The 256,516-nt window shown below is 37.2% G+C and overlaps 2 protein-coding genes across 3 annotated transcripts; one reads left to right on the plus strand and one right to left on the minus strand.

The window, feature by feature from the left end:
- Nucleotides 1–18,970: 18,970 nt before the first annotated feature.
- Nucleotides 18,971–229,822, minus strand: Afg1l (AFG1 like ATPase). 2 transcript variants are annotated; one of them, XM_046430410.2, is made up of 14 exons: nucleotides 229,487–229,822; nucleotides 193,278–193,504; nucleotides 149,337–149,388; nucleotides 139,830–139,931; nucleotides 137,857–137,987; nucleotides 129,087–129,186; nucleotides 109,572–109,630; nucleotides 81,256–81,338; nucleotides 56,448–56,518; nucleotides 56,091–56,191; nucleotides 39,285–39,329; nucleotides 25,717–25,857; nucleotides 22,560–22,673; nucleotides 18,971–20,042 (listed from the first exon to the last, which is right to left on the minus strand). In XM_046430410.2, exons 1-14 carry the CDS (start codon nucleotides 229,623–229,625, stop codon nucleotides 19,917–19,919), a joined length of 1,491 nt encoding a protein of 496 aa, XP_046286366.1. In that variant the 5' UTR covers nucleotides 229,626–229,822; the 3' UTR covers nucleotides 18,971–19,916. The 2 variants fall into 2 exon arrangements, with proteins under 2 accessions (XP_046286366.1, XP_046286370.1); XM_046430414.2 differs by lacking the exon at nucleotides 39,285–39,329 and having other exon boundaries at nucleotides 229,487–229,821.
- LOC124083660 (glyceraldehyde-3-phosphate dehydrogenase-like) lies at nucleotides 57,992–59,226 on the plus strand. The gene has a single exon (XM_046430420.2). The coding sequence runs from the start codon at nucleotides 58,063–58,065 to the stop codon at nucleotides 59,062–59,064; it is 1,002 nt and encodes a 333-aa protein (XP_046286376.1). The 5' UTR covers nucleotides 57,992–58,062; the 3' UTR covers nucleotides 59,065–59,226.
- Nucleotides 229,823–256,516: the final 26,694 nt, after the last annotated feature.

Consider the following 256,516-nt stretch of genomic DNA (forward strand, 5'->3'; position numbering starts at 1 on the left):
CCCGTACTGAGCTGGGAAGGGCAGGTCTTTGCCAGAATTTGCTGGTCCCCTCCTGCCATCTTGTGGCTGAGAGCTGCCATACATGCAAATTCCAATCTGTATTTGGGAGAGGGGGAGAAGAAAGGAAGTGGGAAGGATGAGAGGCAAGAAAAAAAGGAGAAGGAAAGAAAATGTCAAACATCTGTTCCTGTAGCTTCAGGACATGTTCTTCCTTAGGCACCTGTACACTCAGTTCAACTGCAGATAATGGTAGACAGGAGTCCAAGACAGCAGTTCTACCAACATTTTGTGGGGCACCAGTTGGATGGATGTTGGACATTGCACTAAGGGTTGGACTGCAAAATGTGTGCTCAAAAGATCTGCTGCCCAATGCTCCAAAGAAATTTATCAATAGTCACTTTAGAGTATACTTTTTATTATCCTAAAAAAACAAGCTACTGTTTTTCACACTCAAACTTGCCCTTCTCTAGGTAGCAGTGGCTCCAATGATTTGCCCACCATTTTTTAATGCACACCATGAAGTGAAGGCAGGTTCTTGAACCAAATGTCATTTTGGTTACAAATACAGTATTTAAAGATCAACTTTTTAAGTGCATATTCACATACAGTTGTAAGAAATACTACAGAGATCTCATGGAAGCTTTACTCAGTTTCCTCCAAAAGCAACATCTTACAAAACTATAGTCATAATTGCAGTATCAATACGGGTACAGTCAAGATTCAAAGCAAGTCCATCACAAAGACCCCATCCCTCTTGTTCTTTTATAACTGCACCTATTTCCCTCCTACCCACCCACCCCTCACGTCCCTAACCCCTGGCATCCACTGAGCTATTCTCCATTTCTCTAATTTATCATTTCAAGAATGTTACATAAATGGAATTTTATAGTATGTCACTTGAGAAGTGGTTTTTTCTTTTTTTCTTTTTTTTTTTTTTTTTGATTGTAGTTGGACACAATATCTTTACTTTATTTATTTATTTTTATGTGGTGCTGAGGATCGAACCCAGGGCCTCTCACATGCTAGGCCAGCGCTCTACCTCTGAGCCACAACCCCAGCCCCCCCAGAAGTGGCTTTTTCTACTAATTCTCTGGAGACACAGCCAAGTTGTGTGAATCAATAGTTTGGTCCCTTTTGTTGCTGTGTATATTCCACAGTGTGGATGTATCACCCTTTGTTTAACCATTTGCCCACTGAAGGATGCTTAGCTTGATTGTAGATTTTGATCGTTACCTGTGAAGCTTCTATGAACATTGATGTACAGGCTTTTTTTATGAAAACAAGTTATTTCTGTGGCATAAGCACATGGAAGTACAATTCTGAGTCATATGCTAGCTGTGTGTGTAGTTTTTTTTTTTTGGGGGGGGGGTACTAGAAATTGAACTCAGGGGCACTCGATCACTGAGCCACATCCCCAGCCCTATTTTGCATTTTATTTAGAGACAGGGTCTCATTGAGTTGCTTAGCACCTCACTTTTGCTGAGGCTAACTTTGAACTCTCAATCCTCCTGCGGCCCAGCCCTTTTTTAAAGATTATTTTGCATTTTGAAACCGTCTCGCTCATATCTCATGGGCCAAGGAAAGGGCTCCTCTCCAGAGGGTTGGCTGGCTAAGAAATATAAGCTAAGAAAAGTAGTACTACTAAATAACCACAGGACACAGAAATATAGTTTCAGAGTGGGGTCAGCGATGGGCCAAGCTGACCAGATGGGTATAGCTTCTGACAAAAAACAGAACCCGTGCCCAGTTTATTAATATGGGAACAGATCAAAGAGGTTCAATAGAAAGTTCTTCACCAAAACAGAATAGAGGTGGGGGCAGGTAGGCTGCTCAGTTCCTAACAGGTCACGCCCATCTCCGGTGCTGCATGGGACCTCTTGACAGAACTGAGGGGGAGTTCACATGTAATGGGTGATCTTAATAGTGGGAGTGCCACTATAAGTTCCCAAATACCAGATCTGCCCCCTCATTGGCTTCAATGCTGAAAAGGTCCTCACACGTTTCACGAGTGGCTTCCTGCAAGGTAGGGCCTTGCTAAACTGCTGAGGCTGGCCTTGAACTTGTGATCCTGCTGCCTCAGCCTCCAGAGTCTCTGGGATTACAGGCGTGTACCAGCATGCCCAGGTCCAGGATTGGTCTTGAGTTGAAGTTTGTATGGGTGTGAGGTAGAGGTTCACCTGAAGTCCATTTGCTCCAGCACCACTTCTTGAAAGGCCTGTCCTTCCCCACAACATTGCTTATACCTTTCTCAGAAATTAGTGGGGCATTACTGTGTGGGCCTCTTTCTCATTTCTCTTCCATTAATCTCCGTGACTGTGCTTCCACCAAACCGCACAGTCTTGATTATTATGGTCCTAAGTCTTAAAATTGAGAAGAATGATTCCTCCCCCTTTATTCTTATTTTTCAAAATCCCTTCAGTTTATCTCACTTTTCATTTGCTTTTCCACATAAAATTTAGAATAATCTTATCTAGATTTATAAAAGATCTTGCTGGCTTTTAATAAAAACTGCATTAACCCATTATATCCTATGGTCATATACATACATAACACCTATAAAAAGCAAATTGAGCAACAAATATATAGTCACTTTGAAATATATGGTATGTTTTTAGAGTACTATTCTTCTGAGAGAAGTTCTAGATGAATTATTAGACTTAAAAAATACACACACATACCATGCACACCTCTATAGTATATAAACTCTAGATTATGATTTGTAACGTATCTTAACGCACCTGTGTCAATTTTGTGGAAAATTTCAAAGAATTGAAAACTTGGGATTTAGTGGGTTAAACTAGCATATCAATTTGGGGAGAATTATCACCCATGAATGTGATAAGTCCATTTACTTAGCTCTCTGATCATCACATTTTTTGTAGTTTTCAGCATACAATTCCTGTGCATGTTGTTGGATTTGGACAAAAGTATTTTTTTGTTAGCATTTATAAAGTGTTTTGTACTCTTAATTTTAGTGCTCATGTGTTCATTGCTAATGTGTGAAGATATAATTGACTTTTGCATGTTTATTTTGTATCTTTTGACCTTGCTGAACTTTATTAGTTTACCAACTTTTTCTTTGGAATTTGCAAGTACGAATAGTTTTATTTGTCTACTTCTTCCTTCCTAATCTATTTGCCTTTTATTTCCTTTCCTTGCTTTATTTCACCAGCTAGAACTTCCAGTACTATGTTGAATTAAAGTCATGAAAATGGACATCCTTGCTTTCTTCTGAAGTTTAAAGTAAAACTTTTAGTGTTTCCCTATTAAACATAGTGCTAACTCTACTTTTGTTTCCTTCACACGACTGGAGTGACTCTGCACCATGTACAGCCAGAGGAATGAGAAGTTGTGCTCCGTTTGTATACAATGTGTCAAAATGCATTCTACTGTGAAATTAATTAATTAATTTTTAAAAAATTATTAGGTACCAATACAAGGTACAACACAGATGAACTTTGAAAACATAATGCTTTGTGATAAAAGCCAGATACAAGAAGCTTAATTGTATGATGCTATGTACTGTATATGAAATGCTCAGAATAAACAAATCTATACAGAAAAAGAAAAAAGTTTGTTTCCCTCTAGTTCTAGTCTCTAGTTATCTTGAGAAATTTTAAAGCCTTTCCTCTTTATTTATCTTTTATAAAAAATATACTCTCCTGAGAAGTGTTTAAAATCATAAATGTATATTGAATTTTATCAAATACTGTTATGCATCAGTTGACATGATTATATAATTTTTCTTATTCAATCTATAATATTATGGATTAACTGGCTTTCAAATGTTGAATCAGTTTTGCATTCTGAAATATTCTTTTTTTGGTTATGATATATAATACATTTTAAATGTTGCTGAATTATATTTACTAATATTTTGTTAAGAACTTTTGTGCCTGTGTTCATGAATGGTTTTGATTATTTCATACTATCTCTGTCTGTTTTTAGTATCAGAATAATTCTAGCTTCATAAAATGAATTGGGAAGTGTTCTTCCATTTCTATTTCTGGAAGAGATTAGTTAGAACTGGTGTGAATTCTTTTTAAATGTTTGGTAGGATTCTCCAGGGAAATCACCTAGGCCTGGAGACTTCATTTTTTGGAAGTTTTAATTACTAATTGAAATTCCCTAATAGTTCTAGGGCTATACAAATTATCTAGTTTATATTGAATGAGTTCTAGTTTCACTTTTCAAGGAATTAGCCCGATTCATCAAAGTTGGCTCACTGACCTGTATAAAGCTGTTGGTCATACTTCCTTATTATTTTCTGTGCACAAATGTGGGAGTTTTTACAAATGACACTTAACATCATTTTTGACCACAAATCAAATCATGATGCAACTTTTCCAGATTTATTCAAAATGTTCTCTTACAGCAGAAGTTACAGTGGTTTCAAGGCTTCTTCTTTTCACATTCATTAAAAAATATCACCCATCTATTCAAGGTACCGATTTTACAAAACTCCTTAGTAACATAATAATGAACCACTTATTACAGGAAGGCTCCACAAATTTAGAACAAATAAGCCTTCTTTTTATTGGTTTTTTTTTCAAAGAAAAGTATAAAACTCATTTTTAAGATCAATAATTATTGTAGGCACTTTGCTATGAGCAATCCAAAATCTACATGTAGCATGAGTCGTGTGGCAACCTCATCCCCCACAATTTCATTTGCAAAATACTGTAAAAATTATATGATTTAAGGGTGTTATCTTTATATGAAAATTAACCATGTTGATGACATCTTATAGCACAAACTATCGTATGCAGTGATTCCTTGCTGGTGAGGAGACGAGTGAAGACACCACTGTCAGGCCTCAGCATAGTGGATGCCCCCTTTCCCTGGGGATAAAAGATGTCAGACTATGGCTGTCTGGCAATAAACAGAGAGGTGATAATGATCATCCAGATGGCGAAAACATGTAAGACAATTTTTATTTCTAATTTTTAAAATATGCAATGAAGCAAAATAGAATTACCAAATTTCTTGTGTTTTCTTCTTGCATCCCAGTGACCATCAAGTGTTGTGTTCCCTACCCCGTCAGTTTGGCAGCCACTGCCCTACATGAGTACTTTGAGTGGATTAGTCTCGTTCCCTACCACCACCACCACCATGGAATTTTAAACTTTTTCTCCCCAGTACTGGGGATTGAACCCAGCAATTCTTTACCACTGAACCATACCTAGCCCTTTTTATTTTGAGACTGAATTTCACTAAATTGCTTAGGTCCTCACTAAGTTGCTGAAGCTGGCCTCAAACTTGCAATACTCGGGCCTCAGCCTCCTGACTCACTGGGATTACAGGCATGTGCCACCAGATTTCTAAGCTTCCTGAGGGCAAAAGCTGTGCCTCGTTCTCATCACTCCCAAACAGCACAGGGGTGCAAAGGTCAGTTGCATCAGGACATTGGATTCAACCCTGTGATTGCAGGTGCCCATGCAGACCTGACTGGGGCAGGACTCAGACATGGATAAAGCCCACACCCCACTCTTGCAGCTTCCTGACACACTGGGGTGAAGGATGTGTGGATAAGAGACGATGCACAATTCAGGAGGAATGAAGAAAGAGCTGCTAGACACCATCAAAGGGCTCTGGGAGAGTGGAGCAGAGGGTCATTCTGACTAGGATTGAGAATGGCGTCCTGGAGGAGTGGTATTCTCTTTGGTGGTATAGGTCTTTGTACCATTGCAGCCAGGGGTAAAGGATCAAGAGAGGATGAGGAGGTGAACTTTTGGAGATGTCATCAAGAAAAGGGGCTCATCAGGGGAAGTATAGATAGAGGAGGAAATGCCATCAGGTCCCTCTCAAAGACAAACTAAAATAATCCGCAGGTAATCGGCTGAGATCTTACAATAACCCCACCTGCATGTTTTTTTTATTTATTTGTTTTGTTTTCTTTGTCTGTTTCTGGTGCTGGGTATTGAACCCAGGGCTTTGTGCTGATAGGTCAGTGCCCTGCTGCTGAGCTCCATCCTCTGCATCGGGTGTTTAATTCAAATGTTTACTGCAGGGGGAGCAAGTGACTAGATGCTAGCTCACAGACGCTCTTCCTATTCCTCCTGCTCTTCTAACACCATCTTGACTTTAGTCCATGTGCTTCCATGTGCCACAGGGTAGGGCTGATGTCATTCAGGGGCTGGTGAAGATGCCATCTCCTTGGAGGCCTTCCCTGACCTTCTAATCAAGGGGGGCCCAGGCCGCGTCCATCATAGCACCTTACATTTCCGTCTCAGCACTGAATTCAGCCTGTGTTTCTGTGTCTATTTCATGGTGAGCTATTAGCCATCCGCTCCCCACCCTCGCCCCTCATATGCACAAAAGGTAAGGGTCAGGGTGCTGTGATCACTGACCATAAAGACCAGGTAGTGACTTACCTGGTCCTCTTAAAATACTGTGTTAAAAGGATGGCTTGTTGAAATGGCCTCATTTTAAATGACCCCATCCACTTACAGAAAATTAGAGAGAAATTTTGAAAGTGAGAATTGCTCAGTGAAATGTGATGTATGAGGTTACCAAGCCATTTTAGTTTAATTCCTGTTTGAGTCTAATTTGCCTCATTTCTCTTATTCCAGTTTAAAAAAAAAAAAAAACTTACTGTGTTTTATGTACTTCTCAAAGCTGCCTTAAATGTGAAACAATTTTAATGTGAAAAAATGTCCACATGAAGTCCTTGTTTCCCAATCTTGGTTGGTCATCAGGTTCACTGAAGGCACCATTTGAAATACAGATTTCTAGGCCTGTCCACAGACCTCCAGTTCAGTCTGTTTAGAGACTACTAGGTTTAGAGAACAATATAATTAATTATCCTTTTTTTTTTTTTTGGAGAGGGGGTAATGGAGATTAAACCAAGGGACGCTTAACCACTGAGCTATATCCCCAATCCTTTCTTTTTGTTTTTGATTTTGAGACAGGATCTCTCTAAATTGCTTAAGGGCTTGCTAAATTGCTGAAGTTAGCTTTGAACTTGCAGTCCTCCTGCCTCAGCCTCCTGAGCCACTGGGATTACAGGCATGGGCCACCATACCTGCCCAGCCATAAACTATCCTTAACTAGTCATCCAGCAAATAATATCCACATCTACTGCTTGAAAACACATTGTTGTGAGAGAAGCTGTTAAAGAAGTAAAAGATTCTGCTTTTGATTTGTTGATTATAATGTTGACATACTTGGTCTGACCACTCATCTCAGTGGCTTGGTGGAGCCCAGAGTGGTAAGAGGTTCAGCCCTCAGCATGGAGGAGTGTTTCTGCACATCATTACAGTTGCCAATTGGCTTCACCTTTGCAGGTCCCTCTCACAGGTGAAGATCCATGCTGGTAGGAGGACTCAACTGCAAACCAAAAGGGCAGGGAGCCCTGCCAGGTGTAACCTGGAGGTGAAAGCCCAGTGACCCCAGACCAAGATCTGGGGACAGGAGTGGAGGGAGTCTCCACCACCACCATCTGCACCTCTGAGCTCATGACAGGATCCTCAGAGTGGCCTCTGCTCATCCATCCGGTGGAACCAAGCTGCCAGCCCACAGAACTGGCAGAAATGGGCTTCCCTGTGACCCAGCAGCTCTCCCAGAGCTGAGAGGGAACTTGAGATAATTGTAGTTAACAATGATGCTAATGAACACCTTCTCTGTGCCAAGTGCTGCGTGTTATGATCTCAAATCCGACAATACCCTGAAAAGTATTCCCATATTGTAGTAATAAAACAGAGATGGAGGAAGTTTAGGTCACACACCTGGACCACACAGGTAGCCATCAAGAGGCCCTCACTGCAAGAATGGTCAAACCAAGTCCCTAGGAAATGGGCTGTGCCCCATCAAAGGGGACAGACCCTGGCCTCTCTGGCCCCACTGCTGACCTTTTCTGCCCCTCATAGTGCTTGAAGATAGGAGGAATGAAGGCAGAAAACAGAAGCTCTCTAAAGGAACAAGTACAGGCTGTGAGGTTGAGGACGTGTTTGAGGGCACCCCCCTACTCCATGAGCCTGGCCCATAATGTCTAACCTGAGGCAGAGTTAATGGGGACTCAGTGGCACAAACTGGGACAAAGAGGAGCCTTGGAGGAGAAAGCTCTTCTGAAGCCAAGTGTCCAGGCAGGTCTAGAGACCACACCCAGGCTGCAGAGCCTGTTCAGCCCTGAACCAGGAGCCACATAGCCTGGGCTGGTCATGCTGGTTCCAACAGGCAGAAGGAACTGTCCGTGGCTGGCCTCAGGTTGCACTGTGGCCCTCTACCTTAGCTACCACAATGGCTCTGGGCATCAATGTCCTCTTGCCTCTCTCCTTCCCATTCCACTCCCCCAAGTAGTTCCCTCTCAGCCAGGTCATTCTTCTTTTCCTTCTCCTTAAAACATGACTAAGGATCTGGGCTTTATGGCACACACCTATAATCCTAAAGGCTTGGGAGGCTGAGGTGGGAAGATTGCAAGTTCAAGGCCAGCCTAAGCAACTCAGTGAGACTCTGCCTCTAATAATTGTAGTTAACAATAATGTTAATGAACACCTTCTCTGTGTCAAGTGCTGCATGTTATGATCTGGGGCTGGGGATGTGGCTCAGTGGTTAAGTGCCCCTGGGTTCAATCTCTGGGACCAAAAAAAAAAGAAAAAAATGAAAAGAGACTAAAAGCTACAAAGTGAGGGGTCTTGAGGTGGTTGTTTAGCTTGGCTATACATTGGGTGTCAATTTTGCCTCAAGCTTAATGTTGCTTTATCATGGTGTGAGGATTATTTTATGTTGTTAAATCTGATTATGTTAGTACCACAAAAGTATAAGCAATTATTTTTAATTCTACAGACTATGTTGCTCTAATCAACAGAAATCAACTGATACTTCTTTAGCAATTGAATTTAATATTCTGCGTGTTCCAGAATTTGGTTAAAAATATTATGTTATTAGCACAAAATGAGGAGCACATTTTGATGACAGCAGCAGTTTTTACACTATGCACCCTGAATTTGGTGTCTAAAGAGGACGTGTTAAGTCTGGGAGAACCAAATTATAACCTAATTCTCTCTGAACATTCAGAAGTATAACACTCAAGTCCTTGTACCTCTCTTTTCTGAATTTTCAGAGCATTTAGTAATTTCTCATGGTATTTCTCATACACTGCCCTGTATTTGCACTCTCTCTCTATATGCTCATTTAAACTTCTGGAGACTGGGAATGGGGCTTGCCATTCTGCATCCCCACCCCCAACACACACATGCATATACAGTGTCCCCTCCATCCTTTCTCTGCCTCTAACTTCCCTTTCTGACTGACTTGAGTGCCCTCCCTGTTCCTAGGACACCACTGGCACAAGCATCCTGCTTGGCACTTAGCACAATATAATCAGGTGTTGTCCCTAAAAGACTGTGAGTCCATCATGGCCAGGGAGTGTGTCTCATTTGCATTGATGTGCCTGGCTCTTGGCACAGAGTAGATCAGAAGTAAATGATGCATGAATGAATGGTAGTGAGATCTGTTTTTATCAAGATGTTTGCACATATTATAAAATCCAGCTACTCAGAGCACACAGTTCAGTGGTTTTTAGTATCTTCACAGAGTGATGCAGTCATCACCACAATCTAATCCCTGATTTTTTTCATTATTCTCAAAGAAACCCTGTGTGGATTAGCAATCATTTCTCGTTCCTGTTTCTACCCAGGCCCTCTTTCTTTCACCATGCATTTGACTATTCCAAATATATCATATACATGGAATCAAATAGCATGTGCCCTTTGGAGCTGGCTCTTTTCACTTAGCATAATGTTTTCAAGGTTCTCCCAGGTTGAAGCATATATCATTACTTCCACATTTAATTGTTGAATAATATTCCATTGTGTAGATACACCAAATCCGGTTCATCTACTCATCAGCTGGCAGACATTTGGTTTGTTTCTGCTTTGGGGCCAATATGAATAATGCTGCCTGTGAATCATACATATATTCATGTACATGTTTTGGGAGGCATGTATTTTTGTCTCTCTTCGGTATCTAGGAGAGGGACTGCAAGATTATATAGTAACTTCATGTTTAATATTTTGAGGAACTACCAAACCATTTTCCAGAGTGACACCATTTTACATTTTCACCAGCAAGGTATAAAGGTTCCAATTTGTCCACATCCTCATCAGCATTGCTATCTGCCTCTTGGAGTCACCGGTCCTAATAGTATAAAGTGGGATCTCATTGTGGGTTCTTTTTTAAAATATTTATTTTTTAATTGTAGTTGGACACATACCTTTATTTTATTTATTTTTATATGGTGCTGAGGATGGAACCCAGGGCCTTGCACAAGCTAGGGGAGCACTCTACTGCTGAGCCACAATCCCAGCCCCTCCTTGTGGTTTTGATTTGCATCTCCCCAAAGTGTGATATTGAGCATCTTTGTGCGTGTGTGTATTTGCCATTTGAGGGCACCCCATACTCCATGAGCCTGGCCCATAATGTCTAACCTGAGGCAGAGTTAATGGGGGCTCAGTGGCACAAACTGGGACAAAGAGGAGCATTGGAGGAGAAAGCTCTTCAGGAGCCAAGTGTCCAGGCAGGTCTAGAGACCTCACCCAGGCTGCAGATCCTGTTCAGCCCTGAACCAGGGCTGTGATCAAATTATATGTCAGAGTCTCACAGAACAAAGGTCACAGACAAGGCCAAAACAGTGCTGTTAACTGACTTACCCAAGTTTATGTGCGTAAGTCTGGATTAGCGCTGCTTGATTTTCTGCCTTACCTCTTCTTCTTTGTTGGGTGGATTTCTTCTCTGAAAAGGGCTTTCTCTGGGTGCAGACTTTATAGTTGAGCCAGTGGTCTTTATAACTTGCATCTGTTTAAAGTTTTAAACAACTGAGGGCTGAATCTCAGGCACATCATAATTTGAAGCAGCTGTCTTAGCCACCTGAGTGCCAGTAAGGAAGGGTTTAAAGTCACAGGAAGAATTTAAACTGACCCACCCACCTCATATTTTCACTGGGACCCAGAACATAGAAACAATGTGAGGAGATATTAAAGTCGCCAGGTGCAGTGGGGGCTGTTGGGGGCAGTCACGGCATATGTGGGTTGTGGTTTAGGGGATATGGGATGTACTGATGTTGCTAAGCCCTCCCAGGGACAATCATAGTGTCTGGAGATAAAGCTGAAGATAGAACCATTCTTAGGGAAGAGTCATATTCTGGAAAAAGACTCAGAAATGGAAAGGGGCAGCCTGAGGGTTGGCTGGCTTATCATCAAGATAGCTCGATGATGCTTCAATAACAAACAACACTGAAAACCTCCGGGGAATACCAGAATGTAATTTCATCTCTTGCGCCTCATTTTCATGTGGTGGCTCAGCATTCCAGGCTATTTTATCTTGGGTGTCTCTGCCTCAACCTATTTCCAGATTTTCCATGCAAAAAAGATCTAGATTATGCTCTCAAACCAGCTTCACCTTGGAAGTGACACACGTCACACCATCTGCTCACAACCAGTTGATTAGAACTGGTCTAATGGCCTTTCCAGAAGTGCAGTGCTTCTGGGTCCTGGAGGACTGGAGAATTGGGTATTGGCAAGTTCTAGCCATGTCTGGCACAGCTAGAAAAGAGGCTTCTTTTGGGACCTTGTCCTTCCCATGGAAGTACCTGGAGGTATCTTTGTGTCTCTCAGAGTATGTCCTTATGGCATGGGACACAGGAGGTTTCTGGAATATGGAGGTGGAGATGTATGTTGAATATGATAAAATTTAAATTGTATTAGCTAGGTCCTCTAGAGGCCAAGTATTTTCTGAGTTTATTATCATTAGTAAACATTAATGAAGTCTCTGTCTTAGATGAGATTTGACATAGCTCAACAAGTATGGCTCATTCTTGCCCAACATAGACTATAGAGAAGGTGATATTAGGGTCAGAGGAGGGCCACATGCTCCAGATAAGGTTGGCCAATCTTAAGAGATTCTAGTTTTAATTTTGATTCAGATTGGTGGCCTTTTCTTACAATGTCACCAACGTGTACATTCTCCTGTTACAATAACCACTTTTAAAAAGCTTCAACATCATTGTATCTTGTAGAGTGTATGGCAGGGTGCCTCACTATATGCAGCACTTAACAATGTTTATTCAATGAAGAATGAACCAAAGGAATGAGAACTGTCATTTTCTGCTGCATTCCAAAGGCCATCTTGTCTTAGGAGAGTCTCAGGATTCTTATCCTCAGCCCGGGGAGGGTAAGGAGGACTGGGAGACTCTGGGGCTGATCCAATTACTGTGGAAACACTTCAGACAGGCCTGGAGCGCTGGGATCATGTTTGCTTCAGATTTTGTTCAGATTGTCAGATTTGCTGCTCATTCCAACAACTAACCATCTACCATGTCCTGCCCTGCACTGATCCTTCCCTTGAACCATTTCTCAATCATGCAGCAACATGATTGTAATGCCTATCCCTCTTTTCCCATCATGGAGCCTTATTAACCCACAGAGTACTGCAGTCACATGAGTTCCTGGGAGAGTGTCATTACAAGAAGAGATTGTGGGCACAGAGGACTGGGTTGAGATCAGTACCATTTCAGACATTCGGAGTTTAAGAAACAAGCCAGGTGACAGGGAGTGCAGAACTGGAGTCTGGGGGAGTGAGGGATGGGAATGCACATTTGGGAATAACTGGCATCGGGTAGCACTTATAGTTATGGAAATCAAGAAAAAGATGTGAAAAAGATGCTGTGTGTGAGAGTACTTTGTCTAATATAGGGTGTAGTCTTTATAATTGCCATTCTTAAATGGGTCCAAGAAAGAATTTTGGGGGTGAGGAAAGCAAAAGAGGCCAGAGGCATTCAGAGAAGGGGGAGGCAATATGCAGGAAGAGAACCTAGACAAGAGTCACAAGGGTGGGGGACAAAGTGCCACATGCCCAGAGCTGGGGACTACATGGAGGCCTCCACAGTCAGCCTGGCTACCTTCTTCTATATTCAAACATTCCCCTGGCTTAGCCCCACCCTTCCTGCTTAGCATTCTCTCCCCATCTCAGTTGCTTCTACCAGTGCTTCCCACTGGGCTCCCGTGTGCTGGACAGCCAGGACCGCCACTGGCTCCTTCAGCACTCATGCTGTCCCCTCAGCTGGGGCTCCACCGTCTCTAGCAGGACCCACATGTCCTCTCATCATTTTGCTTCAAATGCTTGTTCCAAGTATTTTTCTCTCATTTGTCTTTTTAGCAACCTCTGGTGCACCAAACCGTGTTGATGGCACTCTCAGTTTGTGACATATTTGTTCCCTGCAACAGCTCTCTGTTGTTTCTTTCTTCTGTCATCTACCATGTCCCATCTCATTCCTTTTCTGCTGTCAGCTTTGGCTCTAGTGTATTTATGTTGCTTCCCTCTGATCTAGCTCCCATAAATATATGTAGATTTTTGTGTACCCAAGAAAAACACTTAGTTTTAAGCGCGGGTTTCTCAATTTATATTAAGTGGGATTGGCTCATTCTCCCCCAACAGGGTTTTGAGCTTTGTCCATGCTGCCATATGAGATCCAGCTGACCACTCAGACTTCTGCAGGCCAAGTCTACCTCCCTAGCCAGTACCCTAGGGAAGGACTCAGGTGAGCTCAGGTTCATGCACTTCTCTAAGCTTGGTTTTTTCATCAAACAAAAGACTGGTAGTAATATACCTCCTTTTCCAGAATTATTATGAAGAGTAAGTACTTCAAAATTTTGCCAATCACTTGGCCAGCAAGAATAGTGTCCTGAAGGGCTCTTGTGCATGCCTCTCCACACCCATCTTTCCTCTCCCAGCCTTCAAGGACCACAGTGACTCCATAAACCAGGGCTGTTATTACTGCTACTGCAGGATAAGGAATGGAGCATGGGTTGTGGGTCTAGAAGATGCTGGTTTCCCAGCTGTGCTACCCTGGGCAACCACTTACCTGAAGCCACACTTCTTCACAGGCAGTAGGGATGAGCACGCTTCCCTCCCTCAGAGAATTGCTGAATGAGTGACAGGGAAGGAGCAAGTGCTCTGTAACCTAAGAGGTGTCACTGAGTTTACTACTCTGTTGATGAGGGTGGAAAGAAAAGTAGAGATTCTAAGCCGCTAAGGAGAGGAATGGGCACTGGGAGGTACCCAGGAGGGCCTTGAAATGGTCTACGTGCCCATGACCTGGGTGCCAGTGTTGTAGGGACACACGAGGCAAGGCACCGAAGATAGCAGGAAACAGTTTTATTTGGCTGCAGCCAGGTCAAAGGGCACAGCTTTTGCTGTAATCAATCAATCTGCTGACTGATTCTGTATTAAGCAATCCTGAAAGTGAAATTGAATTTTATGACTTTTCCCAAGGTAGTTTCAGAATTTTATACCCAGCATATAAGGGGAGGGGCTCAGAAATTCACAATCTGTAGAAGTTCACATAAAAGCAGTTTTTTTCTTTCCCTTTTCTGGGCATGTTAACCCTTCAAGGACAACACCTGAGGAGGGGAGAGCTTCTTCTCCCCTTTCTTTCCTCCCCCTGCCAGCTGTTACCATGGAGCCCAATTGGTAATTTCTCTTATCTCAGAAATGTAGACATCTCTGTGAAGCCCCAGCTCAAGGCCAGAGACCTTGCTTACACATTTCTACAAACTAATATACTGGATACATGTTTGTGAAAAACTAGTAAAGGGGTGTCCAGCACCTGGAGTGCTGGTGGTATCTTCCCGGCCAGTGGCCAAGTAAACAGGGCAACTCGAAAATAGGAAGTTTATCTACACTGAACTCCTTTGAAGAGACTCTTGCTGATAGTCCTAAAATCAGCCAGGGGATGATTTCTGGAGAAGCCCAGTTCAGAACTTTTCTGTGGAGAAAGGGGGTGCCACTACACCAGGACCCCTAAGCCTCACAGCAACAGCCTGTGCTACCTTGAAAATGCTCCAGTCCATGAGTGAGTGGCCCCAAGCCTGGAGGCCCAGCAGTGGGCCTTGACCTCTGCACTTGCTGGCTATGCAGTCACAGGCAAAGCTCCTCTGTAAAAAACTGCTGTACATTAAAATCCCATGGGAGCCTTAAAGAGTACAGATCTGGGCCCCACCTCTGTCCAAGGGTACTGACCCTGGAGGTGGGACCTCAGTCGCAGATGTGCAGCATTGCTATGCAACCCTCTGCGATTCTGGCTTTTTCCTACCAGTTCATTCCACTGCCCACAAGATGGTGCCCTCTTTCTGAGAAATCTTCCATATTCACCAACAGAGCAACAATCCATTTTCTGTATAAAGCAATCCTGAAAAAATGAAATTGAATTTTATGACTTTTCCCAACATCTCATTAAGCCAGAATCCTGTGCCCTCAGCAGTTGCTATTTACTGAGTCTCTTTTCCCTTCTGCTACAAACCACGGGGTTGGGATGTGTCTTCAAAGGGTGATAATGCAAAGGAGAGGGTAGGCATTGAGTGGTGACTTACAATCACAATCACTAGTATCAATAACACCTAATATTCATTTAATCCTTTGTCATCTGCAAAATGCTTCTCACCAACTATCCTCAGAATGATCCTATAAAATGGTCATTATTATACACATTTATGAGATGAGAAAACTGAAGCTCTGAGCTCTCTGGTTCAAGGTCCAGGTAATAATTGGCAGAACTAAATGTTACCATCCCAGACCTCGAGCTCTTTCCACTGCATCACAGAGGCGATAGCAACTGCTGGGGACTCAGAAAGTACAGCCCTGAGAGAAAACTTCTCAGGACATCCTCTGGAAGCAAGTCAGACAGATGTCATTCTGGAGCTTCAAGCCATCAGACCAAAGATGAGTAGTCAGAAGTATTTGACTGGACCACGTGGCCAACTGAGGTAACAGCTGTGAGGTTTCTAGGGAGATGCTGGACAAGTCAGCAGACACTCAACAGGAGGACAGATTTTATTATTTTTTATTTTGGGTTCCAGGAAAAATGAACTGCTATATTCCAATGAGAACAACTAATCTTAATTCTGTCTTAATAAAAAGTTATAAATTTGTTTCCAAAGAAAATTCTTTCTTTACCAGCAAGTGATGTCTTATATCAATGGATCTAACAAAGATAATTTACAAGATCACTTACAGACTTGCTGCCAGACTGATTTCCCTAATTGATCAGAAACTCAAGTGTCAGAGATGCCAGAGCCATCCCTCAGGGCATTTTATCTCAGATGAAGGGGCTGCATCAGTAGGTTCAAGCTGCGTGGACAAAGAAAGCTGCTTTCAGGACAGAAGCAATGAGATGGAAAATTTAATAAATTAGCATTTTGATAATTTTACTGATTTCTAATGTGTATCTTAGCAATTCAGTTTTCTGTGCATTAGCTTCCTGATTTATAAAATGATGACAATGATACCTATTTTTTTAGGGATCAAAAGAGTCTCCTTATTAAGTATTTAGAACTATGCCTAAGACACAGTAAGCATGATGTGTTTCTTAAGTAATGGATATGAGCACATCCACTTTTTTACAAGTGCAATTTTAATATTTTCGAAATTCCAACTAATTTTGAACTTCTGTTATTTGCATACTTGTACGTAAAGAAAATATACTTCAAGAACATTAAAGTATTGCCTCAGGATTAAAATTTGAAATCCCACTGAAGATGCACATTTGATTAAAACAGTCTTTTTGGCTTCAGAAATCAGTTAACAATTCTTTAAGTCCACCATGTTATTTGTCTTGTGATTACTGTTAACAAATAAACCCATGCACTGCCTAAAGAAAAACAAGAGTAATATGCTAGGCAAGCACGCTACCGCTGAGCCACAACCCCAGCCCTCCTTTATTCCTTCTTGACCCCCTGTTAAGTCTGGAAACTAGGGATCATTTTGGACGGCCCCCACAGCACTTTCCCCTGACTCTGGTGACTTCCTCAGCCTGGGTTTCTAGGTGAGTTGGGAGCCTTCTTTCACAGCAGTCTCAACTGAAGCTCCCTCTTTGAAAATACTTGCAAAACAATCCAAATAAGAGCGTGTGCTCTGAGGGGATATATGCAAACCCAGGGACAAAGACTGGACTGCTGAGGACAGCGAAGGGGCAGGACTCAGAAGAAAGGCACATGAATTGAAATGGAGTTTTCCAATCAAGTGGCTGTTTTTCATTTTTCATTTTGGTCTTACAGTTTAAGCATTTCTACTTAGAAAATCCAAAATCTGAAACGCTCCAAAACCTAACACCTTTTGAGTGTCAGGACACAAGGAATATTCCATCCCCAACATATGATGGGTCACATAGGCACACTAGAAATATTGTATAAAATTGCATTCAGTCTATGTATATGAGATTTATATGAAACATAAGTGGATTTTGTGTTTATATTAGTATCCAATCTTTCTTTTTTTTTTGGTGGGGGGTATTGGGAATTGAACTCAGGGGTATTCTACCACTGAGCCACATCCCAGCCCTTTTGTATATTTTATTGAGAGACAGGACCTTGCTAAATTGCTGAAGCTGGCTTTGAACTTTTGATCCTCCTGCCTCAGCTTCCTGAGCTTCTGGGATTATAGGCATGCACCACCATGCCCAGTTAGACTTTTATTTTTCTTTCTTGCATGCTGTTTTATGAAATAGACTTTGTGGACAGGAGATGAGAATGAAGATGTACCATTTCCAGCCACCGAATCCCTTCTTATTCCCTCTTGATACCTAGTTCAAACCCAGTCAAATCCTTCCCAGGCCCTATCCCCACGCCACATATGCCCTACTTCTAGCTCAGAAAGATTCTGACAGGCCCAGGCTGGGGGAGGGAGAAAGAGGACGACAGAAGTGGGTACAGGCTCCATTTGTGGTGGTAGAACGTGCACTAAAATTTTACCCTGTGGAAATGCTATTTTAAAAGATGTTTAAAGTTTTTTAGTACCAGAACTACAAGGTAGCTACACTGGGAATTATAGAGGCTTCTGTGCATCAAACCAGGTCCTAACTAATATTCATCATTGTTTCTATGAAAAATGAAATTTTATTCCAGATGCCTGACCTTTGATGAATGAACTTTTCTGACAGTATGGGAGTGGGACACTGGTCTACATGTACCCACACATTCAAGTACCGTTTCTTTTTCTGTTAATCACATTGTACATTTCTCTGTCTCTCCATAAATACCATTTTTTTTATTAAGGAACAGAATAGTATCAAAAGAAAATGTGAAAAGCAAAAAGTTAAGATTTAGGGCTGGGATGTGGTTCAGTGGTAAGCACTTGCTTACCAGACTCAAGGCCCTGGATTTAGTCCCCAGTACTACAGAAAACAGAAACCAAAAGAAACTAAGATTTAAAGAATAAAGTTAAACATTTCATATTTATTGAGTTCAAAGCAATGGTTCTGATATAAATGCATCTTCACTGAGTTACAAAAATGAGTCAATACTAAACATGATCTCTTTTTCATAGCGAGAGTAGGAGGCAGTGTGAGATAAACACAGCACAAGTTTTGTAACTGTCAACTGTGACTCTCAAAAGACAAGCAACTTCACTTTTCTAAGCCTTAGTTTCTTGATCTGTAATCAGAGATGGTTATATTCACTTCCTAGGACCACTTCTTTAATTGACAAAATATAAATATCTTGCATTAAATCTAGCACATAGTGGTTATTTCTCATCCTCTCTCCTTGTATCTAATCTCTTTGGAATTCCCTGTTTTACTTCAATAAAAGTATTTTTAACCCTCATTTAGCTTTCAGAAGCCCTTATTTAAACTTTTCCCTAGGACTGGGTATCCATCCATCTATCTGCTTGATTTACATTATCAGTTAATGTCCAAAACAGACTAATGTGGATGAATTCTTAAATACTAGGTAGGTTCAAACAGCCTACTTATTTTGATAATTGTAATCATTGTTTGAACTGATTCACCTAAACATAGCCCCCCCCCCCCCCAAACAATCCTTGGTTTTCACAAGACTGTGGATTTTATTTTCTCCAATCCCCCCACCCCCACCCCCTGGCTCTGGATTTAAGATTCTTTGAAGAGTCTCAACCAGGATCACTTTTCTGAAAATAGTTAGCAAAGTCAGGTTTACTTAAATGAATTAAGAAATGAGCTCAATGAAGGAAAAATCCGATTTTATTTAAAAGAGAACTGTCGGGTGTTCTTTCCTATTTACTATTAGGTCCAACTCTGCAGAATCAGCAGCAAGCGTGGGGAGTGGCATTCTGCAAAGAAAGCCGGTGTGGATGGACAGTGGAAGAAGGCATTGTTGACAATGATGAGCATTGTTGGGATGTCTGTGACTCTGTCTCCTTCCAACACTCTCGCTGATACTTTCTTGGTACCTGCCCTCCCACTGCCTGCAGAGGGTGAGGGCAGGGATCTGACTTGCTCCTGACTTGATGCTGTCATACTCCCCTTTGTACAGGCAACTCTGTGTCACCATGAGACAAGGCCCTGCCTGCCAACCTTAACCCCAGGTTAAAGTCACACTTGTTCTGACATTAAGGAAACCTGAAGGCCTAGAGGGTTGATAATAATTCAAAGACAAAAACCTATGAAGAATCACACACATAGCCTATATTCTAAAACGTTATTCCCTTCAGTTTATAATAAGATCAGAAGGATTTGTTTTGAATTGAAATGGTTTATTTTTTGCTTTACCCTCTTATAAAAGATGTTTTCATAAGGTGAGATCACCATGCCACAAAAGCTTGGTGCTATCCAGACAATTTGTATTTACTGTATATTTATGCATTCAAGGTTCATTCAAGTAGTTCAATGTGAAGCTAAAATGTCTACTTTTACAGTAATCTTCAGGAGTGATGATTTTAATTTTGTGGTGCAGAAATAAGGCCACATAAATAGGCAAAAAGTACATCTATGAAAATGGTAAGTCTTTAACTTACTAATCCACTAAATCTTTGACAGTAATTTTAGATTAAAATGGTCCAGAGGACAAAGTGCATAATTAATGATGAGAAAATGATTCCTTCAAGTCTCACAATACAGAGTTCTCTCTGCATTAACCATTTGTCTCGTTTTATTCATGTGAAAGTGACAGTTACTTCTTGCTTCTGTCCCCTTCATTCCAGTACTGTTCAGTCTGCATTTCTGTGAGTCGGGAAATTGTGCGCTGAAATGCAAAGATTTCCTCTTCTCCAGTAAACATAGAGAGTCCTGCCGAGTCCTGGTCATAAAAAAAAACACACACACACACAAAGAAAATCCCAGCACTAATTAAAATCACCCCAAGTGAAATTTATAGGACTAAGTACAGGTTTTAAAAAACTTTAGGTAAACCTATTTAGATTAAAAATTTTTAATATATTTTTTTCATATATGATCTTTCAAATTAGACTAGAGAGTCAACTATAGTCAAACCTATAAGCAATAAACAGAACAAATTACCAGGGAAAAAACTTAAAACAAAAAACATTACAAGAATAATTAAAGCTTAAATAATACTAGAAAATCCAAATATGAAAGATTTTGTTTAGAATGAGAGTTCTCTGCAAACCTCTAGGGACATTCCAGATAGAAAAGGAATTCTTTTTCCAAAAGTGCACATCAGAAATAAGTAATGGCATGAATAGTATTCTGCTAAGTTAGGAACAGGCTGAGATGTGCTTCTGAAGCTTCACAGGCAGGGCCTACTGCCTAAGGGGGCTCCTTGAGGACAAACCACAAATAGCTTTTTCCAAACAGGGTGAGCAGATATCCACTCTGCTGCTGGCATGTCTATGACTCTGCCTCCTCTGGACACTTTTGTTGGGTTCTGGGTCCTGGAGAATGTGCCTGGGATCTGACTTTGCAAAAACCAGAGCTGCTTCTGGTCCTCAGCTGCTGCGATACGTGGTCCCCTCATTGAGGGTTAAGTTGGGAACACTGTCTCTGTGAGGCCCTTTAATAGCCTGGAACCAGTGATACCAATGTGGGCTCATGGCCATTAAGTGGCTTTGAATTTTCCTTTCTTTCATTAGGGTTTGCTATTATGCTCTTTCAGAGAAAAATTCTGGACCATCTTCTCTCTGATCCACTGTGAACCTTCGTGACCCAGAGGTCACATTTCCCTAATTTCTTCATATATTATTGGCCCCAAGCACTGAGCTTACTTTGGTGTGTCCTGATCCCAGGAGGTAAAATTTGAAGGCCTATGATTAAATGACTTCAGAAATGATTTGATGTAATTCCTCAAGTATATTCTTTAAAAGACAATATTTGGATGTAAGTATTGTTCTTGGTTCTCCAAGAACCATTTCAAATGGTCCCAGCATAGGGGGTTTTAAGTAGCTAATTATTTCTACACTACTGTGATCTAAATATTTGTGTCCCTCTAAAATTCATATGTTGAAACCCTACCCCTTCCCCCACCCCAAGGTAATGGTATTAGTGGGTAGAGCCTTTAGAAGTTGATTAGGTCTTAAAGACAGAACCTTTAGGAATGGGATTAGTGACCTTAAAAAGAGGGTCCAGAGAGATCTCTCACTGCTTCCACCATGGAGGTTCTTAAAAAAAGATGGTGATCTGTGAACCAGGAAGTGGGTCTTCACTAAAAACCAAATCTGGTACCTTGAATTTGAACTTCCCAGACTCCAGAAATAAATTTCTGTGAGAAATAAATTTCTGTGTATATAAACCACTTACTTCATGGTATTTTGTTATAGCAGCTTGAACAGACTAAGAAATACACATTTTTTAAAGCACTTTTTAAAGAATTACAAGCTTTTTTGTCCCAAACTCCTGAGAATACATAATTTCTATTCAGGTCAATATGGAATGGGCCTACTCACTCCAAATGGGCTTTTACTTCTGGGGCTGGAAGAACAGGATCCTTAGCTTTGGAAGGAGTGTTAATAGCTTTAAATTTTGATTAATATTTCAGTTGTCTATAATTGGGAAATATACCCTGCAATGTTTTCACAGAGGAAAAAGTCACTTGTGTTTAGCCTGGGGTGAATCTAGACTCCAAGTTCCAGAAGAACTGGGCCAGAACCAATCTGTCCCCTACAGAGTGTCCCCAGAGCCTGGCACCCACAGGTGCTTCATAAATGTTTGTTGCATAAAGGCTAGAGATAATCATAGATTTCTTTTTTTTAATATTTATTTTTTAGTTGTAGTTAGACACAATACCTTTATTTTATTTATTTTTATGTGGTGCTGAAGATCGAACCCAGGGCCTCGCACATGCTACAGGAGTGCTCTACCGCTGAGCCACAACCCCAGACCCAATCATAGATTTCTTTTAAAGCTGGAGCCTTCCTGAGCACTCCACCATCCTGGTCAAGCCAGCCCACGCTCTTGGTGTGATACTCTATGAATCCAGCGATCACAAAGAAGGATATCCAGAAAAGGCATCATGGTGTAGCAGAATGAGCCTGGAACCAGACACCATTTCCTGGGGTTCACGTCTGGCCTGCCATTATCCAGCAGAGTGGCTGCGGGCCCATTAGTCTATCTCTCTAGACTTCATTTTTGCCAAATGCAAAACGAAGCATTGATCTGCACAATCACTAAGGTTTCTTATACTTTAAGATTGTAAATTAGTGATATTGAGAATGATAATAAGTCTGCTACACTGGCTTTAGAAGAAAGCAGCAAATCAATAGTTAACTATATATTGCATTCTTCAAAATGTAGCCAGGTATCAAACCAAAAACAATTAAGCTGTTTTATAATAAAAAGAGATTATGTTAATATTGCCTACCTGGCTCAGTCCCAAATCATCCATCAGTATTCTGCTTTGCTCCAACTCACTGTCATGATGTTGATGCAAAAATAAGCTTGATATAGGAGTCGTTGCGGAGCAAATTATGCGCACCTGAAATAGAGGAAAATGAGTAAATGGTGTTACTCTTTATATTTTACAAGTTGAAAGTAAGAAAAATCTCTCACAAAATAAAGATCTGTTTGTCACATCAGGAAGCTTGGATCTTTGCTTTGAAAATGTCCATAATTTTTCTAGTGCTTTGTAGTTAAATTATATTTTAAAAGTGCATAATACTTTTCAAAATATTTCCAAATAGCTTATACCATGCTGTGAACTAAGGAGCAAACATTTCAGTGAGAAACTTGAGAACTGCTGAGGTCTCAGCTCATGACATCAGCCCAGATCTTCTGGGTCTAATCTGATGTTTTTTCCATTTCTGCCATGGTTGGAATGTTTGTGTTCCCTCCAATTCATGTTGAAACTTAGTCCCAATGCCACACAGTATTAAGAGTTGGGGCCTACAGGAGAGAGTCACAAGAGGAACACAGGATCTGTCCAAGCCTTGATCTTGGACCCCCAACCTCCAGAACTGTGAGATATAAATTTCTATTATTTGTGAATTACCCAATCTATGGTATTCTGTCACAGCAGTGCAAATGGACCAAGACCATCACACTCTGCTGCTGATCACATCTGCGCCAGGACACACTGTAAAGTAGCTACCACTTTGCTGCACAGCTGACAAGTTAAGTTCAGCATGTTAGTCCTCAACCCCGAGCTTCCAAAATGTACATTTATATCAACATCCTGCCAGAACATTCTTCAAAAAAGACTTAGATTTACATTAACGTTGCTTTATTACATAAGTATTTGAGTGAGCAGATATGTGTATGTGATCAGATACCAGAAACAGCTGTACATCTTTTGTGCATTTTTTGGGCTGATGTCTGTCTACTAGTTTAAATATAAAACATACTCCTCTTGATGTTTAAAGAATTCTAGGTTTGTTTTCAGCTATCCCTTTAAAATCATTATTTAAATAAACACATCAATATTTTAAAAGAACATGTTGACATTTGAGACTAGCTTTCCCATATCCGAACAGCCTCCTACCCCTTCTTATAAATTCTTTTCATTACAAATGACACTTTTTTTCATTATTTAGATGGCAATATCCTTATTTCACAAATTTCTATGAATACACTCTAGAATAAAATCTGTTTAATGCTCTCAAATTCTGAAATAAGATAACCTGGCCTATATTTTATAAAGATTATAATGTCTAAATGTGTGATTTAGTTATAACAAATGTTAAGAGAGTGGTCCATTACACTGCTAGAAAAATCCTTGTATCTTTAAATAAAGAAATGAAAAGTGGGAGTGAGGTGGGACTAGCGGGTGGGACTGAGGGATGGGATCACAGGCTTTCTTTAAAGTATTTCCAGGTGAAATACAAAAATAATAAAATTCTTGATCCTCCAATCTAAGACCGACCTACTAATGCCTCTCCACCATTTCCTTCTTGAAGCCTTTGCCTGTAAGATCAGTGCCACCTCCAGGCTCATATTCTTTACTCTGGACCCCCTGTGATTAGTGGGGAGCAGTCTCTGCAGAAGGCAGACATTCATAGTCAATGGGCCTTGATCCCAGCTCCAGGACCTTGCCTCTGCTTCTCCTAACTTCCTGACCACAAGCGTGTCCATGAGCAGCAGTTGCTGTCCTTTGTGCTCAGCCCATCCATCCTGGGGCCCTGGCTGCAAACTCCCTGCCCTAGTTACCCTCTTTCATCCTGTGCATGGAGTTCAGCCCTCACTCCTTTTAGCATTTATATAAAACCCCTGTTCCAGGACCCATGCTGGGTCCTCATTTGATGGAGTGAGCTCTAGAATCTGGATTTTAAGTAGCCTGGACGATTCTAATGAAGATGGTCCTTAGAAGATTTCCCTGTGCCACCCTCACCTACCCCTTTCAGATCCCTGTGCTTTCCCCAGACTCTCAGTACCATAATGTCCAAAAAGTCACCCTGCAGTGGTGACTGAACATGGACTTCTGGGGCCATGTGAGTCACAGGTCTCTGACACAACTAAAAGCTCCAAGAAGGCAGGTGCTGTGATGGCTAATGTCACTTACTCCCAAATTTCTAGCACTGAGCACTGTGTCTGGCATGATAAAGATTATTGAATGAATGAGAAAATAAAATATTGAAACCTCACCTCACCCTTGCAAAATATTCTGTTTTTTGTCTTCCCCCAAGTCCCCTTGATCTTATAATTACTGCTCTATTTAATTCTGTACAAGAAATAGGGAGTAAAACCATGTTTAAATTAACTCTAATTTAACATCATACACATATCTTTACCGACAATATATATTTACAGCTGTATACTATTAATTGTGGCTCACCTTTACTAAGAGTTTGCTATATGCCAGACAATGTTCTTACTACCTTACATACTCATTTCACCCTCACAAAATTCTTTTGAGTATCCTGTTCTTTTAGAGAAGGCAACTGAAGCTCAGAGAGGCTAACCCAGTCTTCAGGACAGACAGCCTGGCTCCAGCATGCATTCTTTTACCACTAAGCTACAACGCCTTTCATGAATGAGCAGTGGTTCTGCAATCCAGGTGGAAACACACGGGTCCCAACAAACAAACAACAAGATAGTATAATGCTAGTTTCTGGGTTTCTGGGTCATAGGGCAAGAGAATTCTAATATTGTTCATTCATTTTTCTACCAGCCAACCATTTATTCAGGCCACACATATTTATTAAGCACTTGGTCTGGGCCAAGCATTGTGTTGATGATCATAGATGGTGCATGTGATCCTTCTGGTAGAAGGATGGAATCATTAACGCAGCAGAGTAATTGTGATGGGAGTCTGACTGTAAAACTGCTACTGCTACTAATGGTACTTGTACACCACTCAGCCTTGGCCAAGTGTTGTTTCAAACACCTTAAATGGATTAGCCTTTTCAGTGCTCATGACAACACTCTGAAATAAATCCTATTACAAGTCTGATTTGTAGACGAGGAAGCTGTGGCAGAGAGAGGAGAAGTAAGTGGTAGAGCCAGGATTCCAGGCCAGGAATCCTGGGTCACCTGGTTTTGCAATCCAAAATGTGTAGTTTTGAGAAAACGTATTACAGCCTTACCTTGAAATCATAAAAGTTATCGATGAGAGTTATGAATCTTCGAGCTTGAGTCCTCTTTGCCAGCGTAAATTGTGGAATGTTTCGTAAAAATACTGTGTCAAAATTCCTAGATAGTTCCAAATAGTCACTGGCTCCAAGTGGCTATCATTAAAACAAAATAAAGAAAAGAAAGAGATTAATACTGGTTGCCTTTGGGTTGGTTTAATTTGAAAACTCCTATCACTCTGATGTAGACAGTGGCTTTGGGGGTAATGACCAAAAGGGGCAGTGTTTTCAGACTAGGTTAAGGACACAGACAGTGGACCCTGTATTGCCTTAACAATGGTGTAAAATGTTGGCAAGAAAGAAGAGTGTGGTGGAAGTGAAAGAGTATTTCTGGCATAGTCTTAGCTGGTACCTTTTAGGAATCTGTCCTAAATCTAGTCTTTTCTATTTTTATTTAGGACATAATTTTTTAATACTTATTTTTTAGTTGAACACAATACCTTTATTTATTTACTTTTTCTGTAGTGCTGAGGATGAAACCCAGGGCCTTGAATGTGCTAGGCAAGCACTCTACCACTGAGCCACAACCCCAGCCCTTTATGACATCATTTTAAGTAGGCCTGCTACGGTTTGAATGTGAGGTGTCCCCCAAAGCTCATGTGTGAGACAATGCAAAAAAGTTTAGAGATAAAATATTGGGTCATCAGAATCTTACCCCAATCAGTACAAAGGGATTAACTGGGGTAATGCAGGTAGGGTGTGGCTAGAGAAGATGGGTTCCTGGGGGCATGCCTTTGGGGTATATATTTTGTCCTTGTTGAGCAGAGCTCTCTCTCTCTCTCTCTCTCTCTCTCTCTCTCTCTCTCTGCTTCCTGGTGCCATGTTCCAGTTGCTTTCCTCTGACACACCCTTGTACCATAATATTCTGCCTTCCCTCCAGCCCAGAGCAATGGAGTTGGCCATCTATGGACTGAGACCTCCGAAACTATGAGCCCCCAAATAAACTTTTCCTCCTTAAAATTATTCTCGTCAGGTCTTTTGGTCACAGCAGTGAAAAAGCTAAGGAAATGTCACCTCTGCTCACTTTAAGTTGTGTGTGATTGTACTCCATGAGTAACAAATCATGAGCAAGAGCATTTCTGGCCCTCTAGAATGTGAAAGATCAGAGACTGGGTGGCTCAGGTCCCTCTGAAAGCTCCTGGGTCACCAAGAGCAATCCCTAGGATGCAGGAGGCTGAGCTGCCTCAGTTTCAGGCCCATCCATCAATACTCCTTTCTGTCCAGAAATGCCTCACTTAGGGCTCCTTTGTCTGAAAACTTCATTCAGAAAGAATGTTATGGCCGAATTCCTGGGAGAATTAGGGAGTACAAGGGGGAGGAGTCATTCTTTCCTTAGCATCCATTTGTTTAAGCCTACCTTTCCTGATAGGACATTTCCTGATGTTCCTAGCCCCAAAGAATGTGTGTGCAGGTAGTTTTCATAATGTTCATGGGTTAAACAGATGTTCTAGGAACAAGAACTTTCAACCTGCAGGTAGAAATATTTTTGAGGATCTTAAGTCTTCACAATCCACGAAAGTCTGTTATACTCAGTACAGAGGTACAAGTCCTCAAGAAGACTAGAAAGGTGTAAGTAATTCAGACAGTTAAGTTCTGGAGAAGGAGTTCCCTCAAGAGAGAAAGCATTTAAAAGAGAGAGAGAGAGAGAGAGAGAGAGAGAGAGAGAGAGAGAGAGAGAGAGAGAGAGAGAGAAAGAAAGAGAGCAGTTCTAAGACAGGGACAGCAAGTATGAGACCAGGGCAAAGGGGCACAAAACCAGAAAGAACAGCACAAAGAATAACCAGACTCCTCTGGGAAGGTACATATGGTGCCCACATCCGCCCCCCCATCTCCTCTCACCAACCAGATACAAATGCAGTCTGAAGATCTTTGTCTTTCTGTTCTCCTTCCCTCACTGCAAAGATTCTACCTCCAGACCTTATGCCTGGTTCTGAGTCAAGACACTCACCTCAGCCAGGGAGGGGCTTGAGGGTGCTGTGGGTTTGAGAGCTAGTTTTTGATTTAACCCTGGCACTCTTGCCAGGGTATGTTGCTGTCAAGCCTGACAGAGTAGGAGCATGTGTTAATGGAGAAGCTAGGAGCAAGGGCTCTAGACTGCCTGGATTTGAATCCTCGGTCTGTTACTTGTTAACTGGGCATTTTTGGTAAATTACATAAATTTTCTGTTCCTTGGTTTTCCCATCTATAAAAATGGAAATCTGGTTCTAATCTCACAGAATTAAGGATTAGATAATACATGTAAAGCATTTAGCACAAGTGGCTGGGGCATTGGATACCTCAGCATCCAAACCATTTTGGTTACTTTTATTATTATTATTTTGAACTCAAGTGATTGGGCTCAGTACAAATAATTTGAGAATGTGAAGAAATTTCATTCTCAGTGAGAATGTTAATTTTCCTCTACCACCAACTTCACCCAAAACTCTAAATCAGCTTTTGTGCATTTGCCTGACCTTGGAGTCACAGCAGTGACCACAGGAGATTGTGGAATCACCATGTAATGAAAACAATTCCCAGAAGAGAGAAGGGAAGGCAAAATAGTGTCTTTTTGTAAAAAAAGGATAATAATAAGACTTTCACACTCAGAAGCTGCTTTCTTGAGATCAGTTAGAATTGAGTATCTCATCTTTTGTAAATCAGAAGGTATATTTTAAAAATTGTAAAACCTCATATTAGGTATGTAGTTATGTATAATTAAGCTCACTCTTTATGCATGGATGTGATTTCTATCAGTATAACTACATGCCCAAGGAAAATCATTATCAGAAGTGCACTGAAGTGCCTAGGGCAACTGAAAATCAGAATTTTGCCCACTCAGCTATTTTACAAATTATACACCTTTGTCAGTAGGTGCTGCATTTGCCATCATATTAACAAATAGCCCTCTCCTGCAGATCACTAAAACAATTATGTGCTCATTCACATAAAGAAAAATAAAGCTTAACATAATTACCTATCTCCTTTAAAAACAATAGTGGTTGGGGGAATATAGAGTTATTGTTTATTGCATACAGTTTGGGATGATGAAAAAGTTTGCAGATGGATGGTGACGATGGTGGCACAATGGGAACATATTTAATGCTACTGAACTGTTAAAATGGAAATTTTATGTTATATATTATTTTACCACCTTAAACACTCATATAATAAGAAGAGATTATTGGTTGCCAAAGAAATGAAGGAAGTCTCTTCCCCCCCCAAAAAAAAATCAACTCCAAAAAATCTCTGCCCCCCAAAATATCTTAATCTTTTATTAAGATTAATTTAAAATATTAAAAAATGTAAATATTTTCTTGCACTGGCTTTGATGTAGAAGTGTCCAAGAAGTAACACTCAAAATTTCAGAATTGAATTTGGTGAGATATGGGGATTCAGATCATGGGTGAAAACATAAGTAAAGGCTTTGGAATCACTGGCTCTGTCACTTGAACAAATCTCTCTGAACTTAGTTTCCTCATCAATAAAGGGGATTATAAGAGAACTTATCTCAGGTTTGTCCTCAGGAGTCAATTCTTTATTTTATTTACTTTTTTTTCTGCAGTACTGGGGACTGAACCCAGGAGAACTTTACCACTGAACTACATACATCCCCAGCCATTTTATTTTTACTTCTTTTGAGACAGGGTCTCATTAACACTGGTCTCAAAATTGTGTTCCCCTTGTCTCAGTCTTCTGAGTTTCTAGGATTACAGGCATGTTTCACTGCACCCGGCTGCTAAGGATTCAATTCTTGACTGCATATAAAATTTTTTTTAACAGTGCCTGACACATAATAAGTGTTCAGAAAGTGCTGGTTATTAATTTACAGAATTTATGTGAGAGTTCAATGAAATGACTTATGCATAGAGTACACTATTTGGAATATAATACTCAATAAATAGCTAGCTATTATTTTATTAACCATTAATCTTTTCCTCAGATTGTGAGGCCAGGGAGCCTACGAGTGAATAGGTAAACTGACTCTAGTTTACTTCTACTCTTCCATCCAGTAGGTAGAAGCTGCTCCCTCTAGCTAGTCCACTGAGACCCTACACACCTTGGTTCTCCATAAGGTCATATGTAGGTAACAAAAATTGCTCCTGCCTCAGGCCCTGTCTTTCTGTCTTTAGCAACATCAGCAGCACCACATGGGGGTGGAGAGGAATCCTCATGCCTACATAATGACAGTCCCCAATGCAGGACATGGCACAAAGGAAGTGCTTAATATTATTGAATGAATTAGGGAGTAAATGTATGAATAGAACATAAAATAACATGGGCAGCAGGCCTACCCCTTCTTTTATCATTAGTCTCCAAAATAATGAAACACATACCCAAAACACCATAGGAAAAACTATAGAAAGATACAGACCAAAATATTAGTAGTAGTTACCATTAGGTAGAAGAAGAGAAGATGAATTTTGTCTCTTTGTTATATTTAAAAAAAATTTTCCCAGTGAATTTATATGTTATTTAAAAAGCAAAAGCAATAATGCTTTTTAAAAATAAAAGAGGAGGTTATTTTTATAATGGGCATTCATGTCTCATCTATGTGAGATTACAATAACCAATTTTGGCGTGGGCATTTCTTTATTTCTTTTTCCTGATAAGTTTTATTAATCCATAGGCATTCAGTTTTTTTCAAGGACATTTTAAAAGAAAATGTAAGCTTCACATAACTTTCCGTTACAGTTTGACAGAGGAAGTCAAATTTGATATTTGGATGATATCTGACTTTAGTTACACAGGCACATTCAACTAATGATTTCTCACACTAAAGCAGTAAAAGAGAGAATAAGGCAGAATGGCAGGATTCCCAAATAGTTCACAGTCAAGCACCAAGCCCTCAATGTCAAAATCCATATCCCAGTCCAGGTTGATTTCCTTCCATTTGTAAATCATGTCTTAATTTTGCAGTCTTTTCCAGGCAAGCTTGATGAGTAGTATTAGGCCAGTGTTTCTTGTCTCCATGATGTCAGATGACATCCAGCCCATCTGCACATGGACACGTGCTCCCCACTTGAGTACCTAGGTACTCTAAAATGAATCTAGGTTAGACTTCCTGTATGTTCTATATGTACTCTCCTTTATTTACTTATATTTTATTTCTCCACAACTCAGTTTTCTCTGATAATTTTCTCCAACCTATAGTCTGCTCTACATTGTTTCTCCTTAGTTATATTTTATTTGCTCTGAACCTCATTTGTTGGGTTCTAATTTTGGTTATTGCATTTTATAATTCTAGAATTTCCACTGTTTCTTTTTTCAAAATATTATCTTTTTTTATAGTTGCTAGATCCCTATCTAAAATTTCCAAACCTATTCTTTTTTAAAAAAAAATCTCTTTGAATATGTAAACTTAGTGGTTTCACTATGGACTCATAATTTCAATATCCACAGTTCATAATTTTATTGCCTGTTATTTTTGCTTCTCTTCATTCAGTGTCTTATCTCCTTATATGTTTGGTTAATTTTTGTACTGGCTGAGTTTTTCTTTTCTTTTATCAGTTATTAAAACTGAAGTTTATTGTCTCACAGTCCAGAGTCTGGAAGTATGAAATCAAGTGGTAAAGGGGCCATGTTTCCTCTGAGATCTAGCGGCAGCTGGAAATCCATGGCCTTCCTTGGCTTGTAGTCTCCAGTCTCTACCTCTTTTGTCATGAAAAAATTCTTCTCTTTGTGTGTCTACATATGTTTCAGACATGGTCTTGTTATGTTGCCCAGACTGGTTTTGAACTACTCTATTCAAGTGATCCTCTTGCCTCAACCTCCCAAGAATTGAGTCTATAGATGTATACCACCATGCCCAGCTTCTGCTGGATTTTATCTTTGAAAAAAATAATACTTGTAGGAAAAAAAATCCAAATCCAAGGTTTCAAGGACCTGAAGTTTTCTGAGTACTTAGCCCCACATGAAAGGACAGGATTACTTATGTTCACGTTTATTACTAGATATAGTTCTTCAGAGCCCCTCACTTCATCTGCTGGCTGAATAGAGAGAACTCTGAGGATTTGAAGGAAGGTAGAGAATTTAAAGGAAGAAAAAAGCCTGAGTTCATGAAGGACCACATGGGACAGAGTCTCAATGCCATCCTGCATTGGATGGTGATATGAGTATGAAATATATGTTTATTTGTTTATCTTCTGAGACTTAGGGGCTATTTGTTTCAGCAGTTAGCCTATACTAATATTTATTTCATCCTACTTCCTTCATTGTCCTAAAAAGGAGAGTGATACAAACTACAGAGAAAGAATCCAGCTTACAGGAAATAAAAGACTTCCTAAATAAATGTTTCTTGTATAAGAATACTCATTCTCACTATCTAACTATCAAAATGTTCTCTCAAAATTTCTTCAGTTTATCATTTTTAAAGTCTTAATCAGGAACTATATTTAGCCATTTCAAGCATTAAACCTAAATCTTAAAACGTTATGTTTGTGGAGGAAAGTTTCTTACTACAAAATTTGAAAAGATTTTATTTGAAAGTTTTATTCAAATACAATATTTGATACATTTTTATGTGTGTTTTTTTTTTTAGTTGTTGGTGAACACTATACCTTTATTTTATTTTTATGTGGTGCTGAGGATCGAACCCAGTGCCTCATGCATGCCAGGCGAGCTCTATACCACTGAGCCCTAGCTCCAGCCCAATATTTGATACATTTTTAAATAGCTTTGCAAAATTATTTTTCTCATTATATAATATAAAAATAATGTATTCCTGGGCTGCGGATATAGCTTAGTTGCATGCACAAGGCCCTGGGTTCAATCCCCAGAACCACACACACACAAAAATGTATTCCAAACTACATATTGATGCCATTTATACAGCCCTATATGCCACAAAAATGGTATGATTTTTGAAGTGTGACATGCTATCAATGAAACTGGGAAGTTAATGCTAATGTTGCCACTTACCCTCTCTTTTTCTTAGCATTCAGTATTTAAAGTTTTGGGGAGGCATTCAGATATATTAGCTAAAATTCTCTAGAAAATTATGGTAATTTAAAAATATTTGAAGCATTTCTGGAGATGTAAAGAATGCCTAGGTGGGGCAGTCTGATTATAGTAATGGCTGATTGTTCCTGCTTACTTGCCCACACTCTTTGGGTTCTGACTGTTTCACTCTTTTATTAAGATGTGGAGTCTATCTGCCTACTCCTCAATCTGGGCTGATCTTATAATTTGCCACAGCCAACAGAATAAGGCACCAGTGACAGTTTCCAGTTGTGAACCAAGGTTTCAAGAGGCTTTGCATGCTTCTTTCTGATCACTTTTTTTTGTAATACCGAGCTAGCCTGTAGGAAGAGGAAAGAACACAAGAAGAACTAATCGTCTCACGTGAACATCCTAGGCCCACAAACAACAGGCTGGCCCCCACACAGATAAGAATCCAGGCCTGATCAGCAAAGCTGACTCAGATACCCAAGTGAGCCCAACAGAGAACAAAAGAACTTCCTAGCCGACCTATAGACTAGACAGCAATAGTAAATGCTTATTGTTTCAAGTCACTGAATTTTAGGTGATTTTATAATACAGCAATAGCTAACTTATTCACTATAATTGTTACAGAGATTTATTAGGGAAAGCCCATATGTTTTCAAAGTCATTAAAAAGCTCAATCCTTGTAGAAAAATAAGATATAGCATTCATAGAAATAGTTTTACATACGTGTTATGTACAACATATATATTATGATTTATTGTTTGTTTACTTTTTATAACCAATTTTGAAATTTTTATGGTATAGTATAAAATTTACTACCAGAGATAAAATTTATGATTTACTGTATATAAGAACTAAAAGGAAAAAACTTAGAAAATAATGTGGCATCCTTATAAAATGCTGGAAGGCATGTCCCAATTTAATAAAATCAGAGAGTAGGCAAGAAAGAACAAGGTGCCATGAAAAGATATTGAGCAAGACAAGGAATTGCTGCAATCAAAAATTGTAAGAGTATTCCAACAATCACAGGTCATCAGCAACTTGGGAGGCTGAGGCAGAAGGATTGCAAGTTCAAGATCAGCCTGAGCAATTTAGCAAGACTCTGTCTCAAAATAAAATATAAACAGGAACTGGGATATATCTCAGTGGCAGAACACCTCTGGGTTTAATCCCCAGTACAAAAAGAAAAGAAAAAAAAAGAGTATTCCAATAGAAAAATGGATATAAATTTGAATGAACTCACAAAAAATATAAAAAGCTGGGTGCAGTGGCACACGCCTGTAATCCCAGTAGTTCGGGGGGCTGAGGCAGGAGGATTGCGAGTTCAAAGCCAGCCTTAGCAACAGCGAGGTGCTAAGCAACTCAGTGAGACCCTGTCTCTAAATAAAATATAAAATGGGGCTGGGATGTGGCCCAGTTGTTGAATGTCCCTGAGGTTCAATCGCCAGTAACCCCCTCAAAATATAGATATGTAAAAAGTATAAGGGGCTAATAAATAAAATGAAAATACAGCAAAGCTTAGTAAACCAAAGAAAGACAAAAGAAGAATAATATATCTTTTTTTGTGTAGCAATTCTACAAAGAAAAATAAGTTATGCTTTTCAATGCCAGGAAGCATATAACGAGGCATCCATTTCTCCTGGAAGAGTGAATGTGTTCACTTGTTCCAGAAAACAATTTATTGGACTGTATTAAGAGCCTAAAAAATGTTGTAAGCTTAACTGTAATGCACCAATAAAAAAAAAAAAAATCAGGATGTAAAAAAAAAAAAATGTTGTAAACTTAACCCAGAATTCCACTTCTAGAAATCAATCAGGAATAAGTGATCAGAAATTTTATCAAAGGCTATAATGTATATAGGATATTTATGACTATGTCACCTAAAAGGAAGCTTAATACCTAACAACAGATAAATGAGTCAGTAAGTTAGGCATATTGACATAATAGAATAATATGTTGCCAACAAATAATGGTATTCATGAAAAATATTTTATGATCTGAAAGCAGGCTTGTGATATAAAGCTAAACAAAAAACCATAATGTGAAGTTATAATTGTATTAAGACATATGTTTTGCTCAATGTTTTTATGTAAAAAAAAAGGCATAAGAAAATATATAAAAATACTAATTGTTCTAATTTGACTGAGTGATAGATGTACAGGTGTGTTTGATGATCTTTATTTTTGAGATTTGTCAAAGGAGAAACAAAATATACTATGACAAAAAAGAGTAAAAACAGAATGATATAGAGAAACAATGTTAAATATCTTTACTAATTCCAAATAAAGTATATTCATTATGTATTTTTATTTTTCAGATATTTAGTCTCTTTATCTTCCCTAATAAGAGTGAATGTGTAAAATACTCAACATAAATGTATAAACAGTCATGCCTCACATAGTAATATTTTGGTCAACAATGGAATACATATACAACAGTGGACCTATAAAATTACAATGGAACTGTAAAAATTCCTATTCCTTAGTATTTTGACTGTACCTTTCCTATATTAGACACATGAATACTTACTATTGTGTCACAACTGTCTATAGCATTCAGTGTGGTAACATGCTAAACAGGTTTGTAGCTTAGAACAACAGGTTGTACCATATAGATTAGGCATGGTATGAGGTACATCCTCTAGGTTTGTGTAAGTCCACCCTGTGCATGACTAAACTGCCTAAACAGGCAGTTCCCAGAAACTATCCCAATGTAAAGCAGCATGTAACTGTACTAAAGAACATGAGGGGCTACAAATCTATTTAAATCTGCCACTAGTACCCTCATTTACTTCACCATACAAGACTAGAAGTGCCAGAAGGGTCAGTACTAGCTCATTCACTTCAGTGTCCCTAGCACCCAGCCAAAAGCAGGGAATAGAGTCTTACATTATACATAATTAGTAAATGAATATACTATCATCAAGACTTCTTCTAAATCAATGAAAACTACCAAGTACTTAATAAATCCTGAAAGAAGTCTGACCACACAAACAACTACATCCCATGCATATGATATCTATGGCAGCTGCAAATATTTATACTTTTATTTTGCATCATTTGATACTCCTATATAAGTAAACCATAGCATAAGACACTTTTTGAAACCATAATTAGTATTGTGAATTCATGCATTGTGCCCTATGAATAACTAAAGCATATGATTACTTTTGAGTACTAAATGGCACTTCAGTTAGTAGCATCCTTGAGTATGTTATTCTAGCTCAAAATTCAAGTAGCATTATCTAATGCAGATTCTTCTTATGATAGATAATGATGACATTCTCCATCTTTCTACCTGAGTAATTAAAAAGTTTAATAGTCTTTGATGTAGCTGGTTACCTGAATAATTTTTCTAGATAGGAACAATTAAAATCTACTTATTTGATGGTTTGTGCATTCTCGACTATTGTCTCAAACTCTTTGTTTCTGTGGAAACCTGATGAAACTTAAAGAACTTTAAATCTATAATGAGTTTGCAAAGAGCATTTGTTTTCCTTAATTACCGAGAATATACAGCTGGATTATACGTAGCACAGTTTCTCTAACAAACTTTTATGAATAAAGAGTTTGCTTACGTCTTTTTTTCTCCTGTATGAGAAATGGCACAGCTGTCTAATTTGGTTCTGACCCTGGTACCAGGAGTGGGGATTTTCTCAAGGCCACAGCAATGTGAAATGAACAAATGTTACCACCATTCTGCCTTCTGTCCTGCAAGGAGAACGTCAACATCCATGAATGCACTGTCTGCTTCGGTTTCTTTTGCCTCTGCCTCAGTAAAGCTTGTTCTGCCATTATTATTTCAGCTCAAGTAGTAGGATCATTATTTCAAGCTTTGTCTAGATTAAACTGTCCTATGGGGTTACCCATCATCTATATAGACTCTACTTTATAAATCCCTATAGTAATACCCTGAGAACTCCTCATTAAACAAGTATTGTGGCATCTTGCTTGTTTACACAGAAAGAATAATCTTTCATATCTTAAAGAGAAGTACCTTAGGAAAAAAAAAAATGCTTGGCTGGAATTAGAATGAATGTGTCCTTCTGAAAACAAACTGAAAATATCATATAAGTTGATGTCAGAACAACATATATGTGTCAAATTCCAAATTAATAAATGGAATAATTAGAATCAGAGTCCTGAAATGTGTTATTTGCAGAGTGAGTAATTGCCCAAGAGTTAGATGACACCTTAATATAGGAAATCTCATTAATACGAAGTCTGCAACACCTAGTTTGGCAATAGCTCACCCTTCTAGGAAACATTGCCAACTCCTATGAATGTTCCTTCAAGTGTTCTTCAGAATGCTGAGGAAATGTTGTATTGCTTGACTTATGTAGTCTCAATAGCAGGAGGCTAGTTCTACCCAAATCTGCCAGATTTTTAACAAACTACTGTCAATGGTTAGTATGGCAGTCTATGGGGGAATAATATTTTAACAGAGCACTTATAGAAACAATGACTTAACAAAAAAATCAAGATGACAAAATATAGAAAGATGCACTGTCCACATGCATGACTAACTTTGCATATACAATAAAGAGATCTCCAAATTCTGGAGATGTCTAATTCTGGAGATTGTGGACTGATGACTCCTCAAGACACAAGTGTACAGCAAATCACTGTGCTGGGAATACTTCCAATTTGTTTAAAGGGAGAGAGAGTGGGAAATTCTAATTGGCATAGAAATGTTTGACTTACATAGCCTGCAGCACAGAAAACCAAAATGAAAAAAAAAATGTGGAGCTAAGTTAAAAACACAATGCTAGAAGAATATGAAGAAGTAGAAAATCATTAGTATTAACATCATTATTATTAATAAGCATCACTGAATGTAAGCATTAATACAGCTCCAAGGCAATGCATAAAAACTGCAAAAGCAGCCATGTGCAATGGTACACACCTATATAACTCAGGAGGCTGAGGCTGGAGGTCTTCAAGTTTGAGGTCAGCTTGGGCAACTTAACAAGAGCATATCTCAAAACTTTAAAAATTAAAAAATAATGAGGGTTAGAGAGGGTGGCTACAATGTAGAGGACTTCTGGGTTCAATCTTCAGTACAATAAAAAAAACTGCAAAAGTATCTTACAAGATGGTCAAAAATTAGTGGGGTTTTATTAACCACTTGGGATTGAGTAAACCAGACTAAAATTTGTTAAACAATTAGCTGGCATCTGATTAGAATGGGTGTCCAATAGTTTCATAGATATCTAATATTTAGAGGGAATTGAGAGTTGCTCCTGTAGGAAATGGGATAAGCTGGATTCAACTCCACCAAAAGAATGAAAACAGTGAATGAGTAAGTGAAGCTCAGAACCCAACACAAAGACTTCCAAGCACTTCTAGAATTAGAAAGTCCTTATCCAGGTGCTTTATGCAGACTAAATTTTCAGTACTATAGTGTGAGAAATAGTCAGAGGCAGCCTAGAATCTAAAAGAAACAGGGTTGTTTCCTCAGTTTGTAAGTCTGGGGGAAATAGGCCTTTGCAGATGCTGGTGAACCATGTACTAGAATCTAGCTTGCCTAGACTCTCCTGCTAGTTCTTGCAGTAAGTACTGAAAGTTTCTGAATTAAGATAAAGAAAGGTTTAGACTTCAGATTTTATTAGAAGCCATGGGACCATTTAGAATTACAAGGTTTTGTCTTCCACAGCTCTTGCTATATTACATGACATTTTTTAAAGCATGCTATATATACATGAGTGCATATATGTAATTATTTCATTGGATAGTGGTGTTTTGTTGTTGTTTTGCAGCACTGGAGGTTGAACCCAGGGCAGGATATGTGCTAGGCAAGTGCTCTGCCACTGAGCCATATTCCTAGCCCTCATTGGTTAGTTGAATATTTCTTTAAGGAGTTTTTGTATGAAAGATATTTGGCTAAACAAGATCCACCACTGTTAAACATGTATAATTAACCCTTTAAAATCATAGAGAAATTATTAGAGCTTTAAAAACAGCCAGGTTTTTTTTTAAATTGTGAATTTGGATATTAGCAATCTAGCAAATGCTGCAAAAAAAATAATGGCAAAGGGAAGAAAAACAGCCCAACTGGTGCTAGAATTATTTCACAAACTTGTTTATTAAAATAATGCTATGAGAACTCTTTCTTTTTCCCCCACTGGGCAAGGTATTTTCTTAGTTCAAAACATTGGAAATCTAAACAGTTCTATTAATGCTTTAGACACAGCACTATGATATTTGATTATGCAGACTTCAGAGGATAATAAATGTATGTGGCCAAGGCTGAAATGTTTCCATCTTTTTCTGTGTTCTATTTTTTAATAAGAATGTATACGATAATGATGAAGTAATTAGCAACAGCATTGTTCTACCAAAATGATTGAAATCAGCACCTGAATACTGTCACTTGATCATTAACATAACTGAGTCAAACGAAGCATCCCCACAGTAGAGGGCAGTATTTGCTACATCTCTTTGGAACGAAGGACAGTACTGTAGATTTGCCTGGTTTTGATATCTTTCCAGAAGAAATGTGAAAAATTATCCACATGGTGCAAGATCAGGTTCTAGGCCCTCTGGTATGGGTCTTGTACGTGCATGTGAAATGTAAGGTGAGTCAATTCTAATTGTTACCTTGAAAATCAGGGCTAAGCAGCATGAAAGGTGACATTTAGGATACTGAAAAAGAGAGAAAAATGGCTTTAGAATAGCTAGAAACTTTAAACTGGAAAATTATAACTTCTGAACATGTTAAGGTCTGGTAAATGCAGAGGTTTTGTTACTTGTGTTTTATATTTTGCTGATGTTGTTTCTGTTTTCCTATCCTTTTGGGAGACCTTTGGAGAGAAAATGAATGCTTAGATATTTGAATAGCCCAGAGTTGGAAAAGAAGTGGACAGCAAAGAGTTATTATTTTTCCTCCCATTCTTCTGTTTTCCAAATCATGGAAATACTCATTTAAAAATGCTAATTCATAATCTAAGGATATTAAAAAGTGAATCAGAGCAAGGTTGAATACTTCTTTGTGCTGGATACACAAAGGGCCAAACCCTTCAAACTATGAACAAGACTGATAGAATTATTCACTCCATCTTCTTGCCTAAAAGACAACCTTGAATTATGTACTGCCCAAATTTTATTAAACAATAAACATTAATGAAAGGCCTGAACAACACAAGTCTATCCAAGCTCTAACATTTAAAACCTTTTCTGGATCAAGTTGGATATTTCAGAGAAATATCTATTATTGTAAAGCACCTTTTTGACGAAACAGCATGAGTTTAACTGAACTTCACTTGGTTATTATCCCCCAAGCTTGAAATAAGAATCTGTACAATACAAACTTACATTGACAGCAGGAATGTTGCTGAGGAAATTATCCACTGGTATCTTTCAGAAGTCCTTATAAAGATCCAAGTACCAGGAAAATCTTTACTTCCTCTGCTTTGCTTCTATCTTCTAACTTACTAAATATCTTTTCCCCTATTTGGCTGACAGGAGGCTGGCAGTTGATGTAATTGTTCAATTTTAGGAGCCATGTAGTTAATAACAGGAATTTGTGTATACTAACTTTTTCTGTCTTTCAACTTAATTATTCTCTATTTCCTCTTTGCCCTAATTTTTACAAAATCTATTTGTTAAATTCTATTTGTGTGTATATTATATATCTATATATACATATGTGCATATGCACATTAAAATACTTTTTGGAATCAGATAAAGTATATAAACATGCTAAGATTATTCCTTTTCTATTTGTTTTTAAACGTTAGTAATTTATTTGCTTTTAGTTAAACAGGAAGCAAAAGAGAATCAGGATTCCACAAAAACTATGACCAAAGAGCCATAAATACTGCATTAGAAAAAATTATATGGGGTTTATTGATATAATTGTCAAAATTTGCATATGGAAATTTTTATTGTTTCTATCAATAAATGATCTTATTTTAACAATAAAAAAAGAAAAGAAAAGAGAGAATCAGGAAAACAAGTGTCAGTAAGAACTTGAGATAATAACTAGCAGTACTTCTTTTAATATCAGTTAAAAAGTATGTTGTGAGCATCCCTCAGTTGCAGTGGACTAAACATAGAGGTGGTATTCCTAGAGAAGGTGGGTTTTCAAGACAGGGAAATAGTTAAGTATAAGGGAAGGAGAAATATATTTCATAAACATGGAATTGAAAGGTATTTGGTATGAAGGAAAAAGTAGCCTGAGAAAAACAAAGCATCACTGGTATTAGTAAAGCAGTGAAGGAGATTAAAAAATGTATTGTGCCAGGGTGGTGGTGCACACAGCTGTCTCAGCTTTCAAGGCTAAGGCAGGAGGACAGGTTGGGCCCAGGAGTTTGAGATCAGATAGGCAACAAAGAGAGATCCTGTCTTAAAAATAAATAAATAAAAGTATTGCAAAAGCTACAATAGCCCAGAAAGATGTGAACGTTTAACAATTTGAATTTACACTAGGACGTGATAGGAAGATGATGCAGAAAGTTCAGAGGGGAAAATGATGATACAAAAGGTATGTAAAGTGATTTTCATATCTCTGTGTAACTGTGTATGACAATTGACAATGTACAGAGTTTTTCACATTGTTATGGTTGAAAAGCAGTAAAATAGGTTGTCAAAAACCTTAAGATCAGTGGATTGTTTTATTAAGACCTCCTACAAAGTAACATTTGAATCCCAAGATATTACCAATCTAGTAAATTGCTTCTATTTTTGAAACGCTTCAATAAAACAGTGAGAAACTTTTATTGTTTCTATCATGACTTTAACTCAACCATACAGTACCTTGTCCCTGATTCCTTCCTTGACTCTTGGGATGACTCATTTTTCAACCCTACCTGTACCCTCATCTCTTCCTTTTTTCGGTGACCTCATTAACTCATAACTTACATTAAGTTCAGATGACTTCATTAGCTCCTTTAGGCTCCAAACTAACATCTCTCTATAAATGATTTCCAGATCTTTATTTTTGGTCCTAGTTTTTAAGCCCCATTCTCTTGTCTCTGGTATTTCTGGTAGGCGTCCTGCCACTACTCTGGTCATTGAAATTCAGAGTCACAGGTGGTTTTTCCTCACCCTGAACCCATTCTTCATCCAGTCCTAAATATTTCTCTCATATTCACCCCATTCTGTCAAATCTAGCATTATATGCCTGGGCAAGGGAAAATTAGGGGATTAAATTCAGTCCATTCTGTTTGCGAATATATATATATATCTCCTGATGAAGTGGGTAGAATTCACTTAGAGGAATAGCACTTTGTTTTCCATTCACACAGACAGACACGATTTGTTCCTTTTAGCTTTATGTTCATCTGAAGGGACAGTTTTATCTAACAGCACACAAAAGCTCCATATATAGTAGCAGCAGTACTAATCTTGTACATCTTTGCCAGATTATTCAATGCAGATTTGTTTAAAAATGACTAGCTCATTTTATTTATTATTTTTAGCTAAGGGAGGGTCTAATCCCATCTCTGCCACCTCATCTGCAAGCCTTTTCACACTTACTTAACCCATAATCCTGCTTGAGCATGTACTACTCTTACACAAGATCTACATCCCAGCCATAACTCTTATATTCTCTGAGAGTCCTTGATCGTCAGAGTTTGGTTCTTTTAGCACTTTCAAGTTGCCATTCCACTGTTTTCTAGCCTCCATTGCTTCTGAAGAGAAGTTAATCCCAAATTACATCTTTGTTCTCCAGATTGCTTTGATATTTTCTTTATCTTTGATTTTTAGCAGTTCGACTGATTTGACCAAGAGTCATTTTCTTTGTCTCTGTTAGGGGTTTGCTGAGGTTCTAGAATCTGTTAATTTATATCTTTCATCCATTTAGAAAATTGTTCAGCCATGATTTCTCCTAAAACATTTTCCTGCCCTATTCTTTTCTTCTGGCAGATCTTTTCCTTCTAGGCTTCACTGATATGTGTTAAACCTTTGGATATAGTTTCTTATATCATAAAGTTATGTTCATATTTTTTCAACCTTTTTCTCTAAGTGTTTCAGACTATATAATTTCTGTTGATCTGTTCTTAAATTCATTAAGTCTCCTATCACCTACAATCTGTAAGCAAAAACAGTCAATTTTGAAATTTTTAGGTCTAGAATTTATAATTTTTAGTTTTAGAATTTCCATTTGGTTATTTATATCTTCAAATTTTCTGCTAAATGTCTTATTTGTTTATTCATTACAAATATGAATTCCTTTACATATCTGAGCATAGATATAAAATCTACTTTTAAATCTTTGTATTTAATTCCAACATTTTTGTCATCTCAGGTGCAGTCTCTGTTATCTTTTCTCTTGAAAATGGGCCCTATATTACTATGCCTGTGTAAACTTAATTGTTAATTTTTTTTGTGGTTGTAGATGGACAGTATACTTTTATTTGTTTATTTTTATGTAGTGCTAAGAATCGAACCCAGTGCCTCACATATGCTCGGGAAGTGCTCTGCCACTGAGCCACGACTCCAGCCCCAAGACCTGAGATTCTTAGCATAGTGATTTTGTTGTTGTCATTGATATTTTAGCAGTTAATTACTTGGTTAGTCTCAAACTCCAAACTCTGTCTCCTCTATGAGGGACAGCACTGAAGTCTCTTTTCAGTTTTTATTGGTATTGTTTGCTTTTACCCCAGCTGTGCATGTATATTTCACAGGATAGGGTATTCCTTTGTGTGTGTGTGTGTGTGTGTGTGTGTGTGTGTGTGTGGTGCTGGGGATTGAACCCAGGGCATTGTGTATGCAAGGCAATCACTCTCCCAATGGAGCTATATCCCCAGCCTCTCAGGGTATTCCTTTGTAATTGTTTTCCTCTCCTAGATTTTCTTGGTTCCTCACTGGCTCCCCTTCTGGTTCCTCAAGCCAGACACTGCTGATTTCTACAGAATTTTAGATGTCCATTTGAGGCCAAATGTGATGTGCCCTCAACCTTGTCCTGCCCCCCCACCCCCAGAAAAAAAATGAGAAATTGACTAGTATGATCCCTTCTTCCTAATGTTGACTGTACTTTCTCTATGTCTTTGTTCAGCAGTGCCTTTTGAATAATTATTTTGGATAATTAATAGATTTTGTCTGAAGTTAGCAAATGTGATCGCTAAGTGTGCTGGTCCAAAAGAAGCTATTCTGTCCCTAAAGGAAGTATAACTGTCCCTAGACTACATTTCTCCAAATATACTCTGTGATTTCTGAAAGTCTCAGAGAAAGAAATCATACCAGCTACCCTCGTGATCCCTTTTGCACCCAAAGAACTGATCAGCTACCCCCTCATATACTCCTTCCACACATTCCTGCACCAACAGAATCTCCAACGTTCTGGCCTTCAAGGCCCAAGTCCTCTTTGATCATCCACAGCATCCTGGCTGTACTTACCCTGTAGTATTAATTATAATCTGCCTCATATTCTAGTGATTTATGTGTACTGACCACAGTTTCTTTTCTAAATTAAGACTGTGTAAGAGTAGAGGAGACTGCCTCTTGCTCATCTTGGTACCCTCTACAGCACCTATGGAACTATGCCAGCTTTTATTACATTCTTGGTACATATTTATTGAGTGATCATGGAGAAGTGCCCTATGATATAAAAGGGCAGGATTCTGTTACCTTGCATGAGGCAACAAACAAATATCTAGGATGCTGGTTTATTTTTCTAAGTTTCCTTCTTGAAAGAAGAACCTTCCCAAGGGGACATGCTGTTTGACGACTCACCAAAACCTGCTGGTGAAAGCTGCAGCCCTTCCTGGAATGTGCAGCGCTGTGTCTTCCTAAAACATTACTTTAGGTTCCATGTTCCTGCTCAAAACTAAAAATGACTCTGGTGGGTCATAGTAAGAATTCTATATTTCTCTGCCTGGTTTTTATGGTGAATCTGTCTGAGATTCTCTTTTTTCTTGTATTTTTTTTTTGAGGTTTTCATTTTTATTTCCTTTTTCTCTTTAATATGCACTCTGTTCTCATTAGGCAAATACTTTCTGTCCTCCAACCCCTTGGAAACATGTGATGCTTGGCTTCAGACCATGGTTGAAATACCTTCACTCTGCTTATCCATCTACATTCTACTCATCTTTTAAGGTCAATATTAATTTCCTACTTTAATCTCACATATCCTGGGAGCCTTCCCAACCCTTAGCATCCTGACTTTTAATTCCTGATGCCTTCATAGTATGTATTTAACTAGTGAGCACTGCTCATTAGAGAAGACAGTTACTGCTGAAAGGAATGACAGAAATTAACTGAACACATGATACATTTTACAGGTAAGGAACTTGGACCCCACAGAGTAATTAAGTAATCTGTCTAAACAGTATCTGAGTCAGAATTAGAACTGATATTTCCTGAGTCATTTGGGCCTCTTTCCACTCTCCTATATTTGTTATTTAATTCATGGTATTTCCTTTACTAAATTGTTAACTCCTTGAAAGAAACCTTCTAATACTTCTTAATATTCCTTATAACATAGAAATCTAGGTATGAACACACTTGAGAAATAGTTTCTGACCACTGAATCAATGTAATAATCTTGAGGGGAGAAATCATAGATATATGTATCTTGATTATATAAAAGATAAAAAATAAGTAATATTTGATATTAAAATGTGTGGCTTTATAGTTCCTATGACATTTATAACTCATTTCCAGTTTTTTTCTCAAAATATTTTGTCCAACTCAATAATACCTTCACCCAGCTATTTAGAAAACAAAAATAGCACATTCTAACAATTTCCATATTTTTCCCTAAAATATATCTCAAAGTAATAAAACATCTAATGAGAAATACCTTATTGAATATTTCAACTAGAAATTAACTATGTAATAACTAATTTTGAGTCAACTATCTAATCTAGGGAGAAGGTACTACAAATGACTATTTTAAAGTCAAAATCAAAGAATTACTTGATTAAAAAAACCTTTTTTTTTGGTTCAAGAAAAATCAAGGCATTTGGTTGGAAAGCAATTTTTTAAAAAAATCAAACAAGTACTTTTAAAGTGTTTTATAGTCATGTTAATTGATTTACCTAATTTTTTTCCCTCTCAGCACTTTATCAATTTCAAGATAAAGGTCTTCTGTTCAGAAGACTGCTGTTCAGAAGACTGAGAGCTCTGATACATTTTTTATTAAAAGCAAAATGAGTTGGGATGAACCCAACCATTGTTCATAATTAAAAAGCTCTAATTTAAAAAAAGGAATGAGATAATATTAAATTAAAAATGAATTATTTAGTTTTATTTTTACTTATTATACTTATTTATTTCTGCAAAGCTAGGGATCAAATACAGGGCCTTGTGCATGCTAGGTCAACACTACCACTGAGACACAACCCCAGCCCAAATTCTATTGTTGATGATTACTTGGGCACACACCTATAATCCCAACTACTCATGAGGCTGAGGCAGGGGGATCACAAGTTGGAAACCAGCCTAACAAAAAAAATTAAAAAGGGCTGAGGTAATATCTCAGTGGTAAAGTGCCAGCCTGACTGTTCAAGGCCCTGGGTTCAATAGTCAGTACTGAAAAAAAACAATTTTTAAAAAATTATGTCAGCAAGTAGATGACATACTCCCTAAAGACTTAAACATATATTAAATGTTATTTTTCTCTCTTTTTCCTTAGTAGAAATATGAGGACTTTTATCTACAGCTATCTCTGATCAACAAATTAATTTTATCCCTGAGACAGAGAACATATTGAAAACAGACACTTCTTGGCACACTTACTTTTCTCTTGACACCCTCTTGGAATTCCTGGGCACCCTCTCCCCATTATAGGGACTGGACATGTTTCCAAACCATTTCAGTTAACAGCGATGACATAAATATACTGACAGAAAATAAGTGTTCTCTCTTAGAGAAGCTCTAGGCAGGGTCTGAGAAGCCGGTGGCTTGAAAAGTTTGAAACCCACAGCCATAAGCAGCAGCAGCAGCAGCAGCAGCAGCAGCAGCAGCAAAGAAGCTGTTTCTGCCCTAGTTTGGGTACAGAAGCTGGATAACGCTATCGAAACTATTTGTCCTATAATAGAGAAATTGCCATGTGCAGGAAGCAGGGAGGTGTCCTCTTGACCCAGTTTTTCTTTATTCCTTCTGATTATTCCTTATAGCATCATGGAAATGACCACAAATTTCAAATTTTTAATCCAGCCCTTCTTTTATGGAGAATTCTGTAACAGTACTTTTTTCCTTTTCCTTTAAAACAGTAAAACACACCAAAAAAGTTGTCAGACAACAACTTTCAACCCAATATATAGTGATGTCCTTTGAAGACACAAAGCAATCAACAATTAGAAAAAAACAACCTTAAAGAGAGTTTCCTTTTTCTTTTCTTTTTTTTAAAAATATATCTTTGTTTTATTTATTTATTTTTGTACGTGGGGCTGAGGATCAAACCAGTGTCTCATGCATGTGAGGCTAGCGCTCAGCCACTGAGCTGCAGCCCCAGCCCCAACAGAGTTTACTTTTTTTTTTTTTCTTTTTCCCCCAGAGAGGGTCTCACTAAGTTGCTTAAGTTGGCTTTGAACATGTAATCCTCCTGCCTCAGCCTTCTGAGCCACTGGGATTACAGGCATGGGCCACGGCACCCAGATTCCTTTTTTCTTTTATGTCCAAATTTTTGGAATAATGAAATAAACTCAGGTAAGAAGTTACTTGTAAACATTTTACTTTTTTTTTTTTAGCTGTAGTTGGACACAATTTTACTTTATTTACTTTTATATGGTGCTAAAGATCAAACCCAGGGCCTCGCACGTGCTAGGCAAGCACTCTATCACTGAGCCACAACCCAGCCCCTACATTTTACCTTTTTAAATCAAATTATGTTTTGGGTCAATTATGAGGTTTTATTCCAAAAATCTTTATTATTCTGAGAATCAATACGAAATAGGCTAAGTCCAGGTATGTATGGTAAAATTTTAATCTGAATATGTCCTACTTTCCTTCTCACATATTAACTGCATCCCCCAAATTGGCATTGCAAGACAAAATCAGACACAAATCAGAAGCAGGACAAATGGAGGACCAGGGCTAGTAGGGAGGATTCAGTATTGGTAGAAAGGTTACATAAATGACCAGCATCATAAAAAGGTGTCTTTTAACACCAAGACTGTGACTCTTAATTTTAAATATTGACTGGGAATGTGGGCACAAAAGAACAAGGAACAAAAGACTTAGGGCTTGTTTGTGACACTGGATTCATATTCCTCCCTACAAGAAACTATATTTACTTCTAAGCTTTCTTCTGCCCTACCTGAGCGCTCACTTCTGCCCTACCTATCACCTCTGCATTAGCCAGCCTGGCTGTCTACCTTATTTGGACATGGCTCTGCCAGAGGTCAGCATCTGTGGATGATAAGCACACACAGATCAGCAATGCTACAGATCAGTTTTGCTGCTGGGAAGGTAAAGGGCTAGGGAGACTCCTGGGCTGCCTAGGCTCTGGTGATTAATGCCCTTATTCCCTAATGCTAATCACCACTGTTAGCATCCAAACACCATCAAGCCTTTCAGCCTTGAGTCTGGGCCAAATAATATAGATAAAAGCTATTCATCCTTTAGTATTTTCTGACAGTGAACCAAGCACAGGACACAAACCAGAAGTAGTTCCCAATCAGTGGTTTCATTTGGAGTAAGAGCAAATAAAGCATTAAAAAAGGAATGAGAAGGTAAATACCACTCCAAAGCTCCCAAAAGATACTATTTGGGAAAAAAAAAAAAAAGATACTATTTGGTATGACTATAAGTCTAATAATACATAAATTGATTATATATGTATATATATGTGTGTGTGGAGATATATATATATATACATATATAATCAATTTATGTATTATTAGACTTTATATATATATATATATTTCATTTATTTTTGGTACCAGGGATTAAGCTCAGGGGCACTCAACCACTGAGCCACATCCCCAGCCCTATTTTGTATTTTATTTAGAGACAGGGTCTCATAGAGCCTGTTGCTGAGGTTGGTTTTGAATTCACGATCCTCCTGCCTCAGCCTCCCAAACTGCTGGGATTATAGGTGTGTGCCACTGCACCCAGCAACTGATGCAATATAACTAAGATTAATAGATAGATGATGGCCAATACATATATGTAATGGACTTTCTTTCTTGAGGACTAAGAACAAAAGAAGAAAGCTAGCAAACAAGAAGTTGACAGTGATCAATGTATATACCATGCATATGCATCAACTGATATATTTTCTGCCCAGACTTTTTGCAAACACACCTGGCTACCTGTCATTATTTTTAAGACACAAAAAACAAACTGCTCTTGCAAATAGTTACTCATGAGCACTGTTATTGGTTGAGGAAACAATTTCCTGCAGGTGTAAAAATTATATTTCTCAATAAGGAAAATTCAGGTACAGCCAGTTTACTCATTAAGTCTTTAGAATTCAGCATTGGCTTGCTTTCTTTGAAAACGATTCTTTCATTTTTGGTTCACAAAATTTTAACCCTAAAGCAAATGGTTTTCAAACATTTTGGTCTTAAGACCCCTTTATACTCTTAAAAGTTATTGAAGAATCCAAAGAGCCTTTATTTATGTGGCTTTCTTTCCTGATGTTTATTGTATTAGAAATTAAAACTGAGAAAAATTTAAAATCTTTATCCATTCACTTAAAGTAACAATGGTAAAACCATTATATTAAATCCATCATAACATAAATTTTTTATAAAAATAATAATATTTTCCAAAATGAAAGTAATAACTGTTTCACATTTTAAAAGTCACTTTAAGGGCTGGGGATAAAGCTTGGTTGGTAGAGCACTTGCCTTGCATGCACAAGGCCCCAGTACAACACATACACACACACACACACACACACAAAATCGTTTTAATGTGTAGCATAATAGAAAACAGCTGGATTTTCATATCTGTTCCTACATTCAATTTATTGCAATTAAGTTGCTTTAGTTGAGGTAAATAAGAAAATCTGACCTTAGATATGCAGTTGGAAAATAAAAAAGTATTATATTAGCCCCACCAAATTAATTGCAGATATTCTTCTTTGATGTTTCATGAAAACTCAACAAGAAGTTTTTTTCCAAAGAGAACCCTAAGAAGAGGGAGGAAGATAGTAACCTTAGGATGGAAAAACCTAACAAATGATATCTCAGACAAGTCTGATGAAGGTTAACATCAGTGGTGATAAATTAACCGTGTGATTCCTTGATGAAAATAGCACCTGAGCCTGGAATAGTGGCGCATGCCTATAATCCCAATGACACAGGAGGCTAAGGCAGGAAGATCTAAAGTTCAAGGTCAGCCTCAGCAATATATCCAGACACTAAGCAATTTAGTGAGACCCTGTCTCAAAATAAAAATTTAAAAATGGGCTGGGAATACAGCTCAGTGGTAGAGTGCCTCTGGGTTCAAACCCCAGCATCAAACCCAGCATCAAAAGAAAGAAAATAGCATTTGACAACTGTGGTCTAATCCCAAAGACCCATGATTCTAGACTAATCACAAGAAAAATGTCAGACAAATTCCAAGTGAATCAACAAAATACCTGACTAGTACCCGTCAAAACTGCTAAGGTCACTAAAAATCAGAAAAATCTAAGAAACTTTCACACTCAAGAGAAGCTGAAAAAACATGATAAAGTAATATGAAGTCCTAGATGGGCCCCTGGGATAGAAAAAAGGATACAGGGCCAAACTTAATAATGTCTGAAAAGTATAGACTTTATATTAATAACCATGTATCAATATTGTTTCCTTAATTGTAACAAATGTACCATGCTGATATAAGGTGTTAATAAGAAGGGAAATTAGATTTGGAAGCAGATAAAAACTCTTCACAATTTCTCAATAACTCCAAAACTGTTCTAAAAAAATAAAGTCTACTTAAAAATTTATAAAAACTTGACAAGAGGTAGTTTTGTGGAGTTTTCTGGTTTTTGTTTTGTTTTGTTTTTGATGTACTAGGGAATCAAACCTAGGGCCATGTTCATGCGAGGGAATTGCTCTACCACTGAGCTACATCTGCAGCCCAAGAGGTAGTTTTAAAATGTTAGTTGCAAAATAGAATCCAAAACAGTAACAGTATACTTCTTTTTTAAAATATATTTTTAGTTGTTGATAAACCTTTATTTTTTTTTATTTATTCATATGTGTTGCTGAGAATCGAACCCAGTGCCTCACACATGCCAAGCAAGTGCGCTACCGCTAAGCCACAGCCCCAACCCAACAGAACACTTCTTTTTTTTTTTTAATATTTATTTTTCAGTTTTCGGCGGACATAACATCTTTGCTTGTATGTGGTCCTGAGGATCGAACCCAGGCCGCACGCATGCCAGGCAAGCGCGCTACCGCTTGAGCCACATCCCCAGCCCCCAGTATACTTCTTGAGTTGTTATATTCCACTAGTCTTTCTCACATTTCAAATGGTTCTTTTGTCCTGAGTGATTTTAAAGAGTATGAACTGGTTATTGGAAAACATTAATTTAATAAGTTAGACCTTTCAAATGTTAACACATTTAGTTATCTTATTATAAAAACACTGCATTTGTTAATATCACCATTAATGTCATCAGAAAAAAATATTTAAGAATTGGAAAGCTGCCAAGTTTATGATGGAAGCAACAAGTTATCCAAAATTTTAGTTTTCATTTGTTTGCTCAAATTTTATCACTGGTAATAAATATTGTCAGTTGTTTTACTTGAAATGACAATCTTACTTCATTCATTTTTCAAGAAAATGTCTATCAAACATTGTAAGAAAATGTCTGCCAAAAACCAGTTTGTCTATCACTAAGTCTTTTAAGCAAAATGGTATCTTATGGGGTGGGCATGGGGGTAAGTGGCTAGTTCAGCTTGCAACTCAAAAGATTACAGACCTGAGTGCTTTTGCCCAAGACCTTCATTGTATTTGGCATAAGTGTTTCATTATAGGAATTTCCCATTTGTCACAAAGAATACTGAAAAAGGAATGTCACGTTGAGATTTAACAAAATTAATAGTTTTTTCTGCTTTTTCAAGGATATACTTAAATGGAACTGGGTTTTTTGTTGTTGTTTTGTTGCTGTTGGTTTTTACTGTGAGTACATGGGCAATGAAGAATGCAATATGGTTTGCTGCCACAGTTTTGGTTCACACTTGATTCAGCAGTGTCACCTAATGTTCCTTTAGCACCATTACTATAAATGTCACCACAGTGAAAAAGAAAAAGGCAAGAAGTGTCCTAGGATTCACATAGAGTTTGGACTTCAGAGACATCTGAAGTCAGGATCTCAGGAACCCCTCAAGGTCTATGAGCCACATTTTGAGAACCGCTGGCTTAAGTAACTATAATTCTGACTTCTCCACTACCCTCTGATGAAGCCACATAATAAGGCCAAGGTAAGGAAGAAAGCCTGAAAGCTCACAGCATGTCCAGAGAGATGAATCAGCTTCATTTTTCTTTACTACAGCTCTCATACAGAGGGAATGGCAGGGAACAAAAACCACTCAAACATGCTTTCCTTTACCCACCCACACTTCTCTAATGCAGCACTTCACAATCTTTTTCATATCATGGCAGGGACAGAAAATAGTAACATTTTTATTAAAGAGTAAAAAGGATGAAAGCTGCCAAATGCTTACAGCCCCCATCCTGGAGGTACAGGTCAGACACAGCCTTCAGGAGGATGCAGGGGTCAATAGCTGTATTGATTCACAGTGGATAAGCAAAGGCATGTGGTTTGGACAGCTCTGTGCTCTGTGCTAACATTCTCAGCATAGAGGTGGGCTCTCAGGATTGGAGGGTGTCTGTTCCCCAGCCAGCTTCATGCTCCACAAAAGTCTCAAAGCTTAGCTTAGATGTAGAAATTCACAAAGTATCTGACTGGACTTCACAGCAGAATTTGAATTATTTTAATGATTTGAAGCAGAACTTGTCCAGAACATTTTCAGATATCATGTAGTGATTTAAAAAGAAAAACAACAACAACAACAACAACAAAAAAAAAACTGACCAGAATCTGGCTCCCAAATTACCAAGGAGTTCAAGCCTGGGCTTTGCCACTTACCAGCTGTGTAACCCTAGGAAAATAACATCTTGGCTCCTCAACGATACCTATTTTAAGTATTAAATAAATTAATACATAACAGTGCTTAGAATGCACTTGATGCATAGCTCTGTTAGCTATTATTATTATGAAGGTGCTATAGGGTTTCCTCATTGGAACTGCTTCTCTGAGCATGACAGCGATGAATTATAGACTTGTAAAAAAAAAAAAGAATCCCAGAGATACCAAGAAGCTAGATGGTAATCTAAAAGATTACAGACCCTAGAGACTGCATTTGGAACAGGGAAGAAAGAGACACATAAAAAGCAGAATGCCTAAGGTCTTTTGCCTTTGACTCACAGCAGGAACTTCTAGTTAAAATCTTCTTTTACCTTATTATGAAACTAATAGGTAAGTTTCTACCTAGTATATTTAAAAGTCTAAGAACATATTAGTTTCTTCCTTGGAAAGAGCCATGGCTTAAAAATAATAATTACAAACTGTCTGCTCATTCATTCCTTGTCAAGGTCTTTTTCACCATGACATCAGTAGTGGACACTGAATGGATTTTGGGCTTCAAAAGCCTTCCAAAAGACCAACTTATGCAATCTAAAGCTGGGACCATCCCAGTCACACCACATGCCTATTTCTTTATCTTGGTATGAATGCAATATTTTCTTTACAGAATTTTTTTGGGCAAGTATTTACCCTGGCTCATAAGATCATTATAATTAATTAACAGTTTTAGGCCACATCTGAAGTTGAATGATTTCAAGGGTCCTCTTCACATAAGTTTTCAATATCTGGATTGTCAGAATTATAAGGCTGCAAAGAAATGCAAAATCACTGTAACAAGAAGACAGTCCCAAATGAACTGACCACTTAAAAATTTAGCCTTTCCTCAAACACCGCTCATAGCTTAATACTGGGAACTAACCCTAACGCTCATGTGAGTGTCTTTTGTTGATTATTCAGAGGTGGTTGATATAGTAAACATCTGATAATTATAATGTAGATAAAGGGCAAATCTATGGATGCAAAAGTCACTGATTAGGATCTGTCTAACCTGAAGAAGAAAAAAATCAACAGAGATAATGACACCATGAAAACTTCAAAAGAAAAACACAATGAGGCGGGTGGCTAGGGGAAGAATAGAGTTACTTTAGATTAGGTAGAGGGGAATGAAGGGAGGGGAGGGGGCATGGGGGTAGGAAAGATAGTAGAATGAATCAGACATTATTACCCTATGTACATATGTAACTATAGGACTGGTGTGATTCTACATAATGTACAACCAGAAGAATGAAAAATTATACTCCATTATATATGATGTATAACTAATTAAAACAAAACATTTTTTTAAAAGAAAACAATTAATTCAAATAGTCATAAAGTTAAAGGATTTCAAGAAAATGGATGAAATCCTTAAATGTCTTTATAAAAATGATTTTCTGTGTGACTGAACAACCAAACCATGAAGAGTTTATCACCCTAGAATTTGTCAAGAAAGTTATGCCAAAAATAAACACAAATTCGTTCACTGTTTATTCTAAGAGTTTAATTCATAGCTATTAAAAATCCACATTTTGTCAAATAAAATAAAAGCGACTTATTTTTACAAGTCTTATTTTCATTTTTCAAGATGAAATCCCAATTAACCTTCTTCCCATCACCATCATACAGTAAACAGACAATGAAGATTTTGGTTCTAGGTAGCCTTTTTTTGGACGGTAAGTTTCCTGAAAGAATATAACAGTCTCCTGAGCATATAAAAAACAATACAGAGAAATGCTCAGTATTTGCTCCAAGAGAGCACCCTTGCACCCTCCTGTCCTTTCCTTTTTTAGGGGGGGGGGGGTGGTGTGGAGGTAAACCAGGGATTGAAACCAGGGTACTGTACCACTGAGCCACATCCCCAGCCCTTTTTATTTTTTATTTTGAGACAGAATCTCACTAAGTCGCTTAGGACCTAAGTTGCTGAGGCTGGCTTTGAACTTGCAATCCTCTTGCCTCAGCTTCCTGAGTCATCTGCACCACTGGCCTGGCCCCTCTTGTCCTTTCCTTCTCCTCAGTGGGGTGCCTTTCTGCAGTAGGAAAGTATCTTTTGAATGCACAAGATTCCGCTCAAGTGCATTTCTCACTGGTAAAGTGAGTAAAACCTGAACGAAGACTTTGAAAGAATTTTGTCTGAAGTTACTAGGTTATTAGGACCTTAATGAGACAAGTCCAGTAGAAGTCTGAAGAGTCTACATCAGCCAGAATGGGATTGCTAACAGAGTCTAGTGTTACCACTCTGTCAAAGGATCCTAATTGATCACAAACTTCATTGGTTCTGAAGTGCTAAATGACTGTAGATTGGATTCATCTCTCTGGTTTAAATATTACTTTTGGTTAGAAGTAATTAAGTCATTAATTTTCAAGAAGAGTACTCATAAAATGGCTGGTAGGTATAAATAAGTACTTTCTATTTCCTCTTACTGGCAAACTCTTCTTTAGTTACTTAAAAGTCTAAATAAATCAGAGGCCAACTGGAGTGATAATTTCTAAATGTCAGTTAAGGAGTTAAAGTTGTATCTAATTTGGATTTGTTTCTCTCAAGATTTTCATGAGTAAACACACTAAATATCCACTGAATACTGAGAATTCCAGAATTTTGAAAAGCCAGAATTCATATCATATCTAAAATGAATCTGCAAAATCTTCCTTTTTTTTTTCTTTGCAGTACTGACTCAAGGGCACTCTATCACTGAACTACATCCCTAGCCCATTTTATTTTTTATTTTGAGACAAGGACTCAGTAAATTGCTGAGGCTGGCCTTGAACTTGTGACCCTCCTGCCTCAGTCTCCCAAGTTGCTGGGATTAAAGTGAGTACCACCAGGACCGGTGAAGTCTTTCTTACCTGAATGTATGTATATGCATGTATTTTATTTGTGGAATGTGTTATTTCTGACATAGTAGAGATATCACAGTTTTAGAAATTCACTTTCTTTGACCCTGGCCTAAAAAAAAGGTCAGATATGATGGTATAGCAAATGAGCAATGGGTAAAAGAATGAGAATTCTTTATGTCACGTTTTGTAGAACAAGGTGATATTACTCCATCTTTCTTTTTCCCACATATTAACTTCACTTTGAATTTTTAAAAAATCCCTCATGTGCGACTTTTACAAAATAGTTCTAAACTGATTTTATTTTTGCTCTCAGCAACAGTTGACAGTTCTCTCTGCATTTCTAATTTTGCTTTAGAGCCCCTCTAAGAGCAAATTTCATGCCAACATCTATAAAAAGCACATGGAAAATATAGATGAGTATTTCCCTTAATGAGACTTTAAAAACAGTTCTGACTCTGTGAATAGTATTTTAAAATCTGAAAGAGGCAGAGGAAAACATGAAGTATTTTAACATGTGAAAAGGCCAATGAGTCTGGACGTGCCTGAATACTTACTCTCTCACACAGCTCTTCAAATGTGCAGTCGGCAACGGTTCCACAGGCTTTATTCAGCCGCAGCTCTCTGCCTTGCACTTTTAGAATCCTTGGTCTAGTTACTATGGGAACATGAACAAAGACTCAATCTTGTCTGGATAATTACTATAAAATTCATCTCTTACAGATAGGAAATGCATAGCTTGATGAATAATAGCACATGATTCAACACATAAATTAGACAAAATGCTGATACAATGACTGCCACTTGAGCGTGGCATCAACCCATATACAGCAATGGAACTTATTAATTGGTCAGTGGAGATTGGGCATTGTGTTCTAAATGTATTCTCTTTCAAGAGAAATTAACTTACGTACAATCATTTTGTTTCTGAGCCAGCTCATCAAACAACTTATCCATGACAGCCTCCACATCAGCTTCACTTGTGCTACAGTGAAAAGAATAATAGAATATGAAATTAATAACACTTGAAGCCAACATCAAACAGCTGCCTGAGCCTGCTTAGCTTTTTGCCCATAAAAAAAGAGAACAGGATGTTATGCTCTAAATACAAACATTAGATTTAGAATACACTTAAAAGCAGAGAATATTAACTCTCAGGTAGATGATTCTGCCTTATTTGCATACACTGAAAGACTTCTGTGCTTCTAGCTGTTTCCAGTAATGAGACGATACAGGCAGAGTAAATCCATTAATACTATGTGTACACAATGAGAAGAAAGCTTCTGGCTCTCTCTTGCATGCAAAACAAGAGCAAATAGACAAGGCAGTCAAGCATCTAGCAAAGTCTCTAGTGAGAGGGTACATGTGAAATTAAATATTGAAGCTGCTTTAAAAAAAAAAAAAGAAAAATCAAGTCAAGCTACTGACTGTGAGGATCAAGCATCCAGAGTTAAATTACTAGCTTCGAAATACCAACTTGATCTACACATCAATAACTTTATCAGACTTCTAGTATAAGGACAATTACAGACCACAGTTTCTCTCAAAAGTGTCCTTTTTGGAAATTCCAGGAAAAAACTCTCTCTGTGATGCCCACCATCACAGCTACTTATGAAGTTAGTCTCATCACACAATCTTTTGTATTCTAATTAGAAATCACCATATGGTTTAGGGAACACATATATAGAAATGTGATAATGCTGTGGCCTTTTTTTCCTCTCACATTTTTTTAAATGAGTTGATAAATTAACAGTCAATAAAATAATATAACTGCTAGAAGAAAGAAACTGTTCAAAAAAACACTTCAAGTGAAAATGTAAGTTTTACTCCAATTCTACATACAAATATAGACAGGATGACCTGCCAATATGTTTAATTTTGACAGGCAAATCACTCTTAACTAGTTCTAAAAGCAACTGAACTAGATTCTGGATATGTACTTTAATAAAGTCTTACTGAAAATTAATACAAGAGGTTATCTTTTCTTTAGACTAAGTTTAAATTAGAGAAAATCATTCTCCCTGGGGATACTTACCAGGTGGCTGGCATTTTACACATAAACAACTGATTCTTCAACTGTTCTAGAGCAAATTTCTTTAAAATGCAGCAAGCACGTTATCATTATGAAGGGTTTGGAATTACTATATTCCAAGTAGTAACTACTTCACCACAAAAGATCTTAAAAATATTTGCAATGGTTAACTTTGTAATACTATTTGAATTTCATGAAGTTTTGTATTAACAATTGAATAAGCTACATTAAAATAATAAAATGACACTTCAGAAAAAGTGACTATAGACAAAAATTAATTTAAATGTATCAAGAAATTTTATAAGCTAAGGGCAACATCAATGCCCATGAAATCTCATGTATGTTTTTAGATATCACTTGTAATCATTCCACCTTGCAATGAGAATGTTCACAAACACAACTATTTAAAAAGTGATCTAGGCTCTCTGCTCCTCCCCGTTCGACAGGCAGCCACTTCTTCCCGTCTCGTGCAGTGCCAGTCGCATCTCTGAGACACGATGGTGAAGGTCGGAGTGAACGGATTTGGCCGTATTGGGCGCCTGGTCACCAGGGCTGCTTTCAACTCTGGCAAAGTGGATATTGTCGCTATCAATGACCCCTTCATTGACCTCAACTACATGGTCTACATGTTCCAGTACGATTCTACCCATGGTAAATTCCATGGCACAGTCAAGGCTGAGAACGGGAAGCTTGTTATCAATGGAAAGTCCATCTCCATCTTCCAGGAGCGAGATCCCGCCAACATCAAATGGGGTGAGGCTGGTGCTGAATATGTTGTGGAGTCCACTGGTGTCTTCACTACCATGGAGAAAGCCGGGGCTCATTTGAAGGGTGGTGCCAAAAGGGTCATCATTTCTGCACCTTCTGCTGATGCCCCCATGTTTGTGATGGGCGTGAACCATGAGAAGTATGACAACTCCCTCAAGATTGTCAGCAATGCCTCCTGTACCACCAACTGCTTAGCCCCCCTGGCCAAGGTCATCCATGACAACTTTGGCATTGTGGAAGGACTCATGACCACAGTCCATGCCATCACTGCTACTCAGAAGACTGTGGATGGCCCCTCTGGGAAACTGTGGCGTGATGGCCGTGGGGCTGCCCAGAATATCATCCCTGCATCCACTGGTGCTGCCAAGGCTGTGTGCAAGGTCATCCCTGAACTGAATGGGAAGCTCACTGGCATGGCTTTCCGTGTGCCCACTCCCAATGTGTCAGTTGTGGATCTGACCTGCCGCCTGGAGAAAGCTGCCAAATACGATGACATCAAGAAGGTGGTGAAGCAGGCATCAGAGGGCCCCCTCAAGGGCATCTTGGGCTACACGGAGGACCAGGTTGTCTCCTGCGACTTTAATAGTGATACCCACTCTTCCACTTTTGATGCTGGGGCCGGCATTGCCCTCAACGACCACTTTGTTAAGCTCATTTCCTGGTATGATAATGAATTTGGCTACAGCAACAGGGTGGTGGACCTTATGGTCCACATGGCCTCCAAGGAGTAAGAGCCCCTGGACCACCTGCCCCAGCAAGAACACAGGAAGAGAGAGGCCCTCAGCTGCTGGGGAGTCCCTGCCCCTAACTCAGTCCCTCAACTCACTGAGAATCTCCCCCCTTCCCAATTTCCATCCTAGATCCCCTGAAGAAGGGGAGGGGCTTAGGGAGCCTTATTGTCACATACCATCAATAAAGTTCACTGCACCCAAAAAATAAAAATAAAAAATAAAAAAATAAATAAATAAAAAGTGATCTACTTTTTAAGGATTATGGATAGGAGAGAGTTATGTCAGTCACCCAGAATGTTTGCTGGTTTTAGAAGTTAACCTCTCCTTGGGTTGGGCATAGTGGTGTGTGCATATAATCCCAGCAATATGGGAAGCTGAGGAAGGAGGATCCCAAGTTTGAGATCAGTCTCAGTAACTTGGTGAGAATCTGTCTCAAAATAAAATAAAAATGACTGAGGATATAGCTCAGTTGTAGAATGCCAGTATCACACATACAAAAAGTTAACCTTTCCTTAGGATAGCCATGAATTCTGAAAAATAACTAAGACAGATGACGGGTTTCCAAATACCTATTTGGTGAATAAACAACAATAGCTTACAAACTTCCTCAATGGTGATCTCTTACCCTTTGTTCTAATATAATAAAATATTAAAATGTGGCTCAATAGAATATCTTCAGACCATATCCTCTAAGTCTGTGAATTTACTAAAATAAAATCTGTGAATTTACTATGTGATTTCACAAACTGTGAAATTTTATATAAAATAACAAAATTATTTTATTGTAACAGTGTCTTATAAAAATTCTATAATACTACCAAAAGTCACTTAGAATTTACAAAATGCAAACTAAAAAAATATTGGTGTTGGGGCTATGGCTGTGGCTCAGTGGTAGAGCACTTGCCTTGCACACATGAGACAATGGGTTCCATCCTCAGCACCACATAAAATAAATTAAATTAAAAAAAATAAAGATATTGTGTCTATCTACAACAAAAAATTTAAATATTGGTGTTAAGTAGCCTAAAAAACAGTTTATAGAAGCAGTTTATGTCATTTATGACTGTTAACAATTTATGCCAACTTGTACTTGGCCTCAAGGGAGTAAGTAAGCAACTGAACTAAAGTTCTACTGCTCTGGAGGATGGGACCCCATCTTCATATAGTCTGAAAAGCAGAAAGGGCTAATGTATGCTTTGGACTTTTGTAGATGTGTCTAGATTGATATAAAATAAAAAAGGATACCATGAAAGAAATCCTTGTGAGAAATAAGTATTCAAAATTCCTTAACAAATAACTTGTAAGAAAATACTATTCTGGCTGGGCACAGTGGTGCATGCCTGCAATCCCAGGGGCTCGGGATGCTGAGGCCAGAGGATTGCAGGTTCAAAGCCAGCCTCAGCAACTTTGCAAGGTCCTAAGAAACTTAGTGAATCCCTGTCTTTAAATAAAAATATAAAGAAGGGCTGGGGATGTGGTTCAGTGGCACCAAAAAAAAAAAGAAGAAGACACTGTTTTTCTCACCCTCCCCTTTCTCCACTCAGACTTCAGGTTTTTCTACTTAAGGAGATATAGCAATTGGAGTTCATTAAATTTATTTTAAGGATAAGAATTAGAAAAGTAAAGAAGAAAAAATTCAATTTCCTGTCTATACAGTATAAAGGATTTGGAGTTTCCCTTCTTATACATTTCATATCCAGTTTAAACATCTTTGGGTATGTTTTGTACTTCTAGTAAAAATTTTAGGTGATTCTGGTCTATTTCAGTGTATCAAAAGAGAATGGCAAAAGCTATCATTTGTTGAACAAAAATCCCATAGCAGTTAATTTATGTACACTATCCCAACCTTACAGAAGAGAATACTGAGACTCAGATAATTCATTTATCTAATCTGAATACAAAAGAATATAAATTTTCTGTAAAACAGAAAGAATTATAAATAAAATAAACCAGGCAGTACCAAATTGGGAACAGTAGCAATATTTAAGGCAAATGATTAATACTATCAATGTATTTAAAAATTCCTGCAGATTAAAAAAAAATGTTGAATACACCATCAGAAAAACTGTTAAAGGACTTGAACAGGCAAACTGCATAAAAAGATTGCTCAATGGTCAAGAAACAGATGTAAAATCATTTATTCTTACTAGTAATAATGAATGCAAAGAAAAATCATGAGCTGCCACTCTTCTACCAAAACTGGCAGAGATACGGAAAAAGATAAAATACCCTGTAGCAAACATAGGTTGGCGGAGGGAGAGGGGACAACGACTCTTATGTTGCAAGGAATGTAAAACTGGTACAGGATTTCAGGGTAACCAGATAAACTGTAATAAAAGCACTAAACACACGCATATCGTTAACACCTGGCTATTCCAACATAGGGATTTCACCTACGGAATAATAATAGTTAACTACTTGAAGAAGGTTCACTGTAACATTGCTTCTAACATCACAAAAGTGGAAAAGAACCTAAATATCCAGTGAATGGGATTTTTGGTTAAGTGCATTTGAATACACCCATACAATGGAATATTATGCAGTTTTTGAGCAACTTTTGCCTCTTGTCCTAGCATTGCAATTAAGACACAAAGTTAATAGCTAAAAGTGCTTCCTAGAGAGAACTGCCAATGAGCCATCAATAACTGGGTCTACACTCATGCCCTCATCGTTATACTGGCAGCCCTACTTCAATCATCACCCATCCTCCGCCACCTTCTCTCCTTCCCCACACCACAAGGGTCTTTATAAGGGGGCCACTGGCCTTTGTGTTCAGCTTTTGTGATGTCTTTTCCCTTCCTTCCCCTTGAGAAAGAAGATGATTTGCCTTCCCCAAAGACAAGTTATAGAGGAAAGGGTATCTGAGATAATCACTTGGAAAAATCAGGAGAGCCCAGAAGAAGCAGACTGGCATTGATTCCAGGTTAAAAAGTCAGAAATCTAGGCTGGGGTTGTGGCTCAGTGGTAGGGTGTTTGCCTCACATGTGTGAGGCACTGGGTTCTATTCTCAGCACCACATAAAAATAAATGAATAACATAAAGGTCCATCAACAATTTAAAAATGTTTGTTTTTTTTTAATTGTAAGGTGAGTCAGGGTGCTGGGCCCAAATGAAGCAAGCCAGTTCGCAACAAAGACCTCTTCAAAGGTTTGGTGCTACCAGACACATCTGAAAGTCAGGCTGGAAAGGGAGGCATTGTTTGAAAATAAGGCAATAGCGGTTCCTTTGATTCCTTTCCTCTACTGGTACAACAAGATTCCTAATCCAATTCTAGTCGAGCAGAAACTGGTAAGTTTACCAGCTGGGTAAATTTTAACAATTAAGAAAGGGGGTAAGGGGCTAAGGTTGTGGCTCAGCGGTTAAGCGCTCAACTGGCACGTTCGAGGACCTGGGTTCGGTCCTCAACATCACATAAAAATACAAATAAAATAAAGGCATTGTGTCCAACTGCAACTAAAAAATAAATATTAAAAAAAAAGAAAGGGGGTGAGGACTTGGCTTGTAGCTCAATGGTAGAGTACTTGCCTAGCACATGTGAGGCACTGGGTTCAATCCTCAGTACTGCATATAAATAAAGGTATTGTGTCCATCTATAACTAAAAATATTTTTTTAAAGAAAATAAAAGGGGCAAGGGCAGGTATGGTGGTGCACACCTATAATCCCAGCTACTTGGGAGGCTGAGGCAGGAGGATTGCAAGTAGGAGGCCAACTTCAGCAACTAAATGAGACCCTGTCTCAAAATTAAAAATTTAAGGCTCAGGTTGTAGCTCACTGGTAGAGTGCCTCTGGATTCAGTCCATAGTACTGCAAAATAAATAAAAAACAAAGCAGGGGAGATAGCATACAGAAATCCTACATCTTTTACAATGAAACCAACTGCCCTTACCTCTTCAGTATCTAGGACACTACTAGTGAAGTGTCTATCCCAGGAAAGAGAAAGAAAGATTTACCTCTGGAGGAAACTGAATAGCCAAAAGACTTGGCAGGTATTGCTAGTGGGGTTCTCTAATGGAAAAATCTGATTAGCCACCTTAGCACCTTGCAGTGAAGCCTAACCAATCATTAAAACCCTGCTTATACACACACAACTTCTAATCAGTTTTTTAATACCTAATTTATAAGTATGAATGGATGGCTAAGTTTTTTCCCCAGGGGTTTAAGGAAAATTTTTAGGAAAAAAGACAAAGATACAGAAAAAAAAAAAAGGTCTTTGGAAAGAAGCAAAGAAAAAGACCACAGAAAGCAAAAGGAAAACATATACTCTCAAAAATGCCTAGAAAGAAGAAGAAATTGTATCCATAAAACAAACAAGGATACTGCAGTCAAGTGAATAACTAGGACATAAGAAAAAGCCCTGACTAGAGCTCTCAGTCAAAAATTCAGGAAAAGAACTAGAAGAGAATGTTGAAATTTTTGTAAAATAGAGCAAAAAAGATGGAAAATAGAAGAGAAAATAAAATTAGAGGATCAACATCTAACTACAAGGAGTTCCAAAGAATATGGGGAAAGAAAAGTAGGAAAGAATAAAAAAATCAAATGTCCTAGAATTGAAAGCTATTACTTTCTAAGTTGGCAGGATCCAATGAATGACCTAGCACAAAGAATGGAAAAGAAAAATAAATTTTAAAAAACATTAAAAAGCTCCATTCCAAGATATTTTATATACATATGTGTGTGTGTGTGTGTGTGTGTGTGTGTGTGTGTATATATATATATATATATATATATATATATATATATAATAATCATGCAATATCAGGAAAACTAAAAATTTCAAGAGGAAAAAACAAGTCAAACATTAAGCGTCAAGAAACAAATTCACATCAAACTTTCCAAAAGCCATAATAGAAACTTGAAATAATAGTGTCTAGGGCTGGGGTTGTGGCTCAGCGACAGAACGATCGCCTTGCACGTGTGAGACCCTGGGTTCGATCTTCAGCACCACATAAAAAATAAATAAGTGAAATAAAGGTATTGTGTCCAACTACAACTAAAAGATAAATATTTAAAAAAATAGTGTCTAAAACATTTTAAGGGAACTTTATTATTAAATTACACATTCTGAGTCAAATGATTAATCAAATAAAACAAATATATTTTCAAAATTATAAAAAAAGATATTTTCAGACACGTGAGAACTCAAAAAATATATTCCCTTTGTTCGTTTTCCAGGATATACTTGAGGGCTTGCTTTCAGAGTGAGGAATGACAGTGTGGGCAGTACTGCTTAGGGTGGCTAAAACTCCAATAAAAACCTGCAGTCCTCTGGCATGAAGAACTAGAGAAGAGTTAGGGGCAACCACTCAGCTGGAAAGTTGGGGAATCCTAGAAAATGTGTTTCCAAATTCCCAGTAGATATTACTATAGGAAAATGCCTTTCATTTTGAACTGACTGGTGGAGTTATTAAGTGTGAATCCTAAAACATTTTCACTTTGAATGTAAAGTACATATTGCTTCATATAAGCTTATTTTCCTTATTAACATGTGCCTGGCTTCTCCTTTTTAAAAACTGAATGACTGATTTGCAGTCGTGGAGATTGAGCTCAAGACCTTGAGTGGCTTGGCAAGTGCTATACCTCTGAGCTATAACCCAGCCCTGCCTGACTTATTTTATTCAATATTTATGCTTCTGAGTTTCATCTATATTGATGTGTGTAAAAGTAGTTTGTTTATTGTTGATGTACTGTATTCTATTGTATGAAAATATCACAATTTGTTATCATTTTCCTGTTGATGAGCACATTCATCTGCAAGAGCTGCCACCACAATATACCACATACTGAATGGCTTAAACAACAGAACTTGATTTTCACACAGTTCCAGAGGCTAGAAGTCCAAGCTCAAGGTACAGCAGAAGTGGTTGCTCCTAAGGCCTCTCTCCTTTGCTTGCAGATGGCCATCATCTTGCTGTGTCCTCATATGGCCTTTCTACCATGTATGCATGTATTTGCTCAAATTTCCTCTTCTTATAAGGACACAAGTTATATTAGGTTAGGGCCCATCCTAAAGACCTCATTTAGCCTTAATTAACTCTTTAAAAGATCAAATACAAGCACATTAGGATTAGGGCTTAAACTTGGGAATTTTGGGGGGATACAACACAATTCAATCCATAACAATGAGTATTTGCATAATAAACACTTTGGTGCTCCTGTGAATATTCTAGTACATCCCGTGTGGCAAACTTATGCATACACGTCTGTAGGGTATAAAGCAAGAAACAGAATTGCTGCTCATAGGATTCACCTATGTTCAGCTCAGTAGATACTGCCAAACAGTTTTCCAGAGTGGTTTCAGCAATTTATACTCTGACTGGCAGTGTACAATAAGTTCCACTTGTTCTATATCCTTGCCAACATCTAACATTTTCCATCTCTTTCCATTTTAGGATTTTGGTGGGTGTATTATAAATAACTTCAACATAAGTTGCCTCAAATTATTTTGAACATAGATGGGGCATAAAATACAAATATAATTTAATTGATAAAATGTTAATCCAGAAACATTTTCTTAACAAAATGTCTTTATACATAAAATTTGAAAATCCATTTTTCAAAACATCTAAGATCTCTTGACATTTTTTAGGTAGGAAGTTTAAAGAATACAACTTTATGGTAAACATTTCAGCCAGAGAAAATGCCTTTAACTCAAAACAGGAAAAGAAAATATAGTACACCATTTATAATGAAGAAAAGCTGGAGTAACAGCAGTGAACCTGTATTCTAGGACCCTCTTGTAAGTCCGGTAGTGAAATCATTTTAAAAGATAACATTATCTCCCATTAAAAAATCTACACTCATATATAATCATGACTGTCAAGCTCTAAAAAGGGACTAGGATCAGCTGGTTTAAACAAACAAACAAAAAAAAAAATCAAGCATTGGGACATAAGACTTGAGGTTGGCAATAGGCCCATTCAGAAAACAAATGTGCAACAACAACAACAAAAAAAAAAAAAAAAAAAAAAAAAAAAAAAAAAAACCACAGGGATATAAATCATACAAAAATACAAATTGTGGTTAAAATTAAACTCAGATTAAACACAACTGAAAAATATCCCAGGCTAACCAGCAAAACTGAGGAATTAGAGCTATCTTGTAATTAACAATGGATGTATGAAAAAGTCAGAGCATAAAGGTCACAATAACAGAGTTTTTGTTTTTGTTTTTTCAGTTTAAAACAAAAAGGAACTAAATTCAGAGTTTTATTTTGGGGCTATAAGAATATAAATGTCACATTGAGTGGAAGCAAATATCCAGTTCAGCTTTGTATACTTCCATTTTAACCAAAAAGATGTTTATCTTGAGAAAAAATGATCAGGGTAGCATCATAATGATCAGGAGAAAACAAAAGAAACTCAGATGCTATGAGTAGTACTCCCTTGTCTCTCTCGGAAGGGGAGGCAGAAAATGAGTAGGGATAAAGATTTAAGTGACTTCCTTTAATTCCCAGGAACCAGCTCAACTCTGGCTAATTACTCTTTAGTAGGACACTATGGTACAGTAGGCCTTTGTGCAGATAACATGCAAAAAGAGACTCTGTCCACAGGTAATCAGAAGTTGACCACATTAAGAAAATCAACATCATTTTTGAGGAGGAAGCAATGCCACTCTTTTAAAATGCTTCTTTATTTTTGTTCTTCATTTATTTTATTTTATTTATTTTTTGAGGAATAAGAAATAGCCAGAACAGAGTGCAGACTTCTTTTGTTGTATAATGCACCCACCCATTTCACTGCTTCTCTCTCCTTTTGTTAAGCTCAGAAACTGGTGGAAAAGCAGGTTTCTATTTTCTGGTGAGCAGTACCACTGTGTTTTTAAGTCAGAAAAGCCCTGGAATCAACCACTGTTTAGTTGCCAAGAAATTTGGCATCAACTCCTACAGGAATCCTATGAGTACAGTACCCTAGATTAAAAAACTGATTGCTTTTGAGAGTATGAGAATCATGGTTTATTTTTCCATATTAAATCAATAAACAGAGAAGAAATCAGTCATTCTGATTTTGAGAAAAAAATTCTACAGCTGAAGTCAGGCATTCAACATAAAACTTAGACTCAAAGAAACAGAACATGTCAAAAAAGACCTTATTATTGCTGGATCATTTGAAATTCTCAACAAAAATTCCAAAACACTTGGAGGTTTCTCGAAGAGGGTCACGCATGAATTTAAATGGAAATTAATTTCTTCAAGAACCTCCCACTTCATTAGGATTGACTCAAGGGAACAGAATGCTACCCACACTTTGCTCCTTTATCCCTTTCAAAAATCACAGCTTGTTAAGGTATCAACAAGTAGAATAGGGTTGGCTTTCCTTAGTCCCTCTCTCTCCATGTTCTCTATTCTAGAGAGCCAAAGTTGATTCGACAGAGAAATTTCCCCTTCCTCTTAGAGTTCTTTGCCAAACTTCCCTGGCAGAGAGCCTTCTCACTCTACTGACGCCTTGTGCATTCATGCTGTATGGCTCTTTGTCCTCATACCAAACATAATCTGGGGCTGGAGGCAGGTCTAAAATTAAGTTGGTTTCTTAATATAAGACAGACTTGGTTGTATTTCAAATCCTGTAGGTTTGTTTTACGTAACGAAATCAGTTGGTAGAATGAATTCTGTCCTAGTATTTATCTTCTCAATCACTGAAAGGCTTAATTGACTGACTGTTCAAAGATCCATTTCAGTCTCTAAATTTCCCACCCTTCTCAATCACCTGGAGAATAATTTGCCTGGTTCCATTAATCTTGACCTGTATATAATGCAAAAGGTGGGATCTAGCACATTTAGCTCTCAAATTCCAGGCCTTCACCCCCCTTCTAAGCCACAAACTCCATATAAAATGTCTGTCAACTCTGTGTATTGTATTTTCGCCAAAATAAAATAGTGACATAACATGTAGAAAAGCAACTTGACAGATTTTTAAAAAAATCTTTTTCACAAAATTTTGAAAAGGCTAGTTTAATAAAAAAGATTGTTTTAAAGCAATAAAGATAAAAGGTGTGGGGCCGGGGTTGTGGGTCAGTGGTAGATTGCTTGCCTACCATATATGAGGCACTGGGTTCAATCCTCAGCACCAATTAAAAAAATAAATTAATTAAAATAAAGGTATAAGGGCTGAGGTTGGGGCTCAGCAGTAGCACACTTGCCTGGCATGTGTGAGGCACCAGGTTCGATTCTTAGCACCATGTATAATAAATAAAGGTCTATCGACAACTTAAAAAAAATTAAATAAAAAATAAAGGTATAAAAAAAGAAAATGTGTAGGAGTGGAAAAGAAAGGGAAGGAAGTTTTGATAACTCAAAAAGGTAGTTACAGGTGTGTACCACCATGCCTGGCTTTTGAACCTTTATAAAGTATACACATATTATCTACTCACAGGCATATTGTATATATACACAGTACTATTTATGCTTTACTAGATGAGGGAAGTCGGACAGTCGTGCAATTGGATACTTCTGTCAATGTGTTTAGCTAGAAATTATAGACCAGGTCTATTCTGAGGCAGCAGGACTATGTCACTTGCTGGAAAGCAAATACTGTGAATGGTATTATCAGTAAAGAAACAGAATATTAAAAATATGTTAAAGAGACTGATGAAACCTGATACTGAAGTCTATACAAGATGAACTTCTTTTGCTGTTGTACCACTTTTTTTTTACAAGATCGACTTTTATTTAATATCAAATTCTGTGTTGTTCTTTTTATATATATTTATTTGTTCTAATCAGTTATTCATGACAGCAGAAAGTTCTTTGATTCATTGTACACAAATGGAGCACAATTTTTCACTTCTCTATACACAAAGTAGAGTTACACCATTTGTGCAATCATACCTGTTCCTAGGGTAATGATGTCCATTTCATTCCACTATCTTTCCTGCCCCCACGCCCTACTGTTGTACCACTTTCTAAGTGGTGTTCCAAATAGTTTCAAACACTTCAAGTTAGTTTTTAATTCAGTAGTCAATATGTTAATTAACAAATATTTTCAGTGTGCATCCAAATAATGTCAAATAGCACAATCTTATAGTTTTAACACCTCTAAAATGCTTTAAAAACCAGCTACCTGATTATGTCCTACAGGGTATAAAGCAAAAAGTTGTTGCTGATTATAATATACAGCTACAAATTTGTAACACTGGCTCACTCATTTATAGTATCCCTCATTCAAAATATCAAACTCATTTATGAAGTATCAATAGATCAGGGATGAAAGAGGGGACATTACTACCAACCTTATAGATATAAAAAGGATTATAAGGGAATACAAATTGAATATCTCTAATTGGATTATGATGTTCAACTGGTAAAGCTGAACAAATATTCCAAACTTCAAAAATCTCCAAAACCTGAAATACTTCTGGTCCCAAGCATTTTGAGTAAGAGATATATAAAACTGTACTATGAACAGATGTATACCAACAAATTAGATAATCTAGATTAAATAGACTAATTTATTAATTAAATAGACTAAACTAATTCCTAGAAAGACACAAACTACTAAAGCTGACTAAATAAAAATAAAAATTCTATATAGAAGAGGAAGGAACACTTCCAAACACATTCCGTGAGGCCAGATTAATCCTGATGCCCAAACCAGACAAAGATATCACTAGAAAACTACTGACCAATATCACTTATAAACAGAAACAAAATCCTCAAAAAATACTAGTAAAATAAATATAGCCATGTATGAAAAAAGATTATATGCCATGACCAAGTGGTATTTATCCCAGAAATGAAAGGTTGATTTAAATTCTGAAATCAATACATGAAATACACTGTATCAACAGAATAATTCTCAAAAATCAAGTGAATTCACAAAATCCAACACCCTTTCATGATAAAAGCAGTCAACAAATTAGGAGTAGGAATGTCCTTAGCCTGACAAAGAACATATGTGAAAAAACCAAGACAACATAATAATGGTGAAAAAAACTGAAATCTTTCCCCCTAAGATCAGAAACAAGATAAGGATGTCTACTGTCCTCATTTCTTTTCAACATTGTACTGAAAATTAATTCTAGGCAGAAAAATTAGGCAATAAAAATAAATAAAAGATATCCAGCTTCAAAAGGAAGAAGTTAACTATATTGGCAGATGACATTATCTTATATTTAGAAAATCCTAAGAAATCTACTAAGAATCTAATAAATGAGCTCAACAAGATTAATTTGCAAAAATAAATTGTATTTCTATATAGTAGCAATGAATAAAAGTGAAATTAATAAAATAATTCCATTTATGTTCACATAAAAAAGAATAAAACACTAGTGAATTCAACAAATGAATGGCAAAAGTTATACACTGAAGACTATAAAATATTGTTGAAAGAAGTCCAAATAAACAGAAATACATTTGTTATAGATTGAGTATATTGAATATCCCAGGTGCCTGAGAATACGACCTTATTTTGAAATAGGGCTTTTGTAAATAATGAAGATAAAATGAGATCATATTGAATTAGAACGGCTTCTGATCCAATGATTGGTGTCCTTATATAAAGAGGAAAATCTGGATATAGAGACAGATAGGGCACCACATGAAGACAGAATTAAACAAACAAACAAAAAAAACCTGAGGACTATTGAAAACTACCAGAACCTAAGAGAAAAGCACAAAACAGGTGCAACTTGCCAACACTCAGATTTTGATTGAAAGCCTTGGAAACAATGAGATAATAAATTTCTGTTATGTTAAGAAACTGGTTTGTGGTACCTTGTTATAACATCTAAAGTGCATGGTTTGGCAGGCTTAATATGGTCATAATGGCAATATTCTCCAAAGGATTTACAGATTCAACACAATTCCTACCAAAATTCCAGCTGACTTCTTAGTAGAGATTAATAAGATGATCCTAAAATGCATATGGAACTTAAAAGCACTCAGAATGGCCAAAACAATCTAGAGAGGAAAAATAACAAAGTTAAAGGGCTTATAACTTTCTGATATCAAAACTTACTACAAAGCTATAATAATTAAGAAAGTGTGGTGTTGGCAGAAAGATTGATAAATTCTTCAGTGGAAAATAATTGAAAGTATAGAAAAAATCCTCACATTCATAATTGACTAATTTTCAACATAAGTATCAACAAGATTCAATATGGAAAGGTAGTCTTTTCAACTAATGATGCTGGGACACTAGACGTCTGTATGTACAAGAATGAAGTTAAGGGCTGGGGTTGTGGCTCAGTGGTTGAGAGCTTGCCTCTCATTCATGAGGCACTGGGTTTGATCCACAGCACCACATAAAATAAGTAAATAAGTAAAATAAAGATATTGTGTCCATATACAACTAAAAAATAATAATAATAATAATAAAAGAGCAGTGAAAGAGCGTTTGCTAGTGTATACAAGGCCCTGGGTTGCATCCCCAGAACTACAAATCAATCAACCAATCAATAAAATAAAAGTTCCAGAGAGCACTTGAGACCTGCCAACATTTAAAATTCTATTGTTTTAAGCTTCCTACTTTGTGGCAATTGTTATTGAAGTCCTAGAGAACTTAACAAATGTTTACAAAAACAAAAACAGATAATAATAAGCATTGCAACAGATATGGAGAAGCTGGAATTCCCATGCAGTACTAGTGGGAATATAAAATGGTAGAGCTCCTTTAGAAAACAATCTGGCAGTTTCTCAAAGGACTAAGCATAAAATTACCATACAACCTAGCAATTCTACCTCTGGGTATGTTTGAGAAATTAAAATGAGTCCATGCAAAAACTTGCACATGAATGCTTACCACAGCATTATTCGCAGTAGCCAAAAAGCAGAAACAAACCACATGTCCATCAACTAATGAACAGCTAAATAGAAGGTGTATATATCTATACAATGGGGTATTATTCAGCAAATAAAAGGAATAATGTGCTGATACATAGTACAACATGGAAGAACCCTGAAAACATTAAGTGAAAGAAGGCAATCACAAAAGGCCACATCTTGTATGATTCCATTTATCTTAAATATCATTATAGGAAAGTCTAGAGTCTGAAAGTAGATTAGTGCTTACTTAGATTGGTGGCAGGAGGGGGTTGATTTGGATGAGAAAGAGGGATGATACAATGTTTCTTTTTGGTGGTGAGAAAAATGTTCTAAATTGATTGTGGTGATGGTTATACAATTCTGAGAGTACACTAAAAATCATTTTAAATGGATGAATTATTTGGCATGTGAATTACATCTTGGTAAAGCTATAAACATATATTTTAAAAATAAGTAGAATATCTTGTCAAAGTTAACAATAATTCCTCAATGTCATAAAATAGGTTTGATTGTTCTATAATTTTTTGTTTGGTTTGATTTGGTTTTTGTTTTATAGTTGTTTGACTCAGGATCCCCATAAGTCCACACCCTGCAATTAGTTAATATGTTCCTTAAGTCTCTTTTAAACTATAGATTCACTATCTCTTTTTTTGGTCTTAATTATTAAGAAATAATTTATGTCATTAAAAAATCTACAGTCTATATTTTGATGAATATACTCACATGGTGTTATTTAATATATTCCATTGCCTCTACATTTCCTGTAAACTGACAAAATTCAGCTTCCAGTTATGTAGCAGTCATGTAGAATTTATAATCATTAAGTAGATCTATTAAATTATGAGAGTTTTACCAAATGGTTATATTCCTAATTCTACTGTAATTCTCTCATCCTTTCTTGTTTGTTACCTAGTATTTTAGTTAGCTTTTTCTCTGCAGTGATCAAAAGACCCAACAAGAACAATTTTAGGAGGAAAAGTTTACTTGGGGCTCACAGTTTCAGAGGTTTCAGTCCATAAATAGCCAGTTCCATTCCTCAGGGCTCAAAGTGAGGCTGAGCATCATGGCAGGAGAGTTTGATGGAAGAAAGAAGCTGGGAACATGGTTCCAGAAAGCACAGTGAGAATGCCTAAGCTCAGTTCACCCTGAAGGCATGCCCCCAAAGACATACATACCTCCTCCAGCCACACCATATCAGCCTATAGTTACCACTCAGTTAATCCCTATCAGGGGATTAATTCATTGATTGGGTTAAGGCTCTCACAACCCAATCATTTTACCTCTAAACCTTCTTGCATTGTCTCACACATGAGCTTTTAGGAGACACCTAATATCTAAACCATAACACCTAGAAAATGTCTATAAAGAAAAGTTTCCTTTCATCAACTGTTTTCTTATACAAAGAATTAAAAAAAAAAAACAGATGAGAAATACGTGAGTATTTCCTTTTGTTTATCAGTTCTCAGAATAATAGGTTAGAGACTTCCATTTATGGTCATGATGGATTAATAAGAGTTCAGATTTACCTTCCTGCCTTAAACAACGAGAAACAGTTAGTATAGATAATGATAGCATGCACACTCCCTGCTACAGGGCTCTGGATAGTCTAGCAAAGGTACTGAAACAAATACAGTCTAAAAGCAAGAGGGTAGATTGAACGATATTCAAGTTCCTTTTACTGGAAGATGTTTCAAAGGTTCTTCCGTGAGAACTAAAAGGGGAAATGACTGAGCAAACTTGGTAAAGAAAAAGCAAGAGTAAAACTGCAGATTCTAATGTCTAAGACAGAAAAACCTGGAATGATAATTGTGAGGCTTGGGGATACATGATGTAACATGATGTCCTAGACTCACTGCAGAACCAGGAGGTGACACCTGCTTTTTGGGGCTCTGAAAAAGTTTTAATTAATCAAGCAAAGACATGTTGTTGTTGTTTTTAATATTTTTCAGTTGTAGATAGACATAATAACTTTTTTTAAAAAAATTTTTTTATATGGTCCTAAGGATCGAACCCAGTGCCTCACACATGCTAGGCAAGCGCTCACCACTGAGCCCCAACCCCAGCCCCAAGACATGTTTTTAATTTTCATTGATCTGGTTCTTAGTTGCAAGTAGAGAAGTGTTTTTAAGGAATGTCACAGGTAAGAAACATGATAGTTTTAATTGTGGAGAGTATGTTTTAGCATGTATGAGCTTCAGTCCTGGTTTTCACAGACTTTTCTTATTATGCTTCCTTTTAAAAATATTATTATTATTATTATTTTTTATAATCCATAATGGGGGGCCATGGGAAAAATGGAGAAACTTTGGGCAAAGTGTGGGGAGGGGAGGGGAGGAGGTATGGGAGCAGGAAGGATGGTGGAATGATATGGACATTATTACCCTAGGTACATGTATGACTGCACATATGATGTGACGCTACATCACATACAACCAGAAAAATGAAAAGTTGTACTGCAATTGTGTACAATGAATCAAAATGCATTCTATTATATATACCTAATTTAAATAAATAAAAAATTTTTTTAAAATTATTATTATTTTCTTTGGTGGTACTGGAGATTGAACCCAGGGGTAATTTACCACTGAGCTATATCCCCAGGCCTTTTTATTTTTGTCCTTTAGATAAACTTTTTTTGAGGTGGAGGATGACTTCAGTGAATAAGAGCCAACAGAAATAAAGAAAGCAAGCCTGATCCTTTAAGGTCAAAAGTCTAGAGATACAGCCCTTTATGAGTCTTTCCCCCCTATTTCTTCCAGATATGCCAAGAATGCAAGACCCTGACCCACTGGCCAAGGTTGTGTTGGTAGTAAGTAACCTTGAGAGATGAGACAATGTCATCTGTAAGACAGACAGCGGACTTATATACTTCTGGCTATAAAATGGTAGGTTCCAAAAACTCAAGAGCAACTCTTCTTTAGCACAATTCAGTGTCTGCTCAGGACTCATTTGGGCCTTCCCTTTGACCCTAGAGACTAAGCCACAGGGAAGGAAATGATATAACATGTTAATGCTCATGCTCCTATTTATACCTAGATTAACAAAATCCATTGTCTCTGACCCAGGTCTCTTGTGGCTTCTGCCAGCGTTGTGTAATAGTAAGAAGCAAACCTATTAGCTGGCATGTAGGGTAAAACAATCTTAGGCCCGACGCCTGCCCACTCCTTTTCAGTTTAGTTTCAAACATTTCCACGAGGCTATGGCTATTGTGCTGAGGATGAGATGTTCTTTATGAGAGTCTGGTGGAGATACACTGTTTGAACAGAAAACATCCCCATCCCAGATCCTCCCACAGACTTGAGAGAAAAAAGAACCTATGATGAATGCAAAGAAGGAAAAGGAACAAGGATGAGTCCAAGATGACTTCAACTCTTCTTCCCAGGAGACTAGTAGCCCTTCATGAAAGTGACAGCAAAATGGCCAGGGACAGCATCCCATGAACCCTTAGTAGTGGTATTTCCTATTTGAAAAGATGCTCATTCATATTCCTTTTATAAAGGATATCCTCACCAGCCCCCAAGCAGAGAATTAATTTGAAGCAGTTAATTCTCTGGAAGATATGACATGGGGCCATTCTTTTGAACACAGGTTGCTTAAAATAAATTACTAATCCAAACGCTGGGCTGGGGCTCAGTGGTAGAGTGCTTGACTGGCACGCATGAGCTACTGGGTTCAATCCTCAGCACTACATAAAAAATAAAATAAAGGTACTGTGTCCACCTACAACTAAAAAAAAAAAAAAAAAAAAAATTAAAAAATTACTAGTCCAAGCCCCTGCCCCAAAGCAAATGGAAAGCCCAATGATTGGTTGATCTGTATGTTAGTCAGCTTTTTATCATGTGACCAAAACACCTGACAAGAACAACCTAAAGAAGGAAAAGTTTAATTGGACTCATGGTTTCAAAGGTTCAGTCCATGAATGGCCAACTCCACCTCTCTGGGCCTGAGGTGAGGCAGAACATCACAGAAGAAAGGCACTGCAGAGGAAAGTTACTCATCTCCTGGTGGCCAGAAAACAAAGAGAGAGAGGGGAGCCAGGGACAAAGTAAAACCCCCAAATATGCACCCAGTAACCTATTTCCTCCAGCCACACCGAACCTGCCTACAGATACCACCTAGTTAGGCCACTGAAATTACTAATCCATCAAATTAGGTATGACTCTCATAATCTAATCATTTCACCTTCTGCATTAATACAGGAGTTTTTTGGGGGGACATCTCATCTCCAAATCAAAACAGACCTGATTCTATTTTGGCAAACTATAGTCCATGAAGATCACATTGAGTCCTAATTCACCAATCGACCAGGGAGAAATTGACTATGCTTGTCTGGGGAATAATCATGCAGTTGCCACAGAATAAAAAACTGGACAATCACGTGGTGTTTTAATCTATGCAAAAGTCTGAGTATTTGTACTCATCAAGCCCTCTCTGGCTTGTAACTTGCTAAATTTGAGTTCTCAGAGTTTATATATGAGATTAAAAACTTCTTAGGATGGGCCCAAAACATTTGGAACTTACTTACAAAGGTACTCTAAGGTTTCTAATTTTAATGGGATATAAACTACAACTGAAATATATTAAAAATGAACATGTAATATTTTATGTGAACTATTTCTTATGGGACCCAGACAATATTATGAACAGAAATAATTTGTTTCATGTCAACTTTAAGGTAACTTTTAAAATCTCTAGTAATTCTTGATAATATTTAGATTCTACTTTTAGATATTTTTAATTGGCTTTTAAAAAGTGAGTATAGTAAAATACTAAGATAATAAATATTTCTGTTTATTTAAAAAATCCCATAATAATATATGGTAATTAGGGGCTGGGTTGTGGCTCAGTGGTAGAGAGCTTGCCTAGCATGTGTGAGGTACTGGGTTCGATTCTCAGCACCACATTAAAAAATAAAATAAAGTTCCCAAAATGTAGGCTCTCTGTTCACCTCATTGATTGTTTCTTTTGCTGAGAAGAAGCTTTTTAGTTTGAGTCCATCTCATTTATTAATTCTTGATTTTATTTCTTGCGCTTTAGGAGTCTTGTTAAGGAAGTCGGGGCCTAATCCAATATGATGAAGATTTGGGCCTACTTTTTCTTCCATAAGGTACAGGGTCTCTGGAATAATTCCTAGGTACTTGATCTACTTTAAGTTGAGTTTTGTGCATGATGAGAGATAGGGGTTTATTTTCATTTTGCTGCATATGGATTTCCAGTTCTCCCAGCACCAATTGTTGAAGAGGCTATCTTTTCTCCGTTGTATGTTTTTGACACCTTTGTCTGGTATGAGGTAACTGTATTTATGTGTTTGTCTCTGTGTCTTCTATTCTGTACCACTGGTCTACATGTCACACACACATCAGAACATTAATCTCCAGGATATATAAAGAACTCAAAAACCTTAACAAAAACAAAACAAAACAAAACAAAAAAAACAATTCAATCAATAAATGGGCTAAGGAGCTGAATAGACACTTCTCAGAAAATATACTAGATCTACAAATATATGAAAAAATGTTCAACATCTCAAGTAATTAGAGAAATGCAAATCAAAACTCTCTAAGATATCATCTCATGCCAGTCAGAATGACAGTTATCAAGAATACAGACAATAATAAATGTTGGCAAGGATGTGGGGGAAAAGGAACACATACTGCACGTTGAGTGCAACCAATCTGGAAAGCAGTATGGAGATTTCTTAGAAAACATGGAATGGAATCATCATTTGACCCAGCTATCCTACTCCTCAGTCTATACCCCAAAGGACTTAAAAATCAGCATACTATAGTAATGCAGTCACATCAATGTTCATAGCAGCTTAATTTACAATAGTTAAACTGTGGAAGCAAACTACATGCCCTTCACTAGATGAATGGATAAAGAAACTGTGGTATATATACATAATGAAATATTACTCAGCATTAAAAGAGAATAAAATCATGGCATTTTCAGGTAAATGGATGGAGATGGAGAATATCATGCTAAGTGAAGTAAACTAATCCCCAAAAAACAAAGGCCGAATGTTCTCTTTGATAAGTGGATGCTGATCCATAAGGGGGAGGGAGGAGGCATGTGAAAAAACTGAGGAACATTGATTAGGCAAAGGGAAGGGATGGTAGAGAGGGTGCATGGGGGCAGGAAAGATGGTGGAATAAGATGGACATCATTGCCCTAGGTATGTGTGTGACTGCACATATGGTGTGATGCTACATCGTGTACAACCAGAGATATGACAAGTTGTGCTGCAATTATGTACAATGAATCAAAATGCATTCTGCTGTCATATATACCTAATGAATAATTTAATTAAATAAATTAATAAAATAAAGATATTGTGTCCACCTATAATTAAAAAAAGAACATATAGGAATCATATATTAATAAGTATTTCTATATACTTAAAAATCATTATATATGAAAGTCTGAGATGGTGCTTGGTTTTTCCTTGGAACGAAGCTAGAATTTTGTTTTTCTTTTCAGGCATTTGGGTTCCAGTGAAATTGACTTGAAAGTAATGGGGACTCACATATTCAGGAACCAATCCCAGATGTTTGGCCAGAGGGTAATAAAGAGAAACACGTGTTTTAACAGGGCAATATATAGCATAGAACATTAAAGTCCATTACAGGGAGAAAATAAAAAGGAAAGAATTGAATCAGAAATATTAGTATGACCTAGGGAAATTTTCTTTTACTCTGTCATGAAAGATAGTTCTACTCAAATGCTTATGTGAAATAATAAAATGTACATCCCTAGCATCCTAGCTTGGTATATAATATTATTTTTCCACTTCTGAAATGATTTTAATTCCTAAATCCCTCAGGGATGCATATCTACTTTATCCTCTGACTGGGATGTGCCCACAGGCTCTTTCATTTTAGTTATGACTATGGTCAAGCCCTTTTGATGTTAAATTTATGAACAAATCTGTTTTCCTTGAGGATTAAATGGGATACATACACACACAAACACACACACACATGTACATATATACAGTATATAAAAATCAAAATATATATAAAATATATATTTTATACACAAATACATATACATATGGATATATTTTTTAAAGAAAGGTATTCCAGAGTATCAGTGTATCCTTTGTAGATTCTAGTTTCTTGGATTCTCAGATATTGTTAGAATCTGTTTTCCTTAGTGAATGTTTTAAAAATGAAACCAAATTTCATCGCATTAGAATCATCTTACATTTTTCAGGAAGAACAAGGGACAAAATTGGGTAAGTCAGAGAGAGAAAATGGCTATGCTTCAAGCAAAAGCAGCTTTTTCACCTCCAGTAAATCCCACTGAGACCTCTTTGGCACGATGAAACAGATTTCATGATTTAGACCCAACTGTATTCTTTATTTAAAGATATATCCATTAGGAAAATATTTTAATTCTTCCACATGAGGATATATTTTTTGTGGGGGGGGGCGGCAAATGAGTTACCTATTTTGAAAAAAGAATAAAAGGAATAACAATAAACTAATTTGTAAGTACCAGAAATTTGAAATAGCAAGAAATATGTAATGAAGAATCAGAAAAAGATTGTGAATATCAGAAAAATAAAACAACAGGAAACACCAAGAATAAAAGAAATGGGGGAAAGAAAAGGGGCAGGATGATGAACTGAAATTGAATTTAATGCATGTATGAATTTATCAGGATGAATCCAACTATTATGTATAACTAATAAAATAAAATACTTTTAAAATTTTAAAAAATGGGAATGGGTTGAATCTAATGCGGGCTTTAGAAATATAACTAAACTAAAGTCATTTTCAGTTCTTTTTCAATTAGTGCTATCAAGGAGTTCTTTTCAAAGAGTTCTACCAAGTGTCAAATGGCCTTCAGAGGAAGGCAAGGAGAAGACAGGCTCAGAGCCTCCCGTCCCCTACATCAGAGGGCGCTCCTTTTAACCATTTGATTTACAGAGTTTGATTTCAGATTCACATGAGAATCAGGTTAATTTTAAAAGCTTTGGCTTCATTTTTTCTTAAGATTGAAAATGACTATTATAGAGAATAAACTCATTATCTTATTATATGACACTCCTCCCAAAGTTTACCTTTATCTTGAATTCTAAAATTACAGATTATTTTTTACTTTTCTTCCACTTATATAACTGAAATAACACTGTGAACTATACCCTGTTTGGCTTCTTTCTCTCAATCTGATTTATAAGATTTAACCATTCTATTGTGCTCATTAATCATTAGTTCATTTTTATGATTGAATATAATATATTATATGCATATACCACAATTTATCCTTTCTACATTGACAGATATTTGGACTTCCTCCATTTTGATCATTATAAATAAAGCTTCTATGAATGTAAAAAAAAAAAGAATAAAAGACACTATGAAGAAAAAGTCAGAGTTAAAGCAGAAAAATAATGCTATAAGAATTTTTTAAAATTATAAAGTACTTTAAAGACAAAGTCCTTAAGGGTGGATGAAGAACTTCCCAGAATAATCATCAGGATCTGAATAATAAACTAAAATAGTCCTTTTGATACATTGTAAAGTATGCAATTTTAATTATGTGATTTTTCTAGCTAATTTCTGCTTCAAAAACAGAAAGTACTTCTGCTTACAAGGTGGCAGAGACAAGAACTTTTCTAAACCTCTCATATGCACGTTGTCATCAAAATTTAAATTACCAGAAACATGCCTTTTAGTTAAATTACAATTAGCCCTCAGACAGATCTATTTACTGAGAACCCACTATGTGCCAAACTCTGTTGGCATATACTAAACAACAGTTTGCGTTTGTAAAGCACTTTTTCCTTTTCAGGTTTTCACAAATAACATTTTAAAACAAACTGTATTTGTTTTTCTGCATTAACTGCACATGCTGAATACATCTATTATTATTAATTGTTCTTACTCAGGAGAATCTTATTTTTAAAATCTGCAAAATATATCCAATTGTATTTGCATATAACATATATTTTTCATCAGTTATGTATGGAAGTCAATCAACCACTATAAATACAAACAGATTGTCTAACAAAATAAAACAACAGTTTTGGGGGAATGGAAATGGCACACTTGTCAGAAGATGTCCACAAATAATTAATTACTTTAGCACATTAAAGATATTCTCTTAGTATCAGAGCCTCTTCTAAGAGGGTACTCATTACTTCCTAACCATCTGTCATCACTCCTCCCCAAAAAACTAATTAGGCTTTCATCCAATCACACAATATAAATGATGCAAATATGAATGGTCAAAGCACAGTTTAAAGAAGTTAATAAAACATTTTGTTTAAAAATCATGGACTGCAGAACTAGTCTTCATAATAATTAAAATGCTTATTTTTCCCATTTTTAAATTATTAGATATTGAACTTGGAAAATTAAAATATAATTTAAAAACCAAAACCACACATACACACACACACACACACACACACACAAATACTTACAGGTAGTAGAGTTTTCCTGCAGCTGGGAGTTCCCTTTTCCGGTAATCTATCCCAGAATCTAGCTGAACTGTATTACAGTATTCCTGCAACCCAAAAACAGAAAAAAATTTTTTAAATAAGTAGTGGCTCAGAATTATAAGCTTTCTGCTAAACTATATATATTCTTAATTTTTGAAATGTTTCAATGAAATAATGAGCTTAGGACAAAACAATAAAATTCATGTAAAATTCACAAAATTAAAGTTGCAATATTAAACATATATAAAGCCAGTAAAATAATAGTTAAAAAAAAATCAAGATTTGCACTATGTTTTACTGAAACTTTGCCAAAAATAGCACTGTCAGCAAATTTCCCAAATAACTACATTAAGGTGAAAGGAAATATACCCTAATATCCATTAATCTGAAACGAAAAGCTGGAGAAAGTATAACTTGTGACTCTTAAGCACAACAAATTTGAAAAATGCAGTTTTTCATTAATAATAGCGGTGAAGTTGTTAAAACATAATTTTTCCTCATAAATTTTCATAAAGCAATTTTCATTTTTAATCCAAACTAAAAAATCAGCCTATAAATTTTTTCTTGATTTGTCCAAAAAACCTTGGGTCACCACTCTTCTGGAATAAATGTGTGTGTGTGTGTGTATCTACACAGCCCCCAAATCCAACTGATCAAGGTATGACAGCAAAAGTTCGTTGGTTGTTATGAGTTTTGGTGTATGTGTGTGTGTATTTTTGTGCACTTATGCACCTTGGAAGATGGAAAACAAAGGATTAATAAAGAAAGGACATTAGTTACACAGGATGACTCAGGCTGAAAGGAAGCATCTGCAGTAGGAAAGGACACTGAAAACTTTGATGGAGCAAAGAAAACTAAAGGACAAGGGCGGCAGCAGCTGTTTAGGAGTGTAATTTTGGGGTCCAAGATAATTGTGTCAAATAGTAGTTTCCAAAGACAGATGGAGATAGCAACCCTCCACCCTAGCCTATTCTTCTTACAATGGGATATTGATATTCCAATCAAAATGAAGTGGGCTCCATGCTCTGCCCTTGAATCTTACGGCTAAAGATTGGTGTAAATGATGCTATGCAACAATAACTGATGTGACATTTGAAGCAGCTTTTTACTTGTTGGCTGGAATACTTCTGGACTCCTGAAGTGCCAGCATCTAACTCCCTAGAGGCCCCTAAACCATGAGAAGCTTAAGTTTCCATACAGAGAAAGGTCGTGGAGAGGGCCTGAGATTACATAAAGACAAAGGTGTCGATCAGTCAGTCCCCAGCTATTTAGGCTACAGTGACTATTGTACTGAGAGAACTGCCAGCTGAGCCCTCCCCAATTCCCTGACCTATAGAAACCAAGATAGACAATAAGTAATACTGTTTTAAGCCTCTAAATGTTGCAGGAATTTATTTATTTATTTTATTTGTTTGTTTTGAGTGCCAGGGATTCAACTCAGGGGTAGTCAACCACTGAACCACATCCGTAGCCCTATTTTGTATTTTATTTAGAGACAGGGTCTCACTGAGTTGCTTAGTGCCTCGCCATTGCTGAGGCTGGATTTGAACTCATAATCCTCCTGCCTCAGCCTCCCAAGCTGCTAGTAATACAGGCATGCACCACCACACCCTGTACAGGTATTTATTATGCAACAATAGATTATCAGACTAGTAACGTGGGGGCACACTTGAGAAGTAGCAACATTCTTCCTCCCTGAAATTCTCTCCTGGGTTGCACTGCTATGTCAGGCCTCTTTATCACCAGCACTCCAGAGAGAAGACTGCACAGAGTGACAATGAAAAAGTATTTCCTCTCCTCTCATGCTACAGCTGCTGAGGGACTCTGGGAACTGAAAGAAGGAGACCAACCATCCCCTTTGGACTGAGGAGTTTCCCCAAGATGGAGGATGTTTCAGGACTCAGAACTTACAGTACTAACATTAGGAAGTCCTGGGCAATCTGGGCCAGTTGGTCACCATAAGAATGAAGACCCAGGAAACTGGGCTGGAAGGCATAAAGTATATATTGCATTTTGATATATCCATTTGAATTTCCTTATTATAAAAAATTCCCCCAAGAAGCCAGTCCTCTAAGGAAGCCTACAAAGTTAAGCTTTTCTACCATACATTTGAAGAACAACCCCTAAACTTACCAAATGCAAGGCTCCTTATACTGCTTGGCCTGAGCAGCCAGACACCCCTGATTCATTGTTCCAAGTTGTTCAACCCTCCCTCCCCACTGGCCTTACTTTAAGTACCTATAGAGGTCGGTTGAGCTCTATAACCCATCCCACCAGAAAGGAATACAGCATTCCAAATACATGCGTTCCACCCTCCTCTTACTTCATATGACCTGTGTTAAAAGAAGTTATTGTCAGATCTCCTTTTCAACTTTGATCAACCTGAGGAAAGATATGCCTTCCCTCTCCTATGATGGTGGGGGCTCAATGAGCCAGCCCCCCCAAAAGAAGAAGAAGAAGAAGAAGTAGTAGTAGTAGTAGTAGTAGTACTTGTTTAGGAAGTAAGTCATACTCTTAGGGAAATCTGCCCCATGTGGTAGGTAAGGGCCAGTTATTCACATGCTACCCTATATTATAGACAAAACAGTTCAAAGAACATCAATGTAGTCATACAAATGTATTTGCCCAAGTTCTCTATTTCTTTTAAACCAAAATTTATCTTAGATGACTCCACATTCCTAATTTAGTAAAAAAGAAATTTCCTATTTTAAAAAAAGGCTAATGGAAGTTATACAAGCTTCAATTTCTTTTTCTGCGTAACTAACTTCTGGGACATGAGTGATTAAGCCCTAACAAATGATTGCATTTGTACATTCACTAATCACCACTGAGGAATACCTAATCAGCAGCAAAAGAACTATAACCAAAGCCCTTAGATGTTAGCTCTTAATTGTCTGAAAAATACTAACACCCAGTTTATCTTTTTAAAGAAAAATAAATCTCAGATATTCAGAGTTTATTCACAGCCTAGATGCATCAATACATTTGCAGAAGGGTAGAAGAGGGTGAAAGCTAGCCTATTTCCAAGTAGAGAATAAATCTAATGGGTCTGATCTCTAAGTAATTTCCTAGTATATTTACAAAACCTGTGACCCTCCATACCACTATCCAATTCTAATGTGTGACACCATAACACTAATCAGCCATGAAATGAATTTATTTTAAAATAGTTTGTACATGCATACAAAGGACAAATACAAATACATATTCTGGATATGCAATTAGGAAATTTGGGGAATACAAGGAAAGAAGTTGACCCACCCTTGTGAGCCTTTGACTTTGGAAAGAAAATGTATGACTAAAAGAAATGCATTACAGCAACTTATACTATCCTCAAATCTACTGTATGTGTTGTTAGCAATCCTGAATAATATTCTAAGAAAAACAAAAGCCACCTCACACAATAACTTTATATAGTTTCTAATCCATTTCCAGTTTGAAGAATAATAAACATTGTGAAGAAAATCCTTTAAAGTCACAACATATTAACCTCTTAAGCACAGACTGTAAAGAGCTCTATTTCTCATGTAGGTATTAGTGGTTCATTCATGTCCACCTTGCTGCACTCAGTTTAAGCAAGAATATCCCCCATCCTCATCTAATCAAGTACTTCATTCCTCACCTCTGCTCTCTCAGTCCTTGGTCTATCTTTAGCAAGAATCCTGTCCAACTGATTTAGCAAGAATCTTTATAGCCTTGTTGTCTCATCTTAAGAATTTTCCATTCACTGACACCCATACTCTGCTAATGGCTATAAAATAACCTATATATTGTTAAATGTGAAATTGAGCTCATTTTTCTAGCCTACTTCAAAAACCATGATTCTTATTGTAGTAATCTTCAATAAAGGCTTCCCTAGTTCTTAAATAAGCATTAAAATAATTTTTCTTAAATAATTCCTGAAGCACTGATTCAGTGGGTCCTTACCTCATAGACCTGTTATCTATCAACTCCGTTGGCATAGCCTGAGTTTGCCCCTATGACAATTCCATCTCTCTGTTAACTCTGGGTACTCAGACTTTTGAATACTTTCAAAATTAAGCTTGTCATTCACTTTTTTTTTACATGTCCTATTCAAAGCTTGATCATTCACTTTTATTCCTTCATCTAGTTTAAAACAAAAACCATTTAATAATTGTTGTTGATGGGGTTTTTTGATTGTTTGTTTTTCAAGGGCCAAGGACTAAACTCAGGGCCTTGCTCATACTAGGCAAGCGCTTTGTCACTGAGCTAAATCCCCAAGCCCCCATTTAATAATATTTCCTAAACTCCCTTGTGGATCTCTACAATTCCCTTTTTCAAACCTATACCTTCCTCTTACTAGCATCTTCAACTAGTACTTGCCCAGAGCAAAAGGCCCATCAAGTTATTAGTGTCCTCTCTGCCCACTCCAGAAAAGATCTCCCTTTCTGATGGTTTCCCTCTCTGGGCAACTGTTTTCTCCTATTCATGTTCAGCATATAGAACAGTTTAGTTTTAGCTTGAGAAGAGTACACCTCATCATTTCATCATGACTTGTGAAAAAGAAAGTTTTAGATCACAACCAAAGCAAAAGAATAACATCAGTATTTTGAAGATAGACAAGTGAGCAGTCACTATTTGTTAAGATGTTTCCTCTAATGTATGCTATAGTTAGAAAATATGGGCTGATAGATCCAAGCCCTGGCATCTAAGGGTAAGATCACAAATATCCTCATTTCTGAATGAAGCAGGGGAAAAAAAAAGTATCCAAATGAGATAAAAGTTTAGAAATATATAGAGAAAACTGAGTTCCTAAAGGAGAAAATGTCCCTTTTGGAATGTAGGTCCCATGGCTTGTGAACAACTTGTGAGCTGGACAAAGGAGCCTAAGAGATGGAAAGAGACAAAAAAGGTAAGAACATATGAAGAGCCAATAAATTACTCTGGAACTTTCCAGTTCCCTATAAATTTTCTGGAATGTAGCAAAGCAGGAACAAGACCTCAATAGAAATAGACCATCAACTGCATGAAGCTAGAGGCCAACATCTGACTGGACCATGACCCTCTGGCCTGACCATCTGATCAACCACCAGACTTACTATACAACTGCAAGAGAGTAGATGTAATCTGAAACCTACATGCCAGATCAGACCCCCAAGAAGGAAACACAGCCTTCCTCAGTATTTCCCAATCCTGAAAAAAGTCCAGCCCCTACGGATCAAACATATTCCAACTAATTTTACTCTGATAAAAACCCAAACTTAAGCCCTGGGGGTAGAACTGGCTCTGGAGATAGCGAACACCTGCCCTAAAGGTGTAGACTTTCACCTTTTACTTTCGAATAAAGTTCTTCCTCCCTTGGCTAAAACCTGACACCTCCTTAAGTTCTTTTCTGCAACATGATCAAGAGCCTGTAAAGTTCAAGTAGAGGTCTCTGCCTCTGGAGAGACTTCCCTGGAACCTCTTACAGTGACAATAATTGGTGCTGAATAAAATCTCTTGGAGTGAGGTTGGGGGATTTAGCTCAGTGACAGAGCACTTGCCTAGCATACACAAGGCCCTAAGTTCAGTCCTCAGCACTGAAAAAAAAAAAAAAAAAAAGCCAAAATCTCTTTTAAAAAAAGAATGTATGGGCTGGGGTTGTGGCTCAGTGGTATAGCACTTGCCTAGCATGTGTGAAGGACTGGGTTCAATTCTCAGCACCACATATAAACAAATAAATTAATAAAGGTCCATCGATAACTAATAAAAATATTTTTAAAAAAATTTTTAAAAAAGAATGTATGAGATCAACAGCCCAGAGGAAGTAAGCCCACATTAAAGTATAACTAATAAGACTATGAAGCTTCATCTAACAACAGATTTCTGTAATAATGTAATTTGCCCAAATCATCTGTTAGCTTACAAATATTGTAGCACACAATAGAATTGTTAAAATGAAGATGGGAAATGTAAAGGATGATTGGATCAACATGGAATCTAGAAAAATGAAAGAAAAAAATTAAGAATTTTCCTCATGTACTCCTCAAGGAGCCATTTCCCAGCTATAGACAGAGTATTCTACTCACCAAGCAAATTAGCCCACCAACAAAGAAAGATCAGGTTGGGTTATATCACAGTGCAATAGACAGTCCCTTAAAAAATCTATCTTTTTTTATCCATTCATCTATTGAAAATAGATGAATGGATAAAAAAAATGTGGCATTTATACACCATGGAGTATTACGCAGCACTAAAAAATGACAAAATCATGGAATTTGCAGGGAAATGGATGGCACTAGAGCAGATTATGCTTAGTGAAGCTAGCCAATCCCTAAAAACCAAATACCAAATGTCTTCTTTGATATAATGAGAGCAACTAAGAACAGAGCAGGGAGGAAGAGCAGGAAGAAAAGATTAACATTAAACAGATACATGAGGTGGGAGGGAAAGGGAGAGAAAAGGGAAATTGCATGGAAATGGAGGGAGACCCTCATTGTTATACAAAATTACATATAAGAGGTTGTGAGGGGAATGGGAAAATAAACAAGGAGAGAAATGAATTACAGTAGATGGGGTAGAGAGAGAAGATGGGAGGGGAGGGGAGGGGGGATAGTAGAGGATAGGAAAGGTAGCAGAATACAACAGTTACTAATAGGGCATTATGTAAAAATGTGGATGTGTAACCGATGTGATTCTGCAATCTGTATTTGGGGTAAAATTGGGAGTTCATAACCAACTTGAATCTAATGTATGAAATATGATATGTCAAGAGCTTTGTAATGTTTTGAACAACCAATTAAAAAAATCTATCTTTGCTCTAAAATTGAAAGGTCATTGAACAAATTTTACAAACTAAGTTGTGTATGGTGTCCTCTTCCCCCAGGCTGCAAATACTTGTGACTACTAAGCTACTGCCAATATCATCTGTCCAGTGTCAGTGTCTTGGGCTTGGCCATCTCATACTATTTAGAGTGAGGGATACACCTCCTTTACCAACAGGGCACATAGCAGGAAAATAAAAAGACAAGCCACAAACTGGGAGAAAATATTTGCAAAACACATATCTGATAATGCCTTCATTCTAGAGTAAAGATCTCCTATAACTGAATAATAAAAAGGCAGATAATGAAATTAAAAGATGGGCAAAAGGCCTGAATAGACATTCACCAAATAAGCATATGAAAAGGCACACAACATCATGAATACACAGGGAAATGTAAATTCAATCCAAATGTGATACCATTACACATCTATTACAATGGCTAAAAAGAAAACAAAACAGAAGCAAACTTGACAATATCACATGCTGAAGAGAATATACAAGTACTAGAACTCTCGGACATTACTGTAGGAATGTAAAATGGTATAGCTAATATAAAAATTGGTCCGTGTTTTATTAACTCAATTATACACTTATCACATAGCCTAATAATCTCTTGCTTAGTTATTTATTCAGCAGAAACAAAGACATGAAAGCCTATGTTTCACATGAAAACCTGGAAGTAGATATTTACAGTAGTTTCATCTTAGTTGCTAAAAATGGGAAACATCTCAATTGTTATTCAACTGGAAAATTAGAAAACAAACTATAGTACATCCATACAATGGAATAATGATCAACAATAAAAGGAATGAACTACTGACTCTCCAAACATGGAAAATCCCACGAACACTTTATGCCAAGTGAAAGAAATCAGTCTCAATGGGTACACTTGCATGATTCATTTACACAGCATTCTGGAAAAGTGAAACTATAGCGGGAGACCAGTTTGTCAAAATTAAATAACTTATATTAAAACAGGGAGAAATTTACTGTATTACATCTCAATAAACTTCACTTAACAACAACAACAAAAAAAATCAGAACAGGGTACTATGGAAAACAAAACTAATCTGAGGAAAATGGCAATTAAGCAAAGTTAGCCAGGTGAGGAAGAGAAAATAGGGAAGCATGTTTCAAACTCAGGAAATGAGACCTATGACACCTAGATGCAAGAGAAAGATTGGTTCATTTGGGATCTAAAATTAGTTCAATATAGCAAAACTGTTGAGTACAAGATTTAGGATGCTTTCAGTTGCACATATTCCAAGAGTGGCCCATAATGGGGCCATGGAAGCTGGCAAGAGCTCATATCCTGCAGGCTTTGTAAACTACTTTAAAGAGTAAAGATCATATGGAAGTAATTTAAATTTTAAGCATAGATAAGCTCATATTTAAATTTAAAAAATCATTGTTTCATTTTGGGGAAGAGGCTAGAAGAAAAAAAAACTGAATAAATGTTGATCAGTAAGCAGGTATGGGGAAAATCCAGGAAAAAGTGAAAGGGGCCTTGGATCTGGGGCTGTAGATCACTGGTACAGAGCCTGCCTTGCACATACATGTGAGGCATTGGGTTCTATCCTCAGCACCATATGAAAATAAATGAATAAAGATATTGTGTCCATCTACAACAATAACAAAAAAATTAAAGAAAAAAAGTGAAAGGGGCCTTAAAAACAATATAAAAACAGAAAAGTGAGTGTATCAGAGATAGGAGTCAACAGACTTTGACTACTTTCAGGATAAAGGACACAGGGAAGGAGAAGAGGGATCCTGGGGTTCTGACTTAGGCAACCACACAGTTACACCATCCATAAAGAACCGAGGAAGAGTTTGGTGGTATGCTGGATTTGAGCATTTTTAGACTTCTCCAAGTACAGATATCCATAATAGATATCAGGCTTAGAGCTACAGGACATGGAATCAAGGCAAAGATTCTGAGTTAGGAGCAATTATCCAAGAGTATATTAGTGCTTTTAGTCAACATCTATGAGAAGACCAATTCAACAGGGCATAACAATGAAGGGATTTACTGACTCACATAACTGAAAAGGCCCTGGCTCTTTTCAAATCTATCAGTTCTGCCCTCCTTTGAGTAAGAGTTTCATCACAAGGCAGGGTTTACTCATGACAAAGAAGAGAGACAAGAACATTTCCACATTGATGAAACGAAAGTCCTGAACTGCTCTGAATATGATGATTATAGCCACCACCACCAATTCCTATAGCCTGGGAAATAGCACACACTAACTAGTTTAGGTATGAGTTTCCTGATCCAATGCAAGTGGGAGGGAAGATGGCAACCAGTGGTTCTCCACACTGGGTGCACATTAGCTTCACCCAGGAAGTACGTAGAAAGCATATTTGGGGAAGGAAGTTTTGTTAACTTATTTTGTTTTAAGCTCCTTAGTAATTCTAATGGGCCAGGGTTGAGGACCTCGGGCTTAGCTTAATCAAGCCCCACCTCTGATCATTCAATCTAAATTACATGGGTATTCCACAATAGCAGAGATGTGGAGCAGAACGCAAGGAAACAATCACAATGTCCAAGCAATAAAATCCATGAGACCTCTCAAGGTTAGTTTATGACCCAAGAATCCCAGAAATAGAGATTGGTGGCACTGACTTTCTTCTAGCTTATTTTTGGATGAATAAAATGAAAAAAAAAAAAAAACTACCATCCTTCACATGGCAGTAAAAGACATAAGATCTATGGGTTGTCAACTATTTGAAGTACAAAGGAGAAAAGTAGAATTTTAAGGAGACAAAGGACTCATAAAGCTGGAATAGTCTGATTGCATTAAGAGTTTTCATAGTGTGTTGGTATTTGTCATCTTTAAAATGTCGACAAGAAACTATAGAGAACAAGAATCTTTATCAACTTTGTCAACTAGGATGACATTAACATATCATTTTTCTGATAAGCATTAATAAATTTGGATGACCTAAAATACTAATTCACAAGTATTGACAAATCCACAATGAAAAATGTACAGAAGGGGTGGAAAAATGACCTTTATGATGAGCTACTACAGACTTGAGTCAGTGAAGGACTTTAACATCTCAAACTACATGAGCCTAGGTTTTTGTTTTTGTTTTTGGTGGTGCTGAGGATTGAATCCAGGGTGGTGTGCACTGCAAGGAAAGCACTTTACCAACTGAGTTATATCCCCAGCCCAGCCTAGGTTTTTAGAGTTGGGTTTCTGATCATATTTTATGCCATAAATTAAGTTTCATTCTGAGCACCATGAGGATGCCCAAACATCCTGATCTGGATGTGGAACATCTTAATCTTCCTCTGAAACAATGAGTTTCTGGATATGTCATTAAAAATATTTTCAAAGTAACTGGATGCCCATCTCCCCTAAATGGGCAAAGCACCAGCATCTGGAGGAATACCTTTTTAAAGCAGGATTATTGGCCCCAATTTGCCAATGCAATATCTGAGGTTAAAAAAGATATTTATTTATTTTTTTTTTAATTTTTTGGTACTGGGGATTGAATCCAAGGGTGCTTAACCACTGAGCCACATCCTCAGCCCTTTTTTGTATTTTATTTAGAGACAGAATCTCACTGAGTTGCTAAGGGCCTTGCTGAGTTGCTGAGGCTGGCTTTGAATTTGCGATCCACCTGTCTTAGCCTCCCTCCTTCCTCCTGGAATTACGGCATGTGCCACTATGCCCAGCTCAAAAAAAAATTTTTATGTCTAGAGTTATTCAGCCTACTCACAGTTGAAGGAAGCAGCAGCTGAACTCAGGCGAGTAGATTCTACACTTTTTTTTTTTTGGTGGGGGCAGTTTACTGGGGATTGAACCCAGCATCTTGCACTTTCTAGCAAGTGCTCTACCACTGAGCTACATCATCACACTCAGCCCCCTTTTTTAGCATTTTATTTTGAGACAGGGTCTCACTAAGATGCCTAGACTGACCTTGAACTTGGTGATTCTCCTGCCTCAGTCTCCTAAAGAGCTGGGATTACAGATGTGTGCCACCATGCCTGGCAGGCTGTGTATTTAACCACTATACAACTTCTATGTTCAGAATAAGGCATGGAATAAAAGTTCAAAAATTCTACCACTCTTTAATATTTTGCTAATTATAATTTTGTAATAGCCAATTGCTGATTTAATTACGTACAAGCAATATCCAATAAAACTCCGAAACTATCATACCTCAATTCCATGTGATTTTTTTGTCATTTATTTATATATCTTACTGTGTTCAACAAGGATTAATAGGGATTCTCTAAAAATAATATTTGAGGTAATCCCAGTGGCTCAGGAGGCTGAGACAGGAGGATCATGAGTTCAAAGTCAGGTACAGCAACAGCCAGGTGCTAAGCACCTCAGTGAGACCCTATCTCTAAATAAAATACAAAATAGGTCTGGGGATGTGGCTCAGTGGTAAAGTGCCCCTGAGTTCAATCCCTGGTGCCAATAATAATATATCTGAAGTAGCTACAAATTTAATTTTTAATGTTAGTCAATACACAGGTAAAGTAAAATTTGACAAAAATAAAATAAATCTTTAATTGTAAAGATTCTTTGACCTAGAAATTACATTTCTAGGAATCTAACCTACAGAAATATCAACTCATATACAACACAAATACATTAGCAAACATGTTTTTAAAGTATTACTTGAAAAGTAAAAATATAGAATAAAGCTAAGGATATAAAAATAGCAGATTAATTTTAAAATAATAGTGCAGCTATACTGTAAAATCTAAGATAGCCATCTAAAAGAATGAGATTGAGTAATATTTGGTATCAAAAGATCTCCATGATATTTACCTACAAGGGATAAAAGCACAACCCAGTTTAGGGTGTATCTACTATAGCATTAATTTACAACAAAAGAAACCTATGTGTTTGGGCATATATAAAGACATATGTATATAATTGTATAGGAAATGACTGAAAAGATACTAAATTTTGTGGAGGTGGGTAATGGGCATTTAAGCCAGGGCACTTAATCACTGTAGCACATCCCAGCCCCCCCTTTTTAAATGATTTTATTTATTTATTTATTTTGCATTATAATTCTTAATACACCATTATACAATAATTTATCATATCTCTGATTATATATAAGGTATGCTGACACCAAATTCACATCTTCATACGTGTATTTTGTATAATGATGAGAGTCTCTTTTCACCATCCATGCTATTCCCCTTCTTAACCACTGTAGCACATCCCAGCCCCCCTTTTTAAAAAAAATATTTTTTTAGTTGTCAATGGACCTTAATCATGTATTTATATGTGGTGCTGAGAATTGAACTCAGTGCCTCACACATGCTAGGCAAGTACTCTCCTCTGAGCCACAACCCCAGCACCACCAGCCCTTTTTTCTATTTTATTTAGAGACAAGGTCTCACTGAGTTGCTTAGGGCCTGCTAAATTGCTGAGGCTGTCTTTGAATTTGTGATCCTCCTGCCTCAGCCTCCCAAGCCCCTGGGATTGCAGGTATGCACCTGCAATCCCTGGCAGGTGCCTGGCAAAAAAAAAAAAGATACTAATTTTTTAATTGTGGCTTTTTCTGGGAGAAAGTAGGAATGAATTGGACTAGAGGGTGAGGAAAAATGGAGAGAGGAAAGAATGGTGAAGGGGAGCTTTCAATATTATGCAATGTTTGGATTTCTTAGCCTGGAATGCGTTCATTTTCTCTCATGAAATTTTACAAAAGATCTTAGAGAACTCCATGTATTGTCCCCAAATAGTGACACTCAGAAAAAGTTGGTAGTTGTCTTATTGAAATCACAACCATCAAACATTATACTTTTCCAGCTCTGTCATAACAAACAGAACTTTAATTTATACTCCATTCTTCTACCACTGTTTACTTTATCTAAGAAAACCAAAGTTCTCATGCCTGAGAGAAAAAGGAAAAATATAATAGTGACACATGACAGTCTGGAAAGAAGTTGGTGCATGTACCTTCTGAGAATCTTTTTTTATAACCATTCTACCAAAACCACAACTGCAATTTTGATAAGCTTTCATTTTTTTTCCCACAAAAAGGAACTGTACAATATATCACCAGGCTAATAGGAACTACCCACTATATATGCAGCTTTGCAAAATCTAATTTTTCATACCCAGAAATTTACCTATAAGATTTTTCCTTCTTATGTATAAATATCTATACCTAAGCAATAACTTTTCTACCTGAGAAAATATATATTTAATTATATATACATGTATATATAAAACTGTACTATAAATACTCAAAGCCCATATGCATAAGATTCATTTGCACTATAATCATACTCTAAAACAATAAGGAAAAACTAAATTTCAATAAAAAGTTTAAAAATGACCTTTGTCCACTGTCAGAGACTTCATTACTTAGAGTTTTATGGTGTCCAGTATAGCATTTATAAGTATTATTCTAAACTTTGGTTCTGCTCTTTCTTCATTGTATTTGCTCAACTTTTGGTCATTTCACTGTTCTTTAGCACTTTTATCTGAAAATGAAGAGATAACTTCAGTCAATTTTATACTTTATTCTTAACTCTGATAAAAGCCTTGAAGAGTAAACTTATAGCTATTAGCTAAAAACAAGTTCTAGATATATTTAATTTATTGTGTATAACTGCTAAATTGCAGTCAGAATCAGATCAATTACACTTTTGTAAAAGAAACATAAATAGATTCTTATTGATAAAAGCAATTGAGAGGGCCGGGATCATAGCTTAGTGGTAAAGCCTACCATGTGTGAGGCAGTGGGTTAGATCCCCAGCACCACATAAAAAAATAAACAAATAAAATAAAGGTATTGTGTCCATCTACAACTTAAAAAATATTTAAAAAGCAATTGAGAATATTTGACTAATTCTATATATAACAATAACATGTGCCACATGTAAATATAATGAATATGTGTACACACACACACACACACACACACACACACACACTGGACTTCATAGTTTAGTGGAAAGAACTCTCAATAAAAAGCAGAAATTTTGGATTTTAGACCTGACTCTGCCACTTGCTAGGAAATCTGAGGTAAGATGATTCCAGGTACATGCTTCAGTTTACCTTTGGTGGATAATAAGGTGGTGGGATATGTATTCCTAAGGTCCCTTCAGACTTTCAAACCCTGTGAGCATAAATACCTAAACACTTTTATTTATAGGTAAGGCTGGTCCTCACTAATATACACCAGTATGGGATGACTGATCACAGCCCAACGTCTGTTCTGATTGGTCTGTCAATATGGCAGCAGTTGTTTAAAAGTTTGAATGATTGTTCTTATTTACAAGCACTATTCAAGTTATGAAATGTTTAACATACATAACCTTCTGTTTGCATTCTGCCTTCTAAATGAGGACATTCCAGAAGTAAATGGGCCCTCTTACTTAACTTTTGGTTACAACCTAGAGTAACATATCTTTCCTATTGCCATCCCCAGCAAAAAAAGAGACTCCTAGCATACAGTTACTCACTCCTACTCACTTTTCACTATACTATAATATTTTCTTACATTATAGTTATTTGTTGGTATGTCTATTTTCTATACCAGAACATCCTAATTTCCTTGATAGTAAGATTTATCTCAGTAACATTCATCATTGCATCCCCAGTGACTATACAACTAATAAATGCATGTTGAAATTGAAATATTACTTTCTTATACTTTATTCTATAAGGGTAAAACATTTGAGCTCTGTAAGATAATTAGACTTCTGTAGGCTAGGTAGCCTAGAAATTGAATACCATATTTAGAATGCTGTTAAGGGGAGAAATCTATCATGGTCCAAAATAAATAATTTACAAGGAAACTTCTGAAACTTAATATTCTTGCAAACTCTTAGCATCATAAGGGTCCTAGCAATCTTGTAGTCTAATACCATCATTTACAGATGAAAAAATATGTAAGTTCTGGCAGACTTAAGAGGCTTGTCCGAAGTCAATGACAGAGCCAGGCTCACAAAGATGGCCTTCTTAACACATTAGTTTTTCTGCCACATCATGGAAATCGCATAAACATCTGTGATGTGATTGTGTGGTTTGTATGTACATGCATATATATACACATATATATGTATGTGTGTTATTCTACTCTCAATTAAGAATTGTAATGATTAAGTTATTTTAGATATTGTGTAAGTTTACTCAGTTAATTAATTGTATTTTAATAATAAATGTATCCTAGCAATCATTATTGGCTAAGGAAAAAAACACTATAAGGATTTCCACATGTCTTTTGAAGCAAGTTATAAAGACCACTTCTTTTAATATACTTTATTTTTATTTTTTCCATATATTTATTTATTTATTATGTGGTGCTGAGGATCGAACTCAGTGCCTCAACGTGCGAGGCAAGCACACTATCACTGAGCTATAGCCCCAGCCCCACAAAGATCACTTTTAATAAAAATAAAAACAAGTTGAATACTAACTACTGAAAGTAAGAGTAAATTTTGATTAATTTCAAAAGAGTAAAATTTGATTAATTTTCACATTAAGAAGTTCTTTCTGTGGATTCTAACTTTAGGACCAATACACATTTTTATTCTTATTAATATATATTAATATGTATATTCTTATTAATATATATGCCTGTGTATATATTCAGAGATAACATTGTCTCAATAACCTACATGGAAAGTGTAGATACAGTCAACAATAAATGAACATAGAAAGTATTTTGCAACAAGTACCCCCTATATACTATAATTTTGATGGAGAAAAGCTAAATTCACTTAACAGAAAAATATTTCTTGGATATCTTGAAGCCTTAAAAACTTGGCCAAACTATTGTTCGATGTGCACACAGTTTGTGTCTTCATACTCAGATGTTGTTGAAACAGCAGACTTAAAAGAAATAATGTCAATGAATCCTACCAAGCACTATACATGACCTCTGGGGTAATTAGCAATCATTCAAAAGCAACAAGACTAAAATGTTCTATTCTTTATTACTGTCAGCTCTTATCTTGATCAGCATTTTAATAAAGATGGTTCGTTTCTAAGACAGTTTCATGAATCAGTCATAATTACATTCTGACATGCAGTGAATAGTAAAGCAAAACTAAATATCACTTCATCAACCTTTCTAACCTTTATGCAAGTATTAACTGTAAATAATTTTTACACAATCCTACAACAGAAAATCTGCATATTTCTTAGCTTTGTACATACTTTACCCCAAATGAATTTCCCGTGACCTATACCTGAAAAACACAATCAGCCATAATTATCCAGTTTTGTGAGATGTTCAGGTGTTGCCTTTCAGAGTTCAAATCAACTTCAAGTATAAAAGGCTACTTTATTCCACAAATGGCACAATATGCAAAATGGGTTAAGTAGCCAAAAGCATCTCAGAGCATTGTGGATTGAAACATGTCTATCTACAATCAAAACGTCATAACAAAACTACACTAAAGCAAAGCTACACTATAAAAATAGATTTGTAGATTACACATTAAGGAATGGATCCCTGATGACTGCTACAGAAAGTCTTATAATTAAAATATGTTAAAAGAAGAATATTAATTAGAGGAAATCTGAAAGCTTAAGTATCTGAAGGGTAGATTCTTTTTTCATGTAATTCCAAAATAGCTGATGGAAATAGTTAAAAATGTATCAGAAATAAAAAATTTACTCAGAGATACTATTCTGACATTAAGGACAACACATAAACTATTTCAACTCTTCCCCTACCCATGTAATATGTCTAATTTAGTTTAAAGTTTTTAAATAGCTAATTTCTTTTTTGCTGATGAATAATTTTTAAAATATTTTAGATCATCAAAATGAACATAATTCAGCTACCAGAATAGACAGATACTAAATTTTAGGGGACTTATTTGCTTTAGCTCCCTCAGAATTTTCAAAGTTAATGCAATGCTTCCCCAAGAATAACTTCCTGTCTTTCCAGTAGTGGATATAGAATAAATGAACTATTTAGACACAGAAATAGGTTCTCAATCCTGTATGTCAACCAAGATTTCCCCCAAAACAGGTTATAGTAAATATACTGAGTAATAATTTTAACTAAACTAATTTCCATTTAAAAACTTTACTACTATGGAATAATAACCCACTTCCCATTTACTGTGTAATTTTAATTTGAAAATAAGTTCCCAATCTAAAATTATCCCCTGCGTGTTTTCCTACACATATATTTTATTAAGAAACGACCTTACTAGAATGTTACTGACTTGAAGGCAAAGAGGAACAAAGTGAGGATCTTTTTCATATGGGATTAAAAAACACAGAAATGTGTAAAGTCTTTTATGTGATAATTTTTGTTTAACTTTTCTATTTAGCTTTCTTGTGCATTATTCCTTTCTCTTATTGGAGGTGCAAGCAAAGAAGCAAAAAGAAGTGTTGATTTAAGAAAACAGATTTCCCAGAAAGAAAAAAACTGTGATTAAGATTTAAACAAAAGCTAAAAATGGCTTCCTCTGAGCCCTGGGAGGTTCGCTACCTCATTACGAACAACTGAAAACTTCTGATGCATTTTGTTTCAAGAGAATCCAAAAGTCCTCGGTATAAAGCAGACAGAGGGGTGCAGGGTCCATTCACTCTTTCTGTATCACCACCATTATGTAAAAAGTATAAAACACTGCCTTTATGCTGCCAAGCCACAATGACTCTTCCTACATCAAAGGATTTGCACCACTAGGGTTTTTTCTTCAAAATTTATTCAAGCTAAGGGCAGAGAGACAACGATTCATACACGCTAATTACGCCTAATTATCTATTCCCTTTTCTGACCAGCTTCGGCCAGTGTTATTTGCTATCTGGATTTCTCACAACCTCCCTTTGCCCTGTCCATCCAACCCAACAGTGAAGGCTTTGAAGAAAACAGTTGTGGCTTTTTAGAGTTTCCTCAAAATAGAGTTCAAGCAAATTAAATAATGATTCTGTTAGTTTTGACACATTTATGCATTAAATATGAGGACCTCTTGGTTAATTTGGCAAACGCCTCACATCTCTTCATGGGTGGGATCATAGTAACACCCTCTCTTACAGGAGCGTCTCCTCATGCTTTCTTTTCATGATCTAAATGAAATGTTTATTGGATTAAAGTTCTTCTCTGCGGACCTCCATGGTGGCCCGTGACAAAGAGCTTAAAAGTTCTATTAATTGGCTTGAGTTTTCAGGAAGGGGAAAGGGAGAATTCTATTTCACATTACATCACTAGCCAAGAAAGTTGCCACATGTAATTAAACTAATTTCTCTCATGATTCAAAGAAGCAACTAATTCATATTTAAGACACACTTCCTTTAAGTAATTTTTGTCACCAAAGAATTGATTTCTTGTAATCTAACCAATATTAACTATTTATTCCAAGAAAAGAATTCAATTTCTAAGTAGTATATATTTTATATGTAAACCATAGCTTGCTATATTTCAGTTGAATCCAAATATATATAATTTATATATTTCATGGAAAATGTCTATTTCTATTTTCCATAAGGGACTTAAAGGAAATATTTTAAAAAGCATTCACCACAAATTACTTTCCATAGGTAGGTCCTGACTAATACAAGATCTACATTCTAGTGTGAAGTTGGACAAGAATTACATTTTAAATATACATCACAACAACTTTTGCACTAGACATTAATTTCAAGCACACAAAAGAAAGCGCAATTACACAGAAGTTTAATGCCTGTTACTATAGATACTTTTTTGACTTTCTTTTCACCACATTTTTAAATGGTGCATTATATTTGTACATAATCTTGGGATTTATTGTTACATAATCTTACATGCCATTTTGGATTTTTTTAAAAAAAACAAGTAGATCACACTAACCCTCTATTCTTCTTCAACTTGCATTCTATGAATCTCCAGTAATCATGGGTACCCTTCCCTAGTATCAATTTTTGAACATAGATTTTTTTCAAGTATATATGAAATAAGCTCATTCATAAAAATATCTTGGGTAGATTTCCTTAATTTAATTAGCCAAAAACTCGTTAACTACAGAAGTATTTTCCAAGTCCAATGGTCATTTTTGTATTATAAAATGTTAAATACTAGGATACAAATTAATACTTTAATGGTTTGTGGGGGAAAGCCACAATTCTTTTCAATTCAGGAGTTCAGTCTGCTACTTTTGTTCTTTTTTGTTTCTTTCAGTCTTAAGTATTAAAAAGGCAACTCATAAATAAGGACATTATCACACTAACAAAGGGTTAATCCCTCCAAGGCTGACTCAGGTGACAACTCAGGGAGGTCAGTGAAGCACACTGACCTCCAAGTCTCATTCAGACAGTTTTGCACTCTGAAAGCTCTAGTACTAAAAGTTATAATGAACAAACTGACAAATCAATCTCACTAAGTATGAAAGTTATAGCAGGAGAAAACAGCAAATATCCATTTAGCAGACTAGTCTATCAATCCTAACACAGGTGGCTGGGCAAAGGCTGAACATTGCCATATTTTATCTCAAGGTTATAAACAATTTTTTTCTAAAGTTTGTAAGTGGAGACCACACCATGAGAATATTCTACAATTGTTCACTATCAGGGTAAGTATTCCTTCTGGGAAAATATTTCTTTAAAAAAACATAAAAGAGGCTAACACACAGTTTTGTTTTGTTTTTTTTTTTACATTTTCAATAAAGGATACACAACAGTTGAGAAACTTAACAACCAAGTAGAAGAAATGGAGTCATTATCTGAACTTTAATTATATAACATTAGAATCTATCAATATGTTGCAAAAAAACAACATACAGTATTGTACAGAACATTTCTCATGGGAGGATTATTTTAGATTTGTTCATAATTATTCAAAATATCAGTTCGTCTATTAAACTAATTGAAAACCTCATAAAATAAGTTAATGAAATTCACATTGAGAATTTTTCAACTTTAAAATTTATGAATTGCATGTATCTTTTAAGAATCATTATGGAATGAACCAAACAAAATGGTTTCTAAAAGTGTAAGTGATGGAATGAACAGTTTTTTTACCCAATATAAAACAGTAGTCTGGAACCTAATCAGATAAGAATAGCAAAGGTTGCCAGACAATTTAATCTTCAATAAAACCAAAAATGGTAGTCCACTTGAATTTAACCTAAAAAACTATTCTTCTGATCAAAAAATCAGTTGGTCTTCTTTTGCCTTTAACCATAATAATTTTAATAATGTATAGAATGCAAGGGATTGTATTGAATGAATATTAGTCAATGAATGTACAGTTAAGACAGGTTATTCTTTTAAAGTGTATGAAATTGAAGATATTTCTAAGATAGTTGATCCTAACAAAACTGACATTCTGAAGAGTTATTTGAGGGTGGGGATTGTGGCTCAGTGGTAGAGCACTTGCCTGGCATTTGTGAGGCACTGGGTTTGATTCTTAGCACCACATATAAATAAATGAATACAATACAATTCCATCAACAACTAAAATATATAATACTTAAAAAAGAGTTATTTGGTGGGGCTGTGGTTGTGGCTCAGTGATAGAGTACTTGCCTAGCATGTGTGAGGCACTGGGTTCAATTCTCAGCACCACATATAAACAAATAAATAAATAAAGGTCATTGGATAACTAATAAAAATTTTTAAAGAAAGAGTTATTTGAAATCTGGACCACCTTCTTAGCTTTCCTTCACCAAGCTGCCTCCCTTCCACCAACCATTTATCCAAAAGGCTCTTGAAATGATACTTTCTTTGAGACCTACTTATGAATCTGTGCTGACACAAGGGTTTCATCTCATAAAACAGGCACATTGTTTTAAATAGCTGTTTGTCCAAAATATGTTATACAGATTGGAGGTCAGCAAACTTTCTGTAAAAGGTCAGATAGTAAATAGTTAATATTTTAGGCTTTCAAGGTCACTGATCTCTGATACAGCTACTCAACTCTGCTACTACAGTGTGAAAAGAACCAGGAAATACATAAACGAATGAACACAAAGTTTTTCAATAAAATTTTATTTATAAAAAAATAGGCAGCAGGCTAGATTTGGCCACTGGCTATATTTTCTGACCCTGATAATTATTATCACAGACTACTTTAAAATACTCCAGAAATTTAGGAAAAGTTTAAAAGAGAAAATTTAAAATCACCTACAATCATATAATTCAGAAAAAGGTTCATTTTAAGATATTTATTTCCAGTATTTTCCCATGTAGGTACATTATTTCTATAGTTAATAAGATAATTAGTATGCTATTACATCTTTCACTCATATTATCTTTGATTATTATTCTGTATTATCAAAACTTTTAGCCAGATGTGGTGGTGCATGCCTGTAATCCCAGCAGCTTGGGAGGCTGAGGCAGGAGGATCATGGGTTCAAAGCCAGCCTCAGTAACAGCAAGGTGTTAAGCAATTCAGTGAGACCCTGTTTCTAAATAAAAATCAAAATAGGGCTGGGGATATGGCTCAGTAGCTGAGTACCCCTGAGTTCAATCCCTGGTACCCCTCCCCCCCAAAAAAATAAAACTTTGGGAACGTTCTAAATAATTATGCTATATCCCCTCATATGAGTGTTATATCATCATTTAATCAACTGTTCCTCTAAACACATGTGAGAAAGATGTAACAAAATTTCTGTGCTTATCATTGCTTTTTATAGTTATATTTATATCTTTTGTATCTGTGGTGAAACATAGCTGTGAGTTCCAAAAGAAAAGAAAGATAGGTAGATAGATAGATGGCTATCCTCTTTCTTTCTTTCATTCTTTCTTTTTTTTTGAGGGGGGTATAGACATGTGAGAGAGAGAGAGAGAGAGAATGTGTGTGTGTGTGTGTGTGTGTGTGTGTACTGGGAATTGAATCCAGGCCTCAAGTGTGCCAGGCAAGCACTCTACCACTAAGCTACATTCCCAGTTCCTTCTAAAATTTTATTTTGAGATGGGGTTCCCATAAGTTGCCCAGGCTAGCTTTAAACTTGTACTATTTCTGCCTCAGCCTCCTGAGCAGTGGAAATTATGGATGGGTGGGTACCATCATACCAGGCTTCTTTCTTTCTTCTCTTTATAATTGAAAACAAAGAGATGGTTGGGGTGTAGCTCAGTGATAGTGCATGTGCTTTGCATGAAAAAGGCCTGGATCCAATACTGAGTACACGTGTACACACATACACACACAAACACACACACACAGAAAATCTAAAAAAGAGACTTATGTTTGTGGCCAAGGCAGAGAGATTGGAACAAAAGGATTCTGCCCTCTTGTCATAAATCACTAAGACACCAGACAAAACAGATGAGACAATTAATAGCAGACATTACACAATAACTAGCAAAAGAAAGCAATCCCTGAGGTATGAAAAATAAATCAGGCAAACACTACATTTTCTGTAGCTTTGTATCAATATGCAATTTCTAGCCTGCAGCACAATAACCTAAATGAGTTAAGGAGACAGTAATCAGAGTTTGGGGAACATGAAAAAGTTGAAATTTGCACAGTAAAGCTCAGATCAAGAGGAAGCTATGCAAGAATGATATCTGCATAGGGAATGTTTGTAATCTTTGAATATTAAGTTATACATGTACAAGCTGAAACTCCACAAGACTGGGCAAAGAACAACTTAAACAAAACCGGGAAATATAAGCATTCTGAACAACCAGATCGGAAAAACTTCTCTGAATACCAAGGAATTCAGTAGAAAGCTTAAAAGGGTCACACCTGGAAGAAGGGCTAAAACAGGCCTAGAGTTAAGGCTGATCTAGCTAGACCCTAACAAAACTTAAAAACAAGCCTTAAAAGGAACAAACTGATCTGTAAGAAACTTAATCACTTACCACAATAAAATTTAACACCTTAAAAGGAAAAAACAGAGATCTGATGTACTAATCATTATGTCCAGCATCCAATCATAAATTATTAGACTTGCAAAAGCAACAGGAAAATAGGAGTCATAACTTGGTTGGAGGATTAGACAGACCATAGAAATAAAACCAGAAATGTCAGAGATAGGGCTGGGATTGTAGCTTAGTGGTAGAGCGCTTGCCTAGCACATGTGAGGCACTGGGCTTGATCCTCAGCACCACATGAAAATAAATAAATAAAATAAATGTATTGTGTCCATCTACAATACAAATAAGAAAAAAAAAGAAATGACAGAGATGACGGAATTAGCAGAAAAGGACTTTTAATTAGCTGACTTATGCTTCCGGGAAGACAGAAATAACACTTTTCCCTATCCTTCCTGCTATGGGTGGGGAGTATGGTACAGTGGTACATGGGCGTGGTAGGAGGGGGCAGAAAAATAAAAGACCCAGAATAGCAAAAACAATGCTAAGCAAGAAGTGTGAATCAGGCGGTATAGCGATACCAGACTTCAAACTATACTACAGAGCAATAGTAACAAAAACAGCATGGTACTGGTACCAAAACAGGCGAGTGGACCAATGGTACAGAATAGAGGACACAGAAACCAATCCACAAAACTACAACTATCTTATATTAGATAAAGGGGCTAAAAGCATGCAATGGAGGAAGGATAGCATCTTCAACAAATGGTGCTGGGAAAACTGGAAATCCATATGCAACAAAATGAAACTGAATCCCTTTCTCTCGCCATGCATAAAAGTTAACTCAAAATGGATCAAGGAGCTTGATATCAAATCAGAGACACGCCGTCTGATAGAAGAAAAAGTTGGCTACGATCTACATACTGTGGGGTCAGGCTCCAAATTCCTCAATAGGACACCCATAGCACAAGAGTTAATAACTAGAATCAACAAATGAGACTTACTCAAACTAAAAAGTTTTTTCTCAGCAAAAGAAACAATAAGAGAGGTAAATAGGGAGCCTACATCCTGGGAACAAATCTTTACTCCTCACACTTCAGATAGAGCCCTAATATCCAGAGTATACAAAGAACTCAAAAAATTAGACAATAAGATAACAAACAACCCAATCAACAAATGGGCCAAGGACCTGAACAGACACTTCTCAGAGGAGGACATACAGTCAATCAACAAGTACATGAAAAAATGCTCACCATCTCTAGCTGTCAGAGAAATGCAAATCAAAACCACCCTAAGATACCATCTCACTCCAGTAAGATTGGCAGCCATTAGGAAGTCAAACAACAACAAGTGCTGGCGAGGATATGGGGAAAAGGGTACACTTGTACATTGCTGGTGGGACTGCAGATTGGTGCAGCCAATTTGGAAAGCAGTATGGAGATTTCTTGGAAAGCTGGGAATGGAGCCACCATTTGACCCAGCTATTCCCCTTCTCGGTCTATTCTCTAAAGACCTAAAAAGAGCATGCTACAGGGACACTGCTACATCGATGTTCACAGCAGCACAATTCACAATAGCAAGACTGTGGAACCAACCTAGATGCCCTTCAATAGACGAATGGATTAAAAAAATGTGGCATTTATACACAATGGAGTATTACTCTGCATTAAAAAATGACAAAATCATAGAATTTACAGGGAAATGGATGGCATTAGAGCAGATTATGCTAAGTGAAGCTAGCCAATCCCTAAAAAACAAATGCCAAATGTCTTCTTTGATATAAGGAGAGTAACTAAGATCAGAGTAGGGACGAAGAGCAGGAGAAGAAGATTAACATTTAACAGGGATGAGAGGTGGGAGGGAAAGGGAGAGAGAAGGGAAATTGCATGGAAATAGAAGGAGACCCTCAGGGTTATACAGTGGAGGGGGTAGAGAGAAAGGAGGGGAGGGGAGGGGAGAGGTGGGGAGGGGGGAGGGTGGAGGATGGGAAAGGCAGCGGAGCACAACAGACACTAGTATGGCAATATGTAAATCAATGGATGTGTAACTGATGTGATTCTGCAATCTGTGTATGGGGTGAAGGTGGGAGTTCATAACCCACTTGAATCAAAGTGTGGAATATGATATGTCAAGAAATTTGTAATGTTTTGAACAACCCACAATAAAAAATTTAAAAAAAATAAATAAATAAAAGACATGACATATGAATAAATAAATAAAAAAATTTAAAAAAATTAAAAAAAAGAAATTTGTAATGTTTTGAACAACCAACAATAAAAAATTTAAAAAAAAGACATTTCATTAAATAATGAAAACCTAAAAAAAAAAAAAAAGAATGGAATTCTAACACATGCTACAACATAAAAAAAACCTTGAAGACAGTATTTTCTAATTTCCTTTGTGATTTCTTTAGCTGATAAACTATGTAAAAATATATATTTCTAAACACAACAAGAATTTTCTACTTATCCTTTTATTATTACATTCTTAATAAATGCTTGATTGCACAATGTCCAAGGAATATGCTCTATGTGAATTCAGTCTTTCAATTTGTTGAAACTTGCTTTATGGCCCAACATGTGGACAATTTTGTAAACATTCTCTGTATTCTTCAAAATAGTATTCTCCAGTTGTTGTGTATCATAATGGATCTGTCTATCCATCTCTCTCTATCAGGTTAGATTTGTTAATTATGCCGTTCAAGTATTTATTGTCACATATTGTTCACCACTAATCACTGAGAGACTTGTGGAAAGCATTTTTCAATATAAGTGTAAATTTTTTTCTCTTATAATTTTGTCATTTGCCTTACATATTTGAAGGCTATATTATAAGTTCCCTGCAGCATTGAAATGAAAAATATCGCTTGTGAATGGAATTTTTTAAAATCATTAAGGAGTAATATTTCTTTCTTTCAGGTGTATTCATAACTGCCTGTTCAGGCATTTTTATCATGACTGCTTTAAAATCTTTATTAGATAATGCTAACATCTTTGTCATCATTGATTGATGTTGTCATAAATTGTCTTTTTTACATTCAGTTTGAGATCCTCCAAGTTTTTAGTATGAGTGATTCTCAATGGAAACTTGGGGATATTTTCTTAATTTGTCATAAAATTGTAAAACTTATTTTTTCAATGAAACCTATTATTTGAGAAAATATTCATAATATAAAATTTATCATCTAAACTATCTTATGTTCAATCCATTGACATTAAGTACATCCATGGTGTTGTATAATCTGCACCACTATTCTAGAACTTTCTCACCATCCTGATCAGAATCTCCATTAAACAGTAACTACCCAGTCCTTATTTCTCCCAACCTGTGGTTACCACTATTCTACTTTCTGTCTTTTATAAGTCTATCTTTTCTATGGCCTTATATAAATGGATCACATATTTGTCCTTTTGTGTCTGACTTATTTTTCTTAATTCTTTCAAAGTTCATTCACATAGCAAGTATCATTTTTATGGCAGATAGATACATCACATTTTATTTATTTATCTATTCATTTATTTATCTATTTTATTATTATCTATGGCTTTTAACAGTGTACTCCTCCTCCTCAGCATTCTTACTATCTTATGAAAATATCATTATTCACTAAGAGCTTATGTACGTTATTATTTTTGATTACCCCAAGCAATAAATCACAAGCTTCTGTGGTAGATTATAAACATGTTCTCATTTGGTTTATAGAGAACTTAGTGGAAAAATTGATGTTACAATATATTTTTTCCAAAAATATATTTCAACCTTGTTTATAATCTCTTTTATTAAACTAAGATCCTCATTTAAGACTGACTTCTGTGCATTTCTTAGTTGGGTCAAAATGAAGGTGTAACGCTATTATCTGTGAACAGGCAAAATGTTATTTAAATTAATGTGAAACAACATTTTCTTACAAAGGAAATGTCATGAGGCGAAACAGAAAAGCTCCAGAGAAGTGAGCTCATTTTCATTTCATTGATCCGATGATGTTTTCTTATACATAAGAAGTCTTCTGAGTAAATTAGACATTTCAAATCTTTTTTAATCCAATCTGGAATTTCAATACCTGGAAATTTCAGTTCATGTTCAATTTCAAATTGTATATTATTCATCTTGGTTCATGTTCAATTTCAAATTATGGATTATTCATTTCTGATTTTCCTTCCTCTTAAAAATATTAGGTTGGGAAAGGAAAAGAAAATTAAGTTTAGTCTGTCCAATTTAGTTCCCTTTGATAGTGCTATTATATACTGAAGTTTGACAAATGACTAGCCAAAATGCTGGGTAGGGAGAAGGTTTAAGGCAAAAAAAAAAAAAAAAAAAATTATAGCCAAAAAGTTCCCTGAGAACATCTTGATTTGTTTTGTTCCGTGTGCCTTCTCTTTTTATATTTTGTACATTTTATGTTATACAAAGATACTGTCTATAATGCTTATTTTTCTTAGTTTCCAGGTTTATATCTTGATATCTATATATACCATATTACTTTGGATTCCTACTATGGATAAAACAATTCAAATCTACCTTCTCTCTATATGCAAAACATGAATACCAGAGGAAAAATTACTAATAGCATAAATCTTCCAAAAGTACTTTACCTACATCTATAAATATCTTGGAGAAATTAGAATCCTTAGAAAGCTAAAGTTGGTCAACGGAACAAATGTTTAAATTCTCCTAAGTATAGCATAGAAAATAAAGTTTGGCATCAACACTAATTTCAACTAATGGACATATATATATCAAAAATATTGTCCCTGTCCTTAGAGTATATGAAGATAAATATTTTAACTTTCCTTTCTTGGTAGAATTTTGGGGGTTTTAGTTTTTGTTTACATATGACTTTATTATTTCCTCAGATACTTTGACTATGGACTGGGAAAAATTATGTACCTGAAATTAAGGGAATCATGTCTTGGCACATACCTGTACTTCTTTTTAAAATATTTTTTAATTATGGATGGACAATACCTTTATTTTATTTATTTATTTTTATGTAGTGCTGAGGATTGAACCCAGTGCCTCATACATGCTAGGCAAACGCTATACCACTGAGCTACAACCCCAGCCCCGTACTTCTTTTTGGTACTACATACTTCACTTTCTGTATGTGGTACATTTTATATCCTCCCCTAGATTAAATGACTTAAAAGCAAAAAAACCAGCCTATTTTCTAATTATATTATGCCTATTGTGGCACTTTGCACATAGTAGGTTTTTAATAAACTTTGGTTGACTATGGAATTATTGAACAAACATGTAAAAATTACTTAAAATTAACAGTAAAAATGGAAGCTATTTTATTCTTAATCATATTGTAATGAAGACTATTTTAAACTCTTTGCAGTGATGATACACACAAATATTTAAACTATTTATGTGCCTCAACTTGACATAATTTCATGATAACTTGATGGCAATCACATTTAAATATATTAGAATATTTTTGTAATAATGCTATTCTAGAATAGCAACTTTAATAGCTGGGAAAACATGTTAATAATGGCCATTAACCTGAAGGAAACAGGGAACATTAAATATTTTTTCAGAAATAAATGTATAAGATTAAATATTCCACTAAAATATTTATGAGCAAACCTCAAATTAAAATCCACAAAATGCAAACCATCAAATGTTTCAGTTATAGAATACTTTAGACTATATTTTGCAATTTCTCCATGTACATATGGGTGAATACTGTATAAAAAAATTCATTTTCTTCTTTGGTGTCTTTTACTATCACTATTTAAATACCAAAATGAATTCTGCTTGAATGCAAGACCAAGGCAGTCCTGTAGAAGACCTTCTATCGATCAATATGATCTCAGTGTACACAAGCAAGTTATTTTCCTTACCTTCAGGACAGCTATGAATGGTACAAAGTTAGCCCTTTGGAGTCCATTTTTATAGAGGTCTGAAAGAAACAAATGATATTAACTTTTTACTTAGTTCAAATCATAATGTTAGTTTGTTCAGTCTGGCAAATAAACTCTCCACTGATTTAAAATAAATTTTCAAAAAGATAAAGGAGCAAAATTTTTTTAAAAGGTGATTTCTATTAAAATATAACACAAAATTCGCTATAATTTTGATAAAAGAAAAAACAGTCACAGAAAGATGAAAAGGCATTCAATCAAATTAGTTTTAAACACAAAGGGCATAGTTGCATATGCCTATAATCCCAGCTTCTAGAAGGTTGAGGCAGGAGGATCACAAATTCGAGGCCATTCTGGGCAATTTATCAAGATCCTGTCTCAAAATTAAGTTTTAAAAAGGGTTGGTGATGTAGCTCAGTGGTAGAGCACTTGTCTAGCATAATTGACATAGCTCTTGGTTCAATACCCAGTAATTCTCCCACCCCCATCACCAAAACTTAGCTTTAAGCAGTAATAAGATATAATAAAAGAATTTGGAAGCGATCCCTTCCAAAATCCTAACTTAATAGCCTAATATAAGAAAGTGATATACTTAAAAGTATCTAAAACTGGAATACATAGAATTCTACTGGGAAAAGAATCATAGTCTTATTTTCTCAGTCTATAATATAAATTTTCAGTAAAGAATTAAAATTTGTTTACTAAGATGAGCCCTTTTAGAAAACACATCAATAGAATTCCTCCTGTATTTGTATCAAGGTTACATATTTGTCATCAAGGTAAAGATATGTCACTTTAAATGAAACTGTCTAAAAATTAAAACTCTAATTTCTATTCTCAATAAACTGTAAACAATTATATCATAAATAGGTAGTATTTACTGGTTTAGAAAGATGCTTTTCAATAAATGTATGTGTAAAATGTATATTTGTTTACACGTACAAACATACTTGTCATGAATAAACAACTAAAAAGGGGAAACAAATTTTAAGCACTGCATTATTCCTTTTTAAGTTTGTTTTTGTAGATGTAGATGGACAGCATGCGTTTATTTTATTTGTTTATTTTTATGCAGTGCTAAGGATCGAACCCAGGGCCTCATACGTGCTACATGTGTTAGGCAAAAGCTCTTGCCACTAAGCTACAGCCCCAGCCCACATATTATTCTTTAAAAAGGAACACTTCTTAGAAAAAAATGTTTAAAAGTTTGAAATTTTATTGCATAAGCCAATCTACAAAGTTATTAGATCTTTGAAAAAAATATAAAAATAGATATAGCAGGGCTGGGGATATAGGACAGTGGTAGAACTCTTGCCTAGCATGCTAGAGGTCCTTGGCTCCAACCCCAGCACTACACACACACACACACACACACACACACACACACACACACAGAGGAACAGCAAAAAGTGTTCTCAATAATAATAAATACAAGTTAAATTAAATTGTATCGTATTCTTTTTAGTATGGACTTATGGGATCTTTTCTATATTTCCTTATTTGGAGAAAATGTGTTAAATATGATAGATTTCAACTGCCACATTTACTAATGGAAATAAAATATCATTAAGAAATATTTATTCTCTTTAGAAAAATGTTCATCATAATATCATTATAGTGAAGAAAGTATTTGCATAAGCTCTTTGGTTAATTAACGACTAGAAGCTTCAATTCAGTTTCATTTAATATTTCATTTAGGGATACTATAAAAGATAAATAAGGTTGGTCAGGCTGTTAAGATTTCAAAATTCAAAATAAGATACTTTCTTTCCTTATAGTCAATAATTCTAATGAGTAAAATGGGCAAAATGTAGGAAACAGGTTTAAAGTTAAGTATATTCATAGTCTTCCTTACCTACTAAGAGTTTCTGGGAAAGGTACATAAAAGTATTGCTGTATGTGAAGAGTTAACAACCATGATTGTCAAAAAGTGGTAAAAATTTTAAAATAAGATAATTTTTAAAATATACCCAATGTTTATGGCAGATTTACTCATAATATCTAAAAACTTCAGTTTTTAATAATAGCTAAAAACTGGAAGCACTCCAAATGCCTATCATTAGCGACAAGATAAACAAATTGTGGGATATCTGTATGATGGAATACTACTTAGCAATAAAAAAGATAAAGTATACACACAGCAAAATAGATGAACCTCAAAACAATAACAGAGTAAAAGAAGCCAGACCAAAAAATTGAGTACATATTGTGTGCTTCCATTTATATAAAACTCTAGAAAAAGCAAACTAATCAATAGTAACAGAAAGAAAATTAGTGGTTGCCTGAGAGGGGGAGGACAAGGTTGACAGAGATGAAAAGGGGGCAAGGAAACTTTTGAGGGTGATGGAAAAGTTCACTACATGATTATGGTGACAGTTTCACAGATGTGGAGGTATGGCACTATTTTTAAAATTGTATCTTTTAAATTTGTGCTATTTGTAGTGTATCAAGTATATCTCAATAAGCCTTTTTAAATTTGTATTAGAAAAAGTATACACAACATTATTGAACATCAAAATACAATGCTATAGAATTAAAACTAAGATATTACAATAATGAAAGTTTTGGTTAAGGTAATTGTTTGGTTTGTAGAATAACATCTTTTTATGACATATAAGGCCCTCTGATGTAGTTTAACAATTTAAATGCACCTTTTAAAATGTTAATGACAATGAGACAGATAAAGGCTTACTCATAATGTTCTTGATTAAAAGATTTTCACTCATCAGCAAAGTTAAAGTAGAATAATAATGCTTTTATTTATTAGAGACTTAATTTTTTAAAGGGTTAACTTTTTAAAACTCTGCCTTGGCAAAGATACATAATTTAAAACTTTATACTCTGAGAAGTATTTTCTAAACAGAATTCTAAACAGAAATTATTTGGCTTGAAAACCTTTAGGGTTTTATAGGACACTTAAGTAAAAAAAGGATTGTACTCATTAAATTGAAGAGTTTCTCTGCAATTCAAATAACATGCTAATTATCAATGCAATAGATCCATCTTCTGAAATGTTATTTGGCTACCAAAATTTTTAATATTAGTTGTTTAATATTATTGTTGTTAGACATAAAGATTTTATAATACGTTGATATCAACGTTTGTCATTATTTACTAAATACTATTTAAAAATTTAGCAGTTCTCTCCTATGATTTTTTAATGCTCTCTGAACAGAGCTAAATGAACACTTGGTCATATAAGACAGAGTACTGGAATTATGAGACATTCATTTTGTAGAGAATAGCATAAGGACCTCTAAATTCTTCACAGTGAATGACTATAATAATACTTACAGATGAAATGCATGCAAAGAGGATTTTTAAAGTAATTACAAGTACATAAATACTTCGGAGATGCACATGGATATGAAGATCTTTTCCTTAAAAATCCAAGTGTCAAAACCCAGAGGGTGAATAATGCTAATTTATATATGTGTAAATCAGTTTAGGGTAAGAAAAACATTTAAGGCAGGTAATTAAAAAGAGTTTTCCTATAAAGTAACATAGAATAATTATATGGTTTTATGGAGTCAATCTGATTTATCCTTCAAGATATTCTTATTTTATTATAGATTAGAAGAAAAGGGCATCTTTAGAACATTTAAACAGCAACAGCTACTTAGCTTCTTTGAAAAAAACAACTAAAGTTCAAATAATATTACTAAATCTGAAGATAATATAGCTAATTAAATGTTCCTATTTGAGAGTATATTATTCTTTGATATTCAATTCAATATATAATCATAATTCCTACTATTTTTCTATACTGAAATGAGTGCTGAAGACAAAAGATAAACAAAAAGAGAAACTAGGATTTACAAAGTCCCTATTAGAAGCCAGGCAAGTTGATGGACACCTCACACAAATCATAATAACCCTACAAAGCAGATATTTTTATCTCTATTTTATAGATAAAGCAACTGATATCCAGGGTTTTGAAGATAACTGGCTGAATTCCCAGCCAGGAATTGATAGACCTAAAATTAGAGCCAAGGACTTTGATAACACTAAAATTTACAGACTTTTTCAGAATCACTGTGACCAGTGGGCTTATGATAGTTGACAGACATAACCAGACTGTAAATATGATATGATTTAAAATGGGATGTCATATATAAGCCTAATACACAAAGCAGGAAACTTATAATTTTATCTGTGTGTTTAATGACAGCTTTATAGAGCTAACATTGGAACTGGACTACATTGGAACACTGAGAAGGTGCTACCAATTAGAGAGGATAAAAAAGAATTCTAGGCAGCAGAATCAGCATGAGCTTATTACTTCCTCTACCTTTGCTAATACTACGCTGCTTAAATGGCAATTTTTTGTGTGTGGTGGACCAACTTTCAGAGTGGTCCTCCATGATCCTCAACAAGTGTTCACAGCTTTGTGTAAACAATGGACACCAGAAATAGGAAAGTTATCTCTCAGAATATCGAACAAATGTAATGAACTCCACAACTACCCCCAGCTTAGAGCCTGTGGCAAGTTTATAGGATACTGTACAGGGATGGCAAACTAAGGCAGAGACACATGGACACAGGGAGTGAGAGAATCAGAGAAAAGAGAATGCCCAGTGAGAGAACACTGAAGATCACTGAATCCCCAGCTGAGTTCTCATCAGCAAAGGGGTGTGAGGAATTACCTGAAGCCAAAGAAAGAATTATCTAAAAGCATTTGAGGAAACGATCACTGGAGTTCACAGATGGCTGAAAACAGTGTCGTTCCCACCAAACTGCCATAATTCATGACACATTTGGTCAAGTATTGAGAAAGGATGATCTCAATAGTGAGAAAAATTAGTCCTAGAGTAAATGCTCTCTGGTCCTACCACAAAAAGTTTAAAAGCAATACTCAAAAGAATCAAACTGCTAAGAGAACAATACTCACGGGAATGATTAGGAATAAAAAATATATACAAAAAATTTTTACATAATATCAAAGTACTTAGAAGTTTAATGAAAATTATAAACCTACAGATCTAAAATGCTCAATAAACTCCAAACTTGGTGTAGAAGACTACACCAAGGCACATGGATAATCACACTGCTTCAAAATGGTGATAAAGAAAAATCTTATAAGTAGCCAGATGCTGGGTGCAGTGGGGGTGCACACCTGTAATCCCAGCTTCTCAGGAAACCAAAGCAGGAGGATCATTGAGCCTAAGAGTTAAGGCCAACATGGGCAATGTAGCAAGAGCTGTCACAAAAAAAGAAATAAAACAAAATAGGAGCCAGAGGGGAAAAGGCACATACATACATACATACAGAGGAATAAAGAGAGGATTGATTGCATCTTCATGTTGGAAACAATATAGGTGAGAAGTTGGTGAAATAACATGGGAATTGCTTTAGAGATGGCAGGAAAAAGAACTCCATTCCATCAATCCTACAAATAGTCCTATCAATTAAATTCACTTTTACTCAAATAATAATTGCTAACCCTCCACTTCCATGTTTCAAATGCTTATAAGAGTGGTAATGAGAATCCAAGGAAATCATAGGCTCCAAAAGGTCTCTTTTTTAATGACCCATAGAAGTGCTAATTTTCTCTTTTTTAAAATTTGTTTTTAGTTGTTGATGGACCTTTATTATATTCATTTATTCATATGCGGTGCTGAGAATTGAACCCAGTGCTTCACACATGCTAGCCAAGCGCTCTACCACTGAGCCACAACCCCAGTCCCTAATTTTCTCTTTATAAAATGCTACATAAAATCTTGATTACAAAATACTGTCATCCATATGTTTAAAGGTCAAACACCAATGATGTGGTTTTTCACATAAGAGATTCTTTTCATAATAGAAGTCAATGGACTTAAATATCATAACTGCAGTCTTCAGGGCTGGGATTGTAGCTCAGTGGTAGAGCGCTTGCCTAGTACGTGCAAGGACCTGAGTTTGATCCTCAGCACCACATAAAAATAAATAAAGATATTGTGTCCAGGGGCTGGGGTTGCCGCTCAGCGGTAGGGCACTCACCTTGCACATGCAAGACCCTGGGTTTGATCCTCAGCACCACATAAAAATAAACAAGTGAAGTAAAGGCATTGTGTCCAACTACAACTAAAAAATAAATATTAAAAAAAATAACTGCAATCTTCAACGAAAGAGCAGAACTTAAGCATTTCTGGGAATCCTTTGTACATGAAGAAGATCCAAAACTAGCCAGGTAAAATCCGATAGCAGAGACTACAACCCTCCTGTTAACTTCAACTATCTATTTCATTGTCAAGTGTGAGTGACTGAGGCTCAGATGACAATAGTTTCCACTTTGGACTCTAAAGGTTGTCCTTGGCAATATGAAGTCTTTATCATAGATAGGGTGTTGGTGTAAGTGGGTGACTTTCTTCAACTAATTTCTTTAAAGAGTTCATTTAAGTTCCTTGTGGATTTTGTGCTGTTCTGTAGAAAAAAATTGCATGAATGAGTTGGCAGTCCTTAACATCTTTCTCCATGACTTTTCTTTTGCAAAAATAACACATTTACTTCCTGCCAACTACAAAATTAGATAGGCCTTTCTATTAAAGATCTTTTAATCAATTCCTTAATATTGATATCACTCATGATTACAGCTGTTGCTTACTAGAGAAGTACATTGGCGATAAGGCAGAAAATCATCCTTGTTCAGCCATAGTCCAGTTTAGGAATTTATATAGTTCATTTTGCCCTATGGCTGAACTGATCATAGGACCAAAACTGTCTTCCACAAAACACCTATAATACCTTTCTGTAGGAAACAAACTTCAGCACCATGGCTTGGAAGTCAAGAATACAAGCCTACTACTGAGGAGAGAAAAGCTGAGCCTTGCACAGCATTCTCTGGGGGCACCCGAGGTCCAGTTTAGGTGTAGGGCAAACAGAGGAGACAACTGCACATTTATCATTACTGACCAATACCTGCCCATTAGCAGTCACACAAGACCATCTCTACAGCTGAGACCACACTGTGACTTCATAGTCCCACTCCTCTGCTACTTCGGGAAGCCAGCCAAGACACCTGACCTCCCTTCTACCTCAGAATTCATCTTCACTGTAAAGGAAAAGACAAGCTTTTCCTGAAGTCTATTTAATCTGATATTAATAAACCCACTCAGCCTTTGTATCATTACTGTTCGTATGGCACATCTTTCTACATTCAATTACATTCAATCTATATCTTTCTTTCTGTTTAAAGTATATTTCTTGGTATTTTTTAATACATTTGAAAATCTTTACCTTTTTATTGGTATGTTTAGTTCACAACAATGAATAGTTACATCTATTATTTTATTATGTATTTTCTGTTTGTCCTGTGCTTTTTTCTTTTCCTGCCCCTGCCCCCTTTTTTAATTACTTGAATATATCTTAAAATTGCTTTTGAATTTAATCTATCAGACTTAATTTTAATTGTTGTTCTATAATTGCAACATAAATCCTTAACTTTTGTATTTGTATGTGTGCTTGTGTATTATGTGTCCTGTGTGTTGCTGAAGATTAAACCCTGGTCTACCCATATATAAGTCAAGTGTTCTACCACTGAGGTATGTACTCAGCCCACACATCCTTAACTTTTTGTACTCTACTTGGAACTATTATACCACTTCAAAGAAATGTAGAAACAGTATATCCATGTAGGTCCATCAAACTTCCCTTTTATGCTATTAGTATCATATGTCTCATATCCACATACATTATAAACTCTACAAAAGAATGTTTTAATTTATGTAAAATATTAGAAAAGCAATTGTAAAATTATGTAAAACAATCAAGAAACCCCATAGCTAACAATTCTTATTTATTTATTTATTTATGGACACAATACCTTTATTTTATTTATTTATTTTTATGTGGTGCTGAAGGTCAAACCCAATATCTCACACATACTAGGCAAGCACTCTGCCACTGTGCTATAACCACAATCCCCCATAGCTAGCAATTCTGATGCTCTTGTTTTCTTCAGGACCCAGGTTGCCATCCAATATTATTTCCCTTCCACCTAAAAAATTGTTTTGGAATCTCTTGTAGTACATGACAGATGGTGATATCCTCTTAGTTTTCTTTTATCTAAGAGTGGATTGTTTTCATTCCTGTTTTGCTGGATATACAGTTCTAGGTTGACAGTTATCTCCCCTACATTTTAAAGATGTTGTTGCACTGTTTCTCATTTCCACAGTTTCTAGTGGAAGTCACGAGATCCTAATAATTGTTCTTCTATATTTAATGTGTTTTATTTTCCTCTGGCTGCCATCTTGATTTTCTCTTATCCTTAGGTTTGTAACAATTTCACTACTCTAGAAAAGGTTTTCTAGTATTTATTCTGCTTAAATAAGTTCCCAAGGTTCTTGAACTTATAAATTTATGTTTCCCCTCAGATTTAAAAATGTTTCAGTCAGGGCTGGGGTTGTGGCTAAGCGGTAGAGTGCTCACCTAGCACATGCAAGGCCCTGGGTTCAATCTTCAGCACCACATAAAAATAAATAAATAAAATAAACGTATTATGTTCAACTAAAACTAAAAAATAAATCCAAAAAAAAAGAAAGAAAGAAAGAAAGAAAATGTTTCAGTCATTATTTTTTTTTTCAAATTTTTCCCCATTGTCTTTCTCCTTGCCTTCTGGGATTCTAATTACAAATATAATGGAAAGCTGTTCACAAATTCCTAAGGCTCTGTTTTCTTTTCTTGTGTCATTTCCTCTCTATTCTATTTTTTAAATGTATTTATTTTTTATTCCAATTTGTTATATATGACCGTAGAATGCATTACAATTCATATTATACATATAGAGCACCATTTTTCATATTTCTGGTTGTATACAAATTATATTCACACCATTTGTGTCTTCATACATGTACTTAGAGTAATGATGTCCATCTCATTCCACCATCTTTTCTCTTTTGTCTCCCTCCCTTCCCCTCCCACCCTTCTGCCCTATCTAGAGTTCATCTCATCCTCCCATGCTCCCAACCCTACTATGAATCTGCCACATTATATGTGAGAAAACATTTGGCATTTGGTTTTGGGGGATTGGCTAACTTCACTTAGCATTATATTCTCCAACTCCATCCATTTAACTGCAAATGCCATGATTTTATTCTCTTTTATTGCTGAGTAATATTCCATTGTGTATATATACCCCAGTTTCTATATCCACTCATCCATAGAAGGACATCTAGGTTGGTTCCACAGTTTAGCTATTGTAAACTGTACTGCTATAAACATTGATGTGGCTGTGTCCCTGTAGTATGCTGATTTTAAGTCCTTTGGGTATATACCAAGGAGTGGGATAGCTGAGTCAATGGTGGTTCCATTCCAAGTTTTCCAAGGAATCTCCATACTGCTTTCCAGATTGTTGCACCAATCTGCAGTCCCACCAGCAATGTATGAGTGTGCCTTTTCCCCCACATCCTCGCCAATACTTATTGTTGGTTGTATTATTAATAACTGCCATTCTGACTAGAATGAGATGAAATCTGAGAGTAGTTTTGATTTGCATTTCTCTAATTACTAGAGATGATGAACATCTTTTCATATATTTCTTGATGGATTATATATCTTCTTCAGAGAAGTGTCTGTTCATTTCCTTGGTCCATTTATTGATTGGGTTATTTGTTTTTGGGGTTTTTTTGGTGTTACATTTTTTGGGTTCTTTATATAGCCTAGAGATTAGTGCTGTACCTGATGTGTGTGTAGTCAAAACTTGCTCCCATTCTGTAGGCTCTCTATTCACCTCACTAATTGTTTCTTTTGCAGAGAGGACGCTTTTTAGTTTGAATCCATCCCATTTATTGATTCTTGATTTTAGTTCTTGCGCTATAGGAGTCTTACTAAGGAAGTTAGGGCCTAATCCGGCATGATGGAGATTTGGGCCTACTTTTTCTTCTAATAGAAGCAGTGTCTCTGGTTTAATTCCGAAGTTTCTCTTTGACCCACTTAGAGTTAAGTTTTGTGCATGGTGAGAGATATGGGTTTAATTTCAATTTGTTGCATATGGATTTCCAGTTTTCCCAGCATGATTCATTGAAGAGGCTATCTTTTCTCCAATGTACGATTTGGCAAAAAGGCATATTTTAAATTCTAAAATACTTGATTGCATATGCCCCAAGTTATCAGAGCCACAGAAGATGACATTACCACTCAGTATCTATTAACCAAGGACAAAATTATGATTTATGCCCAATTTAGCTGGACAAGGAGGCACATGCCTATAATCCCAATGACTCAAGAGGCAACATAGCAAGACTTGGCCTCAAAATAAAAAAAAAATAAAAAGGCCTGGTGGATGTAGCTCAATGGTAAAGCAGTCCTGAATTCATTCAATTGCCACTATAATAAATGAATAGATAGATAGATAGATATACTCAATTTACCATTTTGATCAATTTTTCTCATTTCAAATATTTCTCTTGTATAAATGCACTGTAAGTTCCTACTCCCCAAGGGGATTTATTTATCTTTTCACCATTTTACTCCTGTATTCTGGAAAAGTTTCTTAAGTTAGTTTTCCTGAATCATTATTTCACTTCCTCTAGTTTTAATTGTATAGTTTAGCACTTCAAATGCTCATTTAATTTTAATTAATTTAATCTCTTCTTATTTCATTTAGCTTTCTTTTATTTCCAATGATCTTCATGATCTTCAGTAGATAGGTTTTCAGCTCAATCTGTTGTCTACTTTCATTCTAGATCTTCTGTTACACAAAGTGTCTTTTCCTTATTTTTAAAGAACACAAACAGAAACTTCCTAAAACATACTTCTCTTTGTCCTGGTAGATCATGTTTTAAAAGGATGCTGTTCTTACACTTTTTAATAATTATATTTAGTGCTCCATTCCTATGGATCTGATCCACGATCTTCTCTGCCTCAAGAGCCTTAACCAGATTATTCTATAAAATATAAGATAATACCACTACAAGAGATTTGCAGTGTTGTTTAAAGTATATTAAGGGGGCTGGGGTTGTGGCTCAGCGGTAGAGGTGCTCGCCTAGCATGTGTGAGGTTCTGGGTTCAATCCTGAGCACCATATAAAAATAGTAAAATAAAGGTATTGTGTCCATCTGCAACTAAAAAAGATTTTAAAAAATTAAAAAATAAAGTATATTAAGTATATTTTGAACTTGAAAGAAGGTAAGGAAATGTTGAGGGCCACAGCCCAGTCGGGATGACGCATGGCATTTTGCCAGAAGGGAGTGGTTGAGAGGTGATGCCAGCGAGCCATAGAGATGATGATGGTTATGTTAAGCTGTGTATTCAATTGTATATAGACCTTTACTGTCCAGCAAAAGGGCTGCTCTTGGTGCCTCGGGCGCCCACTACTTTGGAGTTCCCGTTGAGTTCTCCCGGGGTCCTAGAGGGTTGGCCCAGAGCCCAGTGGAGAGCTGGGAGAGTTCCCAGGGAGTGTGCGTGGAGTGCTGCTGGAGTTCAGGCAATAAAGTTTCCTGTTTGAACATATAAGTGCTTTGTGTGGACTCGGTGATTTGTGCCCAGCCAGACTGTGGCAAGGAAAATCCTTACAAACCAAAAAACTAGGAAGATAAAACTAAAATGATGATCATAAGCTGATACTTCTGGGTTTTTTTTTAGCATTTCCTCTAAAAACTGGAACAAGACAGGGATGCCCTCTTTCACCACTTTTTGCTTAACATAGCTCTTGAAACTCTAGCCAGAGCAATTAAACAGATGAAAGAAATTAAAAGGATACGGATAGGAAAAGCAGAACTCAAACTATTGCTATTTGACTAGGATAAAATTACATACCTAGAAGATGCAAAAAAAATTCTACCAGAAAACTTCTAGAACTAATAAATGAATTCAGAAAAGTAGCAGGATATAAAATCGACACCCATAAATCAAAGGCATTTCTTTACATCAGTGACAAATCCTCTGAAAGAGAAACAAGAAAAAGTACCCCATTTACAATAGCCTCAATAAAATAAAATAAAATACTTGGGAATCAAGTTAATGAAAGAGGTGAAAGACCTACAATGAAAACTACAGAACACTAAAGATAGTAATTAAAGAAGACCTTAGAAGATGGAAAGATCTTCCTTGTTCTTGGATAGGCAGAATTAATATTCTCAAAATGACCATACAATCACAAGCACTATACATATTTCATGCAATCCTAATCAGAATCCCAAAGATATTCCTCATAGAAATAGAAAAAGCAATCATGAAATTCATCTGAAAAAATAAGACACCCAAAATAGACAAAGTAATCCTTAGCAAGAAGAGTGAAGCAGGTAGCATCACAATACCAAACCTTAAACTATATTACAGAGCAACAGTAACAAAAACAGCATGGTATTGGCACCAAAACAGACTGGTAGACCAATGGTACAGAATAGAGGACTAACCTACAAAATTATAATTATCTTATATTAGACAAAGATGTGAAAAACATATATTGGAGAAAAGATAGCCTCTTCAACAAATGGTGCTAGGAAAACTAGAAATCCACATGCAGCAAAATGAAATTAAGCCCTTCTCTCTCACTATCCACAAAACTCAACTCAAAGTGGATCAAGGACCTAGAAATTAGACCCTATGCCTAATAGAAGAAAAAGTAAGCCCAAATCTTCATCATGTTGGATTAGGCCCTGATTTCCTTAAAATACTCCTATAGTGCAAGAACTAAAATCAAGAACCAATAAATGGGATGGATTCAAACTAAAAAGCTTCTTCTCAGCAAAATAAACAATCAATGAGGTGAATAGAGAGCCTACAAAATGGGAGGAAAATCTTTACCACACGCACCTCAGATAGAGCTTAATCTCCAGGATACTCAAAAAACTTAACACCAAAAAAACAAATAACCCAATAAATAAATGGGCCAAAGAACTAAACAGACACTTCTCTTATGATAAACAGACACTTCTCTTATGAAGATATACAATCAGGGGCTAAGGATGTGGCTCAGTGGTAAAGTGCTTGCCTAGCATGTGTGAGGCACCACATATAAATAAATAAAGGTCCATCATCAACTAATAAAATTTTAAAAATCAAGAATATATATAATCAATCAACAAATATATGAAAAAATATTCAACATCTCTAGTAATTAGAGAAATGCAAATCAAAACTACTCTCAGATTTCATCTCACTCCAGTCAGAATGGCAATTATTAAGAATACAACCAACAACAAGTATTGGCGAGGATGTAGGGGAAAAGGCACACTCTTACATTGCTGGTGGGAATGCAAATTGGTGCAGCCAATCTGGAAAGCAGTATGGAGATTCCTTGGAAAACTTGGAATGGAACCACCATTTGACCCAGCTATCCCACTCCTTGGTATATACCCAAAGGATATCAAATCAGCATAGTACAGGGACACAGCCACATCAATGTTTAAAGTAGCACAATTCACAATAGTTAAACTGTGGAACCAACCTAGATGTCCTTCAGTGGATGAATGGGTAAAGAAACTGTGTTATAGATACATAAGGGAATAATCTTCAGCATTAAAAAGAATAAAATCATGGCATTTCAGGAAAATGGATGGAGTTGAAGAAGATAATGCTAAATGAAGTTACCCAATTCCAAAAAACCAAATGCCGAACATTTTCTCTGATAATGTGGATGCTGATTCATAATGGGGATGGGGGATGGGGTGGGGGGTAGCATGGGAGTAATAAAGGAACTTTAGATAGGGTAAAGGGGAGGGAGTAGAAGAGAGGAGGCATGTGAGTTGAAAAGATGGTGGAATGAGATGTATATCATTACTCTAAGTACATGTATAGAGACATGAATGGTGTGACTCTACTTTGTGTACAACCAGAGACATGAAAAATTGTGTACTATGATCTATATGTGTACTATGAATTGAAATGCATTCTGCGGTCATGTATAACAAATTAGAATAAAAATAAATATTTTTTAAAATTTTAGTTGTCAATGGATTATTTATTTGTTTGTTTGTTTGTTTGTTTATTTATTTATATGTGATGCTGAGGATTAAACCCAGGGCCTCACACATGCCAGGCAAGTGCTCTACCAGTGAGCCACAACTGCAGCCCCACTTTTGGGTTTTATCAATACATCATCAGAGGACAATAAGGCTAGGATCCAAGCAAGGTATGAATTGGAGGATACAACAAGGAAAAATAACGATATATAATAAATCCTCTTTGGTGCTTACCCCTTCTGCCCCAAGTCTTACTTCTTTTCTTTCTTTTCTTCAACACAACTTTCCCAGACTACTCTATTCCACAGCTATTTACTCTCCTAGGTTCCAAAATTCTGTTGTTGCTCCTATCAATTATATTCTATTAAAACTAAGTTATTTATTAAATGTTCCTCATCATTTTATGTTAAAATCAATAATTAATTTGTCTGTAAATTAACAATTAAATTATTAGCTGATGTGAGATTAGGATATGATTGTAATCCACATCACCAAAAAACTAAAAATATATTTTAAAAAAATAAGGTTTAACTCCTACCCCTCAAGATTTTTTCTGTACTACCCTGAATCCTGCTCCCCATCACTCTCCAGCCATACTAGCTACCTTTTTGGCTTCTCCAAAAGACTATACCCTCTTTCTCTGGCCATTTTACTTTGTCTCACCTCTCTGCCAGGAAGTTTATTTCTCCAGCTATTATAGCAGTCTAAGAATAAGTTCTACTTGGGGGGCTGCAGGAGTATTGGAGATTAAAACTAGTGGTGCTTTACCACTGAGCTACATTCCAAGTCCTTTTTATCTTGAGACAGGGTCTTGTTAAATTGCTGAGGCTACCCTTGAACTTATGATTCTCCTGCTTAGCTTCCCAAGTTGCTGAAATTACAGGCACATGCCTCCATGCCCAGTAAGTTCTATTTTTTATAAAAGAAAACTGTCTGGGGTCTGGGATCAAAAGCTACCATATTTTTTTAACTAATTTTTAAAAATTTATATATGACAGCGGAATGCATTATAATTCATTTTACACTATAGAGCATAATTTTTCATATGAAAAAACTTAAAACTTTAGATAATGATGACCATCACATTCCACCATCATTTCTAACCCCATGTTCCATCCCTTCCCCTCCCATCCCTCTGCCCTATCTAGAGTTCTTCTATTCCTCCAATGCTCTCCTTCCCTCCCTACCCGACTATGAATCAGCCTCCTTATATCAGAAAAAACATTCAGCATTTTCGGGGGCGGAGGGGGGTGGATTGGCTAACTTCACTTAGCATTATTTTCTCCAACTCCATCCATTTGCCTGCAACTGCCATGATTTTACTCTCTTTTATTGCTGAGTAATATTCCATTGTGTATAAATGCCACATTTTTTTTTATCCATTCATCTACTGAAGGGCATCTAGGTTGGTTCCACAATTTAGCTATTGTGAATTGTGCTGCTATAAACAATGATGTGGCAAAAGCTACCATCTTAAGAAAAAACTGGATACTTCTTTTTTTGGTGCCAAAGATTGAACCTAGGGTACTTAACACTGAACCACATTCCCAGCCATTTTTTATATTTTATTTTGAGACAGGGGGTCACTAAGTTGCTTAGAGCCTTGCTAAGTTGCTAAGGCTGGGTTTAAACTCATGATCCTCCTGCATCAGCCTCCCAAGCTGCCAGGATTACAGGTTTGCATCACTGTGTCTGGTTGGATACAAAATAATTTTTTAGTTGTAGATGGACACAATACTATTTATTTATTTATTTATATGTGGTGCTAAGGATTGAACCCTGTGCCTCATATGTCCAAGGCAAGCGCTCTGCCACTGAGCCACAATCCCAGCCCTGGATACATGTTTTGACAACTAGAAAGAGGACAATCTTAAACTGGGACAGTGTGGACAAATATCAGTGATAATCAACAAAGAAAAAAGAAAAGTAAAATGTGTTATAAGAGTTACAAAACTGGGTTCTGTTTTGCCACTCACTATCCATGTGATTTTTAAAAAATTTACACAGAATAAAATTAACTTTTTTCTCTCTTGCAGCTCATTTGTAGTCAAACACCTCCCCCTGTCCCAGTCCCTGGCAATATGTGATCACGGATTCATTATTCATCCAATCATTTCTGCTTCTCTTTTTTATTTATTTGTTTTTATTTTTTATTTGATCTAATTAGTCACACATGAAAGTAGAATGTACATATCATTGTGCATATCATTTCTCCTTTTCTCTTTTCTTCTTCTTTTTATTTTTTTAGTTGTAGATTAATTCAATATCTTTATTTATTTATGTGGTGCTGAGGATTGAACCCAGTGCCTCACGCATGCAAGGCAAGTGCTCTACCACTGAGCTACAACCCCAGCCCTCTCCTTTTCTTGATATCCATATTCCCTGAGTCTTTTTCTTCACCCATTAAATTATGTGAGTGTGTACACACGTATATTTCATGGGTGAAAAAAAACATATATAGAGATGCAATCTTCTTTACATTAAAATATTAAGCTATGTATGATGATTGTCTGCTGTGGCTAATTAACATGGTATATAACAAGCATCCCTTCTATGGTTTATTTTAAAAAGGCTTTCTCTAAGTTGACTAATATCCAACTTTAAAGATTCTACATCTCAAACTTTTCAGGCTTCTCCAGAAGGGCAGCTCCAGCAAGATTCCTGCCCACCACCAGGAACTGTATTCACTCCTACAAAATTATAAGCTCCAAAATGTTCCTTAACATCTTGTGTTGTCTTTCCTCAGTTTGCCATAGTGCATTACTAAGCAGTCAAGTGCAATTTTCTTTCATTATTCTTTGCTAAAGGTCTTCCAAGATTGTTCTAGCAGCTTGCTATTTATGAGCATAGCTTTTTCACTCAATGCCTAAAGGTAACACCAATGACACTTATATCAACATGTTAGCTAGAATAGATAGAGGCAGCCCTCACTCCCACCTAAATAGATCATCTAACGTTAAGGAGCTCACTGCCCTGGCTTAAACTGGGACAGTGTGGACAAATATCAGTGAGGGGTTTTAACAGTAGTACATCATAAGAATGCTATTTATCACATCAGAAGAAAACAACTACACATAGAATAAGAGACACCTAGTCTAATAGCAGCTTCACAGTAAGATCTTGATATGTTAGTCATCAATGTGGCACAGTTCTTTTTTTTAATTTAATTTTATTTTTTTTATTAGGCACAGTTCTTTTTTTAAGCTCATACTATTATATGGCTCTTTTGAGGTCCACCAATGAATTCCATTTTACCAATTCCAAAGGTCAATTCTCAATCTTACTTTAACCTTGGAGCAGCATTTAACAGCATCCTTTTTGTGTTACCTTTCTTTTCCTCACTTGAAATACTCTTGTTCACCTCCTACATTACCAGTTCCACTCTCCAATCTCCTTTAAGACTGATGAATACCAAATTTATATTTCTGGTATAAACCTTTCCAACAAAACTCAAAATCTCATAGACATCTGTCTCGTTATTATAGAAACCCCTACTTCCATCATCCTACCCAAATCTGCTTTTCCTGTAGTTGTCCCCATCTCAGTTCATGTCAACTTCTCCTTCCAATTGCTCAACCCAAAAGCTTTGGTTGATTCTTTTTTTAAATTTTGATCTTTTTTAGATATACATGACAGCAGAGTATATTTTGACATATTATACATACATGGAGTATAATTTATTCTAATTAGGATCTCATTCTTGTGGTTATAAATGATGTGGAGTTGTCATGTATTCATATATGAACATAGGAAAGTTATGTCCAATTCATTCTACTGTTTTTCCTGTTCCAATCTCTCCTCCCTTCCCTTCATTTCCCTTTGTCTAATCCAATGAACTACTACTCTTCCTGTCCCTACCTACCCTGACTTGTTGTGGGCGAGCATCCACATATCAGAGAGAACATATGACCTTTGGTTTTTGGGGGACTGGCTTATTTTTTTATTAATTCTTGATTCCTCTTTTTTTTTCCATTGCCTACATCCATTCCATCAGTAAATCCTGCTGACTTCATCTAAAATATACCCAGAATCTGAACAGTTTTCACCACTTTCCATCATCTCCCCTGAGGATTGCTGCAATAGTCTTCCCCCTCCCCACCCTGCCAATCTTGGGAATTGTCTATTTTCTGTAGTTCTAGACATCTCATTTCCAACAGATACTTTGAATGCATCACATGTACAAGAATGAAGGGGTAGGTACAAATAAAGAACAACTGAGAAAGTCTTGATGGAACAAGGTGGAAAGGGGGGGGGGGCAGAAAAAATACTCCCAAGGTGTGAGAAGGAGGAGGGAGTGGCAGGGTAAGGTTGGAGACCGGTCCTAACCTTTGTTTTGTCTCTGGACACACAGATCCTGGTCTGGCACATTCGAATAGAAAAACCAGTGTTAATGAATGAGGGGAAGAAGGGCTTCACTGACCCCTCAGTGGAGATCTGAGCCTCAGGATGGGGGTAGGAAAGAGACCAGGGAGGGCTTGCAATGGTCTTTTAAATGGTCTCCTTACTTTCAACCTTGAGACCTCAACTCCCACAGTCTATTCTCCATACTGAAACCAGAGAGATCCTTTTAAAACATTCATTCATTCTAAGATTATTTACTGAAATTCATCTACATGTGAAGTACTATTATAAGTGCTTAGAATACTTCCAAATGAAGAGATAAAAATGTCTATCCTCATAAAGTTTATGCATCCTGGAAGGGGACAGGCAATAAACCAAAAATATAATAAATAAATTATAAAATTGGTCCCTAATGCCACAGGAAAAATACAAAGCCAGATAAGGGGAAGCAGTATCAGGGAAAAAAGGACTTTTAGATTCAAATAGGGAGAGAAGTCCAGAGAGCACTGGCAAAGTAAATTTTGAGCAGAAACTTGAAGGAGGTAAGATATCAGCCTAGCAGATATCTGGGGGAAGAACATTCCAGGTAGAAAAGATATTAATGCTAAGTCTCTCACATAATATTAGTTTTTGTTCCTTAGACCTTTAACTGATCATATGATGGGCTGAAAGAGACAAGATTTTTAAACTTGTTTGTGTCTAATTATTGCATATATTTTATCTTGAATATTTTCCTAATAAGGTACAAATGCCTTTTAAGAAATAATAAATTGGGCTGGGGGTATAGTTCAATGGTAGAGCACTTGCCTAGAATGCACAGGCCCCATTGGGGCCCAGCACTGCACACACACAAGAAAAACAGTAAACACAGAAATGAAGTATTAAAAACTACTCATACAATCAAACTTCACCTTTTTCTAAAATTCATTTAGGATTTTCAACTTTCATTTCACTGAGTTTATTTTATGGCCCAGAAAAAGCAGTTAGAAAGGTTTGTATTTTTTTATACGTACATATGACATATATAATAGGAAAAAAATGTCTATCTTACATGAGAGGTCACCCAGATTTAGCTTGCTTAGAATACAAACATTTTTCAAATATAAATACAGACTGATTTTTCAGATTAAGCCAATTATAAAACTAATGATAAGCACTGTTATCAAATTTATTAACAAAATAAAATTAGTACAAAATTATGGATTTTTAAAAGCTTGTTAGTTTCTACATAATTGGATGAGACTAGCATAATTTTTTTTTTTTTTTTTACCTTCCGGTGGTCTGTTAGATGTTGCCACAACAACGACCCCATTTTTGAACAGATTTTCAAAAAGCTGTTTCAAAATCATGGCATCAGCAATGTCAGTGACCTATGGACAACAACACATTTGTTTTATTTTAATTTCACTTCTGCTCTAACAAATTTGCTAATGGTTCATTTTTTTAAGATGGAAGTGAATTCCAAGAAAAAAATTCTAATTATCATCATGAGGAAAAAAGTAGATAATTAAAAGCATGAAAGATTATATAACAGTCTTTTAAACTTGACTCTTCCTTCTTTGCAAGCCTATCATTTCAACACAAATTATCAAATGGTTCTCTGTTAACTTCTTTTATAGAACTACAGGTGGAAAGCATGGATAATTGTCCTTAAACATTTAGGAAGTCTATTTAATTAGAACACGACCAACACCCCCCTCCTGCTGCCACTCACCCTACCCCCCAAAAAAGGAGAGAAAGAGTGAAAAAAGAGAAAAATAATAATAAAATGCCCAGGCTGTGATTTCTAATACCTTTCTGGCAAAGGTCCCTGGAAAGGTGACTTTAAATGGTCATGGGACTTTAGAAATAAGGACAAGTAGCCAGTGAGACATAATCAGCTGCTGTTGAAAATAGAATGATATGACATAGATACTATTGTGCAATTGTTGCACAAAACAATTCAACAGATGGCCCATCACAAAAATAAGCAATTTCATTGTTCTTTTTAAGTGCCTTCTATTACTGTCCATGAATAATCAAAAGGCACTGCAGTCACTTCCAGCACAGCCAGCCTCTGCTAACCTTCGCAAACACAAATATTCCTTCTACCAAAAAAAGCCCTTTCTAGAAAATGGTTAATACAGTGCTTTAAAAATATGACTCCTGACAAAACTAGAAATGTATAATGCAGATAAAACTATCCTATCTAAGCTAGGTTACAAAGAAATATAACTACTGTTTTTTTCTAAAATTATTTTTTAAATTCACAATTAAAAAGTTAGCTTAATGATAACTTTTTTAAACGGCTTTTAAAATTCACAAAGACATATAACAATTAAAAAGGAAAGATGAATTTAAAAACAAATGTATAATGAAGGCAAATATTAATCACTGCAACTTCCCCTAAGTATATAACTTGTGTTTTAGATCCTCAGTGTAAAAATGTTTTGATCTTTCTTTAATAGCACATTATTATTCAATAGTCTCAATAAAACTTGCTTTATATATACTCACTAAATATATTACAATACTATTTTAAAACCCTGTTAGGGGACATAGAAGCTAGTGGAATTCTTTCAATTTGATCAACTAAATACTAAAAGTTACCAACTAAACAGTTGTAACACAACTAGTATCAACCTGGGTTGTACAGGTCTACATTACCTTTCTCCTTATTGTTGATAACTTATTCAAAAGTTTAGTAATTTCTTTCCCACCTGAACTAAACCAAACAAAACCATGACTGTGAGATGCACAAAAAATTTTTTCTAGGGCTGGGGCTGGGGCTGGGGCTCAGCAGTAGCACACTTGCCTGGCATACGTGAGGCATTGGGTTCAATTCTCAGCACCGCATATAAATAAATAAAATAAAGGTCTATCAACAACTAAAGAAAATATTTTTAAAAATTCTGTCTCAGGCTATATAGTGAAAACATATTACTAAAATACTGAAGAGTTCTTAAATTTAAAAGACTTCAGGAACTTCAAAAAAGTGGTTTAAACAAAAAGGAAAATGGGACTGATATTATTTAATTTGGAGCTTAGGATCATTGTCAAATTTTGCTCCCGCAAAAACACAGAGAAGGTTCTTTTCAAATGCTTAAACACCAGTGGCATTGCTGATGAGAGGAGAGAACAAGCTTGCAAATTTTAGTAGCAACTGCACTTTTAAAATTGGATTCCCAGTACATTCATTTAAAAAAAAAATCAATTGATGGTTACTCAATTTTAGAGAATAAAAACAGTCATTTAACTACACCGCAGTTTTAGAAAAAAATTAAAAGGAGTCTTTGTGCCCCAAGATTCAGAAAAGTGAAAGGACATTTAGCTTATAACACAGTGCAAAGGTTTAAGCTGAAAATTGAAAAAAGCAAATAGTAGAAAGCTGTGATCAAGTTATACTTTGTTGTTTTTATATTGCTGGATGTCTTTGCCCTGTCTGAGTAAATAAACTTGGAGAAGCTATGACTAATTAATAAGGCAGGAGTCACTTGGTGTAGCTGAGTGCCAATGTATACTCTTTTGATCTGTCCCCGCACTTGTTCAGCTTTGCTGGGGAACAGTAATTTTACAGTATAAGTGAACAGAAGACAATTGGCCCCACATTCTTGGAGAGCTGGCATTTTCAGCACCCAGCATTTCATTACCACCAGGAACAAAAGAGAAGGCTACAGATTACCAATAAGGGTAGTCTGCTAATAGAGAGTGGAGACATTTCATTAGCATTAAAGAGAAGAGATTTTTTTATGACCTAGAGTTGCTTTCCATTATGACTCACTTAAGTAAAAAAGAAAAAAAAAAACTAATGCTTAATTTACATGTGTAAGTGCTTGAGTCTCAGTCATCCACTGATTGGTACAGTGCCATGTAATGAGTGACAAACATAAGCATGCATTATCAGTAATTAGTATTAGCACAAAAATAAGCACTATTTTTATTAGCAGTTTTTAATAGCTTTCCTGCTTTATAAAATAGTTAAAACTATTTTTTAAATGATATTGATAGCTTATAGAGGAGAATTTTGCATGTATTCTTCTCATCAGAATTTTTTTGGACCATATTAGTAAAACATCTATTTAGTTTTCCTAAAAAGAAACACAAAGACATAATTTAAAAAAAAAATCAGTTTCCCTCAATATTCTGATACCTTCGAAATTATAAATGGTTTAACAAGTAACATAAATATTCAAAGAGGACATAATAAAGATCCTAAAGAAAACTTTGAGCACAAGCTATTATTTTATTTCTGCAACTAAAACACATAAAAAACAACTCTGTAGACACATTTCTCAACCGAAGAATAGTGCATGTCATACCACAGGCAAAACTGAAACACCACACTTAGCAAAGACGATGAAGCTAATGAAGAATACATTCAGCAAATGCAATCCAAATGCAAACCAAAACATGATCTTAAAAATTCCTTAAATTAAAAAGCACAATAAAAGGATATATATCCTTGTTTTTAAGCTGCAGTAATTCTCATTCCTCTCCCTAGTAAAATAAGTATTATATTAATTAACTCACATAAGGCTAATAATAATTGGCTAAAAATCAAGACCACTAATATGATTCCATTTTAAATGTAAAATGGTGATTATAGACATACTGTTGCCAAGAATAAAGCACCTAAAAAATCTTTTCTAATATATCAGCAAGTATTGTACTAGGTTTAATAGGCTTAAGGATAATTTTTAGGTTCTATCACTAGAAAAATCTACCAAAATCCCACTCAGTCTATATATTTAAAGACATAATCTAAGATTTTTTAATACAAAGGAAAAATATAACTAATACTAGTAAGAGTACTAATGCTGGATTTAAACAATTGGTTACCAGGTATGTGACCATGGTCAAATTAACCTCTCGAACCCTCAATTTCATTTCCTCATCAAAATAATGAAAGCAATAATAATACCTACCTTACAAAATTGTAATCAGACACATATTAAACTTTCAAGAAATATTAACTATTACCTATTATCATTACCTATATAGTATGTATGCTGATAAAATTTTATATTAATTATGTCCAGTTGTATAGAATGTTAGCTGTAATGAAATAACACATAGCACAGGACAGTAATTAGTAGGCACATAGAAAGCACTCACTAAACACTAGCTAATATTTAGAATACATTATTGAATATATATATATATATTATAGAATATGTATAGAATATACATAGAATAATAGGGGTTGGGGTGTAGCTCAGTAGTAGAGCATGTACCTGGCATGCATGAGGTCCTGGGTTCAATCTCTCAGCACCACACACATAAAAAAAATAGAGAGAATATACGTAATAGATGAAATGTACATTCCAATAAATAAATTGGAAATACCTCAAACAGTTCATGAAAGATTAATTTAACTAGTTATTAAACTACCTAAATTAATATAAATTAAAACAATGAATTATCATTTTTTATCTACTATGTTAGATAAAAATGTTCAGATAATTCAGAATGTTGACAGGAAAAATGTAGGTTAAATTTGTAGCATATCTTGGGTTCTGTAAATGCTGATTTTGCTTGATAAACACTATAATATGCAAGGGGAATGGGACTTAATATTAATTAACTCACATAAGGCTATTACTTCAATAGTTATTATTTGGTCCTAGGATTCATTTATTAGAATCTATTCCTTCATTCACAGGTACTATTCTAGACACTTAAGATACATCAGTTAATAAAATAAAGATCCATACATTCAAGTTTCTACTCTGTAGAAGAATACAGATAAACAATAAACATAATAAGCAAATTATGTGTTAGAAGGTGATAAGTGTCATGGGAGAAAAGGAGGGTAAGGAGCTTCAGAAGTGCAGAGGTGGGTAAAGGGGCTCTACCACTGCACTACATCCCCAGCCCTTTTTATATTTTATTTTGAGACATGGGTCTTGCTAAGCTGCTCAGGCTCACCTTGAACTTGGCGATCCTCTTGCCTCAGTCTCCTGAATACCTGGGATAAGGGCGTGCACCACTGCACTTGGCACAAACTTCAATTTTAAATAGGGTTTTAGCATAAGCTTTATTATTCAGGTGCCTTGGCCTACACCTGTAATCCCAGTGGCTCAGGAGGCTGAGACAGAAGATTGCAAGTTCAAAGACAGCCTCAGCAATTTAACAAGGCCCTAAGCAATTTTTTTGGTGGAGGTATTGGAGATTAAACTCAGGGTCACTCAACCACTGAGCCACATCCCCAACCCCATTTTGTATTCTATTTAGAGACAGAATCTCACTGAGTTGTTTAGAGCCTTACTTTTGCGGAGGCTGGCTTTCAACTCATGATCTTCCTGCTTCAGCCTCCTGAGCCACTGGGATTATAGGTGTGCGCCACTGTGCCTGGCTGGCCCTAAGCAACTTAATGAGATCCTATCTCTAAGTAAAATATAAAAAGAGTCAGGATATGGCTCAGTAGTTAAGCACTCCTGGGTTCAATCCCTGTACCAAAAAAAAAAAAAAAAAATAGGTCTCATTAAGAAGAAGATAACTAAGCAAAGATGTGAAGAAGTGATGTAGCTATTCTTACCAGCTATGTGGGAGTATAACGGGATAAAACAAAGGTTGCTGGCTGGGCATTAGAATACCACACACAAACAGCTCAAGCCTGTGGCCAGAAGTTCACTGCAAGTATTTCTCCTATCTAGAAAACTGGGCTAAGCTGAGCATGGGCGGGACCTGTAGTCCCAGCTATATTGGAGGTTGAGGAGGGAGGATTACTTGAGCCCAATAGTTCAGGACCAGCCTGGGCAGCATAGGAAGACTCCATATCTCCCCGCGCCCAAAAAAAAAAGAGTGGGTTTCCCAAACCCAACTCCTTGCTTTATATGACCATTCAGACTTTTGCTCTCAAACTTAAAAACAACCCCATTTCACTCCCCTATATACTTCTAGTTGCCATGTTCACTCTCACTTGCCCCCTCCTCCCCCACCTCTTGGTTCTTCATGGTACCCTCTCTGACCAGGATATAGAAGTAATAAATCTTTTAACTTATTTGCTATTGTTATGGCACACTGAATATGCACCTTGCACCCTGAAGAACCAGGAGTTACCCCAAGCTAGATTTTTCCCTGAAACAACAGGGAGAAGAACACAAGGTCAAGCTTCTAGCATCACAGCCATGGCCAGGCATACAAAATTCAAGTTTGGAATTATATAGGAGATTAAAAAAAAAAAAAAAAGCCAAGCTATCAGCATTTTTCATTCTAGGATATCAAGGTCAATCGTGCTCAAGGGAGGATCTCTCATGTGGTCAATTCTAACACACTAGAATGCTACACTAAATTGGGGATTGAATAGAAGGAATCAATTTGTATTTAGTCTTGTTTTGTTATCTCTGCATATTTTGTCTCCAGCCCTTCTGGGAAAAAAGTATTTGATATAACATCCAACTATTAACTGTGGTTCCCACCTATGAAGAAAATAGGACTGGGAACAATAGGGAGCAATGAGTAGGGCTGAACATATGGAAGATAAGGTCAGAGAAAAAAATAGCATTTGAGCTAGAGAAATGACACTAACATATTCCCCGCTTAGAGTATAAGCCCTTTCGAGTATAAGCCCTTGCCTGTTCTGTTAACTTGCAGCCAAAAGCGTGCCTCATCTTTGCTATTCTTGGGCTTAGTTCACAGAGATTTCCCTATATTCTGTAAAAGATAGTATAAACATTGGTAAGAAGTATGGTAAGGAAATGTCACCCTTATTAATATAAAATCTGTTGCATCAGAAATAGAGGGAGCTTTGCCCGGTGCAGTAGACATGCCTGTAATCCCAGCAGCTCAGGAGGCTGAGGTAGGAGGATCGTGAGCTCAAAGCCAGCCTCAGCAAAACCAAGGTACTAAGCAACTCAGTGAGACCCTGTCTCTAAAGAGAATACAAAATAGGGCTGGGGATGTGGCTCAGTGGTTGAATGCCCCTGAATTCAATTCTGGTACAAAAAAAAAAAGAAAAGAAAGAAAGAAAAATATGGGGAGCTCTGCAGAGTCCGCAGTTGTCAAGGCAGCACTAGCCTCTTTCCCTTAAGATCTGACTTGGGCTTTAGTTCTCCTGATGCAACAGATTTTATATTAAGGAAGATGACATTTCCTCACAATACTTCTTACCAATGTTTATACTATCTTTTACAGATCAGAGGGAAATCCCTGTGACATAGAAATAGGAGCAAAATACAAGTGAAGAATTCAGTTCTCATCAAAATTCTGTTTGCAAGAAATAGGCACATGAGAACCAGCTAAAGGCATAAGAGGCTCCCAGGTGGGGACAGCACTAATGGCACCTCATGGGAACTAGAGCAGAGGACAGGGTTAGGATTGGAGATGCTCTGGAGAGCTCTGCAGCTGTCCAGGCACACTAGTCTCCTTCCCTTAATGTGATTCAGTTTCTTTCTATGTCTCTTTGTTCCTGTCTCATTACTAAACAGGAACTTCCCTATGTGCCAATTAGCTCAAATTTATGAAAAAGAAGATATAACTGGACCATTCCCCAGGCCACACCACAGAAGTCCAAGGTTGCTGACAAGCTTATGGACAATGAATAGATCAGATGTCCAGGCCTAGTCCATTTAGCTATGGGACAGACAGAGTCTGGTGATATGGAATAAGGTTCTTTAAGGTAACCTGGATGAAAGAGTAAACAAGTGAAAGAATATCAAGCCAAGTCTGGATGGCATAGGCAAAACAGACACCTCCATAACCTCTGCTTTCTCTCTGCTAGCAAGCAACATTTTAAGGGCCTGTCTCCCATGGATCTCCCTCATACTTAATATGTAATTGAAAAACCCTTTATCTTACCTGTACTGCTATGGAAAACTGGGCCCATTTGGAACATTACTATCCTGATAGTTACTTTTGATTCCTTTGTCCCAGAAATAAATCACCCTTTTGAAATCTGAACACACTGGAGAACACCCAGGGCAAGGGTAAGTTTTTGTTAGGACTTCATTATCAGGGAGGCATTATGACTTTAGGGAAACTCTAGGAACTTTTACCTTCATGAGCTCCTTCCTCAATAAAAATATAAGTGTATATATAATTTATGTTAGTATAAAAACAAATAGAATACAGATATAGACACACAAAGCCTGGCTCATTACTGCATATTCACTTATTTCTTCAAATTTTAAAATAAATCAAATCAACTTTCATTAGTTCCTGAAAGAATCATGGTACCTAATGGGTAAAGTGGCCCTGCTTGTTCTCTATCTTCTTCAGGATCATGGGCTTTTGCATATCCAAAGTTTTATAGTTCCTTAACTCCTTAGTCTTGCCTTTCAAAGTCCTTCATGCCATAGAAACATGCAAATCATTTCTCTGAATATTTTGAAATTCTCATGGTTATAGTTAAAGTTAATGATGCTTTCATGAGACCTAGGAAATTCCAGTGCCTTTAGATTCCTCACCTCTATGTAGGGAAAATAATAACTAGTTTATAGAATTCAGTGAAATAAAAATGGAGAAACACATTTAAAACCATGAATCATTTTAGTAAAATTGGGTATATTTTTTTGTTGGTACCAGGGATTGAACCCAGAGGCACTCTACTACTGAGCCACATCCCCAACACTTTTTATTCTTTATTTAGAGACAGGGTTTTTACATTGCTGAGACTGGCTTTGAACTTGAGATCCTCCTACTTCAGCCTCCAGAGCCACTAGGATTACAGGCATGTGCCATCAAATCAGGCTCAAAATACTTTTTAAATAAATTAATTTAAAATTAAAAATTAGGGTTTTAGGATGTAGCTCAGTGGTAGAGCAGCACTTCCCTAGCATGCATGAGGCCCTGGGATCAATCCCTAGAACTGAAAAAAAAAGTAGATGTGCACGTGCAGGTAGAAAGAGAAAGGAAGAGAGGAAGAGAGAAGGTGGGAGAGGGAGTAGGGCGGGATAAGAATGAATCTTTTCTCGTGGGCTACAGAGAAGCAGATGCCATAGAGAAGCAAGTGAAGCAAATAAGTCAGACTTGTCCTGTGTGGACCATGGTGTACCAACCCCCAAATAAGACAGAAAAGAGAATATGTACCATTCTCCATTTATGAAAAATTTCTACTTTACCTGAAATTCATCAAAACACAAGAGACAGGCTTCATGACTGATTTCTTCAGCTATGGGAGCGATTGGGTCATACGATTTAGTCATGAATCCTGGTTTCCTTTTTGGCAAATTCTTTTTAAGGCGGTGTATTCCTTAAATGGATAAAATAAAATACAGACCAAATATTACATTAATAGTACACTGTGAACAATTATCACATTTTTAAATCACTAGATAAAACTATTTGGGGGTACCAAGGATTGCATTTAGGGGCACTTGGCCACTGAGCCACATCACATCCCTAGCTCTATTTTGTATTTTACTTAGAGACAGGGTCTCACTAAGTTGCTTAGAGCCTCGCTGTTGCTGAGGCTGCTGGGATTATAGGCGTGCACCACTGTGCCTGGCTATGAAACTTTAATGTGGAATAAATTAAATTTAAAAAACATAAATCAAATTTTTTTTGGTGGTACTAGGGACGCTTTATGACTAAGCTAAATTCCCTGCACTTTTCATTTTTTATTTTGAGACAGGATTTTCCTAAATTGCCCAGGCTAGCCTCCAACTTACAGTCCCCTCTTGCCTCAGCCTTCCAAGTCACTGGGATTATAGACATGCACTACCATGTCTGGCAGATCAAATTTGATTATTAAGATTGGTTGCATTGGGGCTTAGTTTGTGGCTCAGTGGTAGAGCGCTTGCCTAGGACATCTGAGGCACTGGGTTCAATCCTCAGCACCACATAAAAATAAATAAATAAATAAATAAAGGTATTATGTCCATCTACAACTTATATATACATATACACATATTAATATATATTTTCTTTAAAAAATTGGTTGCATTTTCTCCACCCCAAAATAAATTGTTGAAAGATTATTATAGCCTTAAAGTAGTAAGAAAATTTCAAGGTCATTCCATCTCCATTCTTTAATCATTCAGAGATGACAAAATGATAGGTAACCAAATGGATCAACAAATTGATCTCAATCCTGTGGATTTCAGTGATGGAGGCTGTGATCCTACCCAAGGAGTATAAGTTATATCTAGCAAATCTAATCAGAATACTCCCTTGTCTCTGACCTAAGGCACTAACATGAGTCCCACTTCATTAATCGCACCATACTAAGTGCTAAAAGAATTAGAGAGGGCTGGGGTTGTGGCTCAGCAGTAGAGCACTCGCCTAGCACGTGTGAGGCCCTGGGTTCTAAAAATACAAACTGAATGCCTCTTGCTGAGATAACACAGAGTAAAGGAACTCATCAAAATAGTAATAATAATAATAACTTCTTGAAACAGGTGTGTTGAAACATTTTTTTAATCAATGTTTAGTAGAAACAGAAAATGTCTGATCTTCATTTATTAACCTTTGTTCTCTAACTGGAAAATACTGAATTCACTTTAAGAACCAACTCCACTCAGGCTTAAAGAAGAATGAAATATGCCATTTGCCAGTAAATGGATGGAGCTGAAGAATAAATATCATGCTAAGTGAAATAAGCCAATTCCAAAAAACCAAAGGCTAAATGTTTTCTCTGATATGCAGATGCTAATTCCAATAAGGAGGGGGCAGTTAGAGTAGAATAGAAGTACTTTGGATTAGTCAAAGGGGAATGAAGGGAAGAGAGAGAGGGAATGGGAGTAGGAAAGATAGTAGAATGAATCGCACATTACTATCCTACGTGCCTATATGATTACATGTCCAATGTAATTCTACTTGATGTACAACCAGAAGAATGAGAAGTTATACTCCATATATGTATAATATGTCAAAATATAGTCTACTATCATGTATAACTAATTAGAAAAAATATTTAATTTTTTTTTAAAAAGCCAACTCCAGATTCAGTACTGTTTCAATATAGCACACACAAAAAAAATGAAACCAAATAAAACCTTGCTTCAGGCAAATATCTAATTTTTTAAGAGTGTTATTCACTTAAGAAAACTATTGTTAGAGTATGCCCACTGAAAAATCACTCGGCTTGACTTACTTTTGTGCACATCTAACATGAAACCATGAAAATGGACCCGTTTTTTCCTCTTCATTTCCACATAAGCATAAAACATGTCCATCACCATTGTTTTTCCTGTACCTTCAAAATAAAAAAAAAAAATATTTTTAAAGAATACTATTAAAACAGTATGTGCTGATTGCTGTAATGATTGTTCATTAGGTTTGAGATAATGAAGCCACACTCCTACTGGAAAGCTGAAGACGGTGTTACTTTTATAGAGGGGTCTGTTCACTTTATATGCTAAACTAGCCAAGGGAAAAAATGTAGATAATACTTTTTTCAATTATAATCTTGCTTTTAGGAAATATAACACTTAGTCAACACTTCAGGGGCAATTTTCCCTAGAGAACTATGTTCATAACCTGGCAAGATTAACAGATTAATCTTCAGTCTTCTCTTTCAAAAGACATTAGTACAAATAAAATAATTAATTAATTATTGTATTATTACTATGTATAAGGAACTTTTCCAGACACTGGGGGAAAATTCAGAAACAAAAAAAAAAAAAAAAAAGAAAAGAAAAATTAAGAGGAGAAAGGTGAAAAAGAAAGATCAGTACCCAACACAAATATTGAAAATAAATAACAGAGATAGATTAGAGCTAAAGAATAGTCAATTACAATACTTCCCTCTTTAAAAAACTGGGAATTTCAAAATGAGGCCTACTTAAGAAATTCCGATAGTCAATCCTTATAATTAAATTATCTCATTTTCAACACTGAAACTTTTCATCACTACAATTGTATTAGAAATAGAATAGTCATCAGTCTGAGCACTTGTGAACACAAGCATGCACAAAAAGCCTTATTCCCTCACAGAAAACCCAGTGCTCTGGGGACAGTGGCAGTGTCCAAATTCATATTCTAGCACCCCTCAGAAGGCCAGGCCAAAATGTGCTAGCTCTATGTCTCATCCTACCTGCTTCCTGTACCCCACAGTACCCAGGCTCTCCTATTAGGAGCTGCAATTACCAAAAAATCAAAAACAGCTCAGGAAGGAAGAAGATCTGACTATCATCCTTTGGGTGTTTCCTCTGTTCCACAAGATGATTCTCAGCACATGCCATCTCAGTGCCAGAATATTTTTTTATATGAAAATACAATTCCCAAATGAATTTTTAGTAAAGACGCCACTTAGATTGAAAAGTAATTTTTTGCGAAAATATTCAATACAGCATCTCTTAATGGAAAGAATGGCAGCAGATTTTTAATCATTACATTTACCAAGGAGTAATAACTTTCAAGTTCTGCTGCATTCAGCATAGGATACTTCTAGATCCAGAAAAATATTTATGAATTATCTAGCCAAAAGTGTGAATAATATATATATTTGAACTTAACATTTGTGCTTTTTAAAAAAACGGGCTTTATATACAATAAGGTCATTATGTAAAGTTTCTGGAGATAAAAGCAAAAGAAGAAATTAGAGGGAGCTGGGAATGTAGCTCAGTGATAGAACACATACTTAGCAAACAAAAGGCCCTGGGTTCAAACCTCAGAACCACCACCCACTCCCCAAAAAGGGGAAAAAGTCATAAAGGGAAAGATTGATTGACTAGGCTACATGAATTTTGACCTCTTGAATTTCAAAAGTCACCATAAGTAAAATTAGTGTTCTTTTATTCATTTAATCAATATACTTTTACTGAATGCCTATAATGTGTAAGACACTGTTTTAAGTGCTTTATGATAGTGAACAAAATTAACAAAACCTACCACTCTGTAGAACCTGAGATTTTAATATATATAAAGATGCAGATATCTTTATTTATATAGACCTTATTACATTTATATATTTAATATATATAATATATATGCATATATATGTGTATATATATACATATATATATATATTATCTTATCTTAGAAACTGCAATGGACTTTATGTTCTTTTCTTGTCCCTTTTTTCCCCCTCTCCCTGTCTGTTCTAAATCGATTCTTTCTGAGACTGCCCCTTTGGTGACAGTGTCAATCACAGGGTGGATCCACTGAAATACCCATCACCCTTTGCACTGTATGGATGGCACAATTGTGGGCATGTGACTCTTTTAACTCAGCATTCATTAGGGGATTAGTATGGATTCTGAGAATGAGAGTTGTTCTTCCTCCTTTCAAGAAAGCAATCTAGGGCTGGGGTTTGGCTCAGTGGTAGAGCACTTGCCTAGTACATGTGATGCCCTGGGTTTCTCAGCACCACATATTAAAAAAAAAAGGTCCATTGACAACTAAAAAAAACTTAAAAAGAAAGAAAGCAATCTATAAAATACCAGAAGACATCTTTCCTACAACATCAAAATCATACCTATAATCTCAGGAGCTGGGGAAGCTGAGGCAGGAGGATCATGAATTCAAAGCCAGCCTCAGCAAAAGTGAGGCGCTAAGCAACTCAGTGAGACCTTGTCTCTAAATAAAATACAAAATAGGGCTGGGGATGTGGTTCAGTGGCTGAGTGCCCCTGAGTTCAATCCCCAGTACTGCCCCCCAAAAAAAGAATATAATCAACACTAAGGGAAAAAAATACAGAAAGAGAATGAAGAAAGGGAATGAATTTGAACAAATCAAACTGGCATATAAGTAACCCTCTAAAATCTAACACACATTAAAGAAGAAAACTAAATCCACATCCTCATCAAGTTAATATTTACAATATCAAGTATATAATAAAAAATGAGACAAAGTATTCTTTAGGCTGAAGAAAAAGTGATACCAGATGGAAAGTAAGCACTACAAAGAAATGAAGAATGCAAGAAATGATAAATACATGGGTAAATATTTGTTTTATCATTTTTACATTTCTTTAGACAGTAATTAGCTATTTAAATAACATTAACAATGTATTATAGATTTAGTAATCCACATAGAAGTATAGTCTATGATAATAGCATAAATGTTATTTAATTGGTGAGAGAAATAAAAGAATACTGTTATAAAGCTCTAGATAGCATAACTTGGAGAAAGGATACAATATAATTAAAGTGCATATTTTAAACTTTACAGAAACCAACAAAAGAATCAAACAATAAAAATATGAATAATAAAGATATAAAAAACAAGCAAATCATGTAAGTAACGCAGAAAATTTTTTAAAAAAATTAAACTGAGAACAAAAAAGGTAGAAAAAACATACAAATGGAAGAAGGTAGCCTTAAATTCTACTATGCTGATAAGTTCAAGTGGGCCAAATAATTCAATAAAAAGGCTAACATTGATGGGCAAAAAAAAAATTATTTATATAATCTCTATAAGACACTCATACAGATAAGTTAAAAGCGATAAAATGAAAAGAAATCTGGGCACAGTAGCACACACCTGTAATCCCAGATAGGATCAAAAGTTCAAGGCCAGCCTGGGCAACTTAGCAAAACCTTCTCTAAAAAAAAAAAAATAAAAATAAAAATAAAAATAAAAAGGTCTAGGGTTATAGCTAATGGTGGAATACCCTGGGTACCAAAATAAAATACAATAAATGCTCATATTAGCAAATAAGATTTTTAAATCAATCATTTAAGTTTCTACCTTAGGAAGTTAAAAAAGACAGCAAATAAATCCCAAAGTAGTATCACAGTTATTAGGGAGGCTGAGGCAGGAGGATCACAATTTTGAGGCCAGCCTGGCAACTAAGCAATCTCCTGTTTCAAAATGGAGTTAAGGGTATAGCTCAGGCTTGCCTAGCTTTCTGGGCTTGCATAAGGCTCTGGGTTTAATCCCAAATACAAGTAGAGAGAAGAAAAACAAAAAAGGAATAATAAAAAACAGAAATTGGTGGCTGGGGTGTGTCAGCAGGAAAGCACTTGCCTCCCACGTGTGACGCACTAGGTTTGAGCCTCAGCACCACATAAAAGTAAATAAACAAAATAAAGATACTGCATCCATGTACAACTAAAAAATATTTTTTAAAAAAGCAGAAATCAATATACTAAAAACAAAACAATAGAGAAATCAACAAAACCAAAACCTGATCCTTTGAAAACATCAAAAATAATTGGCAAAACCCTCGCTGAACTACCCAAGAAAAAAAGACCTGAAACACAAATTTAACAGTATCAAGAATGAAAGACAGTATCACTATAGTTCCTAAAGATGTTAAGCATAATAAGAAAGTATTATAAATAATTTTCTGTCGATAAATTCAACTTAGATAAAGGAGTAAATTTCTTTAAAGACATAAAATGGCAAAACTGGAATAAAAGATAGAAAATCTAATTAACTTCACATTTATTAAAGCAATTAAATTTATGATTAATAATTTTATCACAAAAAAATACTCCAGACTCAAATGGCTTCACTAGTGAAAACTAGTGAAAATTTTAATATGTTAAAATTAAATAATGCCAATCTTACACAAACCTTCCAAAAATAGAGGAAGAAACACTTCCCTGTTCATTTCATGAGACCAACAATATACAAAAAGGATAGTACACCATTATCAAATGAGATTTATGTCAGAAATGTAAGAATGGCTTAAACTTAAGGGCTGGGGATATGGCTCAAGCGGTAGCGCACTCTCCTGGCATGCGTGCAGCCCGGGTTCAATCCTCAGCACCACATACAAAGATGTTGTGTCCGCGGAAAAATAAAAAATAAATATTAAAAAATTCTCTCTCTCTCTCTCTCTCTCTCTCTCTCTCTCTTAAAAAAATGACTTAACCTTAAAAATCAGTGTCATTCATCATATTAAGAGAATAAAGGAGAAAACCCTTTCTGATGTTACCATCACAACATTTGAAAAATATTTAACAAACTTAGCACACATTTGGGATAAAAACTCTGCAAACTAGAAGAAGCAGACTTCCCCACCTGACAAAGGATAAATATAAAAGAACAGTCATTGAAAAGATACCCTACATTACTAATCATTAATGTAAAGCACATCAAAACATCAACAAGATACCATTTAACATACATTGGAATAACTATTATCAAAAAATAACAAGTTGGTGAGAAAATATAAAATATTTATATAAAATATAAAAATTGGAATCCTAGCCAGGTATGGTAGTGCATGCCTGTTATCCTAGCAACTCTGGGGGCTGAGGCAGGAAGATCTCAAATTCAGAGCCAGAAAGCCAGCCTCAGCAACTTAGCAAGGCCCTAAGAAACTTAGCAAGACCCTGCTTCAAAATTTAAAAAATTAAAATGGGCTAGGGATGTGGCTCAGTGGCTAAGCACCCCTGGGTTCAATTTCCAGTACAAAAAAAAAAAAAGGGGGAATCCTGGGCCTTGCTTGAGGGAATGATGATGGTGTTGCTGCTGTGGAAAACAGAATGGCAGTTACTCATAATATTAAACCCAATATGCATATGGGATTCAAACAAATACTTATGCATTAATGTTCATAGCATAAGTCACAATAGCCAAAAGATGAAACAATCCAAAATATCCTAATAATGGACAAATGAATGAGCAAAATGTAGTATATTCATAAAATAAGAGTGTCATTCAGCCTTAAAAGGAAAATTCTGATGTATGCTATAACATAGATGAATCTTGAAGAATGTTAAGTAAAATAAACCAGGCACAAAATGACAAATAGAAAATAGCATGACTGTTCTTATACAAGGAACCTAGAGTGGTCACTCAAAGACAAAAGTAAAATGTTGATTTCCAGAATCTAGATGGTAGGGGAAAATTAAAGGTAGACTTAGGGTAATTGTTCAATGGATACATCAAAGTTTTCAGTGAAACCCGGTTAGAAGATCTCCTTAAAATGCACATGATCTGCAGAGGTAACCTATTAATCCAATGGTACCCATTTGGCAAGCAGTTTAGACTAGATTAGATTAAAATAGTTTAGAAGTGGGTCAGACTTTTTGCTAGAAGGCTGGGATAATTAAGTTCAATTACACATTAGTGTAGTAGAGGAGAAAGCTGTGACCTAAAGAAGAGCCATGAGAAGTGTCCACACCTGCAGTAGTGAGATATGCATACACCAGCATAAAGTGATAGATACTAAAGTCACTAGACCCTGGCTTTTCAAACTGCCACTACACCAAAATTGCTTTGTCGTGAAATAGAAAAGAAAATATCCAAATGCATCATATTTCTTCTGTGAAATAATCTTTTCAGAAACAAGTATATATATATACATTCATCATACAGTAGGTCAGAATGTATAAAATATATTTCTTACTGTGGGTCATGTTCAAAAATGTTTCAAGGTCATTGCACCAGTTTGTAGGCTTCTTTTGTTTTATTTATTTATTTGTTTGTTTGTTTATTTGTTTGATAGGATCTCACTAAATTGCCTCTCCAAATTGCTGAGGTTGACCTTCAAAACTTGTGATCCTTCTGCCTCACCTGTGTCTCCGCCCCCTGCAGTTTCTAAGCTTTTTAAGTGAGCAAAGTCTCGACCTTCTTTTATTCGCCATTACAATTCCAGAAGCAACACACGGCCTGGCACAAGGCAAATGCTCAATAACATTTGTCAAGAGATGGGCAGAACATGGTCAAGAGACCATCTAGAATGGGGAGGAAACCAACACTAAATTTCACCTATTTAACAATTTTGGTTTGGTCTATACAGAATCCTAAATAAAGCCTTAGGCTTTTCTCTACAGAAGATTCTTTCTAGGGGATTAATTTGTAAAACCTGAAACTAAATTGAAACATCCAAGTCCTTAATCGGGAAGCCAAAAATGACTACTCGAGCGCACCCCCTAGCGGTCCCTTTTTACAACCATTCCCCCTGCAGAAGTAGCAGGAAGTGGTGTGCCTTCCATCACCACCTCCAGGCACGGAAGGACTATGCTTCCCTACTCCTAACCTTAAAAATCTTTCAACTGGTGAAATTGAGAGCCCAGTATCAATGTCAAACAGGGAAGTCTAAACAAAAAGAGAGAAAAAAAATAGACTAAAAACCAAAGTGTACTTTGATTCTAGTCTAATATACCAGAGAAATTGTTAACCTGTGATCACTGCTGTAGTCTGCCAGTCAAGCCCTGAAGCCATGAAAAAAAAAAAAAAAAGCTGTTGAACAACAATGAAGCGGCTCAGTTCTACAACAGAAACTTTCAGCTTCAGTATGAGATGGGGTGAACATTCTATTAATGAAAATATTTCTTTTCAAGACTGAACCATGTTAATCCCTCCAATCTATACATCAACTCTGCAGAAGTTCCCCGAATTCAGGGTCCATCTGACTCAATCATCTGGACCCATCTAAGAGAAGAGAGTAGAGTGAAGTGGGCATGACAGAGCACAAACCCAGTACAAGAATGAGGGGTTGGAAGTGGGTGCTGGGAAGCAAATATCTTCTTTCCCATTAAGTCTCCTTAGAGTTTAGTACCTGTTTCCCAAGTCCAAAAAAGGCAAAAATTAAAAAATAAGAGCTTGTGATGGCATTCTGAGACTATTCTCTCTCAACCAGAAAGCCCTTAAAATGAAAACTTGACTTTTTTATAACCTACATTGTATATATTCTAAACTGATTTTAGCCACCAAAATGTTCATCTCACTTCCTATTTCAGAACTACTTTCTCTTCTCTCTATATTCTAAACCTCTACCCAAACATTGCCATTCATCCAGCCTACTTTGTGAACACCCTATGATATTACATCTTTTTTAACTTTTTCAAGAATTCATATGAATTACTTGTGCTGTATTACTCTTCAATTCATTAGAATATGGCTGTATTTTCCAAAATAAAATCCAACAATTTTTATGAGACTTTTTAAAATAAGTCCTTTTACAGAAGTGAAAGCAGTTGTTATTTTACTAACCATCTCCACTTACAATTAAGTGATTAAGGTAATGGGAGAAACAAAGATGTTGATTTTCACAATGACTGAAACAAGAAGATGAAGGTAGAGGAAGTAAAATATTCTCAGGAAGCTAAAATGAGAGTTAACAACAGAATGAGATTTGATAGAGGTACCCAAATATATAGGTACATAAAACTGACTAATCATTTGGTTATAAATAAAATGTATAAGTACATGTGAGGGCCTGGCATATAGCTTGGGGTAGAGGGCTTGCCTAGTATATATGAGGTGCTGGGTTCAACCCCCAGCACACACACACACACAAAAATTAAGTACACATAAATCTCAAAAATTCCAACTAGCCAATGAACTAAGAAAAAAGAATAGAGCTTTCTTACATAATAGAATAAAGCAGAATAGAATTTGAGCTCCTTTAATATTTTTTAAATCTGTAACATTTAAGAACTTGAATTTTATAAATGCAAAATGGGTGTGTAAAGGTAATCCAAATAAGACAAAAAAGAAGTTTTATTTTTAATACACTGTAACTATTTATTCATTCACTGTAACTATTTTTTTTCTTGTTCTAAATTTTTTACTAAGAAAATAACCCCTGCCAGCATTCCCTCATAACACAAATATATTATGGCTCTAAGGGGAGCCTGGAGAGTGTTTATTAATCTAGGTCCAAAACTGAGCTCCTCCCATGTAAATTTGAGTGGTAAATGTGAAATAAAAGAATTAACTGACAAGTTAGAAGGCAATAGAACTAAGAGAAGTGGGAGCCACCTTCCTGACATCAGTGGATGTGGGAAACCAGGGAGAGGTTTAGGGCTACAAGAAAAGATTCATTTGAAAGAGATGGAAACCAGGGAATAAAGAATTTCAGCAAGAATGAGGTCAAGGAAGACCTCAGGAACAAGACATGAACTAAGTAGGAAAATCTAGAAAGTGACCACTCTGAATGTTTCCACCAGGGCTGGGGATGTGGCTCAAGTGGTAGCGCGCTTGCCTGGCATGTGTGCAGCCTGGGTTCGATCCTCAGCACCACATACAAACAAAAGATGTTGTGTCCTCGAAAAACTTTTAAAAAATAAATAAATATTAAAAAAAAAAGAATGTTTCCATCAAAATGTGAGTCTGTGCCCAAGGGATAGTACTAGGAGACCAAGGAAATGTTATCACTCATGCATTAAGAGTATCTACCAACTAAATTAAAGTTAATTGCCTGGTGCATTGGCACACACTAATAGTCTCAGCACTTGGGAGGTGGAGGCAGGAAGATAGTTTGAGCCCAGGAGTTCAAGGCCAGCCTGGGCAATATAATGAGACTCCCCACCTCAAAACAAAAGATAATAATAACTAAGTTATTAATCTAAGGGCTTAGAGAATAAATAGAAATATGAGTGGAAATTAAATAGAAAATAACAGTTTATTTTTTAAAAGAATTAAACTGAGTCAAGCAGCACTGTGTAATAGATCTTAATTTATCTAATAAACTATCCACAGATGATTTCCTTCCCTGAGAATTACTCACTTTATGCATTATATAATTTTTGCATCCTAACATAGTCTAATACTGACTTAAATTATAGCCTAATTCAGAGAGAAGAAAGGGTGAAAGCTGAGTCACCTGCCCTCTTCCCCCTTCTCCCTCCCTTGCTTCACCCCCTCATCTTGTTCCTTGCTGGTAGTGGATTAAGGGATGGAAATTAAAGTTATCCCTGAACAAAACCTGTAAAACTTTCCAACTGGCCCACCCAAAACTTATTTTAACACTTACCAACATCTCCATAAACATACAGGCCCTTTGGAGGTTTGCTCCTTGAAAAAAGCTGCAAATTAAAAACAAATTATAAATCTCCATCATGAATATAACTTAGTATAGTAATACATATAGTATTCCTAATTGTGTCATATACAGGACATAGAAAGGCTAATATACACAACAAATAGGGGAAAAATGATGCAAAAGTCTGGGAGGCCATATATTATTCAGCCTTAAAAAGGAAGGAAATTCTGGGCTGGGATTGTATGTAGCTCAGTGGTTGACTGCTTGCCTCCCATGCGTTGAGGCACTGGGTTCAATCCTCAGCACCACATAAAAATAAATAAATAAAATAAATATATTTTTTTTAAAAAAGGAAGGAAATTCTTTTTTTCTTTTTTTGGTAACAGGCATTGAACCCAGGAGCACCTACCATTGAGCCACATCCCCTGCCTCTTTGTTTTGTATTTTATTGTGAGACAGAGTCTCACTAAATTGCTTAGTGTCTCTCTGAATTGCAGAGGCTGGCTTTGAACTTTCTATCCTCCTGTCTCAACCTTCAATCTTCTGGGAATACAGACCTACAATACTGTACTGGCCTGGAAGGAAATTCTGTTACAGGATATATTGTGGATAAACCTTGAGGACATTGCATTAGATAAAATAAGTCAGTCACAAACAAATATTGTATGATTCTACTTATATGAAGTACTTGGAACAGCCAAAAATTAAAGACAGAAAGTAGAAAAAGGGGCTGTACAGTGAGGCATAATTCCAGGAGGTTGCTGTAACTCAGGAGGTTGAGGCAGAAGGACTGCAAGTTGAAGGATAGCTTGGGCAATTTAGTGAGACCCTAATTCAAAATAAAAAATAGGCAGAGAGTGGTGGCACAGGCCATTAGTTAAGGGCTCCTGGGTTCAATTCCTGGTACCTAAAAAAAAAAAAAAAAAAAAGCCAGGCACAGTGGCACAGGCCTGTAATCCCAGTGGCTCAGGAGGCAAGACAGCCTTGGCAATCTAGTGAGGCCCTAAGCAACTCAGTGAGACCCTGTCTCTAAATAAAATATAAAAAAGGGCTGGGGATGTGGCTCGGTAGTTGAATGTCCCTGGGCTCAATCCCCAGTACCAAAGGAAAAAAAAAAAAGTAGGAAAAGTGGTGGACAGGAACTGCAAGGAGAGGAAAACAGGGAATCTTGTTGAATAGATATAGAATTTCATTTGTGGAAGGTAAAAAGATGGGTAGTGGTGATAGGTGTAGAACATTATGAATGTATTTAATGCCACTGAACTGTATACATAAAAATAGTTAAGATACTAAGCCTTGCGTGTATTTTACCACAATTTAAAAATTTGGGGGAGGGGAAGATTGTGAAGCCCCACTGAGGATTCAGTGCAAAAGGCAACAGGCAAAGCAGCCCAAAGTAAGGGCTCCCAAGACACATGACTTGAACTTACATCCCCTCTACAACTTACCCACCATGTAATCGTCCCCTTGTCTCCCAGATTAGCTTCCCAAACAATAGCAGTCAGGCACATTCTCAGCAAGTAAGGGAACAGGAGAAATTTTTTTCTGGAGAAAGTGAATAATCTCCAGAAAAAGACCCAAAGGCACTTAGGTGTGGACCTGGATCCCTACCAGATCACCTAACAGTAAAGAATAGTCAAACTTTCTCCTAATCAGCTTGCTAGTACCTGAAAAAACTAAAATGAATTGACAAATTTTTTAAATTAAAAAAAAATCAACAGCCACAAATCAACAGATTTTTTTTTTTTTTTTACTTTAAGGACTGAAGATGTAACTCAGTGGTAGAGCACTTGCCTAGCATGTGTGAGGCCTCAGTTCCATCCCCAATTCAAAAAAAATAAAAATAAAAAAAGATAGCATTGAAAAAAACTTTCAAGATAAAAAGAAAAAGACCAAAGCAAATGTACTGAGGGAAAAAATTCAGAAGAAACAGAAGCATGCTGAGAGCAAAAGTAAACTTCAAAAATATAGGTGTAACATAAAAATGGCCAGCAGGCGTATGAAAATGTGCCCAACATGTTTAATAATTGGGGAAATGCAAATTAAAGCCATGATGAAGTATCTCATACCTCTTAGGATGACTTGTATTAAAAAGACAAAAGATAAATGTTGGTTAGAGTGTGGAGAAAAGGGAACTCTTGCACACTGTGGGTGGGAATGTACATTGATAACAGTATGAAGGTTAAAGTAAAATTCAAACTATTATAACACCTACAACCATTCTGGAAACATGCCAAAGAAAACAAGTCACCCCCTCATAAAGATATCTGCATCCCTATGTCTACTGCAGCATTATTTACAAGATCCAAAAAACAGAAATAACCCACGTGTCCATCCACAGATAAATGGATAAACAGATTTTTTGTGACATACACATACAATGGAATATTATTCAGCCTTTTTTTTTAGTTGTAGTTAGACACAATACCTTTATTTTATTTAATTTTATGTGGTTCTAGGGATCAAACCCAGCACCTTGCGCTTGCTAGGTGAGCGCTCTACCATGAGCCACAGCCCCAGCCCCTTACTCAACCTTTTAAAAAAGGATCCTAGCCCAGCATGGTAGCCCACACCTGTAATCCCAGTGACTCAGGAGGCTTTGACAAGAGGATCACAAAATTCAAGGCCAGCCTCAGAAATTTAGCAAGACTCTCAGCAACTTTGCAAGATCCTGTCTCAAAATAAAAGTAAAAAAGGGCTGGGGAATGTAGTTCTAATTAGCACCAGAGAAGTCAATAATCTGGCCAAAAAAAAAAAAAAAAATCTCAAAAGCTGGATGTCAGAAACCAGTCCATAATGCTTTTGGTTTTGTTTTATAATCTATGGTTTCAGGCCAATTTGCTTCAGAAACCTCTCCCTAAATCCATAAGGCTCCTTCTAGACTTCATCCTTGTTTAGGCCAGGCAAAAAGATCTTGGTGTTGGTTCTGCCACCTGGATGGTTTCCCTGTGTTTCGCTGCATGTTAACTCTCCCATCTATTCTTACATCTCAACTGAAAACAGATTTCCACTCCTGCCAAAACCTCTTAATTTTTCTTTCTTTCTTTTTTATATGAGCATTATTGTGCACTGGTTATTCTATTTTCAACTTGCCAGAAAAAGCATTTATGCTTTTAAACAATTTTAGAACAACTTCAAATTGGACAACTTGCATAAAACCTAATAATCTCTGAACATATTCTTTGTACTAGAAATCTTTTGAAAGCAACATTCTGTATTAGGTAACTGGGAACGTCATGGCAATTCATAATTCTTTGAAATACATTTTGCAGGAACCATTGAAGGAATGGTTTTACTCTAGTACTGTTCACATGATATAATTAATATACTTTGAATAAAGGAAGTTTAGGCAAAAAAAAAGTGAAGGGTGAGTAAAGATGGCAAAGTGAAAAAATCAGTGCTGGTTTAAAAAAAAAAAGAGTAGAACCCATGATCCTATCTTCTCTTTTTCCCACTCAATAATTCAATATATTTTAGAAAGGGTACTTTGCAGGCTGGGGTTGTGGCTCAGCAGTAGAGCACTCGCCCAGCACGCCTGAGGCCCTGGGTTCGATCCTCAGCACCACATAAAAATAAATAAACAAAATAAAGGTATTGTGTCCAACTAAAAAATAAATATTAAAAAAAGAAAGGGTACTTTGATAATATTCTATCTTACATGCAGAATTTATGTTATATTTATTTTATAGGAATATTTAGAAAATGACAGACTCTGCCATCTAGCACCAAAGAAGATCCTCAGATCACAGTAACTTAATATGACATGAATATTATTTAAGATGCATATTTTGCCTGTAATTCTAATTACTTAGATACCCAAGACAAGAAAATCGCAAATTTGAGGCCAGCCTTGGCAACTTAAAGAGACTCTATGTCAAAATTAAAAAAACAAAAAACCTTTAAAAGGGCTGGGGCTGTAGAACAGAATGTCTATAAGGGCATGTAGAAATGTTTAAAAGGGCTAGCTCAATGGTAGAGCACTTGCCTAATGAGTGAGGCCCTGGGTTCAAACCCCAGTAACATGTACGCATGCATACACACAAGCACACAATGCAGATTCTAACCTAAATAAATTGATGAACAAAATGGATAGCCTTCTGAATACTTACTTTAAAAAAAAGTGGATACTTTTCTACCAATAAATGTTAAACACAGTCTATCTAAATGGCATTATGTATAGTAGTAACCCTGGCTTACTCTCAGTGAACATGTTAACTAATAAATTAGAAAACAATAATAACTAATAAATATAAAAAAATTATAGCAATATGCCCTAAAGAAAGCTATTTAAAACTTATAAATTGTTTATTTCTATAATTTCCCTTTCAACATTTTCAGACTTTGGTTGACCCCAGATAAATGAAACCATGGATAAGTGGAGACTATTGTACTCTTAAGACCTTTCATTTGGGGAGGCAAGCTAATTTTCTCCTAATAAATTTTCAGTCTTCCAACAATTATTGAAAGTATTTTAAGGGATTTTAAAACCTGTATGTTAAGGGAAAACTCAGAGGATCAAATAGAGAACAGCAACACTATTTAGAAGGCTGTAAAATGAGTGCTAAAGAAGCTCTTAAATTCTTTTTTTCACTTGTTCTAATCAGTTGTACATGACAGTAGAATGCATTTTGACATATCATACATAAATGGAGTATAATTTCTCATTCTTCTGGTTGTACATGAGTTTAAATTCTTTATTAGTGGTAGTGATTTCAAGGAGAGGCAGGTTCACACAGGAACCCACATCGTTTGCATGCTCCTACTTTACATTTTCTCACAACCTACCCTCATTTTTTAGTTTCATTAAATCTCCTTTTTTATTGTTTTTATAATCTTTTAATTCTTATAATTTAATCCTGTGTCTCAGAAATCAAGTAACTATACCACTGACTATGAACTCCACCTTTGCATTGCTCCTCAGCTCTGATTATTCTCCAGCTGCTCCTCTCCCCCAGATGTCTTCTCTATTCTGTACCCCAGGAGGCTAACACTGATGGCTGGTTCCTGGCTGGTTCAGACATACCTGAAGGAGATGGGAGATAGAAAAAGAGGGAGCCGGTCTTTCTCTTTGGCCTTTCCCTGCTTCAGAGCTAAGTCTCAGCACAGCTGCATCCCTCCAGGATCATCAGGTGGCCCCTCCCTCCAGCTACCTCTACAGCTCTCACCAGGCTGCTCCTTCATCCCTGCCATCCTTTGTTCCACCATGAGCCTGATCTTGGCAGTCTGTTGATTCAGTCTTTATTTGAAACACTTGTTGTGAATTGTTTCCTCCAACTCTCAAAATGCACACTAGACTCAAATCTGAAATAAGTTTCTCTAGTGACCAATTATAAAATTTTTCTGAAGTTATTTCTATCTTAAGGTGTTATAAAGTGGGATGATGACACATTCTCTAATGATTTTGAGATGAGGATCCAATCATATTGCCATCTAGAACATGCAGATGATAAGTTTAAGGATGATATTGGAAAACAGTAATAACCTATCACCTAACTCCACCAAGTATAAAAGATAGGACAGAAGAATGTTGGAGTTGAATCCAAAAGATTTGAGTACAAATTCTGGTTCTCTCATTTATTAGCTATGTGATCCTATGTAAGACATATTAACTCTCCAACCAACTATTTCCTTATCTGTTGGGGGCAGGGCAGAGAACACCTCTGTAAGCCTAATCACAAGACCTACTCATTCACACTGAAGACTGCAACTTCATGTGGTTATGGATACCTGTTTATACTCAGACCTAGTACACTCACTTTGGCATACCCCTCCTAAAGCTCTGAACAACACATTGTAAGATCAAGCAATTTTACATCTATATAAACTCTACACCCAAGAAATCAAGAATATGTTCAAGAACACATGGTACAATTTCAACTGTAGTCCATATATTAAGCCATTAAGGAATTCTGAATAAGTTCCAAAGAATCAAATGTACTCTCAACTACATATAATATAATCATAAATAAATGATGGAAGAGTAGCTAAAAATAGAAAAAAAACTTACACTAAGATATCTCCCCTCCTATCACCTCCACCAAGATTGCTAGAAAAGTCTCATACCCCTCTTAAAAGGGCCCTCCTATCGTCAACAATTCTGTTTCCCTGGTTAGCTCACTACCTTGTCTGTAGAATCTTTTCAGCTCACTTCACACTAACATACACTTTTAGAAAATGTCTCCTATTTCTTTATAAAGAGAAAGCAGAAGGCATTGGGTTGGAACTCCTTCATCTTTCTCTACAAAATTGCAATCCTACCCATTACCACACCCATCCTTTCCTTCCTCCCACCTATGACAAAGGAAGAAATTCCTCTTCTATCTAACCTTCTGTCAATGTCTGGATTTCATAGATGAGTCATGGTCCATCAAATTACATTTTTCTTTCCTTGTAATCTTCACTAACTGTCTTAATGCTTATTTGTACAATATTGATATATAATGTCTTATAAACAAGATGTAAACCCAGAAACAATAAGGGAAAAGATAGATTTTAAGAAGTAAAATTTGGGGCTGGGGTTGTGGCTCAAGTGGTAGCGCGCTGGCCTGGCATACGCGAGGCACCACATAAAAATAAAATAAAGATATTGTGTCCACCAAAAAATAAATAAATAAATAAATATTTTTTTAAAAAGTGAAATTAAAACTTTCTATTTTAAAAAACACTAGCCAAAGTAAAAAGGCTAAGAATAAATGATGAAAAAATTGCAACACTACAGATGAGAGTTAATTTTTTAATAAACAAAGAGCTTTTATAAATCAATAAGAAAAACAAATGCAAATGGCTTAAACACTTGAAAGACTACTTAACTATATCCACAATAAAAAAAAGTGTGATTTAAAATAAAACTAAAACATTGTCATCACAAAAGCCTAAAAGTCTGAGAGGACATAAAATTATCAAAGATGTAGGGAAATGGGCAAGCACATAAACTGGCAAGAATAGGAATTGTTACAATATTTTGAAGGCAATCTGTAATTGTCAATCAAAATGTAAAGCACATATACTTTTAACTGCACAACTTTATTTCTAGAAATTTATCCTTAGAATAGCCCATATGTGTTCACTAAGATACGTGTGTAATCCATTAACAGAACATGTTGAATATTCACATGAAGAATACTAGGTCACTATTAAAAGCTATCGAATTACATGGGCTGGGCTGGACTCAGTGGTAGCACACTGGCCCAGCAATGTGTGAGGCACTGGGTTCGATTCTCAGCACTGCATATAAAGAAATGAAGGTCTAGCAACAACTAAAAAAATATTTTTTAAAAAAGCTATCAAATTACAGAAAAAGACAAAATGCAAGTCAAAAAACTGTTGAATTATGGACCATTTATATGAAAAAGTTAAGAATAAAAAAGTATCTCTTATAAGAACTACAAAACCCAATATGGAATATTCTCCTAGATAAAGTGTTAAAAGTTTTGTTGTTGCTTATAAAGTATAAAAAACTGGATATGCCATGGTTCCATTATATAAGAAAGAAACAAGGGTATGTGGGCATACACAAACATACATGAACATGTAAATGCTTAGAAATTTCTGGAGGGATCAAGAAATGGTTGAATGATGCTGAGCACAGTGGCATACACCCAGCGGCTCAGGAGGCTGAAGCAGGAGGACTGGGAATTCAAAGTCAACCTCAGCAAAAACAAGGCACTAAGCAACTCAGTGAGACTCTAGTCACTAAATAAAATACAAAATAAGGCTGGGATGTGGCTCAGTGGTCAAGTGTCCCTGAGTTCAATCCCCAGTACCCACCCCACCCCCCTGCCAAAAATAAGAAAGAGAAATGGTTGAATAAACTGCTGGAAAGGAAACAGAGATGATAAGGAATGTAATTTGGGGGTTTTTTTAATTTTTAGTTACAGATAGACATAATACCTTTATTTTATTTATTTTATTTTATGTGGTGCTGAGGATCGAACCCAGTGCCTCACATGAGCTAGGCAAATGCTCTACCACTGAGCCACGATCCCAGCCCCAAGAGCAATGTAATTTTAAATGTATATTCTTTCAGACTGTTTTGTTACCAAATATATAAATATATATATATGATTTTTTTCCTTTTTGTTAAAAAAGATGCTGTAAACAAAATATGGAATAAAACTTTACAGGAAAAATTGTTAAAGGATGATTTAGAAAAGAGTGGAATAGTGCCTCTACCAAGGGACCCATTGGCCATAAGGATAAGGGAATAAAAAGGTACAAAGAGGACAGGACTAGAGAGGAGACATCAGCTAACTAGAGATCTTAACAAACTTGGAAGACAGAACATTTACAAAGTAGAGTTAATTAAGAAGCAAGATGGGGATCTCACAGAGCAGCCAGCCAGGGAGAAAGAGGCCCGGAGGATGGACACTAGAGAGACTGAAGATCTTAGAAACAAGAGGTCCTGGCAGGGGGCAGGGGATGAGCAAACATTTTGATGTAAAATAGTCACATATGACCACTCCCATCCCCCTACATCTCTCTACAGCACCCCTACATGTAGCCTACATGTAGGCTTCCCTAGCCACTCCCCTCAGGCAAAATAACAGAAGCATCTTCTCAGACCAAAACCAAGCATGTAGAGCTCCATTCTATCAGTGTGACTTTTGGGCCTACTGAATGGAGCCAACAGAACACAGCCCTCAAATATTCCAAATATCTTTACATTCTAAATGTCCTATTAAAGTCTGAATTCTAAACTATAATAGGGCCACTGCACCACAAGCATAGAGTCTTAAATCACCTCAGCACCCACAGGACAACACATACAGTAGACACTGATGGCTGACAGAATCTGCCACTCCAAAATATGTCACTTTGGCATAAAGATTATTTTGAGTTAAAAGCACTTGGGAAAACAGTAGGTGGAAGAAAAGTACTCTAACCTTTTTCTTCTTTGTGAAAAATCAAGACATAAAATTGCTGTGTGAAACATGCCATCTATTCCAGGAGAAAAGAAACATTCTTATCACCAGAGATGGGAGTTGAGGCCAGAAGAAATCTATACAAATACACTTTCAAAAATAATTCCTATTTTTCTTTAGTATTCTTAAATATTCTAGTTATTTCCCATATATTTTAGTAACCAATTTAATTACTACTCAGTTCACCCTAGTATGTAAGCTCTTGGGAAGTTATGCTTTTGGGATCTTCATTTTCCTGTGAAGGTTTTAATGCACATACGAAAATCTACATACTCTCTTCTCACTTTAATCTGTTTTATGTCAAAAATTTTAAGTGCAGCTAGAGAAGTAAAGTTTTGCCTCCCCTTCCAACACTCAAAAACAAGTGTTGAGCCAGACATGGTGGCACATAGCTGTAATTCCAGAAGACTTGCAGGAGGACCGCAAGTTCAAGGCCAGCCTCAGCAACTTAGTCAGACTCTGTCTCAAAAATAAAAAGAGTTGGGAACATGACTCAGTGATTCCCAGTACAAAAAAAAAAAATTAAAGTTATATCTTAATAAATTGAAGGTGATAGTCAGAAACAACTTTCTAGGAGACTCAAAGGGAAATCATGAAATCTGTATACAGGCTATGCATATAAACAAAGCAGAGTGCTATGCTACTGTCATAAAAATCCCGTCCCATACTGGGCATGGTGGCACATAAGGTTGAGGCACGAGGATCACAAGTTCAAAGCCTAACTAATGCTTAATATATACTTCACTGAGCCATATTACTGGCCTAAGATAAATATTTATGAGAATTTATCTATTCTCAAGAGAGAAAAGATTTTTGCTAATATCTAAAAATATTCTAGTTATTCTAAGTCTCTATGCTTAAGGCTCTTTTTGCTAAAAGAAATAAAGACTAAATCATGCCAGGCACAGTAGTGCACACCTCTAATCACAGCAGCTTGGGACACTGAGGCAGAAGGATCACAAGTACAAAGCCAGCCTCAGCAAATTAGCAAGACCCTAAACAACTTAGTGAGACCCAGTCTCAAAAAGGATTAGGAATGTGTCTCAGTGGGTCCCCCTAGGTTCAATCCCAGTACCAAAAAAATAAATAAGTAATTCTTTTTTCCCATATCCATCTCTAGCTGGTAAGTATGGTTTGGCTGTCTCTTATAGAAGGAGCAAGACTGGTCATTAATTACTGCTATTGTTTTCTTACACTTCTTTAGAACCTCAAATAATTCTTAATATGTCAGGACTTAATACAAAGTAGTTAATAGCAAGGATATTCAAAATAACATAAGATTCTAGAGATATTCACAAACTGGAATCTCTAGCATAAAATTTAAAGAGGTACAGTGTCTTTGAGCCAGAATCCAGGACATGTGAGTGCATTTGGGAGTGGGATCTAACACATTTTGTTGAGCTCCTACTACATGCCGGACACATCAAACCATTCCTCTGAATCAAGAATTTTCCAAAGCTTGTTACAAAAGAATTTTGCTTATGAGTGCTAACTATAAAAGAGGCTTATGTGTTCAAATTGGAAGAACACTGAATGAATAACCAAATCAAAGTTTAAAAGGTTCTTTATTACTGGGTATAGTGGTATAAGCCTGAAATCTCACAGAGGGGAAGCTGAGATAGGAGAATCTCAAGTTTGAGGCCAGCCTCAGAAACTTAGCAAGACCCTAAACAACTTATTGAGAACCTGTCTCAAAATAAAAATAAAAAGGGCTGGAAATGTAGCTCAGTAAAAAAGCATATCTAAATTCAATCCCCAGTATCATCCCATTCTCCTCCACGCCCAAAAAAAAAAAAAAAAAGTTTATTGAAGGATTTTGCAGAGTCTTAATATACTAATGGTATTATAGTTCTCTGAAGAAAAGAGTTGTTTGTACCTAATTACTTTGTGTGTGTGTGTGTGTGTGTGTGTATTTTTGTACCAGGGATTTAACTCAGGGGCACTCTACCACTGAGCTATGTCCCCCAGTCCTTTTTATCTTTTATTTTGAGACAGGATCTCACTGAATTGCCTAGGCTGCCCTTGAACTTGCAATCCTCCTGCATTGGCCTTCAAATCGATAGGATTAGAAGTGTGCATCACCATTCCCAGCTGCACCTAATTATTTAACAAACAAAACCATTAAGCATTTCTTTTAGTCTAGGGGAATCATAACACTAAAAGTGCAGTGAGCCAAGAAAGTTACAAACCTCCACCAGAGAGGGCTGGAGATGGGCCTAGAGAAACCAAAAGGGGAAGCAACTGACTTTGCAAGAGGGAACTGAGAAAAAAATTACAGAAGGGAGATAGACAGTGAACTTGCAGGTTGAGCAGACATATGTATGAAGAATAAGTCATACTCTGGGGGGAAAAGCAAAGACATTCTAATCGGAAAAATAAGTTAAGAATGTTGTTCCCAGCATGGGCAAAATGGCTATATAAGGCTCAAAAGATAGACTTAAGTCACATATCCAAGGACATTTTTGCCTGGCATTAGTAACATGAATGAATAGATGAATGAATTTTGTATTAGACTAAGGACTATAATCTCTTAACAAGTGTGTGTATGTCAATATGCATTATATAGAGTAATGGGTATACATTGCTCAACAAATACTTCCTGTTTTCAAGGAGCTTACAGGAGACTAATGATGGGAGACAGAATAAATTACGTATATACTTATAATTATATATCATTTTAAATAAATTGGAAATTAGGGTACATTATTACCACAATCCATGAAAGTAAAATGATGAAAATAGTATGAAAAATATATAGCTGGGCCAGTAGCACACACCTGTAATCTGAGCTACTCAGGCAACTTAGTGAGACACTATCTCAAAAAGAAAAATTTTTTGAGATATTTTGAAAATGATCCTGGATTCAATCCCCAGTGCCACAAAAAGAAAGAAAGAAAAGAATAAGGAAAAACATCTAGATGTAGTTTAGCACTGTTATTTAATAGGGTTGTTAAAGCCTTTGATTGGTTTTGAAATTCCCATCTGATTACAACCAAAAGACAATATCTAATCAAAAAGTATCCTAAATTTTAGCAGACTTTCTGTAATAACCTATCTCAAAAGAGGATGACAGGAAAAGCAAGTGTCAAAATAAAGTCATTAAATTTTTTAAAACAATATGACTATACTGGCTAATGTCCAATAAGGAAATATACTAATGTTATGAGCGTTTGGGATCTCACTGTTAAACATTTGGTGATTTGGGAAATAAACAACTCAAGACTGCTCTACAAACCACTAAATTTAGTAAAAATTTATTGTCTAAGTCCGTTTTCTATTGTGTAACAGAACATGTGAGACAGGATAACCTATTTTTTATTTTTTTTTTAATTTTTTATTTTGGGTTGTTCAAAACATTACAAATTTCTTGACATATCATATTCCACACTTTGATTCAAGTGGGTTATGAACTCCCACCTTCACCCCATACACAGATTGCAGAATCACATCAGTTACACATCCATTGATTTACAAATTGCCATACTAGTGTCTGTTGTGCTCCGCTGCCTTTCCCATCCTCCACCCTCCCCCCTCCCCACCTCTCCCCTCCCCTCCCCTCCTCTCTCTCTACCCCCTCCACTGTATAACCCTGAGGGTCTCCTTCCATTACCATGCAATTTCCCTTCTCTCTCCCTTTCCCTCCCACCTCTCATCCCTGTTAAATGTTAATCTTCTTCTCCTGCTCTTCGTCGCTACTCTGTTCTTAGTTACTCTCCTTATATCAAAGAAGACATTTGGCATTTGTTTTTTAGGGATTGGCTAGCTTCACTTAGCATAATCTGCTCTAATGCCATCCATTTCCCTGTAAATTCTATGATGTTGTCATTTTTTAATGCAGAGTAATACTCCATTGTGTATAAATGCCACATTTTTTTAATCCATTCATCTATTGAAGGGCATCTAGGTTGGTTCCACAGTCTTGCTATTGTGAACTGTGCTGCTATGAACATCGATGTAGCAGTGTCCCTGTAGCATGCTCTTTTTAGGTCTTTAGGGAATAGACCAAGAAGGGGAATAGCTGGGTCAAATGGTGGCTCCATTCCCAGCTTTCCAAGAAATCTCCATACTGCTTTCCAAATTGGCTGCACCAATCTGCAGTCCCACCAGCAATGTACAAGTGTACCCTTTTCCCCACATCCTCGCCAGCACTTGTTGTTGTTTGACTTCCTAATGGCTGCCAATCTTACTGGAGTGAGATGGTATCTTAGGGTGGTTTTGATTTGCATTTCTCTGACAGCTAGAGATGGTGAGCATTTTTTCATGTACTTGTTGATTGACTGTATGTCCTCCTCTGAGAAGTGTCTGTTCAGGTCCTTGGCCCATTTGTTGATTGGGTTGTTTGTTCTCTTATTGTCTAATTTTTTGAGTTCTTTGTATACTCTGGATATTAGGGCTCTATCTGAAGTGTGAGGAGTAAAGATTTGTTCCCAGGGTGTAGGCTCCCTATTTACCTCTCTTATTGTTTCTTTTGCTGAGAAAAAACTTTTTAGTTTGAGTAAGTCCCATTTGTTGATTCTAGTTATTAACTTTTGTGCTATGGGTGTCCTATTGAGGAATTTGGAGCCCGACCCCACCGACTGTAGATCGAAGCCAACTTTTTCTTCTATCAGACGGCGCGTCTCTGATTTGATATCAAGCTCCTTGATCCATTTTGAATTCACTTTTGTGCATGGCGAGAGAAAGGGATTCAGTTTCATTTTGTTGCATATGGATTTCCAGTTTTCCCAGCACCATTTGTTGAAGATGCTATCCTTCCTCCATTGCATGCTTTTAGCCCCTTTATCAAATATAAGATAGTTGTAGTTTTGTGGATTGGTTTCTGTGTCCTCTATTCTGTACCATTGGTCCACCCGCCTGTTTTGGTACCAGTACCATGCTGTTTTTGTTACTATTGCTCTGTAGTATAGTTTGAAGTCTGGTATCGCTATACCGCCTGATTCACACTTCCTGCTTAGCATTGTTTTTGCTATTCTGGGTCTTTTATTTTTCCATATGAATTTCATGATTGCTTTCTCTATTTCTACAAGAAATGCCATTGGGATTTTGATTGGGATTGCATTAAACCTATAGAGAACGTTTGGTAATATCGCCATTTTGATGATGTTAGTTCTGCCTATCCATGAACAGGGTATATTTTTCCATCTTCTAAGATCTTCTTCTATTTCTCTCTTTAGGGTTCTGTAGTTTTCATTGTATAAGTCTTTCACCTCTTTTGTTAGGTTGATTCCCAAGTATTTTATTTTTTTTGAAGATATTTTGAATGGAGTGGTTGTCCTCATTTCCATTTCAGAGGATTTGTCGCTGATATACAGGAATGCCTTTGATTTATGCGTGTTGATTTTAAATCCTGCCACTTTGCTGAATTCATTTATTAGCTCTAATAGTTTCTTTGTAGAGCCTTTTGGGTCTGCTAGGTATAGAATCATATCATTTGCAAATAGTGATAATTTAAGTTCTTCTTTTCCTATTTTTATGCCTTTAATTTCTCTCATCTGTCTAATTGCTCTGCCAGTGTTTCGAGAACTATGTTGAAGAGAAGTGGAGAGAGAGGGCATCCCTGTCTTGTTCCAGATTTTAGAGGGAATGCCTTCAGTTTTTCTCCATTCAGAATGATGCTAGCCTGAGGCTTAGCATAGATTGCTTTTACAATATTGAGGTATGTTCCTGTTATCCCTAGTTTTTCTAGAGTTTTGAACATAAAGGGATGCTGTACTTTGTCGAATGCTTTTTCCGCATCTATCGAGATGATCATATGGTTCTTATTTTTAAGTCTATTGATGTGGTGAATAACATTTATTGATTTCCGTATATTGAACCAGCCTTGCATCCCAGGGATGAATCCTACTTGATCATGGGGTACAATTTTTTTGATATGTTTTTGTATCCGATTCGCCAGAATTTTATTGAGGATTTTTGCATCTAGGTTCATTAGAGATATTGGTCTGTAGTTTTCTTTCTTTGAAATGTCTTTGTCTGGTTTAGGTATCAGGGTGATGTTGGCCTCATAGAATGAATTTGGAAGTTCTCCCTCCTTTTCTATTTCCTGAAGTAGCTTGAAAAGTATTGGTATTAGTTCTTCTTTAAAGGTTTTGTAAAATTCTGCTGTATACCCATCCGGACCTGGGCTTTTCTTAGTTGGTAGTCTTTTGATGGTTTCTTCTATTTCCTCAATTGATATTGGTCTGTTTAGGTTTTCTATATCCTCCTGACTCAATCTGGGCAGATCATATGACTTAAGAAATTTATCTATGCCTTCACTATCTTCTAATTTATTGGAGTATAAGGATTCAAAATAGTTTTTGATTATCTTCTGTATTTCTGAAGTGTCTGTTGTGATATTGCCTTTTTCATCCCGTATGCTAGTAATTTGAGTTCTCTCTCTTCTTCTCTTCGCTAGCATCGCTAAGGGTCTGTCGATTTTGTTTATTTTTTCAAAGAACCAACTTTTAGTTTTGTCAATTTTTTCAATTGTTTCTTTTGTTTCGATTTCATTAATTTCAGCTCTGATTTTAATTATTTCTTGCCTTCTACTTCTTTTGCTGTTGTTTTGCTCTTCTTTTTCAAGGATTTTGAGATGAAGTATGAGATCATTTATTTGTTGGTTTTTTCTTTTTTTAAGGAATGAACTCCAAGCAATGAATTTTCCTCTTAGAACTGCTTTCAATGTGTCCCATAGATTCCGATATGTTGTGTCTGTGTTTTCATTTATCTCTAAGAATTTTTTAATTTCCTCCTTGATGTCTTCTATAACCCATTGATCATTCAGTAACCTATTGTTCATTCTCCAAGTGATGTATGCTTTTTCCTTCCTTCTTTTATCGTTGATTTTCAGTTTCATTCCATTATGATCAGATAAGATGCATGGTATTATCTCTACTCCTTTATATTGTCTAAGAGTTGCCCTGTGACATAATATATGATCTATTTTTGAGAAGGATCCATGTGCTGCTGAGAAAAAAGTGTAACTGCTTGATGTTGGGTGGTATACTCTATATATGTCAATTAGGTCTAGGTTATTAATAGTGTTATTGAGTTCTATAGTTTCCTTATTCAACTTTTGTTTGGAAGATCTGTCCAGTGGCGAGAGAGGTGTGTTGAAGTATCCCATGATTATGGTGTGGTGGTCTATTAGACTCTTGAACTTGAGAAGAGTTTGTTTGACGAACATAGCTGCACCATTGTTTGGGGCATAAATATTTATGATTGTTATGTCTTGTTGGTGTATGGTTCCCTTAAGCAGTATGTAGTGTCCCTCTTTATCTCTTTTGATTAACTTGGGCTTGAAATCTATTTTATTTGATATGAGTATGGACACGCCTGCTTGTTTCCGAAGTCCATATGAGTGATATGATTTTTCCCAACCTTTCACCTTCAGCCTATGTATGTCTTTTCCTATCAAATGCGTCTCCTGTAGGCAGCATATTGTTGGGTCTTGTTTTGTGATCCATTCTACTAGCCTGTGTCTCTTAATTGGTGAGTTTAAGCCATTAACATTTAGGGTTATTATTGAGATATGGGTTGTTCTTCCAGCCATATTTGTTTATTTCTGTTACTAAACATGGTTTGTTGTCCTCTTTGATTATTCCCCCCCCCATTTACTGTCCTACCTCCCACTGTTGGTTTTCATTGTTATTTTCCATTTCCTCTTCCTGTAATGCTTTGGCGAGGATGTTTTGAAGAGATGGGTTTCTAGCTGCAAATTCTTTTAACTTTTGTTTATCGTGGAAGGTTTTAATTTCATCTTCCATCCTGAAGCTTAATTTCGCTGGATACACAATTCTTGGTTGGAACCCATTTGCTTTCAGTGTTTGAAATATGTTATTCCAGGATCTTCTAGCTTTCAGAGTCTGTGTTGAAAGATCAGCTGTTATCCTGATTGGCTTACCCCTAAATGTAATCTGCTTCCTTTCTCTTGTAGCTTTTAAAATTCTCTCCTTATTCTGTATGTTGGGCATCTTCATTATAATGTGTCTAGGTGTGGATCTCTTATGATTTTGCACATTCGGCGTCCTGTAGGCTTCTAGGATTTGGGATTCTGTCTCATTCTTCAAGTCTGGGAAGTTTTCTTGTATTATTTCATTGAATAGACTGCTCATTCCTTTGGTTTGGAGCTCTGTACCTTCCTGTATCCCAATGACTCTTACGTTTGGTCTCTTAATGTTATCCCATATTTCTTGGATGTTCTGCTCATGGTTTCTTAACAGTCTTGCTGAGCTGTCTATGTTCTTTTCAAGTTGAAATACTTTGTCTTCATTGTCTGATGTTCTATCTTCTAAGTGTTCTACTCTGCTGGTAGTATTCTCCATTGAGTTTTTAAGTTGGTTTATTGCTTCCTGCATTTCTAGGATTTCTGATTGCTTGTTTTTTATAACCTCTATCTCCCTGTATAGTTGATCCTTTGCTTCCTGGATTTGTTTGCGTAATTCGTTGTCGAAGTGATCTTTCATTGTCTGATTTTGCTGTTTAATGTCTTCCTTGATACTCCAGATCATCTGAAGCATGTATATCCTGAATTCTTTATCTGACATTCCATCTGCTGCAGCTGTTACCTCTTCTAAAGTTGCGTTGACCTGCATTGCTTGTGGTCCTTTCTTTCCTTGTCTTTTCATACTGCTTGTGTATCTTTCCTGCAGGTGCGGGCGGCGGCTCTGCTCTCTCCTTATTCCAATTGGGGTGTCGTGGCTACCACGCCGGCAGGTCACTGGGCCTGTTCTGGGAGCTGGCGGCGGCTCTGTTCTGCCCCTACTCCAATTGGGGTGACGAGTGTACCACGCCGGCAGGCCACCGGGCCTGATCCGCCGGTCGGTTGCAGGTTTGCCTACCCTGCAGGCGCGGGCGGCAGCTCTACTCTGCCCCTACTCCAAATGGGGGGACGTGTCTGTCGTACCGGCAGGCCACTGGGCCTGTCCCGCTGGTCGGTCGCAGATCTGCCCACCTTTCGGGCACGGGTGGAGGCTCTGCTCTGCCCCTACTCCAATTGGGGTGTCGTGACTACCCCGCCTGCAGGACGCTGGGCCTGTTCCTGGCACGGGAGGCGACTCTGCTCTGTCACTACTCCAATTAGGGTGGTGTTTGTACCACGCCGGCAGGCTCCTGGGCCTGATCCGCCGGTCTGTTGTAGGTCTGCCTACCTTGAAGGCGCGGGCGGCGGATCTGCCCTGCCCCTCCTACCACGCCTGCGGACCCCTGGGCCTGATCTGCAGGTTGATCACTGGTCTGCTCACCCTGCGGGCACGGGTGGCGGTTCCGCTCCGCCCCCACTCCAATTGGGGTCACGTGACCACCACACTGGCAGGGCCTGATCCGGGCGTGGGAGAAGGATCTGCTCTGCCCCTACTCCAATTGGGGTGACGTGTGTACCACACTGGCAGGCCACTGGGCCTGACCCGCCAGGCTGTCACAGGTCTGTTTACCTTGCAAGCGCGAAGGGCGGCTCTGCCCTGCCCCTCCTACCACGCCCATGTACTACTGGGTCGCGGGTCTGCCCACCTGGCGGGTGTGGGTGGCGGCTCCGCTCCGCCCCCTCTCCAATTGGGGTCACGCGGTCACCACGCTGGCGAGCCACTGGGCCTGCTCCGGGCGCTGGCGGCGGCCCGGCTCCTTCCCTCTGGCTCGAGGACAAATTGAGGAGACTCGGGTGACTGAGCCTCACCCCCCCTACCAGGAGACCAACTGCTTATGTCACCGCTGGTATTGATGAAGATCTCTCCTCCACCGCTTTCTGCTGACATCAGATCTCTGCCATGTTGGTATCCTATGCGAATGGCAGCATTTCGTTCCCCTTGCCGGGCAACCCAAGCAACGGGTGAGTCCTGACCGGCCCTCAGCAGGACCCGGACCGAGACGCAGTTTCCGCGGGCTCCTAGCCCCGGTCCAGGGAAGTTCCGGGAGCCGGAACTCGGCCGCTCCGTGCTCGGTGTAAGCTCCTATAAGTGTAAGCTCCAAGAAGCAGTCCCCGCGGGCTCAGTTCCGGGAGCCGGAATTCGGCTGCTTAGTGCTTGGTGTATGCTCTGATAGTAGCAGGGTCCAAGAAGCAGCCTCCGCAGGCTCCGCAGCCCTGAGCCAGGGCGGTTCCGGGACGGTTCCGGGAGCCAGAACTCGGCCGCCCCGCGCTCGGTGTTCGCTCCGATAAGATCAGATTCTAAGAAGCACCCAGGCGCTGAACCCTAGCAATCTGTCTGCAAGCCGCAGGCGAATTGCAGCCTGAAATTACCTGTTCTATGGCTGAATGAGCTGCGGTCAGTCGAAAACAGGTATGGTGACGTCAGTTTACCAACATGGTGGCTGCTGGCCTACTCTGTGGTCTGACCGGTGTGGAGAACCGAGATGGACCGCTTCCTTCCCCCGTCTCGAACCCAGAATTCAGCCCTGAGTGCGGTGCTTGCGCGGCTGGCAGAAACTGCAGCACTGTAACCCTGCGTCTCTATCCCAGCGCGCGTTGCAGACTCTAGCCGCGGGGCGATTTGCTGAATAAGCAGTGTTACCCTCCGTGCGACAAACCTCTCGCGTTTGAGTCCCCGTAGCCGATCCTCGTGCGATGGAAATCCTTCCTCCAGGTTCCGGCGCACCCCACTATTGCTGGAAATTCCTAACAAGATATCCTTTAGCCGTCCTGACTTGTCATACTCCCACACAGTGAAGCAGCACACGGGGGTAATGCACTCCCCTCGCCGCCATCTTCCTTCTCTCCCCAGGATAACCTATTTTTTAAAAGGGGGTTATTTTGGCTCATGATTCCAGAAATCAGAGAGCGTGGTGTTGGTATCTGATGAAGGCATCATGGTGGAAGAGCAAGTAAAACATGAGGAAGAGAGAGCAAATGGGCAAGAGAGGCAGCAAAAGAAACCCAAGAAAACTGAACTCACTTTATAACATACTCTCTCTCTCTCTCTCTCTGGCAGTAACTAATCCAGAGAGCAAGAATTTACTCTCTCACGACCACCTCAATCTATTCATAGACTCTATCCTGTAACCCAAACACATTACACTAGGCCTCACCTCCCAATATGACTACTACATTGAGGAGTAATGTCCAACCCTAATTTTTTTTTAAATTTTTTTATTACTAGTTGTTCAAAACATTACAAAGCTCTTGACATATCATATTTTATACATTTGATTCAAGCAGATTATAAACTCCCATTTTTACCCCGTATACATATTGCAGATTCACATAGGTTACACATCCACTTTTTTACATACTGCCATACTAGTGTCTGTTGTATTCTGCTGCCCTTCCTATCCTCTACTATCCCCCCTCCCCTCCCCTCCCATCTTCTCTCTCTACCCCATCTACTGTAATTCATTTCTCTCTCTTGTTTTTTTTTCCCCTTTCCCCTCACTTTCTCTTATATGTAATTTTGTATAACAATGAGGGTCTCCTTCCTGTACCATGCAATTTCCCTTCTCTCTCTCTTTCCCTCCCCACTCTTGTCCCTTTTGTTTGTTTTCGTTTTTTTGTTTTGTTAAGCAAGCAAGCAGAAATTTTATTAAAAAGGAAACTGAGATTAAAAACTCATAACTCCCGGTGCAGCATACTGAGAGGGACAAGAGTGCCCAAGACAAATTTTAGTGGTGACAAATTATATCCAAACTATAGCATTTATGTTTTGAATCTTACATATGTAAAAGCCAATTCCTCATACAAAGAATCTTTGGGACAAAAGGGTTTATATTTTTAAATTAATATCCAATCACTATTCTATCAAAATTTTATGAGGCAAAATCTAATGCAAAGTGGATCCTGGTACATACACACACACACACACACACACACACACACAATTTTTGAGACAATTGGGCTGGGATGTAGCTCAGTGGCAAAGCATCTGCCTTGTATTTGCAAAGCCCTGGGTTTGATCCCCAGTTCCAAAAAAGACAAAAAAAAGAACCCCACCAAAAAAAAAATAAGATTAAAAAAAAACTTTTTTTGAGACAATTGGAGAAATTTGAAAGTGGGGTAGGATTGCCAGATTAAAATATAGGATGCCCAGAAAATACAAATTTCAGATTAAAATCAAATAATTTTTGTATATATATATATATATATATATATATATATATATATATATATATATCACAATATTGCATGATACATGCATATACTAAAAAACTGTTATTTATTTAAAATTCATATCTATTAGGGCATCTTGTATTTTTATTTGCTAAATGTAGCAATCTTATTTTAGATAATATTATGAAATGAGTGTTAAATTTCTTAAATGTGATGATGTTAAGATAGTTATGGAGGAAAATGACCTTGTTAGAAGATGCAGAGGATGTTTTTAGGGGTTAAGTGTTATAATATTGCAACTTGTAAATGTTTAAAAATATATATATTTAGAAAGGAGATAAAACAAATGTGGCAAAATGTCACTCATCAGTGGACCTAGGTATATTGTGGATAGTTTACAAAATAAAAAGTTAGGAGAAAAATTGGAAAAGTGACTATTATATTACTTTTGAACTAAATCTGAAACTATTCAAAAATATCTGAATATTTAGATTCTAGGTATTTGCTTTCAAAACTGTTATCAAAACTATTATTTTAACCGCTGACACTAAAAGTCATTATTCCACGTATCTCCCTTTTATGACTTAAACTTTATTTGTCATTCTCTCTGGTTTTAAAATTCCAACATTAGCCAGGTGGGGGGGGGGGTCATACGCCTATAATCCCAGTACCTTGGGAGGCTGAAGAAGGAGGGTTGTGAGTTAAAAGCCAGCCTCAGGAACTTAACAAGGCCCTAAACAACTCATCAAAACCCTGTCTCTAAATAAAATATTAAAAAGGCTGTGGATATGCCTCAGTGATTAAGTGCCCCTGGGTTCAATTCCTGGTACCAAAAAAAAAAAAAAAAATCCAACATTAAATTATACAAGATGATTCTCATCAAAGTTATAAATAAAATAGCATGTTCTCTGCCTTTCTGGATTATTCTCCACCTGCTATTCCACATAATTTCCATTAGGACAATTCAATAATAAGGGTGGTACTGTTAAGATAAAAAATGTTGTTTTCAATTTGTTTAAAATGCAAGAATACTACTTTTCCTGTTTCTCTCCACTCACCCCCCCCCCACCATTGCATTATTATCTCCCAAAATGATAGAATCAGAGACAATGATTCCAGCTGGAATGCTGAGCATAATTATATCTTTTTAAAACTGGCATTATATCATCCACAACATAGACTACTTTTTGATAAAAGTAGATCACTTCAGGTTTCTAAGATCTTTAAAAACTAAGAAACTGAACTATATGTTAGCATCCATAAATTCTCTTTAAATGAAGAATCCTTAAATGCCTTTAGCTGATTTTCAAAAGAACCCCTCCTAACCTAAAGTACATCAATTTATTCAGTTTAGAAGTATAATTAAGCCTATTTAAGTATCTGAATCAAGGGGGCTTTAAAACTCTACAACAACTAACACAAGAAATGGCTCAAGCTCTGATTATCTCTGAATCTGAAGATGCAAATGACTTTTTAATTCCTCACGCATTCAAGCAGCAAACACTTGTAAGTACACATAGGTGCCAGTGGGAGACAAACGACAAGAGGCAATTTCTCTAGCAAATCCTCCCATGTTGTGTTACTCCTGATATTCTGATTCTGTCCTAGCTTAAGTGAAGTTATGCTGGGTCAGGTCTACCCCAGTCCACTTCTAGGTATATTGTGGATAGTTTACAAAATAAAAAGTTGGAAGAAAAATTGGAATGTCCAGTACACGATGGGATATCCAGTACACAAGCGTAATCCTCAAAAAACGATCAGGAACCCAACAAAACAAAGATGTTGAAAATATCCCTCATTCTGAATTCTGTTGAGGTTCTGAATTGGAAACACTAAACTGGTGTTCCAGACATCTTCTGGATTAGCTAAAAACTGATGCTGAGGAGGGAATGAGACTACAGACACATTCACTGAGAGACATATGGATAGAAAACTCACAGAGACACCTACACACTCACATAGGCGCATGGATAGGCCCACAGTCACTACACGTGCCTTCAGTCAGTAGTGAATTATTTTGTGACTCTTCCATTCATTCTACAAGTATGGATTAAACATTGAGCACCTACTTTATTCCAGGGAGTAAGCAGAGTTCCACAGGAGCAATATGCAACAGAAGGAAGACAGAGTTTCCAGGAGTGTATGGTCATCAAGTAGATAAAACAAGATGGACCATGACATAAGGATGTGGGGAGAGCTTTAGCAAAGACCCAGAAGCAAACCAGGTCCCAGTCTTTTCAAGAATCTTCAAGTGGTACTTCCTAGCTCATGTCTTATTTTTGTTTTTTCACATTTTTAAAAGCAGTGCATTACAGTTGTACATAATGATGAGATTTGTTGCTACATATTCATACATACCTAGCTGGTGCTTTTATGGAAGCAGAGAACAGTGACAGATGAGGATGGCAAGAGGGACTGGACCAGGCTTTTGAGGACCTTGTAGAACATGATAATGAGTTTATATTTTATTCTAAGGCAGAATGGTGTCATCATAAGGGTATGGACAAGGTATTGAATGGGAGGAAACTACAGGACAAGAAAGCACCATTCATATCTGCTCCACTGACACCAACCCAGTGTTTAGCTACTAGATCCAGAGAAAAACACTGTAGGGGTTTTTGTGGGTAAGTGGGGTAAAGGCAAGTGGGGACATCCTGTAGTGGTTCACAGTGTCATGAGGAGTTATGGACTACTGCCTAAGGGATAAGATCAGGTTTCTACTGGAGAAGCTATAGATGGTTGTGGCATTATGGCCTGAAACATGCATTCAAGTCCTTATATCCACACTTGCTATAGGAGATGAACAGGTGTAGATTGCTCAGTTTTATAGTTCTCTTTATTAGAGTAGAGGTTCCCACTCAATTAAAAATCCAATTGTAGGATGGGTGTGGTGGCACATGGCTGTAATCACAGCAACTCAGGAGACTAAGGCACTAGGACCACAATTCAAGGGCAATCTGAGCAACTTAACAAAATCCTGTCTCAAAATAAAAATAAAAGGGCTAGGGATATAGCTCAGTGATAGAGTGCCCTTAGGTTCAATTCTCAGTACCAGGAAAAAAAATTGTATAAAGCAAAATCAGTTTATTATTTAACATAAGAAACTCACTGAAGGAAAATATCTAATTCTTGAAAAGCTTAATATTGTTAAAAGAGAATATGATTTCCTAGAGAAATCCTCAAAGATGCCAACTTCATAAAGAATCATCAGGAATAACAAGTGTGAAGGCAACTGGAAAAGAGGTCAATGAGTACAACTCTCAATTCCAGGCTGAAATAAATTTTATGAAAAAAAAAAAAAAAGAAATCACTGAAAAAGGGAAAACTAAGCTGAGCATGATGGCACATGACTGAAATCCCAGCAACTTAGGAGGCTGAGGTGGAGGATTGCAAGTTCAAAGCCAGCCTCAGCAACTTAGTGAGGCCCTAAGCACCTTAGAGAGACCCTATCTCACACTAAAAAATAAAAAGGGCTGTTGATATAGCTCAGTTGTTAAGTGCCCTTGGATTCAATCCCAGGTACCAAAAAAAAGGAAATTTTATTTAAATACTAATTTATTGAGTACATTATTTACATTTTATATTCTCCAGATAGTATTACTTTTAGTTTAATAGTCTTTTATTACAAAAACAATACTGAAATTATTTATATAATGTTGTGTTGTAGATAGCAACTCACAGTTAACTGGTTTTTATTCAAATATTTTATCCCTTTTTTTTTTAGTTTTTCAATGTATTTTTTTTTAATTTTTTATTGTTGGTTGTTCAAAACATTACATAGTTCTTGATATATCTATTTCACATTTTGATTCAAGTGGGTTATGAACTCCCATTTTTACCCCATATACAGATTGCAGAATCACATCAGTTACACATCCATTGATTTACATATTGCCATACTAGTGTCTGTTGTGTTCTGCTGCCTTTCCTATCCTCTACTATGCCCCCTCCCTTCCCCTCCCCTCCCCTCTTCTCTCTCTACCCCCTCTACTGTCATTCATTTGTCCCCCTTGTATTATTTTTCCCTTTCCCCTCACTACCTCTTGTATGTACTTTTGTATAACCCTGAGGGTCTCCTTCCATTTCCATGCAATTTCCCTTCTCTCTCCCTTTCCCTCCCACCTCTCATCCCTGTTTAATGTTAATCTTCTTCTCATGCTCTTCGGCCCTACTCTGTTCTTAGTTACTCTCCTTATATCAAAGAAGACATTTGGCATTTGTTTTTGAGGGATTAGCTAGCTTCACTTAGCATAATCTGCTCTAATGCCATCCATTTCCCTGCAAATTCTATGATTTTGTCATTTTTTAATGCAGAGTAATACTCCATTGTGTATAAATGCCACATTTTTTTATCCATTCGTCTATTGAAGGGCATCTAGGTTGGTTCCACAGTCTTGCTATTGTGAATTGTGCTGCTATGAACATCGATGTAGCAGTGTCCCTGTAGCATGCTCTTTTTAGGTCTTTAGGGAATAGACCAAGAAGGGGAATAGCTAGGTCAAATGGTGGCTCCATTCCCAGCTTTCCAAGAAATCTCCATACTGCTTTCCAAATTGGCTCCACCAATTTGCAGTCCCACCAGCAATGTACAAGTGTACCCTTTTCCCCACATCCTCGCCAGCACTTGTTGTTGTTTCACTTCATAATGGCTGACAATCTTACTGGAGTGAGATGGTATCTTAGGGTGGTTTTGATTTGCATTTCTCTGACTGCTAGAGATGGTGAGCATTTTTTCATGTACTTGTTGATTGATTGTATGTCCTCCTCTGAGAAGTGTCTGTTCAGGTCCTTGGCCCATTTGTTGATTGGGTTGTTTGTTATCTTATTGTCTAATTTTTTGAGTTATTTGTATACTCTGGATATTAGGGCTCTATCTGAAGTGTGAGGAGTAAAGATTTGTTCCCAGGATGTAGGCTCCCAATTTACCTCTCGTATTGTTTCTTTTGCTGAGAAAAAACTTTTTAGTTTGAGTAAGTCCCATTTGTTGATTCTAGTTATTAACTTTTGTGCTATGGGTGTCCTATTGAGGAATTTGGAGCCCGACCCCACCGACTGTAGATCGTAGCCAACTTTTTCTTCTATCAGACGGCGTGTCTCTGATTTGATATCAAGCTCCTTGATCCATTTTGAATTCACTTTTGTGCATGGTGAGAGAAAGGGATTCAGTTTCATTTTGTTGCATATGGATTTCCAGTTTTCCCAGCACCATTTGTTGAAGATGCTATCCTTCCTCCATTGCACGCTTTTAGCCCCTTTATCAAATATAAGATAGTTGTAGTTTTGTGGATTGGTTTCTGTGTCCTCTATTCTGTACCATTGGTCCACCCGCCTGTTTTGGTACCAGTACCATGCTGTTTTTGTTACTATTGCTCTGTAGTATAGTTTGAAGTCTGGTATCGCTATACCGCCTGATTCACACTTCCTGCTTAGCACTGTTTTTGCTATTCTGGGTCTTTTATTTTTCCATATGAATTTCATGATTGCTTTCTCTATTTCTACAAGAAATTCCATTGGGATTTTGATGGGCATTGCATTAAACCTATAGAGAACTTTTGGTAATATCGCCATTTTGATGATGTTAGTTCTGCCTATCCATGAACAGGGTATATTTTTCCATCTTCTAAGATCTTCTTCTATTTCTCTCTTTAGGGTTCTGTAGTTTTCATTGTATAAGTCTTTCACCTCTTTTGTTAGGTTGATTCCCAAGTATTTTATTTTTTTTTGAAGATATTGTAAATGGAGTGGTTGTCCTCATTTCCATTTCAAAGGATTTGTCGCTGATATACAGGAATGCCTTTGATTTATGCGTGTTGATTTTATATCCTGCCAGTTTGCTGAATTCATTTATTAGCTCTAATAGTTTCTTTGTAGACCCTTTTGGGTCTGCTAGGTATAGAATCATGTCATCTGCAAATAGTGATAATTTAAGTTCTTCTTTTCCTATTTTGATGCCTTTAATTTCTTTCGTCTGTCTAATTGCTCTGGCCAGTGTTTCGAGAACTATGTTGAACAGAAGTGGTGAGAGAGGGCATCCCTGTCTTGTTCCAGATTTTAGAGGGAATGCCTTCAGTTTTTCTCCATTCAGAATGATGCTAGCCTGAGGCTTAGCATAGATTGCTTTTACAATATTGAGGTATATTCCTGTTGTCCCTAGTTTTTCTAGAATTTTGAACATAAAGGGATGCTGTACTTTGTCAAATGCTTTTTCCGCATCTATCGAGATGATCATATGGTTCTTATTTTTAAGTCTATTGATGTGGTGAATAACATTTATTGATTTCCGTATATTGAACCAGCCTTGCATCCCAGGGATGAATCCTACTTGATCATGGTGCACAATTTTTTTGATATGTTTTTGTATCCGATTCGCCAGAATTTTATTGAGGATTTTTGCATCTAGGTTCATTAGAGATATTGGTCTGTAGTTTTCTTTCTTTGAAGTGTCTTTGTCTGGTTTAGGTATCAGGGTGATGTTGGCCTCATAGAATGAATTTGGAAGTTCTCCCTCTTTTTCTATTTCCTGAAGTAGCTTGAAAAGTATTGGTATTAGTTCTTCTTTAAAGGTTTTGTAAAACTCTGCTGTATACCCATCCGGTCCTGGGCTTTTCTTAGTTGATAGTCTTTTGATGGTTTCTTCTATTTCCTCAATTGATATTGGTCTGTTTAGGTTGTCTATATCTTCCTGACTCAATCTGGGCAGATCATATGACTTAAGAAATTTATCTATGCCTTCACTATCTTCTAATTTTTTGGAGTATAAGGATTCAAAATAATTTTTGATTATCTTCTGTATTTCTGAAGTGTCTGTTGTGATATTGCCTTTTTCATCCCGTATGCTAGTAATTTGAGTTCTCTCTCTTCTTCTCTTCGCTAGCATCGCTAAGGGTCTGTCGATTTTGTTTATTTTTTCAAAGAACCAACTTTTAGTTTTGTCAATTTTTTCAATTGTTTCTTTTGTTTCGATTTCATTAATTTCAGCTCTGATTTTCATTATTTCTTGCCTTCTACTTCTTTTGCTGTTGTTTTGCTCTTCTTTTTCTAGGATTTTGAGATGAAGTATGAGATCATTTATTTGTTGGTTTTTTCTTTTTTTAAGGAATGAACTCCACGCAATGAATTTTCCTCTTAGAACTCCTTTCAATGTGTCCCATAGATTCCCGATATGTTGTGTCTGTGTTTTCATTTATCTCTAAGAATTTTTTAATTTCCTCCTTGATGTCTTCTATAACCCATTGATCATTCAGTAACCTATTGTTCATTCTCCAAGTGATGTACGCTTTTTCCTTCCTTCTTTTATTCTTGATTTTCAGTTTCATTCCATTATGATCAGATAAGATGCATGGTATTATCTCTACTCCTTTATATTGTCTAAGAGTTGCCCTGTGACATAATATATGATCTATTTTTGAGAAGGATCCATGTGCTGCTGAGAAAAAAGTGTAACTGCTTGATGTTGGGTGGTATATTCTATATATGTCAATTAAGTCTAGGTTATTAATTGTGTTATTGAGTTCTATAGTTTCCTTATTCAACTTTTGTTTAGAAGATCTGTCCATTGGTGAGAGAGGTGTGTTAAAGTCTCCCATGATTATTGTATGGTGGTCTATTAGACTCTTGAACTTGAGAAGAGTTTGTTTGATGAACATAGCTGCACCATTGTTTGGGGCATATATATTTATGATTGTTATGTCTTGTTGGTGTATGGTTCCCTTGAGCAGTATGTAGTGTCCCTCTTGATCCTTTTGATTAACTTGGGCTTGAAATCTATTTTATTTGATATGAGTATGGACACGCCTGCTTGTTTCCGAAGTCCATATGAGTGATATGATTTTTCCCAACCTTTCACCTTCAGCCTATGTATGTCTTTTCCTATCAAATGCGTCTCCTGTAGGCAGCATATTGTTGGGTCTTGTTTTGTGATCCATTCTACTAGCCTGTGTCTCTTAATTGGTGAGTTTAAGCCATTAACATTTAGGGTTATTATTGAGATATGGGTTGTTCTTCCAGCCATATTTGTTTATTTCTGTTACTAAACATGGTTTGTTTTCCTCTTTGATTATTTTTCCCCCCTTTACTGTCCTACCTCCCACTGTTGGTTTTCATTGTTATTTTCCATTTCCTCTTCCTGTAATGTTTTGCCGAGGATGTTTTGAAGAGATGGGTTTCTAGCTGCAAATTCTTTTAACTTTTGTTTATCGTGGAAGGTTTTAATTTCATCTTCCATCCTGAAGCTTAATTTCGCTGGATACACAATTCTTGGTTGGAACCCATTTGCTTTCAGTGTTTGAAATATGTTATTCCAGGATCTTCTAGCTTTCAGAGTCTGTGTTGAAAGATCAGCTGTTATCCCGATTGGCTTACCCCTAAATGTAATCTGCTTCCTTTCTCTTGTAGCTTTTAAAATTCTCTCCTTATTCTGTATGTTGGGCATCTTCATTATAATGTGTCTAGGTGTGGATCTCTTATGATTTTGCACATTCGGCGTCCTGTAGGCTTCTAGGATTTGGGATTCTGTCTCATTCTTCAAGTCTGGGAAGTTTTCTCGTATTATTTCATTGAATAGATTGCTCATTCCTTTGGTTTGGAGCTCTGTACCTTCCTGTATCCCAATGACTCTTAAATTTGGTCTCTTGATGTTATCCCATATTTCTTGGATGTTCTGCTCATGGTTTCTTAACAGTCTTGCTGCGCTGTCTATGTTCTTTTCAAGTTGAAATACTTTATCTTCATTGTCTGATGTTCTACCTTCTAAGTGTTCTACTCTGCTGGTAGCATTCTCAATTGAGTTTTTAAGTTGGTTTACTGCTTCTTGCATTTCTAGGATTTCTGTTTGTTTGTTTTTTATAACCTCTATCTCCCTGTATAGTTGATCTTTTGCTTCTTGGATTTGTTTATGTAATTCATTGTTGAAGTGATCTTTCATTGTCTGATTTTGCTGTCTGATGTCTTCCTTGAGACTCCAGATCATCTGAAGCATGTATATCCTGAATTCTTTATCTGACATTCCATCTGCTGCAGATATTCCCTCTTCTAACGTTGAGTTGACCTGCATTGCTTGTGGTCCTTTCTTTCCTTGTCTCTTCATACTGTTCGTGTTTCTTTCTGCTTGGTGAAACTATTGTGCTATTGAATTTTCCCCCTATATATTTATATTGGTCTTGTATAGTTGCAAAGTGTCCCTCGTAGGCGCGGGCGGCGGCTCTGCCCCTCCGTGGGCCGCTAGGCTTGTTCTGTTAGTGGTCGCAGTTCTGCCTGCTTTGCAGGCGCAGGCAGTGGCACTGCCCCTCTGCAGGCCTCTGGTCCTGTTCTGCCAGTGGGTCGCAGGTCCGCCTACCTTGCAGGCACGGGGGGGGGGGGCGGCTCTACCCTTCCGCAGGCCGCTGGGCCTGTTGTGTCTGTCGGTTGCAGGTCTGGCCTGTTCTGTTGGTGGTCGCAGGTCCGCCTAACTTGCAGGTGCGTGGGGCAGCTCTGCCCCTCCGCAGAATCCTGGGTCTGTTCTGCCGGTGGGTCACAGGTCCGCCTACCTTGCAGGCGTGGTTGGCAGCTCTGCCTCTCCGCGGGCCACTGGGCCTTTTCCGTTGGTGGTCACAGTTCCGCCTACCTTGCAGGTGCGGGGGGTGGGGGGCGGCTCTGCCCCTCAGCAGGTCGCTGGGCCTGTTCTGTGGGTGGTCACAGTTCTGTCTACCTTGCAGGCGTGGGGGGGGAGGGGGCAGCTCTGCCTCTCAGCAGGCCACTGCGCCTGTTCTGTGGGTGGTCACAGTTCCGTCTACCTTGCAGGCGCGGGGGGAGGGGGCAGCTCTGCCTCTCAGCAGGCCGCTGCACCTGTTGTGCCTGTGGTCACAGTTCCGCCTACCTTGCAGGCGCTGGGGGAGGGGTCGGCTCTGCCCCTCAGCAGGCTGCTGCGCCTGTTGTGCTGGAAGGGTGCAGGCCCGCCTACCTTGCAGGCGTGGTTGGCAGCTCTGCCCCTCCGCGGGCCACTGGGCCTTTTCGGTCGGTGGTCACAGTTCCGCCTACCTTGCAGGCGCAGGGGGAGGGGGGCAGCTCTGCCCCTCAGCCAAATATTTTATCTCAATCTGTGGTCTGCCATATTTTTTCTAAGGTACCTTGTGTTGACTAGAAATTTTAAATTTTAAAAAATATTTTTAGTTGTAGATGAACACAATATCTTTATCTTTTATATGGTGCTGAGATTCAAACCCAGTGTCTCACACATGCTAGGCAAGATCTCTACTATTAAGTCACAGCCCCAGCCCAGAAGTTTTAAATTTTAATATAGTCAAAAGTATCAGTTATTACCTTTATAATTTAGACTTTTGTATCTTATAAGAAATTCTTCTTTTTCCCAAGTTGATAAAGTTATTCCTCTATATTTTCTTCAAGAATTTATTGTTTCACTTTAAGAAATTTTTTCCATGTAATCTATTTTTATGTTTAAAGAAGGGAGTACCTGATTTTATTTTACTCTTCATATAGATGATCAGTGATCCATCCCATCCTCATTTATTAAGTAAACTATCCTTTCCCCACTGATATTCAATATCAACTCGATTATATGCCAAGTTACCATGTATGTTCTAGACTTTCTATTTTGTCTCTATATGTGTTCCTCTATATAATAGAACAGTGAATAGTTCTGTTGATTAGAGGCAGGGATACAGGCAGGAAAGGGATATTAAACTGAAAGTTAGACTAGGTACAATTCAAGTAGAACCAAAAATACAATTAATGGTCTCATACCAACCCTCAAATCTAGTCATGTAGCAATCATCTAGAAAAAGGGTCAACAAATTATGGCCTGTAGGCCAAATCCAGCCTGACACTTGTTTTTATAAACAAAGTTTGGGCTGGGGATGTGGCTCGAGCGGTAGCGTGCTCGCCTGGCATGCGTGTGGCCTGGGCTCAATTCTCAGCACCACATACAAAACAAAGATGTTGGGTCGCAGATAACTAAAAAATAAATATTAAAATTCTCTCTCTCTCTCTCTCTCTCAAAAAATAAATAAATAAACAAAGTTTTACTGGACTATATTTATTATTACTGCCTATGGCTTCTTTGACAACAGTGATAGAACTGAATATTTGTAACAGAGATCACATGGTTCACAAGTCTGATAATACTGCCTACTTGTCCTTCATAGATAAAGGAGACCTGATTATAACCTCAGCATAGAATCCACAGCACTGATGCCTCTTTATGATCATTCTGCTGCCTTACCCAGCATAGTAAGCTTTGACTATTAAGGACAGATAGAAATTTCAACCCTAAACATTACTAATAGTTTTTTAAATTCATTTAAAAGAACTTATTAAAGTAGGGGGCAGTGGTGCACAACTGGAATCACAACAGCTCAGTAGGATGAGGCAGAAGGATCACAAGTTCGAGACCAGCCACAGCAACTAAGCAAGACTCTGTCTCAAAATAAAAAGGGCTGGGGGAGAGACCTAAGATGGCAGAATAGAGAAGGTCACTTTCCTGGCTGCTCTGTGGTGTGAAACAAGAAAGCAGACAGGCAGCTTCTCTGCAAGTAAGGTACTGAAAACCTCAGGGACACTATAAGTCCATAGGATAGAAACTCTATTGCCTCAGATCCATACTGTTAGATGGGTAGACACACAAAGGACATGAAAAAGCAAGGAAACAAATCACCCCAAGCAAACCAGGATACTCCAGTAACAGAATCCATCAACACCACAGTGGAAGAAATGTCAGAGAAGGAGTTTAGAAGTTAAACTGATCTGCTAAGTAAAGGATGATTAAGAGAGCAAATACAGATAGCAAAAGATCACTTCAAAAAAGAGAAATTATGAAAACAAACAAACAGAAATCCTTGAAATGAAAGGGAAAAAAATTTAAAAGTCAATAGAAAGCATCGCAAACAGACTAGACCACTTGAAAGAACCTCAGATAATGAAGACAAAATATATAATCTTGAAAACAGAGTTGATCAGGAAGAGAAGATGTTAAGAACCATAAACAGCACTTCTAAGAATTATAAAATAACCTGAAAAGATAAAATTTAAGATTCATTGGGATAGATGAAGGCACAGAGAAACAAATCAATGAATGCCCAATCTTTTCAATGAAATAATATCATAAATTTCCCAAATCTAATGAATGAAATGGAAAATCAAATAAAAAAGGCTTACAGGATCCCATATGTGCAAGACAACAGACCCACATCAAGGCACATAATAATGAAAATGCCTAGCATATAGAATAAGGACAGAATTTTAAAGGCTGCAATAAAAAATATCAGACTACATAAAAGGGGAAACAAATATGGATCTCAACTGATTTCTCAACCCAGACCCTCAAATCTAGAAGATACTGGCATAACAAATACCAAGCTCTAAAAGAAAATGGATATCAACCAAGAATTCTATATCCAGCAAAATTAAGCTTCAGATTTGAAGATGAAATAAAAACCTTCCATGATAAACAAAACAAGAATTTGTAACCAGAAAGCCTGCACTTCAGAATATTCTCAATAAAATATTCCATGAAGATGAATTGAAAAAAAAAAAAAAAAGTAAAAACCAGCGAAGGGAAGATCTACACTACATGAATAGTCAATCAAAGGAGAAATTAATTCACATTAAAAACTAGAAATAAACCAAAATGACCAGGAACACTAATCATATCTCAATAATAACACTGAACATTAATAGCCTAAACTCACCAATCAAAAGACAAAGACTGGCAGATTGGATTAAAAAACAAGACCCAGCAATATGCTGAATCCAAGAGAATGACCTCACAGGCAAAGAAATCCCCAGACTGAAGGTGTGAAAGGATGGGAAAAAACATATCACTCACATGGGTCACGTAAACAAGCAGGGGTTTCTATCTTCATATCAGATAAAGTGGACTTCATGAAAGTTAATCAGAACGGACAAAGAAGGACACTGAATACTGCTTAAGGGAATTATACATCAACAAGACATAACAATCATAAATATTTATGTCCCAAACAATGGAGCATCTATGTACATCAAACAAACCCTTCTCAACTTCAAGAATCAAATAGATCACAACACAATAATATTGAGTGACTTTAACACACCTCTTTCACTACTGGATAGATCTTCCAAACAAAACTAAACAAACTTTAGAACTGTAGAACTAAATAATAAAATCAATAATTTAGACTTAACAGACATATATAGAAAACTCCATCCATCCAATGAGCAAATACACTTTCTCCATAGCAGCACATGGATTCTTCTCTAAAATAGATCATGTCTTATGCCATAAAGCAACTCTCAGCAAATAGAAGAGAGAGAGAGAGAGAGAGAGAGAGAGAGATAATAACCTTCATCAGATATCAGATCATAATGAAATGAAATTAGAAATCAATGATAAAAAAATAGAAGGTACTCTAACACCTGGAGACTAAATAATAAGCTATTGAATGATGACGGGATAACAGAAGAAATCAGGGATGAAATAAAAAAGTACTTAGAGGTAAGTGAGAATAGTAATACAACATATCAAAATCTCTGTGACACGAAGAAGGCAGTGCTAAGAGGAAAGTTCATTGCATTGAGCTCATTCATTAAAAGAATAGAAAGTCAACAAAGAAAAGACCCAACATTGTATCTCAAAGGACTAGAAAAGAAGAACAAATCTCTGCTAATCAAGAGAAAAGGAAAAAAACTCATGATGAAAAAGGAAATATCATGACAGACACTGCTGAAATACAGAAGATAATTAGAAACAATTTTGAAAATCTATACTTCAATAAAATAGAAAATCTTGAAGACATTGACAAATTTCTAGAGACATACAACCTACACAAACTGAACCAGGAGGACATATACAATTTGAACAGATCAAGCTCAACCAATGATATAGAAAATGCCATCAATAGCCTACAAACTAAGGGTTGGGGATATAGCTCAGTTGGTAGAGTGCTTGCCCCATGCACAAACCCCTGGGTTCAATCCACAGCACCACCAAAAAAAAAAAAAAGTCTATCAACTAAAAAAAGCCTATCAACTAAGAAAAGCCCAGGACCAGATGGATTCTCAGCTGAGTTCTACAAGACCTACAAGAAGAATTAACACTGATACTTCTCGAATTATGCCATGAAATAGAAAAGGAGAGAACTCTTCCAAACTCATTCTATGAAGCTAGTATCAATCTGATACCAAAACCAAACACGAAGGAAAGAAAATTTCAGATCAATATCCCTGATAAACATAGATGCAAAAATTCTCAATAAAATTCTGGCAAATTGCATATAAAAACATATTATTAAAAACAGTGCACATGATCAAGTGGGTTCATCCCAGGGATGCAAGATTGGTTCAATACATGGGAATCAATAAACCTAATTCATCACATCAATAGATGTAAAGACAAGAATCATATGACCATCTCAATAGATGCACAGAAAGCATTTGACAAAATATAGCACCGATTCATGTTCAAAACACTAGAAAAACTAGGGATAGTAAGAACATACCTCGACATTGTAAAAGCTATGTATGCTAAACCCAAGGCCATCATTATAAATGGAGAAAAACTGAAAGCATTCCCTCTAAGAACTGGAATAAGACAGAGATGCCCTCTTTTACTACTTTTATTCAACATTGTCCTTCAAATTCTAGCTAGAACAATTAAAAGAAATAAATTAAAGGAATACAAATAGGAAAAGAAAAACTCAAACTATCACAATGACAATGATTCCATATTTAGAAGATACAAAAAATTCCACCAGAAACATTCTAAAACTAATAAATAAATTCAGCAAAGTAGCCGAAACACATAATTCAAATTCAATCCCATACATCAGTGATGAATCTACTAAAAGATAAATTAGGAAAACTACCCTATTCACTATAGCCTCAGAAAAGAAATAAAATATTTGGGAATCAATCTAACAAAAGAAGTGAAAGACTTTTACAATGAAAACTATAGAACACTAAAGAAAGAAACTAAAGAAGACCTTAGAAGATGGAAAGATCTCCCATGCTCTTGGATAGGCAGAATTAACATTGGCAAAATGGCCAAAAGAGTTATATAGATTTAATGCAGTTTCTATTAAAATCTCAATGACATTCTTCGTAGAAATAGAAAAAGCACTCATGAAACTCATTTGGAAAAATAAGAGGCCCAGAATAGCCAAAGCAATCCTTAGCAAGAAAAATGAAGCAAAAGGCACCACAATACCAGACCTTAAATTATATTACAGAGCCATGGTAACAAAAACAGCTTGGTATTGGCATCAAGACAGATTTGTAGAATGATGGCACAGAATAGAAGGCAGAGACAAACCCATATCTCATATTAGACAAAGGCACCAAAAACATACATTGGAGAAAAGATAGCCTCATCAACAAATGGTGCTGGGAAAACTGGAAATCATACACAGCAAAATGAAATTAAACCCCTCTCACCCGGCCAAAAAATCAACTCAAAGTGAATCAAACTTAGGCATTAGAACAGAGACACTGTGCCTAATAGAAGAAAAAGAAGGACCAAATCTTTACCATGTCAGCTTTGGAACTAACTTCCTTAACAAGACTTCTAAAGCACAAGAAGTAAAATCAAGATTCAATACATGGGATGGAATCAAACTAAAAAGCTTCTTCACAGCAAAGGAAACAATAATGTGAAGAGAGAGCTTACAGAATGGGAAACAATCTTTAGCACACACACCTCAGATAGAGAATTGATCTCCAGTATATATAAACAACTCAAAAAACTTAACACCAGGGGCTGGAGGTGTAACTAAGTGGTAGAGCACTTTCCTAACACATGTGAGGCACTGGGTTCATTCCCCAGCACCACATTAAAATAAATAAATAATAAATAATAATAAAGTTATCGTGCCCATCTACAACTAAACTTAACACCAAAAAAACCCAAATAACACAATCAATAAATGTGCAAAGGAACTGAACAGACACTTCATAGAAGAAATATAATCAATTAATAAACATAAGAAAAAATGTTCAACATCTCTAGCAATTTGAGAAATGCAAATCAAAACTACACTGAGATTCCATCTCACTCCAGTTAGAGTGGCAATCATAGAGAAGACAAGCAACAATAAATGTTGGTGAGGATGTGGGGCCAAAGTTACAATCATACATTGCTGGTGGGACTGTGAAATGGTACAACCACTATGGAAATCAGTATGGAGATTCCTAAGAAAACTTGGAATGGAACCACTATTTGACCGAGCTATCCCACTCACTCCTTGGTTTATACCCAAAGGACTTAAAATCAGCATACGGCAGTGATGCTGCCACATCAATGTTTATAACAGCTCAACTCACAAAAGCTAAACTATGGAACCAATCTAGGTGCCCCTCCACATAAAGAAACTGTGATATATATACACAATGGACTATTGCTCAGCCTTAAAGAAGAATGAAATTATGGCATTTTGGTAAATGGATGGAACTGGAGAATATTATGCTTTGTGAAATAAGCCAATCCTAAAGAACCAAAGGCCAGATGTTTTCTCTGATACGCAGATGCTAATTCACAATAGGAGGGGGAGAATAGAGGGATTTTTTAATAGACAAAGGGGATTGAAGGAAGGGGAGGTTGTATGGGTGTACGAATGATAGTATAATGAATTGGACATTATTACACTATGTCCATATACGATTTTATGACGTGTAAATCTACATCATGTACAACCAGATGAATGAGAATTTATACTCCATTTATGTTTGATGTGTCAAAATGCATTCTACTGTCATGCATAACTAATTAAAATAAATAAAAATATATTTTTAAAAAAGGGCTGGTTATATAACTCAGGTAGAATGCTCCTGAGTTCAATTTCCACCAAAAAAAGAAAAAAAGGGAGGTAGGGAGGGAGGGAAGAAGGAAGGGAGGGAGGAAAGAAGAAAGGGAGGGCACACTTATTAAAGATATTCTCATCTATGTTGATGGCACAATTTCACCTTTTGGAACCATGACAAAACTTAAGATGTGATTGAATACAATGATTGATTATTCTGGAGTCTGAAACAGGTCCATTGCACTCTGTTCTCAAATTTCAGAATTTAAATGGGTGGAATATATTAGTTCTCAAAAAGCAATAAACAATCATGTATTGCTTGACAAAGGAGATTCAATTTAGGAAATGTATCATGGGTGATTTCATTGCTGTGATTATCAGAGAGAATTCTTATACAAACCCAGAAGATAAAGGTCAATCACTCAACATGCCTCTTGATGTGATCAAGAGACTCAGTAAACATGAAATGTATGAGACTGTTGACACTGAAACATGGCATGCTGCTTTATTAGTAAACTATTTTTTTTAAGTAGGAGAGAACTCTAAACAATAAAAAGCACAGTATAATATAGAAAATCAGTAATAGTTCTTTCTCATGATCCAGCATTATGGGGATGTAGCACCTCTGGGTTCAATCATAATTGTACATGCTCTATTTTTATTTAGTTAGTTTTCTTTTTGGTACTGGATATTGAATCCATGGAGAGGGGAGTTACCACTGAGCTACATCCCCAGCCCTTTTTATTATTTATTTAGAAGCAGAGCCTCACTAAGTTGTTTAGGGTCTGGCTAAATTTAGGGTCTGCTGAGGCTGGCTTTGAACTTGCAATTCTCCTGCCTCAGCCTCCCAAGCTACCGGTATTATAGGTGTGTGCCACCACACCCGGGTGTGCTATACTTCTATACAATTAGCAGCATAGTGAGTTTGTTTACACCAACATCATCACAGTGCACTACAGCATCACTCAAGTATTAGTTTATTACCTTTTGAGACCACTGTTGTACATACAGTTCATCTTTGACCAAAACATTGACATATGATTTGTGACTGTAGTTTGACCCCCAATTTCACTTCCTTACAAATATACTATGAGGTAAAAGAGATGAAAAGATCTGGCTGCTTGCATACCCCTGATTAATGGAAATAGAGATTTGCAGAGTAGCTCCATACTCCATTTAATTCCTCCCTCCCTGACTCTAGAAATGCTTGATTTGGCTGTGTAAAAGTAATTCTAATTATAGTGATTTACATGAACTACTTACCATTTATGCCTAATTACCTCACAGCACAATAACAATTATGCATACATTAAATGTGTCAGATTAACCTGGCTGTATGTTTTATTTGATAACAAAAGTGTCCATAAATGTTTGTTCTTCACAGTTTGTTGCTCATATGGCATAGTCATCTGCTCATAACTTCTTCAAATGTTTACTAGAGAAAACATTGTTATGTAGATAGGTAAAGGCAGCCTAATATTTTGCAATGAACTTTTCTAATTAATTATAAATCCAGCATTTTGTGAAGGAGATATATTTTGTTTCAATAGCTTAAGCTTATAAAAAGTTTCTTAGGACTATCATGGGGAAAAAATAAGTCCACCATAATGAATGTTTAAACATCTACATTAAAACCAAAATCAAAGTTTGTAAAATCATAAATCTTACCGGAATTAAGAATACTACAAATAAAGTTCTTCTATTACTAGAAAATCTAATAGCCACACCCCAATCTGGGCAACTCAGGAGGCTGAGATGGGAAGATAGCCTTTTGAAGCAGCTTCAGCAACTTAGAAAGATCCTGCCTCAAAATAAAAAAATGTAAAAAGGGATGGGGATGTAGTACCTCTGGGTTCAATCACTACAAGGGGTAAAAGGAAAGGAATGAAGGAAGAGAGGGAGGGAGGAAGAAAACCTAATAGCCCAAATTTATCTTCTGAATAACTGGAAAATACTTGTTTAATTTCAAAAGAAATGGTCTGTGTCATGTTTACAATCATCAAAAATTAAAGTTTTATATATGTGGTTTTCTCAAATTATATTGGATATTTAGGTCTTTTTCAATGTTTTAAAGATTTGGGGTGCTTCATAAACTACAGGACAAACACTATCACAAAGATGCTGCTATAACTGCTAAACATTTATTTATATATGCACTAGGATTTAACAAATGTGACCTTTCATTAATAAAACTTGAAACTCTAGCTGACATATCAAATCTTCCATTTATATAAGCTTAAACTACACAATAAAACCAGAGTTATTGGGGCTGGGGTTGTGGCTCAGTGGTGGAGCGCTCGCCTCGCACGTGTGAGACCCTAGGTTGGATCCTCAGCACCACATAAAAATAAATAAACAAAATAAAGATATTGTGCCCATGTATAACTAAAAAAATATTTTAAAAAAATAATTTAAAAAAAGAGTTACTGACTAGACTGGCCCATTATACACAAGTCAGAAGTCAAAAGTAGAAAGAAAAAAAAAAAGAAATCAAAGGTAGAAGTATAGGAGAATATACCTAAAAGAGCTAATCAATTTAAAGGAAAAAAAATTATCATTGTTGAATTGATAAGGTAATGACTATAGTCAACTTCCTATTACTTTAAGGAAATACTTGAGATCAATAAACTCAAAAAGAGGAAATGTTTACTTTGGCTCACAGTTTGTAAGATTTCAGTCCTTGACTGATTGACCCCATTGCTTTGGGTCTGTGGTGGCAGAGTACCTCATGGCAGGAGTATAACTCTGAGGGAGTCTAGTTATACCATGGCAACAAAGCAAAAGAGAAAAAAAGAAGAGGCTAGGATATCCCCCTTTTAGGGGACAAGGCTTTAACACATGGGCCTCTGGGGGACATTCTAGATTCAAACTATATTAATGATCAAAGGTTACTTGGATGGAAGTTCACTAACCAATATAAAATAAGCCCTAGGGATGCTACAGAGTAGGAAAGGAGAATAAAAGAAATGTACTTCCAGGGGCCAGGGTTGTAGCTCAGTGATAGAGGATCTGTCTAGCATGTGTGAGGCAATGGATTCTATCCTCAGCACCAGGTAAAAACAAATAAACAAAATAAAGGTATTATATCCATCTACAATTTAAAAATAAAAAAAGAATTAAAAGAAATGTATTTCCAAAACGGACAAGAAATAGAACATGATACAGAATTCTTAAAAGCAACTGAATTCTCATATACCAAAAAATTTCAGGTAAGTAAAACATGTTTTTCCTGGGCTATGCCATTATTACCAAGTTTTTATTTTATTTGGAAGACTCCCTGTATTCCATATGATACGTAAAACATGAGCAATCTATGTTAAGTTCTTTTCTTACTTATAAACAAACTTATGAAAGTATAAGAAAACAAAGGTTCATCATCAAAAAAGATAATTTCAAATGGTGCTGGGAAAACTGGAAATCCATATGCAACAAAATGAAACTGAATCCCTTTCTCTCGCCATGCACAAAAGTTAATTCAAAATGGATCAAGGAGCTTGATATCAAATCAGAGACACGCCGTCTGATAGAAGAAAAAGTTGGCTACGATCTACAGTCGGTGGGGTCGGGCTCCAAATTCCTCAATAGGACACCCATAGCACAAAAGTTAATAACTAGAATCAACAAATGGGACTTACTCAAACTAAAAAGTTTTTTCTCAGCAAAAGATACAATAAGAGAGGTAAATAGAGAGCCTACATCCTGGGAACAAATCTTTACTCCTCACACTTCAGATAGAGCCCTAATATCCAGAGTATACAAAGAACTCAAAAAATTAGACAATAAGAGAACAAATAACCCAATCAACAAATGGGCCAAGGACCTGAACAGACACTTCTCAGAGGAGGACATACAATCAATCAACAAGTACATGAAAAAATGCTCACCATCTCTAGCAGTCAGAGAAATGCAAATCAAAACCACCCTAAGATACCATCTCACTCCAGTAAGATTGGCAGCCATTATGAAGTCAAACAACAACAAGTGCTGGCGAGGATGTGGGGAAAAGGGTACACTTGTACATTGCTGGTGGGACTGCAAATTGGTGCAGCCAATTTGGAAAGCAGTATGGAGATTTCTTGGAAAGCTGGGAATGGAGCCACCATTTGACCCAGCTATTCCCCTTCTCGGTCTATTCCCTAAAGACCTAAAAAGAGCATGCTACAGGGACACTGCTACATTCATGTTCATAGCAGCACAATTCACAATAGCTAGACTGTGGAACCAACCTAGATGCCCTTCAATGGATGAATGGATTAAAAAATGTGGCATTTATACACAATGGAGTATTACTCTGCATTAAAAAATGACAAAATCATAGAATTTATAGGGAAATGGATGGCATTAGAGCAGATTATGCTAAGTGAAGCTAGCCAATCCCTAAAAAACAAATGCCAAATGTCTTCTTTGATATAAGGAGAGTAACTAAGAACAGAGTAGGGTCGAAGAGCATGAGAAGAAGATTAACATTAAACAGGGATGAGAGGTGGGAGGGAAAGGGAGAGAGAAGGGAAAATGCATGGAAATGGAAGGAGACCCTCAGAGTTATACAAAAGTACATACAAGAGGAAGTGAGGGGAAGGGGAAAAATAATATAAAGGGGACAAAGGAATGTCAGTAGAGGGGGCAGAGAGAGAAGAGGGGAGGGGAGGGGGGATAGTAGAGGATAGGAAAGGCAGCAGAATACAACAGACACTAGTATGGCAATATGTAAATCAATGGATGTGTAACTGATGTGATTCTGCAATCTGTATATGGGGTAAAAATGGGAGCTCATAACCCACTTGAATCAAATTGTGAAATATGATATATCAAGAACTATGTAATGTTTTGAACAGCCAACAATAAAAAATTTTTTAAAAAAAGATAATTTATCATTATATCCTATAATCATTGTGCTGGACTGGTCAATCATGGTGTTTGCCACATTCTCAGTCTACTCCTGAGGGAAACTTCCAAGCTCATAGGAAAAGCCCTGCATGGTATGTAAGAAAGGTCAAATCTTTGTGTTTTTTTCCCCAGCAGTATTGGAGATTGAACCCAGAGTTGCTCTACCACACTACAACCTGAGCTCTTTTTATTTGTTATTTTGAGTCAGAATCTCACTAAATTGTCAACACTGGCCTCAAACTTGCAATTCCCCTGGCTCAGTCTCCTGAGGAGCTAAAATTACAGGTGTAGGCCACTGTGCCCTGCCAGGAAAGACCTAAAAAAAAAATGGCAAAAGCAGCTCTAAAACCAAAGTAGAACTGAACAGAATGATCAAGGCAGAAAGTTTTTAAGCTGGGTTAGTAATGCTATGGTATTTCCCTCATGCCAAGCGTGGGAGGTTCACAAATGAAATACCCGAAGAGATTAGGATTGAGTACAAAATGAGGTGGGCATCCCCCCTCCCCAGATGAATGTTTGCTTAGGTGAGGAAATCTACAGACAGCTACCAAAGCACAGTGTGGAAGAGTTCATGAAAGAACTTGACATGTGTCTTCAGGAATATGTACAGGACAAGGACAACCTGGTACCTGCTTCTTGCCTGCAGTCCAAAGGCAGAAGGGTAAATAAAGCTCTCTATGCAATAGGGGTTGGAGAAACAAGATGATATGCTTCTTGTGACCTAAGTGGACACCATTAAAGGTGATCCAGTGAGAGCTATCCTAACAAGACCCTACCCAAGAAGGTTAAGTACAAGGGGAAAAGGTCCCAGTAGAATACAAAGGTTTGAGGTGTTTCCCCAGAGCCCTAAGAGCTCAAAGAATACAGCAGTATGGAGGTAATCCAGGACCAATGAGCCCTTTCAAAAAGAGCTAGCAAGTCAGCATCTATCAACCAAAAGCCAACAGCTGATGGGCAACTAAGATGGTTATTTTCCTCTAATCTTTCATCCCTCTCTTTCTGACTCTAGAGAAAGGAGGAGGAAAGGGGAAAAAACAAATCACTCCCCCTTCTCCATTGCTGATCCCAGGTGAGGCCTGAACTAAAGAAAAGGGAAAGTTTGGAATTGTATAGAAGTTTTCCTTTAGATTGGAATGCACTTTTTAACAATCTAATTAGAAAGCTGTTTAAATCCCTAAAGGCAAAAAGACAGCTACAGGACATCAAGAGGTCAGGGATCTAATAGAGTTTGTTTAAAGGATCTGTAGGAAATTCTCAAGCTGTTTCATTATGCCTCATTGCACTGAATCCATTTTATAAAATGGTTACACTTGAAACTGTTCCATCTTTAATGTTACATAAACCTCACCTTTGAAAAAAGACCTTCTGCCTCTATGCTGTATCCTCTAAGGTCCTCATGTAATTTCTGCAAACATTGGATCACTCTTCTTTGATGTTCATCATCCTTTAGCTCATGAGCTTTGATCAGAAAGTCATAGTGATCCAGAGGTCCATGACAAACAGCCAAAGCTTTCAAACAGGCCTTGGAAGCAGCAGCAGATGGGGTCACACTCTCAGGCAGCTGTACCATATACGCTATAAACAAAAACATATGTAAAATTTTAGACTTTCTTAAATGAGGATATTTCATAGAGCGCCCTCTCGCTCTCTCTCTCTCTCTCCATATATATATATATATATATATATATATATATATAAAACTTTTAAGTTGTTAAACTATATCTAAAGGCAGGCACAGTGTACATAATCCCAACTTTTCAGGAGGCTGAGGCAGAAGAATCACAAGTTCAAGGCCAGCCTCAACAATTTAGCAAGGCCTGTCTCAATGAAAAATAAAAAGGGCTGGGGATATAGCTCAGTGGTAAAGCACCCCCAGGTTCAATCCTCAATACCAAAAAAATTCTGGATCTATTTGAGCAGTTTTTATAATTGCCATTTTGATTAAAATAATACAAAATAAATTTTAAAAAATAAGTACTTACAATTGCTCATTTTTGAAAAAAAAAATACATTCAAAAACCATAAACTATACTTGTAACTACTTTTCTAGAAAACCTAATCTGCTATAGGGCCTCTACTTTGCCTGTGTGCTATTAAACCAGCCACCTAAATTCCAGAGCTCTTCCCTAGAAGCAGGTGGTACTCTTTTTGAGCTAGGTCTAGTTACTTCTGGTGCTTAAGCACCACAAAGAAACTTGGAGATGAATCTCAAAGGGTTTTCTACAGCCCCATTATTCTCTGTTCAAAACAACACAACACTTAGATGTTATATTGATTTCAGCCCTTATGAGATTTCTTCCCTTTTCCATAACCTTTACAGAAGGAAACAGAAGTTACACACAAGACAGGCTTCAAAGCAGGGTGGTAGTCTGATCCTTTCTTTAATCTTCTCCTGGGTAAGAAAACAACCAGCTGAGGTCAAATTCAATCATAATTTCATTCCTTATCTGGGGCAGGTTTAGTGGCTAAGGTAGCTCCCTCTCTATTTTTAATTAATTCATTTATTTAGTTGGTGCTGGAGATGAACCAAGGGCCTCTCACACATGTTAAGACTGCACACTTGGGCTGGGGATGTGGCTCAAGCGGTAGCGCGCTCGCCTCGCATGCGTGCGGCCCAGGTTCAATCCTCAGCACCACATACAAACACAAACAAAGATGTTGTGTCTGCCAATAACTAAAAAATAAACATTAAAAAATTCTCTCTCTCTCTCTCTCTCTCTCTCTCTCTCTCTCTCTCTTAAAAAAAAAAAAGACTGCACACTTGTACCACTCAGCTATGCTTCCAGCACCAAGCTGTGTAGACACATAGAAGGAAAACAGGCAGACATATTACTGGGAATTGAACCCAGAGGTTCTTTACCACTTAAAAACTCCACCTGAAGTGGTGAAGGAGTTGAACACCTAACTGGCAAAGAGTATATAGAAGGTGGTCCCCAGTTCTTCTGGTAAACATCAAACAGTAATAAAATTGGGGGCAGCACTGTCTCTTTTGTTGTTCTCTGCTTGGAGACAGTCCACTCTCTCCCTTGAGAGTGCTTTTTGCTTAAGCCTCACTTTTATTTTTACCTCACTTTCATTTCTAATAAAGTTCTCTTGCATGACTTTTGGTGTCTGACTTTAAATCTTCTTTCATCAGAACATAAAAACCAAGGTTTGGAGTTTTAGCTCCCTGCTTTCCTGTGACATAAGGACCTTAATTGGCCAAACATCTATAATCCCAGCAACTAGGGAGATTGAGTCAGGAGGATTGCAAGTTCAAAGCCAACCTCAGCAATTTATAGGAACCTTGAGGAATTTAGCAAAGACCCTGTCTCAAAATAAAAAGACTGGGGATGTAGCTCAGTCGTAAAGCACCCCTGGGTTCAATCCCCAGTAACTCCCCCAAAAAAGGAAAATTCAGAAGAGAGGTACACAAAGTCCCACCCACTTCACATCTCCCTCATGTGTATACCCACACCACTACCATTTCCCAAGAGCCCCTAAGGCCACTCTCCCACCTTTTAAGATCACATTAAGTACAAACTTGAATCAAAGTGTGGAATATGATATGTCAAGAAATTTGTAATGTTTTGAACAACCAACAATAAAAAATTAAAAAAAAAAAGTACAAACACTGCAGAAAAGGGTTAACACAGCAGGCCTGAGACTGCTGTCCAAAGACCTATTCACAATATTGGCCCTTGGATCTTACTTAAATTCCAAGAAAGTTCTCACTGTTCCCAGAAATGGCAAGAGTGATTCACCATGCCTAAATTTTTATAGTTTATGCTGAACACCTAGTTTCCTTCTATCCTTATGGAATTTTGGCACATGCTAAGCAGAGGTACCTATGTGATCACGCCCCAATAAAAAAACAATATCTGTAATGACCTTCCCTTGAATATAACATTTCTTTTCTGCTGACACCATTAGTTGTTGGAGGTGGTAAGCATGTTCCATGTAATTCAACTGGAAGAGGATTTTTAGAAGCTTGTTGCCTGACATCTTTCAGCCTTTCCTCCGTGTACCTTTACCCTTAGCTCACTGTGCTTCCTATGCTGTTGCTATAATAAATAAGTTATAGCCATGAGGCATGACTTCATCTTGTGAGTCCTCCTAGAGAACCATCAAACCTGGCAGTGATCCCGTGACACAGAGTATTTTCATTCTGGAGTTCAAGGAATCCATAAAACAGGCTCAACTTAAATTCAAGATTATTCTCTTTCTGCTTTCCAAAATGCACTTATGATACAAGAAGTGACTCAGTACCTACCACATATAATGGAGAATATCAAAATTTTTTTTTTAAATAAGGGTAGAATGACAAAACTTTGGAACAATAATATATTAAGATTCTGGCTGAACTGGACATGCTGGCACACACCTGTTATCTCAGCAGCTTGGGGGGCTGAGGCAGAAAGAAGGATCACAAGTTCAAAGCCAGACTCAGTAATTTAGAGAGGCCCTGAGCAACTTAGTGAAACCCTGTCTCAAAATAAAAAATAAAAAAACTGGCTGGGGATGTGGCTCGGTGGTTAAGTGCCCAGTTTCAATCCCTGGTACCAAAAAAAAAAAAAAAAAAAAGACTCTGGCTGGCTGGACATGGTGGCACACACCTCTAATTCTAGCTCCTTAGAAGGCTGAGGCACGAAGATACAAGCTCAGACCAACCTGCGCAATTTAGTGACATGCTATCTCAAAATAAAAACTTAAACAGTGAGGGATATAGCTCAATGGTAGAACAACCCTGGGTTCAATTCCCAGCACCATGAAAGAAAGAAAAAAGAATCTTTCTATATATGATGCACACACATATATTTATACATATTTTGGGGGTAGGGGCTGGGCATGGTGGCACACAGCTGTCATCCCAGCTGCTAAGGAGGCTGAGGCAGGAGAATTACAAGTTTGAGGCCAGCCTGGACAATTTAGCAAGACCCTGTTTCAAGATAAAAATGTTTTTAAAGGGTTAGGGATATAGCTCTGTGGTAGAGCACTTGCCTAGCAAGTGTGAAGACATGGGCATCCCTACTAAAACATACACACACACACACACACACAAGTATTTTTAGGGGCTGCAAGTATTGCTCAGTGGTAGAGCATGTGCTTGTAACAAGGACTTAGACTCTTCACTTTTGCCTGCAAATGTTTGATGGGTGGCTAAAAGCATAATTAAAGACTTGCCATCTCTGCCTCCATTTTGTATCCATCTTCTTTGCTCCTGGTCACCTTGAATTCCAGAAACAAATTCTGATCCAATAAATATCTTGTGATTAATCAAAGCTACCCCTCAACCCAGGCAACTTTGTTGGGACAAGGCCCTGCAAGACCAATCCTGTGATAATCATGGACAGACCTCTTGCCTTGGCAACTGTGAAAAGCCTCCAGCTGTGCAAACCCCCTAACCCTCAAATTCATTCCCCTTTCTATAAAACCTCAAAATCATTGTCAGTCCCTTGAAGACATGGGTCTCCTTGTCCTTCAGACGTAGTTACACTATTTAAAGTTCCTTTCATGCTTTTCTACTATTATCATTTCTGTTTGGTTTCTGGGGCATGTGGTCAGACAGAATTTATTGGATCCCCAGAGTCAGCCCTCTGGCCTAGGACTCTGGTAACATGTTTAGCATGTGTAATGCCCTGGGTTTGAGGAAGTAGTTTAGGGATGTCAAAATGGCAGAGGCAGATACAACAAAAATCAATAAACAGATTCAATTCAATCCCCACCAATGAGGGCTGGGGTTGTAGCTCAGTGGTAAAGCACTTGCCTAGCATGGGTGACACTGGGTTCAATTCTCAGCAACACATAAAAATAAATAAATAAAATAAAGATATTCTGTCCACCTACAACTACAAAATATTTTTTAAAAAAAGACATTCTTTGCAAAACTAGAAAAACAGTCTTAAAAATTCATTTGTAAGAATAAAAGACCCAGAATAGCCAAAGCAATTCTAAGCCAAAAAAGCAATGCTGGAGGCATCACAATATCTGACTTCAAAGTTATACTGTAGAGCTATAGCAACAAAAACTGCATGGTACTGGCATAAAAGCAGACATATAGACCAATGGAACAGAAAAGACACAGAGACAAAGCTCCACAGATAAAATCATCTGATCCTTCACAAAGTACCAAAAACGTAACCAATGGGAACAAATAGGGCGAGATACTCAGTAAAGTCTGTGGGGAGGAGGAGGAGGCACAGCTCAGCATATAAGACAAAACTTGCCCAGATATCAGGGCCTTGAGCCACTTTCTCTCACTTGGCTCATTCTGCTCTACTTTACCAAGTATACCTTCATCAATAAATCTATGCTCTTCCTATAACTTGTATATGTCTTACTCAATTTACTGTTAGGGACACCAAAAACCAGGACCCCAACTGGGCACCCAACTGATATCATCTTCAATCTCAAGCACCAGAAAAATAAAATGATAAAATACCCATTTTTAAATGTCAGACAAAAAACCACTAGGTTAAGTTATATTAAATGACATATATTCTATTATTTACCTTTTTATTCTGTTTCTATTGTAGAATATATGCTCTTAGATGTAAGGAATTTTTGTCTATAGTGTTTTCTGCAATAAGTGGCACCTGGTATGTAGTAGATGCTTATTATTATTAATGTTATTATTATGGGGTTTTTTTCTCAGTGCTGAGGATTGAACCCAGGGCCTCAAACACACTAGGTAAGCACTCTACCACTGAACTATACTCCCACCCCTTTTAAGATTTTTATTTTGAGAAAGTGTCTCACTAAATTGCCCAGGCAGCTCTCCTGCCTCAACCTCCAGAGTTACTGGGGTTACAGGCATGTACTACTACACCCAGCTTTTACCATCTTTAAAACACACCACACACGCACGCACACACACAATCAATCAATCAATCAGTCAATGAGAACAAAATCTCCTGGACCCCAAAGTTATGGGATATATGCCCTCCCTCCTTCTCTCTACAGCCAAATCACTTGAACTTGAGCCATCTTCACTATCTGTGGCTACTCTCACATCCTGTTCACTTTCCAACCCACTATGATCAGACTTCTACTGAGAAGGCTTCTGCCAAGATCACCTAAAATCCACTGTTGCCAAATTTAGCAGCTACTCTTCAGTTTAATATCCCTGTTTACAACTGTAAAATATTTAATTTTAAAAAGTTATTCATAAGAAATATCAGTGCTATGGACAAAGCACGTTGTTTCTCTTGATATCTCTCTGCCTTTGGAGAGCTTAAAGACCTTCCCTTCTACTTTTATTTTAATTAGCTGAACATCTTCTGTTTCTTTCATATACCTCTCATTTTTAGAAAAGAAAATCAAGGTGTGCCAAAGATGAAGCATTTATTCAGCTAGTCAGCAGAAATAAAAGAGAATTGGGCAAAATACTCAGACTGAGAGATTGGCCAGCTTAGTCCTGGATAGCAGCTGTATAAATTGAAATACAAAAGACTTCTCAAAAGCTGCACTAAATTAAATCTGTTACTACATCAGTGTACACAAATTATGTGATGCTGCTGTCATATTATTTTGATTTGTATTAATTTGTCTTATTGTACTCCAAATGGACAGTGGGAGAATGCCATTCTGAAGTTCCACACACAAATCTACAAACATAAATGAAAGATTTTAGAAGCCTCAAAAGTTTGTGCTATTCCATTACCTCAATTTTGTACCTTACACTTCACTACTTTCTCCAAGTTTCAGAAAGACTCTTCTACACTCCACAGACCACTTACTGTAAGATTTAGTCAAATTGGTCACAATGGCCCATGCCTGTAATTCCAGTGAATCAGGAGGCTGAGGCAGAAGGACTGCAAGTTCAAGAACAGCCTCAGCAGTTTAACGAGGCCCTATACAACTTAGCGAGATCCTGCCTTTAAATAAAGTATAAAAAAGGACTGGGACATGACTCAGTAGTTAAGTACCCCTGGGTTCAATCCCTAGTACTGGAAAAAATACTTGAAAGTTTCTGGGCTAGTGATATACCTCTATGGTAGAGCGCCGGCCTAGCATGTACAAGGCCCTGGAAAGAAAGTGCTGTTTGTGTGCTGGCTAAATACTAGGCACTTACTAATGCTACGTTTTTGTTTTGTTTTTTTTTTTTTACCTTACAGAATTGTTACACATGAAATTCATTAAAACAATTTTTTTCTGCTTCTGGGATGAAACCTGGGGTCTTGTGCATGCTAAGTACATCACAGAGCCACATCCCCAGTCTTGGATTTTCAAAGGAATTCTTGTTTTGAAAAGAAAAGCTTAGCCAGGCATAGTGGCGCATGCCTATAATCCCAGCAGTTTGGAAGGCTGAGACAAGAGGATCGCAAGTTCAAAGCCAGCCTCAGCAACTTAGCAAAGTCCTAAGCAACTGAGTGAGACCCTGTCTCAAAACAAAATATATAAAGGGACTAGAGATGTGGCTCAGTGATTCAGCACCCCTGAGTTCAATCCCTGTTACAAAAAAAAACATATAAAACAGAATTTTTTCTCTCCAATAATTTGACTTTGGGCTGGTGGGTTTGGAAGTATGCCATGTATTAGCAGTGGCAGTTGACCCTTGAGTGTGCAGGCAGGCAGAGCCAGTTGCTCCAGGAGGCTTGAGAACGGCAGATATGAAGACCTGAGAGATTTCTGTTTGATTTTCTGTTGCTTGGCTATGACAAATGTTAGCACAACCTTCCTTTGTCTGTAGTATTCTGTTTTTTTTGTGGGTTTGTTGTTGTTGTTTTGTTTTTTAATATTTCTTAGTTTTTAGGTGGACACAATATCTTTATTTTATTTTTATTCGGTGTTGAGGATCAAACCCAGTGCCTCATGCATGCTAGGTGAGCACTCTTATCACTGAGCCACAACCCAAGTCTGTTTTTTGTTTTTTGGTTTTTTTTTAATATTTTTTAGTAGTAGATGAACATATTACCTTTATTTATTTATTTTATGTGTTGCTGAGCCACATCCTTTAGCCCTTTATTGTATTTTATTTAGAAACAGGGTCTCACTGAGTTACTAAGTGCCTTGCTATTGCTGAGGCTGATTTTGAACTCATGATCCTCCTACCTCAGCTCCCCAGTCCCCAGCCACTGGAATTACAGGTATGCACCACTGAGCCCAGCTTTATTTGTCTTAATAAATCTTACTTTTCCTTCAGCTGGCTTCTAAGAATTGTGACAATAATAAGATTTATATACACTTTTTCAAGCTTCAAGTACAAAATACTAATTTAGTTGTCACTAAAAGAAGAGATAAATGACCTAGTCCTCCAATCTGAAGATGACACCAAGTTAAGAGACAAATGAGCGCTAGAGGACAATCACAATTCAAGAAAATGTTGTTATGTTGCAATAGTTGGATAAACCTACCAACACAAAACTTAACTAAGGTACATTTAGGTTCAAAATTTTAATTACCTTAGAAAGAATCAAAAAACTATTGAATAGAACAATTCAGTTAAGCAAAAAATAGTTCAAAGCTCTAGGCTAAAAAAAATATAAATACAATCAGTATTGAGCTAGAGGAGGGTTGTAACTGCACTTGGAACACTAATGATGCTCCGGGGAAGACTCAAACAAGAAGATAACAACTCTAACAGAGAGCAGTGTGCAGCAAGGAAAGGGGGAGATGCTATGATTATAACAGAGTCAAAGTTCGGGAACTAAGGTTAAAGAATTTAGGAAGGATGCTCAGAGGAAATGATGTTTCAACTGAAATCAGGACAAAAAGAGGCTTAAGGCAGTGGCTAATGCTTTAATCCCACAAATTCTAAAACAGCCTTGGCAACTCAATCAGACATTATCTCAAAATAAAAAAATAAAAAGAGCTAAGGAGACTACCATTGTCCTAAAGGAACAGTAATTCACTTAGGTCATAGAATGAAAGGAAGCTCTAGAATAAAAGTACTCATGAAAAAATAAACTCCATTTCAGCTGGGCATGGTGGCACACGCCTATAATCCCAATGGCTCAGGAGGCTGAGACAGGAAAATCAAAAGTTCAAGCCAGCCTCAGCAATGGCGAGGCACTAAGCAACTCAGTGAGACCCTGTCTCTAAATAAAATACAAAATAGGTCTGGGGATGCGCCTCAGTGGCCGAGTGTCCCTGAGTTCAACCCCCAGTATCACCCCATCCCACAAAAAAAAAAAAAAAACTCCATCACAGTGAGGTCTTAAGGTGCTTGGCCATTCATGTAATACATTCTCTTAATCTTGGAAACTACATGTGAAAATAAATATAAAATATTGATTGAGCAGGGCACAGAAGCACAGGCCTACAATCCCAGTTCCTTAGGAGGCTGAGGCAGCAGGATTCCAAGCTCAAAGCCAGCCAATTTATTCCAGACTCTGTATCAAAACAAAAAAAATAAAAAATAAGAAGGGTTGGGGATGTAGCTTAGTTATAGAGAAATCCTCTGTTCAACCTCCAATGCTGATTTAAAAAAAAAAAAGGTAAAATAGAGTTAATGGTACAACTCAAGAATAGAGTGCTTTCCAGCATGTATGAAGCCTTGCATTCAATCCCCACAACTGCAAAAAAAACAAACAAAAAAGTGAATACAACCCACAGACTGGAGAAAGTATTTGCAAATCACGTCTGATAACTTATATCCAGAAATCTTTAAAATGAGCAAAGGATGTGGGGTTTTCCCCCACCCCCAAGAGTGAGGATTGAACCCAGGGGTACTTTACCACTAAGCTATATCCCTGGACTTTTTTTGTTTTGAGACAGAGTCTTACAAACTGCCCAGGGTGTTCTCAAACTTTCGATCCTGCCATTGTTAATACATGGCATACATGGTGTGTGCCATCAGGCTAGACATGAGCAAAGGACTTAAATAGACATGTCTCCAGAAAAAATACCTGAATTGAATGTTCAAAAAACACATGAAAAGATACTTATTATCATTAGTCATTAGGGAAAGGTAAATCAAAACCTAAATTAGATAACACTTCATACCTATTAGGATGTTGATAATCAAAAAGACAGTTGCTAAATAGTAAGTGTTGGAGTGGATATGAAGAAATTGGAGCCCTCATATATTGCTGGTGGGAATGAAAAAAAGGGCCAGGTTTGTTTGCTTTCCACAAGAATCTTTCTCTTAAGGTCAAAATTTAGAAGATTTACAGAATCCCTATGAAAGATGGGGGTTTCCTGAGTCCTTGGTTCCTCAACTATGACACAAACCTACTGAAAATGCCTCATCCATCTGGGCCAATCTCATTGTCCAGGAGACTTGAATTGTCCTAGGAGACTTGGGGGACAAGGAGAACTGAGGCACACATGAAGTTCCTCTGAGCCAGGAGTTTCATGTCTTCTGCCAATATCTATGAAATTGTAACAGGCTAACATGCTGTAGTACAAACAGGATAAAAAGGTAAAATTTCAAAACAAATAACTCAATCAATACATGGACTAAGGAATTGAACAGAAACTTCTCAGAAGAAGATATCACTCAATAAATATATAAAAAAAAGTTCAACATCTCTAGCAATTAGAGAAATGCAAATCAAAACTACTCTAAGATTTCATCTCACTTCAGTCAGAATGGCAATTATTAAGAATATAAGCAACAATAAGTGTTGGCGAGGATGTGGGAAAAAGGCATACTCATCATACATTGCTGGTGGGAATGCAAATTGGTGCAGCCAATCTGGAAAGCAGTATGGAGATTCCTTGGAAAACTTGGAATGGAACCACCATTTGACCCAGCTATCCCACTCCTCGGTTTATACCAAAAGGACTTAATACAGAGACAGAGCCACATCAATGTTTATAGCAGCACAATTCACAATAGCAAAGTTGTGGAACCAACCTAGATATCCTTCAATAGATGAATGGATAAAGAAATTGTGGTATATATGCACAATGGAATATTACTCAGCATTAAAGGAGAATAAAATCATAGCATCTGCAGGTAAATGGATGGAGTTGGAGAATATCATGCTAAGTGAAGTAAGCCAATCCCAAAAAACCAAGAGCTGAAAATTTTCTCTAATAAGTGGATGCTGATCTATAATGGGGGTTCAGGGGGAGCATGGGAAGAATGAACGCACTTTGGATAGGGCAAAGGGGAGGGAGAGAAAAGAAGGGGGCATGGGGTAGGAAAGATGGTAGAATGAGATGGACATCATTATCCTAGGTACATGTATGAAGATACGAAAAGTGTGACTCTACTTGTGTACAGAGAAATGAAAAATTGTTCTCCATTTGTGTACTATGAACTGTAATGCATTCTGCTGTCATGTATAACAAATTAGAACAAATAAATTAATTAATTTTTAAAAAGGTAAAGTTTCAAACCCTTCCAGTTCTTGACATCAAGAACTATAATTAGCATATAATCACCATGTAATCAAATTTTTTAAATATTTTTCATTCCTTTTTTTTCATACTGTCAATAAAATTTAGTACTTTACACTTAAAATATATTTTGATTTAGAATCTAAACTTTCATGGAAAATAATTTATATTTAGACTTCATAAAATCTATAGTTGAAAAAGTTGTTCCAAGAATACTTAAAAAGTTTTCCACCAGCTAAATCAAGTGTCTTTTTAACTTTTCTATTAATTAATAAAAATTAAATGAAATTAAAAATCTAGTTCCCCAGTCACATTACACATTTCAAGCGCTCAGTGTTTAAATGTGCCTAATGACTATGGTATTAGCTCAGGTCTAGTCAATCTTGAAAAAGAAAAAAACTGGATAACTGATACAAATATGAAGACTTATTAACAAGCTACAAAAGTAGGGTAGTGTAATACTCTCACAAGAATACACCAATAGAACAAAATAGAAGTTCATATGGACTGGGGATATATATAGCCCAGTTGGTAGAGTGCTTGCCTCACATGTACAGGTCCTGGGTTCAATCCCCAGCACCACAAAAAAAAAAAAGAGAAGAAGAAGAAGTTCATACATACATGGCAGATGATTTATGTCAAAATAGCACTGTTGCCCAGATAAAAGATTCTATTCAAAAAATACTTCAATGGGCTGGGGATGTGGCTCAAGCGGTAGCGCGCTGGCCTGGCATGCGTGCGGCCCGGGTTCGATCCTCAGCACCACATACAAACAAAGATTTTGTGTCGGCCGAAAACTAAAAAATAAATTAAATTCCCTCTCTCTCTCTCTCTCTCTCTCTCTCTCTCTCTCTCTCTTAAAAAAAATACTTCAAGGTAAATGAATATCCATTTGGAAAAAGTAATTCTTGACTCAAACCTAACATGATATACTGAAATTCTGCACCACACCTATAATGCCAGCAGCATGAGAGGCTGAGGAATTGCAAGTTCAAAGTCAGCATCAGCAGCTTAGCCAGGCCCTAAAGCAAGTTAGTGAGACTCTGTCTCTAAATAAAATATAAAAAAGGACTGCGGAGGGGCTGGGGCTGGGGCTCAGTGGAAGCGCACTTTACCCGGCATGTGTGAGGCACTGGGTTCGACTCTCAGCACCACATATAAATAAGTAAAGGTCTGTCAACAACTAAAAAAAAAAAAAAAAAATTGTGATGTGACTCAGTGGTTAAGCACCCCAGGACTAGGACTAAATCCCTGGTACAAAAAAAAAAAGGTACAAAAAAAAAAAAGAAAACTTCATTCCAGGAGAACATGCCTATAGTAATACCAGCTATTCAGGAAGGTGAGGCAGGTGGATTTCAAGTTTGAGGGCAGCCTGGACAACTTACCAAGCCCTTGTCTCAAAATAAAATGTTAAGAAAGGGTGGGGGGGGGGGCTGGGGATGTGGCTCAAGCGGTAGCGCGCTCGCCTAGCATGTGTTCAGCCGGGGTTCTGATCCTCAGCACCACATACAAACAAAGATGTTGTGTCTGCCGAAAACTAAAATAAATAAATAAATAAATATTTTAAAAATTTTCTCTATCTCTCCCTCTTTAAAAAAATAAATAAATAAAAGAAAGAAAGAAAGGGTGGGGATATAGCTCAAAGGTAGAGCACTTGCCTAGTGTGCAATAGGCCCTGCATTCAATCTCCAGTAGGAACCAAAAAAACAGATAATACACCGATGACTTCATGGCCTTGAGGTAAGCAAAGATTTCTTAAATAGAACACACAAAGAGACAGATAAATTAGATTTTATTACAAACAACAACTTCTGTTCACAAAAAATTCCAATAAAAAAAGAAGGGGAGGCACTGGGATATAGCTCAGTGGCAAAGCAATTGCTTTGCCTTGCCTATTGCAAAGCCCTGGGTTCTAACCCCAGTTCCAAAAAACCAAGGCAAAAATAAAAAAAGAAAGAAAGGGGCTGGGTGTGGTTTATTAGTTAGTACACTTGCTTAGCTTAAGTGAGGCCCTAAATCCAATCTCAGTATCACAAAAAAAGGGGGGCGGGGGCAAGAAAGAAAAGAAGAAAGAGAAAAAGCAGCAGTATCTTGTGTCTGGTGAATAGATAACACCAGGAAAAATAAGAATGAATGAATGACTGGGAGACAATACCATTATCACATGGAATTGAGATAAGAGGCCACCTCATAATTTGATGGGTCAATCAGTACATGAATGAATAAATGAGAAAATATTAGTCTTGATATGTTTCAAGATCTGTCATATGGCCAGGCACAGTGCACAGACCTGCAATCCCAGCTACTAAGGAGGCTGAAGCAGGAGGATCTTATGATCAAGGGCAGCCTCATAAATTTAGCTGTCCCTGTCTCAAAAAAAAACCTAGGAGTATAGTTCAGTGGTAGAGCACCTCTGGGTTCAACTCTCAGTACCAAAAAGAAAATAAATTAATAATAATAATAATAATAATATCATCATCTAATCAGGACTAGAGTTATATCGTCATGCTTGAGGAAAGAGTAAGATGAATGGAAAGATGTTACTGAAAGGCTTACATTTTGACATACTTAAATAGCTTTCTCACTGGGCACAATGGTGCACTGCCTGTGATTACCATAACTGGGGAAGCTAAGGCAGGAGGATCCTAAGTTCAAAGCCAGCCTCAGCAACTTAGCAGGGTCCTAAGCAACTTAGTGAGATCCTGTCTCAAAATAAAAAAAAAAATTAAAAAGGGGACTAGGGATGTGGCTCAGTGGCTAAGTGCCCTGGGTACAATTCTTAGTACCAAAAAAAAAAAGTTTCCTTAAATTAGGGCTATCCAAAACTGGGTAGGAGACCTCAAAAAACAACAACAACAAAAAAAAAAAAAAAAACAGTAGAGGGCTGGGGTTGTAGCTCAGTGGTTGAGGGCTTGCCTCACATGCAGTGAAGCACTAAGTTCAATCCTCAGAAAAAGGAAGGAAGGAAGGAAGGAAGGAAGGAAGGAAGGAAGGAAGGAAGGAAGGAAGGAAGGAAGGAAACAACTAAAAAAATTAAAAAAAAAAAAAGACAACTTCAGCTTGGAGGGAAGTGAGCTAGAGAAAATGTGTACCTCAAATTCTCCTCCCATCCTCTGATCTCTGTTTCTCTCTCTTTTAAAAAAAAAAAGAAAGATAGAAACTACATGTCTAACTCACATTGTTTGACTACATATAATCAGCTTTCCATTACTGCAACAATATTAACTGAGATTAAAAAAATTATAGAGATAAGAGGTTTCTCCATTTTGGAGGTTTCAGTCCATTACTGATTGGTCCCATTGTGTTGGGCCTGTGGTAGCACATCATGGCAAGAGTATTCGGTGGAGCAAAGCTGTTAACCTCATGGCCAGGAAAAGGAACAGACTATGGTCCCACAATGTCCTTCAAGGGCATTCCCCAGTGACCTAAAGAGGCCCCACCTGAAAGTATATGACCTCTCAATAAGGATCCAAACCATCATAGACTCCATGATGCAAAGTCCACTTCAGTTTTAATACTCTACAATTCTATGAAATGTTATCCTATTGTCGTTGTTGTTTTGGTACTAGGGTTAAATCCTGAGACAACTTACCACTGAACCTCCAGTCCTTTTAGGGTTTTTTTTGTTTTTTTTTTTTTTTGTTGTTGTTGTTTTTGAAACAGGGTCTCCTAAGTTGCTGAGGATCTTCCTAAATTGCACAGGTTGGGCCTTGAACTTGAGATGCTCCTGCCTCAGTGTCTCCCACTGGGATTACAGGTGTGCACCACCCAAAGGCAGCTTCTATAAAATGTTATCTTTATGTTTTGTAGTGTAGAAAACAATTTATAACTACTTGAATTACTTTTTAAAACAGGTTTCTAGCCAGTCACGGTGGCTCATACCTATAATCCTAGAAATTTGGGAAGCTGATACAAAGGGATCACAAGTTCAAGGACAACTGAGCAATTTATAGCAAGTCTCCATCTCAAAATCAGAAATAATAAAGGCTGGGAAAGTAGCTCAGGGGTACAGTGCCCCCGAGTCCAATCCTCAGTACTACAAGGGGGGGTGTGGGGACAGTATCCATTGCTTACTACATGAAGATAGTAGGAGCTTATGGGGAGCTAGGGATATAGCTCAGTTGGCAGAGTGCTTGCCTAGCATGCACAAGGCCCTGGGTTCAATCCCTGGTACCACCAAAAAAAAAAAAAAAAAAAAAACAGAACCTAAATGAAGATAGCTTATACCTTAGTGATTTGCTTCCATGCTATACATGAAATTTTAGCAGCTTTCTTTGAAATGATGAAAGCAGCAATTCATAATTTCTAAGACCACTAGGTGTTTAGAGAATCCAGAGAAAAGGTGGTAGTCAAAGAGAACAAAATCCACCATGGTTGTCTAAAGAAATGCTCTGTAAAATCTTAGAAAAATAAAAAACTACATTTTCTAAATTTCAAAGCACTGAAATCAGGCAGAGCCCCTTGCCATTGTTAATATAAGTAAAACACTCTCCAGAACTAAAATATGAGTCTAACTCACATTGTTTAACTATGATAATCAGCTTTCCATTACTGCAACAATATTAACTGAGATTTTTTTTTTTTTTAATTATAGAGATAAGAGGTTTTTCTGTTTTGGAGGTTTCAGTCCATTACTGACTGGCCCCATTGTGTTCGGCCTGTGGTCGCACATCATGGCATTAGTTTATTTCTATATAGAGTTGAATTCATTTCATTTCTACTTACTGACTGAAATCCACTGCCTCTGGCATTTCAGTATTAATACTTCAATTATTCTTAACATAGCTGCACATTTATGTAACATTTCTTACACTTTTCAAAGGATTTTCTCATGTAATAACCTATTTGAGCCTCATAAACCATCAGCAAGGAATGCAGAGTTAAGATAAAGATCCCATTCCACAGATGAGGAAATGTAAACAAAAAATTAAAAGATTAATTCAGTATAACAGAATGAAACCAAAATCACAACCTATAATCTTTTCAGGTCATATTTTAGTAGTCAGCTGGAATCCCATATGTTCACCAGGCCTAAAACAGAACTCATCAAAATTCTCCAAAATAACACCTATGGAATAAAGAAAACTTCCCTTCTTCACAAAAAGAAAGACTGTTGTCAAAGAAAACACATGCTTAGTTAAATGAAATCAAAACTATATAAGGAATTTAGATTTCTAGTTTAAAATGTTTACCCAACTGCTGTGAGAAAAATGCACAATCAGGAAAAGCACATTTAATATTTCTAAAGGGCTGGATTAAAATCTCAGCTGTAAACTTCATTACTGTAATTAGATTTTTAATGCATATTTATTAAACATCCATTCAAATACTGTGTTCACAATTATTCATGAGTTATTTGTACATTTGTGTTGATTTTATCAAACTATAAACAGTAGCCACTGACCAGAAATGTTTTCCTACAATGGCAGACACACATTCTGAGGTCATAAGCAGTCTATTTATGCTTTATTATACTCTAATCATACCCAAAAGATAAATATTCCCAGGCTTTTTTTAAAACTGAAGTGGTCATCAATGACCCAAAAAGTCAAGACTTGATAAGTGGCATTAAAGACCTGTTTGATTCTGTGATGAATAAACCAAGTACAGAATAGAAGAAAATCAAATCTTAATTAAACTCTTTCTTTAGAAAAACAACATAAGCCATCATCAAGGAATGCATCACAAGATGATTTACTTTATTTATAAAAGACTGATTTAGGGGCTTTAAAAAGGGTGCTTTGATTTAAATAGAAAAATTATGAAAATTAAAACTAAATGCTTCCTGGTTATCATTCTTTTCCTGAGGAAGCTAGCTAATCTTAAATGTGCCAATATGTATAACTTTACAAAAGAAAAAAAATAGTACTTTAAATTCCATGATAACAAATCAGTAAAATACTGCCTAAAAATCTGAATAAAGCTATTTTGAAGTAATTATAGACATGGCCCAGCATATTGAGTAACTCCTTAATATTCACCCTGCTCATACACTATTTAATAATGAGATCTAAGGAATCTATTTTCTTTCAAAAGATAAATAACTGATGTATTTGTTGTTTATTTTAGTTTATATATGCTCTCTATTTATAAATGAATATTCTTAAATGGAATCTACTGAAGTTACATTTAAAATATAAATTGTATTACAAACCTATGAAAGAAATACTGTTAAGAATTACATGTTTACCGGCCATTGGGGTAGGCATTTGCAGTTACAGCACTCAGGAGACTGAGGCAGAAGGATCACTTAAGCCCAGAAGTTCTGGGCTAGTCTTAGCAATATAGAAGACACCCATCTAAAAGAAAAAAAATTTACATGTTCATGGACAGAGCTAGAGGACATTAGGTTAAGTGAAATAAACAGGCAGAGAAAGACAAATATGGCATGTTCTCATTCATATGTGGAAGCTAAAAAAGTTGATTTCATAGAAGTTAAGAACAGGTATCACACCAGTTAGGAAAGGGAGAGAGGACGGGGGACAAAAGGCAGCTGGATGATAGGTACCAAAATACAGATAGGAGACATAAGTTATCATATTCTATAGCACAACAGGGTAACTATCATTTACAACATATAGCTATCTATCTATCTATCTATACATATATATATATATATATATACATATATATATATGTATATATATGTAATAAACTAGAAGAATTGTTTTTGTTTGGTTGGTACCAGGGATAGAACCCAAGAGTGCTTAACCACTGAGCCACATCCCCAGCCCTTTTTTATATTTTATTTAGAGACAGGGTCTTTCTGAGTTGCTTAGGGCTTCTAAGTTACTGAAGCTGGCTTTGAACTTGTGATCATCCTGCCTTAGCCTCCCCCGCTGCTGGGTGAACTGGAAGAGTTTGAAAGTCCCCAACACAAAGAATGATCAATACTTAAGTAGACAAAATTGCTAATTATCTTGACTTGATCATTTTCACATTGTATACACATATTGAATTACCTCATAAATATGTTCAGCTTAAAAACTTTTTTTTAAAAGAAGAATCAAAAAACTGTGAATTGCATATTCAGGCTTTAAAATTTGTTGAAAATTGGCTGGGCACAGTAAAGCATGTCTTTAATAGTCCTAGCTATTCTGGATGCTAAGTGGGGAGAATCACTACTTTAACACCAGCCTGGGTAGTGTAGCTAGATCTCCTTTTCAAAAAACAAAAAATAAAAATGAATAAATAAACCAAGCTGGCATGGTGACACACAACTATAATCCCAGCAACTCAAGGAGGCTGAGACAGGAGGATTGACAAAATCAAGGCCAGCAATACATAAATAAATAAGACTGGTGTAGCTCAGTGGCAGAGTGCCCTTGGATACGATCTCTAGTACTGCTAAAAAAAAAAAAAAAAAATTAGAAAAACAAAAACTTCTTGAGAACTGGTACTAGGTCAAGAGTATGAACAGAGGACATGTTAATAGAGTAGCTTCTGGGATGGAAATGATAAACAGAAGATGTAAGAATGGACAATCAGGACAGTGAAAGTAGGTTATCAAAGAGATTCTGGAGGGGCTGGGGTGCCAGGCGCCATCCTGACTTGTTTACAGACCTTAACACTGGGGTAGAGCCCTTGCCTAGATGTGTGAGGCATGGGGTTCAATTTTCAGCATCACATATAAATAAATAAAATAAAGGTCCACTGACAACTAAAAAAAAAAAAAAAAAATTTTTTTTTTTTTTTAAAAAGAGATTCTGGAAATTAATCAGGTACCTCCAAGAGAGCACGAGTAAAGATGGGGCTTCAATAAAGGATCTTGGGCTGGGTGCAGTGGCACATGTCTATTATCCCAGCTATTTAGAAACCTAAAGTAGGAGAATCAAAAATTCAAGGCCAGCCTGACAATTTTGCAAGACCCTGCCTTAAAATGTCTGGGGATGTGGCTTGGTGGTAGAGATCCTCTGGGTTCAATCCCTAGTAGCAGAAAAAAAAAAAAGAGAACACTGGGAAAGTCAAACAAAACCTAGTAGGGACTGACATTCAACCTTCCAACATGTTTTTAAGGGAAAAGTTAGAGCTGAATGTAGGAAGCCATCCATGAATTATTTGAGGGTCTACATTCGGTATCAAAGCCAGGGAAATTTAGTTTTTTCCATGGAAACTATCCTTGCCTCCCCCATGCTATAGATTGCCCAGGGCACATAATCTTTATCTCCACTCTACTAGGAAGATCCCTCAGTAGCTCCAAAGATAGGCATAACCTTTGGAAACTGAACAGCCCAGCTTCCACTTTTTCTGGCAAGGAACATTCCATGGAAAACCTTTTGATGTTCCCCAATATAAATTAAGCAAGCATGGGCTCCATTTTGCTTTTCAGTGTGGAAGCTTGATCCGTGTGATTGGCTAGCCAGTCCTGCCCCGATTTTCTAAAAAATATTTCCTGTGTTCTGTGGTTTTTTCCTTGCTCTATTTTCCTGAGCCTTTGTTCCATAGCCAGCCAATTTTCATCACTACTGCGGGACGTGGGCAGGAGCTGAGTGTGGTGGCATGTGACTATAATCCCATCAAATCAGGAGGCTGAGATGGGGGTTTGCAAGTTAGAGGGCAGCCTTGGCAATTTAGCAAGACACTGTCTCAAAATAAAAAAATAAAAAGTAAAAGGGCTGGGGTGGAACTCAGTGGTAAAGCGTAGAATTAAAAAAAATAGTTTAGGACAAATCTTAGTTACAGGTCAAAGAAAAATGTCAGTAGCATAGGAAAACAAGGTTTGGATACATTAAAAAAGTTAAATGATTTTTGTGTCAGAAAATTTACAGAGTGGGCTGGGGATGTGGCTCAAGCAGTGTCGTGCTCGCCTGGCATGCATGCGGCCCGGGTTGGATCCTCAGCACCACATACAAACAAAGATGTTATGTCCACGGAGAACTAGAAAAATAAATATTAAAAAAAAAGAAAATTTACAGAGTATATTACTGACATCTATTATTTTTGTGAGTCTTTTTGAGAAGGGCATATCCAAAAAATAGTCACATCCTATTTAAATAGCAATATTTACCTTAAACAAAGAAAATGAAGCCTGAAGCCCTTAAAATACTATAAACAGTATCAGTCTACACTAGATCAATAATCCATTTGGGATCTCTGAAGTTTTATCAGTTCCATCACTGGACTCACCCTGCTGCAACATCCCTCCCTTCACCCCAGAACTATATTTGGAGGCCTGTACTAGGCTAGTACTAGCTATGCCTATGTCCCTTGTTACTTTTTGTAGATTTATGTGTGGTGCTGGGAATTGAACCCAGGATCTTGTACACACTAGACAAGTGCTCTAGCAATGCATACGTAATAAACTATGCGAGGCTTAAAATAATAATAATCTTTTTAAAAACACTCCATCATCATGAAGTTTATCAGTTGCAGGAGTAGACATGAACACTCTTTTCTAATATGATAATAAATGTTAACAGAAATCCAAGAAAATTGAAATAAGTTTCACATAAAGGTATTCATCTAGAGGACCCAAGATAGCAGGCTAGAGGGAGGCTACATTCTGTGTTGCTCCATGACTGTTTCTCTGCGAGTAATTAGAGGACTCCGACAGTTGCTCCTGTGCAGGAATCACAGCCTCCGTGCCCACACAGGCCTCTAGACCTCAGCGTCAGCGCAGGACTCATGGCCACTGGCCCACACAGGACCTCTGGGTGCCCACAGAACACCACCATCAGCACCAACACAGGACTCCTGGCCACCCATACACTCAGTAATCCTGGCTGCCGCTGCCCACATGCAGGAACTCCAGCCACCATGCCTGTGTGGACCCCTGATCTACCAACATGGGGGTCCTCCAGTTGCCTCCATCTTGGGACAGTGCAACCACTGCCAAAGTCCCCTACATGTGGTAGCCTGCACCTGGGGACACCGCACAGGGCCCAGAGGCACTGACAGCCACAACACTGTACGCCACAGAGCTGCATCTCTGAATACACAGCCCAACGCCACCACCCGGCCCCACCCAACCCAACACCCCATCACTAAAAGCAGCTGCCTCCATCTTGAGACACCTTCATCGCCATCTTTAGGTGGGGCACCCCCAGCTTGGGATACTGGCTAGGGCTTAGAAGCAAAATCAAGGTACCTTTTGGTCCCAACTCCCCCTTCTCCCGAGCAGCCGCTAACCCAGCACAGTGCTTTCGGCTATACAGACAGTCCGTAGCTCACAAAACCTGGCCCTAAACTACCCAGGACCAAACAGCTCTCCGCAGCAAAATGCACAGCCCCCAGAGCACAGTCCACATAACTCTGGAGAGAAACGTTCTTGACTGGGAAGTGGAAAGGGAGGGGGTAAGATACAGTTTACAGACTAAATTAGAGACCAGGAATTGTGAGGTTTATAGGGGATATAGGACATAAGACCAGGAGCCCACATCACTTGAGCAGGCCCCCAAGGAGATCCTTGGGGTGCAGTTTCCCATCAGGGACCAGTAAGTGCTATACCCCACCTCCAGGAGCTCTGCCCCCAAGACCACCCTAATAACCTCCACCATCCTGAGGGTGGAGATACCAGCAAACAACAGACAACCCCACCTATTGGATGAGAAGGCAAGCAGGAAAGATAACTGATCTCCTACTAAAACAATCCTTATATCTTCCTTCAAGATTTTTTTTTTCTCTCTCTCTTCTCCCATCCCCAACATTTGTGAAACCAAGAACTTTTCATAAATTATGCTACTGAGGACTGGAATGTCTGAATAGTATATTACAGTTGTATTGTATATTCTATTATCTTCTATTTTTACATTTTTAAATTTTCTTCATATTAGTTTGTTTTTCTACTCTATTGTCTTCCCACTTACTTGTCTCCCCAAAATCACCTTCTTCCTCTACTCATGTTACTAACCAACTTCTTTAGATTCCTCTTTCATACTTTCTAAAATCTAATAATTGTATATCCTCACCTCCTACCCCCTCAACATCTCATCCTACACCTCACGCCCAATCCTTTGTCCACCATCAGAAACTGTAGATCCTTTTGCAAACCTACTGTTTATATTGTAGATAATAATTGAACTCATCATTTCTGTATATTGTGACAAAACTATAAACATCTTAATAGCAGCTATTTGATTTAAGGTTGTATATTGTTTGTATTGGGATATGTTAATATTGTTCTCCCCCTTAAAAGGAGAGGTATTGGAACCCTGCAGGGACACTATAGGCCTATAGGGCAAAAACTGTAACACCTTGGGTCCGCAGTGCTGGAAGGGAAGACACATGAACAATATGAAAAAACAAGGGAAGATGTTGAGAGCCATAGGAATGACGCCTGGCATTTTGCTAGAGGGAATGGTTGAAAGGTGACCCTGCTCTGGGAATAGGGCGGCTCCAGGATTAAGGCAGATCCTGCTGGGATTAGGGCGGATCCTGCTGCCTTGGGCAACCACTACTTTGGAGTTGCCTTGAGTTCTCACGAGGTTCCGGGAGATTTGGCGCGCGGAGCCGGGTGGAGAAGTGTGTTCCTGGGAAGTGTGTGTAGAGTCCTGGTGAGAGTTCGGGAATAAAAAAGAGTTGCTGTTTGAACCTACAAAGCTTTGTGGCAGCTCCGTTATTTTGTGCCCAGCCAGCCTGCAGCAGGAAGAAAGTCCCCCAAACAAGATACTACATTATTAGAATCTATGGCTAGCACAGCAAAAGAAACGACAGAGAAGGAGTTCAGGATGTACATAACTAATCTGATGATGGTTTCTGTTGAGTTTTTCATTTGGCTTATTGTTTCCTTCATTTCAGGGATTTCTGTTTGATTTTTTTTAGAATCTCTATATCCTTATTGAAATAATCTTTAGCTTCCTATATTTGCTTATATAGCTCTTTATTAAAATGATCTTTTGTTGTCTGTATTTGCTTTCTTATATCATCCTTTAATTCACAGAACATTTTAATTATGTACATCCTGAAATCCTTCTCTGTCATTTCTTCTGCTGTGCTGGCCATGGATTCTTGGAAAACAGGACCTCAAATATGAAGACAAAATATATAATCTTGAAAATAAGATGGTAAGAAACCATGTGCAGAACATTCAAGAATTATGGGATCACATAAAAAGAATAAATTTAAGAATTATTGGGATAGAGGAAGGCATAGCGTTCTAAATCAAAGGAATGAACAATCTATCCAATTAAATAATATCAGAAAAATTTCCAAACATAAAGAATGAATTGGAAAATCAAATACAAGAGGTTTACAGGACACCAAATGTACAAAATCATAACAGATCCACACCAAGACATGTTATAATAAAAATGCCTAGCATACAAAATAAGGAGAGAATTTTAAAAGCCTCAAGAGAAAGGAATCAGATTAATTGGGAAAACCAATTAGGATATCTGTAGATTTTTCAACCCAGAACCTGAAAGCTAGAAGATCCTGGAACAAAATATACCAAGCTCTGAAAAAAAAAATGCATGTCCACCAAGAATCTTATATCCTAAAAAATTAAGCTTTAAATTTTATGACAAAATAAAAACTTTTCATGATAAACAAAAGTTAAAAGAATTTACAACTAGAAAGCCTGCACTACATACAGAACATCCTCTGCAAAATATTCCATGAAGAAAAAATGAAAAACAACAGTGAAAATCAGCTAAGGGAGTTATTACACTGAAGAAAAAACCAATCAAAAGAGAAACCAAATCAAGTTAAATACCAAAAAATGACCAGGAAAACGAATCATGTCTCAATAATAACCCTGAATGTTAGTGGCCTAAAATCACCAATCAAAAGGCACAGACTCGTCTCATAGGAAAAGATCCATTCAAAACAAAACAAAGAAAAGGCTGTATATAAAACATACAAAAGGTTGGGAAAAGACATCCTCAGACTGAAGGTGAAAGGTTGGGAAAAAACATACCACTCACACAGACTACAGAAACAAGCAGGGGTTTTCATCCTCATATCAAATAAAGTAGACTTCAAGCCAAAGTTACTCAAAAGGGATAAAGAAGGACATTTCATACTGCTCAAGAGAATCATACATCAACAAGACATAACAATTGTAAATATATATGGCCCAAACAATGGAGTATCTTTGTACATAAAACAAACTCTTCTGAAACTCAAGAGTCAAACAGACCATAACATAATAATTCTGGGTGACTTTCACACACCTCTTTCACCACTGGATAGATCTTCCAAACAAAAGCTAAACAAAGAAGCTATAGAACTCAATAATACAATCAATAACTTAGACTTAACAGACATATAGGGAATATTTCATCCAATAATGAGTGAATAACACTTTCTTCTCAGCAGTACATGGATCATTCTCTAAAATAGGCCATATAGTATGCCACAAAGTAACTCTTAGCAAATACAAAAAAGTAGAGATACTACCCTGCATTCTATCAGATCATAATGGAATGAAATTAGAAATCAACGATAAAATAAAAAATAGAAGCTACTCCAACACCTGGAGACTAAATAATATGCTATTGAATGAACAATGGGTTACAAAAAACATCAAGGAAGAGATTTAAAAATTCTTAGAGGTAAATGAGAACACGTATACAACATATCAAAATATCTGGGACACTATGAAGGTAGTTCTAAGAGTAAAGTTCACTGCATGGAGTTCATTCCTTCAAAGAAGAAAAAGTCAACAAATAAATGACCTAACATTACATCTCAAAGCCTTAAAAAAGAAGCACAAATCAACACCAAAAGCAGTACAAGGCAGGAAATAATTAAAATTAGAGCTGAAATCAATGAAATTGAAACAAAAGAGACAATTGAAAAAACTGACAGAAAAAAAAGTTGGTTCTTTGAAAAATAAGAAAAATTGATAAACCCTTAGCCATGCTAACGTAGAGAAGAAGAGAGAAACTAATATCTGTGATGAAAAAGAAAACATCACGATGGACACTACAGAACTACAGAAGATAATTAGAAATTATTTTGAAAATTTGTACTCTAATAAATAGAAAAATATTGAGGGCATTGAAAAATTTATAGAGGCATATGATATGCCCAAATTGAATCAGGATGATACACACAAGTTAAACAGATCAATTTCAAGAAATGAAATAGAAGATGCCATCAGAAGCCTACCAACCAAGAAAAACCCAGATGGATACACAACTGAGTTCTACAAGACCTTCAAATAAGAACCAATACCAATACTCCTTAAACTATTTCATGAAACAGAAAAAGAGCGAACACTTCCAAACTCATTCTATGAGGCCAATAACTCCCTGATTCTAAAACCAGACAAAGACACATCGAAGAAAGAAAATTTCAGATCAATATCTCTAATAAACACAGATGCAAAAATTCTCAATAAAATTCTGGAAAATCAAAAACATAGTGCACCACGATCAAGTGGTATTCATCCCAGGGATATAAGGTTGATTCAACATACAGAAATCAATAAATGTAATTCAATACATCAATAGATTTAAAGATAAGAATCATATGATCATCTCAATAGATGCCAAAAAAGCATTTGACAAAATATAGTACCCCTTCATGTTCAAAACATTAGAAAAACTAGGAATAACAGGAACGTATCTCAACATTATAAAAGCTATCTATGCTAAACCCAAGGCCAATATCATTCTAAATGAAGAAAAATTGAAAGCATTCCCTCTAAAAACTGGAACAAGACAGGGATGCCCTCTTTCGCCACTTGTATTTAACATAGTTCTTGATACTTTAGCCAGAGCAATTAGACGAAAGAAATTAAAGGGATAGGGATAGGAAAAGAAGAACTCAAACTATCACTATTTGCCAACAATATAATTCTATACCTAGAAGATCCAAAAAATTCCACCAGATACCTTCTAAAACTAATAAATGAATTCAGCAAAGTAGCAGGATATAAAATCAATACCCATAAATCAAAAGTATTTCTGTACATTAGTGACAAATCCTCAGAAAGAGAAAATAGGAAAACCATCCCATATACAAATAACCTCAAAAACAACAAAATATTTGGAAATCAATAGAAGAGATGAAAGACCTCTACAAAGAAAACTACAGAATGCTAAAGAAAGAAATTAAAGAAGACCGTAGAAGACGGAAAGATCTCCCTTGTTCTTGGATAGGTAGAATTAATACTGTGAAAATGACCATACTACCAAAAGCACTGTACGGATTTAATGCAATTCCAATCAAAATCCCAATGACACTCCTCAAAGAAATAGCAAAAGCAATCATGAAATTTATCTGGAAAAATAAGAGACCCAGAATAGCCAAAGCAGTCCTTAGCAAGAAAAGTGAAGCTGGTGGCATCACTATTCCAGACCTGAATCCATACTACAGAGCAACAGTAACAAAAACAGCATGGTATTGGCACCAAAATAGACCTGTAAACCAATGGTACAGAATAGAGGACACAGAGACAAACCCACATAATTACAGTTATCTCATTTTAGACAAAGTACCAAAAACATATGTTGGAGAAAAGATAGCCTCTTCAACAAATGGTGCTGGGAAAACTGAAAATCCACATGTAACAAAATGAAATTAAACCTGTATCTCTCACCATACACAAAACTCAACTCAAAGTGGATCAAGGACCTAGGAATTAAACCAGATATCTTGCGCCTAATGGAAGAAAAAGTAAGCCCAAATCTCCATCATATCAGATTAGACCCCAACTTCCTTAATAAGTCTCCTATAGCACAGAACTAAAATCAAAAATCAATAAATAGGATGGATTTGAACTAAAAAGCTTCTTCTCTGCAAAAGAAACAATCTGTGAGGTGAATAGAGAGCCTACAGAATGGTAGCAAATTTTTACCATAAGCACATCAGATACAAAACTAATCTCTAGAATACATAAAGCACTCAAAAATCTTAACCGCCCCCAAAATAAATAACCCAATCAATAAATGGGCCAAGTGGGGGCTGGGATTATGGCTCAGTAGTAGAGGGCTTGCCTGGCACGGGCGGGACCCGGGTTCGATCCTCAGCACCACTTAAAAATAAAGGCATTGTGTTGTGTCCATCTACACCTAAAAATATAATAAATATTTTAAAAAATAAAAAATAAATAAATGGGCCAAGGAACTGGACACTTCTCAGAAGAGGATATACAATCAATCAACAACTACGTGAAAAAATGTTCAACATCTCTAGCAGTTAGAGAAATGCAAACAAATCAAAACTACTCTAAGATTTCCTCTCACTCCAGTCAGAATAGCAGTTATTAAGAATACAAACAAGATGGGCTGGGGATGTAGCTCAAGCAGTAGCGCGCTCGCCTGGTATGCGTGCGGCCCGGGTTCGATCCTCAGCACCACATACAAAGAAAGATGTTGTGTCCGCCAAAAACTAAAAAATAAATATTAAAAAATTCTCTCTTTCTCTCTCTCTCTCTCTCTCTCTCTCTTTAAAAAAAAAAAAAATACAAACAAGAGGCCCAGCGACCCGCCGGCGTGGTAGTCACGTCACCCCAATTGGAGTAGGGGCAGAGCAGAGCCGCTGCCCGTGCCCGCAAGGTAGGCAGACCTGCGACCGACCAGCGGAACAGGCCCAGCGGCCTGCTGGCGTGGTAGACACGTCACCCCAATTGGAGTAGGCGCAGAGCAGAGCCTTCGACCGTGCCCAGAACAGGCCCAGCGACCCGCCGGCGAGGTAATCACGTCACCCCAATTGGAGTAGGGGCAGAGCAGAGCCGCCGCCCGTGCCCGCAAGGTAGGCAGACCTGTGACCGACCGGCGGAACAGGCCCAGCGGCCTGCCGGCATGGTAGACATGTCACACCAATTGGAGGAGGGGCAGGGCAGAGCCGCCGCCCGCACCCGGAACAGGCCCAGCGACCCACTGGCGTGGTAGTCACGTCACCCCAATTGGAGTAGGGGCAGAGCAGAGCCGCCTCCCGCACCCGGAAAAGGCCCAGCGACCCGCCTGCATGGTAGACACATCACCCCAATTGGAGTAAGGGCAGAGCAGAGCCGCCGCCCACGCCTGCAAGGTAGGCAGACCTGCGACCAACTGGCAGAACAGGCCCAGGGATCCGCGGGCGTGGTAGACACGTCACACCAATTGGAGGAGGGGCAGAGCAGAGCCGCCGCCCGCGCCTGCAAGGTAGGCAGACCTGCGACCGACCAGCAGAACAGGCCCAGCGGCCCGTTAGCGTGGTAGACAGATCACCCCAATTGGAGGAGGAGCACAGCCGCCGCCTGCCCCTGCAAGGGAGACTTTTCAACTATACAAGAGCAATATAAATATATAGGGGGAAAATTTCAATAACACAACAGTTTCACCAAGCAGAAAGAAACGCGAGCAGTATGAAAAGACAAGGAAAGAAAGGACCACAAGCAATGCAGGTCAACTCAACTTTAGAAGAGGTAATAACTGCAGCAGATGGAATGTCAGATAAAGAATTCAGGATATACATGCTTCAGATGATCTGGAGTCTCAAGGAAGACATTAGACAGCAAAATCAGACAATGAAAGATCACTTCGACAATGAATTACATAAACAAATCCAAGAAGCGAAAGATCAACTATACAGGGAGATAGAGGTTATAAAAAACAAACAGAAATCCTAGAAATGCAGGAAGCAATAAACCAACTTAAAAACTCAATTGAGAATACTACCAGCAGAGTAGAACACTTAGAAGATAGAACATCAGACAATGAAGACAAAGTATTTCAACTTGAAAAGAACATAGACAGCTCAGCAAGACTGTTAAGAAACCATGAGCAGAACATCCAAGAAATATGGAATAACATAAAGAGACCAAACTTAAGAGTCATTGGGATACAGGAAGGTATAGAGGTCCAAACCAAAGGAATGAGCATTCTATTCAATGAAATAATACGAGAAAACTTCCCAGACTTGAAGAATGAGACAGAATCCCAAATCCTAGAATTCCTGTATATCAGCGACAAATCCTCTGAAATGGAAATGAGGACAACCACTCCATTCACAATATCTTCAAAAAAAATAAAATACTTGGGAATCAACCTAACAAAAGAGGTGAAAGACTTATACAATGAAAACTACAGAACCCTAAAGAGAGAAATAGAAGAAGATCTTAGAAGATGGAAAAATATACCCTGTTCATGGATAGGCAGAACTAACATCATCAAAATGGCGATATTACCAAAAGTTCTCTATAGGTTTAATGCAATCCCAATCAAAATCCCAATGGCATTTCTTGTAGAAATAGAGAAAGCAATCATGAAATTCATATGGAAAAATAAAAGACCCAGAATAGCAAAAACAATGCTAAGCAGGAAGTGTGAATCAGGCGGTATAGCGATACCAGACTTCAAACTATACTACAGAGCAATAGTAACAAAAACAGCATGGTACTGGTACCAAAACAGGCGGGTGGACCGATGGTACAGAATAGAGGACACAGAAACCAATCCACAAAACTACAACTATCTTATATTTGATAAAGGGGCTAAAAGCATGCAATGGAGGAAGGATAGCATCTTCAACAAATGGTGCTGGGAAAACTGGAAATCCATATGCAACAAAATGAAACTGAATCCCTTTCTCTCGCCATGCACAAAAGTTAATTCAAAATGGATCAAGGAGCTTGATATCAAATCAGAGACACGCCGTCTGATAGAAGAAAAAGTTGGCTACGATCTACATACTGTGGGGTCAGGCTCCAAATTCCTCAATAGGACACCCATAGCACAAGAGTTAATAACTAGAATCAACAAATGGGACTTACTCAAACTAAAAAGTTTTTTCTCAGCAAAAGAAACAATAAGAGAGGTAAATAGGGAGCCTACATCCTGGGAACAAATCTTTACTCCTCACACTTCAGATAGAGCCCTAATATCCAGAGTATACAAAGAACTCAAAAAATTAGACAATAAGATAACAAATAACCCAATCAACAAATGAGCCAAGGACCTGAACAGACACTTCTCAGAGGAGGACATACAATCAATCAACAAGTACATGAAAAAATGCTCACCATCTCTAGCAGTCAGAGAAATGCAAATCAAAACCACCCTAAGATACCATCTCACTCCAGTAAGATTGGCAGCCATTATGAAGTCAAACAACAACAAGTGCTGGCGAGGATGTGGGGAAAAGTGTACACTTGTACATTGCTGGTGGGACTGCAAATTGGTGCAGCCAATTTGGAAAGCAGTATGGAGATTTCTTGGAAAGCTGGGAATGGAGCCACCATTTGACCCAGCTATTCCGCTTCTCGGTCTATTCCCTAAAGACCTAAAAAGAGCATGCTACAGGGACACTGCTACATCGATGTTCATAGCAGCACAATTCACAATAGCTAGACTGTGGAACCAACCTAGATGCCCTTCAATAGACGAATGGATAAAAAAAAATGTGGTATTTATACACAATGGAGTATTACTCTGCATTAAAAAATGACAAAATCATAGAATTTGCAGGGAAATGGATGGCATTAGAGCAGATTATGCTAAGTGAAGCTAGCCAATCCCTAAAAAACAAATGCCAAATGTCTTCTTTGATATAAGGAGAGTAACTAAGAACAGAGTAGGGACGAAGAGCATGAGAAGAAGATTAACATTAAACAGGGATGAGAGGTGGGAGGGAAAGGGAGAGAGAAGGGAAATGGCATGGAAATGGAAGGAGACCCTCAGGGTTATACAAAATTACACACAAGAGGAAGTGAGGGCAAAGGGAAAAATAATACAAGGGGGAGAAATGAATGACAGTAGAGCGGGTAGAGAGAGAAGAGGGGAGGGGAGGGGAGGGGAGGGGGGATAGTAGAGGATAGGAAAGGAAGCAGAATACAACAGACACTAGTATGGCAATATGTAAATCAATGGATGTGTAACTGATATGATTCTGCAATCTGTATACAGGGTAAAAATGGGAGTTCATAACCCACTTGAATCAATGTGTGAAATATGATATATCAAGAACTATGTAATGTTTTGAACAACCAACAATAAAAATTAAAAAAAAAAAAAAAAGAATACCAACAATAGCACTGGGGATGTGGCTCAAGCAGTAGTACGCTCACCTGGCATGCGCGGGGCGCTGGGTTCCATCCTCAGCACCACATAAAAAAATAAAATTAAAGATGTTGTGTCCACTGAAAACTAAAAATAAATACTAAAAAATTCTCTCTCTCTAAAAAAAAAACTAAAAAAAAAATACAAACAATGGGGCTGTGTTTGTAGCTCAGTGGTAGAGCACTTGTGAGGCACTGGGTTCAATCCTCAGCACCACATACAAATAAATAACATAAAAGTTTTGTCTCCACCTACAACTAAAAAAAAAAAAAATTTAAAGAAAATAAATAAATAAATCTAAAGGCCATTTTCTTACCCACTAATCTGTACTACTAATAAATTCTGCCAATTCAGTGGTTAGTTCTACTTACACTAATGCCTAATTGGGAACAATCTCCTATGCACCTGGACTAATAAAGAAATCGTGGAGTCAAAGGTAAATATGGGGGCTGGGGATGTGGCTCAAGTGGTAGCGCGCTCGCCTGGCATTCGTGAGGCCCGGGTTCGATCCTCAGCACCACATACAAACAAAGATGTTGTGTCCGCAGATAACTAAAAAATAAATATTAAAAAATTCTCTCTCTCTCTCTCTTTCTCTCTCTCTCTCTCTCTCTCTCTCTCACCTCTCTCTTAAAAAAAAAAAAGGTAAATATGAGTCACCATTTAATAGAGACACCAAAAAATATAATACGATAGGGATGGATGTTATAATAAAAAGAAATCACATGTCACTTAGCCTCTACAAAATAAACTGAATTTCTAAGGCTAGAAATAAATAAAACAATTTCAGACATGCTAATTTTTACATTTTATAAAACCTAGAAACATTTTCCTCCTTAGTATCTCTGGTAGTTGTCCTATATCATTTCTGCTCTTCTAGGAGGTTCCTTTGTCTCATAAAATATCAATTTTCCCCAAGGAGTCACCCTCAGCTTTTTCTCCTTTTCTCTCTATAAATCTCCCCAGGCTGATTCTTCCATTCTCATGGCCCTCCATGCAGCCTGCCTCCCATTGTCTTTCTCAGTTTTCCCCCTGTCCTATAACCAACTAGACTCATTTACCTGGAACCATGAAAAACAACTTCTTTTCTTTTCTTTTTTTTTTTTTTGCTACTGGGAATTGAACTCAGGGGCACCTGACAACTGAGCTATATCCCAAGCCCTATTTTGTATTTTATTTAGAAATAGGGTCTCACCAAATTGCTCAGTGCCCCACTTTCGCTGAGACTGCCTTTGAACTTGCTAGCCTCCTGCCTCAGCCTCCCAGCCGCTGGGATTACAGGCGGTGTGCCACCATGCCCAGCTCAAAAACACTTTCAATTTAACAAGCTCAAAACTGAATCTTCCCTAAAATGCCTGTCTGGCCCTACCTTTTTTATTTTGGTTTCCCTTGATTTAATGACCCAAGCTAGGAAATCTAAATTGATATTAACTCCTTCCTTTCCTTGCTTTTCCAGGACTGTCAATTCTACCAAAAATTATCTAAATCTGCCCCCCAACTCCCCCACTCCTGTCCTGCCTTTCACCATAGCAGTAATTCAGGCCCTAAATTATGTTCCCCTAAACTACCCTGGCTAAGACTTCAACTGAATTCACAACTTTTGAGTCATTTCCATTCATGCCATGGCAGCTCTGATTTCTTTCTTGTTTTCTTTTTTTAGTTGTAGATGGACACAATACCTTTATTTATTCATTTATTTTTAGATGTTGATGGACCTTTATTTTATTCATTTATTTATATGTGGTGCTGAGAATCAACCCAGTACCTCACACGTTAGGCAAGTGCTCTACCACTGAGCCACAACCCCAGCCCAAAACCTTTATTTTATTTATTTATTTTTATGTGGTGCTGAGGATCAAACTCAGTGCCTCACATGTGCCAGGCAAGTGCTCCACCACTGAGCCAAAACCCCAGCCCCGGCAACTCTGGTTTCTAATAAAATGTCTCCACTTAACTATCTGTTAGTTGAATAACTGTCACATCAAATAAAAATACGTTTCTACCTAAAAGAAAATAGTCAGTAAAATCAAAAGAGCATGCTTTTGATACATGCTTAAATTACATAAAATGCCAAATATTACTTTCAATTGTTTTATAATCTAATGGAAATATACATATCCCAAAATGGAATTCATAATGTTGTACTTCCTAAGAAACCTAAGGCTATGTTGGTCAAGTAGGTGATTTGGACTTTAAGATCCATAGACTTGGTTGGGGATGTGGCTCAAGTGGTAGAGCGCTCGCCTGGCATGCGTGAGGCACTGGGTTCAATTCTCAGCACCACATAAAAATAAAATAAAGATATTGTGCCCACCTAAAACTAAAAAATAAATATTAAAAAAAAAAGATCCATAGACTTTTCATAGCTCCCATTTACAAAATGTCTTAGCACCAGGGCTGGTTTTAAAGTAAGATGAGAGAGGAAAAACAAAGTTAAGAATATGTCCTTCTGGCTGGGCACTGTAATCCCAGCAACTCCAGAGGCTGAGACAACAGGATTGCAAGTTCTCATCAATTTATTGAGAACATGCCTCAAAAAGGGCTGGGGGTGTAGCTCAGGGGTAAAGTCATAGAGGGTTCACCACTAATACTTTGGGGGGCGGGAAGCTACTCCTTTACCTATTTGCTTTTGTTTAAACCAATGCTTCACTCACATTACACTGCACTAAGTAGTACACTTCAAAAGATGAAAAAAATGGAGACAAAATAGGAATATTTAAAAAAAAGTGGGGGGTATCAAAAAAGGAACAGAAAACAAATTTGTAAGTCAGACTCTAAATACTGAATAAAATTTCAATTTAAAGCTGGCCACAGTGGCACATGCCTGTATCCCAGTGACTCCGAAGGCTGAGGCAGGAAGATTGCAAGTTCCTGGCCAACCTCTGCAATTTAGTGAGACCTTGTCTCAAAATAAAAAGGTCTGGGGATGTAGCTAATTGATAAAGAGCACTGGGTTCAATAGCCAATATCAAAAAAAAATTTTTTTCTTCAATTTAAATTTTCCTTTTAAAGAGGAGGAATGAATATTTTTAGTTAGAATTAAATCAGTGTCTATATTAACTACATTTTCATCAAATCTCAATACCCAGAAGCAGGCTGAATTGAGTACACAGTATTGAGTATAGATTAAGAGCACGGACTTAAGGGTCAGATGTAAATTCAAGTATGGCCTTTTCTTTAACTCCACCAATTCTGCCACTTACTGACAATGTAACTTTCACAACTTTGATTCATGATTCCTAAAATAAGGATAATGAGTGTTAAAGAGGATTATGTATGTGAAGAGCACTTAGTATACTGAATGACACAGAATAAGCATTCGTCAAATCATACATGTTGTAATGATATTCCTTAAATCTCGATTTTCACAAAATTGTGATACATACACAGAATACGATTTTAACAATTTGAAAAATGAAGCAATTTTATACTTACTGATATGAATGATCTCCATGATATATAAAATTTAAAAATTAGCTGTGCTATCTACTGAACAGTTTTGTATGTTACTACTTCAACTTTTTAAAATTTATTTTTTAAATTTATTCTAATTTATTATATATATGACAGCAGAATGCATTTCAATTCATATTACACATACATAGCACAATTTTTCATATCTCTGGCTGTACACAACATGAGTCATGTTACTATTTCAACTTTTTCTTTTTTTTTTGGTGGTGGTCCTGGGGCTTTGTGCTTGGGAGGCAAGCACTCTACCAACTGAGCTATGTCCCCAGCCCTACTACTTCAACTTTTTTATATATATCTATATAAGTATATATATATATATATATATATATATATATATATATATATATATATGCTTGTACATACACTGAATGCCTCTGGGAGAATACATAAGAAACTAGTTCTTAGAGGATTCCTCTAAGGAGGAAAAGTAAACTGCTAAGATACAGTTCTTACATTTTATCATATTTCTCCTTATAAATTTTGAATTTTGTACCATTTGCTTTTATTGATTATTCCTGTCCATATAGTTTATTATTTTATTTTTGCAAGTGCTGAGGATCCAACCCAGGGCCTCTATATGTTACACATGCACTCTATCACTGAGCTATACCCCCAGCCCTATTGATTATCCTAAAAATAAAATTTATGATACAGAATTTATACTACCAAAATATTTCATTATACATTAAGTGCATTAAACTGATCTTTGCATGAAAAACACAAGACTAAGGTGACTTACTAAATGAGTTTTAGTATTAGTTTCGACTGCACTGATGGTAATGATCAAGATCATTACATTTTTAACCAATGAGAAGCCATTTATTAAAGTGCATAAGGTTTGTGTGTGTTTGTGTTTTAACCCAGAGGTGCTCTACCACTGAGTTACATCCCCAGTCTGTTATTATTATTTATTTATTTTTAAAGTCTCACTAAATTGCCCTAGCTTGCCTCAAATTTGCAATTCTCCTGCCTCAGCCTCCCAAATCACTGGGATTATAGGCCTACATCACTGCACTTAGTTTAAAGTATATAATTGATGAAAGCATATTAATTGATTAAGGTATATAAGGGGCCTACTTGGAGATGAGAAAAGAGAAAACATAAGTATATGGATGGGGAGACAGTAATTTTACCATTCATTCGATAATCATATCTACCCATGAGGTGCCAATCACAGTTGAGGAAAAAAATTACACGAAGGTCCTTGCCTTTCCGTAGTAGTGTAAGAATATGTGAACAGGGCAGGAAAATTTGCATTCTTGTGGGCTTGGTATCTCAAAACATACATTCATTCATTGGTGCATAAACAACAATAAATGATGAATGAATGATGAAAGTCTGGTGACAAAAAAACATTCCACTGAGGCTTGAAAACACCAAGAATGGATCCCTCAATCTGAGAAAGCTTCTAGTAGTCCTGTGTTCCCAGAATCCCGAGAACAGCAAGGTCTGCTGGGGTTGAGGCGCGACTCCTAATCCTATGCCCAGTCACCTGCCTGGAGGGGCGGAAAGGGGCGGAAAGGCACCGGGTGTCCCCAGACACCTACCCCGCACTCAAATCCCTCGGAGCCAGGCACTCCCGCACCTGGACTCATCAGGTCTCAGCTTTCTAACGTCTAGAAGGTACAAACTACAGATCGACCTCTGACCCTTAAAGTGAAAATCACTAGGCAGTTTCCACAATGCTCGGAGCTCCTTTAAGGACGAGTACGGGGGCGGTGTATGGAAGGGCAAAAGAAACAAACTCCTCTCAGGAGACCCCTCGGTTCAGAAAAACCTTGAAAACCAGGAGGCGCCTGGTGAGATCTGGGAAGGAGGGTGACCCCAGTGGATTCTCCTATGATATGCAAAGCCGGGTTGGCCTGCTCAAGGCACAATCACTGACCTTTACAAAGGGGCTTCCCTGGGGCGGTGGCGGGAGGAACAAGAGCGGCGGCCCAGGCCCCGCACCCAACACATCTCCGGCTCAGCCGGCTCCGCGCTAAGGAGTGCAGGGTAACCAAGGGCGACCAGGAGGCCGCCATCTTGAGCTCCGTATATGGGAAGAAGAGGAAAACTTTATTGAAACTCAGAAGAGAGACCGACACACAGTCAAACTCGGCTGTGCTCGGGGAAGCTCCGCCTGAGCGGACGAAAGAGCAGGTAAGGAACGTGCCCTCCAGGTCGGAAGAGCGGCCTGGACTCCCGTGCCCTTCAGTGCTTCCGGGCTAGGCCGACGGAGACTACGGCTCCCAGCATGCAGTGCGCCGCGGCGGGGTGCGGAGACGGGTGGGGAGCTCCTCCCTTGGGAGGAGCCGGCTGTAAGGGAGCGCCAAAATCTGGAATCCTTGGGGAGTGATAATGTCTAGCAACATGCCTGAGCCTTCACTTAAGGGAACGCGCGTAAATAACGTGTAGCTAGGGAGTGGGCTAATGGGTCCTTCAAGAACAGCGACTAGAGCTAAAGCAGGCAAGAAGTTTGAAGTACGTACTTTCTCGCTTTCTCGTCAGATCTCAGTTGTATAAAAAGGAAGACACTAGGAAGAATTACAGGAAGACAATGGGTGTGCACCAGAATAGGAACTCCAGAGAAACAGAAAAAGGAAAATGTAGCATGGCATAAAAATTTGGAGACTTCTCTACCACCTTTGTCAAATCATTGACTGTATGAAAAAATACATCACTTTACACATACACGTTTTCTAGCTTTTAATTCCACTGACGCTACAAATTGTTCCTCCATACTACTGTGAATTATTTTTGTTTTAATGTTACTAATTTTTGGTGTGACATTTTGTGAAAGGTCTTTCGAAAAATTAGTTTCTTCCTTCACTTACATATTCATTTATCATAAGACTTGACTTCAAGGTCAGCCTAGGTAACATAGTGAAACCCCCATCTCTTAAAAATAAATACTAACCCGGCGAGGTGGTACACACCTGTAATCCCTGTCTGAGTCAGGAGGATCTCAAGTTGGAAGCTAGCCTGGGCAATTTAGTGAGACCCTGTCTCAGAATAAAAAGCACCCCAGGGTTCAATCGTGAGTACCAAAAACAAAAAGTCATTCAGAGAGTATTTAGGTATCATTGTGTTTACTCCAGAAAAGCAATTTCTTGTCTCGGTCAATGAAATTATCCTTTATTAGAGATTCCAAAAGCTCAATAATTAATGAAAGTGAAATAGCAATCATGAATGTTTAATGTCAAAGAGGCAGGAATATTCTACAGGAATTTTTTCACATGGCTATGCAAATAAAAGCATAACAAATGAACGATATTGTGGATAACTGTGAAGTAATTTAAAGGTAAATACATTTGTTGTATTCAAGACAATTTGTTATGACCATAAGACTATGTAACCACTGTAAACTATTTTTCTTTCTTTCTTTTTTTTTTTTTTTTTTTTTTTTTTTTGAGAGAGAGAGAGAGAATTTTTTAATATTTTAGTTTTTTTTAGTTTTTTTCAGCTGACAAACATCTTTGTACGTGGTGCTGAGGATCCTACCCGGGCCGCACGCATACCAGGCGAGCGCGCTACCGCTTGAGCCACATCCCCAGCCCTAAACTATTTTTCTAAAACATTAATCCTGCAATTAAGAAAATTGGAAAAAATAAAAAATAAATAAAATAAAATAAAAAAATAAATAAATAAAATAAAAATAAAAATAAATAAATAAAAAGAAAGAAAATTGAATATTATCAGAAACGTTATTAGAAATAAATCAGAAAGGCCGGGTGCGGTGGCATGCCTGTAATCCCAGCGACAGGGAGGCTGAGGCAGGAGGATCCCAATTTCAAAGCCAGCGTCAGCAATTTAGCAAGGCGCTAAGCAGTTTCTAATAAAATACAAAATAGGGCTACAGATGTGGCTCAGTGGTCGAGTGACCCTGAGTTCAATCCCTGGTACCCGAATAAAAAAAGAAAAAAGAAAGAAATCAGAAACCATTATCTTGTCCTCATTTAAAAATCTCCCTAGAGAATGTGGCAAGTTCTGGCATCTAATATTAAGGACAAAATCAGTCTGAAAGTATCCAGAGAAAGACAAAAACAATAATAAAGAAGTGAGAAAGAGAATAGTTAATGGAAAACATGCTGTATTAGGAGTCAAGATATATATTCCGGGTTTGATTTACTAAGTTAACTTTTTTTCTTCTGTTTTCCTTATGGCATCTGTCCTAGCAACCTCACAGAGGCTTTGTGATAGATATACGCTAATGGTTAATCAGATATTATTGCAAATAAAAATTGAGAAGAGATAAGGCTAAAGTGTAAAATAAGGAAGTGCTCGTTTGCCAAGACAACATCATGATATCCAAAAACTGTAGAAATAATAAATGCACTCTGAAACTTCAAAAAGGTAGGGAGAAATATTTAAATAAATGGGAGAAGGTGCTACAAAACATCAATACTTAAAAGTAACAAGTTTCTGTTGTTATTGTTGATATTTTCTGTTTTTTGTGGTACTAAAAATTGAACCCAGGCCTACTGTAACAGTGAGCTATATCTCCAGCCCTTTTCATTTTTATTTATTCATTTTTAAATTTTGAGACAGTTTCACTAAATTGCCAAGGCTGGCCTCAAACTTACAGTCCTCCTGCCTCAGCCTCCTGAGTAGTTAGGCTTACACATGTACACCACCAAGGCAGCAAGTTTACAAAATGCATTCAAGGCAAAAGAAAAAATAATAAAGGATTTATTTGTTTGTTTATTGGCAGTACTAGGGATGAACTCAGGAGTACTTTACCCCTAAGCTACATCCTTAACCCTTTTTATATTTTGTTTTCAGAAGTCTTACTAAATTGCCCAAGCTGGCCTTGAATTTGCAATCCTCCTGTCTAATTCTTCAGAGTTGCTGGGATTACATGTATGGGCCCAATTTCAAGAAGGATTTAAATAAATGAGGTAATAATAAAAAAAGTAGAGATTATTTGGAATGTTTAGTTTTTCTCTAGTTCTTGCACACCCTGATTTTCCATTTCCATATGAAGTTACCATCCCTTTGCACCACTGACTGACTACAGATAAAACAGGCAATTGACATGAACCAACAAGGAAACAATTTCCTTATAATATTGTTGTTGTTCCTCTTCTTAAAAATCATTTCCTTAAAGAGAAGAGGATGCTCTAATCTTATTCTCATTTCTACTACCCCATCTGTAGCTTTCTCATCTCAATAGGTGACAACTCTGGCCTTCCAGGTGTTCAGGCCATTTATCACAGGGACTATGCTTTCCCCTTTCTCTCTTCCCCACACATCCAGTCCTTCAGTGAATGTTGTTGGCTCCAGAAATCCATTAATTTTTACCACAAATTCTGTTCCAAGTTACTATCATCTTCCCTCCTGGATTGTTTACAATTGCCTTCTAATTGGTCTCCTTGCTTGCTCTCTTGATCCATACAGCCTGTTTTCCACACAGCAGCCATACATGCATACATGTGTGTGTGTGTGTGTGTGTGTGTGTGTGCATGATCTCCTGCCTCAGCTTCTGGAACACCTGGGATTATAGGCATGTTTGTTTGGTCTTTTTGGGAGAGCGCCTCATTGTGTTGCACAGTCTCTCCTCAAAGGCCTGTATTCAAGTGATCCTCCTGCCTCAGCCCTTTTTAGCAGCTGTGTCTACAGGTGCATACCACCATGCCCAACTATTTTTTTACTTACATGATAGTATATACTTATATTAACCTATGTAGCTTTTTTTTAAATTTTACTAAATCAAATTTTGAAGGAGAATTGTAATGCCAGATTCATGGGACCCCAATAGACCTCAAGGAGCTGAATCCGATGCAAGCACACAAGAGTTTTTATTGCAAGCTCTGAGCCTGGACTCACAACTGTTTCTGACGCAGTGGTCCCAAGGAGTGAGTCCTGACCCTTAGTTCAGTGAGGATTTATAGGTTTTGGGGGGATGTTCTATGCGTCACAACATCACACAGCAAATCATTGCAGACCGCAGGAAAATCAAACAACAACTCTTAACATTAATTAGCACATTCACTGGCGGGAACAGTTGGGTAAGGGTGATTGGTTACTTCAAGTGGTGGATACATTTGAACTGATTGGTTTAGACCGGGATGGGTTGCAAGAGTGTATACGCTAAACTGCAGGGTGGCTTAATCATGTTATCCATCACTGAAACTACTGGGAGGGTCACCAGGCATTTCAGATATTTTCCCTGTCTCATGCTGATTGTTAGTTGCTAGGGGGTTGCTAGGGGTCATCACCTAGCAGAACTGAGTCAGGACACCAGGCTCTGCAGATCCCTCCTTTTAAACAACTCAGCAGGGTGGGTATGTGCCTAGGAGCGTCCTGTGGGTTTTTCCAAGGATAAGGGTCACGTCCCTCCCTTTGGACAGGCCTTGAGGTAGAAGCTGGTTTCTCAAAAATGGAGTCATCGGTTTCTCAGAATAAAAAAAAACATTCCTTATTTAATTTTTCTGCATCATCCTTTTTTAAATAGCAGCAATAAAACTGGATTATAGGTGTATACCTATAACCCTAGCAACTCTGGAGGCTGAGGCAAGAGGATTGCAAGTTCAAGGCCGGCCTCAGCAACTTAGTGAGACCCTATCTCAAGTAAAAGTTAAAAAGACTAGGAATGTATCTCAATTGTAAGGCATCCCTAAGCTAAATCCCCAGTTACCAAAATAAATAAATACATAAAATAAAATAGCAGCAATCCCCAATTGGTCTTATCCATCCCCAACACTAGAGATACATTTATAATTTGGGAGCCATTTTTAACTGATTCCTCTTCTTCATCCCTCAAATCCAATCCTTAGACAAATATGATTGACTCATCTTAAAATGATTTAATACCATGATTATGTCTTCTGTAAGGTCCTTGCTTAGCATCTGGGCAGTCATCTTAAGTGACAACCGCCATTTTCCCATCCAAGGACTTTTCTGGGAAAGGCTCACCACTCCCTCATACCAACCCAACCCTTAAACTGCCCACATTAGGACCAACCCAGCTCTGCTCCCTGAGCCTGGCCCATAAAAGCTCCAAAATCCAAGCCTGTCCTGCCCCTCTTCTCTATGGAGGGATGAGCCTTTGTCAGCTCTGATAAATAAACTATTGTGTGTATCTTTGCCCGGTTTCCGTCTTTCATTTCTCTCTCGATCATCCATTTCCCGGTTTCTCGCTTTCCATTCATCTTCCTTCCATCTTTCAGAGATTGATGCTCTAGTCACCAAACAGTGGTTTGGTCTCTTTCCTTTCCATAGCACCCTGCTGACTGATGTGTTTATCTTCCAACAGATGTGACCTATCTGACCACAGTCCTTCACAGTCTCTAATTTGCAATGCCTCCCTACTATCTGCAAAATGAAATATTATTTCTTCATAACAGACTTTTAGAAAATCAGGATCTGGCTCCTGCCTACTTTACCAACTTCTCGTATTTAGACTTGAGCAATAACAGGTAATTTGCCAAATATTATATTTGTTTTCATGAAGATCTCAAAGATCTCTAAAAAGCTTATTTATTTCATCCACCAGTTTATTTCCTAAGCATATATTCTGATAATTTTTTTTTCTGATTTTTTATTAGGAAAAGTTGTTTTAATAAAAATTACTATCAAAACTGCTAATTATCAGGTGTGGTGGTACACACCTATATATAATTCCAGTGACTAGGGAGGGTGAGGTAGAAAGATTATAAATTTGAGGCCAGCCTGGGAAATTTAGGGAAACCTTGTCTCAAAATAAAAACTAAAAAGTGTTGGATCTGTAGCTCATTGGTAAAGTGTTCCCGGATTCAATTCCTAATACAAAGAGGCTGGGGTTGTAGCTCAGTGGTAGAGTGCTTACCTAACCTGTGTAAGGCACTGGGTTCCAGCCTCAGACCATGCAAAAATAAATATAAATAAAATAAAGGTATTGTGTCCATCTACAACCAAAAAAATATTTTAATCCCCAATACTAAAAAAAAAAGAAAAGAAAAAGAAAGAAAGAAAAAAAAAAAGCACAAAAAAGAAAAGAGAGAAAACTGCTAATTGAATTTTAATATTTCCAAGAGAAACTCCAAGAATATTCCAGGCTTAACATTACAAATGAATTTAATACCCATCACTAAGCCAAAACACATGAAACTGATGAATCTCTGAAATAAAAGGGTTTAATGAACTGATATCACTGATATTAACCAGAAAAGGGCCAGGTTCTGTGACAAGTTTCTACAAACTACCAGCAGTAAGGCTGAAAATATGTCTCCTGGACCAAAGACGACATGATTAAACTATTGTGAACTCATTTGTTTATAGAGTACTTGTTCCAGGTGACTGCATTCAAAATTAGTCATAAATTGGCTTAGACTTCAAAGGAATCAGTTGGTTTTAGTTTAGTTTTGTTTTTCAAGTGGACAACTTGGGGAGATTATCTGCATGAGATTTAAATCAAGGTAAGTTTTATTTACCTAACTTTACTGATAATGGAGTTCTCACATAAGACTCTGAGAGATAGAACCTGAATACCTTTTAGTCATAGACATTATCTAACTGAAAGAATGTTCATTCCAAAGCTGAGTGTCTTCTGCCAAAACCAGGACTGGGAGAAAACGGGATCGACCAGATGATGAAAGTGTCATGAGACCTCTAATGTCTATACACACCAATTGTAAGGGCCCAATTTTCCCAGCATGTATCTCACTTAGCCCAAGCAATTCTCATCAACTTCAAAGGGAGAGATGTGCATCCACAGATCTGAGTTTGCAGTATCCAAGGCTTACTCAGCAGGAAGACATAACTATAAATTATAATACCAGGCTTTTTTTTTTTTTTTTTAGCCAAATCAACACAGCTGGGTTTTGAACCTTTAGTTTTTGGAAACAATCTACTGTCCCTTACAATATTATATTTGCTTGATTTTATTTCATATACCTAAGATAAGCCATAGTTTAGGTTTATAGATTGATATGTAAAATGTGCATTGTAACTATATGCTATTCCACTATGTAGCTTTTTAGTATCAAATCATCAAAATTTATTCTGAAGGTAATTTTATGCATAGCAAAGAGAAGGAGATATAATTTCACATGTTTGCTGTTCAACAATTTTTAAAAATTCTGTTTACAAGTACTGTTTTTCAGCTTAATTTGATACTTTACTACCAGGTAAATTATCTTTTAATGTAATTACTTTTATATAATAATTATGATCTTGAAAGTCTTCAAAGTGATTAAAGGGTATTTTCTAAGAAATAGATTCCTGGAATTATGCAATTTTTGGAATTATGCAATTTTTAAAAGTATGCGATTTTTCTGTGTATGGTTTTGGTGTTATATATAATTTATATATAATATAAATTATATAGAGGTAGACCTTTATGAATATCTAAGACTTTAGTTATAATTTTCTAATTTTTTTTTTTGTACTGGGAATTAAAATCAGGAGCACTCGACCACTGAGCCACATTCCCAGCCCTGTGTTGAATTTTATTTAGAGACAGGGTTTCACTGAGTTGCTTAGCACCTTGCTTTTGCTGAGGCTGTCTTTGAACTCACAGTCCTCCTACCTCAGCCTCCCAAACCGCTGGGATTACAGGCATGCACCACCACACACGGCTCTAATATGTTTTTAATCACAGATTTTAAAAGTTGACGTAAGTATATCCCCATTATCTTTTTTTTTTAGCATTTATTAGTTTTGACTCACTCTAATATGTTATACACATCAGCACCTGTGCCCATTTAGCAAAAAATTTCAGTACAAATCACTCTGAATTGAATAGACATCTCTAAGAAGCATTACAATTGTTGCAATATTTTTAGAAACTGAAACAAGGAAATAAACAACTTCAGTAAAAGTGATTTAAATAACAAATAACGTATCTTTATAAACAGCTTATCTCCTTGAGAACAAAGAATAAACAAGGAGACAAGGGGTTTTTTTTCCTTCCACTATTAAAGCAGATCACAATATGAATGGGTGAAATGTCATGAATAATTGGAGAAAATCACAGAGTAATCTTCGACAAAAACATCTGATTTATTTAAATTGTCACTGTTTGTCTTATTAGAACCTTTATTTAACCTTGTTATCCACAATGCAGTATTGAAGCTGGTTTATCAAAAATTTACTTTAAAACTAACCACATTTTGAAAATTTTGACTTTCTTAAATGCAAGTTATGGTAACATAAACCTCTTATGGCAACTGTTTTACTTGAGACCTAATTAATGGACATTTATCCAACTGAATTCCCTCTGAAAGCCAGTATTTGGAATTTACATCAAGACATTCAAAAGTTCTCTCCGGATTTAAGATCAGGTGAATCATCAGGCATTCCACAATTAGATTTTTCCAGGAGCAACTTTCTTTCATTGTCCTTAGTTCTTGATCCAGCCAAACACCACCAGTTATTCCTTATTAAGGCAATGAAGACTTCCTCCTACAATTTTCCAACTATATTCTTTCTAGATAATTTCCTTTTTTATTTCTATACAGATTCTAGCTGTTTCAGGGTTTCCCATGTATCTGGCACTATTCCAAAACTTTGCAAATAAGAATTCTTTCAATCCTCATAACCACCCTGTGAAGCAGGCACTAGTATTGTCCCTATTTCATATGTGAAGAAATAAAGACAGATAAAGGAGAAATACCTTGTGTAAGATTACTTAGTCTAAGGATTTTGTCCATCTCCTCTATCAAGCCCACATTAAACAGAAATGATTTGCTCACAGTATCGTCTTCATCTCATGTTTATATAAAATATAAATTCTAGTCAAGGGATATTTATAATATAAAAGCCAAACATGCCAGAATAGGAAGATGCAAATCATACTAGCATTATGTACAATGGGCTAGAGAGGTTAGTGGAAACAGCTCTCTGCAGTCTAATATTAACCAAACTAATGTCTAGCAGGGGTGGTGGTGAAGGGTGGGTAAGAAAGAAGAGAATAGGCCACTCAGAGTCATAACCTCAAGTTATAAGAAAAATAATACTACTTGTAGCAAAAAAGAATGTAAATACTGAGAATTGTTTCAGGGTAGATGAGATATGAGATTGATTTTACACAGATGGTTTGATTTAGTTGGTAGGGTAATAAACAGATAATAAATGGAGGCCTATTGTGAGCACATGGTGTGATGAGTGGCCAACGTTATACTGATGAGCTTATACTCAATGTTGAAGTAATTCTAGACTTGGAAGCATTGGAGAGCTTAGTGGACCAAATCTTGGTCCAACAGGCCTGGTCAGGCTCTCTGCCAAACCCAGCCCAGGTGTTTGGGACAAATATAATTCCTTTGAGGATGTGTTCCTAAACAAAAAAAATTCCTATGCAAATACAAATGAAAATCAAACCTATATGCATAGGAGTGTACATCCCTATGGCTAAGGCCTATCAATGACAAAATTGCAAAAATGTAAAGATCTTAATTGGCTTCCCTTTTGACTCTAGAAAAGGGTGATACTTCATTCCATAAAACAGATAAAGTGGTCCAATGAGCTGAGCAGAGGAGGTTGGTTTATAGACAGAAAAGGGCTGAAAAAAAACAGAAACAAAAAACATAAAGAACATTGGTAATTTCAGAGTTACTTTCCTTACAAGGCAGGAACAGGGAAACAAAACAATAGGAAATGCAGGTTACTTATGTTACGTGTGTGTGTGTGTGTGTGTGTGTGTGTGAGAGAGAGAGAGAGAGAGAGAGAGAAATAAGAGAGAACTTTTTTACCAATTGAAATTGACACATTTGAGACTTTTGGTTTCCTGGTTTCTTGGAAGGCCAAATAAAAAGCTTAATTTCAGCTTGGTGACACAGAACTTTAGCATGAGGGACTCCATTTTTTTAGGCTGGTCTATTGAAACACAAATTTAGTCCAAAACAATGTCCTGCTGTAATTTTTACTAAACATGCCTTTTACTAGAACACTGTGCTATAGTTTGGATCTGAAATGTTCCCTAAAGGCCTGTATGTTAAAGGCTTAGTTGCCAGCCTGTGGCACTATAGGAGCGGTGAAACTTTTGAGATATGGGGCCTAGTGGAAGGAAGTCAGGTCATTGGGGATGTGCCCTCAAAAAAAGGAATTTTGGGACCCCATATCCTTCCTCTCTCATTTCACTTCCCAGTTGCCATAAAATGAACAGGTTTCCCCAGCCACATGCTCTCACCAGGATGTACTGTGCCACCTCTGGCCTGAAACAGCATGGCCAAGTGACCATGGAATGAAACCATGAGCCAAAATAACCTTTTTTTTTTTTTTTTGGTGCCAGGGATTAAACCCAGGGGTGTTTAACCACTGAGTCACATCCCCACCCTTTTTTTTTTTAAATATTTTATTTAGAGGCAGAGTCTCACTGAGTTGCTTAGGGCCTCAATAAGTTTTGAGGCTGGCTTTGAACTTGAGATCCTCCTTGAAGGGAAAGTGAGGAATGAGAGATGGGTAAGTGAAAAATGAAAAGAAAGAGACCAGGCAGAGATACATATGAGAGTTTATTTGTCAGAGCTAACAAATAAAGGCTATCACTCTACAGGAGAGAGAGGCAAAACAGGCTTGAGTTCTGGGACTTTTATGAGGGAGGCTCAGGAATCAGAACTGGGCAGGTCCTAATGCAGGGGGTTAAGGGTTGGGTTGGTATGAGGGAGTGGTGAGCCTTTCTCAGAAAGGCCCTTGGGCGGGAAAGCAAAATTTTTTCCTTAAAATGGCAGCTGACATTTAAGATGGCGGTCCAGATGCTAAGCAAGAACCTTATACTACTGTCTCAGCCTCCTGAACTGTTGAGATTATAGTCATGTGCCACCACACCCAGCTAACCTTTTCCCTTTTAAGTTGCACATTTCATGTATTTGGTAATAGAAAACTAGGTAACACACACTGACACCAATTCAGTCAGTTTGCTAGTCCATCTCCTAATAGGAGTGGTAGTGCATACTGACATTCTCTCTGACCTGGCATCTCACAGAGCAGTTCTTAGTTCTACCTTCTTTGGTTCAAACTAAAGAAACAGTATGACTATTTCTCAAGTTCATTCAATTGTCTTCCCCCTGCTACTATTTTACTTCTGTTAGAGTGATCTTTTGAAACTATAGATTAACTCACTCCATTCAATGGTTCCTTTTTGAATATCTTTAGATAATGTCCAAAACTATATATGTGGACTGTAATGTCCTTTAGGGTTTTGTTTCTTTGGTCTTAGTCCCTGTAATGTTGTACTTTCATTCTACTACGTCCTGAACTACATGTAGTGCCCTAGATGGGCCATGCCTTTCCTTTCCTCTGGTGCTCCTCATTTGTTTAGCCCTATCTTTGGATTGTACTTCCCTCACAGTCACACCCAGATCAGAGGCAACTTGCCTAACACCAGTCACAGACCAGTGGTAGAGTACTTGCCTAGCATGCACAAGGCCCTAGACTCCATTCCCAGCACAAAAAAAAAAAAAAAAAAAAAGCAGAAAAAGGACCAGGACTGATGATACACACCTATAATCCCAGGGATTTAGAGAGGCTGAGATAGGAGGATTGCAGGTTCAAGGCCTCAGCAATTCAAAAAGGCCTTAAGCAAATTAAGGAGACCCTGTCTCTAAATTAATTAATTAATTGCTAGAACAGAACAAAACAAAAACCCCCATCAACTTCCTGTCTTCCTTTCATTATTGCTTCTTTCTGGAATTCTTCCCCTACTACCCTTCTCTCAAGACTGTGCCATGTGGCTCTTTTCATACTCTAAGGACAAGGCTTGTTCATTTTTTATGCCCCTATGACTAAACTGAATTCTAGAAGAAAAATGGTACCTTGTTTACCATCTTCCCTCCTCCTCATGCTCTGCACCCCCACTCCAGCACTTGGCATAGTTTTCTTAGTATATGTTTGTTAAATGTACAGACAAAAGGGTCCCAGAATCTTAAGGGGGACACATTTATTCAACAAAGAGAACACATGATTCCATTGGTCCTGAAATGGGACCTTCTTTCACACCTTGCCAATTAATCATATACTGAGAAATCAGCCTCTACCTCAGAGCAAAGCCTGTCCAAGAAGGGGGGCATGACCTTTGTCCTTGGAAAGACCCACAGAACACTCCTAGGCACAACCTTGCTGAGTTGTTTATCTACAAATAACAGGAGAGATCTGTGGCACCAGGTGTCCCTGACTCAGTCAGGCTCCGTGAGGACCCATAGCAATCCCCTAGCAACCACCAATCAGCATGAGATAGGGAAAATACCTGGGATGCCAGATGACCCTCCCAGTAGTTTATGGTGGTTGATAACATGTTGGGAAACCATGTAGTTTAGCACGTACACCCCTTGTGGCTTAAACCAATCAGTTCAAACGAATCTCCCTCTTATACTAACCAATCACCCTTACCCAACTTGTTCCCGCCAGTGAATGTGCTAATCATGTTTTAGAGTTGTTTTATGATTTTCCTGTGGTATGTGATGATTTGCTAAGAGATGCTATGATGTATGTGAAGTCCCTGCCTTCCCCAAAGAGTGTATAAAACTGCTGCAAACCCTGGGCTCGGGGTCTCTCAGCGTCACCAGTTGCTGGGTGTGCACGGAGGACCGAGCTAGCTCGCAATAAACACCTCTTTGCTGCTTACATCGATTTTGGTCTCTGGTGGTCTTTTGGGGATCCCGAATTCGAGCATAACAATACATCTTCCATTCTTGAGATTCTCTACATCCTGGCTACTCAGTGTGGTCTGGGGATGATAATATTAGCACTACCCAAGAATTTGTTAGAAATGCAAAATCTCAGGCCTTGCTTCATAATTCCTGAATCAAAATCTGCATTTTTCAAGGTGATTTGTATGCATTTTGCTGTTTGAGAAATATTACTCTACAAAACATTGGTGATTTTTTTATTCAGAAAGTTAGAAATTCACCTTCTCAAGAGAAAGACCAGGCTGTCAGGCATAGTGGTGTTCCTGTAATCCCAGCAACTCAGGAGACTGAGACAGGAAGATCTAAAATTCAGGGCCAGACTCAGCAACTTAGTGAGGTCCTAAGCAACCCAGTGAAACTCTGTCTTAAAATAAAAAAATTAAAAAAGCCAGAAATGTGGGCTGGAGTTGTAGCTCAGAGGTACAGCACTTGCCTAGCATGCATGGGGCACTGGGTTCGATCCTTAGCACCACATAAAAATAAAGTAAAGGTTTTGTGTCCACATACAACTAAAAAATAAATATATATTTTTAAAAAGCCCAGAATGTAGCTCAGCAGTTAAGTGCCCCTGGGTTCAATATGGGTGGGGTGGAGAAAGAGGAGGAGAAGGAAGAAAAAAAGAGAATGCCTACAAGAGAGAAAAGGAATAGACTGGGCATGGTGGTGTATACCACCATTTCAGGAGGCTGAGGCAGGAGAATTGAAAGTTCAAGGCCAGCCTCAGCAATTTAGCAAGACATGTTTCAAAATAAAAAATAAAAAGGTTGAGGGATGTAAATTCAGTGGTTAAAGTGCCCCTGGATTCAATCCCCAGTAACAGAGAACAGAAAAGCTTGGTTCCCAAAGGTCTGGTATCTGAGGATCTTTTTATTTCTACCCTGATCTAGATTTATACTAATTTGGTTTTACATGGTTGAAATCACTCACTTTATATTGTAATAGGGGTTCACTTGATACCTTGACTATATCCCTTGTGGCTTTGAAACTTACATATTTTTTTCCCAATCTTCTTTTCCTTAAACTTCTCCTTTCTGATCTCTCCTCCCTAACCTCATTTTTTTGGAATCACCCCTGTAAAAACCCCCTATTCCTGCTGATGGGCAAAATCACAGCCTTTGGGACAGGAGTCTTCTGTGTTTCTCCCTTGGTAGCAAAGCAATAAACCTTTTTTCCTTTTTCTCAAAACCTTGTCCTCGTTATTGGATTGGCACTGGAGACAAGGACTAAGCTTTTGGCACATTTTGATGCTGAAAGGGTTCTCCTAACCTCAACAGGAATCCTGTGTCACTGGGGTAGTTTTTGTACCAAGAAATTGATACCACTGGAGACAGAAATTGTTCATTGTCATGGCTGCCTTTGACTCTTCCAGACTTTGGATCCAGCATCTCTCTTGGAGGAGTCCCTTCTCTTCTAAACATAGGCTTGTGTTACTTTCCTTAATATGTTTAGCCATTGGCTAAGAACAGCCTCTGCCGAGTGTAGTTTTGGCGCCAATGCAGTAATGAATTTCAGAGCACGGTAGCTGAGGCCATAAGTTAATTATGCTTTCTGTAGTTAGAGATCTAAGAGGCACAATCTCATGGCTACTACTAAGAGTAAGAAGAAGATTTAAAAAAGAATAATTGATGGAGAAAATTTTGAAAAAAGAGAAGGTGTTAAAAAAAGCAAGAGAAGGTGTTAAATAAAATCAGCTGTGTACTGTTTGATTTATCAATATATAAAGGTCACTAAATCACAAAACATATAACAGAGAACTTGTGTATGTTTTAGAATAGTCACTTATAAAGCCTCCTGGGGTAGGGAATAAGACCCCTCAAAGGGCATGATTAAAAGAAAAAAGATGGTCACTAAACTCCCTCACCTATTAAGAGTGAGGGTCAAGTTACTAGTAGGCTCATTTTGCTGAGAGGGAAATGAAAGGGCTTGGTCTTTCTGACTCCTGCTTCTAGCAACATTTAGCCTCTTCTCTAAATAAAACTGAACAAATATACAAAAATCAGTGTAAAGATGTGTTCACCTAAAGTATTTGCTTCCCAGAGATAGCAAACTCTTGGTACAGAGAGCAACCCATGTGTTGTATTAATTTCTCCCTTACAATGGAAATAAAAGGTCACTTTAGTGTTTGTGTTACTAGGGATTGAACCCAGGGGTGCTTTACCACTGAGCAACATCCATAGTCACCCCCATTTTTATTTTGAGAGAGTCTTGCTAAGTTGCTGAGGCTGGCTTCAAACTTGTGATCTTCCAGACTCTGCCTCCCTCCCAAGAAGCTAGGATTACAGGCATGCACCACTGTGTCCGGCTAGTGGTTAGCATTGACAGAAGGCAACTATCTGATATGCTACTAGAATAAATCAAGATGAAAAGGACCCTGGGGTTCAGGGTATAGCTTAGTGGTAAAGAATGTGCTTAGTATATGTGAGGTTATGAGTTTGACCACCAGCACCACAAAAATAAAAAATAAGAAGGGCCTTTCATGGGTCCAGTCTCAAAGGACCTCAAACAACATTAATGGCATCTCCAAAGTAGTATTATATGCATTTATGATTCTTTTGACATCAGCTTGGTTGGTTTGTTTGCTTAAGAGATGGGGTCTTGTTAGTTGCCCAGTCTGATGCCAAACTCCTTAGCTTGAGCAATCCTCCCAATTAAGGCTCCAAAATAGCTTGGACTACATATGCACACCATTGCGTCTGGGTATTTTAATGGTAGTCCACTTTATGCTTTGAATATAGACCTTGCTGCTCTGCAACTGCAACTTATTTTTTAAATGGCTATGTTTCTTTTCCTCTTTCCCTCCTCCCTAATCCCCCCATCCCTAATCTCAGGGGAAACAGGATTACCTTTCTTCTCTCCTAAGCAGGGTTATCTGTCCTTTATTATTATTATTAGGTACCAGTGACTGGACATAGGTGTGCTTAACCACTGAGCCACATCCCTAGTGTTTTTTGTTTTGAGACAGGGTCTCACTAAATTGTTTAGGGCCTTGCTAAATTGCTGAGGCTGGCTTTGAACTTGCAATCCTCCTGCCTCAGCCTCTGGGGAACTGCTGGGATACAAGCATGTGCTACCATGCCTGGCAAGTTATCTGTGCTTGAGCGCACACCAACCACAGGAGTTAAGTAGTTCAGTAGTGAGGATAGCACCACAAAGTTTAAGAAATTACTATCTCCCAAATTAACAAGTATACAACTCTGGACAGAGAACATGTGAAACATTGCCTTTGATTCAACTTTTTAAAAAACTGTTCCTTGATAGGCAGAACCACAGTCTCTGGGACAGAAGTCCCCTATGTTTCTTCTTTCTTGCAAAGCTATAAAACTTCTTTTTCCATTTTTCTCAAATCATTTCCTCGTTATTAGATTGGCATTAGGAACAGAGATCAAGCTTTCAGTAACAGTATCTAACAATTCAATTCAATTCTGACATTGACTATTGGAAATTAGGGCAGATTGACAGGTTAAGGGTCAGTCCCAGATGCCTATTGAAAATGGGAAAATGGGATGTTCTACACAGCTGACTACAGATTTGGGAAGTCTCATAAACTTTCCCCTCAAATTCAAAAATTTGACTCATAGAACTCAGGAAAATACTTAAATTTTCTGTTTATTATAAAGAATACATGGGGGCTGGGGATGTGGCTCAAGCGGTAGCGCGCTCGCCTGGCATGCGTGCGGCCCGGGTTCGATCCTCAGCACCACATACAAACAAAGATGTTGTGTCCGCCGAAAACTAAAATAAATAAATAAATATTTTTAAAAAAAAAAAAAAGAATGCATGGCTGGGGTTGTAGCTCAGTGATAGAGCTCTTGCCTAGCATATGTGAGGCACTGGATTCGATTCTCAGCACCACATATAAATATATAAAGTCCAATGATAACTAAAAATAAATAATAAATAAATAAAGATATAACTCAGGTTCAGTACCGAGTGGCTTTGTGGAGTGTTGGTGTGCTGCTTTACGGCTGAATCGTGGTGACTGGTGGTTGGCAGCCTCTTCACATTCGATAACAGGTACTGGCCTGAAGAGTTTTGGATCTGGTCAAAATGCAGATCTTTGTGAAGACCTGACTGGCAAGACCATCACCCTGGAAGTGGAGCCCAGTGACACCTGACTGGCAAGACCATCACCCTGGAAGTGGAGCCCAGTGACACCATTGAGAATGTGAAGGCCAAGATGGAGGATAAAGAAAGCAGAGGCTCATCTTTGTAGGCAGGCAGTTGGAAGATGGCCGCACTCTCTCTGACTACACCATCCAGAAAGAGTCCACCCTGCATCTGGTCCTTCGTCTGAGGGGTGGCTGTTAATTCTTCTGTCTGCATTCATGGTGTGCAGTGATAGTATTATGCTGCACATAGCCATTTGCCCCAGTATGTTTAGAAATTACCAGTTTCAGTAATAGCTGAACTGTCCAAAATGTTAATAAAGTTCTGTTGCATGGTAGCAAAAAAAAGATATAACTCAGGAATAGCCAAATTGAAGAGATTCTTAGAGCACTCACGTTCCCCCCCAGGAGCACATCTTTCCCAGCCAGCACATTAGTATGTTCACTAATTTGGAAACTCAATCTTGAGAGTGTTGTGTTTTGTTTTGTTTTGTTTTGCTGATACCAGAAATTGAAGCCAGGAATGCTCTACCATTGAACAACATCTCAGCACTTTTTATTTTTTAAGACAGGACTTCGCTAAATTGAGGAGGCTAGCCTTGAATTTACAATCCTGCTTCAGCCTCCCAAGGAGCTGGGATTACAGGCATGCACCAATGAGCCCTGGAAAGGTTATCTGTGGTATATTTCAGATAACATCTGGAAGCTGGCCTCAGAAGACTAAAGACCTTTAGTCCCTTTTCTCTGGTGATTAACCTTTCCTAGTTAATGAGACAACAACTGCATTCCTTCTGGGAAGACGGGTTCAGGGGAACCCTTTGCTTTGGGAGATAGTAAGAGATAGGACAGCTGGCACAGTGACCCATGCCTGTAATCTCAGGAGCTTTGGAGGCTGAGGCAGGAGGATTGCAAGCCTCAGCAATTTAGCAAGGCCCTCCGTAATTTAGGGAGGCCATCTTCAAATTAAAAATTAAGCCATGTGTGGTGGCACATGCCTGTAATCCCAGAGGCTCAGAAGGCTGAGGCAGGAGGATCGAGAGTTCAAACCCAACCTCAGCAATTTAGCGAGGTGCTAAGCAAATGAGTGAGATCCTGTCTCTAAATAAAATACAAAAAAAAAAAAAAAAAAAGGGTTGGGGATGTGGCTTAGTGGTTAAGTGTCCCTTAGTTCAATCCCCAGTTCAAAATAAATAAATAAATAAAAGGGCTGGAAATGTAGGTCAGTGGTTCAATACCTGCCCCCCTCCAAGGAAAAAAAAAAAAGGGAGACAGAAAGACAAGACAGTAGGGTGGGGTAGTCAGAGAGAAAACTTGAGATTGCTCCTATGGTTCAGTCACCATATTTTGGGTTTGGGGATATAGTTTTCACAGCCCCAACACTACCGAGAGCCTCTCCTTGACCAAAGTTTAGTTAACTTTGAGCTTTCTTCTCTACATCTTTATTTTGGCTTTCCATGTTCATCCTTGCTGAGTCCAGTAACAGCAAGAATCTAACTAAATTAGTTTAGAAAGAACCCTCATCCTTGATATCTGATAAAATTGTTCATCTCCCATCTGTTTTGTCTAAGTCCTTGGCCTGCCTTTAGCAATAATCCTGTTAGGTTGGTTTAGCAAGAATCCTCATACCTTGATGATTCCTGTTAGTAATTTTCCATCCACTGATCCCCTCACCCTGTTTCTTAGCTATAAATCCCCATTTGTCTTTGCCGTATTTATACCATGAGCCCATTCTCTCCCTCTGATTGTAATATTTATGACCCCTATTGCAATGATTTTTTTTAATATTTATTTTTTAGTTGTAGGTAGACACAATATTTTTATTTCATTTTTATGTGGTGCTGAGGATTGAACACAGTGCCTCACATGTGCTAGGTGAGCACTCTACCACTGAGCCACAACCCCAGCCCCTGCAATAATCTTTTTTTTAATATTTATTTTTTTGTTTTAGGTGGACACAATATCTTTATTTATTTTTATGTGGTGCTGAGGATCGAACCCAGTGCCTCGCGCATGCCAGGCCAGCACGCTACCACTTGACCCACATCCTCAGCCCCTGCAATAATCTTGAATAAAGGTCTTTCTTACCATTTTAATTCGGAAGCTGTTAAAGGATTTCCAGGTGCAGTGGCACACTCCTGTAATATTTATTTTAGCTACTCAGGAGACTGAGGCAGGAGGATCACAAGTTCAAGGCCAGCCTTGAGGACTTATCTCAAAAAATAAAAAGGTTGGGGATGTGGCTCAGTGGTAGAGCACCCCTGGGTTCAATCCCCAGTAACAGAAAAGGAAGGAAGGAAGGAAGGAAGGACAAATGAACAACAATCTGAAAAAAAAATAGGCAAAGGATTTGAACAATTAGGATACATGCACACACACACAAAGGAAACATGAATGGCTAGTAAACATGTGAAAAGATGCTCAGTTGTATTCAAAATAAGAAAAAATACAAATAAGGATAGTTTATTAGGCAATGTGGTTGTGCGTGCCTGTAATCCCAGCAATTCAGGAGTCTAAGGAAAGTGGATTCCAAATTCAAGTCTCAGCAACTTGGTAAAGCCCTGTTCCAAAATAAAAAATAAAAAGGACTAAGGATATAACCCTGTGGTAGAGCACCTGTGGTTCCAATCCCCTGTACCAGGGGAAAAAAAAGGATAATTTTCAGATTAGTAAAGATAAAAAATTTATAACATATTGTGAAATGAAGCCACAGACCCACATGCATTTCCATACAATGTTAAACAGAGTGTCAATCAGTAAAACTTGCACAGAAGGAAATTTTGCAATATCCTCAAAATTATAAATGTGTATATGTTCTGACCTAGTAATTCCTTTTACAAGAATTTATCCTGCAAATATATTTCCATTTGTGTGCTATGACTGGCATAGTCAAGGTTATTCATTTAACACTATCATAGTGAAAGACTAATATTACCATATATATCTGACAGTAGAGTACAAATTAAACATGTCACATCATAATGGAATACTTTGATACTGTACAAATGTAAACTATTCATCTGTTGACCTATCTATCTATGTATCTATCTATACCATTAAAGAAGGCAAGGTGCAAAAGTACTGTGGGTCCTATGGTACCATTTGTTATATATGTGTGTATGGATGGATATATATATACACATATACAAATACATGTTAAATATATGTACACATATATTGTACCTGCTAGAATATTTCTAGAAGGATACAAAGATAAGAAACTAGGAATACTGGCTATTAACAGAAAAGGAAACTAGAAGATGGCTGGAGATAGCAAGGGATTAAAGGCAGATTTTTTAATGAATGCCATTAAATACATTTTGAATTTTAAGTCATGTAAATACTTTAAAATTTAACAATCTGAGCCAGATGAGGTGGCACACACCTGTAATCCCAAGAAGGCTGATGCAGGAGGATCACAAGAAAGGCCCTGTCTCAAATTAAAAAATAAAAGGGCTGAGGATGTAGCTCAGTGTTAAAGCACCCCTGGGTTCCATCCCCAGTACTGAAAAAACAAAACAAATCAAAATTTTAAATTAACAAACTGGGTTGGGTATGGTGAAATACACCTATAATCTCAGTGGCTTTAGAGGCTGAGGCGGGAGGATTGCAAGTTCAAAGCTAGCCTCAGCAATTCAGCAAGGCCCTATGCAATTTAGTGAGACCCTGTCTCAAAATAAAAAATAAAAAGGCCTGAGATTGTGGCTCAGTGGTTAAGAGCCCCTGGGTTCAATCCCCAGCAACTCCTCCCACCCCCACCCCCCAAAAATGAGGCTGTTAAGAATAGCCTCAGCAATTTAGTGAGACACTGTGTCAAAATTAAAACAAAACAAACAAAAAATAGGGCTGGGGATATAGATCAGTGTCCCTGAGTTTAATCCTCAATACTGAAATCAATAAATTAATTAATTAACAAACTGTGTCTGGCATGGAGGGCCATGCCTGTAATCCTAGTTACTTCAGGAACTGAGGCAGGAGGATCAAAGTTTTTGTTTGTGTGTCTGTTTTGTGGTACTAGGGATCAAACCCAGGGGTGCTCTACCACTGAGCTACAATCCCAGCTCTTTTTATTTTATTTTGAGAAAGGATCTTGCAAAGTTGTCCAGGCTGGCCTGGAGTTCAGTGGATAAAAAGTGTAAGACAAGCCTGGGCAACTAACTTAGTGAGACCTTGTCTCAAAATGAAAAATAAAAAAGAGCTGGGAGTCACTAGGTGAGGTGGCTTAGACCTATAATCTCAGTGATGCAGGAGGCTGAGCCTGAAGGATTGCAAGTTTGAGACCAGCCTCGGCAATTTAGTGTAAGCAACTTAGCAAGACTCTATCTCTAAATAAAAAAATAAAATGGAGTGGGGATGTAGCTCAGTGGCAAAGTGCCCCAGGTTCAATCCCAATACCAGAAAAAAAGGAAAAAAAAAAAAAAAAAAGAGGTATAGCCCAGTGATACAGTGTCTCTGGGTTCAATTTACCTCCCTCAATAAATAATAAATAAAACTAACAAACTAGGCTGGGGATGTGGCTCAACAGTAAGTAGTGTTTAGTATGTATGAAGTCCTGGTTTTAATCCTTAGCACAGCGGCTGTGGATGTAGCACAGTTGATAAGAGTGCTTGCCTTGCATGTGTAAGTCCTGGGTGGTTCAATCTCCAGCACCACCAAAAAAAAAAAAAAAAAAAAAAAAAAATCTATAAATTCACAGCACAACAAATAACAATAGTAATAAAATTAGCTATCATAACACAGTACTTATAATTTTCTCAAAACCACAGTTGAATATGACAGATTCTCAAAAACCAGAAATGGAGTTCTAGGAATAACTCTTATTGTAAACAATCTTTTGCTGGTAATATGGAGTATACTGAATTTCATGGCTTTTACTTTATGCAGCAAAAATGATGGTTACCTGCTGAGAGTATAGAAGAGGAGTTTGAAATGTGAAAACAGGAAAAAATAAGGGATTTCTGAGGTGTATTAAAGGGTCAACTGAAGTCAGAAACCATAAATTTGCTTAGGTGCCAGTTCATTTGGCATTTTTTTCAGGAATGCTCAATACCTGGGAATAGGATTTTAGGAAGTGGGTCAGGGTGTGATAATTAAGATGTTTTGAATTGGAAAAATGATATAAAAGAGCCTAAGCTGGCCCGTAAGAAGTCAACAGGTTTCTAGATTTGTCACAATTCCAGAGTAGGACTCTTTGGAGTCCAGCTGCTTTGGTTTTGTGGTTTTCTTTAGAGGTGATTAGATTTGGGGTAGTGATACATAGAATCAAGCTCCCAAGTTATGGGTTGTTAAAACAGATCCTGAAAAGACTCATTAAAATGAAAATTATAATTCCCAGCACCCCAAAATAGAAAATATAAACTCTTTCATCAGGCAGCACCTCTTTTGCCTATAAAAAGTATTTGTGGGAAATTAAATTACTATCAGATGACTGGTCAGTGAGCTCAGAAGAAAGAAGTATTGATAATCATGATGAAAAGACACAGCAAATAGTTAAAATCTAAAACATTCCTCAAGTGATACTCATGTTAGGGTGCCCCCAGTAATACTATCCCACTGACAAATTATTTTTCTAGAATTAGACCATTTACAAAAACAAACTTGATTAGTATTCTCTGCAACATTTTAGCCCATCCTTTAGAAGATGCTCATCAACCTGGTATATATCTTTTTACACTATTCTTTATGCACATTCAAAAATGTATGATTATATAAATCATATTTTACCCTCCATTAGGGGCTGAGATACAGCCCCTAAATGACTGTGTATTATCATTAGTGAATTATCTAGATGTACAAACACAAAAGATAAAGAATCTTTTTAGATCTTCACTGATATTTTTTTCTCTTAGAGATTTACCCTTTTCCTTCCCAGAGCAATGCTTTCCTGTGCATATTGTGAAGTAAAGATAGAAGATGCAGCAGAAGAGGTTCAAAAGGAGGTGGAGTTGGCTTTTTGTTTAGGAGGAAAGAAAAAGGTTTTGAGATTAGAGGGGTGAACAGGTAAGGTTTCTAAGGATGTGCAGAAGGAAGTGGAAGTTATGGAAATAGTGAGCAGACCCGAAAGGCCACGGACACGGAAAGCAGGGCTCACTAGGAAAGCAGAGTCAGCCTGTAGGGTCCCTGTGAATGGGTACTGAACGTGACCTTGGTTCTGCAACAGCATGATCATTCATTCCTCTCTTGTAGTTAGAGCCCTTTTTTTGGTGATGGCTTTAATATTAGTGTTTCATTCCTTCTGATTATTCTACATGGTCAGCCTTTGCAGATTTTACCTCAATGACTCAGTTTCTCTAAGAACCAGATTTTAGTTTTGATCATCTCTGTTGGTTTTTATTTGTTTAATTCCTTGCTTGCTTTTTTTCAACATCTTTATTATGCCCCTTATTCTATATTTGTTTCTTCCGTGCTCTTTTCCTAGCTTTCTGAGTTGACTGTTTAATATCTTTATGTTAACTTTTTAAAGAAATGCATGTTACATTATAAATCTCTGAGTGCTGCATAAAAGACAGTAAAATCAGTTGCATTTTGCTAATTTATAAATATTTCAAAATTCTAATTTTTATGAATTAGAATGTAGAGTACTTGCCTCAGATACATAAGGCCCTGGGCTCAATCCCCAGCACCACATACACACAAAAAAGTATGAATATAAATGGACATATATACATTGATAGGGCTTTGTTTACCCAAATGAGAGCGTGGCTTTTTTTTTTTTTTTTTTTTTGACAGTACTGGGGATCAAACTGAGGGCCTCAGGCACAGTAGAAAAGAGCTCTACCACTGAGCTACATCCCCTGCTCACTCCTTTTCTTGTGTTTATGTGATTTGGGAGTAGAACCCAAGGTCTCCAGAGTGTCAGGAAAGCAGCACAGCACTCAGCCACACACTACAAAAGGATCATGGTTGATAGAATATTTTGTAATCTTCATTTACTAATATGGATAATTCTCTTCCAATTCCAATTATAAAAAAGACATTCTAATATTCTGCTAAATAAAGCCAGAACTAACTTATTTGCTTGATTATATCATTTACCACTGTTTGACTATACTATAATTCAAACATTTTCTTATTAAAAAAAATTTTTTAGTTGTAGATGGACACAATTCCTTTATTTTTTTATTTTTATGTGGTGCTGGGGATGGAACCCAGTGTCTCATGATGCTAGGCAATTGCTCTACCACTGACCCACAACCCCAGCCCCAAACATATTTTATTGATGAGCCTTCAATCTGTTTCCAGATTTAGCCATTACAAAGATGCAAAACACTTTTCTGCATTTATTTCCTTACTTAGCATAGTTTTTCTTTCTTTTTTTTCTTAACACTGGGGACTGAACTCGGGCTTTGCATATGCTAGGCAAGTGCTCTGTCACTGAGCTACATTCCAGCCCTTTTTATTGTTTGAGGCAGGATCTCACTAAATGTCCCTGACTAGCCATAAACTTACTTTTTTATTGAGGGGGCTAGGGATTGAACTCAGGGGCACTCAACCACTGAGCCACATCCCCAGTGCTATTTTGGGTCTCACTAAGTTGCTTAGCACCTCACTTTTGCTGAGACTGGCTTTGTACTCGTGATCCTCCTGCCTCACCTCCTTGGCTCCTGGGATTACACATGTGCAACACTGAACCCAGCTGGCCTCAAATTTCTGATGTTCCTGCCTCACCCTCTGGAGTAGCTGGGATTAAAGGCATGTACCACCACACCTGGCTTCTATCATGAGTTCTTATAGAAAGAGTTGGAATTTGGGGTCAAAGTATTCTAAATATTTAACTTATTTTCCCAAAATTAACAATTTTTCTTTCCTTTTGATAGTAAGTATTCTAATCTTTAATAAAAACTATCAAATTATTTTCCCCAAAATATGTCATAACTCCGATTCATGTCATGAGAGTATAAGTGCCTCTTTTCCTGTATTCAAACACTGCATGTTTCTCACCATTTGGATATTTTGCCAATTTGATATTTTAGTGTGTATGTACTTAATTAGTAAGTTTGAGCATAATAGGGTTTATCTAATTTATTTTTTGAGACAGTTTCCCTATGTTGCCGTGGTTTGTCTCTAACTCCTGGGCTCAAGTGATCCTCCTGCCTCAGTCTCCTGAGTAGTTGGAACTACAGGTGAGCACCACCATGCCCAGACAGGGATTTTTTTTTTTTTAATATCAGGCTTTACTATCCTACATATTATATATGAATTTCTCACTTTTACTATATAATGCCTTTGGCTATATAGTTTTTTTCTTTAAAAATGTATGTACTTAAATGACTTTATAGCTTTTTTCCAACAGCGTTTAGGAAACCCTTCCTGAGCTCAAGATAATACAACTTTCTCTTAAATTTTCTTTAATTCTATCTGGAATTTTTTCATATATGGTAAAACATAGGGGACTAGCTCTGTGTTGCCCCTGGATATTCACCTGTGCCAGCATCATTTTCCCAATTAATTGAAATGCGGCTTTTGTTAAATATCATGTTCTTTGTTGTGATTTGTTTCTGTATTTTATAATGAGCCCAAACCATACTTTGGTTTATAGTAGCTTTTTAGTAAGTTTTACTAATTAGTAAAACAAGTTTCCACTCATTAAAAAACTTTTATTATCTTATTTTCTTCAATATACAAACTTTTAAAAGGTGTTATCTAGGGCCATCCACCTGTCTTGGGCAAAGGGGAGGGTATCACCAATCATATTGTGATTCTAATTGATTAAATTATTAATTTAGGATGACATTTTTTGTTATGCCTCCCTAACCAGAACATGAACTTTTTTGTGTAGATTTTTTAAAATATTATTTATTTTTTAGTTGTAGTTGGACACAATGCCTTTATTTTATTTATTTTTTATGTGGTGCTGAGGATAGAACCCAGGCCCTTGCACTCTAGGCGAGCACTCTACCGATGAGCCACAACCCCAGGCCTGTAGATTTTTTTTTTTGAGACAGGATCTTACTGTATTCCTCAGGATGGTCTCCAACTCCTGAGCTCAAGTGATCCTCCTGCCTCACACCCTGTCAAGTTGCTGGAACTACAGGTGTGAACCATTGTGCCCAGCTGGTTTATGTCTTTAATAAAATTTCAGTTGTGTTTTGATAAGATTCTGTGCCTTCTTTTCTAGATATCATACTTTTGGTTGCTGTTGTGAATAGGATACATGTATTTTTTTCTTGGCTTTTGATAATTTCCATCTCTATCCCAATTAGACATTCCCTAGACAAAGGAAAGCTATTAATTTGTTATTTTCATCCAGCTACTACATTCTCTTGTTAATTCTAGTAGCTTATCTTTTGGCAGTCCTTTGCAGTTGTTTTTCCACAGCAGATACTTGCTGCTGGCCAATGCTGCCCAGAGGGGCCTTCAAAGAACCAGACACTAGATTTCTATGAGTATACATCCATCAATGACAACACAATGGGGTGGTTCCTGGTCTCTTAGATCACATATACTTCACTTCAAAGAGTCTTTTTTAAATTTTTTTTAAAAATATTTTTTTTCTAGTTGTAGATGGAGACAATATTTATTTATTTTTATGTGGTGCTGAGGATGGAACCAAGTACCTCACATGTGCAAGGCAGGCACTCTAGCACTGAGCTGCAGCCCCAGCCCTCAAAGAGTCTTTTATACACACTTAAGTTCACTGCTGTAATCATACCAATTAAGTTCCCAACTGGTCTCCTGCATCAGGAGACAGCCCAAGCACATACTTACTCTCTTATTACTCTTCCTTCTTGAAAGACAGATGTACTCACAGATGGTTTCTCTGACCACATTACCTATAAGTTTGTCTCAGTCACTATCACATTATCCAGTTTTACTTTCTTCAGAGCACCAAGCATACTGATAGGTATATTACTCATCAATTTATTTTTCATTCTCCAAGAGAGATTATATACTAGATTGTAATTGACTTATTTACCTTTTTATATCCAGTACCTAGAATTCGAACACCAGTAGGTCTTTTTCGAACAAATAATTGTTAAGTTTTCTGGAAAATAATCTACATCATGCTTAAGTAATTGTGTGTGTGTGTGTGTGTGTGTGTGTGTGATGCTGGGGATTGAACCCAGGGCCTTGTGCATGAGAGACAAGCGTTCTTCAACTGAGCTATATCCCCAGCCCTGATCTTTTTTTATTTATTTATATGCGGTGCTGAGAATAGAACCCAGTGCCTCACACATGCAAGGCAAGTGCTCTACCACGGAGCTACAACTCCAACCCCTAAATACTTTT

This window comes from Marmota monax, unplaced genomic scaffold (assembly GCF_021218885.2).
Source record: "Marmota monax isolate L192 unplaced genomic scaffold, Marmota_monax_Labrador192_F-V1.1 WCK01_AAM20220418_F8-fsc00013, whole genome shotgun sequence".
NCBI lineage: Eukaryota > Metazoa > Chordata > Mammalia > Rodentia > Sciuridae > Marmota > Marmota monax.

Coding starts and splice junctions, on each gene's coding strand:
- LOC124083660 (XM_046430420.2), top strand. CDS start 58,063: ATGGTGAAGGTCGGAGTGAACGGATTTGGCCGTATTGGGCGCCTGGTC.
- Afg1l (XM_046430410.2), bottom strand. CDS start 229,625: ATGGCGGCCTCCTGGTCGCCCTTGGTTACCCTGCACTCCTTAGCGCGG. Junction 193,505..229,486: donor AGGGAAGCCCCTTTGTAAAG/GTCAGTGATTGT, acceptor TTTTGTTTATAG/CGTATATGGTACAGCTGCCT. Junction 137,988..139,829: donor CATGTTAGATGTGCACAAAA/GTAAGTCAAGCC, acceptor TATCCATTTAAG/GAATACACCGCCTTAAAAAG.